Source organism: Tachyglossus aculeatus, chromosome 9, assembly GCF_015852505.1.
Source record: "Tachyglossus aculeatus isolate mTacAcu1 chromosome 9, mTacAcu1.pri, whole genome shotgun sequence".
Lineage (NCBI taxonomy): Eukaryota > Metazoa > Chordata > Mammalia > Monotremata > Tachyglossidae > Tachyglossus > Tachyglossus aculeatus.
This window is the reverse complement of record NC_052074.1, coordinates 56,467,460-56,755,604: the sequence shown is the minus strand read 5'-3', so window position 1 is coordinate 56,755,604 and position 288,145 is coordinate 56,467,460. Positions and strand designations below refer to the sequence as shown.

General features: G+C 42.3%; 4 protein-coding genes across 5 annotated transcripts in view; 2 read left to right on the top strand and 2 right to left on the bottom strand.

Moving 5' to 3' along the window:
- SCRN3 (secernin 3) overlaps positions 1-17,016 on the bottom strand; it is a 24,433-nt gene extending 7,417 nt beyond the window's left edge. The window contains exons 1-6 of one of the 2 annotated variants that reach the window (XM_038751907.1): positions 16,947-16,998; positions 13,734-13,826; positions 10,811-10,982; positions 9,287-9,468; positions 7,882-8,081; positions 5,784-5,996 (exon numbers count right to left, since the gene is read on the bottom strand). In XM_038751907.1, the coding sequence (XP_038607835.1) occupies positions 5,784-5,996; positions 7,882-8,081; positions 9,287-9,468; positions 10,811-10,981 (766 nt within the window). In that variant the 5' untranslated portion in view covers position 10,982; positions 13,734-13,826; positions 16,947-16,998. Of the gene's footprint in view, positions 1-5,783; positions 5,997-7,881; positions 8,082-9,286; positions 9,469-10,810; positions 10,983-13,733; positions 13,827-16,946 lie in introns of both variants that reach the window. The other variant, XM_038751906.1, reaches the window with a different exon arrangement.
- A 94-nt stretch (positions 17,017-17,110) lies between these two features.
- On the top strand, positions 17,111-48,993 carry CIR1 (corepressor interacting with RBPJ, CIR1). The gene is made up of 10 exons (XM_038751567.1): positions 17,111-17,226; positions 23,133-23,227; positions 24,000-24,073; positions 24,514-24,524; positions 24,615-24,679; positions 25,076-25,124; positions 26,106-26,223; positions 44,285-44,391; positions 46,509-46,594; positions 47,961-48,993. The coding sequence occupies exons 1-10, from the start codon at positions 17,155-17,157 to the stop codon at positions 48,670-48,672; spliced, it is 1,389 nt and encodes a 462-aa protein (XP_038607495.1). The 5' UTR covers positions 17,111-17,154; the 3' UTR covers positions 48,673-48,993.
- A 13,179-nt stretch (positions 48,994-62,172) lies between these two features.
- SP9 (Sp9 transcription factor) lies at positions 62,173-67,191 on the bottom strand. The gene is made up of 2 exons (XM_038751664.1): positions 67,096-67,191; positions 62,173-64,447 (listed from the first exon to the last, which is right to left on the bottom strand). Exons 1-2 carry the CDS (start codon positions 67,114-67,116, stop codon positions 63,029-63,031), a joined length of 1,440 nt encoding a protein of 479 aa, XP_038607592.1. The 5' UTR covers positions 67,117-67,191; the 3' UTR covers positions 62,173-63,028.
- Positions 67,192-107,171: 39,980 nt separating this feature from the next.
- On the top strand, positions 107,172-230,717 carry OLA1 (Obg like ATPase 1). The gene is made up of 11 exons (XM_038751887.1): positions 107,172-107,236; positions 113,903-114,003; positions 120,524-120,667; positions 122,450-122,577; positions 177,464-177,639; positions 189,496-189,576; positions 189,848-189,945; positions 223,585-223,725; positions 224,461-224,557; positions 226,656-226,778; positions 230,141-230,717. Exons 2-11 carry the CDS (start codon positions 113,903-113,905, stop codon positions 230,240-230,242), a joined length of 1,191 nt encoding a protein of 396 aa, XP_038607815.1. The 5' UTR covers positions 107,172-107,236; the 3' UTR covers positions 230,243-230,717.
- Positions 230,718-288,145: the final 57,428 nt, after the last annotated feature.

Genomic DNA, 288,145 nt, shown 5'->3' with positions numbered 1-288,145 from the left:
TGCTGCTGGCGGGGCTCCCAATTGGGGGGACATCTTGTGGGAGCCCCACAAGAAGTGGAGCAGCAACAGTAGCCCCCAAATAAGTGAGAAGGCAAACTGCTTCTGTGCTGCCACTCCCCCAGAGTCAGCGCCTCTGCACAGGACTGGCAGTCAGAGATCTTGGGTTCTACTCCCAGCTTCACAACTTTTGCCTATTGTGACCTCGGGGAAATCACCTAACTTATCTGTGCCTCAGCTTCCCCATCTATAAATTGGGAATTGTTCTGTTCTCTCTCTCAGACTGAGAGCCTCATGTGGGACAGGGACTGTCTTATCTGATTATATCTACCCCAGGGCTTGGCACAGTGTTTGACATACAGTAAGCGCTTACTATTATGATTACTACTATTATCACACAAGAAGATATCCTGCAGTCCAGGAGAGACAAGCTCACTTATCTGTTCTGGCTCCTGTGTAGGAACTGGGGAGGAAGGGAGCATGGTACTTCAGGTCATACAGAGAGACCACAGGGATCTGGTTTGAAAAGTCCTGACTTAGGAAATACATTAAATGCTGCCTAAATTTACTTTTGCATCTACTGAGTCTGTGGAAACTGTAAGGAGCCAGCTGCACCCAACAATGGTGCAAAATACTCATTTTCTGAAGTATCCTCTCAAAATACCTACTAGAAATAATTTTAATTCTCACCACTTGCTTACTCCACATAATTTTTAGGGGGACAGTCACAGGCTAATGGAGGAAGAGGCAACTAAAGAGCAGAGTGATCACTTATCCAACATACTGCCTTTGCTGGAAATTATTGACCTTTTTGGAAAGTTTCTGCTAAGATCAGAATACTTCTAACCTGCCTGCAGACAGTTCACTTCAAAGAAGTCACTGACATTTCAGAAGTTCAGCGGATGAGTATAAAGATAAGAAGGTTACATTTAGATGATGAAGGATAAATAAAACAAACAAGTGGACAAGTCAGGGGAAACATCTTCTCTGCTTTGCCCCAGATGATTTGGAGAAATACCTGCCACCCAAGCACCAACTCCATATGGGCAAAGAAGCAATATCTTCCAACAGATGTCTCCCCCATTCAACTGTAAACTCCTTGAAGGTAGGGATTGTGTCTATCTACTCTACTGATCTCTCCCAATCAGTGCAATGCTCAACATACAGAACGTAATCAACAAATACCACTGACTGATTGCTGTCCTTCCCTATTTCTCCCCCATCTTTTCCTCCCTAGAAATCCACAACCCCACCTCCTCGATCTCCTACCCAAGTCTGCCCTTGTATTCGGCCTCCTTGAGCTGGCACAGATTTGAAATGATGTTTTTTTATGACACTTCACTGTAGAATATTTTCTGTTAGTTTCTTGCCATGTGGAAATAAATTTAGACAATCATTACCACATGATGATGAACAGCATATTTATAAAAGAATATCGCTAGACAAGAAATTGTTCATTGTTTTCTTATGATGAATACAAGGCACTTAATGAAGTAAAAATACTAGGCAAAGCCACACTGCTTATTTTCAAAACAAGAGGAAATGTGAAAATATTGTGAAATTTTCCATCACAAAGCTTTCCTTTCATCCCAAATTACTGATTAGCATATAATAATTTTGTCTAATGACTCTGTCTAATAAACACTGGTGAAGAGAGTAACAGACCCCTACTGCCCTATTTCTGAACAGCTGCATTCTGATCGACAGTGCTCTTCTGTCTCAGCCAATGAGGCAGCAGATTGATTACAGAAAGTGAAGACTGTGTTCAACAAATAGACTCATACTTGGTAAAAGCAAATTCATTTCCTTCTAACAACTGTCATTTTCTCAAAATCTGCTGAATCAGGATAGTTTTATTGGTGCAATTGTATTGTACTCTGTATTATACTCTCCCAAGCATTTAGTAGAATGCTCTGCACACCATGAGCACTAAATGAATACCACTGATTGATTGTAATATGGAAACAGGAAAGGTCAGTATTGAAATAAAACACTAGCCTAGAGTGTGACTTAATATATGAAAAAAATCAGGACCTAAAGGACTTTCAACCCAACACCTAATTCTTTCTACTTCAAATCTGCTCCCTGCCCTTCTTCCTAATTTCCAGCTGTTTTACAAAGTCTCCTATCTGTTCTCTAAATCTAACCCCTCTTTCTCCTCTTTCTCCCACCTCATCTACTCCCACCTCTTCCTTCCACGCTTCTCGCCTCCCTTTCTGCTCTCTTCAACCTCTCCCGCTCAGATGGCTCTTTCTCCTCTGCCTTCAAATATACTTAAGTCTCTCATACTGAAGTCTTCTCTGGATCCCACAGCCTCCTCCAACTCTCATCTGTGTGAGAGAATGTGTCTGTTGTTATACTGTACTCTCCCAACTGCCCACCTCTCTGCTCCCTCTTCTCACTCAATTCCTTGAATGGGTTGCACACCCATGCTACCTTCACTTCCTCTCCAGCAGCTCAGAAGCACCCACTTTTCATTTTGGAGGTGGCGTTTTGAGGAGGCAGGTCACTGAAGACAGAAGGAGCTTGAAGAAACACAGACAGAGGACGTGGAGGGAAAGGGAGGAAAAGGCCGCAAGCTGAAGGTACCGAAGGTGCAAAAGCACCTTTTTCCTCTGCTTCCTCTCTGTTCCTCACTAGGCATGAACAGCTCCTAGACCCCCATCCTGGAGCCATCTGCCACACCCCCTATCACAATCCTGGGGACCCTTCTAGCCACACAGCCTTGGCAGCCACAATGCTGCCGTGACTCCAGAATACCAAACCCCAGTCCTTCTCCAATGGACCCCTGCCTACCCTCACCGTGAGGACCCCATCTCCACCCTGTTCATGCTGTGGAGGCAATTTGTGCTTTATATTCAATCTTTCATTTATTTTCTCATACCCAGCAACTACCTGCAGCACTTCTGAATTTATACCCATCCTCAGGACTTTTTGTAAGTATGCTGCTTTAATTTTTCATTCAGTTACTTGGATTATTCTGTGTGCAACGTTTCTGATGTTTCCCCTTGAGAGCATAACCTTCTTGTGGGCAGGGAATGTGTCACCATATTGAGAGTCCCTCTGGACTGTGAGCTCACTGTGGGCAGGAATGTGTCTGTTGTTATATTGTACTCTCCCAAATACAATGCTTTGCAAGCAGTAAGTGCTCAATAAATATGACTGAATGAATGAATAAGTCTGCCCATTCCTCTCCATCCAAATTGCCACCATGCTGGTCCAAGCACTTTCCACATCCTGCTAATTACAACCTCAGCCTCCTCACTGACCTCCCACCCCTCCAATCCATACTTCACTCTGTGGTCTGTGTCATTTTTCTGGGATAGTTCTGCACACAACTCCTCACTCCCCGTAAACTTCCAGTGGTTGACCATCTCTCTCTTGAATAAGCAGAAACTCCTGACCATCAGCTTTAAGATGTTCAGTCAGTTCTCTCCTCTCTACTTATCCTGGCTCCTCTCCCACTATATCCCAGCCAGCACACTTTGCTGCTCTGATGCCACTAATAACAGCCCCGTCTTTCTCACCATCAGTTTCTTGCTTACACCCTCACTCCTGCATGGAACTCCCTTCATATCTGGCAGATCACCACTCTCCCCATCTTCAGAAACCTTACGGAAATCTCATCTTCCCCAGCAAGCCTCCCCTGACTAGTCTCAACTCCCTACCCTATTTCTCCCTCTACTGCATCATCTCTGCACTAAGGTCCTCCCTAAGTAAGCACTTTGGTACTTTCCACCTCAACCTATGCTAACAGCACTTATGTACCTGTCTTTAAACTCTTTCGCTTCAACCTATCTGATTTTACTTTAGCATCTGAGTCCCCCTCTAGACTTAAGGTCCTTGAGGGCAGAGTTGTGACAGTTAATTCTATTTTCTCCATGGAACTTTAGTAAGTGCTCTGCACAGAGTGAGCACACAATAAATACTAGTGACTGCTTTGTACTTCAAGTTCCTAGTACAATGGATTGTACTCAGTAGACACTCAGTAAATGTTATTACCGCTACCTCTTGTATCTGCTCATATGGTTTTAGCTATAACCTATATGTGGATAAAATCCTGCATTTCCTCTTGTAGGCAGGTCTTACCTCTTGGATGGCCCACCAGCACCTCTAACTCAACACGTCTACATCTGTACTTCTCATTTTCCTCTCAAAATCTACTGCTCCCTTCCTAACTTTTCCATTTCTGACGATAACACCACCAACCTCCACCCCACAAAACTTTAACCTTAGCATCATCCTCAACTCTTCACTGTCTTTCAGCTCTCATCTGTTCAATCTTGCAGGTTTTTCCATCCATAACATTTCTTTCCTCTCCATTCCAACAGCTATTACCCTGGTCAATCAATCAATCATATTTACTGGGCACTTACTGTGTGCAGAGAATGGTACAATATAACAGAGGTATTAGACTTCAGTGCCAACCAGGAGCTTACTCTTCGGGCCCTTCAGACATTTAGACGACTACACCAGCTTCCTCACTGTCCTCCCTGATTCTAGCCTCTACTTTCTTCAGTCCACACTCAAAACTACTCCATGGCTGCTCCATCTCTTTGAAATGTTCTTTGGCACACATCAAACCACTCCTCAAAAATATCCCAAGCAAAAAACACCTTACTCAGTTTCAAAGTTCTCCACCAGTTTTTTTCCATCACCTGCTACTCCCCAGCTCAAACTCTTACTGCTTCCCAAGTCACCTAACTACGCTTTGCTCTAAATTCTCCGAGCTGATCTCTCACTCATGCAGTTCCCCTGGCCTGACACTCCCCATCTGTCCACCTTCAAAACCTTCCAGAATTCCCACCTTCCCCAATTAATTCACAACACTCTAAATTGTTTCAAGTCAAGAACCTCGCTTTACCCTTAGGCATATATGTATACTACAATTGTTTATTCAGCTATGTTTCGACTTCTACCCATTATATCCTTACTTTTCTTCCTACTCTATTTTTTTAGTGGCATTTCTTAAATGCTTGCTGTGTGGCAAGCAACGTTTTAAGCCCTGGGGTAGATGCAAGTTAATCAGGTTGGACACAGTCCCTGTCCCACATGGGCTCACAGTCTAAGCAGGAAGGAAAACAGGTATTGACTCCCCATTTTACAGTTGAGGAAACAGACACAGAGCGGTTAAGTAGAGCAGTTTGCCCAAGGTCACACAGCAGGCAAGTGGCAGAGTTGGGACTAGAACCCAGGCTTGGGGGACTGACCCCCAGGCTTGTGCTTCTTCCACCGGGCCACACTGCTGATAAATAAATTTTGTCAATCTGTCTCCTCCATTAGACTGTGAACTCTTTAAGGGCAGGGAAGGAGTTGTTCTTTTCCAAACACTTACTACAGTGCTTTGCACTTGGTAGTCATGCAGCAAAGATAATAATAACAATAATAATAATAATAATGGCATTTATTAAGTGCTTACTATGTGCAAAGCACTATTCTAAGTGCAGGGGGGTGGTTACAAGGTGATCAGGTTGTTCCACGGGGGGGCTGACAGTCTTCATCCCCATTTTACAGATGAGGTAGCTGAGGCACAGAGAAATTAAGTGACTTGCCCAAAGTCACACAGCTGACAATTGGCACAGCCAGGATTTGAACCCATGACCTCTGACCCCAAACCCGTGCTCTTTCCACTGAGCCACGCTGCTTCATCGACGGGCTGACTGATAAATCTTTTCATATGATAGGTACTCACAAAGCCCATTACTACTTTCACTGTCACACGTAGATATGCACTTTAAAAACGCAATTGTGATTCAAAGTATTAATTTTTAAGATAATCAGATTACCTTTGTGTTTATTCAGCATTTTGTGGCCCTCCCAGTATCTGTCGCGTGAAGTAGTCATCCTGGCAGTGTTGACATAGGAGTACATGGCAGCAAAATTAAATTCCGTTTTACCATCCCACCAACCTTGGTTCTTTGCATATTCTCTCATTCCTGGGTGTTCTCTATCAATTTTGTTTGCTATAGAGAGCTGATTGGAAATGTTGCGACAGCCCTCTATTTCCAAAGATAAAAAGGGAAAAAAAATACAGGTACATTTAAAAGATGACTTTGTGCATAAGGTAATTAATTATTATTATTAGCTAAACTTATTTGAAGAAATTTAGATCTATGAAAAATGGCTACGTACAGATGTTGAGAACAAAATCTCATTTAAACCCACACCGGGGGAGTAAAATTTTACATCACCTTATACAGAATTACTAATCACGAGACAAATAATTTTTAATTATGGGAAGTTTCAATGAGATTTGAAATACAGATTCACAAAGCAAAACAATCAGGTAGTTACTCAAAGTTCCACCAGACAGATCCAAAATCAAAGTAAGGGCAGAGGAAAGAGTCCCTATTTCATTTGTGACCCCTGACAGACCAATTTGGTCCTTTGTAGGAGTACTAATGGGAATGAAAATGGAAAAAGGCAGTAGGAATGGAAAAGAGGGGCAGGATCATTAATCACTGGACAATCAAGAGTTGACTGTATTTACTCCTCTTGGGGAAGTGTGTTTAACATTTCTAGGCCATTAAGGCACAGTTAGTGAATTACCTCCTACCCTGCACTAAAGGAAGCCCTAGTGAGCTCTAAATGGTCCTATCAGACCAATTATCACAACAGAACAACACTGCATATTACACATTCAGTTTTAATCCTGAATAGAAAACAGGACATGAAAAGCTTTTTGGTTTTTTTAATAAGGTATTTGTTTAGTGCTATGTGCCAGGCACTGTACCAGATAACTGAGTTGGACATAGTCCCTTGTTCCACATAGGACTCACTGTCTTAATCCCCATTTTACAGATGAGGCAACAGGCACAGAGAAGTTAAGTGACATCCCAAGGTCACATAGCAGACAAGTAGCAGTGCCAGGATTAGAAGAACTCAGGTCCTCTAACCCCTAAACCTGTGCTCTTTCCACTAGGCCTTGCTGCTTCTCTTAAATTCAAAACTTCAAAGACTACATTTTTCTAAAAGACTACCAAATGAATTCCTGATACTATATTGTGTGTATCCAAAAATATCAGGATATAAAATGAATGAAACAAATGCCAAATATTATAAGAAGCAGCACTGCCTAGTGAACAGCACATGGCCCTGGGAGTCCGAAGGACTTGGGTTCTAATCTCAGCTCCACCACTTGCCTGTTGTGTGACCTCGGGCAAGTCACTTTAACGTCTCTGGGCCTCAGTTACTTCACCTGTAAAATGGGGATTAAAACTGTGACCCCCATGTGGGACAGGGACTGTGTCCAACCACAGAAACTTGTCCAACCAGCACTTAGTAGAGTGCCTGGAATAAAATAAGCGCTTAAAAAACCATGAAAAAAAGAAACCACGGTCCTGTGCTTTAGTGGTGGAATTGATTCAGATCACAAACATGTGACAAGTACTTAGAACAGTGCTCTGCAAAAAGTAAGCACTCAATGACTGACAAATCTAGGGGCATTCCTTCCTCATTCATCCTAACTTCTAGGCTCAGCCTTCTAGATGAGCAAGAAATAATGGTAGCAGGATGTGCGGAGGAGAGAGAGAGAAACTAGGTGAGCAGTGTTATATTTAATAGAAGTGCTAATCTCAGGCCAGCCCAGCAAATAACTACTAGTGATCCCAATCAATGGTATTTACTGAGCGTTTACTATGAGCAGAGCACTGTATTAAGTGCTTGGGAGAGTACAACAAAGCATTCCCTGCCCATAAAGAGCTTACAGTCTCAGTCTAGAGGAAGAACAAAATATAGTCACAATTAGAATCCTTAATCTTGGGTTGATACACTGGTCAGCTGTTTTCTCCACCATCCCCCTTCCCTCTGTATACAGAATATACAGTGAGGGAAATTATGGATATATTTAAATTCACACATCAATGGCAGGTGGTCCATACATACCTTTTATTCTCTCTGCTGCCCAGTATTTCCCTGCAGTTTCCAGAATCCAGGCTTCCGTCCTATCAGCTATTAAAAAACTGTTGTGATAGCTGAACAGCAGGCCACTCTCCAAACAGTTTCCACCCTGCCCATATTTTTCTAGCAAATCAACAATGGTGTCAAGTGCTTTTTCAGCTGTGTCACCTCTTTCAAGTCCAAGCCTAAAATAAAATTGAAAAATTTTCTGATTGTATGGCATTTAGTGTCTCTTCAAACAATTCCATCTAGGTACACTTTAGCAGTATTATTTGAAAGGAAATAAATGTCTTTAAAAGCAAATGAGCTGTACTGACAAAATTTCTAGATGTTTCCTCTTTGGTATTTGGGTAAGTCCTATTATTTAGCATTTAAAACATGAGTCAGTCAGTTGTATTTACTGAGTGCTTACTGTGTGCAGAGCACTATACTAAGCACTTGAGAGACTTCAATACAACAATATAACATACACATCCCCTGTCCATAATAATAATAAGCACTTACTATGTGCAAAGCACTGTTCTAAGTGCTGGATAGCTATCTTACAGTCTAGAGGGAGAGGAAGACATAGATAAATAAAATTACAGATATGTACAGTGGGGTTGGGAGAGGGGATAAACAAAGGGAGCAAGTCGGGGAGATGCAGAAGGGAGTGGAAGAAAAGGAAAGAGAGCTTTAGTCAGGGAAGGCCTCTTGGAGGAGATGTGCCACCAATAAGGCTTTGAAGGGGGAAAGAGTAATTGTATCGGATAGGAAGAGGGAGAGTGAGTGTACCTGGCCAGAGGCAAGATGTGGGGAGGTCAGCAGTGAGACAGACGAGATGAAGGTACAGTGAGAAGGTTAGCATTAGAGGAGCAAAGCATGCGGGCTCGGTTGTAATGGAGGAGTTGCAAAGTGAGGTAGGAGGGGGCAAGGTGATTGAGTGCTTTGAAACCGATGGTAAGGTGTTTAAGGTAAGGAGACATTTAGTTCAGTGTCTCTCAATTATGACCACCCTGGAGTCTGTTAATGCTGCCACCACTAAATTAGGAGATTAGGCTGCTTTACAGCCAAGAGCTGAAACTCAAGCCTTGGATGCAAAGCAAACAGCCAGGCTATTTTAAGCCTCAGAAGCAGCAACTCTGGCTACTAAACGGTAACAACAACTGTGGCGGCTGCTGCTTTTGTTATAGAGTATGAACAGGAGAAGACGGAAGGAAAAGTGGGGAAGGAAGAGAGCAGGAGAAGAGGGGAGAGGAGAAAACTGACGATGGGAAAAGGAGGGCAGACCAAGCATCAAAATCCAAGGAAGGCAACCAGCATGCAAGATGTTTGTGAAATCTTGCACTACCGTTCAAAATGTTATGCAGTGCTGCTTATAGAACCTAAACCATAAAAAAGAACTGATAACCTGACAAGATCCATGCCCAATAGAGCTTCTTCATCACATACTTCTTCTTTTCCCCAGACAGCTTCATTCCCAATGCAAACTCCATGTTCATTGGCCCCCATTTCTGCACCCCATAACCAAGATGGGCGACTTAGAACAACAGCAGATGTGTGTGCCATTTGCTCAATTTCTATGTAAGTGCACTGTAAACAGAATACAGTAATCAGAATCCAGACATTCTGCTAGTGGTTTGGTGTCAAATTCAAGGCCCAACACTAGAGACATTTTTAGAGAACTGAATAATCATGGGATTGAAGGGAACAGTCTGACATTCTGACGTATAGAAAAAAGGAAACAAACGTAGGGAAAGATAGCCTCTTTGAAGGGGGCATGGAATACAAATACAGGTATACCCTAGGTTACATCCACCCCACAGTACATAAAATATGGAGGTACGCCATGCATACCACAGGATCTGTAAGCCCCCTCCCATAAAGTTATGTCCAATCCCAGCTGGTAAATGAATTCCTCCACGCTTTCTCCTTCCCTGTACCGTTCTGTTCCCATCCTCCCCTCTTCTGAGCACCTCCTCCCTCTCTTGCCTCTCCCCAGCCCCTCTTCAATCAATCAAATTGATTGCAGAGTACTGTATTAAGCACTTGGGAGGATACAATACATTAGCAGACACGTTCCCTGCCCGTAACGAGCTTACAGCCTAAGAGACAGACATTAATATGAATAATTTATAATATATAATTTAAAAATATGTACATAGCTGCTATGGGGTTGGGCAAATAACAATATAAATATCTTCCCCAGTATTATTAATTTTTTAATCAGTAGCCCCTGGTTCCCTGTTCAAGCTCCATCCTGTTACTGCCAATAGGAGAGAGGTAGAAAAATGTTACTGGGATCCTAGCTGGGACCATCTGGATGACCTGATGCCTGAGTCTTCCCTGCCTCATTTTACCCAACTGTCTCCCAGTCCACACTTCACTCTGCAGCCCAAATCATTTTTCTAAAACACCAGTCAGTCCATGTCTCTCACTCCTCAAAAACCTCCAAAAGTGCCCATTTACCCACACGTCAAACAGCAACTCCTTACCATCAGCTTTAAGGCACTCAATCAATCAAATTTATTGAGCGCTTATTGTGTGCAGAGCACTGCACTAAGAGTTTGGGAGCAATCCACACTGTGATCCCAGTGTGGAACAGGGACCATGTCTGATATGTTTATACTGTATCTACCCCAACACTTCATTCGGCCTTTGGAACACAGTAAGCACTTAAATACCACAATTACTACTATCATTCAACAGCTACATAAACATGTATAATTATTTTTACGTTCATTTATTCAGCTACTTCACCCTGACATATTGTACTACTTCCTGTTATATGCATGGCTTTTCTCCTGCTCCCACTAATAATCTCAAACGTTTAATTCAAAACTTTAAGCCAGAATCTTTTACTTGTAAAACAAAGGAGATAAAATGTGTTCTGTTAAATTTGCTAAAAATTACATTTAACATATATAATGCTTACCTCAAGCTTTTCGTCAGGATTGTGAGTTGCTGCAGGGAAATAAACGATCTCTTGTACTTCATCATTAGGTCTATCTGAATTTTTTCCAAAAATAACTCTATTGTCAACGGTGTCTGGAGGCAGTGCCACAAATGTGTCACAGGAACAGGGTTCCATATTTCTTGAAGCCATCCTTTAAAGACAGAAATTATGGAATTAAGAAAATGTTATATTAACGATAAAACGGAAGAGAACTGAGGAGTCATTTGAAGCAGCGTGGCCTAATGGTTAAAGCACAAGCCTGGGAGTCAGAGGACCTGGTCTCTAATACCGGCTCCACCACTTGTCTGCTATGTAACTCTGGGCAAGTCACTTAACGTCTCTGGGCCTCAATTACCGCATTTGTAAAATGGGGTTTAAGACTGGGAGCCCCAAGGGGGACAAGGTCTGTGTCCAACCTGATTAGCTATCTACCTTAGCACTTAGTACAGTACCTGGCACAAAGTAAGCACTTAAATTATCAGGGGGGAAAAAAAGCAAATGATTAAAGGAGAACAGAACCGAGGGACAAAGTGAAAGCACGAGGGACAAGGACAGCAAGCAAAAAGAGTAAGTTTGAAGAACGGACAAAAAGAAATGATGATTGGTCAGGAGCAAAGACAGTGAAGAAAGAAAACTCTCTGAATGTGTCTTTGGTCTCTACTAGCATTATTTATACAACATTATTTATAAGTCACAGTTGTACCTACTAGACTAAGGAAAAGTAATAGGAATCTACATGGCAGCCTGGACCTAAATTTTGGCCTAGATCTAATAACTTTGCACAGAAAATGGAAAAGTTTCAAAAACTTTGCGAAGCCAAAGAAAATACACATATAATCTGCAATACTTGTGAGCTCATTGTGGGCAGGAATGTGTCATATCATATCACCCAAGCACTTAATACAGTGCTTTGCACACCATAAGTGCTCAATAAATATGATTAAATGAGTAAATAAATGAGACTTTCCTTAAAATTTTCATAGTTTTAAACATATGTGAATGCAATCAGCTCAGCTATAATATGGTAGTTGTGTTCTTGAGGAACTTCATGTTATGGGAAAATCATTCTAGAGTAACCATTGAGTCAAAAAAGAATTAGGGGGTAACAGAGTAGATATGGCTTGAAGGTACCATTATGATCTATACCATGTTCATGACCAGTAGAATGTTTTAATCCTTTCCGCTTGTTTTTTTTAACCATACTAAATGCTGCATTCACTCCTTCATTCAGTCATATTTATTGAATATTTACTGTGTGCAGAGCACTACTACACGCTTGGGAGAGTATAATATAACAAAAAACGGACATTCCCTAATTCACAGGGAGCTTGCAATCTAGAAGGGGGAGACAAACATTAATGTAAAATTACAGATATGTACATTTGTGCTGTGGGACTAGGAAGGACGATAGAGTGAGCAAGTCAGGGTGATGCAGAAGGCAGTGAGAGAAAAGGAAAGGAGGGCTTAGTCAGGGAAGGCCTATTGAAGGAGATAGAATTGTAAAAATAAAAAGAAACAGTTCAATTCAACACAGTGTTGTAATGCAGAGACAGAGCCTGGGAAGCATAGCAGCATATATGAGCCAGTCTTCTTTTATTAGTAGTAATTTCAATTAAATAAATTAATATTCAATTTAAATAATAACTGGCATTTGTTAAGCACTTACTGTGTGTCAAGTACTGTACTAAGCACTAGGGTAGATGCAAGGTAATCCGATTGGATGCGGTCCCTGTCCCTCCTGGGGCTCAGAGTCTAAGTTGGGTGGAGAACAGGTACTGAATTTCCATTTTAGAGAGAAACCTGAGACACACAGCAGTTAGAGGACTTACCCAAGGTCACACATCAATCGACAGGGCTCAGGTTCTCTGACTCTTATGCCCTTGCTCTTTCCTATAGCAAATCTATTTGCACCAACGTTTAGATCATGTTATATCCAAAATTAGAATTCATGTATTACAGCAGAACTGACTACATTGTTTAATTTGAATACATACTCATAATTAAAGTATTTTTCATTTTAAGTTGATCTAAAAGCTTGTAAAAACATATGAGGTAACATCACATGGATCTCCAGTCTCCAGTAAGGGCAAGTAAGTTCAGTTCCACAAAGGTGCTGAAAACAAACTATTAGCTTAAAATGCTATTAATCCTATCCCTGAGTACCTGCTTTTGCATGCTTTTTAAATAATAAACTTTGCTAAATTTACAGAACAAGACTAGGGCTTCTCTTTGTAACCTCTTGATTCAGTAATTGGAACAGTACATGGTTAAGGAGCAGTCGACCAAGATTTGTGTTAAAAAGTGAGGGCTCACTGCATTTAAAACAACAAGGGTAATTTCTCCATTTCCATGAAATCTCCCACCAGTAGTAAGTAGAGAAATAACTATTTCCTTTTTCTCTTTAAGATCTCACATCCTCCTTTGAGCTTTCCTTGTTCCTTTAGAGGGAAGAAAAATTTCCTCCCAGCAGTTCATCCCTGAACCCTTCTAAGGAAGCCTTCTCTGTCACTGTGCTCACGTGCCTCCTTTGTTAACTTGATTAGTAACAGCATTTACTAAGCACTTATTTGAGCCAGTACAACACTAAGACACTGGGGAGGATCCTAAATCATTCCATTCATTCATTCAATCCTATCTATTGAGTGCTTACTATGTGCAAAGCACTGTACTATATGCTTGGGAGACTACAATATAATAAACACACACATTCCTGCCTACGAGCTCAGTCTAGAGGGGGAGACAGATGTTAATATAAAAAATAGATTACATAAATAACAGATATATACAGAGCCCATCAGCCCCAGTCCCTGTTAACACCTGGGACGCCCAGCCCTGGGTGCCAATGCCACGGGGCAATCATCAATCGTATTTATTGAGCGCTTACTATGAGAACGGCTTTCACCTGTGAGGGCTCAACGCCTGTTCCCACTCCACAGCTGTTAGGGATGCTTTCTCAGCCGCATTTTGGACAAGCCCAGAGCAGGGCTGGAAAAACCTGGAAGTTTTAATGGGATGAAAAGACCGAAAGTTGAATCCTTCTGACCCATGAGCGGCTGCTGCTCCCAAGCCCCATCCTGTTGGCCCCCTTTTGGATCTGCGACTTTTGGGCATTTGATATCTGCCCCACCCGAAGCCCTACTGCACTTAGGTACATATTTTAAAATTACCTAAATCATTTATTTATGATTTTAGACTTTAATCTTTTAGACTGTGAGACTGTGTTGGGTAGGGACTGTCTCTATATGTTGCCAATTTGTACTTCCCAAGCGCTTAGTACAGTGCTCTGCACACAGTAAGTGTTCAATAAATACAATTGATGATGATTTATTTATATCACTGTCTGTCTCCAACCTAGACGGCAAGTTCTTTGTGAGCCGGAAACGTGTCTACCAACTCTTTTGTACTGTACTTTCCCAAGCACTTAGTATAGTGCTCTGCACATAGTAAGCACTCAAAATTAATACCGCAAAGAAATGTCAGGTTGGAACCTCTCTACGTCAACAGTGCTTACAGACCAGCCACTGGGTACAGAAACTTGGACAGGATACTCCGAGGACTTACGAGTAAAAGTGTTGGCCCTCAATCAATCAATCAATCATATTTATTGAGCGCTTACTGTGTGCACAGCACTGTACTAAGCGCTTGGGAAGTACAAGCTGGCAACATATAGAGACAGTCCCTACCCAACAGTGGGCTCACAGTCTAAAAGGGGGAGACAGAGAACAAAACCAAACATACTAACAAAATAAAATAAAATAGAATAGATATGTACAAGTAAAATAAATAGAGTAATAAATATGTACAAACACATATACATATATACAGGTGCTGTGGGGAAGGGAAGTGACTTGCCCAAAGTCACAGGGCCGGGATTTGAACCCATGACCCCTGACACCCTCACAGTCTTCACCCCCATTTTACAGACGAGGGAACTGAGGCCCAGAGAGGTGAGGTGACTTGCCCAAAGTCACCCAGCCGACAAGTGGTGCGGCCGCAATTTGAACCCATGACCTCTAACACCCTCACAGTCTTCACCCCCATTTTACAGACGAGGGAACTGAGGCCCAGAGAAGTGAGGTGACTTGCCCAAAGTCACCCAGCCGACAAATGGCGGGGCCGGGATTTGAACCCATGACCTCTGACACCCTCACAGTCTTCACCCCCATTTTACAGACGAGGGAACTGAGGCCCAGAGAGGTGAGGTGACTTGCCCAAAGTCACCCAGCTGACAAGTGGCGGGGCCGGGATTTGAACCCATGACCTCTGACACCCTCACAGTCTTCACCCCCATTTTACAGACGAGGGAACTGAGGCCCAGAGAGGTGAGGTGACTTGCCCAAAGTCGCCCAGCCGACAAGTGGCGGGGCCGGGACCTGAACCCATGACCCCTGACACCCTCACAGTCTTCACCCCCATTTTACAGACGAGGGAACTGAGGCCCCCAGAAGTGAAGTGACTTGCCCAAAGTCACCCAGCCGACAAGCGGCGGGGCCGGGATTTGAACCCACGACCTCTGACACCCTCAGTCTTCATCCCCATTTTACAGACGAGGGAACTGAGACCCAGAGAAGTGAGGTGACTTGCTCAAAGTCACCCAGCCGACAAGTGGAGGGGCCGGGATTTTGAACCCATGACCTCTGACACCCTCACAGCCTTCACCCCCATTTTACAGACGAGGGAACTGAGGCGCAGTGAAGTGAGGTGACTTGCTCAAAGTCACCCAGCCGACAAGTGGCGGGGCCGGGATTTGAACCCACAACCTCTGACACCCTCACAGTCTTCACCCCCGTTTTACACACGAGGGAACTGAGGCCCAGAAAAGTGAAGTGACTTGCCCAAAGTCACGGGGCCGGCATTTGACCCCATGACCTCTGACGCCCTCACAGTCTTCACCCCCATTTTACAGACGAGGGAACTGAGGCCCAGAGAAGTGAAGTGACTTGCCCAAAGTCACCCAGCCGACAAGTCACGGGGCCAGGATTTGAACCCATGACCTCTGACGCCCTCACAGTCTTCACCCCCATTTTACAGACGAGGGAACTGAGGCCCAGAGAAGTGAAGTGACTTGCCCAAAGTCACGGGGCCGGGATTTGAACCCATGACCTCTGACACCCTCACAGTCTTCACCCCCATTTTACAGACGAGGAAACTGAGGCCCAGAGAGGTGAAGTGACTTGCCCAAAGTCACGGGGCCGGGATTTGAACCCATGACCTCTGACACCCTCACAGTCTTCACCCCCATTTTACAGACGAGGAAACTGAGGCCCAGGAAAGTGAAGTGACTTGCCCAAAGTCACGGGGCCGGGATTTGAACCCATGACCTCTGACACCCTCACAGTCTTCACCCCCATTTTACAGACGAGGAAACTGAGGCCCAGGAAAGTGAAGTGACTTGCCCAAAGTCACGGGGCCGGGATTTGAACCCATGACCTCTGACACCCTCACAGTCTTCACCCCCATTTTACAGACGAGGGAACTGAGGCCCAGAGAGGTGAAGTGACTTGCCCAAAGTCACGGGGCCGGGATTTGAACCCATGACCTCTGACACCCTCACAGTCTTCACCCCCATTTTACAGACGAGGGAACTGAGGCCCAGTGAAGTGAGGTGACTTGCCCAAAGTCACAGGGCCGGGATTTGAACCCATGACCTCTGACACCCTCACAGTCTTCACCCCCATTTTACAGACGAGGGAACTGAGGCCCAGAGAGGTGAGGTGACTTGCCCAAAATCACCCAGCCGAGAAGCAGCATGGCTCTGTGGAAAGAGCCCGGGCTTTGGAGTCCGAGGTCATGGGTTCAAATCCCGGCCCCGCCACATGTCTGCTGTGTGACCTTGGGCAAGCCACTTCACTTCTCTGAGCCTCATCTGTAAAATGGGGATGAAGACTGTGAGAGTGTCAGAGGTCATGGGTTCAAATCCTGGCCCCTTGCATCCACCCCGGCGCTTGGAACGGTGCTTGGCACAAAGTAAGCGCTTAATTATAAGTGACGGGGCCGGGATTTGAACCCATGACCTCCGGGCCTCCCAAGCCCGCGATCTTTTCCATTGAGCCACCATCGCTATGCGTTATTATTATGAACAAATACCTCAAAATAAAACGAAACAACGACTAACCGTCGACTTTTTCCTGTCAGCAACCGCCAAGGCCGAGGCAGGCCGGGCCCCGTGCCTCGGGTTGCCAAGGCGACGGCCGTGGAGGCGGGAGGCCGGAAGTGGTGACCTCTGACCCCGGAAGTTGTCGCCGGCCGCCGGCGGGCCACTTCCGGTTGGGCCTGGTGGCCGACGATCCACCACTACCACCACCACCACTACCACCGTCACCATGGGGAAGTCGTTCGCCAACTTCATGTGCAAGAAGGACTTCCATCCCGCGTCCAAATCCAACATCAAGAAGGTGACAGGGGAGGGCGGGGGCTTTAGGGACCGGGAAAAGGACAACCTTCAATCAATCAATCAATAATAATAATAATAATAATGACGGCATTTATTAAGCGCTTACTATGTGCAAAGCACTGTTCTGAACGCTAGGGGGGGATACAAGGTGATCAAGGTTGTCCCACGGGGGGCTCACAGTCTTCATCCCCATTTTACAGAGGAGGGAACTGAGGCCCAGAGAAGTGAAGTGACTTGCCCAGAGTCACACGGCTGACAATCAGTCGTATTTATTGAGCGCTTACCGTGTGCAGAGCACTGTGCTAAGCGCTTGGGAAGTACAAGTTGGCAACATATAGAGACTAGTCCCTACCCAACAGTGGGCTCACAGTCTAAAAGGGGGAGACAGAGAACAAAACCAAACATACTGACAAAATAAAATAAATAGGATAGATAGGTACAAGTAAAATAAATAAATAAACAGAGTAATAAATACGTACAAACATATGTACATATATACAGGTGCTGGCAACATATAGAGACTAGTCCCTACCCAACAGTGGGCTCACAGTCTAAAAGGGGGAGACAGAGAACAAAACCAAACATACTAACAAAATAAAATAAATAGGATAGATAGGTACAAGTAAAATAAATAAATAAACAGAGTAATAAATACGTACAAACATATGTACATATATACAGGTGCTGGCAACATATAGAGACTAGTCCCTACCCAACAGTGGGCTCACAGTCTAAAAGGGGGAGACAGAGAACAAAACCAAACATACTAACAAAATAAAATAAATAGAATAGATAGGTACAAGTAAAATAAATAAATAAATACAGAGTAATAAATACGTACAAACATATATACATATATACAGGTGCTGTGGGGAAGGGAAGGAAGTAATCAGTTGGGTAGGGACCGTCTCTATATGTTGCCAACTTGTACTTCCCAAGCGCTTAGTACAGTGCTCTGCACACAGTAAGCGCTCAATAAATACGATTGAATGGATGAATGAATAGAAGATGTCTAATGATGGCATTTGTTAAGCGCTTACTCTGTACAAAGCACTGTTCTAAGCGCTGGGGAGGTTACAAGGTGATCAGGTTCCTCAGGGGGCTCACAGTCTTCATCCCCATTTTACAGATGAGGGACCTGAGGCCCAGAGAATAATAATAATAATAATAATGGCATTTATTAAGCACTTACTATGTGCAAAGCACTGTTCTAAGCACTGGGGAGGTGATCAGATTGTCCCACGGGGGCTCACAGTCTTCATCCCCATTTTACAGATGAGGTAATTGAGGCACAGAGAATGATAATAATAATAATGATGGCATTTGTTAAGCGCTTACTATGTGCAAAGCACTGTTCTAAACGCTGGGGAGGTTACAAGGTGATCAGGTTGTCCCTCAGGGGGCTCACAGTCTTCATCCCCATTTTACAGATGAGGGACCTGAGGCCCAGAGAAGAAGAAGAATAATAATGACGGCTTTTGTTAAGCGCTTACTATGTACAAAGCACTGTTCTAAGCGCTGGGGAGATTACAAGGTGATCAGGTTGTCCCTCAGGGGGCTCACAGTCTTCATCCCCATTTTACAGATGAGGGACCTGAGGCCCAGAGAAGAAGAAGAAGAAGAATGACGGCTTTTGTTAAGCGCTTACTATGTACAAAGCACTGTTCTAAGCTCTGGGGAGATTACAAGGTGATCAGATTGTCCCATGTGGGGCTCACAGTCTTCATCCCCGTTTTACAGGAGGTTACAAGGTGATCAGGTTGTCCCTCGGGGGGCTCACAGTCTTCATCCCCATTTTACAGATGAGGGAACTGAGGCCCAGAGAATAATAAGAAGAATGATGATGATGGCATTTGTTAAGCGCTTACTATGTGCACAGCACTGTCCTAAGCGCTGGGGAGGATACAAGGTGATCAGATTGTCCCATGTGGGGCTCACAGTCTTAATCCCCATTTTACAGATGAGGTCACTGAGGCCCAGAGAAGCTAAGTGACTTGCCCAAGGTCACACAGCTGACAATTGGCAGAGCTGGGATTTGAACCCATGACCTCTGACTCCAAAGCCCGTGCTCTTTCCACTGAGCCACGCTGCTTCTCAAGAAGTTAAGTGACTTGCCCAAAGTCACTCAGCTGACAAGTGGCAGAGCCGGGATTTGAACCCATGACCTCTGGCTCCAAAACCCGGGCTCTTTCCCCCGCTGGTCCCCCAGTCATCCATTTAGTCATATTTACTGAGTGCCGACTGTGTGCAGAGCACTGTAATAATAATAATAACGATGGCATTTATTAAGCGCTTACTCTGTCCAAAGCGCTGTTCTAAACGCTGGGGAGGTTACAAGGTGATCAGGTTGTCCCTCGGGGGGCTCACAGTCTTCATCCCCATTTTACAGATGAGGGAACTGAGGCCCAGAGAAGTTAAGTGACTTGCCCAAAGTCACACAGCTGACAAGTGGCGGAGCCGGGATTTGAACCCATGACCTCTGGCTCCAAAACCCGGGCTCTTTCCCCCGCTGGTCCCCCAGTCATCCATTCAGTCATATTTACTGAGCACTGACTGTGTGCAGAGCCCTTTAATAATAATAATGATGGCATTTATTAAGCGCTTACTCTGTACAAAGCACCGTTCTAAGCGCTGGGGAGATTACAAGGTGATCAGGTTGTTCCTCGAGGGGCCACAGTCTTAATCCCCATTTTACAGATGAGGTAACTGAGGCACAGAGAAGTTAAGGGACTTGCCCAAAGTCACACAGCTAAGCGCTCGGGAGAGTACAGTTTAAGAATAAACAGACCCATTCCCTTTGGGCAAGTCACTTCTCTGTGCCTCAGATACCTTGTATCTTCCCCAGCGCCTAGAACAGTGCTTTGCACATAGTAAATGCTTAACAAACACCATTATTATTATTATTATTATTATTATTATTATTATTATGAGAAGCAGCGTGGCTCAGTGGAAAGAGCCCGGGCTTGGAAGTCAGAGGTCATGGGTTCCAATCCCGGCTCCGCCACTTGTCAGCTGTGTGACTTTGGGCAAGTTACTTCACTTCCCTGTGCCTCAGTTACCTCATCTGTAAAATGGGGATTAAGACTGTGAGCCCCCCCCGAGGGACAACCTGATCACCTTGTATCCTCCCCAGCGCTTAGAACAGTGCTTTGCACATAGTAAGCGCTTAACAAACACCATTATTATTATTACTGTGAGAAGCAGCATGGCTCAGTGGAAAAAGCACAGGTTTGAGAGTCAGAGGTCATGGGTTCTAATCCCGGCCCTGCCACTTGTCAGCTATGTGACTTCGGGCAAGTCGCTTCATTTCTCTGTGCCTCAGTTCCCTCATCTGGAAAATTGGGGATTAAGATTGTGAGCCCCATGTGGAACACATGTTGCACCTGTATATATGTTTGTACATATTTACTACTCTATTTATTTTACTTGTACATATCTATTCTATTTATTTTGTTAATATGCTTGGTTTTGTTCTCTGTCTCCCCCTTCTAGACTGTGAGCCCACTGTTGGGTAGGGACTGTCTCTATATGTTGCCAACTTGTACTTCCCAAGCGCTTAGTACAGTGCTCTGCACACAGTAAGCGCTTAATAAATGCGATTGATTGACAACCTGATTACCTTGGATTCCCCCCCCCCCCCCCCCCCCCCCCCACAGCGCGTCGAACAGTACTGAAGCAGCGTGGCTCAGTGGAAAAGAGCCCGGGCTTTGGAGTCAGAGGTCATGAGTTCAAATCCCGGCTCCGCCACTTGTCAGCTGTGTGACTTTGGGCAAGTCACTTAACTTCTCTGGGCCTCAGTTTCCTCATCTGCAAAATGGGGATGAAGACTGTGAGCCCCACATGGGACAAACTGATCACCTTGTATTCCCCCCAGCGCTTAGAACAGTGCTTTGCACATAGTAAGCACTTAATAAATGCCATTTAAAAAAAAAGTACTTGGCACGTAGTAAGCGCTTAACAAATATCATTATTATTGTTATTATTATTATATCAAGGGTACAGTCTAGAAAACCTAAATCCTGCGATGGCTTCCTCCCTAAAATGCATGAAATTAGGAATGGACAAGCCAACGGCTCCCCACAGGAGACTTTGATGCCAGGCATCCAAGCTGGTCCCTCCATTAAGAACCGGCTAGGCAAGGTGGCTTTTCCTCCCGTCCCTCTTGTCTGCTGTGTGACCTTAGGCAAATCACTTAACTTCTCTGTGCCTCAGTTACCTCATCAGTAAAAAATGGGGATTACGAGTGCGAGCCCAATGTGGTACAGGGACAGCGTTCAACCTGATTAACTTGTATCTACCCCGGTACTTAAAACAGTGCTTGATTCATAATATGCGCTTAACAAGTACCATAATTAGTATTATTATTGGCCCGAGCCCCATCTCTCTTCTGAACTAAATCCAGAACCTTAAGATTGGTAGTTTGGGATGGGATTAAGTGTCCCCCTTGCCTTTTGCCACCGCTAATTTCATCCTGCCCTATGAGATAGTGTGGCATTCAAAACACCAGCCTCCCTTTGGAGAGAGAGGAAGGAGGACATGATGCCACAAATATCAAATTTAAATGGGTGGTGACATCCCTGTTCTACTCACATCCCTCCTTGCCACAACTATAAATATGGTTTATCGGGGTGGAACACTGTGCTAAATACTGGGGTAGATATAGGATAATCAGATGACACAAACCCTGGGGCTCACAGTCTGAAAGGTAGTGAGAGGCTGATATTATTATCCTCATTTTAACAGAGAACACACAACAAGTAACTGCAGCGCAGAAGTTAGAACCCAATCGTATGCTCTCTTCTCATTAATGTCATGCCACCTTGGCATTTCTTATTAGGTCCAGGAAATTAAATTGCACAAGTAATCCTGTTAGCTGTTAAAGTGTAAAAGGCATTAACTGGCATGTTCAGAAGCTGTACAAAATATTTTGTCACTGGTATCTTTTAGAAGTCACACGTGTGCATGAGCCCCAGTTCCAACATCACAGAGTTATTCCAGTCAGTCAGTTAAAGGTATTTATTGAGCACTAAATCAATCAGTGGTATTTATTGAGCTCTTACTGTGTGCAGAGCACTGTACTAAAAGGATGGGGAGATTACAGTACAACAGAATTAGCAAATTCCCTGCCCATAATGTGTATAGAGCACTGTAGTATGTGCTTGAGAGAATACAGAACAATAGAGTTGGTAGACACCATCTCAGCTCACATGGAGCTTACCCTAGGCCTGCAAAATGCTCTCCTGAAGACAGTGAAATGGTGTCTATTGATCCCCCCACCATCCTGCTGTGCCAATTCCCAGCAAGGTTTAGGCCAGGCTTCTCCTAGGGGGAAACATTAAAGGTAGTTCAAATAGTCCTTAATCTCTTCCACCGATTCACATTGCTTTAACCGTAATCAGTGGGTTTAGCTAGATAAAACACGATTTATAAGTCAGTGCAAGCAGTTTAAGAAGAAACTTCTGCACATGGCATTGACCCAGGTGTGAGTACTAATAATGCTATTTTTCCTTATCATAAGATCCATCAAGATCAGAGCTTCTGCATTATAGAAAAACTGAGGTGACCTTCTTCATGAAAGGGAAACATAAAATATCATATTTGTGGTATTTGTTAACCGCTTACTACGTGTCAAGTACTGTTCTAAGCGCTGGGGTAGTTATGAGGTAATCAGATTAGACACAGTCCCTCTCCCACATGGGGCTCATAAATCTCAGTTGGAGGGAGAAGGACTTAATCCCCATTTTACAGATGAGGTATCTGAGACAAAGAGAAGTTAAGTGACTTGCCCAAGGTCACGCAGCAGACAAGTGGCAGAGCCGGGATTAGATCTCAGGTCCTCCGCCTCCCGGGCTTGTGCTCTTTCCACTTGGCCAAGCTGCTTCTCCAACATCTTAATACTTTTACCAGGTATGGATGGCCGAACAGAAAATATCATATGATAAGAAGAAACAAGAAGAATTAATGCAACAGTATCTTAAAGAACAAGAATCTTATGATAACAGGTGAGGAATTAGGTAACTCCAGCAGCCTGTGGCCTCAACTTTTAAAACATTTGCTGTGTTTCTCGTGGTTGTAATCCCTGGACTCTGACCTGGAAGAACCCGAAACTTTGCTGTTATCCACAAGTCTACTGCTCTTGTCTTATACATCATCATCCTTGTTTCTTGTCTTATTTTGGGGAGCGTGTCTTTTGTTTGTTTCCTGTTTTTTTGTTTGTGCCTTTTGCCAACTCACTGCCCTTATTCCTAGATCTTCTTGGGGATCTAGGACTGTGTCTAATTTTCAGCCATGTATTTTTTTCCCCTAGTGCTTAGAATAGTTCTTTGTCCACAAGAGGGGCTTAATAAATGCTGTTATTACTACTGTGATTTTCAGTCCAAACTTGATTTCCTCATCTTTTTGACTCGGTGACCATGAAACTTGATCCTATCAAGAGGAGTGGTAGTATTTTTGAGCCTCAATACAATACACTGTCCTAAGCAAGTGCAAAACAAAGAGACATATTCCCGGGCTACTAGCAACTCTCTTGTGAAGACAAACATAAAAGTATTTACAGAGTAATCAAAATAAGTAATTGAATGTACAGTTGAATAAACACATATGCAAAAATCCATCCCCTTGCTCTGAGCTCTCCACCACCACTTTGCAAATATAGACTTGCTTCTAATTACCACACGGCCCGAGTGGCTACCCATCCTCCCTAACAATTTTTGAGAAATCATCACTACAGTCAGAACTATGAAAAACAGTAAAGCCATTTTCCCCGCTATTTAGGTTGCTTATGGGAGATGAACGTGTGAAGAACGGTCTTAATTTCATGTATGAAGCCCCACCAGGAGCCAAAAAGGGTAAGCTTCTGTGTGTACTAATGATTGAGAAATACTTTGTAAATACAGAGGAAAATCGTTAGCTAACATTAAAAGTGGTACTAACTATAAGAAATAGCATGTGAATGTATAATTGAACAGGAAAGCTTATGACTTGCTTCATATTTTATTACTTGGGTTTCCTAAAACGATGGATTTATCATTTTCTCAGTTCATACACGGTTCCTTAAATTCTTGTTAGAGAATGCTGTAAATTGTTTGCTAGAGAAAATTTGGAACCATTGAATAGCAATACAATTTTAATTAAATGGCATTTAATTCAGTATTTTAAAATTTGCTTTACAAGGGAATAAATAAAAATTAACCTAGTGTTTCATGACAGTTTTCGGCTTTAAGCAGTGTTGCCTATATCATGGTTTTAATACATCTTTCTGTTTTTATATTTTTGACCTTCAATCAAGAGAATAAAGAGGTAAATTAAATCAAATTTAAGATATTTTAATTTGATACTATTTTGAGGTTTTTCAACATTTTTAAAGGTTCTTTTTTTCCTTATTATTAGCAAGAAGAAGCAGAAGGAGAGACTGAATATAAATTTGAATGGCAGAAAGGCGCCCCACGAGAAAAGTACAAAATCATTTCTTTCCTGGGTGAAATCCTCTCTATTTTTTCCCCTTCAATATTTTTTTCCCCTCTGTAGCCTTTTCAGTTATATGATTGGTGCTTTTTCTAGTGCTGTCATTTGGCTTCAGAGTTGATAGGCTAAGCCTCAAAAAATGTGGTTTAGCCTACCATTTCTTATTAATATTATGGATCATTTCTTATTCTTCCTTCTCTACTTATTGTTAGACTGGACACCAGTTACAGGTGCTGAGTTTCTTTTGGAAGTACTTCCAAGTTGGGAGTAGTATTTTAAAAAGTGGTTGGTTTGGATTGTACACTTTTTTTTTATATTAAGGTCAAATATTTGTGGCTGAATTATTTTCAAATTTTTGTGATGTTTACATTTTCTGATCTCAATAGATATGCCAAAGATGATATGAACATCAGAGACCAGCCATTTGGTATCCAGGCAAGTAGCATTCATTGCACTTTGGTAGAACTATATGTTTCAAATGTTTGTCCATTGCTTTATTCAGCCAAAAGAGTGAAGTTCAGTGTAATGCATGGAAGTAAGGTAAAGCTGTTCTGAATTCTGGGATAAATACAAGTTAATCAGTTTGGACACGGTCCCTGTCCCACATGGGGCTCGTAGTGTGTCTAGGAGGGGAAACTGGTATTGAATCACCGTTTTACAGGATGAGGAAACTGAGGCACGAAGAAGTTAAGGGACTTGCCCAGAGTTACACGGCAGACAAATGGCAAAGCCTGGATCAGAAATCGGGTCCTCTGAATCCCAGGCCCATCCTCTTTCCACCAGCCCAGACTGCTCCTCATTTAACCTAAAGAAAGCAAGGCTAAGGAATAACTTGTGTTCAGGGTATAGGGGTAGTTACATGGAGACCAGTGACTTTTCTCCACAGAGGCCCGGTCACAAAGCAAGCCTCCAGAGGGAACAGGAACCGTGTCTAATTCCCAACTATATACTCTTTCCCAGTGCTTAGTAAAGTGCTTAATAAAAACTGTTCCTACTACTTAAATTTTACCTGGAGGAATTTGAGCTAGGCATAAGAGTGAATTTCTAACACCAGGTGAGAGAATTATTAGGGGAAATTAAGGAATATGCTCTAAAGGGCTTATAAATTTGGTTGAAAAGGTCAGTTAGTCAATCATGATATGTACTGAGTGCTTACTATGTGCAGAGCACTCTATAAAACACCTAGAAAAGTGTAATACAATCGAGTTGGTAGACAAGATCCTTGCTTGTTGGTAGACAAGATCCTTATTGTCTACAGTGGGAGACAGACATTGGGAATAAAATACAAGTTCTTGACCTGCATTTAGAATACAAAAAAATCATTCCTGCTATATTCCACATTAAGCCTTACAAATGTAAGACTAGTGAGGAAGCGACAAAGTTTGCATAACCTTGGCAATGCTGATTATTCCTCAGGTGCGAAATGTAAGATGCATTAAGTGCCACAAATGGGGTCACGTCAACACTGACCGAGAGTGTCCTCTGTTTGGTCTTTCTGGAATCAACGCCAGTTCAGTTAACAGTGATGGTTCAGGTAGGCTTTGGACATTTGTTTTATGTTATATTTTCAATTTTCCAGGGAATCGTCTCATACTGAAGTGTATCTGTTCCCTGCCTCCACATCAAGCAGAAAGCACTTCTTCCATCAGCTTCTCCCTGTTACTTATTCACTCTTCTGAGCACACTTTCTTTCCCTTTCATTCATCGTCATATTATTGAGCGCTTACCGTGTGCAGGGCACCGTACTAAGCGCTTGGGAGAGTACAGTATAATAGACACATTCCCCTGCCCACAATGAGATTACAGTCTAGAAAGGAAGACATTAATACACATAAATAAATTACAGATGTGTACATAAGTGCTGTGGGGCTGGGAGGAGGGATGAATAAGGGGAGCAAGTCAGGGCAACGCAGAGGGGAGTGGGGAGAAGAGGAAAGGGGGGCTTAGTCGGGGAAAGCGTCTTGGAGGAGATGTGCCTTCAATAAGACTTTGAAGGAGGAGGGGAGAGTAAGTGCCTGTCGGATTTGAGGAGGGAGGGTGTTCCAGGCCAAAGGGAAGACGTGCGAGGGGTCGGCGGCGACGTAGACTGTAAATTCGTTGTGGGCAGGAAATGTGCCTGCCAACTTTGTTATGTTGTACTCACCCAAGCCCTTAATACAGTGCTTGAGTAGACTCAAGAGTAGTAGACTAGAGTACTCCAGTCTAGCTAGAGTAGTATTTATTGAGTAGACTCAATAAATACGATTGATTCAGTAGTACATGGCTTGGACAATGCCACAGTCTTGCTATCCCCAGCAGTCGAATGATGACCTGATTTTTCTCATCAGTTACATTTTGTACTATATCCTGTTCGCTTAGTCTGAGCCTCTAAAGTAGGTCGTTGCATTTCCTCTCCTCATTTTGCTTGTCTGGGTCTGTCTGGCACTATCACGCGCACACCTGGCTTAGTGATAAGCAGATGTTCAGATTCACCAGTCCATCTTCTATCTAGACGCCATTCCCTCATTCCCTTAATTATGTTGATTCTGTTGAAAAGTATTTGTGTGCACCCTCTTCCTATCATGCAGGTTTCAAAGGATTTATTGTATTCGAAACGCTATGTTCAGAAATAGTGGGGTTTTTTGTACCAGCAATCTTGCTGAAGAGTTTTGCTAGTGGAGAGAGTATGGGTCTGGGAATCAGAAGGACCTGGGTTCTAATTCTGACTCCGCCACTTGTCTGCTGGGTGACTTTGAGCAAATCACTTCATTTTTCTGTGCCTCCGTTACCTCATCTGTAAAATGGGGATTAATATTGCGAGCCCTCTCGTATTTATTAAGTACTCGCTATGTGCCAGGCACTATCCTAAGTGTGAGGACGATACAAAGTAATTGGGTTGGACACAGTCTCTGTCCCACTTTGGGCTCACAGTCGTAATCCTCATTTCACAGATGAGGATCTGCTTCCAGAGAAGCAGCGTGGCTCAGTGGAAAGAGCACGGGCTTTGGAGTCAGAGGTCATGGGTTCAAACCCCGGCTCTGCCAATTGTCAGCTGTGTGACTTTGGGCAAGTCACTTAACTTCTCTGTGCCTCAGTTACCCTATCTGTAAAATGGGGATTAAGACTGTGAGCCTCACGTGGGACAACCTGATCAACTTGTATCTACCCCAGCGCTTAGAACAGTGCTTTGCACATACTAAGCGCTTAACAAATACCAACATTATTATTATTATGAGGTAACTGAGGCACAGAGAAGTGAAGTGACCTGCCTACGGTCACACAGCAGACAAGTGGTGGAGCAGGGATTAGAACCCAGGTCCTTCTGACTTAATAATAATAATAATGATGATGGTGTTTATTAAGCGCTTACTATGTGCAAAGCACTGTTTTAAGCGCTGGGGAGTTTACAAGGTGATCAGGTTGTCCCACGTGGGGCTCACAGGCTTAATCCCCATTTTACAGATGAGGGAACAGAGAAGTGACTTGCCTAAAGTCACACAGCTGACAATTGGCGGAGCCGGCATTTGAACCCCTGACCTCTGACTCTTAAGCGCTTAGTACAGTGCTCTGCACATAGTAAGCGCTCAATAAATACGATTGATGACGATTGATGACTCCAAAGCCCGTGCTCTTTCCACTGAGCCACGCTGCTTCCGTATAGATTCATGTGTCTGAGGGCATCGATGCCCATCTGTAGTTGCCCCTGCCCTTCCCAGAGCAGCTTCGGGTGCCTCCCAGATCAGTCTGACTCACTTTGTGCCTGAAACAGGGTATGCAAGGAGGCAAAACCCAGCTAGCTTTGGCCCTGAGCCCCAGATCCTGGTGTTAATAGGCTCCTTGGGCTGTTCCCCACCGTGCAAACCTTAGAAGGAAGCTGAGAGAAAACACGGCATGACCACAGATGCAAAATGCCCACAGACAGTGAACATCAGGCACCTTTGTGACCCTAAGGAAGAAACAGGAAGAAAAGGAAGCTGCTTTGTTTATTTTCTCTTCGTAAGTGGTAAATAAGTGAAAGAGAATTGTACTGTCCCAGGATTACATTCCCTACTTAATACCAGAAACAGACGCATTCATTGTTGAAATTCCCAGGGACAAGGGAGGTGGTTTAGAGTTAAGCCCGGGATAGTTGAAACCCAGAATTGAAACTGTATCTGTCCTCCAACCCTGGATATGGTGAATTTTTTATTAAAAGAAAATTCAAGAAACAAAGCACAGAACTGCAGAAAAGCCTATTTAAATTGTTGGGAACCTATTCTAAATATTTGTGTGTACTCAATTAAACACTAAACATCAATCCAAAACGTTACCGTGTGCAATTTAAATCCAAGGGACAACATTATTATAAGGAGAAACAAAAATCGAGGGTGTTAATCATCAGTCGTATTTATTGTTAATAGTAATGTTAACTTTCATTGCACACTTAGAACACATTAATAAAAGCTGCATTCATAGAGAAGCAGTGTGGCTCAGTGGAAAGAGCACGGGCGTTGGAGTCAGAGGTCATGAGTTCTAAACCCGACTCCGCCACTTGTCAGCTTTGTGACTTTGGGCAGGTCACTTAACTTCTCTGGGCCTCAGTTACCTCATCTGTAAAATGGGGTTTAAGACTGCGAGTCCCCCATGGGACAACCTGATCACCTTGTAACCTCCCCAGCACTTAGAACAGTGCTTTGCACATAGAAAGCACTTAATAAATGCCATTATCATTATTATTATTATTACTAATCAGGTTGGCTGGATATGACACATTTACACAATGAAAGTAATTTAAACCTTCAGCGGGGGCATTTGGTAGCTTTCCTGTTTTAAAATTTGCAGTGATAATGCCGCATTGCATTACATTTGCGTGTGCTCTGCTAGTTCTTATATATTTTCCCTCTTGAAAGAGTGTGAGTCGAGAGAGGTAGAGAAATTCGGTAGACAGGAAGAAATCCCCAAAACCCCTGGGGGCAACTGAAGTGTGTCCATTCCACACACCCCAACACACCCCCACCACTCACATACTTAAGTGCCTAAGTATTACCTGTACTCTTTCAAGGAGTTGGAGAAAGGTCAAAGATTGACTTCCATCAAATCTCTTAAATATTAAATAAAATATTTAAAAGATTAAATAAATAAATAAATAATCTCTTAAATAAATCTCCTGGAAGCACATGCAAGCACAAGCACATGCATTGCAATATGGTAATTAGATATACAACTTCCAAATTAGTGAACCTTTGCCTGTTGGACATGTTTTAAAGAATTGAGAATTGCAAGCCAATGATTTTCACTGTAAAATATTCCTCAGCAGTTCTTGAAGATTGATTAGGTGGTATGCATGAAGCTTTAGTGGGAAAGATTCATGCATGTGTAAGACAGTTGTGTAGAAACACATCATTTTAATTTCTAAGTTCTCATGCCTCAAAAACATCTTTTTCTTGTCTAGTTGCCATACATTGTCCCAAACTATTCCCTTACTTTCCATCTAGATTACGAAACCAAATGTGGAGAGAAATTTTCAAGCCAGAACAGATCTGAAACACTCGTTGTCTTATTGGAGACCATGACCCTGAATATCTCTCTAATGAATTCAGAAACTTAGTTCTCAGGCAAATTATGTATTTAGGTGTGGTTTTTTTTAAGACCGTTAGGTGCTTAGTTAAGTTTGTATTACTAAGTAGAAGCTGTAGTAAAATTGCTTGCAGTCAACAGCAAACTTAACCTCAACAAAATGGCAGTATACTGGGTAGATACTCATCCAGTGATAATCAGAACTAAGCATTTCTCAGAAACAAAATCAGTGCCTCCTGCGTTAAGCAGAAGAGCAAGGAGTAACAATCCTGTATTCTAAATTTCAATGCAGAGAAAAACTAAACTGGCCCATTTCCTAATCCACTTGCAGATTCAAGGTAAAAAATGCAATCTTTTCATTTTTTAAAAAAATCACCTATTGAATAATGTCTCACCAGTGAGTAGAGATTATTTTTGCAATAAGGCAATTTCAGTGGATGTGGTTATCATGGGATAATCACACCCCTGGGGTCCAGCCTTGTGTCTGTAATCTCCCAGAAATGTAATTATTTCATGATAACTGCACCCCCTGGTGTTGCATTATTTCCATTATGAAATTCTTACTCTCCTACATAAAGTAACTTACTTTGATCACTGGAAACTGCAAGGTAGTGTTAGAATGTTCCAGCTGTGAGGTTTACAGAGACCAACTATAAGATTTACTACTCCTTTACAAAGTTAAATTAGGCAATCAAAATGCTTCTTCGGACTAAGCTGGTTTAGAATAAGTTTTCCACTGATAAGCTCTTCTTAACTTCACGTTTCACATTCAAGATGTAGGAAAAGTAATATGTGGAACTTAATTTTCAGCCGTAAATATGAATCCATACAGAATATACTTGTATCTATCCTAGGTATTCCCATGACCTGTAGAGGTTTGCCTGATGTCTCTGCGTATGCCTTGTTCTTCTAATTAACTTTCAGCATCTGTCATTTATTTGTCCTTTTAACATTTGTTACAGTTCAGACATCAGCTTTTAATTTTTGAAAGTACTATGGTTTGTTCTTAATATTGAAAATGCTTTTGATAAAGTTTTCTTTACCTTTAATCTTCAGACAACATTCAAATAAAATGTTCCAGATTGAGTTTTCAGTAAAAACGTACTTTGTAATATCATAATACTTTTATCCTAAAAAAGAAAAAAGGAGGTGTTAATCTCACAGTTGACGCCATCATGGTCCTGTCCCAAAACTACTAGATATATTAGAAATCACGGGATGAAAAATTTCCATAAGAATTTCAGCTGAATGGAATTTGTAGAAATAGGAATAAGAATTATTTCTAGACAGCCTCAAAATATTCATCAACGATTTATATTTAGGGTATAATTTGGGTGATTTTTAAAAATTCAGTTTAACACTAATGATATGGTTTAGTGAGGGTTTTTTCAATTCAAGTAAAACGGATACCCGTTTTAACATTTTCTCAAGCATTTAGCATTTTATTTTACCTTTCATTTCTACGTTCATCGTATACATGGTAGAGAGTAATGTTATTCCTTTTCAACATTTGCCAATGCTGCAAATGGCTAAATGAACCATAAACCTCACAGCTACCTAGCTGCAGCACCCAGAACCATGTTAATGCATCTTTGCTAAAGTTAGCATTTTATTTAACAGTGTGCAAATCTCAGCTGTAAAATCAGGGATCTAGATGTTGAACCAAGAAAAGTGATGTCACTCGTACAAAGGGATGAGCAAAAACCGACCACTGATTCCTGCCCACAGGAGCCAATTACCCTAAGAAACTCCAGATTCTTCTCAAAAAGCTAGAATTAGGGTGGATTCAAGAATCAATTTGAAGTGATTTTTGACGGCGAGGGTTAAAAAAAAAGCCAAATTAACCCTAATTAAATTGGGACGGGGGAACTTGAGCGTGACCTACCTCTACATACCAGACAATTAGTCGGGGTCTCCTTGCACCATCTGTATCTGAGCTCCAGCCATACTATGGCTAATCTGGTGTTGGATAATTAATGATTTAAATCACTTTTTTCCGCATTTTGTAACTCACGTTTGGCCCTGTTCACTGCTGTAGTTTTTTTAATTATCTGGAAGTGAATCAGATGCTCCTTGAAAGGGGACGTGTTCTGTTTGTGGAAGCATGTTTCAAATGTGTTGTCCAGAGCAAAAGATTTTAAATTAGTAAGCCAAATGTAGGGATTTTTTGTCACGGTGGGACAGATGTGTTTGTGGTTCGATCAGTCAATCTATAGTATTTATCAAGTACTTACTCTCTGTAGTGTTCGGTACATCAGAGTTGGTAGACAACATTCCCTAACCACCAGGAGGTTATAGTTAAGAGAGGGAGACAAACATTAAAATAAATTATGGATATGTACAAAAGTGCTGTGGAACTGAGGGTGGGATGCATATCAAGTGTTTAATGGGTACAGATCAAAGTGCACAGCTGACATAGAAGAAGGGAGAGGGAGTAAGGGAAATGCCATCTTTTAGAAGTGCAGATTCCAGTTGTCTTTCCTTCACCCTTTTTCCCCTATCGTCCGATTCAGTTTATACCAGAGGGAGCACTTACTCGTATTTATTGAGCACTTACTGTGTGCAGAGCACTTTACTAAGTGCTTGGGAGAGTACAATATAACAGACATATTCCCTGCCCACAATGAGCCTACAGTCTAGAGGGGGAGACAGACATTAATATAAATAAAATTACTTATATGTGTGTGCATAAGTGCTGTGGGGCTGGGACTGGGGATGAATAAAGGGAGCAAGTCAGGTTGACACAGAAAGAAGGGGGAGAAGAGGAAAAGAGGACTTAGGGAAGCCCTCTTGGAGGAAATGTACCTTCAATAAGGCTTTGAAGGTGGCGAGAAAAATTGTTTGTCAGATATGAAGAGGGAGGGCATTCCAGACCAGAGGCAGGATGTGGGCGAGAGCTCACGCTAATGAGAGAGAACTATTGGCAAACCAGCGTGGCTCAATGGAAAGAGCACGGGCATTGGAGTCGGTGGTCATGGGTTCAAATCCTGGCTCCGCCACTTGTCAGCTGTGTGACTTTGGGCAAGTCACTTAACTTCTCTGTGCCTCAGTTACCACATCTGTAAAATGGGGATTGACTGTGAGCCCCCCATGGGAGAACCTGATCACCTTGTAGCCTCCCCAGCGCTTAGAACAGTGCTTTGCACATAGTAAACACTTAATAAATGCCATTATTATTATTATTCCCCACAATTACAGGACTCCCCCACCTACTTCTGCCTGAAAGCTGCTTCTGACCCTGGAGGAGATGGTTGAACAAAAAACTCATTTGACACTGTCCAAATCAGCCACTTGGCCAGAAAGTTGTGTATGGTAATTCAGGAAAAGCTTGAGTAGCCCTTGGCCATCGCAGAAACTTGGCAAGCACACAGACACTTCTGGTATCCCCAAATCAACCCCGAGAACTCCCCAGGGAATCTAGAATCACACTAGGGTGACCATTAAGTACTTTAAATCTGAAGGCGAATATTTCATACGTAGAAATATTCAATCACATAAGCAGGTTCTCCTTGAAAGTATGATAAAAAGGTATGTCTCATATGTTTTTAAAAAGATTAATTAGTATCTGAGGTTTTGTTCAAAATATCAGTCAGCTAGAACATCTTTAGCTTTTATTATAGATCGTGGACATGTCTGGGAACCAGATGTACTCCTTAAATGAAAAGAGGCTAAGTTTTTTTTTTTTTAAAAAAAAAAAGCTTTAAACCCATATAGAAGAAGACCAGACGAAGCTTGTCAAACCAAAGCAAATGTTAGGTCAAGCACTTGATACTTTCAGACCTCCAGAAAATAAAATTCCTAACCTCCTTAATAGCCCATTTCAATCAACCAACCATATTTATTGAGCACCTACTTTGGGTGGAGTACTGTATATAGCTCTAGTGAGAGTACAGTAGAACTAGTGGACATAGTACCTGCCCTGAAAGAGCTCAAAATCTAATGGGGGAGATTGACCCTGAAGTAAATTACAGGAAGTATAAAAAAAGGAAATATATATAAAGTATGTGTATATAAGTGCTATCACTCCTTGTGGATACTTAAGTGCCAAGGCGGTGTGAAAGTACTGATGTGGCAGGCGGGAAGATTAGAATTTAATTTCCTAGAGATGTGATGTCAGAAGAGTTTTGAAGATGGAGAGAACTGGTCTGCCAGATATGAATGGGGAGGGACTTCCAAGCAGTGGCGAGGGTGATGAGGGAGAGGTTGGCAGCAGGTAATACGCAAAGGAGGCCCAGTGAGTAGGTCAGCATGGATGGAACGGAGAGTGTGAGCTGGGATTAAAAGTGAATAAGTATTCATTCATTCAATTGTATTTATTGAGCACTTGATATGTGCCAAGCACTGTACTAAGTGCTTGGGAGAGCACACTATAACAACAGACACATTCCTGCCCACAACAAGCTCACACCTAGAGGGAGAGACAGACAATATAAATAAATAAATTACAGATATGTACATACGTGCTGTGGGAATGGGAGGGAGGATGAGTGAAGGAGCAAGTAAGAGTGGCACAGAAAGGAGTGGGAGAAGAGGAGAGGAGGGCTTAGGGAATAATTCTTGGAGGAGATGTGCCTAAATAGGAGGAAGAGAGCTAATTCAGCAGCTTCTGCATGAAACAGAGAGGAATTGGCAGCCACTGCAAGCGTTTGAGGAGTGGGGAAACATTTAAAGAACAATGGTTTAGATAAATGATCTGGACTGGAGAGGGGAGAAACTGGAGGCTGACTGGCTTGCAGTAGTCAAGCCAGGATATGATACCTGGACCAGCGAAGTGACCTGGATGGAGAAGAAGGGATGGATCCTGGAAATATGGAGGAAGAAACAATGGGGTTTAATGGCTAATAATAATGTTGGTATTTGTTAAGTGCTTACTATGTGCCGAGCACTGTTCTAAGCACTGGGCTACTGAATGTGAGGGCTGAAGGAAAGGATGAAGTCAAGGATAATGCCAAGGCTGTGAGCTTGAGAAGCAGGGAGGCTGGTGATATTGTCAACCCATGGGAAAGTTAGGTGAGTAGAATCCCATTTACAGTCCGGCTAGACTGTAAATTCCTTGAGGGCAGGGATTGGATCAGCTAACTCTGTTTTATTGCACCCATTAAGGACTTAGAAAATGCCATCATTGATTGATTGATTGATTGTTAGAAGGAGGAAAGGATTTGGGAAGGACAGATGTCATGCGTTTTTTTGTATCATTTCAGTCTTCCTTAGGCCCAACTGAAATCTCTCATGCTTTAACATACCCATTTTCTCCTCTTGTTTCAGGCTTTATTGGTCTTAGAGAACAAATGGTTATTTTATTAAAGTTCTTCACATACTTTAAAGGCAATTTTGAGATGCCCCTTAGCCTTCTCTTCCCTAAGCTGAACAGCTCTCAATTCCTTTCAGTAAATTCCTTTCATTTCATTCATCATCTCTCATGAAAGGACTTGTTTTCCCGGGATCAATTTTGAAACCCTTCTCTGGATCACCATTTCAAAATGGACAAAATACTCTTAATAAGGTGTCAACCAGTTCCTAGTGCAGTACAAAGATTATTTTCCAATTCCTGCATGCCGTTCGCATGTTGGTATTTCCCAGTTTTTTGTTAGCGTTCTTAAAAAATAACATTTCATTGCTGTTATAATCCACTCTGGCCAAATGTGGGTCCTGGGTCACTTCTGCTGTATTTATGTCTATCCAGTCTTTCCTCGTCACACACTGGGGTTTTTTTGTCCCTCTGTTTACTGAATTTCATCTTGTTTTGCAGGACCACTTTTCCAATATGTCTAAATTTCTTCAAATTTTTCCCCTGTCTTCCAAAATGTGGCCAACCTCCTGAATGTAGTATCATCTGCAAACTTGTGAACATTCCTTCAGTTCCCTCACCCAGGGTGATAATAATAATAATGCTGGCATTTATTAAGCGCTTACTATGTGCAAAGCACTGTTCTAAGCACTGGGGAGGTTACAAGGTGATCAGGTTGTCCCACGTGGGGCTCACAGTCTTAATCCCCATTTTCCAGATGAGGGAACTGAGGCCCAGAGAAGTGAAGTGAACTGAAGGGTAGGTACAGATTCACTCAGTTCTCCGATGGTGCAGGGTTTTCTTTCCTGACAAACCTGTGCCATGGAATGCTCATGGTGTAGTAGTGTACGCATCTTGATGGGGGCCGGTGCCCACATGCATCCGTTTCTTCCTACATCATATCACGTTCCATCCAAACACAGGTATTTTGTCAGAAGAGTGTTCCCTAATTCCCTCACGGCCATCTATTCAAAGCTCAGAATAAAAACACACATTAAGGGAAGAAACGAGTGTTTGTAATAGAACTGCTCCCATCCCTGTGGGATGCCACTCCCTAGTTGATACTGAGCCACTGATGTCAGCCCTTTGGATACAATCCTTGAGCAACAGTACACCTACTAAACAGAATTACACAGCAAGTTCAGCTGCTCAATTTTTTATGGTATTTGTTACGCTCTTACTACATGCCACGCCCTGTACTAAGTGCTGGGGTAGATAGAAGCTAATCTGGTTGGCCAAAGTCCTTATCCCACAATGGGGCTCACGGTCTTTATCCCCATTTTATGGATAAGGTAACTGAGGGCAGAGAGAAGTTTAGATGACTTGCCCAAGATAACACAGCAGACAAGCGGCAGAGCCGGGATTAATCTCCACATCCTTCAAATTCCCAGACCCTAGCTCTAGCAACGAGGCTGTGCTGTTTCTTTATTCTGTGTTTTGTGGAATAGGATCAACCACTACTGAAATTTTGGAGAGCTTCATGCCTTGCCGCCCCCTGGTCTATGTAGCCTATTCCTCTATTATAGAAGGAGCTTGAATCTGATACGATATGCATCTCAAAACTCTGCCTAGTTGCTTCCTAGTAGTTAATTTACTTTTAGTTTCCCACTCACTGGAGTGGCAGCATGGTCTGTATAAATGTGCTTGTGAACGAATGGAGAGTGTGAGTATTAAGTAAGAAGAAGGATTAGGTATGACTGAAGTTCACTTTGGGTACCTACTAAACTATAATAATGAGTAAAGAATATTGCTTGGTTTCTCTCAAGTAGGGCCAGACAATGAGTAGTAAAGCAAATTTCATCATTAAAAGAGTACTGAGATATTTAACATGCAGCATATATAGGCAAAACATAAGAAAAAGCTGCAAAAACATTACGGAAAGTAGAGAAAGGCATGATTTGATTTGGTGTCACATTGGCTTTCAACTATTTCAAGAGGCTCTAATCTCTATTCAGGTACAATCATTTATGAGTTATGAGCTTAAACAAAATACAAAAGCCCTTCCAGAAATAAAACAAAATCTGAGATTAATCTGGAGCCCAGAGGTTATATTTACATAGTTTCTCTTTTTTTTAAGAAATCTTCCCAGCAGCTACCCCAACAGGAAGTATAAAAGGAAGTTTTGGAGAAATATTAATAAGATTGGACTCAGAAAATGGATTTATGAATAGGGAGAATTATCAACTACATCAAATAAACCACTCCTAATATCACAGCTTTTGTTTCCAAGAAAGGCGGTGGAAAGTCACCTTAAAAAAAAAAACCTCAGTTTTAAAGAACAAGTGGTATGTAAACCTTAAGGAAAAAAGTGAACCAAGCTATTAATAAAGTGTGTGGGTGATTTTTATTTATAAAGATTAAAATGTTTTACATATGATTTTTCTAAAGGTTACACAAGAACCAATTGTACAGGGTTGTAATAAAAATCGCTGCATACTGGGAATTTTCCTGATACACTGCCAGTTCATCTTAGTGGCTATGGAGAACAATAAGGCTTCTCACTGCTCTTATTCAAGTTCATGTCTAAGAAGGCCAATTTGATCTCTATTAAATACGTAATGTAAAGTAAAACTGTACATTTCATTTACTTTAATTGTCTAACACATCCACAAAAGGCAATGAAACTTGAAACCCTGCTTTTATAGTGTGCCGGCATAAAACCGGAACCTTATTATCACCTTCCAACAACATTGTTTGCAAGAAAAACTAGCTTTTATTGCTGCCTGTCATTCAGAACCATACACTGTAGGTGAAGGCATTATATTCCATTCTGCTTTCTGCATCATCAGTTAAATTTTCAACTAAATGGGAATTTGTGAGTATAATGTATATTTGTGAGTATATATAACTTCCTTAATACAGTTAACTTATATTCCCCACCACAACAGAGGCTGAGCGAGAAGTCATTGTATTTCTAGATCAAGCTAGAAGTATGGAAAGTTTACATTTTGTCATATTTTGGCACACTCATAAAGAAGTATCTAGAAAGTTTGGCCCCAGAACATGCCATATTATCAAATGCCAGTTCTTTCCTTAAGTAGGCACATATGAGTGCATGCTTGTAATTGGGCTTTGAATTTAACGATGACAGTGACGACAGTTGTCACACTGCAGCAGTTGGAGCAGCATTAGTTTCATGGTAAATTTGTTAAATTTGTTAAATATAAAGCAACCTTTATATTTCCATTTGTGGTGGGCTGTGGCATCGTAATAGAGGTGCTTAGAAACCAGTGCTGCTGCAAACAGTGCTTCTGCTTCTGAGCAGCCAATGTCCTGGGCTGCCTGATTGGCTTGGATTTTTGGAGATATTCTCAGTAAGGCAAGATTTTTTTTACCCCATAATCAGCAGAGCAAGGCACTGGGAACTAGGCTTCTGAGAGTACTCAATAAATACCACTGATTGACTATTGTTAGAAACAACCTCTGTTGTTCAGATATTCTTGAAAATGGTTAGATCCATTACTGTACACTAAAACACTCTGCAGATATGCAGAGAAGCAGCGTGGCTGAGTGGAAAGAGCCCGGGCTTTGGAGTCAGAGGTCAAAGAAAGAGCCCGGGCTTTGGAGTCAGAATCCCTGGCATGACACAGTGCTGTTTATACAGAACTCCTTGTATTTAATGTATATTAGCAGAGTAATTCCTAAAAGTGTCACTTACCATTCAGAATGTGATCACAAATCAGAAAAGTATAACCTAGGAACAGCCAAGGATTCATTTCTGATCTTCTCTATTCTCCCTATAACCACTAATCATCATCATCATCATCAATCGTATTTATTGAGCGCTTACTATGTGCAGAGCACTGTACTAAGCGCTTGGGAAGTACAAATTGGCAACATATAGAGACAGTCCCTACCCAACAGTGGGCTCACAGTCTAAAGGGGGGAGACAAAAAACAAAACCAAACATACTAACAAAATAAAATAAATAGGATAGATATGTACAAGTAAAATAAATAAATAAATAAATAGAGTAATAAATATGTACAACCATATATACATATATACAGGTGCTGTGGGGAAGGGAAGGAGGTAAGACGGGGGGATGGAGAGGGGGACGAGGGGGAGAGGAAGGAAGGGGCTCAGTCTGGGAAGGCCTCCTGGAGGAGGTGAGCTCTCAGCAGGGTCTTGAAGGGAGGAAGAGAGCTAGCTTGGCGGAGGGGCAGAGGGAGGGCATTCCAGGCCCGGGGGAGGACGTGGGCCGGGGGTCGATGGCGGGACAGACGAGAACTAATGGAAAAGATATCATGTTCTGCAAGTTCCCCTCTAGCATATAAGCTCCATGTGGGCAGGGAACGTGCCTATCAACTCTGCTCTCCCAAGTGCTGAGTACACAGTGCTCTGCACACAGTTAGTGCTCAATAAATGACTGATTGATGTGAACTACCAGAACAAAAAAAAATCATTCAGTGTCAAGAGTTCTGGTGAAACCCAGCTGGCTATCTCCTCCAGAAGTGGGATGCAGCAGCTAGGGAAGGGTGGAAGTAAGTCCCAGGGACTCCATTGCATTGGGTGGAGTGAGTGAAAGTCATCCAGTCAATTTCTCTCTACCCGCTGGCTTTCCAAATGAGAGCAGCCAGTGGTAGTCATCAGCACTGAGACCGCGGGAACAAAGGAGCCTACCCTTTGGGCTCCTTGTCATTGTTCCTCTTTCTTGATTCCCAGCTCCTCCTCCTCCTCCTCTTGTCCTACTGCTTGTCCTTGGGCACCCCTCTGCCAAAATCAAGGACTCCCTCCTCCCTGAGGTCTCTTTAATTACTTCCCCCTACCTCTTCTTTCATATTTCCACTCCTCTGCCTCTAACCAGAAGGAAAACAGAAATACCCCCCAAATAGCAAGCCTATAACTCACATGAGCATTTATAAACTCGTCCCTTCCACTACTCCCTTATACTTTGGAAAACAAATATTGTACATCTGTCTTTAAAATGTAAATGCCCCAAGGGCAGGAACCATGTCTTTAATTAAGAACTGTCAATACAACATGATGTGCATATAACTGCTTAATAAATAATACAATATGAAGCAATATCATCTCAACCAAACTAAACCCCATTAATCATCTTTTCCAACTGCAAGATTTAGTGGTAATGACAAAACATTTATCTTTTGGTAACCCAAATTCATTCATATACTTCCCTGCCTACACTCTTTATAACACTTTTCACGAACTAGGAAATAGTATATCCTGGTATTATTCACCAGTTCACTGCTACTTTACAATTACTGCCAATTGATAATTATGAAATCAGATTTTTGAGGTAGATTACTGTATAGATATGCACGGTGCATAGTTGACTCGGTTACATTTTTTAAAAATTAATGTTAGAAAAATTTGTGTGGTAGCTGGCCAGTGATGGCTGCCTAATCTAAAATGGGGGAATGAACTTTGTTGAAGTGGTTTTTTTAAGTAAAGGAATAAAAAATGAAAGCATGTTTTCTAAAACATGTTTCAAAAATTACACATCTTTTGATGAACACTGATGAAATTAGAAACCTCATCGGAATGGAAAAGCCCTTGGCCTTCTATTCGAGTGGAATACTGAGTGGTTTTTCATCTTGATTCTTAGCATGCCAGTTTGCCAGATTTATTTGACATCTAATGAAGTAACCAGGGAGCAACTGTGGTTCTGAAATTTCAGTGCAGAAATTTCCATCTTTTGTAAATTGTAAACCATGAAGCTGTGCTAAGTTATTTGAGGTTAGCTGACTTTTTTTTAACTAGCTGCTGTTGTATAGGAGAAAGGCTCAACCTCCTATATCCAGCTCTATCAGGTACCATCTCGATATGCAAAAATCAGGAGAGTCCAGGTTTGGTGCCAAGAGAATGGCAGGGAAGATAGTCGACAGTCAGGAGAAGCAGTGTGGCATAGTGGATAGAGCCTGGAGCCTGGGAGGCAGAAGGCTTCTAATCCCAGCTCCGCCACTTGTCTGCTGTGTGACTTTGGGTGAGTCACTTCTCTGTGCCTCAGTTATCTCAGGTGTAAAATGGGGATTGAGACTGTGAGCCCCAGGTGGGACAGGGACTGTGTCCAACCCGATTTGCTTGTATCCACCTCAGTGCTTAGGGCCTGGAATGCCCTCCCTCTGCCCATCCACCAAGCTAGCTCTCTTCCTCCCTTCAAGGCCCTACTGAGAGCCCACCTCCTCCAGGAGGCCTTCCCAGACTGAACCCCTTCCTTCCTCTCCCCCTCACCCCCCTCTCCATCCCCCCATCCTACCTCCTTCCCTTCCCCACAGCAGCTGTATATATGTATATATTTTTGTACATATTTATTACTCTATTTATTTTACTTGTACATATCTATTCTATTTATTTTATTTTGTTAGTTTGTTTGGATTTGTTCTCTGTCTCCCCCGTTTAGACTGTGAGCCCACTGTTGGGTAGGGACTGTCTCTATATGTTGCCAACTTGTACTTGCCAAGCGCTTAGTACGGTGCTCTGCACATAGTAAGCGCTCAATAAATACGATTGATGATGATGATGATGATGATGATGAACAATGCTTGGCACATGCTAAGTGCTTAACAAATACCATAATTATTATTACTAGTCAGTCCGTCAATCATATTTGTTGAGCACTTATTGTGTGCTGTAATAAATGCTTGGGAGAGAACAATATAACAGACAGATTCCCTGCTCACAAGGAGCCAGGTGGCAGGCCCAGGGTGGTACAGAAGCAGATAAGCTTTTGACTCTAGACTGTGAGCCCACTGTTGGGTAGGGACTGTCTCTATATGTTGCCAATTTGTACTTCCCAAGCGCTTAGTACAGTGCTCTGCACATAGCAAGCGCTCAATAAATACGATTGATGATGATAAGCAATCAGCCAGCTGAAAGCATCAGAGGCAGGTCCGAGGCGCTCTCGGCCAGTGAGAAGGACAGTGGTTTGTGGAAGCAGGTGGGAGACAGACCCAAGGCAACGAAGTCCGCTGGAGCCCCTCAGTTGACAGACAGGGAAGGCAGCTAGGCTTGGAACTGAAGGTTTCCCAGGCTGCATGGTTCAGTTTCCCACTGGGCCACCTGTCACCAGGATAAATGAGATTGTACTGTATTGATAAGTTCTTCCTCTAAACTACAAATGATTACTATGATGGCCCCTGAACAAATTTTATCAAAGGTGCAGTAGTTGCATTTTACATGAACAGGAGAAGGATGGAGAATCTCTTTAGCAACCCATCAAGGAGCAAAATTAACGAGTCCCAGCTCCGCAATTTACCTGCCATGGGACCTTGACTTCTCTTTACCTCAGTTTCCTCATCAGTAAAATGGGGATTAAATGCATGCTGTCGTCTCTCCCCTTACGTGGGCAGGATCTGATGATCTCTTGTCAGCCCCAGCACAGAGCACAGTGCTTAGCACGTAATACCTAACAAATTTTTATTTTCATTTCAGTTCCATCTTTCTCTTCCCAAGCACCTTCTAGTGGAGATGCTAATGAGCAGTGAAGTGGTTCAAAGCATAAGACCATCATCAGCTCTGCTATTACTGGATCAAACAGATGGTCCAAGCCAACCTAGTATCATCTCCAACAGTCCCAGTAGTATATTTGGAAAAACCGTGTGATAGGTGCCCTTGTGACATCTATGAGAGAACCAAAAGTATGGATTGTAGTCTAGTTAGTTAATCACTTCTTGAAAAATTGAACTGGCTACAAGATTTTGTTGGTATTGAATCACGAGTTTCCCTAAATGACTTTGAGAAGTGGCAAGTCTTCAAGGCGGAAGATGACAGTTTGCTGTGGCCCCATCCTCCCTTGGCCTGCACCAGTGCCACTGCTTGCTGCCAACATCTTTCTCTTGTGACACACAATCAGCAATATGGTTTTGTTTTCCTAGCCATTTGTTCGGGTAAAAATGAAGGCTTGAAGGCAATGGGCCCAAGCCGGTCCCACAAGAACAATGGTCAGCTCTAGTTCTCAGAGGCCAGCCCGAATTTTGTGTCACCGAAGGAAACTGGCAACTGAATCTTCGAACTCTTGGTATAGACATAGAATTAAGATGGTACTTTAGAGCTTTTTAGTTTGTTCTGGCTTCTATTTTCATGAATAGTTTGGCCTAGTGGATAGAGCGTAGGCCTGAGAGTCAGAAGGACCTGGGTTCTAATCCTGACTCCACCAGTTGCCCACTGTGCGACCTTGGGCAAGCTACTTAGCTTCTCTGTGCCTCAGTTACCTCATCTGTAAAATGGGGATTAAGACTGTGAGTCCATGTGGGACATGGATTGTGTCCAACCTGATTACCTGTATCTACCCCTAGTATAGTACTTGGTAAGTGCTTAACAAATACCATAAAAAAAATTAACAAAAGACCTGACAGAAATAAATTCAAAAGCCACTTGGTTTTTGTGTAAAATGTGGCATTTTGGATTGAAAGTTATTCTTTAAAAAATGACACTTGTGGCCATGTTTAATTGCATTTTATTGGGCAGTGTGACTTTAAAGTTTCACAGAAATGTGGTGAAGTCTCCTGTCTTTTTTTTCTCTCACCCAAAACCTACGACCAGACAATGCCTAAGTGTATTTTTTCAATATGACAAAGTTACATAAGAAGAGAATCCCCTTGCACGTAAAGAAAAATGCAATTATTTTCTATTCTGAATCTCCACACTGCTGTTTTAGAAAATCATATCTGATTATTTGCTCAGCAGAAGATTATTGAGTTGATTTAGTTGTGATTTTCCTTAACAAAGCTTCAACTGCATTCCTACTGTGGAGTCCGAAAAAGGTAGAGAGATCTAAATGATACATTCAAACTGTGATTTTTGTGAACAGGCCCATCAATGCACCCCTCCGAGCTAATAGCGGAGATGAGAAACAGTGGGTTTGCGCTGAAACGAAATGTACTGGGGAGAAACTTGACCGCAAATGATCCATCACAGGTAATGATCTTTTTATCAGTAAGCTGAAAATGTCTACAAATCTAAATGTGATTGCTTGTGAATTGCTACTTAGTGTTTTTCAATATGCATATCCATAGGAAGGCATGATAGAGTAATGGAAAATGTCCTGAAACTTATTGTAGTTTTTGCTTCTTTATTGTTTTAACTAAGATGACAAATAGGAAATGACTTTTCAACACGTATTTGAATAAATTAAATGTCTCAGCTAGGTTAGTAGAGATGAAATGTCTCCCACAACTGACATAAGGGCTTTTATTTGCTTTCTTACCCCTTAGGGGGGCTTTGGATATAAACCAAAGAGAAGGATGGAATGTTTAAAACCTAAAAAAAAAAAACCAAAAAAAATCACCCAACACAAAAATTTAAGATATTTATTTTCACTATTTGAATACACTATGTGATTGTCTCAGCATTATTAAGGAAGGATTAAGTACTTCAAGAATTCGGTTTATGGCAAAATTTCTCTCAGGGTTGGTTTTTTAAGGTGATACATGTGGAAGTCCCTTTTTTGGGCTCCCTGACTCTTTTTGTTATGAATTTTTCAAATTTAAGTAAAACCGTAAGCAAAGGTTGGGAGTTGACCCAGTATGGAAGGGGATATTGTGGGCTGGGAATGTGTCTCTGTTATATTGTACACAGCCAAGTGCTTAGTACAGTGTTCTGTACAGAGTACGTGCTCAATAAATAGGAATTAGTCTCCCTAGCCCACCTGCTGTCAGTATCCTTCATGAAAGGGTTCAGCTGAAAATGGCTCCTGCATGTAAATAATAATAATAATAATAATGGCATTTATTAAGCGCTTACTATGTGCAGAGCACTGTTCTAAGCACTGGGGAGGTTACAAGGTGATCAGGTTTTCCCACTGGGGTCTCACAGTCTTCATCCCCATTTTACAGGTGAGGGAACTGAGGCCCAGAGAAGTGAAGTGATTTGCCCAAAGTCACACAGCTGACAATTGGCGGAGCTGGGATTTGAACCCATGACCCCTGACCCCAAAGCCCGGGCTCTTCCCACTGAGCCACGCTGCTTCTCTGATGTTTGCTTCCCTGTTGATGCAGTATATTCCTTTTCAGTAGTGTGCTAAATGTTTTCTCCCCAACACTTAATTCTTTGGCCTAGTGGGAAGAACATAGACCTGGGAGTAGGAAGGACTGGGGTTCTAATCCTGGCTCTGCCCCTTGTCTGCTGTGTGACCTTGGGCAAATCACTTCCCTTCTCTGTGCCTCGGTTACCTCATCTGAAAATGGGGATTAAAACTGTGAGCTTACTTTGTATCTGCCCCAATGCTGAGAACAATGCCTGGCACATAGTAAGTGCTTAATAAATATCATTTTAAAACAAGGAGGAAGCTGGATTAGGTTCCTGTAGTGCAGTTTATTTCAAAGTCATAGCCACCCGTAGCCCATTTGGACATACCTCATTACTTTTTTTTTTTTTTTTTGAGTGGCATTTGTTAAGAGCTAATATGTGTCAGGCGTTGTTCCAAGCACTGGGACAGATACAAGATAATCGGGTTGGACACAGTCCCTGTCTCACACTGGGTTCACAGTCTTAATGCCCATTTTACAGATGAGGTAACTAAGGCACAGAGAAGTTAATGACCTGCCCAAGGTCATACATACATCGGATAAATGGCAGAGCCAGGATTAGAACGCACATCCTCTGACTCTTAGACCCCTGTTCTTTCCACTAAACCGTGGAGTTACCTAAGCACTCTTTTAGACTGTGAGCCCACTGTTGGGTAGGGACTGTCTCTATATGTTGCCAACTTGTACTTCCCAAGCGCTTAGTACAGTGCTCTGCACACAGTAAGCGCTCAATAAATATGATTGATGATGATGATGCTAAGTGCCACTTTCCTTCTTCCTCCCGTTTCTAAATTAGTTTTGTGTCTGGGTCCTCTGTTAGATTGTTAGCTCCTCGAGGGAAAAAAATTTGCCTACTAACTCTCTTGTCCACGTGCAAGCACTTGGTAACAGTGCTGTGCAGACAGTAAGCATTCAATAAATATAACTGATTGGTTATAAAATGTTTCACTTATTGAGGCTTACTTTAATCAAAAATCTAAAATTGTACTCTCTCCCTTATTGATGCAGGAATATGTGGCAAGTGAAGATGAAGAAGACCCAGAAGTTGAGTTTTTAAAATCGCTGTCAACTAAACAAAAACAGAAACTTCTCAGGTAAATACCTAGGATTGTATGGTTAGTGGTTTTATTTCCGCCAAATTTACATAATTTCAGAATTTACAGAATTTCAGAATTTACAAATTCACATAATTTTAATGTGAGATTGACATCCATTAATTGACTGAAACTTTTTAATAGATTTGTAAACATTGTTCAGTCTGTGAAAGCACAGCTCTTTCTTGTTCCAGTGTAACTTTTTTCAGCCTATTAAAATGTTAGAATTTTTCAAATATTCTAAAAGGGTTTTTTTTAGATGAATGCACATTTTCTGCACATCAGCTCAGAAAATACCAGTAGAGGGAGCTCACAATGTTCTACAGAAATACCAGAAATGATAAGTGGAATAAGTTTACGTTTCCCTTCAAAAACTACACCAGGAAAAGAAATGGGAGATCAGTTAAGTATTCTAGAGACTCTGAGATGCTTCTAAAAATTCTGAATGACTGCTACCAGACTCCATAAATACCTCCCTTATTATTTTGATAAGTATACAAATTCAAAGGGTGTTGTATTTAATGAAGTACTAGATCAAAATTGAAAAGAAAGGTTAAAATCCTTTAAGTGTCTGTAGGTTTCCTCTTTGATATTTTTATTCCTTAGAACAGTGCTCAGTGCCTTGCACCTAGTAAGCGCTTAATAAATGCCAACATTATTATTATTATTATTATTATTCCTATGGTTACTGACCTGGTCAACTTAACCGTCGCTTTCGCTATACTGTAAAAATTTCTAAACGCATGGGTGTTCTCAGGAGCCCCAAATAGTATTGCCTTATAGGATGTCTTTAGCTCAGAATCACCATTTTTAGCTCTAACTCGTGTCAACTGCTGACTCATTTCTAAGCGTGATAAAAGAAAAAAGAGGAGTTAAAATTGTGGCATGAGACAAAAAAAACTCTTCCAAGAATTGGTCTTTGGGATTACTTTGCACGGTGTTAATATAAAACAAATGATTACTTGGAGTTTTTAGGTTGTATGTGTTGGGGAAATTAGTAGTGTTATTGGATTTTTAAAAGAAAAACTACAAAGTGAGGTTGATCAAGCCATCAGTTCTGCACTAGCAGTCTAAGACCTCCTTACATTGCAAGTTTCTCTTTTGACAGTAGTCCTCACAATAGTGTTGTAATGGAATAAAACAATATTATTGTAGCGTTACTTATGATGCTTTAGGTTATTTAAAAAATGAAAATATATTCAGCACCTTTTGAAATTATGCCATTTTTAGCAGTAAACTAGTACAGTGCTCTGCACACGGTAAGTGCTTAATAAATATGATTGACCGATTGAATGAATGAACTTTAACGGAAGGGCTGTTCCTTAGGACACACTTTTCCTGATGAGATTTTATTTCCAAAATAAAGAAAATTAGATCGGCTTGAAAAGAAAAAGAAAAAAAAGAGAAAGGATAGAAAGAAGAAGCTGCAAAAGAAGAAAAGCAGAAGTAAGCAGAAAAAGCATAAGAGCAGCTCCTCCTCCTCCTCGTCTTCCTCTTCCTCCTCCAGTGAGACTTCAGCAAGCAGCAGTGAGAGTGAGAGTGACAGCAAAGAGAGAGGAGCACAAAAGAAGATGTATTCTAAGAAGAGAAAAAAAGACAAGTTTTCAGAGGTTAGCAGCAGTGATTCTGAAGGGAAGGAAAAGTCTCTGAAGAAAAAACTTGACAATGAGCCCTCCAGTAGTCACGGCAACAAGGAAAAAACCAAGGAGAAGACTCATCTTTTAAAGCAGGATAGTTCTAGGGGGAATGATAAATGGCAGTACCGTGGTTCCGACCGAAAGTCCAAAAGGAGAAACCAGAGCCCAGACAAGAGGGAATCTGAAAGGAATGAAGGTAGCAGGAGCCACGGCAAGGATGAGAGGAGTGGGAGAAGTCACGGCAGTTGCAGGCAAACAAGAAAAAGGCCAAGTCGAAGCTCCAGTGAAGAGCGGCACAGGAAAAATGAAGCCCGGAGCCGTCACACAGATGTGCAGAGAGAGGGAAAGAAATACGGAGAGAACTCTGGAAATCAGTATAGTAAGGTGGAACGTAGAGAAAGAAGCAGAAGTAGAAATAGAATGGAGAGAGAGCGTGTGTGACGGTTGCCAGGGAATAAAAATCTCTCTACTCTTTTTTAATACCTTCAAGCAAGGGCTAAATTGTGCACTGTTGTCTTTCTAATAAAAAAGGACTGTTTTCATTTTCCACTTCTATAAACTGTCATTGCATGCACAAAACTGCAGCAGTACCGTAAGAATGAATCTTGTGAATATTTGTAAGTAACCTATTTTGACTGTAGACGTTTCTTCTCCCGGTAAATGTTTCTTCCTCTCTTGCACCGCTTAGGCCGCGTATAACTTTGTAAATGCCATTTTCTTTTATTTGAAATATCATTAAAAGAGGAATGACAGCACCCTGAATAGGAGAGATTTAATTTGCGATTTGTCGGTTTGCGTGCCTATTTCTTTTAAGATTTAAATTTGTTTTGGCCAAAGTAATCTTTTGCAAAATCCCCCGGAAGGTTTAAACTGCTGTGATAGCATTTTTCGAATGTTCTGATGTGCCGCTTCAGGCAGCCTTTAAGGGAATTTTCGATACTAATTTTTTTCTTTTTGATTTCTACCGAAGAAGGAAATTTCTTGAATTGAAGTAGCCAACAATAATTTCGTGAATCGGGTATAGCCAGAGGTTCTGGATATTTTTGAAAGTTTATCTAAACATCTTGAACCCTGTGGTCTCTGTCAGTTCAGAGTCAGTTCTTGTTGGGTAATTTTTCAAGACATGAAAAGAATATTTAACTGTTTCCAGGTATTTAATTGTCTGCAGAAGGATGTTAATTCGGATGGTCTTTCTTATGTTGTCATGCAGCTGTTATGCTTTTATTTTTCTTAAGGTCTGTGTTTTTACCACATGTCATAAAGATGAACTATTTTAATAAACTCCATTATTTTTAGAAGCAATAAGAAAAACATTATTCTCTAGTGTTCAGTGTTGTTTCAAAGGAACAGGTACACAAATTAAATGCATGTGTTCTCTTTGCAAAAGTAACGTTTCCTTGTGTAAGGCAAATAGATGTGAAAAAATAACGGATGGAGAAAAGCAGTACTTTTAGTACAATCCGCAAGAATTTGCTAAGGCCACCCATCCGTGAGTCACATTAAAAATGTATTGTCTGCATCCTTTTTTCACATTTCAGTTTTATTTCTTTCCAATTGACCCTTATACTACCTTTGAAACTCTCAGGCTTTGAGAGCCAATAGATTTTATTTGCGTAAATAAACTTCATTGAATCATTGTGTCTCTTCGTAAGCTAGTAGTAATTGTTTGGACTCTTTCCAGAAGAGAAAAATCTAAAGTTTGGTAAGAAATAAAATGTTTACAAATAAAAATAAAAACAATTGATGTGGTCGGGAATGTATAGGCTCTAATAAACCATGGGATACTGTTTAATACATTGTTCCCTCCCCTCTGTTCCTGCCCCCCCCAAAAAAAAAAGCCACTGACTTAAGAAGCTACAGTTAATGACACTAATTATTCAAGTGATCTCAATTTAATCAGTAGTTATTAATAAGTTAAATGGTTTTTTTTTAAAGTGACCATTAGCCCAACCACTGGTGCATTTATTAGTTCCTGTTTCCTGATGTCGCACAAAAGTCCTAGATTTCAACATTCGACACGCAAAGCAGCATAACTGAAATCCTGATGAACTCACTAGATTTAAGACTTGGGTTTTAATTAGTGATTGAATGTGTTATTGTCTTTTTGTACCTGATTGAAACTAAACCACTAATTTTGAACCACTGCAATTCTAACCCCGAAAAGGCAAGGATCAGCCGGCGTGTCTGAACCAATTCAAATTTAATGGGGACAGTCCATGGAAAAGACAGAACCTGCTCTGGAGCAAGTCTGCTATTGTGTTCCCTCCTCTCATTCCCGTGCACTAACTCGTGGTGCATTTTTGTTCAGCATTAAGCAGTGCAGCGAAGGACTCTGTTTAGTGTGTATTTGTAGCTGTTCCTAATTCCCAATCATTCCATTGTTTGAACATGATCTATATATATCATGATGCGATGTATGATGCAAAACGCTAACAGGAGTAATGTTCAATGACTGCGATAGCTGAATTTCTGTCTCGCTTTTGGGAAAACTCCCACCAGACAAACACATGCGGTGCAAACCTGTGAACACACGTTCAGAAACGGTATTTATATAGTGTTGAATTTACATTTCGGCTTTCCATCTTGGGCGATTTTGGCTCAAGATCAGAGTACGGCCTTGTGGCTTTCATCTTTCCTTAATATCTTCTATCCAAACTTAAAAATCTAAATGAAGTTTTTTTGAACACCCAGATGTGCTAAATTTAAATCCCGATCCTGGGTAGACTCACCTTGTTGGAATGCGCTGTTTGGTAACCCTTAGTGTACATAAAGGAAATTGTTAAAATGACTTTCAAACATTACACCAGATGCTGAAAATTAGAAGTCCCAGTACCGGGTTGTGTTTTTCTGGTTCATGTTGTAGTACAATTAAGGAAGAAAAAGGGGGAAAAAAATGAATTAATGGAAGCCATAATTATACCATTTTTTTCTTCTTTATCTTAATAATCATGGTCTAAAGTGCTTACTCTGTGTCAAGACCAGATAATCAGGTAATCATGTTGGAGCCCCTGCCCCTCATTGGACTCACAGTGTATCTAGGAGGGAGAATGAGTATTTAATCCCCATTCAGCAGAAAAGGAAACTGAAGCACTTAGAAGTTAAGCGACTTGCCCAAGGTCACACAGCAGGCAGATGGCAAGGTCGGAATTAGAACCCAGTTCTTCTGACTCCCAGTCCTGTGCTCTTTCCACACGGCCACACTGCTTCCCTTTAAATAGAGAGTGATTACTGTAAGCTCACTAATTGTGGTTACTTGTACATATCTATTCTATTTATTTTATTTTGTTAGTATGTTTGGTTTTGTTCTCTGTCTCCCCCTTTTAGACTGTGAGCCCACTGTTGGGTAGGGACTGTCTCTATATGTTGCCAACTTGTACTTCCCAAGCGCTTAGTACAGTGCTCTGCACACAGTAAGCGCTCAATAAATACGATTGATTGATTGAATTGTTCCATCCCAAGCGCTTAGGACAGTGCTCAGCACACCTTACTCGATAAACACTATTGATTGATTGATTATGATTGGGACCCCATACCAATCATAAAAGTTGAAATGTTTTGAGCATATGGTTTACTTCTGTCACCAAGTGAAAGCAGATTGAATTGGAACACAAAAACCCAACCCACCAAGTCCACAGTAACCCATCAATGACATCCCTATGCAATGTGATTAGGTAAGCCCCAGTTTCGTTTGGTATGTAGGGTAAGTAAATTATTTACTCGTATGTCTGCCTGCCTCCCCTCTCTGGACTGTAAATTCACTATGGGAAAGGGACGCTGCGGCTAATTCTGCTGTACTATAGTCCCAAGTGCCTAGTACAGGGCTCTGCAAATGGGAGGCACTCAATAAATACGATTGATTGATTAATTCTGTTCAACTACCATTGATCCTGGAAGGGAAATCGATGTGACCATGCTGGAACTTTGCAGGTTAGCCCCAAGGCTGTGTCCCTGGGCCTGCCCAATATTTAAAATGCAGGTGTCCTGAGGTTGCTGGGGAGTTTGGCTGGGCCGTCGGCTGAGGAACTCCGGAGGGAGGTGCTGTTGGCTCACGGATGACCGGGAAAATGTCTTTTTTTGGCTTTCACGTCGGTTCTTGATGATCCCACTGATGATGGGGGTGTGTGTGTGTGTGTGTGTTTTGACGGCGTGCCTTAAGTCGGAAATTCCGTTTGGTAAATCTGTCCAGCGATAAGAAGGTGCATCGAAGAGCAGCCAGGGGATTTTTTTACCCTGGTGCGGTTGGATCAAACCCGCGGGTGACTCCCATCCCTGCCCTCCCCGATGCCCTCACCCTCTTCGGTGCCCGTGCCCTCGGTGCCGGGCACTCGAGGCCCGGAGCAGCCGTCGTTGGGCGCCCAGGCCGCCCCATTGCGGGGCCCTCCCTCTCCGGGAAAGTTGGTGCATTTTTGTTCAGCATTAAGCAGTGCAGCGAAGGACTCTGTTTAGTGTGTATTCTGCCACTAATCTCCTCACCGTACCTCGTTCTCGCCTGTCCCGCCATCGACCCCCGGGCCTGGAATGCCCTCCCTCTGCCCATCCGCCAAGCTAGCTCTCTTCCTCCCTTCAAGGCCCTACTGAGAGCTCACCTCCTCCAGGAGGCCTTCTCAGACTGAGCCCCTTCCTTCCTCTCCCCCTCGTCCCCCGCTCCATCCCCCATCTTACCTCCTTCCCTTCCCCACAGCACCTGTACATATTTGTTACTCTATTTTACTTGTACATATCTATTCTATTTATTTTATTTTGTTAGTATGTTTGGTTTTGTTCTCTGTCTCCCCCTTCTAGACTGTGAGCCCACTGTTGGGTAGGGACTGTCTCTCTATGTTGCCAACTTGGACTTCCCAAGCGCTTAGTACAGTGCTCTGCACACGGTAAGCGCTCAATAAATACGATTGATGATGATATTTGTAGCTGTTCCTACAAACACACGAAAAACGATGGAGAGGACCCCATTACGGCCGTCCTGGCATCGACCCCAAGGAAGAAACGCGAGGCGGGAAAGAAGGGGCGGCACGGACGGCAGGGTTTGTTTGCAGGGCATCTGAGCAGCCCCGGGTGTGCTGGGGTATTAGCTATCTAGATGATTTAGAACTTCCTTGTTAACTTCAATGTCCTATCAAACTGAAATTAGAACTACAAATCACCAAATCCATTATTTATATTAATTCTTCATCTACATTCATGCTAATGAAATATGTACTTATTCCATTGTTGCTTTGAATCTTCACTATCAAGACTATCCTTTCTTGTTTCAAGGTTGTTTTGGTAAGGATATTTTCTCACCATTTACAGTCCAAAATGCACAGGCCAGGGCACCCCAGTTTCCCCCGGGGATCCAAAACTGCCTTTCGTGGGGGTCCAGGGCCCACCCCAAAGCTCCCACCAGACGGGGAGAAAACGGGTTGGGGGTGGAACCCCTCGGCCTCCTCTCCCTGCTCCCCAAGACCTCCGCACCGAGGGGATGGACAGGATGGATGGTGGGGAAGGGGCTACTCCGCCGCCGCCACCTGCTCCGTGAATTCTCCCTCTGTTAGAAAGGTTAAAGGGGTCAACCCTGAGCCTGCCACGGGTGGAGGCCGCTGATGCTCAGAGATGGTGCCCAGGAAAAGACCGCTAATTTCCCCGGCCGCCGGGAGCACATCCATCCATCCATCTAACCATCCATCATCAATCGTATTTATTCAGCGCTTACTATGTGCAGAGCACTGTACTAAGCGCTTGGGAAGTACAAATTGGCAACATGTAGAGACAGTCCCTACCCAACAGTGGGCTCATCCATCCATCCATCCTCCTATCCATCTATCCATCCATCCACCCTCCTATCCATCTATCCATCTACATACATATTTATTCTATTTATTTTACTTGTACATATCTATTCTATTTATTTTATTTGGTTAGTATGTTTGGTTTGGTTCTCTGTCTCCCCCTTCTAGACTGTGAGCCCGCCGTTGGGTAGGGACTGTCTCTATGTGTTGCCGACTTGTACTTCCCAAGCGCCTAGTACAGTACAGCACACAGTAAGCGCTCAGTAAATACGATTGATTGATCTATCCATGATGATGATGATGGCATTTATTAAGCGCTTACTCTGTGCAAAGCACTGTTCTAAGCGCTAGGGAGGTTACGGGGTGATCAGGTTGTCCCACGGAGGGCTCACAGTCTTAATCCCCTGAGGGAACAGGCCCAGAGAAGTGAAGTGACTTGCCCAAAGTCACACAGCTGTCAGTTGGCGGAGCCGGGATTTGAACCCGTGACCTCTGACTCCAAAGCCCGGGCTCTTTCCAGTGAGCCACGCTGCTTCCCCTTCCATCCATCCTTCCATCCATCCATCCATCCATCCATCCATCCATCTATCCATCCATACAGACAGACTGACAGACAGCCCGCCCTCCTGATACTCCCTCCCGGCTCTAAGGGGAAAGTAATTCTCCGGAGGCCGAAGCACCTGGAAAAATCACCGAATTACCTTGCTGCCTTCGGGGAGATTTACGTGGGGGCACAAGTGTCGGCTCGGATGTTTTCCCCTTTCACTGGTGCCCGGGCCTTGGGCCCTCCTTCCATTCTTTCGGCTGAGCGGGGGAGGAAAGGAGCTAGGGCAAAGAGCGGGTGACTTGCCATCCCTCCTGGAAAGTCTGCAAGACCCGCAGGGTTGACTCCACAGGTGAAGCTTTTCTCTCCCCTTTCCCAGTTTTCCTTTCTGGAACCGTCATGGAAAGTCTGAACTGTCCCAGACTCTTCACGAAACAGAGCCGAAATGCCAGCCACCAGCGAGAATAGAAAAAAAAAAGGAGGGGAGGGGAGAGGGGGAAGGCACACCAAACCACTTTGCATTTCTTATCTAATGATGGCATTTATTAAGCACTTACTATGTGCAAAGCACTGTTCTAAGCGCTGGGGAAGTTACGAGGTGATCAGGTTGTCCCACGGGGGGCTCACAGTCTTAATCCCCATTTTACAGATGAGGTAGCTGAGGCCCAGAGAATTTAAGTGACTTGCCCAAAGTCACACAGCTGACAACTGGCGGAGCCGGGATTTGAACCCATGACCTCTGACTCCAAAGCCCGTGCTCTTTTCCATTGAGCCATGCTGCTTCTCTTAATTATTATTAAATTATAAATATATAAATTATACAATATATAAATAAATAAATTATAAATATTATTATATTATTAAGTAATCCCATTATTACTGCCCAGAAACGTCAGCCCCGTGGAGAAAAAGAAAAAAAAAAAGCCGTGAACGAGGGAATGGAAACGAAAAGAGGAAGGAGGGTAGTTCTGAGGAAAATCGGACACCTTCGGAGAGACGCTGAGATTCCCAAGTCGGGGGTCAAATCACCCATTTCCCCCCCTTTGGGACGGTCCTTCCCATCCAAATCCTGGCCCGGTTCCCGAGGCCCCAGAGATGGATACACACGAAGCGAGAAATGCTCCCGTGCAATATCCGCCACGTCCATATTTTCTATAAACTCCGGCGCCTGCGAAGGGTGGGGGGTAAATAACGCTGAACGGCTGAAATTACGGAGAAGGGATAATAACTGATTACTAATCCGAAAGTAAATAAACAGGTGACTTTTTTCGGATCAAATTCCTCCTTGGATCGTTACAATAAATAACCTCTGAAGGAAGCTCTCTATTTATGTTGTCATTGATTAATTCTTCACTACCTCATTTGATTTCGATTTAGAACGATTTGATTCTAATTTAATTAGCATGTAATTTGGATGTACATAATTACTGTAATTATGACATTCAGGTAAGGCAGCTTTAGGCTGAAAGGCAATTTCAAATTTTCTAGCAACCTACTTTGTACCGGGAAATGGACAAGGACTTTGCGCCCTGCTATCCAAGTAGTAATTAGCCCATCTTGGAAACAGGCAGTGCGGCGGGGTTTGGATTCAAACAGCAAATACAAATGCCGCCGAATTACCCACGGCGGAGGTGGTCGCGTGTGGGCCTGGAAATGTGCGGGTCTCTCCCGTCTGCGGTGAGTCCGGGATGGAGCCAGGAGTCCGGGCCTCCCTCCCTCGCTTGGTCCCCTCCCGGTGGAGGTGCGGGGAGAGGGCTGGAGTTGGTCCTCCCTTCAAGGCCCTACTGAGACCTCACCTCCTCCAGGAGGCCTTCCCAGACTGAGCCCCTTCCTTCCTCTCCCCCTCTCCCCCCTCTCCATCCCCCCATCTTACCTCCTTCCCTCCCCCACAGCACCTGCATATATGTATATATGTTTGTACATATTTATTACTCTATTTTACTTGTACATATCTATTCTATTTATTTTATTTTGTTAGTATGTTTGGTTTTGTTCTCTGTCTCCCCCTTCATCATCATCATCATCATCATCAGTCGTATTTATTGAGCGCTTACTATGTGCAGGGCACTGTACTAAGCGCTTGGGAAGTACAAATTGGCAACGTATAGAGACAGTCCCTACCCAACAGTGGGCTCACAGGCTAAAAGGGGAAGACGGAGAACAAAACCAAACATACTAACAAAATAAAATAAATAGAATAGATATGTACAAGCAAAATAGAGTAATAAATATGTACAAACATATATACATCTAGACTGTAGACATCTAGACATCTAGACATCTAGACTACATATATACACCGCCCCTCTAGACTGTGAGCCCACTGTTGGATAGGGACTGTCTCTATATGTTGCCAACTTGGACTTCCCAAGCGTATAGTACAGTGCTGTGCACACAGTAAGCGCTCAATAAATACGATTGATTGATTGATTGATTGATTGATGGGGGGGCATTTGCCCCCCACGACGACAACAGTTAGGAAACAGTGGCAGCAGCTCAGTTGGAGGAGGGGCCGGCAAATCCAGTCGGTGCAAAGCGAGTTATCATTTGCTTGCTCCCTGATTTGCTTTTTGCAGCAAAACTGCCGAGGTGTTAGGCGTGGAGTCTGTCTGGCTTGGGAAGGACTAGAACCGGTCCTCGCGTCCCTCGCCCTCCCCTCCCTGCAGCCGTCCTGCGGCTCTGAAGGGCCGAGAATTCATTCATCCAATCGTATTTATTGAGCGCTTACTGTGCGCTGAGCACTGTACTAAGCGCTTGGGAAGTACAAGTCGGCACCATGACCGCAGGCCTAAGGCAGCGAGGACCATCTCAGGGAAGATCGCGCTGGCTGTGTGGTGACTGTCGTCGCCGCCCTCGCTCGCTTGGTCCCCTCCAGGTGGAGGTGGGGGGAGAGGGCTGGAGTTGGTCCTCCCTTCAAGGCCCTACTGAGAGCTCACCTCCTCCAGGAGGCCTTCCCAGACTGAACCCCTTCCTTCCTCTCCCCCTCGCCCCCCTCTCCATCCCCCCATCTTACCTCCTTCCCTTCCCCACAGCACCTGTTTATATGTATATATATTTGTACATATTTATTACGCTATTTATTTTACTTGTCCACATCTATTCTATTTATTTTATTTTGTTAATACGTTTGGTTTTGTTCTCTGTCTCCCCCTTCTAGACTGTGAGCCCCTAGACAGGTGACTGTCCTGTCGTCGTGGGCCCAAGTGAGCCCCTCAAAGCCCCGGTTCTTGCAGGGGGCCGAGGGGAGGGGGCCGCAGGGTCCCTGGAGCTGGAGGGGGAAAAGCGGGAGAGGAGGGTGGCAGCTCGAATCGTGATTTTCCAAGATTCCTGCTTCCCTTGGCTCTGCCAAGGCTGTTTCCAATTTTATTCTGGATTGGGAATTGCACGGTTCAGAAAGGCTGAAGCTCCCCACGCTGCTTTCCCCAGCTTGCATCCCTCCCTTTTCCCGGTTTTTCCCGGGCATCCCGGGCCTCGTCCCTCTTCCTCCTCCGCGACACCCTCTGCGAAACGCTGCGATTAACTGGGGCGGGCGGGCTTCGGGCCCTCCCGGGTCTCCCGGGCCCGAGCGGCCCCGCCCTCCTCGGGGCGCTAGATGGCGCCAGAGAGCCGCCGTTTTCCCCACCTCTCAAAGGAATCAAGAGCGACTGTCAAACATAAAGGCAAATCAGAGTTTTCAGTTTTTTTTAATGTGTTAAGAATGTTATTCCTTAAGAAAATTTGTAGCTAAATTATTCTCACTTAAAATAAACACTTAGTATACCAATTACACAAATGGGCGGGATTTATGGGAGATTTACTTCATCTGCATTTTTGTAGTAGAAGAGAGCCTTGGTGAATACAGATAATAGATGCAAATAAGATTAGAGTTTGAAATAAATAAAGTTTTCATCCGAATAAAAGAAAGGCATTTTTACCCGAGTTATAACGACTTAACGAAATGTCCAGACGCGCGCGCTCAGGTGCACGAATGTAAATCTCCTCCACGGCCTATTTTCTTTGGAAAAGGAGCTAGCGCTCTCTCCCTCTCTCTCTCCCCCTCTCCCTCTCGCCACTGTTCCGGTAGGAGCCTAATTCACTCAGAGGGGGGAACCTAAGCAGCAACAGGAAGAGGGGGAGGAAGAAAGAGAGCTCCCGGTGATTCAGGGACCGAGATAGTTGGGTCGCCGGATCGATCGTTTGACCCTGACCTTTGACCCCAAGCCTGTGCAGAGAGCTCGTAAGGGCTGGGGATTAGGGGGTGGACAGTTTGGCTGATCCCCTAAGGACGACACTCTCTAAACCGGGTTCGGGGGGCTTGGAGAGTGCCCCCCACAAGGGGAAACGGCATTTCAGAGGGGCGAGGCCGTCCCGCTTCCCAGGTCGTTGGGCCCATCAGCATCCCCCTCTTCCCCTCATTGGGGACCCTCGGTGGGCTGGGTCTCCAGAAGCCTCCCTGGGGTGAAACGATCCCATAATCGTTCCTCGAGCCAAATTGGGTCCGTCTGAACGATTCCCCGCCCCCCGAAACACACACACACACACACACATACACACCCCTTGTCCCCAGGGTGGCTCTCCCTGGCAGCCCCCCTCGAGCCCCGGGGGGGAGTTGGGTCTCCCCCTTCGTCTCCCTCTTCTTTTCAAGGTTATCCGGCCGCTGCGTGATTTTGCCAGTTAGAGGGCCGGGCTGTGCGGGCCGGGCCTCCCCGCGCAGTTTCCGGGGAGTCGTGCCGGTGATGGACGCGCTCTGACCTGCGGGGGCAAAGGCACAGCAGAGAGGTCCTTGATCGCTGAGCTGAGAAGCGTCTCCCGGGCCGGGCGGAGGCAGGACCTGGATGGCCAGGTCCTTTGATCTGCTTTGATTAGACACGGGAGACAAAGCTGGCTTCTGCTCGACGCCCGGGGAGCCCCACATTCCTCAGAAACGCCAACCGGTGGAGGAGGCCGCAGCCACCACCCCCGGCTTGTTTACCCTGCCCCGGGTCATCTCATTGTCGTCGTCCCCCCATCCCTCCATCCCACTCCCCCAATAAAACGCATCTCCCTCTCCATCCCCCCCATCTTACCTCCTTCCCTTCCCCACATCACCTGTATGTATGTTTGTACATATTTATTACTCCGTTTATTTTACTTGTACATATCTATTCTATTTATTTTATTTTGTTAGTATCATCATCATCATCAATCGTATTTATTGAGCGCTTACTATGTGCAGAGCACTGTGCTAAGCGCTTGGGAAGTACAAATTGGCAACATATAGAGACAGTCCCTACCCAACAGTGGGCTCACAGTCTGTAAAGTATGTTTGGTTTGGTTCTCTGTCTCCCCCTTTTAGACTGCGAGCCCACTGTTGGGTAGGGACTGTCTCTATATGTTGCCAACTTGGACTTCCCAAGCGCTTAGTACGGTGCTCTGCACACAGTAAGCGCTCAGTAAGTACGATTGATTGATTGATTGATTGATCAATCAGTCACCGGGCTCCTCCGAACATCCACCGCTGAAATCCCCGGGGGAAACCGTCCGAGGGAAGCCCCGGGGGGGAACGGGGGAGCGCCTTTAGGGGGTCACATCCCCCGGTGCCAAAGAAAATCCGAGAGCCAAAGATGCCGGGAAGGGAGGGGAGAGGGAAAAGAGGACAGGGGGGAAGGGATAAGGGTCCAACCGGTCTTGCGCTGCAGGAAAATACGGCGAGGGGGGAGGGAGAAATCACGGAATTGGTCAGATCAGAGAACGGCACTGAAAGCTGCGTGGTAAGCCCCCCCTGCGAACCCACTTCGGGCAGGACCCCTTCAAGGCCCCCGCGTGTCTGATGACCTTCACGAGTATGTATTTTTTTTAACTAGTTTTTCAACTTTTCTTTCATTTTCGGAGCGGGGGGAGGAGGTGGGGAGCGGGGCGAGGCCTGGAAAATGACTCTGTTCCTCTACACGACAAAGGGTGGTATTTTAATTTGGGGTCTTGAAAAAAAAATGTTGATTCAATCTTTTGCGGCAATCAGTTAAAAATTACATTCGGTTCCGTCTTGGCTCGTCTTTGCTATTGTGTAGGGGGGCTTTTAGAAAAATTCTCATTCTTTGAACAAGCACTTTATTTTCTAAATTACCATTTTTTTTAGAATTGCGAAATTATCTCATTTACCAATTTTCTTTGCCTCCCTCTCTTCCCCCTTTTAAACTGTGGCTGTTAAGTTGGTGGTCAGAAGACAAAGGGAGTGAAAATAATTTTCATTTCAATAATTGCCTTCTGGTCAATTTAACTGTGCCTTATTTTGAAAGAGACTGTCTAAATGAGATTCCTGTCCCAAATGTGTTCCCAGGCCTTATCCCAGCCTTTAATTATTCCTGAGTTTTTTTTCTTCAGAATAAGACGCTGCACTGAGTAATCACAAAGAAGTCAGAGAGCATCCTTGAACCTTTTCAATAGCAGAGCCACTGATATTCAAATAACCTGCGAGGGCCATTTGACTGCGTGGGGACATAAGCATTTCCAATTCACTATTTGCATAGATCAACTGTCTTTGAAAAGGAAAGAGCAGTTGTCTTCCATAGCATTAAAAAGCCTAGTTATCAAATCAAGTGCTTAGTTTGGGGGCTTTTAAAACGTTTACATTTTATCTCAGGTTGCCCTTTACCGTTTGACATGCAAATTTGGTGCAGTTAATTTAGACAATTAAAAGGATCTTCAAGGGAGCTTTGTCACGGAGAATATTCGGAGTTTTCCCCGCGGACCAGCTGAGATAAAGTTGGCCAGAACAAATGATGTCTAGGAGATTAATTAGATATTTGATAAGACATGAATCCCTAATAAGGGAATACAAGGCACAGGGGGCTGCTGTGTGCTCTAAGTCAAAATTAATAACATTTAACAAGATTTTCATTTAGGCATGAAATGTCTTTTCCGGAGTATTGACTCTAGCGATTTATTCCCCTGAGATCACCTCCTAGCCTAGGAAGCCTTGGGAGGCTAAAGACTTTAAAAAAAAAAAAAAGAGGAGGGTGGAGTGGAAGAGTGGAAGGAGGTTCATTTCACCGTTTGTTTTTAAAAAAAAAGGTAAAAAAAAAACCCACCCCACCCCAAAACCCGACAACAGCAACCACGACAAAAAACGTTTCGTGCGACTTGGATTCGCTTCGCCCAACAAGACGCGTTTGCACGTTTTGAAGTTGCCAGATCGCCACCTCTTTTACTAACCTTCCCGAGTTGGAAAAATACCACTTGGGAGTCGTTGCTTATTGGGTAATAGGGCAAGATATTCATGGGACCCAATTTAATTTGCACTGTGGAGTTATCGCCTAATTACTTTGGCTTCTCGGACATCTTCATGCACGATGGCTTTTCTGAACTCTACACGCCTTATTATCGCCTACAACTACCAGTGACGGCTTTTTTTTTTCCCCCAGTTTTTTTTTTTTTAAAGTCGACCCATGTCAGGGTTTCTGGAGGAGGGTGGAGGGGAACAGGAAAAATCCGTAAATGTATTGTTGAGAGTCCTTTAATAATACCAAAATGAAAATATTATGTCAAGATTTTCTTCATACAGATAAACGCATTTAATTTCTTTAAATGACCTTAACTTACGTGTGAGTGAAATGATAACTCAACATTTTAAATAGCTCTTACATATATACTGACTTCCACAAAGTGCATCAGAAATTAAAAAAGAAAACCTCCCTGAATTTCAGGAATTCACCAAAAAAACCTATCAGAATCAACATTTACAAGAAAAAAAAAGAGAACACAATCCTTTTTGAACCCTATTTATACAGCTCTTGTGAAATACAGACAAACTGTCTCTAGACTTCCAGTTTAAATCCTCACCTTAAGCCTCTTGTTTTGACGCTTCCTTTCGGGGGAAAAAAAAGTCTCGTGGCAAATAGATAATCATCAAGCGGGGCTTGGAGTATTTTATATATAATCCACACAGAGGGTCAGATTTTTTTTTTAAAAAAAGGTCCCATCGGGTCCCAAACGTTCTGACGGACAGCGTCTGCTGGGTGGTGGCGGGTGTTTTTTTTTGTTGTTGTTGTTGTTGCGTGTTTCTCTGTTTCGGGAGGGGAAGGGGATGCGTGGAAGCGGGGGCCGGGATGGAGGGAAATACTGTGTGTTGGTGATGGAGGGAAATGCTGTGTGTTGGTCTGCGGGAAATACTACTGTACGTTGGTGATGGAGGGAAATGCTGTGTGTGGGTCTGCACCGCAGAAGTTTGTGGAGCGGTGAAAATGTGGCGTCGCCGTCGGGGCTCGTGATTGTGTGTGTGTGTGTGTGCCTTCTGTCCCTGGACCGGGCGCTTTATTCAAGTGTGGGCGGTGGGATGTGCGTGTCTTCTGTCTTTATGCAAGTGTGGGCGGCCGCCTCCTCCAGGAAGGCTCCCCGGCGTGCGGGGAGGGACCAGGGCGGAGGGACGCCGGGTTTTTTTGCTCCTCCTCGCTCTCCCTGTGTGTCTCTGGGTCTCCGGGTCGCTCAGTCTCGGTCTCTGTGGCTCTGTGAGTCTGTGGCGCGCTCGCACCCTCTACGAGACGTTGGGGCCCGAGGTGGAGTCCTTGCCACCGCCTCCTCCTCCTCCTCCTCCTCCCGCCGCCCGGGCCGCGCTTACCCCGGCGTCGTGCAGGACGAGGTCGGGCGACTCGGAGCGGGGCGTCTCCAGGTTGCTGGCGTCCGTGTCGCTGTCGCTGCCCTTTTTGCCCCCGCCACCGCCACCGTTGTGCGTTTTGATGTGCTTGCTGAGGTGGTCGCTGCGCATGAAGCGCTTGTTGCAGACGGGGCAGGCGAAGCGTTTCTCACCTGTGTGAGTCCGCAGGTGCCGCTGAAGCTCGTCGGAGCGGGTGAAGCGCTTGCCACAGAAGAGCCAGTTGCAGACGAAAGGGCGCTCGCCCGTGTGCCAGCGCAGGTGGGCCTTGAGGTGTGAAGTCTTGCCGTAGACCTTGCCGCAGCCGGGGATGTGGCAGCTGTGTAGGCCTTTGCGGCGCAGGCTGGCTCCGGCGGGGCCTAGCCTCTCGGCCTCCTGGCAGTTGGGGCAGTCGCACGTGGCCCGGCCCGAGTAGCGCCGGGCCGAGCGGGGCCCGGACGACGACGACGACGACGACGACGACGAGGAGGCGGCCGTGATCATGGCCACGGCGGCGCTGGAGTCCGAGTAGGCGGTGGGCAGCACGGGCTTGAAGCCCTCCTGGCCCAGCAGGTGCTGCCCGGTGGACAGCAGGTGCGAGGCCGCGGCCGCCGCGGCCGGCGAGCCCAGGCCGGTGGAGGTGAAGGCCGAGTGCGTCAGGGAGCCGAAGTCGGGGCTGTAGGAGCCCAGCTGAGAGTGTGGACCACCGGTGGGGGTGTTGGGCACGTCCAGCCAGGAGCCCGGACTGCCGTGGACGTCCCACCACGACGAGGCCGGGCCGGCGTTGGAGACGTCGCCCGCCGCCAACGTCGAGTGGAAGCCGGACTTGTACCAGGACTCGTAGGGATGTGCCACGCCGACCCGAGGGTACAGTCCGTCAGCCGTCGGTGGGTGCACCTTGGGCAGGAAGGCGGACTGTCCACCACCGGGCTCCTGTGGGGACACCCCAGCTGCGGCTGCTGCGGCTGCGGCTGCGGCGGCTGCGGCTGCTGCTGCTGCGGCGTTGGAGAACAGGCCTCCATAGTCGCTGCTGAAGGCCGAGGAGGTGGGCGACGAGGAGGCCAGGCAGAAGGCGCTGTTGGCGGTGGCGGAGCTGCCCGCCAGCCCTCCTGCTGCTGCCGCCACGGCGAAGCCCGACAGGCCTGACCCCAGGTTGCAGCTCGTCGTCGTCGAGGCTGCTGCCGCCGACCTCTTCCACGGGTGGAAGCCCCCCTTGGCGAAGGCGCTGGACTCCGGCAGCGTGGTCAGGGGGCTGGTGTTGCCGATCTTGTTGCACGTCGCCGCCAGCATGGCCAGGGGGGTCGTTCCGAAGCGTGGCTCTTCCTGGACGGGGCGGGGAGGGGGGGACACACAAAGGGCACCCGTCAGCGGCGGCCTCCCGCAATCAGTCGTCTACTGAGCGCTTGGGAACCGATCAGTCCATCAATCAATCGTATTTATGGAGCGCTTACTGGGCGCAGAGCACCCTACTAAGCGCTTGGGAATCAATCAATCAATCAATCAATCGTATTTATTGAGCGCTTACTGGGTGCAGAGCACCGTACTAAGCGCTTGGGAATCAATCAATCAGATTTATTGAGCGCTTACTGTGCGCAGAGCACCCTACTAAGCGCTTGGGAATCAATCAATCGTATTTATTGAGAGCTTATAGTGTGCGCAGAGCACCCTACTAAACGCTTGGGAATCAATCAATCAATCATATTTATTGAGAGCTTACTGTGCGCAGAGCACCCTACTAAGCGCTTGGGAATCAATCAATCGTATTTATTGAGCGCTTATACTGTGCGCAGAGCACCCTACTAAACGCTTGGGAATCAATCAATCAATCAAACATATTTATTGAGAGCTTACTGTGCGCACAGCACCGTACTAAGTGCTTGGGAATCAATCAATCGTATTTATTGAGCGCTTATACTGTGCGCAGAGCACCCTACTAAGCGCTTGGGAATCAATCAATCGTATTTATTGAGCGCTTATACTGTGCGCAGAGCACCCTACTAAGCGCTTGGGAATCAATCAATCAATCAATCGTATTTATTGAGCGCTTATACTGTGCGCAGAGCACCGTACTAAGCGCTTGGGAATCAATCAATCGTATTTATTGAGCGCTTACTGTGTGCAGAGCACCGTACTAAGCGCTTGGGAATCAATCAATCAATCAATCGTATTTATTGAGCGCTTATACTGTGCGCAGAGCAGCGTACTAAGCGCTTGGGAATCAATCAATCAATCAATCGTATTTATGGAGCGCTTACTGTGTGCAGAGCACCGTACTAAGCGCTTGGGAAGTCCAAGTTGGCAATACATAGAGACAGTCCCTACCCAACTGCGGGCTCACGGTCTAAAAGGGGGAGACAGAGAACCAAACCATACATATTAACAAAATAAAATAAATGGAATAGATATGTACAAGTAAAATAAATAGAGAAATAAATATGTACAAACATATATACATCAATCAGTCGTATTTATTGAGCGCTTACTGTGCGCAGAGCACCGTACTAAGCGCTTCGGAAGTACAAGTTGGCAACATATAGAGACAGTCCCTACCGAATAGTGGGCTCACGGTCTAAAAGGGGGAGACAGAGAACAAAACCAGACATGCTAACAAAATAAAATAAATGGAATAGATATGTACAAGTAAAATAAATAGAGTAATAAATATATACATATATACAGGTGCTGTGGGGAAGGGAAGGAGGTAAGATGGGGGGGATGGAGAGGGGAACGAGGGGGAGAGGAAGGAGGGGGTTCAGTGTGGGAAGGCCTCCTGGAGGAGGTGAGCTCTCAGTAGGGACTTGAAGGGAGGAAGAGAGCTAGCTGGGCGGATGGGCAGAGGGAGGGCATCGGGGGGGGGGTCGCGTAACTATCAATCAATCAATCGTATTTATTGAGCGCTTACTGTGTGCAGAGCACCGTAAGAAGCGCTTGGGAAGTACAAGTTGGCAATATATAGAGACAGTCCCTACCCAACGGTGGGCTCACAGTGTAGAAGGGGACTGCAGACTTTAAAAGAGTCCCGCAGACTCCCCCGCTCTCCTCCCGGATACACCGGGGGCCGCCGGCGCTCCGTGCCATGCAAGGGGCAGGCGGAGGACCAAACGGGATGCGCTGCGGAGGGCCTGGAAGTTGCCCCCCATTTGGAGTAAAAGAAGGAGGAAGAAAAACGCACCCCCCGCATCTCACCACACTCACACTCGCTCCTCCCGCAGCTCCTCCACCTTCAGCTGGCTGAGTGCGGGGACCCAGCTCCTCTTTACTGTCTAACCTCCCCAACACACCCACACACGCACACAAACCAACACAACCCCCCCGCACCCCAAAAGGCCACCTGGGGTCGAAAGAGGAAGGCAGCAAATCGAGGTAATAAACGGTGAGGGGAGGCAATAGCGCACCGCAAAAGGACTAGCAAGATTACGCCTGCCTCGGAAGAAGGCTTTTCCTCAAGTGTACGGCTTCGACCTCTTTCCCTTTTTAAAATGCTTCCGTTTTCCCCCTTAGAAACAAAATAAAGGGGGAAATCCCTTTCACCCACACACTCACAGGCGCACACGCCATCTCCCCCAAAAGAAAAAGATTTCTAAAAGCAACAACAATTCGAGGTGAAACGACAACGGCGAACGGTTCCGAAGCAGCAGCGATGTAGACGTTTGGTTACACGACTAAAAGGGCTTCGATGCCCGTGAGGCTGCTTTCTGGTAACCCCAATGCGGCTAATTGCAACATTTCCCAAAGCCAAAGAGGGAGGGGGGGGAAAAGAAAGAACGAAACCTTCCGGCTCTCCTTTAAAAACCAAATAAAAAAGGGATTTGCATACGAATTGTCTTAATGCATCCCGCGCGGAATCTGCCCCCCATCCCGCCGTGGCTGAGGAGCGTTTAAAGAAGGAGCAACTGCAATACGGCAGCAACAGGAGCCGGAGCCACGAAAAATTGAGGCGCTCAGTACGGGCGCGGTTCGTAAAGACTTACCCCAAGTATAGACGTAGCCATAGCACGTCCCTTGGCGGAGGGAGGGGACGGAATGAGGGGCTGTGGCTGGCGAGGCTGAGGGGGAGGGGGAGAGGCTCCTTAGCTCCCCGCTTACTCCGCTCGCACTAAGTCGACACTCCCGGCTCCCGCGGGCTAAACTCAGCCTAAGTGTGGGGAGCGCCTGCTTTGAAGTACCGCTGGCTGGGACTCTCGACCAATGAGGGCGCAGAGCGAGCAGAAAGTAGCGGCCCCGCAGCCAATCAGAGCCCGGGAAACGCCAGAACCCGGGCTCGGGGCGCGTGCCAGTCAAAGAAGGGAGGGAGGCCTTCCCAGACTGAGCCCCTTCCTTCCTCTCCCCCTCTCCATCCCCCCATCTTACCTCCTTCCCTTCCCCACAGCACCTGGATCTATGTTTGTACATATTTATTACTCTATTTATTTTACTTGTACATATCTATTCTATTTATTTTATTTTGTTAGTGTGTTTGGTTTTGCTCTCTGTCTCCCCCTTTTAGACTGTGAGCCCCCTGTTGGGTAGGGACTGTCTCTATAGGTTGCCAATTTGTACTTCCCAAGCGCTTAGTACAGTGCTCTGCACATAGTAAGCGCTCAATAAATACGATTGATGATGATGGTGAGGAGGAGGGAGGCCGGGCCGGGGAGCGGGGGGAAGAATCGACTCGGCGCTTGGGACCCAAGAAATTCTCCCGCAATTACATTTGACCAAAAAAAAACAAAAAGCGGATTGTGACCCGGACATATTTATTCTATTTATTTTATTCCGTCAATATGTGTTGTTGTCTGTCTCCCCCTTCTAGACTGTGAGCCCGCTGTTTGGTTGGTTTTTTTTAATGGCATTTATTAAGCGCTTACTATGTGCAAAGCACTGTTCTAAGCGCTGGGGAGTTTACAAGGTGATTAGGTTGTCCCGCGGGGGGGCTCACAGTCTTAATCCCCATTTTACAGATGAGGTAACTGAGGCACAGAGAAGTGAAGTGACTTGCCCAAAGTCACGCAGCTGACCAGTGGCGGAGCCGGGATTTGAACCCGTGACCGCCGACTCCAAAGCCCGGACTGAGCCACGCTGCTTCGCTGTTGGGTAGGGACCGTTTCTATGTGTTGCCTTCTTGTACTTCCCAAGCGCTTAGCACAGTGCTGTGCACACAGTAAGCGCTCAATAAATCCCAAGCGCTTAGTACAGTGCTCTGCACACAGTAAGCGGTCAATAAACACGATTGATTGATTGATTGACCAACGAAAAGCCGAGAAGTGCGGAGTTGGGCCCGACGGTCCCTCTCCACTCGCTACTTGTAGCTTAGCACAGTGCTCTGCACACAGTAAGCGCTCAATAAATACGATTGATAAAGATACTTGCGGGTCAAGTTGGAGCGAGAGCGGGTGGAAGGGAAGGAGGGAAAACGACCCCTGCCAGCCCCGAAGGGAAGGACGAGACGTCTTAGTACAGTGCTCTGCACACAGTAAGCGCTCGATAAATACGATTGATTGATTGATTCGACCTTTTTCAAGTCGTTAAAAAAAATCCACCGGGTTTACAGGATGCACTTGCGTGACAGAGCTCCGCTCGCGCCCGGATCTGTTTACTCCCGCCATCCTCACACCTGTACCAAGTACACGAATAGAAATAAATGCGTCTCGAGGTGCCTATTAACTCCCTGGGTTGGGAGACTCTTAAAGGTCAGAGCCACAGGGGGTCCCCAAAAGACTCCTCCATTTCGAGGAAGGATCTTCGAACCGCAAGCGGGTTCCTCCACGGAGAGGGATGGCTAGGGGCCAGCCCACCCCCGCCTCCCTTCCTTCTTTCCCTCGCAGTGGGAGGCGTCTTCCTCACCGTGGCTCAGGCCGTCGAGGCGGGGACAAGAACCGGGGGGACTCGAGGTTCAGGTGCCTAGTAACGGCTCAGACTCCAAGGATGCCGATGCCAGCCCAGCGTGCACTTTGCAAAGTTTCCCTCATCTCCATAATACAAATGATCCCAATTGTCAGAAACGATGACAGGGTTCTCCCGTCTGCCTACTTTCATAGAGGGTGGGGAGGGGAAGAGTGGTATCTATCATACGACATACCACACCAAGCCACAGCTATTTGCCTCCTGACAACTTCGAAAACATTCCCATAGGGTCTTTTCTGTCTCTTCTTATTGGCCCAGAAGGTACATTTTTCCTTACTTAGGGGGGTGGGGGGTTGCACTGAACAGGGATTATTAGGATTTACATGTCGGGTTGCCGTACTGAGTCGGTTTTTCTTGCCACAGTTAAACCCCCACGATCCCGAGGCTGCTAATGGCGGAGAGATTGCTCCCTCTTGGCTTCGCGGCAGAAGGAGGGCGCCTCAGGAATACGCTCCCTCAGTCCCTGCCTCAGGCCTCCTCGGCGCTGAATGTACTCCACGAACCCCAGAGGACGACAGAGACCTCACCTGCTCTCTGCGTGGGCCAAAAAGTAAGTCCAGACAATCCACTGCGGGCTTGTCCCTGCCTTGTGTCAAGAGTGGCAGCTCCCTGAGAAAAATTACATTGAACTCACCCTACAGCGTCCGGGGAAACGGAGATTAGTTAGGCGTGCAATTTTGGAACATGGGGATGGAAGCCGTTTCGCGGATACGTTTGTGAACAGTGGGATATTTTTGCTACCTTTTTCTTTTGGGGTCTCTCTCTCTCTCCCCCCTCTTCCTCCCTCCCCGCCTCTTTCTGTCCCTCCCTCTCTCTCCAGTCACGGTATAGAACAAGAAATAAGGGCGCATTCAGGCCGATCTGGGTACTAACTAGCATTTCTCTCTTCGTCCCCCACTCCTCCTCCCCATCCCCATCTACCTCCCCTCCTCCAGAACGTTTCCAGTCTCCAGACACCAAACCAAACTCTTAAAGGCAAAAGGCAGGGTATTCAACCAAAAGAGGGAGAGCAGTGTTCTTCGCCTCCCTTGGTAGAATCCATTCTTTCCAAAGGCGACCTAATAGCGTTCCCCCGGTGCGAGGGTCTGAGCCAGCGTGCAGCCAGGGTATCCAGTCAGCGAGGCTGTCCCTGCTGATCCCTTTGCTTTCAATTCACCGTTCGTCTGTTTTTGTTGTTGTTTTTTTTTTAATTTTTTTAAGATGCTTTTTTTTCTGGGTGGGGGGAAGATGGCAATTGGGGAACGGCAGATAGTCTTCCCCTGTCCCATCTCTTGTCAGCCCCAAAACACTATCAATTTATTTCTGCTTTTTTCTGTGTGTGTGTGTGTGTGTGTGTGTGTGTGTGTGAGAGAGAGAGAGAGAGAGAGAGAGAGAGAGAGAGTGCTCGGCTACCAGCAGCTTCACCCAGAAGGGCGGTAAGTGATAATCGGATAAAGACGTTTGAAAGCTCCAAGAGTGGAGAAACCAAGCAGTCCAGGCAAGCCAGTGGGCCTCGCTGGGCCACCCAAGAGCCATTTCCCCAACAGGTGACTTTTTCCCATAGCAGGAGAGCGGCCTCCTGTTTATGTAGAGGCTCGGAGTTGATTTACTAATGGAGGTGATTGCTAAGTGGCACTGAGGCGTTCCGACCCACCCCGTGGGTGGCTGTCCAGGGAGGGGAGATGGCTAGCTTCCAGGCTCCCCCCCATCCAACCCCCTACCCTCTCCTTAAGGAAACCTGACAAACTAAGCCTTAAGACGTTCCGAAAAACCACTTATTGGTGGTGACATTTTAAAGTCAAATCATTTAAAAACAGCCCCTCATCTTCCCGACTCCCTCATTCCTTCTCCCCTCCCTCTTTCCCTCCCTCCTTCCCTCCTCCTTTTCCACCTCCTGTTTCATGCTTTCAAACCTATTCCCAGCTGTCACGCTGTATGTAGCTCTCCGGGCACAAGGATATTCTCTACAGACACGCGTCCTGATCCCAATAAAAGTTGGTGGGAGCTCGAGCTGAATGCGGTCGTCACGTTTGAATGTTGCAGCCACCAGTGCCAGTTAAACAGGGGATGACTACCAATAGATAGCTTTCTTTTTTCCCTTTATTTATTTTTCTTTTTTGGAGGGGGTAGGAGACTAGAAGGAAGGTCCGACTTTTTTTTTTCCTCTTTCCCGTGACAGATTTTTTCATACTCTAAAAATCTAGTTTTTAAACAAAGATCAATGTGTTATGCTAAAGTGTTGAGCTGACTGTTAAAACATTTGGGGAAATAATGACAATGTAACAAAAGCCTGGTTTGGAGTGAATCATCACCCTTTTAAAAGTTAAAGCAATTTTCAGGAGAATAGCTTTCAGCAAACGCTTTACATTATTCAAAACGGCCAAATAATGCTCTATTATAGCGCCTGAATGCTGCCAGTCAGCCTATAAGTGCAATTTGTGCAAAGGCTCGGTGCCTTATCTCCACTTCTTTATAAAGAGGTGAATATAAAACAATTTCTTCCAAACCCAGACAGAGAGCACGAAAATTGCTTCCCTTTCTGCAATCAGGGCAATTTAACTGGAGTGCAATTAGCACTATTAAATGTCGATTCTGCATAAACAAATCTGACTAAGAAGCGAAAGTGGGGTGAGAACCTCATATACACTGAAACTGATTTTTTAAAATTATGTATCCGGGTCCTTTACAAATGGATCCGTGACGTTTTCCTCTCGGAATATATTTACATCATAAATACCCCATGGTTAAATCAACATTTTTTTGGGGGGGTGGGGGGGGGAGGAATTAAAAAAAACCCGGTAGGGATCCTAATAAAGGAGAATAGGGTAATTAAAGGCAACAGTTCGCTTCCTTTGAACAAATATTGTTTCCCTCATCTTGCCTGTCCATGGGGCTTTGATCTGAGCAACTGTTAAAGTTGTTGTGTTTAGAAGAAGAAGCTGGAAAACAATTCCTTCATTAGAGGTTCCTGGGAGGATCCGGGGTTTCTTTGCCACAGAAGAAGCGACTCTTCCTCCTGTCCACAGAGCAGGCTTCTGGAAGAGACGGGCCAAATATTTTCTGAATAAATCGATATAATAGCGGGTTAAATGTAAAGTGGCCGCACAATTTCCTGGGAATCCTAAAAGGGCGCAGAGTTTATTATTGGGTAGTATAGAGCGGGAAGGACGGGGGAGGGGAGGAAGACAGAATAGGGAGAAGATGGGGGAGGGGATGGGAAAGGAGGAAGGTGGAAAGCTTTCCCCGTCAAGCTGCAGACGGATCCTTACTACACAGAGAATGGGTGTGCGGACAATCCCGCAAAAATGTATTTCTCTGATAATCGCGCCCTCTACTACTCCCCACCTTTTTTTTTTTTAAGCAACAGGAGCTCCCTTTCTGAATCCCCCTCACAATTAAGCTTTTCATTTACATTTCCTACAATCGACCGGTGATTATCAGGTCAGCTCAGTGTGGGAGTTGGGGAGATAAATTAATAACTTTACCTAAGAAAAGGCTTGCCTTCTAGACTATCAAAGCCTGGGTTTGCAAAGGCGAGAGAAGGGACAGAGAGCCAGAGATGGTGTGAAAATAGAGACCTTGGTGCCTGTTGAGTCCGGTGAATTCTTTCCGCTGCAGAGTGTTTCATTTGTGAGCAAGGATGAAGCGCAGCTTTTGATTAGAAGAGAATCTTTTATAGTTAATAAAGAAAAGGAGCCAGCGCTGCGATCAATGGATCGCGGAAATTAAATGAAAATTATGGAACTCTCCCACAATTTCCACTTGAGCTTTCATTTCATATGTGTTACATAACGCCCTCTTTCCAACCCCCCCAGCCCCTGCAAATAAAAGACCCAGGCAGGATCAATTGATGGGCTAAGCTTTAATCTATTCCCTGTTTGGAAGGTGCCCCGACTATTTAGAAGGAAATGCAGATTTCACTGCATCTCGGAGCGGCGGCTGAAGAAATGGAAGCCCCCTCGTCTGTTAAACGCTCCTCAAACGTTTATCTTCAGAACCAGTTTGGGGGGAGCTGAATGTTTTTGGACCATTATATTTGAAGTCTGCCTTGTTCTCTTTATCTGAGTCCAAGACGTATTAACAATTAAGGGAAAGACTGTGGTGTGTCAAAGGAAGGAAGGTGACTGTAGACTGTATGATGATTTTAATTACTGCAATTATTGGGAGATTATTCAACAAGCATCATAGATTTGTTTACTGCATGAGGAGGAAACTATGGGGAGCGCTCTGCTGAAGGTTTTCTTCTCTCGGATCACAATTCTCGCCATCGTGCTCAGGTACACAAGTTAGTTGATGACAGCCTCGGGCGGCAGCCGGGTTAAAATTCAGCCAATGAGAGTGTTCAGGAAAACACTACTCCAATTAATACATTTTAAGGAGCGGGAGGGTCTAATCAAACTCTTCTGGAACTCCTCTTTAAAGAGGAGAAGCTCTCTCTCTCTCCCCCTTCCTCTAACTCGAGAGAGAGGGCGTCGAGGGGAGCGGTCCGGTGAATCGGTTAGGATGGGAGCGTTTCCTGGAGGGAGGTCGGGAGAGACTTAGTGCTTGTGCCTTTTTCAGCAGCCCGCACCCTGCACCCCGCAAACTGCACCCCGCAACTTGCCCCCTGCAGCCAGCAGTTCGCGTCCGGCAACCCGCGCCCTGCAGCTCACACCCTGCTTCTCTCACCCTGCAGTCCTCACCCTGTATACCTCACCCTGCTGTTGGCACCCTGCAACCCGCACCCTATGGCCTTCACTCTCCCGCTGGTACCCTGCAGCCCACACGTACCCTGCCATCTTCACCCTGCAGTTGGCACCAATGCAGCCTGCACCCTGTAGCCCGCACCTAGGGCCTTTACTCTGCCGCTGGTACCCTGCAGCCCACACGTACCCTGCCATCTTCACCCTGCAGCTGGCACCAATGCAGCCAGCACCCTGCAGCCCGCACCCTATGGCCTTCACTCTGCCGCTGGTACCCTGCAGCCCACACGTACCCTGCCATCTCCACCCTGCAGCTGGCACCAGTGCAGCCCGCACCCTGCAATCCTCACCCTGCTGCTGACACCCTGCAGCCCTCACCCTGCAATTTGTGAATCACCCTGATGCTGGCACCCTGCAATCCTCACCCTGATGCTGGCACCCTACAACCCTCACCCTGCAATCCTCACCCTGATGCTGGCACCCTTCAGCCCACATCCTGCAATCCTCACCCTGATGCTGGCACCCTGCAGCCACCCTCGGGCGCAGCTTCGGAAACTCTCTTTGACCCCTGTACCCCCCTTTCCCGTCCGGACCCCGCGGGAGGCCTGGCCTCTGCACAACCCGGGCTGCCCGACACCTAAGAGCGCGATCCTCTTCCTAGTTTCCACGGTGCCGGTCCTGAGCATTCCCGGGCGTGCATTTCCCTCTCCAGAAACACCCGGCCAGGGGATGGACACGTGTGTGTGTGTGTGTGTGTGTGTGTGTGTGTGTGTGTGTGTGTGTGTGTGTGTGTGTGTGTGTAGGGGGGAGGTCATGTCTAAGGAACCTCAACTCTCCGCTGAAAGGCACACGAAGGACTGTGAGCAGGAGAGATGATTGACACAGCAGAGTGTTCTTCAGTCCACAATGACCCATAAATCCCAGAACAGGGTTTGCTCATTAATGAATTATCAACCTGAAAAAGTTAGGAAATCCATCGACTTTCTTCCCAGTCGCCCCCCGCCCCCCACTCTTGTCTCTCCTTTCCCCTTTCCCTGACGCCTTCGACCCAGGCCTGGGCCGGGAAGGGGAGACAGGACGTTGCTCATTGGGCTACTTGGATGTGCTCGGGAATGACTTCACCTCCAGCCTCGAATGAATTTTAGCTCAGATCATGAACCATTTCACGTTCAAAGGCAAGCTTGTAGGACTTTCCTGGTGGCAATTAGGAGCCTATTACAAGACATTAGATTGATCAATGTACCTTAAACAATGTGAGTGATTTATGTGGAAGAGGAGGAGGAGAAGGAGGAGGAGTAAGAAGGCGAGGAGGAGGAATAGAAGGAGGAAGAAGACGAGGAGGAGAAGAGGAGGAATAGCAGGAGGAGCAATAGCGGGAGGGGAAGGAGGAAGAGGAGGAGGAGGAGGAAACAGAAACCCTTTCCATCTATTCTACTGCTTCGGAGACGAACCTGGCCCCTCGACTCTATCCATCCATTAGCGCTTTGAACACAAAAGCGATTTATTTAGAAAAAAATCACTCGCACAGGCATGTAGACTCTTTGCAACCCCCTTCCCCGCCCCCCATTAGCCTCTTTCCTTCCCTGGGAACAGCCCCAAGGAAGCGATTAGTGTCCCACGAAGTCAAAGGGCGCTGCTGGGTCCCCAACAGAGCTCGCCCTCGCTCACCTTGTACCTGGTGGGGGGGAGGAAAAAAAAACCTATTGGGGGGTACGGGGAGGGGATGGCGAGGGCAGCCCTCCACGCCCCAATCCCCGGGCATGTGTAAGGGCACGTGGGGAGGGGGAAACTGGGACTTACATATTTGTTTAACGAAGTGTTGGGGAAGCTTTGCTGCCTTTTAATTACCTTGGGAACACAAAACCATTAGCCCTTGAAGTTTCAGGCGGGGCTGGAACAGCGGTGACCCCGCCAGAGACGGACCAGATGAGCCAAGAGAAGGGGTTGGGAGGAGGGAGGGGGGAGGAGACCAGAGAAAAGGGTGGGAGAGGGCGGAAGGACCAGCTCCAGAGCTAAATATTTCAGTTCATTTCTAGTGAAGAAGCAGTTGCAACAGATCCGTAGCAATCAAAGCCAGCTCGGCGTCCCCCCAAGCGTTTCCTTCCCCCCCACCCTCCTTCGTGGTTCTGTTTGCAGTTGTCTCCTTTTTCTAGACACACACACACACACACCGATTTTGTCACGACAAGGACATTCCTTCCAGTTTACTGAGAGCCTGTAAAGGAGAGCACAGACACACTTCACACTTGCCAGAGAAGTGGAGATTTCCCATGGGGCTGGGCTGGTTTGAGGTTTTTTCTGGCCATCAGAAAGGACGGAAATAGGCGGGGGAACTGGGGGTGGATGGGGAGGGGCCGAGGGAGGCCCCAGATCCTGCCTAGGCCACGTTCCTTCTCCCTCCTTCTTCCCTCCCCTCTCCCTCCCCCTGCTCCTCCTCTACCTCCTCCTTTTTTCCCACCTCTTACCAGGTCCTGGAGCTTCCCAGACTCATGTCTTGGCTGAAGCCTTCTGCCTGTTCATTTTCCTCTTCGCCTTATTCATTCATACACATTCTCTCTCTCTCTCCCTCTTCCTTACTCTCCCCTTTCCTCCCCCTTCTTACCACCCTCCCCACCCCCTCGCAGACTTCTAAGATGAATGCGCTTTTGTGCTTATGTTTGGGGAAAAACATTCTGGATTTTAAACCCTGTAGAGGTCCGGGGAAAGCAAGTCACGGACGAATGAACCGTCCTCAGCAACATTTCAAGTGGGAAACTCTTGCCCAGCGGGCGGCAAAGTGTGCGAGTCCCCGGTCTGAGAAGTTCCAGCAGTCCCAGCAGCCCAGGCCCTATAATAGTGGTATTTGTCAAGCGCTTGTTCATTCATTCAATCGTATTTATTGAGCGCTTACTGTGTGCAGAGCACTGTACTAAGCGCTTGGGAAGTACAAGTTGACTATGTGCCAAGCACTGTTCTAAAGCACTGGGGTGGATTCGAAGTAATCAGGTTGTCCCAGGTCTTAATCCCCATTTTATAGATGAGGGAACTGAGGCACAGAGAATCAATCAATCAATCAATCAATCGTATTTATTGAGCGCTTACTGTGTGCAGAGCACTGTACTAAGCGCTTGGGAAGTACAAGTTGGCAACGTATAGAGACAGTCCCTACCCAACAGTGGGCTCACAGTCTAAAAGGGGGAGACAGAGAACAAAACCAACAGAGGAGTTAAGTGGCTTGCCCAAGGTCACAGAGCAGACAAGGGGCGGAGGCGGGATTAGAACCCACGTCCTCTGACCCCCAAGCCCGTGCTCTTTCCACCAAGCCCTGCGTTTGCCCGGCTTTCTGTCGTTTCCCCAGAACTCTCGGGGATCCGCGCCCAAACTCTCCCACGTTTCTGTCCATCCCGGGGTGGATTGAACCCTTGTCCTCCGAGCCTGGTTGGGGTGCCCCTTAGGGGTGCCTCGTCCCTCCCTTCCCTCTCGGGCCCACTTCCCCGACAGGACTGAACCCCCGAGCTGTTTGGGGCAGGGGGCTCCTGGACCCAGAATGGGCCCTGCCGACCCCGCCCCTTTCTAATAATAATTTTGGTATCTGTCAAGCGCTTACTATGTGCAAAGCACTGTTCTAAGCGCTGGGGAGGCTACAAGGTGATCAGATTGTCCCACATGGGGCTCACAATCCCCACTTTACAGATGGGGTAACTGAGGCCTAGAGAACTTAGGTGACTTGCCCAAAGTCATACAGCTGACAAGCGGCGGAGGCGGGATTTGAACCCACGTCCTGCATGTCCCCAGCTCGCGTATCCCACGAAGAAGTCAACCCCCCCCCCCCAACAGCCCTTAGTACAGTGCTTTGCACACAGTAATTGCTCAATAATACCCCGGGTCCCCGCCGGCCCGCCATCCCCGTCTACTGACAGTTTAGGAGTAGGAACCCGCACCTTCACTTCCCCGCTGCAGACACCAAATACACGCGAATGGGTTTACAGCCCTGCCCTCCGCTTAGCTCGTTTCTCACCCGCTCATACCGTGCCCCACTCTGCATCCCGCGGACAAACACTCTCTCTCTCTCTCTCTCTCTCTCTCTCTCTCTCTCTCTCTCTCTCTCTCTCCCTCTCCCTTGCACCAGTGCTTGCTTACTTACCTGCTTTGCAAAGGGATGAAATACACGCCCGCCGACCAGGGGATGCTGGGCCCGAGACCTTCTTTAGAGACAGGAGATCTCCTAGGAGCTGTCCCTTCCGAAGCCTGGAGGCTGACCGTCGCACTCAGTCCTACCCGGGCAGCTCCGGGCCTTCCAGGCCTGGAAATTCCATTCGCAACCGGCTCCCACCTCCTTTCCCTCCGTCCTTTCCTTCCTCCCTCTCTCCCTCCCTCCGTCTCTTCCCTCCTCTCTCCTTCCTTCCCTTCCCTCCCTTCCCCCCAGCTCTCTCCTTCCTTCCTCTTTTCTTTCTTCTTTCCCTTTCCCCTTCCCTTCCCACCCTGACTCTTCTCCCTCCTTGCCTCCTTTTCTCTTTATCTTTCCATTTTGCCTCCCTCCCTCCCCTCTAAGCTCCCCAGCTCAGTTGTCAGGGCAGCAGCTCCTAGCTCTCCCTTCTCCGTGACGCCTGCCACAGGCTCCATTCCATCTGGGATGCATTGCCCTTTAATTGTCAATCCTATTATTGTGATCAAGTGAACTTTTACTAATCTCCACATTTATTGTTTAGGTAAATAGATGCTGCGTTTAATCAATACACAGGGCCACACCAATCGCAGCGCCAAGTAACTTAAGTCAACTGTAAAGAGTTCAATGTGTGTATAATTACAGAGGACGTCGAATATTCACTTCAGCCTAATTCAATGTCTCTTTTCAGACCCGAAGGAGGAGGGGGGAAATCAGCAGCTCCAGAGAGAATCAAGGACCAGTATTCCAGGGAAGAAATGAACTTTGGGTTCAGCTCAGATTGTTCTGTTGGCGTTTCCTAAACAAGGTGCAAGGAACCCAGGATCCCTCCCTCCCCTTCCTTCGGAATTTGGGGCCTCGGGTTAAGTAATAGGCACTGCAGGGTGGAGGGGTGGAAAACTGGCCGTGGAGGGAAAGGACTCCCCAAAACACTGCCCTCCAGAAACCTTTCCGGACTAAATCCCAGATGAACAGATGTGGATGGGCAGGAACAAAGATTTTTTTTTATTGTTACTGGGTCCGGGGGAGGGGGTGATTCTAGGCCATATTGCAGAGGGGCAGACCATTAGGAGGATGTGAAAAACGAAGTGTTTTAGCAAGTGCATGAATTGGTGTGGGCTAGGTTAGGAGAAGAGGTGGAGTGGAGAGGGAAGAGCGAGTGAATGAGGTGAGGAAGGAAAGGTGACGAAGGTGAGGGCAAAATAGGTGGGAAGGGGTAGGTAAGGGAGAGGGGTGGGTGCAGGATAAGTGGAGATATGAATGAGGGAAGTTGGTCCTTGTTTCTCTTCTCTGGACTCAACCGGGACAGCTGACCTTTGTTTTGGGGGTCGGAGAGGGGGCTTGGTGATGCCTTTCTCCTTCGATGAGACCTGATGATGATGATAATGATGGTATTTGTTAAGCGTTTATTATGTGCCAAGCACTAAGCATTTATTATGTGCCAAGCACTGATCTCTCTCCCGCCCCCCCCCCCCCCCCCCCCCCCCCGCAACTGGGCCCGACTGCTAGAAACTTGGACGGGTCCAGCTATTTCTCCAGGCGCCGTTGGGTGATCTTCAAGCCACCCACAACCTCTGGTTTGCAGCTCCTCTATAGGGGCCTCGCCGGGCCTTTCGCCCGCCTCCCTGGGCCTTTCTCCTGCTGCCCTAAGATCCTCGTCTGCACATCCCTCTGCTCCCACCAACCAGGGTGAACATAAACAACCACTTCGACTCTCTGTAATCTGATGCCAATGGGTCCCTCTTTCAATAACCAGGAAGCTAAAGTCAGCTCCCCGTTTGCAAGTTTAGGGTGTCAGTGCAGCCTCGGTACTAAATTACAACTTGATTTTGAATCAGGGCCATGGTGTTGGGTAGCGACTAGCTGGTTTTCATTTCTGCAAGTGAACGGAAACAGTTCTTACATAATTTCTCTCTCTTCATCTTCTCTCCCTCTCCCTTTCGCCTTCCCATACCATAACAGGGATAGAGCCTTTGGAATCAGGGAGGGAAATTAAACACAAATGTCTGTGAAATCTCCCCAGCCTTCTTTCTCTGCCCTCCCCCCAACCTCCCTCAGCCTTGGATTCGCCTAACTCAGCCCTCCAGCCCCCAGGGGCTCTGCCTTGGGATGGGCTGGCATGGCCTGGCATGGCCTGGCCTGGCGTGGGCTGGCCTGGCCTGGCCTTGGCCCTTGGGGCCACTGATTGGATGCACTATGCAAGGGATACTGGGATGCGTTTCTGGAAATGGTCTTCCAAAAGTAAACCAGGAGCCACTCACTTCTCTCTATTGCTCCTGTGCTTTTCTGAGAATTTCTCCTTTCTAGGAACAAGCAGAGTTACCCTTCATTTCAAAGTTGATGCTGCCTGCGGACACACTGCAAACACAAGTGTGCCTTGAAGAGAGATCCCTTACACCCTTGCAAGAAACAGCAGTGCCCCTTTTCTGGCCTCTTTCCAAAGGCTTTGCCCAACCCGGAGAATAGGTGGCACCTCCCTAAGTCCTATTTCCACCAGGGCAGAGCCAAGACCCGTGTGCAACAGAGATGCAGAAGCAGGAGGGGCCTTGGGAGTCTGGCGTAGTATGGGGAGGCAGGGGAGGGAAAAGGAAGAAAGGGAGAGGATGTGAAAAGAGGAGAGAGATGGGAAAGAGAGAGGAGGGAAAAGGAGGAAAAGTAGGGGGGAAGAGCGTGGGGCAAGGGTTGAGTGGAGGGAAAAGGGGTGGGAGGGGGAAGGAAATTAAGGACTGATGGGAGGTCAAGGGGGAAAGGGAAATAAATAAGGGGCAATGGTGAAAGAAAGGAAAGGCCGGAGGGGAGGGAAAGGAAGGGCTGGAAGAGAGGGAAAGTTGGGGGAAGAGGAGGGAAAGAAAGGGCTAGAGGGGAGGGGAAGGGGGAACGGGGTGTTAAGGGAGGGTAAGTAGGGAGGAAGAGAAAGGAAAAGAAGGGCAGGAAGGAAGAGGAGTGAAAACGTGGCAAGCTAATGCTAGAGCCAGAGAAAGTTTTCCCCAAAACATCGACAACTTAGTTTACAGTTCTACCACTGGTTCCCTCATATCACTCAGCAGAGATACAAAACTAGAAAATATAGTGCCCCATCTCACTCCATTGCAGGCCCTCTGGAAAAATACATTCCCCGGGGAACACCCCCCTGGGGGGGAACCTGGTGATAGGGAGGAAGACTGGCAGGACACTTCTGGATTCCCTCTACATTTCGATTCTCACTCACCAAACTGAAACTATTCGCAGATTTGTTTCTACTCATATCCCATCAGGGTTCTTATTCCAAGGAGCCTGAACAAGGATCCAGAAAAAGGATGATTCTAACTCCTTCCCTCCAGTTTCATCTTTCTCTCCTCCCCTGTCTTTTTCCTGTTCTCGCCTCTCCCTCCTCTGCAAGTATAGCTAGATAAGGGGAAAACATCTCTTTAAAGTAGTTACTTTTAAAATACCAGTCAAATTAACAACTTGGTAGTTTGATATGTGATATCTGGCCTTTGTTACAGTAGTTTTGAAACCACAGTTACCCTAGCAACCGAATACATTTTTCTTTAAATTTTTTTTAGCTGTCTGGAAGAAAAAAAAACTTCTTGCCAGAATTCTCCCATAATAGCTTCCATTAACTACAGTGACTTGTATTGGCGAGGCCAGCTCTGATGTCTCCTGCTGCCACCAGTCACTCACAGACCTAGCAGATGTTTTGTTTGATAAGGCCAATTTGAGCTTTATAAAACATTTATTTTTTTTTTCACCTCCACGGAGCAAATACCAGTTAAGGATGGGATTCAGCACTGATCACTGGATACCAGACAGGGGGCTGATTCTCTGGTTAGAAGAAAAGCCAAAACAAACCTAGAAAATTCCGTTTATTTTAAGCAGAAAAACCCCCATACCCACTAAAGAAAACCCAAAGCGGTCCGGGGGAACCTCTGATCTAGTCTCAGGAGATTCTCAGGAGAAAGGGGAAAGTGTGGGCGCAAAGCATTTCAACCAGGTTAAAGACCCCTTCCTCTTGAACCTTTCTCAAAACGTGCAGTTGCAGAAGAGGTACAGTAGTGCATCGGGGGAGTGTGTGTGTGAGTGTGTGTGTGTGTGTGTGTGATACAGACCCCGTTGGAGTGCTAGAAAACATGTGCATTCACTTAAAAGAGGGGGAGGGAGCGGTGGAGTAGAGAAGAAACATCAACAAAAGAGGGATGTAAATTAAAGCTGCCCTGCACCACGTGCGCACAGACCTTCCCGCACATAATAAATAAGGACCAGCGTCGCGGTCGCAGCTTCACGAATTCTCCACATCGGCCTTTTTGTAGATTACCTTCATCCTTTGGAACGGGAGGCAGGAATGGTGAAGACCTGAGGCACCGGTGGAGGGGGAATGAGCAGCGAAGGACACATCCACATCACTCAGTCGCTCAGGTTAGAGAGGTGCTTTCATCCTGGAGAGTATTTATTTGAAAAACCTGCAAGAATGATATCGGGCTTGGTTAGGGAAGTTCTCCCTCGCCACGTTAAATATGGTAAAGTACACTTATAATAAGAATTATTATGGTACTTGTTAAGTGCTTACTATGTGCCAAGCACCGTTCTAGGCACTGGGATAGATAAAGGGTAATCAAGTTGTCCCACTTGGGGCTCACACTTTTAATCCCCATTTTACAGACGAGATAACTGAGGCACAGAGAAGTGAAGTGACTTGCTCAAGGTCACACAGCAGACAAGTGGCGGAGGTGGGATTAGAACCCACATCCCCTGACTCCTAAACCCTTGCTCTTTCCACTAAGCAATATTGCTTCTCTTATTGTTAGAGCTGCTTTGAGGCCTTTTTTAGGGAGTAAAATGTTTGCTTTGAAGATCCTTGTTTTTATCCCATTAATAGAACTCAGAAAAACAGGGTTAGTATTTTTTTTCTACATGCTCCCCATCTCTCAAAAATCCACCTGCTGAGTAGAAGACTTTTCTCTAACCCTAATAAATGTTGGGAAAAACTGTGTAATCATCATCAATCGTATTTACTGAGCGCTTACTATGTGCAGAGCACTGTAATGTCCTCAGTATGATCTTAAAAAGCAGCAGGGATTTATTAGCAAAATATCCATTGTCCTTTTGAGCTTCTGTTAATTGCTGTTCGTGAAAGAATACATCCTTGACTTTTCCATTGGATTGTAAGCATCTGGAGGGCACACAAAGGGCAATACTGATGGTTAAGAACTACCAAAAGGGCTGCTAAGGTAGTAGTAGCAGTTCTCTCTTTGGGGCCTAGAGCAAGAGAAAGGGTCATGGAAAAGGAAATCAGAGGGGAGTCAGATGCTGGGATTCCTTACTTCCCTAAAGTTTTGCTTCTTGGTTTTTATGGTATTTGTTAAGCGCTTACCATGTGTCAGGCACTGTTCTAAGCACTGGGGGAGGTACAAGATAATCAGGTTGGACACAGTCCATATCCCATATGGGGCTCACAGTCTTACTCGGGCCTTGGAGTCAGAGGTCATGGGTTCAAATCCCAGCTCCGCCAATTGTCAGCTGTGTGACTTTGGGTAAGTCATTTAACTTCTCTGTGCCGCAGTTACCTCATCTGTAAAATGGGGATTAAGACTGTGAGCCCCCCGTGGGACAACCTGATCACCTTGTAACCTCCCCAGCGCTTAGAACAGTGCTTTGCACATAGTAAGTGCTTAATAAATGCCATTATTATTATTAATAATAATAATAATCCCCATTTTACAGATAAGTCAAATGACTTGCCCAAGGTCACACAGCAGACAAGTGGCAGAGCTGGGACTAGAACCCAGGTTCTTCTGATTCCCAGGCCCGTGCTCCATCCATTAGGCCATGCTGCATCTAACTGCTTTCCAAAGTGTCCTACCGGCTCTTTCCTGGAGTCCTGCTCTTGGCCCCAGGGAAGTTGAGAAATTAGGCCTCAACTGCTGGAGGACTATAATAATAACTGTGTTTTTTTTGTTAAGTGCTTACTATGTGCCAAACACTGTACTGGGCTCTGGGAAAGATACAAAATAATCAGCTTGATTAACGTCTGTGTCCCACATGAGGTTCATACTTATACCTTTTTAAGATATTCTTTTAAGATGCACGAATGTAATGTTTGCTTCGAGGAGCTATATTTTACTCAGAAAATAGAGCTCAGAAAAATAAGCTATCAAAACTTTTTCTCTTTTGTTGGCCTATAGACATGGCATGTATTATGCAATTCCTCTTTTATAATATGTGAGGAGCATTATAGCTTTTGCCTGCACACATTTTAGTGGGGCATGTTAAAAATAAATTTGGCTGGGCACATACAAGGAAACTTTCCTTGATCTCGTGGGAAGAACACTGAACTGGGAGTCAGAGTTCTAGTCCCCACTTTCTATTGATTAGCTCCTTTTCTGAAAAAAATTTGCTTAGCCTTTTGCTGCCTCAGTCGCGCATCCACAAAACAGGGGTGATAATGCCAATAATTTTCTCAATTCAAGTGCTGTACTGTAGTGAGGATAAAGCAGACTCAGTGCATGAATTGCTGGGAAAGAAAGAGTATATTAATCCAAAGTATTATTATCAAATGTAGGTGTATGGATGCAGGTTATCAAAGTAGCTTTCTACAGCAAGCAGCTAGTAATGTTAAATTTCTCTGCCATAAAGACATCATCATCATCATCAATCATATTTATGGAGTGCTAACTATGTGCAGAGCACTGTACTAAGCGCTTGGGAAGTACAAAGTACAAGACATTACTTTGTAATCTATGTGATAATCCATGGAAATTAAGGGCTTTACTGAGATACTGGTGCATAAAGAAGGATTTTTCATTCTCCCCATTGCCCCTTTTTTCTAACATGCATTTTCTTCTATTTGGTAGACAGGGTGAAACTTTGTTTAGAATGATATGTTGATACCACACAATTTTGTTAATGCATTGCCGCTCTTTAAACTTCTCATCATCAGATGAACAACAGCCAGTTGAGAATTACAGGATCTTCAGGAGTTTCTCTTTTGGCTCAGAACACTCCTGGGAGGGGGTTGATCTAATACCTTTTGATCACTCACATCTCTTTAAAATAAAAAGTGAAAGTGCTTTAGACTGCTTCAATTGAGAATGATTGGTAATAGTAAAAAGAATGTTCAATCGCCCAATTGTCCCCTCCTTTTTACTTCCTTCTACTGGATTACTTAATCCAAGAGCTTGGAATATTGGCAATCAGCCTAAAGCTCTGAAAAAACTGTAATACTTTTCATTGTCACACAGCAGGGTTTTTATACATATATATATTATATATATATATAATATATATTTTTTATATATATGTATATGCACATGAAGAAAGACTAAGGAAATGTACTAATGTTTGACTAGCAAATTAAAAACCCATGTTCAAATGCTTTAATACCCTGGTCCTATTTCACTGTGTCATCAGGGGTTGATTTACCAGCTGTAAAATTACATAAGAAACCTTTTAAATGTAGAGCTGTTGACAATATTTGAACTTCTGTACGTACACTGTGATCTCTTGATAATGATTACATCAAATGTGACAGTTAGCTTACTATTGCACTCCAAAACTATTTCTGAAATCAATAATGCATTCTTTGGAGATCTGAGACAAGTCACATGGTTGAACTTGATTTGAAAATACAGGGACCGGTACTTTCAGCGTTTCAGACCTTATTGCATTTTTCTCCATTCTTCTTGCCTTCTCCCCAGAAATCTCTTTTTGCAAACAATAGGACAGAAACACTACATTCCTGGGCAAGACAACTGACAATATTTTTATGGCATCTCTATTAGCATCCTGGAAAGTAGGTTTCTTATTGAGTGAGGGATAGGGTTGAGAGTAGGAAGTTTTGAAAGATGGACAGCAGGGCATTCTTAAGAAAAACTAATTAAATGTTGATTAAGAACATACAATGCCATGGCATTTTCACATTTTCCCAGGATCACATTATTTAGACTCAGGTCTCATGTAACATGGAGTAAGAGGTTCTATAGTTCAGATTTAGTGGAAGGAGTAATGGCATTTTGGTCACGAGGAAGCATGGCTCCACCTCTCAGTGAAAAATGTACTCATACAGAATTGTTTATTCCTTCTCAGTTCCCTTTGGACAAAGCTAATTGTGATTATAATTGCAATGATAATTCCAGTTACACTTTCTAAATTCCAGGAGATCTGCATGACAAAAATAATCTGTGCATTGGTAATGTCAAGAGGAATTTGAGTTCAGATTTGCCAAGTCTGCAAGTTCAAGTGAAAGCATTTCACCACAAAGCCTGCAGAACTGCCGCTCCACCCAATGATGTAAAAGGACTCTAGCAGTGACCTACCAAAAAGCAATTGGAGAGGCCTCCCCGTCACCAACCCCACTTTCAGCTATTGGCCCTGTCTGTGTGGGCTAGTACAGTTCTCTGCTAATCTCAAACAAAGGACTGCAATTGATTAGGCTTGGTGGGAGTCACTATTGGGAGTCACTACTGGCCCTAATTTAGTAAAGACAAAAGGCCAAAAAAGAGTCTACAGCTTGTCATTTGTGATTAAGTATTTTCTAGAAATGCAGTGTAGTTTAGTGGAAATGGCATGGGTTTGAAAATCAGGGAACTTGGGTTCTAATCCCACCTGTACCTCTGATCTGCTGGTTGCTTAGATTCTTTGTGCTTCAGTTTTCTCAGTTGCAAAATGAGGATAAGATACCTGTTATCCACTTCTTAGACTGTGATTCTCTTTGAGGGACTAGACTGTGTCTGATCTAGACCCGATAATACCCCCGCTGCAGTGGCAGAGTGAGTCAATCGTATTTATTGAGTGCTTACTGTGTACAGAGCACTGTACTAAGCGCTTAGGAGAGTACCATACAACAATAAACAGACACATTCCCTGCCCATAATTAGTTTACAATCTAGTGAGGACAAGCAGCAGTGTGAGGCTCGGTCAAAATTTTGATTTCTGGGTTCAAGTTTGTCTGTGGAACTGAACAGATGTAGGGGAAGTTCCATTTTTTTGGTAGGGGAGGGACATGCTGAACAGCTATGTCTGGCAGGAGCATTCCAATTTCCACTTTTCCTCACTAAAAAGTTTTGGCTCTGATTATAATGTTGACATTTACTGAACATTTCGGGATTGTTTTTCACTTCCCCCAGGAAAGACATCAGAACATAGGGAAGCAGTGTGGCCTAGTGGATAGAGCACAGGCCCGGGAATCAGAGGACCTGGGTTCTCATCCCAGCTCCCCGACTTGTCTGCTATGTGACCCTGGACAAATCACTTAACTTCTCTGTGCTTCAGTTACCTCATCTGTAAAATGGGTATTAGGACTGTGAGCCCCAAGTGGAACATGGACTGTGTCCAACCTGATTAATTTGTATCTACCCCAGCACTTAGTACAGCGCCTGGAACATAGTAAGTGTTTAACAAATACAATTTCTTCATTCCTACAGAAAAAGTGTTTATCAGGAAAATGCTGATAATGGGACTAAACAATCTATCAAATTGACTTAAATTTCTGTGGCTTAAGGAGGTTGGTTAGCAAAGGCACAAAAAGAATGTATGGTGCAGTGCACAAACAGAGTGACGAATGTGAAATACTTTATTTTAAATATGTACAAGCATTACTATTTAACTCCTGTTGCTGGTCCAATTTCATATATACTAAATAAGACTAGATCTTTTAAAACAAGGCTTATCCCCTACTGAAAACTCACCTCCTCCAGGAAGCCTTCCCAGACTAAGTCCCCCTTTTCCTCTGCTCCTCCTCCCCTCCCCGTTGCCCCGACTCGCTCCCTCTGCTCTATCCCCCTCCCTTCCCCACAGCACTTGTGTGTAGATGTACATATTTATTATTCTGTTCATTTTATTAATAATATGTATATATCTATAATTCTATTTATTTATATTGATGCTATTGACGCCTGTTTACTTGTTTTGAGGTCTGTCTCCCCTTCTAGACTGTGAGCCCGTTGTTGGGCAGGGATTGTCTCTGTTGCTGAATTGTACTTTTCAAGCCTTAGTACAGTGCTCTGCACACAGTAAGTGCTCAATAAATATGATTGAATGAATGAATGAATAATGCATTTTCATCTTGGTTAAAAATTTAAAATGCAATAATGACTATTGAAACTATGTTCAGATCCCATCTTGTAATACATAAAACCAACCAGTGAAAGGACCCTTGTGAGGGAAAGGTGGAGCTTAATATTTTTCGAAAGGGGTGGAAAATTCTGGAATAAGAGGCTTAGGGACTGAATACTTGTAAGAAAGAAATACAAGGGCAGTTAAAATAGAATCCCCAAACTACCCAGAAACTAGAATTTCAAACCTGTGAAATAACATTAATGGAGTCAAATATCACCTGAAGATGCACTGAAGCATCTATACCACCGGCTGAGCCCTGGGGGATCTCCATGCTCTGAGTGGGAGTTCTGCCTAAAGGACCGGTCTGGACTCCTACTTCAAGAACTTCCAGGAGATGTCATCCTCTCTATTATGTTGAAGTGTTAATTCTTTTTTTTTTTTTCTTAACGGTATTTGTTCAGCACTTTGATGATCAGCTCCTTCAGGATGAGAGGTGAGGGTGGTTATTGGTGCCAGCTTTGGAGGCACCATCAACCAATGACAATCCCCTTCTAGGTCATACCACTCCCACTCCCACCAACTTCCATTCTGATTTTAAACTGAATCTCTTTCTCCCCAAGTTTGTGTAAGCTAGTTATGGGCAGGGAGCATCTTCCTACTGTGTTGTATTGTCCTCTCCCAAGAGCTCAGAACAGTGATCTGCACACAGTAAGCACTCAATATATACCATGGATTGATTGATTGTTCATTGTGGGCAGAGAACGTTGTCTACCAACTCTGTTATGTTGTGCTCTATACAAAATAAGCACTCAATAAATAAGACTGATTGATCTATTTTAGGAAGTGCATCTTAGACTAAGAACAGCAAGTTGTCTATTGGTCAGATCCTCTCTCTGTTGTACAAAATTTCCTCCATAGGAGGGAAGAAGGCCGAAAGTTTGACATATTCCAGTCACTATGTTTAACCTCTGGTCCTCTAGTGAATAGAACACCTCCAATAAAGGCAATTATGCACAGCTCTCCATTTGGCAACTCTCCAGATAAGGCAAAGTTTGGACAAAAATGCTCCAAGTTCTTGGGAAGTTTTCTGGGGTTGTTCATAAGGAGGGCTGCTTAGGTATAGCATGAATTAATTAAATGCCTGACTGAGAAGCTGTGATTCTGCCCTCTTTTCCATATGGGTTTAATTTCAGCTCTGCACGTTTTCCAAAGATTAGATGTTGGAATTTCAAAAGAAAGCCTGGTTTCAGTAAAGAACAATATCTTTAACACATTCTGTACCTGCAAACCACTGAACTCTTCCACATAGTTTCAGATGATGAGCATATGACTTATAATAGAACTGTAATGGAAGAGAATCAGATTTTCAACATAAAATTCAAGGGATTTGGAGGGAATAAATTATGGTCTGGGGTCTTCTAGACATAAAATCAAAAGAAAGTGGCAGGACTGTGAGAGATTTTCATGCTATTTGATCAAGAGATGTACATTTTGGCCATCCTAGGAGGCATTCAGAACTCAATGTGAGGCTCACATACCTCCAAAACAGAGGGTTTGATTCATAATTAAATTACATTAAATTCTATGGGGCTACTTATCATGACCCCTCTCAGGGTCACACCTGGAGAGTTTCCAGTACTCTACAAATCTCGGCTACGGGAGGGAGAGTCAAGCAGAGGCCTACCCATTCCATTCCAGTGCTTAGAACAGTGCTTTGCACATAGTAAGGGCTTAATAAACGCCATCATTATTATTTTTATTCCTAGCTTGGCCAGTGGCTACCGAGTGGAAGGCAATCTACTACAAGTCAAAACTCACCCATGCTGGGCAGCAGAGGCACGGGAGAGAGTCAAGGGCGGAGACTTAAGTTTATTGCTTGAAAGGAGGCCAAGCAATAAACCACTTCCATATTTTTACCAAGAAAACTCTATGGATACACTACCAGAATGACTGCAGAGGGAGAGCGGGGCGTTCTGGAAGAAATGTGTCCGAAGTGTCGCTATGGGTCAGAAACGACTTGACGGCATAAGACTAGACTCATCATGATCTATGACTTATGGAGGGAATTCCTTTAACTTTTTGGCATATGCTTTTTGTTTTAACTGACAATGTGCTGATAACATTATTTTATTGACTACAACAAAAATGGGATATTTTTTGACAAATTGTGAGGTGGGGGGATGAGGTGGAAAATTATATGGTCTCTGTTATTAACTCTTCAAGGAAGTGAAAGGCATGCTTCAGTCTGTTTCAGATAGTGAAAGTTTAAAATAGAAAATAGGGGCCAACCATGAACCTTATTTCTTTGTAAGACGGGTTTTTACATTTCTGCATTTCAGCAGTTTAGCTCAGAGTTACCAAATAGGATGAACCACCAAGGCTGTCTTTAGACCAAAGGGCCAAGTGGGGCAATTTCTTCAGGCTTCATTCCTGGGAAAGGTCTGCACTTAGAGAAATTTTGCAAAACTGCTGCCCTGTGGCAAGGCAGGAGAAGGGCATGTTATTATTATTATTATTACTATTGCTAATAATAGTAATTATTAGTAATAATAATAATAGTATTTATTTAGCATTGACTGTGTGCAAGGCACTGTATTAAGCGCTGGGGTGGATACAAGTAAATCAGGATGGACAGAGTCCCTGTCTCACATGGGGCTCACAGTCTTAATCCCCATTTTACCGATGAGGTAACTGAGGTACAGAGAAGTGACTTGCCCAGGGTCACACAGCAAACAAGTGGCAGAGCTGGGATTAGAACCCAGGTCCTTCTGACTCTAGGCCTGTGCTCGATGCACCATCAGTATTGCCATTTGTATGCCCTCCAGATGATTACAATCCAATGGAGAAGTCAAGGATGCATACCTTGCATGCAGTAAACACTCTATAAATATGAATGATTGATTTAATTGACCATTTCAAAAATCAGTGTTCACTCATCAGTCCTCTAAATAATAATAATAATAATGGTATTTGTTAAGCGCTTACTATGTGTTGAGCACTGTTCTAAGCACTGGGGTAGATACAGGGTAATCAGGTTGTCCCACATAGGGCTCGCAGTCTCAATCTCCATTTTACAGATGAGGTAACTGAGGCACCAAGAAGTTAAGTGACTTGCCCAAAGTCACACAGCTGACAAGTGGCGGAGGCGGGATTAGAACCCATAACCTCTGACTCCTAAACCCAGGCTCTTTCCACTAAGCCACGCTGCTGCTCCTTGTGGGCAGGGTATGTGTCTACCCTGTTGTATTGTACTCTCCCAAGTGGCTAGTACAGTTCTCTGTACTAACACAGACACTCTCCCCAACTTCAAAGCCGTACTGAAGGCACATCTCCTCCAAGAAGCCATCCCTGACTAAACCGTCATTTCCTCCCGCTCCCTTCTGCATCGCTCTGATTTTTTCCTTTTATTCAGCCATCCCTCAGCCCCACAGCACTTATGTACATATCCATAATTCATTTTTTATATTATTTGTCTACCCTTGTAGACTGTAAGCTCATTGTGGGCAGGGAATGTGTCTATCAACACACGGTTGTATTGTAATCTCCCAAGCATTTAGTACGGTGCTCTGCACACAGTAAGCACTCAATAAATACCATAGATTGATTGATCAACAGAGTTGATTGTCAACACTATCTTAGGGCTGTACATTTGTTAAGGGCAGGGAACATTTCTGCTAATTCTGTTGTGTTGTACTGTCCCAAGTACTTAGTACAGTACTCTGCACATAGTAAGCACTTGATAAATGCCATTAATTGATTGATTAGGCTGTTTCCTCGGTCCAAATTGTCTGGGGCCCTCCACTGAGGGCTCTGATGAAAATTACACTGTCCACCTGAAAATTTAGCACTGGTCAAAGACTGACTCCTGACCAGGACCTACCCAAGCAAGTTGAGGGTGTCAACTGGGTTCATTATATGAAAGCGGTAGGCTAAATCTCAGGCTGCGTAGATCCCAGCATCACTCATCCCATCCTCCTGAAGGCTCTTTTAACTCCTCCAGCACACAGATGAAATTAGTGACCCAAGTGATCCTGGGGCCCAGGAAGCCAGATATTTTAGAAGGAAGGCCCATATTTGAGCCTATGTACTCCTCCAATGAGGGAAGCACTGATCCAATGCTTGAGGGGATTTCAGGAGTTGGACTCCATCAGACACTGAAAAATGTTCCCCCTATCTGTGATTTCTTTTGATGTTTTTCCCCCTGACTAAATTGAAAGCTCCTTTAGGGTTGGGATCATGTCTACCAACCCTGTTGCATTGTACTCTCCCAAACACTTAGTATGTATGTATACTGTATGTATGTATGTATCCTGTATGTACTGTATGTATGTATGTATCCTGTATATATGTATATATCCTGTAAATATGTATATATGTTTGTACATATTTATTACTCTATTTATTTTACTTGTACATATCTATTCTATTTATTTTATTTTGTTAGTACGTTTGGTTTTGTTCTCTGTCTCCCCCTTTTAGACTGTGAGCCCACAGTTGGGTAGGGACTGTCTCTATATGTTGCCAACTTGTACTTCCCAAGCGCTTAGTACAGTGCTCTGCACACAGTAAGCGCTCAATAAATATGATTGATGATGACTTAGTACAGTGTTCTGCACACAGTAAGTGCTGCATAAATACCAACTGATTGATTGATCGGTCTCCCGCAGACTGTTTCTATTTACATGGATGTCAGAGACATCGCTAATCAGAAATAAGTCTTTTTTCGGACAGAACATATTTAGATTTGGAGATGAAGTTTTTGATTAGATGGATATCTTCTCTGCTCAAGTAGGATCCAGGTATGAACAGAGGGGATAGGGTAAATATATAGCTGCATCCTCGGATACTGGAGAGGATAGGGAGATCTTACCTGTCTTGATGATGCTTTATGCAATGTTTGGCATATTTTTGACCACATTTGTTGATTGGCTGTGGTGGTGCTTAATCATTAGTTGAGGGATTGCCACTAATCTTGGTTCTCTGAATGATTAAATTTACTTCCTGATTGTAAACTAGGCTCTTGAGGAAGAGTATTAACTCTTTCAGACTTCTACAGTACTGTTTATTGCATTACCATGGCGTGTGTACAATATTTGCAGCAATGAACTAAATGGTTTCCAATAACCTGAAAGCATTATTGATTCTTCTAGAATACCAACACTGGGAGATCTGGCTCAGTGGTCTTTTTTATATAATATCTTGGTTCTTGGACTCTCAATGCCTATTGGTATTCTGCACCTGAAATGGAGGCAGTTTTTGACCAATAGTGACCCACATATTTTATAGATTTTTTTCTGGCATTAACTTTTCCCCTATTTTTATATGATTGGGTCCAATATTTCCAGCTTTACCTCCTCATTTTTTGGCATTTATTGACTTGGCATTAGTCAATTTTAAGTGTTATATTTGAATGCAGTTTTTCTATCACCTGCAATGCCACTTTGTTTCTAGTTAGAAATGAATAGTTATTTTATTCAAAACGATCAATGCAATTACTCATTCCTAGAGATAAAACCTCTAAAATGAGAATAGCCCTGCTTTGAACGCAGTGCTTTTAAAATGATTTTATAAATTAATGAATGCTGCCTGCTTGCAAAGCACCAATTTGGCATTTGTTAGCAAAGAAAGGTTAACTATCTTTGTAAATGCTACAAAGCAAATAAACATTTTCACCTTCTTCTTTAAAGCCTTTTGGACCTAATTCTTATTTGCCAATCTGACTGCCATGAAACTAACATCCTAACAAATAGACACTGAAAGCAAGAATGTGAATTATTAATGCATGATAGCACTGTCGCCTACAGACTACAAAATATATTAAAAAAATTATTTTACAAACATGGCACAGACTCTGCTGTGGTACTGTGAACTCTAAAAGCTGCAGATACATTTTAGAAAACACTGATGAAGCCATTACTGCTCCATCCATTTGTTCATAGTATATATCATTATTCAAGAAATTTAAGAACCATAATGATGGAAAATCACACAGAAAGAAAAGGAAAGGAACATGGACTCTGTCAGAAACAAGGGCTACATTTTTATTCAAGAGGTCCATAATGATGGAAAATCACAGTGAAAGGCAGAGACGAAACAGGGATTCCATAAAGGACCTGACACACACTGGTAGTACAAGTAGGAGGAACAGTCATTGCAGATGCATAAAAATAAAGAAAAACAAAATTAACAAGACAAAAACTGTACTAGGGCTGACAGACAAAATAACAACAAATCACCACAAATTCTGGAGATTAATGTTAAAGAATCCACCGAAATAACTAAGAAGATAGAACACATCAATATTAATGAAGCTGAAATGGAACTCCAAAAGACCTCAGCCACAGAATGGCGCACAAAACATTTTGTTTCAAATGGACTGTAGTTGGGATCAAAGGACCATTAAGAAAATGAGGAAAATTTGCTAGAACATCCTAAGAGGTCAACCTGTGAGATAAACAATTACAACATCAGTCCTGAAAGCTAAAAAAATACATCACTATTAAAACAAAACTAAATATCATCTGTCTGAAATGAGGTAGGAAGAAGGCTTTGCATCTTGGTTTTATTGAGATCAAGTACCCTACCCTGTATTATGATCCAGTGCTTAAGGCAGATGAATATATCCCAGTGTGAAATATTGCACCGGACTTTGATTTCACCACAAAACTTCCGTTAGTACACTCTATATTTCCAGTTAAATTTAACCTAGAAACCAGGCCACCGCTATCACTTGTGATCTTAAGCAGTCCATATTGAGCCAAATTCTGCCCTTCGAAATGCCTGAACTCTTCCAAGCCACTGAAGTATTACTGAGCAAGAATTATGTAGGATTGGCCAATATGTGATAGAGCAGCCATCAACAGACTCCAAAATATATTAATATTTCCTCAGGGCTCCCATCTATTTGGAAATATCAACATCACAATGACTTTCAAAGCTGTCGTGGGAAATGATTAATGAAAGTAAAGCACTCTGAAAATGTACACAAAAATCCTTTCAGGATGGACCAGCCAACACTTTTTAAAAAATAAGATGTTCATCAAGACTGAAGAAAAGAAAGGGGTTTAGGTAGAAAGAGGAAGGATTTGGTTGGCTGAAAGGTAGAACTTCTTGACTTTCATGGTGATTTAACACTTAAATGACTCCCGAGGAAGGTTGTAAGCTGTCTATTTTTGCAAACTTTAAAGAGAACAATCACCTTGTGGAGGTGGTATAGTTGTCCACCTGCCTTGAGGCAGGGCACTGAATCAAATGATCTTCAGGGTTTTTTCCAGTTCTACAAATCTATGACTCATAGGTTTAGAATTTTTATTTACAGGAAACATTTCATTTGAATAAAATTAGAATAACAAATTGCCAAAATGTGCCTGACTTGATAGTGCTTTCTGTATTTGGGGTATTTCATATTTCCTTTTGTATTTGGGAAAGAACCCTTCCCCAACCTTATTTTTAGATTGTGAGCCCGCTAAAGAGACAGAGACCATGTGCAAGTTTTTTCCTAGGGCCTAGTATAGAGCTCTGCCCAGAGTAAGCACTTACTAAACACTGTTACTTACTAATTTGTTGATCCCCCACCATACTTCAAGCTTCAGAGGCAATATAATCAGTTTTAAGTAGAGAGACATTTCCTAAGTCATGAGGACTTTGGGAAAACATCATAATAAAGACATCATAGGATGGAATAAAGGCATGTTCAGATAAAACTCTAAACCACGAACCAGATTGAAGGGGGTATTATGGTGGGGGAAGGGCAGGTGGTTCTATATAAAAGACCTATGCTAATCATAAAAAAATCCTTTGAAATATAACATAATGAGCAGGGTACAATCGAGCAAGGAAATCACCTCAGCAGCAATGGCCCATTCTCCCTTTTTGCGGAGAAGGCCCAGGGAGACCTTCTGACTGCAAAAAGGTATTTTAAAGGGCCTCATCAAGCAAATGCCTCCTTGTAAAAGGGACCAATCCAGTCTAAGCAATGAATCACGTGTCTTCGAGCAGGAGATGGTTCATTAAGAAAGCAAGGTCAGTCTTGGGTGACAAATTCCAATTTTTCATAATACAGTGGAATTCATGCCACTTATGGTTCCCTAAATCTGAAAGTCAAAAGGACAAACATACGTTCCATGTAGTTTGGCAGCTGCAACCCTGAATAATCACTGAAGAATCAAACCATTTGGATGAAGTCTTTCTGCCGAGACTACTTATGCTACCCCTTTCTGAAAAGATAGACAGAATGAGATGCTAGGTAGCTTCAGAGATTCCTCCATTAAAAATTTCTGCCCTAGCAACTGACAACTATATTCCATTCTAGTCAAATAGCCTATAGTTAGAGATGAGCGGTCACACTTTGAGGATCTGATTTCTAGAAAACTACACAAATGTGTAATTTTTCAGATGACGTTGTCAAGTGTCCTCTAAATTGAAACTGGCATGTCAGCTGGGTTAGGCTCTCCTGTGGATAGGGAGGAGGCCAAATGATAAAGATCGCTCTCCCCTTCAGCAAATTCCCTGTGACAGGCTGAGTTCAGGTGCTGCAATCAAATGATCTCCCTTCACCATAGAAAGGATTTTTATTATGCTTTGGATGTAGGGATCAGGACCAACGATCACAAAAATGATTTAAATTTTCTGCCATGAAACTAACACCTCAAGTCCAAAAGAGGGTTGAACATTTCCAGAGGACATTCAGGCATGGCAAAGGAGTTGCTGCTTCGTTCCAGGCCCTCCCTGCTCCTAATGTTAGGAAAAAGTATTGCACCAGGCTGTCTCTTCAGTGGCTTGAAATTATAATTGAATTTGTTAAGCACTTACTATGTGCAAGACACTGTAATAAGTGCTGGGATAGATACAGGCTATTTAGATTGGACACGGTCCATGTCCTACATGGGGCTCACAGTTTTAATCCTTTTACAGATGAGTCAACAGGCCCAGAGAAGTTAACTGCCTTGCCCAAGGTCACACAGCAGGCAAGTGGCAGAGGTGGGATTAGAACACAGGTCCACTGACTCTCAGGCCCGTGCTTTATCCACTATGCCAAGCCGCTTCTTAATTATGGGAATATATATGGCCTGCAGGGATGAGATAGTCTAACCTTGGTCCAACTGATGCTTTGTGAAGAGCTGTCAATATCGGAGTTGGCCACATCACTTTTCCTCCCTCCTTTCCTAGATTTCTTCGCTTTCATCATCATCATTATGTATTAGGTCTCCAAGGCATCTCCAGGGCCCTGTAATCAATGATGGTGGAATTATACAGAATGTAGAAGTTATGGTTCCTGCCCTTGAATTGCTTACAAGCTAAGGAGAAAAGAGGAAACCTTACAGTTAACCATGAAAAAAATTTCCAAAAGGAAGACAATAATGCTCACTATAGGTTCTAGAGCCTTCCGGCCTTTTGAAAAATTTTGAAAATTCCTTGTGTGTATCTTATAATAGGAAGGCTGGCTTTTGTCTAATGTTTTATTCTTGTGGGATAGGTTCTCCTAGGAGCATGTAGTAACCAGCTGGAGTAACCTTGGGCAAATCACTTAGCTTCTTGGTGCCTCAGCTTTTTCATCTGTAAAACGGGGTTTCAATACTTTTTCTCCCCTTCATTTAGACGGTGGGCTCCATATGGGACAGGAACTATGTCTGACTTGATTATCTTTCATTCATTCAATTCATTCAATCATTTATTAAGGACTTATTGGGGGTTCACAGCGTTGTGCTAAGTGACTGGGAAAGTACAATACAACAATAAACAGTGAACAACAATAAACAGCGATTGATTCTCTGGTATATTGATTCTCAGAAAAAAAAAGCACGACTATCAGAGACAGGGAAAGCACATGATAGAACACGCCATAAAGTGTGAGGTGAAAGGAACTGATATATGTGTAGAGTGTACTGATTCCCTCAAAGACTCACCAGCCCCCAGCTTAGTCCTGCTATATAAGTTACCCTACTATGCTTAGCTAAAGAAGAAATCCTTTAGAAGAAACTTTATTGTTTTAGCTGGTCAGAAGGAGTTTTGTGGAGGCTCCTGTGCAGTGTGATTTCCGTAGTGCTTCTAATTCAGATGAGGCCAAGAAGTCTCATTAAGAAAGTCAGAGTAGTTTGAATCTCCCTTTCTGGCAATTGAGGGGACCCTCGAATACTGCTATTGCAGGGAGAGGCTGAAGTTGTTAAAAAGAGATTAGGGCCTGCCTGACAAAGCCTCCAGGGAGAGTGTGCAACACTTAATGGAATCCCCTTGGATCCCGTGGTTCACTTTGTTGAGACCCCTTAGTGCTTCATCAAAATGAGTCTTTTTCATCCAAATTCAAATCCAGATCTAGTTTATGAGTTAGAGCATTTTTCTTAGAGGTTCTAAAGTTGGTGTTGAATTACTTTTCTTTCGAAATGAATGATTTTAAGTGCTTAGTGTCTTGTTCTTTGCTCTTTTAATCATTTTAAAAAGCATTTGTCCTCACTCTCTAAATGGGCCTAGGAAAGAGATGTCCCAGAATGTTTTCAGAAAGAATGTAGGCATATTTGAAAGAAACCAAATCAGCAAAATGCAAAATGGTTTTGCAGTTAAATAGAAACTATAGCCCAGTGTTAATGTGAAACTGGAATACTTTCCTGCCTCGACATTAGTAGCTTCCCAGCTTCCCTTCCAACTGAACATGTGCCATTTGTTCCTCTCCTCTATGTCTGCTTCTTCATCTATGAACAAAAGTTGGGTATTTAGAACAGGAAAATTTAATGCTCAGGGGCACTTATCCTTCTTCCCATCACCAGGGATACACACCATGAGGAGCTAGCCCCCTTATTTTCTCCTGGGTCTTTGCTGTCATTAAGTTCACCCCAGGGCTGGTTGGGACTACTGAAACCATGGTGATAACATCACATTGGAGTTCTGGGCCTACTTTGTATTCATTTGGTGGTCTTTTTGTTGTTGGTTTTTTTTTTTAATTCAGAAAAGCAGCATGACCTACATGATAGAGTGTGGGCCCGGGAGTCAGAAAGACCTAGGTTCTAATTCTGGCTCTGTGACTTGTCAGCTGTGTGACCTTGGACAAGTCACTTAACTTCTCTGTGCCTCAGTTACCTCATTTGTTACATGGGGACTAAGATTGTGAGCCCCATGTGAGACATGGACTGTGTCCAACCTGATTATCTTGTACCTAATCCAGCGTTTAGTACGGTTCTGGGCACACAGTAAGTGCTTAACAAATATGACCAAAAAAAAAAAAGATCCTCTCATAATCCTTTCTATGCCATTCGGTGCATCAGAGAAGCAGCGTGGTTTAGTGGAAAGAGCCCGGGCTTGGGAGTCAGGGGTCATGGGTTCTAATCCTGGCTCTACTGCTTGTCAGATGTGTGACTTTGGGCAAGTCACTTAACTTCTCTGTGCCTCAGTTCCCTCATCTGTAAAATGGAGATTAAGACTGTGAGCCCCACGTGGGACAACCTGATTACCTTGTATTTACCCCAGTGCTTAGAACAATGCTCGGCATAAAGCAAGCGCTTAACAAATACCATTATTATTATTATTATCCTATCAGTTTTGGCTTTCCAAATGGGTGGGGGCACAGTGGTTTCTGCTGCTGCTGCCACCGCCATTTTAATAGTAGTCTGTTCTGTCACCACAGACTGCACTCATCTCAAAGTGTATGTCCCTGGGCACAGGGGGACTAGGTGAGAAGAGTGTGCAAACCGTTACCACCTTTGCAAAAACAACTCTAGTTCATCATTTTCTGTTGTGCATAAAACATTTCTTTCCCCTCTTACGCACGGGTGTCTGAACAATGATCATCTGAATAGCTAGAAGCCAGGAGAGGTACACTACTGCATTTTCATGGATAAATTATGCAAAAGATTGTCTCAATGACACACTCCCAAATGCAGTCTCACCTTCAGCAGGCCCATCCTCAAACTGAGGAACAACTCTACTCAAGTTTGGAAGACTTTCTTGCCCTGTCCACTACATCTAGCTTTCCTCCAAAAGTGTTATCATACAGATTGAAGGTGAGAAGGTGCTGCTGATTCACTGGACTAAAAGCAGGGACGTTCCCAGGCAAGGGCAGGACTAGTGACTAAATTGGGGGATATCTTTGTGAGCTCCCCATAAAGAACAGCCTAGGACTGTTATCTCCCCCTTCTAGACTTTGAGCCTGTTGTTGGGTAGGGACTACCTCTATTTGTTGCCAAATTGTACTTTCCAAGTGCTTAGGACAGTGCTCTGCATACAGTAAGCGCTCAATAAATACAATTGAATGAATGAATGAATGAATGTTGTCCTGACTTCCCCCAGATGCAGTTGGTCCTATTTCCTTAAGTAAAGTGAAGCATCAACTTCTTCCCATCTTATCCTGATGGGCTAAGTAACTTACATTACAAGACACAAAATCCAGGCAAATAATGTAACTCAGCCTTGTAAATAAATATAAAAATTTACTAGCCCACAAAAATTTACCATTAGCTCACCCTTTTCTCCCTGAGGCATAATGACAGTGAAATAAATGAAATTAGCATTCTTTGCCCCTGGATCAGCATACATTTTTACTTAGCTTGGGCACATGGCTAATTACATTGTAAATATTTATTTGGCTTATGCTCTTGATGGGCTGTAAAGTTGTGTATGTGTCTTTTATGTTATGTTGTCATCACTGCTGTCTGCTTTGGAGTGTAAGCTCCTAGAGGACAGAGTGAGCTATATAGTGTTTCCTCCCCCTTGATAATAATAATGATGACATTTATTAAGTGCTTACTATGTGCAAAGCACTGTTCTAAGCACTGGAGCACCGTTCCTTGATATAACCAGGAGCAACTGTAGCTAAATGTTGTTCCAGGCAAGAGGAAATCTGGGTGATCCTTAGGTGTGAAAATGGGGATGGCTTGTGTGGAGTAGCCAGGACTTGTGTTGCTTTTGACTCAGAATCCAGTAGAGTTTTCAAGCTTAAATTCCAGGGGCATATATGTTTGAGCTCCAGGATATTCCTAGGGGAAGCTGCTAGTACCCTATGGTTTTTGTAAATCCCCTGTCTATATGGCTGGCTCGAGTACTGCATCTGGCAGAGAACAGTGTGAATTTCGGTATTTATATATTATTTGGTGATAACGATGAGATTTGCAGTAGCCTACCTGAGTGCGGTAATTAAAAAGAGCAGGGATGAAGAAATTTATATGATGTGGTGGATAAATGCCGTTGGATAATTTTAAGGGTCTGCGAATGGTGGTGGTTAAAACCGCAGGTGAGAAAGACATTGTTCTAATTTGGATTGACTGCAAGAGAGGGGGTGATGAAGAGGTTACTGTAGTTTAATAAAACTATGAGTTATAGTAGTACTTGAGTGTGGTCTGCTAATCCGTTGTTTCTGCACAGAGGGGATACTAGTGTCTAGTGTATATTGGGAATAGTTAAACATTTTCTCTCCTCAGAACTTTTTAAGGCGATGTAATGAAGAGTCAACCCATTCATTTGCGATTTCTAGTAACCCCATTTCACGAGCGTGTTCAGTACAGTGCTAGGCTTATGGCTCTATTAGAACAGAAATAATAGGGCTAAGAAACCCTTTTGAAGACCCAAGCGCAGTCGGGATGGCATCCGAAAATCTCCACCTCCAGGGAAGAAGAACCAGGTTTGGGGGAGGAAGAAGGGAAAGGGAGAAGAGGGGGAGGAGGGGAAACATCAAAGGAGGCAAGACGAACAGGCACATCAAAGGGAGCTTCCGTCATTAGTAATTGTCCCCTTCTGAGGGAATTCGCTACCAACTATTAAATTCAGGGCAAAGAGATTTATGTTCAGGCCTACCTTCGGAGGTAGGGAAGACGTGTTCAGTAGCACCCACTCCTGTACAGTACTAAAGGGGAAGAGAGAAATTGATCTCACACTCATGAATCAACCACTGGTCGCTCAAAACTAAGGACAGTGAACTCCGGAGTGTTTATTCAACTCCCAGACTGAGCCCCTTCCTTCCTCTCCCCCTCGTCCCCCTCTCCATCCCTCCCAGGAAGAGAGAAATTGATCTCACACTCATGAATCAACCACTGGTCGCTCAAAACTAAGGACAGTGAACTCCGGAGTGTTTATTCAACTCCCAGACTGAGCCCCTTCCTTCCTCTCCCCCTCGTCCCCCTCTCCATCCCCCCCATTTTACCTCCTTCCCTTCCCCACAGCACCTGTATATATGTATATATGTTTGTACATATTTATTACTCTATTTATTTATTTATTTATTTATTTTACTTGTACATATCTATTCTATTTCTATTTATTTTATTTTGTTAGTATGTTTGGTTTGGTTCTCTGTCTCCCCCTTTTAGACTGTGAGCCCACTGTTGGGGAGGGACTGTCTCTATATGTTGCCAATTTGTACTTCCCAAGCGCTTAGTACAGTGCTCTGCACATAGTAAGCGCTTAATAAATACGATTGATTGATTGATAGATAGATTGATTGATTGATTTCCAGGGACCGGGGAAGGAGTCAAGCCAGGTCCCAAGTCCCCATTTGGCTGAATCCCTTCCTGAAGCTCAGGGGTTGGCTCTGACTCGCTCCATCCCCATTTTTTAAATGGTATTTATTAAGCACTTATAATGCGCCAGGGGAAGAGAGAAATGGATCTCACACTCATGAACTCAGAGAGTTCACACACACACACTCAGAGAGCTCACCTCCTCCAGGAGGCCTTCCCAGACTGAGCCCCTTCCTTCCTCTCCCCCTCGTCCCCCTCTCCATCCCCCCATCTTACCTCCCTCCCTTCCCCACAGCACCTGTATATATGTATATATGTTTGTACATATTTTTTTACTCTATTTATTTATTTATTTAATTTATTTGTACATATCTATTCTATTTATTTTATTTTGTTAGTATGTTTGGTTTTGTTCTCTGTCTCCCCCTTTTAGACTGTGAGCCCACTGTTGGGTAGGGACTGTCTCTATATGTTGCCAATTTGTACTTCCCAAGCGCTTAATACAGTGCTCTGCACATAGTAAGCGCTCAATAAATACGATTGATGATGATGATGATGATGAATCAACCACTGGTTGCTCAAAACTAGTGTAGTTTTGACAGTGGACAGTGACAGTGACAGTTTTGTAGTTGAACAGTGAACTCTGGAGTGTTTTTTCCAAGGACCAGGAAAAGAGTCAAGCCAGGTCCCAAGTCCCCATTTGGCTGAATCCCTTCCTGAAGCCCAGGGTTGGCTCTGACTCGCTCCATCCCCATTTTTAAAATGGTATTTATTAAGCACTTATAATGCGCCAGGCACTGTGCTAAACGCTGGGGTAGATACAAGCTAATCAGATTGGACACAGTCCCTGCCCCTGTGGGGCTCACAGTCTCAACCCCCCATTTTACAGATGAGGTAAACGAGGCACAGAGAAATCAAGTGACTTGCCCGAGGTCACACAGCAGAGAAGTGGCAGAGTCGGGATTAGAACCCGGCCCTTCTGACTCCCAGATCCAAGTTCTGTCCCGTGTGGAGCTCAGAGTCTTAATCCCCATTGAGGATTTCTGGTTTAGTGGAAAGAGCCCGGGTTTGGGAGTCGGAGGTCGTGGGTTCTAATCCCGACTCCGCCACTTGTCAGCTGTGTGACTTTGGGCAAGTCACTTCACTTCTCTTCACAGTCTTCTAGACTGTGAGCCCACTGTTGGGTAGGGACCGTCTCTCTATGTTGCCAACTTGTACTTCCCAAGCGCTTAGTCCAGTGCTCTGCACACAGTAAGCGCTCAATAAATACGATTGAATGAATGAATGAATCAAGAAATACGATTGAATGAATGAGTGAATGAATAGATACGATTGACTGATACAACTGAGCCCCTTCCTTCCTTTCCCCCTCGTCCCCCTCTCCATCCCCCCATCTTACCTCCTTCCCTTCCCCACAGCACCTGTATATATGTATATATGTCTGTACATATTTATTACTCTATTTATTTATTTATTTTACTTGTACATATCTATTCTATTTATTTTATTTTGCTAGTATGTTTGGTTTTGTTCTCTGTCTCCCCCTTTTAGACTGTGAGCCCACTGTTGGGTAGGGACTGTCTCTATATGTTGCCAACTTGTACTTCCCAAGCGCTTAGTACAGTGTTGTGCACACAGTAAGCGCTCAATAAATACGATTGATTGATTGATTGATTTTACTTGTACCTATCTATTCTATTTATTTTATTTTGTTAGTATGTTTGGTTTTGTTCTCTGTCTCCCCCTTTTAGACTGTGAGCCCACTGTTGGGTAGGGACTGTCTCTATATGTTGCCAACTTGTACTTCCCAAGCGCTTAGTACAGCGCTCTGCACACAGTAAGCGCTCAATAAATGCGATTGATTGATTGATTGATGTTGCCTACTTGTACTTCCCAAGCGCTTAGTACAGTGCTCTGCTCACAGTAGGCGCTTAATAAAAACGATTGAATGAATGAATGAATGAATGTATATTATTCATTATTATTAATTCATATTTATTGAGCGCTTACTGTGTGCACAGCACTGTATATATGTTTGTACCTATTTATTACTCTATTTTACTTGTACATATTCATTCTATTTTATTTTGTTAATATGTTTTGTTGTCTGTCTCCCCCTAGTAAGCGCTCAATAAATACGACTGAGTGAATGAATGAAAAGTGGCGGAGGCGGGATTTGAACCCACGCCCTCTGACTCTAAAGCTCGGGTCTCTTTCCATCAAGAAATACGATTGAATGAATGAGTGAATGAATAGATACGATTGATTGATACGACTGAGCCCCTTCCTTCCTCTCCCCCTCGTCCTCCTCTCCATCCCCCATCTTACCTCCTTCCCTTCCCCACAGCACCTGTATATATGTATATATGTTTGTACATATTTATTACTCTATTTATTTATTTATTTTACTTGTATATATGTCTGTACATATTTATTACTCTATTTATTTATTTATTTTACTTGTACCTATCTATTCTATTTATTTTATTTTGCTAGTATGTTTGGTTTTGTTCTCTGTCTCCCCCTTTTAAACTGTGAGCCCACTGTTGGGTAGGGACTGTCTCTATATGTTGCCAACTTGTACTTCCCAAGCGCTTAGTACAGTGCTGTGCACACAGTAAGCACTCAATAAATACGATTGATTGATTGATTGATTTTACTTGTACCTATCTATTCTATTTATTTTACTTTGTTAGTATGTTTGGTTTTGTTCTCTGTCTCCCCCTTCTAGACTGTGAGCCCACTGTTGGGTAGGGACTGTCTCTATATGTTGCCAACTTGTACTTCCCAAGCGCTTGGTACAGTGCTCTGCACACAGTAAGCGCTCAATATATACGATTGATTGATTGATTGATTTTGCCAACTTGTACTTCCCAAGCGCTTAGTACAGCACCTGTATATATGTATATGCGTTTGTACATATTTGTAACTATGTCTGTACATATCTATTACTCTATTTATTTATTTATTTTACTTGTATATACATTTGTACATATTTATTACTCTATTTATTTATTTATTTTGCTTGTACCTATCTATTCTATTCATTTTATTTTGTTAGTATGTTTGGTTTTGTTCTCTGTCTCCCCCTTCTAGACTGTGAGCCCACTGTTGGGTAGGGACTGTCTCTGTATGTTGCCAACTTGTACTTCCCAAGCGCTTAGTACAACGCTCTGCACACAGTAAGCGCTCAATAAATATGACTGATTAATTGATTGATTAGTATATTTGGTTTTGTTCTCTGTCTCCGCCTTTTAGACTGTGAGCCCACTGTTGGGTAGGGACCGTCTCTATATGTTGCCAACTTGTACTTCCCAAGCGCTTAGTACAGTGCTCTGCACATAGTAAGTGCTCAATAAATACGATTGATGATGATGATGATGATGAGACTGTGAGCCCACTGTTGGGTAGGGACTGTCTCCATGTGTTGCCAACTTATACTTCCAAAGTGCTTAGTACGGCGCTCTGCAAACAGTAAGCGCTCAATAAATACGATTGATTGATTGATGTTGCCAACTTGTACTTCCCAAGCGCTTAGTACAGCATCTGTATATATGTATATACGTTTGTACATATTTGTAACTGTGTCTGCACAGAGTTATTACTCTATTTATTTATTTATGTATTTGGCGCTCTGCAAACAGTAAGCGCTCAATAAATACGATTGATTGATTGATGTTGCCAACTTGTACTTCCCAAGCGCTTAGTCCAGCACCTGTATATATGTATATACGTTTGTACATATTTGTAACTATGTCTGCACATATTTATTACTCTATTTATTTATTTATGTATTTCACTTGTACCTATTCTATTCATTTTATTTTGTATGTTTGGTTTTGTTCTCTGTCTCCCCCTTTTAGACTGGGAGCCCACTGTTGGGTAGGGACTGTCTCTATATGTTGCCATCTTGTAGTTCCCAAGCGCTTAGTACAGCGCTCTGCACACAGTAAGCGCTCAATAAATACGATTGATTGATTGATGTTGCCAACTTGTACTTCCCAAGCGCTTAGTACAGCACCTGTATATATGTATATATGTTTGTACATATTTGTAACTATGTCTGCACATAGTTATTGCTCTATTTATTTATTTATGTATTTTATTTATGTATTTTACTTGTACCTATTCTATTCATTTTATTTTGTATGTTTGGTTTTGTTCTCTGTCTCCCCCTTTTAGACTGTGAGCCCACTGTTGGGTAGGGACTGTCTCTATGTGTTGCCAATTTGTACTTCCCAAGCGCTTAGTACAGTGCTGTGCACATAGTAAGCGCTCAATAAATACGATTGATTGATTGATTAGTACAGCGCTCTGCACACAGTAAGCGCTCAATAAATACGATTGAATGATTGATTGATGGATTGAATGAATGAAAAGTGGCCCAGTAAGCGCTCACTAAACACGACTGAGTGAATGAATGAAAAGTGGCGGGGGCGGGATTTGAACCCACGCCCTCCGACTCCAAAGCTCGGGGCTCTTTCCATCAATACGATCGAATGGATGAGTGAATGAATAGATACGATTGATGAATGAATGAATGACTAGGACACGCCGCTTCTGGAGGGCGGTGCGGGGCCTCGCCGCGCATGCGCATCTCGTCCGGGCGGCGGGGCCTCGCCTCCGGCCCGGACGAGATGCGCATGCGCGGCCTGGGTGGAGGGGAGGGGGTCCGGAGCGCTGATTTGGCTGCGCAGTCGCGGGGCGGGCCGCCTGGAAGCCCCCCCCCCCCCCGTGCTCCAATGCTTCGGGGAATCCCGCCTCCTGGAGGCTCCGCCCCCTCCCCGCGCCCTTTGACCCCGGGCCGGTTCGACCAATGGGAGAGGCCGGCGCGGCGCGCAGGTGCTCCCTTCGCCGCCGCCGCCGCCAACGCCGCCGCCGCTACTGCGCCTGCGCCTGCCCTGCTGGGTGCTGCGGATCCGGGCTGCGCTCTCACCCTCCCGCTCCCTCCAACAAGGTGAGTCCGCGGGGGAGCCTCTTCCTCCTCCCTTCAAGGCCCTACTGAGAGCTCACCTCCTCCAGGAGGCCTTCCCAGGCTGAGCCCCCTCCTTCCTCTCCCCTTCGTCCCCCTCTCCATCCCCCCCGTCTTACCTCCTTCCCTACAACACCTGTATATATATATATATATATATATGTTTGTACATATTTATTACTCTATTTTACTTGTACATATCTATTCTATTTATTTTATTTTGTTAGTATGTTTGGTTTTGTTCTCTGTCTCCCCCCTTTTAGACTGTGAGCCCACTGTTGGGTAGGGGCCGTCTCTATATGTTGCCAACTTGGACTTCCCAAGCGCTTAGTACGGTGCTCTGCACACAGTAAGTGCTCAGTAAGTACGATTGATTGATTCCAGGCCCTACTGAGAGCTCACCTCCTCCAGGAGGCCTTCCCAGGCTGAGCCCCCTCCTTCCTCTCCCCCTCGTCCCCCTCTCCATCCCCCCGTCTTACCTCCTTCCCTACAACACCTGTATATATGTATATATGTTTGTACATATTTATTACTCTATTTTACTTGTACATATCTATTCTATTTATTTTATTTCGTTAGTATGTTTGGTTTCGTTCTCTGTCTCCCCCTTCTAGACTGTGAGCCCACTGTTGGGTAGGGGCTGTCTCTATATGTTGCCAACTTGGACTTCCCAAGCGCTTAGTACAGTGCTCTGCACACAGTAAGTGCTCAATGAATACGATTGATTGACTCAAGGCCCTACTAAGAGCTCACCTCCTCCAGGAGGCCTTCCCAGTCTGAGCCCCATCCTTCCTCTCCCCCTCGTCCCCTTCTCCATCCCCCCATCTTACCCCCCTCCCTTCCCACAGTACCTGTATATATGTTTGTACATATTTATTACTCTATTTATTTTACTTCTACATATCTACTCTATTTTTTTTTATTTTGTTAGTATGTTTGGTTTCGTTCTCTGTCTCCCCCTTCTAGACTGTGAGCCCACTGTTGGGTAGGGGCTGTCTCTATATGTTGCCAACTTGTACTTCCCAAGCGCTTAGTACGGTGCTCTGCAGACAGTAAGCGCTCAATAAATACGATTGATTGATTGATTGACTCAAGGCCCTACTGAGAGCTCACCTCCTCCAGGAGGCCTTCCCAGTCTGAGCCCCCTCCTTCCTCTCCCCCTCGTCCCCCTCTCCATCCCCGCCGTCGTACCTCCTTCCCTTCCCCACAGCACCTGTATATATGTATATATGTTTGTACGTATTTATTACTCTATTTATTTTACTTGTACATATCTATTCTATTTATTTTATTTTGTTAATATGTTTGGTTTCATTCTCTGTCTCCCCCTTCTAGACTGTGAGCCCACTGTTAAGTAGGGACTGTCTCTATATGTTGCCAACTTGTACTTCCCAAGCGCTTAGTACAGTGCTCCGCACACAGTAAGCGCTCAATAAATAGGATTGATTGTACTTCCCAAGCGCTTAGTACAGTGCTCTGCACACAGTAAGCGCTCAATAAATACGATTCATTGATTGATTCAAGAGAAGCAGCGTGGCTCAGTGGAAATAGCACCGGCTTTGGAGTCAGAGGTCATGAGTTGAAGGCCCGGCTCCGCCACATGTCTGCTGTGGGACCCTGGGCAAGTAGTCACTTCACTTCTCTGATCCTCAGTGACCCCATCTGTAAAATGGGGATTAAGACTGTGAACCCCACGTGGGACAACTTGATCACCTTGTATCCCCCCTCAGCGCTTAGAACAGTGCCCTGCACATAGTAAGCGCTTAGCAAATGCCGTTATTATTATTATTACTGAGAACTCACCTCCTCCAGGAGGCCTTCCCAGACGGAGCCCCCTCCTTTTCATTCATTGAATCGTATTTATTGAGCTCTTACCGTGTGCAGAGCACTGTACTAGAACAGCGCTTAGAACAGTGCTTTGCACATAGTAAGCGCTTAATAAATGCTATTGTTATTATTACTAAGCGTTTGGGAAGTACAAGTTGGCAACATATAGAGACAATCCCTACCCAACAGTGGGCTCACAGGGAAGCAGCGTGGCTCAGTGGAAGGAGCCCGGGCTTTGGAGTCAGAGGTCATGGGTTCGCATCCCGACTCCCCCACAAGTCTGCTGTGTGACCTTGGGCAAGTCACTTCACTTCTCTGAGCCTCAGTTCCCTTATCTGTAAAAATGGGGATTAAGACTGTGAGCCCCACGTGGGGCAACTTGATCACCTTGTATCCCCCCCAGCGCTTAGAACAGTGCTTTGCACATAGTAAGCGCTTAACAAATGCCATTATTATTATTATAGAAGGGGCTCACACCTTCCTCTCCCCATCCCCCCCGCCTTACCTCCTTCCCCTCCCCGCAGCACCTGTACGTATGTTTGTACGTATTTATTACTCTATTTTACTTTTACATATTTATTCTATTTATTTTATTTTGTTAATATGTTTTGTTCTCTTGTCTGCCCCCCCCCCCCAGACCGTGAGCCCTCTGTTGGGTACGGACCGTCTCTGTATGTTGCCAATCTCTATGTGTTGCCAACTTGTACTTCCCAAGCGCGTAGTACGCAGTAAGCGCTCAATAAACACGATTGAATGAATGAATGAATGAATGAATGAATGAATGAATGAGCCTGGCCTGCCCTGCCCAGGCTGCCGCCCCGGGCCTCCTCGTGGCTCGGGCCCGGGATGGCGGAGGTTGGGTTTTCGGGGCCCAAACCCGGGACCAGCTTTGGCCCCCGAGCGGCCTAGAGTCATCATCATCATCAATCGTATTTATTGAGCGCTTACTGTGTGCAGAGCACTGTACTAAGCGCTTGGGAAGTACAAGTTGGCAACATATAGAGACAGTCCCTACCCAACAGTGGGAGAATCGCCACCGGGGGCTCGGTCATCCCTGTCCCCCCAGGAGCCGGGCCACCAATGTCCCCACCGGGGCCCAGCCTTTCAGTGCCCCCCGGGCCTCAGTATCCCCCTCAAGCCCGGGCATCCAGTGTCCCCCTCCCGCCCCGGGGCCCGGCCACCAATCAATCAATCAATCGTATTGAGCGCTTACTGTGTGCAGAGCACTGTACTAAGCGCTTGGGAAGTACAAGTTGGCAACATAGAGATACAGTCCCTACCCAACAGTGGGCTCACAGTCTAAAAGGGGGAGACGGAGAACCAAACCAAACATACTAACAAAATAAAATAAATAGATATGTACAAGTAAAATAAGTAAATAAATAAATAGAGTAATAAATATGTACAACCATATATACATATATGCAGGTGCTGTGGGGAAGGGAAGGAGGTAAGATGGGGGGGATGGAGAAGGGGAGGAGGGGGAGACAGTTTCCCATCCCCCCCACCTCCCCCGGGCCAGGGCCTCGAATGTCGTCCACCCCCCCCACCCCGCCCAGGGCCCAGGCATCAGTGTCCTTCCCCCGGGCCTGGCCACCAGTGTCCCTCCCGGGCCCGGGCCTCCAATGTCCCCCGTCCCCCCCCTCCGGGCCTGGCCACCAATGTCCCCCCCAGGACCCAGGCCTCAGTGTCCCCCCCTGGCCTGGGCCTCCAATGCCCCCTCCCCCCCGGCCTGGCCACCAGTGTTCCCCCCCCCCCCAGGGCCCTGGCATCAGTGTCCCCTCCCCGGGCCAGGGCCTCTGATGTCGTCCCCCTCAGGACCCAGGCATCAATGTGCCCTATTCCCCCCCCCCGCCAGCCCGGGCCTGGCCACCAGTGTCCCCCGCAGGGCCCAGGCATCAGTGTCCCCTCCCGCCCGGGCCTCTAATGTCGTCCCCCACAGGACCCAGGCATCAGTGCCCCCCCCCCCCCCCCCCCCCCCCCCCGGGCCTTGCCACCAGTGTCCCCCCCAGGGCCCAGGGATCAGTGTCCCCTCCCCGGCCAGGGCCTCCAATGTCCGTGTCGTTCCCCCCCACCCCCCACCCCGTTCCTGGCCCGGGCCTCCAATGTGTCGTCGTCGTCCCCCTTCCCGGGGCCCAGGCATCACTGTCCCTCCAGGGCCGGACCTCCAGTGTCCCCCCCAGGATCCTATCAGGATCCTCTCATCCTATCCCGTCTGGACTACTGCATCAGCCTTCTCTCTGATCTCCCACTCTCATGTCTCTCCCCATTTCAATCCATACTTCATGCTGCTGCCCGGATTGTCTTTGTCCAGAAACGCTCTGGGCATGTTACTCCCCTCCTCAAAAATCTCCAGTGGCTACCAATCAATCTGTGCATCAGGCAGAAACTCCTCACCCTGGGCTTCAAGGCTGTCCGTCACCTCGCCCCCTCCTACCTCACCTCCCTTCTCTCCTTCTACAGCCCAGCCCGCACCCTCCGCTCCTCCACCGCTGATCTCCTCACCGTACCTCGCTCTCGCCTGTCCCGCCATCGACCCCCGGGCCTGGAATGCCCTCCCTCTGCCCATCCGCCAAGCTAGCTCTCTTCCTCCCTTCAAGGCCCTGCTGAGAGCTCACCTCCTCCAGGAGGCCTTCCCAGACTGAGCCCCTTCCTTTCTCTCCCCCTCGTCCCCCTCTCCATCCCCCCCCATCTTACCTCCTTCCCTTCCCCACAGCACCTGTATATATGCTTGTACATATTTTTTACTCTATTTATTTATTTATTTTATTTGTACATATCTATTCTATTTATTTTATTTTGTTAGTATGTTTGGTTTTGTTCTCTGTCTCCCCCTTTTAGACTGTGAGCCCACTGTTGGGTAGGGACTGTCTCTATATGTTGCCAATTTGTACTTCCCAAGCGCTTAGTACAGTGCTCTGCACATAGCGTTCAATAAATACGATTGATGATGATGATGATGATCCACACATCACTGTCGTCTCCCCCCGGGGCCCGGCCACCTGTGTCCTGTCCCCTCAGGGCCCAGGCATCAGTGTCCCCCCCGGGCCGGGCCTCCAATGTCCCCTCCCTTGCTTCCGGGGCCCGGCCACCATGGAGTGCTTCTGGAAAAGGCCGATTGACCCGTTTCGAGGGCCCCATCCCGGCTCCAATCAGTCAATCGTATTTATTGAGCGCTTACTGTGTGCAGAGCACTGTACTGTGCGCTTGGGAAGTACAAGTTGGCAACATATAGAAAGAGTCCCTACCCAACAGTGGGCTTACAGTCTAAAAGGCTCCAGATGGCGAGGAACGGAGGAACTGTCACTGTTTCGCCCCTTAAAAGCTGAATGGCTGCCAGGCGGTGGGGACTTGTCCCAGGAGCGTCACCCGGTCGCTCATCCCAGGGGGGAAGCAAAGGTGGAAGGGGGTGGTCGGTGGAATTCAGAGTCCGGTGGCCCGGCCTGGGGGACAGGGGGGTCACCGTGCTTAATGAGGACTCCTGGCTTGGGTGACGGAGCAGTTATAGGGGTAGGGTACCTGCTAGTGTTCCCTGTTGCAGAAATATATTCCATTTGGTTCAGTAAGTTTGCCTTGGCTCCTTATTGCTTTCACGTTTAAGAAATAAAGAAATCAGGCAGAAACTCCTCACCCTGGGCTTCAAGGCTGTCCATCCCCTCGCCCCCTTCTACCTCACCTCCCTTCTCTCCTTCTACAGCCCAGTCCGCACCCTCCGCTCCTCCACCACTGATCTCCTCCCCGTACCTCGTTCTCACCTGTCCCGCCATCGACCCCCGGCCCACGTCATCCCCCGGGCCTGGAATGCCCTCCCTCTGCCCATCCGCCAAGCTAGCTCTCTTCCTCCCTTCAAGGCCCTGCTGAGAGCTCACCTCCTCCAGGAGGCCTTCCCAGACTGAGCCCCTTCCTTCCTCTCCCCCTCGTCCCCCTCTCCATCCCCCATCTTACCTCCCTCCCTTCCCCACAGCACCTGTATATATGTATATATGTTTGTACATATTTTTTTACTCTATTTATTTATTTATTTAATTTATTTGTACATATCTATTCTATTTATTTTATTTTGTTAGTATGTTTGGTTTTGTTCTCTGTCTCCCCCTTTTGGACTGTGAGCCCACTGTTGGGTAGGGACTGTCTCTATATGTTGCCAATTTGTACTTCCCAAGCGCTTAGTACAGTGCTCTGCACATAGTAAGCGCTCAATAAATACGATTGATGATGATGATGATGATAAAGTCTGTCGTAGAAACGGAGCAGTCGCCAGGCAGGTTGGTAGTGGAGGGGCACAGGCTAATTTCAGTCCCCTCTTCAGATCTTGGTTCTAGTTATTTTTAACTCAGCCTTCTCAGTACTTCCCGGGAGCTGCAGTAATTAAGGCTGTACCCTTCCAAGTGCTCTGCACACAGTAAATGCTCAATAAACTACCCTTGATTGATTGCATGACTCTCTCTTTTCCGGGTTCAGGTGACCCATGGCTGGATGCTGCCTATAATTTTTGTAGTTTATGGTATAAGATTTATAGTGGCTCCTAAAAAGTCATTGTTTAGAGGTGTGTGTGTTTGTGTATGTATGTATGGGTGTGTGTGTGTGTATGTATGTACATGTGGGTATATATGCATGCATGCATATACATGCATATATGTGCATGTATGTATGCCCATGCACATGCACGCATATATGTATGCATGCATATATGTATGCATACACATATATGTACGTATATTTATGAATATTTAAATGTATGTATATTTATATGTATGTACACACACATATACATGCATACACACCATGGGTGAAAACAGTCCTAATCAAATGTTTTATTTTCAGATGCCTCCCAAAAAAGGAGGAGATGGAATTAAACCACATCCTATCATTGGACGATTTGGGACCTCATTGAAAATTGGTATTGTTGGATTGCCAAACGTTGGGTATGTGAAGAGCAAGATTGGTTTACTAATGCAGCACCTTGAAGTATTACCATATTCAACATTCAGATTGTGTTGAAAACAGACAACACAAGGCTGAATTTTTGAATGACCTAATTTGCTGAGATTATGGTTGTACTTCTTGTTGGATTTCAGTGTCAGATGGGGGTTGTCAAGACATGTTTTCTCTTGAGTCATTTCTATATGTTTTGCTGAGTGTGGAAGGAACCAGAGTCTTAAATTTGCACAACGCATCACATTCAGTGGTACAATTACTACCACTATTACCACTCCCATAATTACAGTTCTGGGGTTCTGCTTGGGCTAGACTTATGTTTGATTGGCCTGGGCTATATAAACATGACTGTTTTTAGAGGCCCAATTTTTATGCAGTACCTCTACAGATTAATGAGATTACAGATTACAGAAATCCATTTTGCCCACTTAAAGATCAAGGTTTACTTTAGAAAATCTCGTTACCATCCATGTTGTTTAATTACATTTTGAGCCTATAGATTTTTTTTGTTTTTCAGAGAAGTTATTCGTATCAGGAAATTGAGAAAAACCTCTATCGCCTGTGCAAAATCTTGTACCCAGAATCAAACTATTCCCTGTTCCCCAAAGTGATTAATTTAGGGGGATAAATATGTAAACAAAGAGTTTCTAGAGTTGGAAGAAAGGTGGGTAGGAGGAGGTCGATAATTTTCATCAATGTAGTTAACGATCACAAAGTCATAAACTTGATTTAAAGCCACTTTGATGTCTGCTGTTTTTAGTGATAATTGATGTCCTTTCTGATCAGCAAAATGTCCCCAAATGTTCATTATTAGATGAAAGATCCCGTCATCAGAAAGGGGTTTGGAAATGTTGTCGGGGTTTGCCTGTATTGGGTGGGTCTGGGAGGAGGATAGCCAGTAGGAGCCTGGATTGGGGCAGCATGCAGAACTTTTTTTTGGAGAAACCATGGAGGACACAGGGAGAGATTGTCTCCACCCTTTCTTACTTCTTTCCTCTCTCTGTTAGAGCTCCTTTCTAAAGTTCGGGAAGAGCTCCTTCCCGAAAACAGTCTGAGCAGTGGATGGTTGGTTGAAAATACGACCAGCCACTGTCCATTTTATGTTAACAAAGTCTAACTTTTAAGGTAATAAAAGTGTGGACTGTAAACTTGTGGGTAGGGAATGAATGTGTTTACCAACTCAGTTTCTATTGTACTCTCCCAAACACTTAGTAGAGTGCTCTGCATAGAGTAAGCGCTCAGTAAGTATGATTGCTTAGCATTTAATCCACTTGTATTTATTGAATGCTTATTGGGTACAGAGCACTGTACTGAGCTCTTGGGAAAGTACAGTATATGTAATGGAAATATATAATAATGGAATGAACTAGAAATAGCTCATTTCCCAGTGAATCTATCACTTGATTTCAGGAAACAAAACAGTCTAGTTATAATTCAGTGTATCTAGCTGCAAAGTAACTCTGGAAAGTATCTGTTGTATGAATTCTGCAAGAGCGACCTAGGTAAGAAACTTTATTTTCCCTACTATTTTATTTGTTTAAATTCATATTAAGGTTTGTTAACTAAGATGTGAGACATAAATTGACATTGCCTTCATTATTACTCCCTAATCTGGTGGGCTTCAGATTAATTTTAACCCAGTTTTGACCAATAAATGGGCTTCATGGGACCTAGTGTCACAGTCTAAAATCTGGAAAATTATAAAATCTTGGCAATATCCTTGTCCCACGCATGATGGATTTTGAAGTTACTCTGAATCATCCTCTTTTAAAATGCTATTATGATATTCAGTCATTAATTTACTTTTGAAGTATGCTCTCATCTACCGTATTATAGAGTTATCTGTTCAGAAATGAGTTTCAAGATCAGTGTTTTTCAGTATTTTGCTGTGGCTGCATATGTGGTCCCTAACATGTTTTTGGTGGCAACACTTTGAAATTAGTGTGACAGAAAAATAAGCAGAAACTGCTGAAACGTGTTATTTTGCACTGGTTTTTCTGTTTCTATCTCTGACTCTATCGGTATTCTTTGATTGTGTGGCAGTCCTGTGATGGCCACATAGTACCTGTAAACAGTAAGCACTCAATAAATACGATTGATCAAGGAACCCTGGAATGTTTCTCCTCTTTATTTTAGGCTCTAGAGGTGAAGATGTTTTCCCCACACTGGATTTGTAAAGTCCTTGAAGGCAGGAATTGTCTCCGCTTGTTCTAATGCCCAAGCACTTAGTTCAGTACAGTGCTCTATACACAATAAGCACTCAGTGTATACTACTGATTGATTGTTTCTAATATAACAAAACAGGCAGGTGTTCTATTTCCAACAGTATGTGTCCTTGAAGGAAGCGCAATTTACTGTTTGATTCACACGGTATTGTTGGGTCATATAAGCAGCAGCAGGGCCTAGTAGATAGATCACAGGTTTGGAAGTCAGAAGGACCTGTATTCATTCATTCATTCATTCATTCAGTCGTATTTATTGAGCACTTACTGTGTGCAGAGCACTGTACTAAGGGCTTGGGAAGTACAAGTTGGCAACATAATTGATTACTGTTAAATAAGGAATGCTGAATTTCACAAACTACCCCACAAGTTAAACTTCCTAAGTAACCTTGAAACTATATAAAGCACTGAATTAGCTGAAATGAGACTGTTTGGAAATAAAAGAGTAATAAGTAGAGCCAATACATGGATTCTAATCCTGCCTCTGCCACTTGTCTGCTGTGTGACCTTGGGCAAGTCGCTTGACTTCTTTACCTCAGTTACCTCATCTGTAAAATGGGGATTAAGATTGTGAGCCCCATGTGGGACAGGGATTGCGTCCAACCTGATTATCTTGCATCTACCCCAGTGCTTAGAACAGCGCCTGGCACATAGTAAGTGCTTAACAAATACCACAAAAAGAAGCAAAACGTCTTAATACACGTTGGGGCATTTATATGACATGCTTCTGTTTCTGGGTAGAAAATGCTCTTTCAATTATAAATTGTATGTTCTATCATTCTATTTTTGATGGCTAGTTTGGGGAAAAAATCATATTATTTTATTGAGAAAGGGTCCACATGTACTTAAAGTATTTAAATGCTTACTATGTGCCACGTACTGTACTAAGCCCCAGAGTAGGTACAGGCTAATCAGGTCACACAAGACCCTGGCCCACAAAGAGCTCTGTGTTCAGAGGAGGAAGAATAGGTATTTAATCCCCAGTTCTTACATATGAGTAAATTGAGGCACAAAGAAGTTAAAGGACTTGCCCAAAGTCACCCAGAAGGCAAATGGCAGGGCCAGAATTAGAACCCAGGCCCGTACTCTTTCCCCTAGGTCGTGCTTCTTCTCTGTGTGTCTTTGTGTATTTAAAGATTAATAGAGAAAGACAGCTGTAGGAAAGGGTGAAAAATCCTTTGCTTGATTACTTTTTTAAAATAATTTTTCAGAAGCATTTGGTATTGATAACCTGATTATGTTAGTGTGGAAGAAATATTTCTTTATGGATAAATTTGTATGTAGAAGGTGGAGGGATAAAGGATAGGTAAATAAAGCGCTAGCCATCCTGTATTCTTACTTTGAGCCCATGTATTGCATTTCTGGGAAGTGGTGGTGCATAATTATAAGTGACTTATTTTAGGGCTCCTTGGAACTTTAGCATAAAATAAAAGAAGGAAAAACAAACTTTTTAAATGACTCTGAATAAATTTTAGTAATTGTGAGGTCAATTCTCCAAGGGTAAAATATTCTCCAGTAACAGATTGGGCACTGTAGGAAGAGCAGTTGTTTACGCATAGAATTATTTCTTAGTCGTCTTTTATCATCAGCACCACTGTTCTAGGTACTTGGGAACGTACAACAGAAGTAAAAGATATGATTCCTGAATTAAGGAAAAGTGTAATGGGTAGCCTGAACGAGCAGTGCTAGTTCCAAAGGGCCTAATTTGCTACCATTTGTTACGTTAGAGCCTTGGAAAATTAGCCTCTTTAAAATTTTGGGTTAACTAGAGTTCTTTAAGTCAGGGAATGTGAACAGGAGAAGGAATCAGTATATGTTATGTGTACATGAAAGGGTTTAGATTAAATATAACCGATCAGTCAATCATTTATTGAGTGCTTACTATGTGCAAAGCTCTGTATTAAGTGCTTGGGGGAGAGTACAATGCAACAGACTTAGCAGACATGTTCCCTGCACATAATGAGTTTACAGTCTAGAGGCCAGAATACTTACCCTTTTCCATTCTTTCTGAAATAGCCAGAATTTTATTTTTATCTGTTAGAATCTGGATTTGGACTACTATTCAATTTTGGATGCTCGATTTTTTTCCTTTATATTGTCAAAATTACTGTATTGCTCTTTCTATCACCTAAATTTGTAGTGTTTTCTCATTACACCGAGATTTTGGTGCTCTCATTCTCTTATTCTTCTCTCCCCTTAAATTTTACTTCCTACTCCTTGAATAATGTTTCAGATTTCCTTTCCTTTTGTAATATTCTCTTTAATTTTAAATTTTCCTATTCAGGCTTGTCAGTTTTCATCACTTTAGCTTAGATTTAAGTTTTCCTAATGACTGAGTACAGCTAAGTAATATGGAGTTTGGGAATAAGCATATTGTCATTGTTTCATGTTTTGTATTGTTTGTATAATTTACAACTAATTTAAAAATAAGGAGTAATTCAAGGCACAGCTTGAATTAACTGAATTTGGGTGGATAAATGTTTCTGGGAGATTTTGCTTTACCTCTACTGACTGAAATGTACTGTCATTTTACATGTACTTTTGGAGGAAATCATTTGTAAAAAGATTTGCGAGTAGAGTAAAATTACACTTTTCTAAAGTTCATGTAGACTAAATCAGTTCCATAACTATATGCTTAAGGTGGTGGATACTACTTTACTAGACATCTTGTTTTCACTGCCATCAGATATATGGAATGGCACCCACTTGAAATAGTCCTGTTTAGCTTCTTCTCGAGGTTTTGCTAATGGGATTATGCTTTCAGGGGTCGAAATATATAAAAATGTTCTAATTTCACATGAAGCCCTGTAGACTTGTCCCCTACAGGTGGAGGAGACAAAACTTTCAGATTCTCTTTTGTTTTTGCAAAGCTTTTCTCCTTTAATAGATTTAAAAAGATCAAAATGTCTTATTGTGCCGCAGAAGCCTTTAATAAAACTGTGACTCCTTAGGCCTTTTCTTTTTCCTTCTGCCCTCTTCTTTTTCATGACTACAGAGCTGCTGGCACACATAAGTAATATGGACTTTGAGATCTTAAATGACCCATGATAAGGAAATTGTGGAAATGGAGTTTTCAGTATCACTGCACATGATAATTTTTATAGAATCAAGTAAAATGGAGATTTTCTTAATTTTTTTTTTTCACAAAAAGTTTTTCTTCACTGTAAAATTGTACTACTTTGTGTACTTCTTACTCAGTGTCCTGTAGTTGTAGGATGACCATTCTGCTTGGCTTAGTGGCAAGAGCCCGGATTTGGGAGGCAGAGGTCGTGGGTTCTAATCCTGGGTCCGCCACTCATCAGCAGGGTGACTTTGGGCAAGTCATTTCTCTGTGCCTCAGTTCCCTCATCTGTAAAATGGGGATTAAGTCTGTGAGCCCCACATGGGACAACCTGATTACCTTGTATCTACCTCAGCACTTAGAATAGTGCTTGGCATATAGTAAGCGCTTAACAAATACCATCATTATTGTTAATAGATTAAATTTAGAATGTATTGCAGCTGAAATAGTTTGAATATTTAGAAAATTTTGGTGTGAAAGTTCGTTCGTTCAGTGTATTTGAGTGCTTACGGTATGCAAAGCACTGTACTAAGTGCCCATATAGCAATAAACAGATACATTCCCAGCCCACAGCAGACAAGATGTTAAATTTTTGAAGTCCAGAATGAAGGCACTCCATGCGCACCTTGGTTTTTGGTTGAAGATGAGGTCCCTTTAGTCTCCAGTTACTTTTTGGACGGGAAAGGGGGAAAGCTCATTTTTTTTCCATTCTCTTTCTGTTGGTTTGGCTTTTTGGAGGACTTTTTGCAGAACTGGAGATGGGGCAAGACAGTCTTCTTTTAAGTCTGCATTTCAGCAAATGCTGGGTTTTCATGTTTATCAGAATAAAATGGGGAATATGTGTTCCATTTCTCTGTAGCTGGTAGCTGTAATCAGAGCAGCAAGGAAAGTGTCAAGGTTATTGTAAGATCAGTGCTGGAAGTTTGTTGATTAACCCTTTATGCAAGGCCAAGTAATTTAGAGGAGCTTTTCATATCCCAGGACAGCTCAGATAATGTTTCTGAAGTAAAATGAGGCATCCATTAATCTCTTTCAATATCGATAAATTTTGCTTAAATTATGCTTCAGATATAATAAACTGATGAATAAAAATTACCATTATTGAGAACAACAACCACAGCAACAAAAAACCCTTCTAAAACCTTTAAGACCTTGAATTTTTTTTTTCTAATCCCTTGGTGCCTTTTAACAAATGGCTGAAGTGTCTTTTCTTTCTGTTCCTAGGAAATCCACCTTCTTCAATGTCCTAACAAAGAGTCAGGCAGCCGCAGAAAACTTTCCTTTTTGCACAATTGATCCCAATGAGAGTCGAGTACCTGTACCAGATGATAGATTTGATTTCCTGTGTCAGTACCACAAGCCTCCAAGGTATTTATGTTATTTAGTGATCAAGTTTAAACACTGTGTGATAGACCAGATATTTATGAACACCTAACCTTTTCTCATTAATTTGTTTTGGTAAACCCCTGTGGTGAGTGATCTTGATTTTTTATTTCTTCTCTTTAATAATAGGAACTGGAGAATGGATAATAATGAAATGATGAGGCTTTCTCAGAGGAAGGCAAAATTTGTCACCAGTGTCAGATAATATAGGATATTTTTCTGAAAGACTGAAAGTTTGAAAGAAAAAATCAAGTATTTTTTAACTTAAATTTGAGAGGTCAGGAAGCTTCTGCAGTCTTAAATATGATTTTAAACCTTATCTTCAGGTAACATCTAAACAGTTGATGTAAAGTACAGTTTTAGAAAATTTAGATATGTTTCTTCTTATTTTCTTGAATGATATCTTCCATATAATAATAATAATAATGACAATTATTAAGCATTTACTATGTGCAAAGCACTGGTCTAAGCACTGGGGAGGTTACAAGGTAATCAGGTTATCCCACGTGAGGCTCACAGTCTTCTTCCCATTTTACAGATGAGGTAACTGAGGCACAGAGAAGTGAAGTGACTTGCCCAAAGTCACACAGCTGACAAGTGTCGGAGCCGGTATTTGAATCCATAGCCTCTGACTCCAAAGCTTGGGCTCTTTCCACTGCGCCACACTGCTTCCATGTGCAAGACATCATATCTATTTCTCCTGTAGTATCACCCCCAAATACATTTTAAAATAGCTCTAAAGGATTTCAAGAACTGCTGTGAATGCTAAACCATTAAAAAAATTAAATCATTGGAAAATAGGAAATAAGAAACAACTTTGTCATCCAGCATAGGATTTTTGTCTGTGACATAACAGGATGTTTGAAGAAACATTACGAAGGTTTCTGTGACATCTATCCTAATGGTTAAGGATGCACTAGCTAACATTACTACTCTGCTTTGAACAGACTGTTAGGAACTCTTCATTTATCCAAACACTTCTTGAGCATACTGACCTGATTGACCTGTTTATTTTATGGTAATGCTGCTTAGTAACTGCTGTTACCAAAGTGTATTTTTTGTTTTGCAGCTCACACCTCCTTGGTTCTCCCCTGCGTGGTATTAACTGTTAATCATCAATTGCAAATTTCCCCTGTCCACACCCTTCATGGTTTTGTGAACTTAAATCGTGTTCCTTCTCCACCCTCATCTCTTCAAATTGAAGAACCGTAAGGTTTTCAATTTATTTTTAAAAAGAAGCTGTGTTATAATTTTGGTTGCCCTGTCCTTCACTTGGACTTATGAGTTGTTTGACGTCTCACATCACAATCCCAAGGCACAGATCTGCAGTATTTCCAGACATTGCTCAACGTGAGATCTTAGACAGTTTAAACAAAAACAAGTGGGGAAAGAAAAAGAGGAAAACTGAGTACCATACTTTCAATATTCAGTTGATTTCTCTAAGTGTGTAAGTACTTCCTTGTACAAAGTTGGCCTGTGTACTCAGAAATTACCACGTGGAACAAGGACATCCAGCAAGGTTATTAGAGTGAGTCAAGTGGGGATATGGCTAGTCCCTGGACAAGTGGGTGGCCTTTTGGGTGTCCATTAGATTTACTGGGTAAATAGCATCTACTGGGGGCTGAGCCTTGTATCAGGGATGCGGAAAGTACACTGGAGGAAAGGGATGCGGTTCCTTCCTCCCAGGACCTCACACTTGATCTTGCTATGTGAATGGAACAGTTTTTATATTTTTTTATTATTGAAACCGAACTTTCTGTTTTTCAGCAAAATTCCAGCCTTTCTGAATGTAGTGGATATTGCCGGTCTCGTGAAAGGAGCTCATGCTGGCCAAGGGCTAGGAAATGCTTTTTTGTCTCATATTAGTGCCTGCGATGGAATCTTTCACCTGATGAGTACGTACACTTGCTTGTTTATATAATTTTTATTAAGGACAGTATTTTGTTGCTGTCAAAATCCGTGGATAAAGTAAAACGCCAGATAGGAGATGACATTTAAAAATATTTAAAATTAATAAAAATATTAAGAGTGGAGTATGATAGCTGATTGGATGAAGTGAATTAATTTGTTCCTTTATGTACATCATGTTCTTAGTATTCAGGAATATGTGCCAGTTTTATTAATGTCCAAGCTTATACTGAGAAGCATCTTTTGGTCTTGTTGGTCTTACATGAGCCATGAGACACTTCCTGGGGTTTCTGGCCCTATTTTGGGAAGTATCATGTTCTATTATGTAGAAGATTCTTTAGTGTTTGTAAACCTTTGGGATTATACCCAAGATCAGCACAATAAAGAACTTAAGCTTTAACTCAGAAAATAGGGAAAACAACAGAAATGACAAGCAAACAACCAACTAAAAAGGAGCAGCCTCTGCTGGTCCCTGGCAGTTTGAGAAGGTGTAGATTTCACGCTTCTTGGCCAAGGCTGACCCTTGGTGGTTTCTGTTAGGAAGTAGAGAAGAAAAGCAAACAGAAAGTGCTAACGAAGAACAAGGTGACTGAAAAAATACACAACCACCCCTTACTGGGGAAGAGACCAGAATTAGAGATTTTAGAATAGGTGGTCAATGAGTTGAGAGAGAGGGAAGGAGCGGGAGGGGTAGGGGAGAGGGAGAGAGAGTTAGAAGATAGGTATGGGAAAAGGTGGGACAGTGACTTCATCCATTTTTAGAAATGGGTATTTATCATGTCAACAATTTTTTTTTAAGTAGACATAGTTTAAGATAATCTAAAATTATTGAAAATAGTATTTGGGAAATATTTGCCACTGCGAAATTAAACCTGTACTTTATATGTTCAAAAGAAATCCAATTTCCGGGTTTAAAGAAATATTGCTAATATTATTTATATATTCTGCAGATGAAACTGGTAGATAGTAGAGAACAACAGTTGCCACTCATATAGAGGTCAGTGAAAGAAGAGGTGAGGAAAAAAAGAGGAAAAATGAAAAAAAAGTCCAACATGTTGGGAGTGGAGAGTCCTATCAGGAATTGCAACAGTTAGCATTTGATTGTCGGTCATAGGGGTGCCCAAGTATACTGTGTAGAAAATGGGAAAATAATTACTTTGATAATTCTTGTAGCTCCCAAATGTTAGGTCAGCTATGTACAAATTGTTTTGTCTGTGATTCATACATTCATTCATTCATTCAATCGTTTTTATTGAGCGTTTACTGTGTGCAGAGCACTGTACTAAGCGCTTGGGAAGTACAAGTTGGCAACATATAGAGATGGTCCTTACCCAACAGCGGGCTCCCAGTCTCGGCCTGGGAGTCAGAGGACCTGGGTTCTAATCACCAGCTCCGCCATTCGCTTGCTGTATGAGCTTGAGCAAGTCATTTCACTTTTCAGAGCTTCAGTTCCCTCATCTGTTAAATGGGGGTTCAATACCTGTTGTGTCTGCCATTTAGACTGTGAGCCCACTGTTGGGTAGGGACTGTCTCTATATGTTGCCAACTTGTACTTCCCAAGCGCTTAGTACAGTGCTCTGCACACAGTAAGCGCTCAATAAATACGATTGATTGATTGATTGATTTAGACGGTAAGCCTCTTGTGGAACGAGGGCTATGCCTTACCTGATTATCTTGTATTTAACCCACTGCTTAGTACAGTACTCGACACTAAGCGCTTAGCAAATGCAGTAATAACAGCGGACAAGCCTCAGGTCAACATTTGAAAATAAATCTTTTAGCGAAGCCCAGTGAAATGTATAAAATGAGACAATACAATTTCTTTAAACAGCGAGTCTGCTCAGGCTGGATTCATACTTAAAATGATTTTTTAGAAATCTATTTTTACACTTATCTATAATGGGCTTTAGTTTGGCAAGAGATTCTAAGGTGTAGCAGCAGTTATGAAATGATGGTAGCTTTATATCTTATTTTCTCCCTGGGAGTCAATGAGGCAATGTTGGTGCCTCGTAGATAATATCATTCTCACTCCTAAGCCCGCAACGCAGAATGAATGAGACTGGGCTGTGTTGTCCTTTATTTAACCAGAATTCAAGTCAGGAAAGAAAGACTTGTAAAATTTGTAAAAATAAGGGTTGCTTTGAAACCTGAAAAATTCCTAACTTGAAAGATTACGATTTATATTAGCCTACCATATGAAAAATAAAAGCCTAGGTTGGCAAGCTTGCTTTTCTTTGTTGCTTCTTGATGCAAATAAGCCGATTCCTTTTTTAATCATGATAAGTAAGGGCAGCCATTTCTGTTTTAACATAGTAATTGTGTTCTTTTAGTAGCTTGTGTTGTGCGAAAATCATGTTATAGTTATCAGTCAGTAAGAGTTTTGAGTCAGGATAGACGATTTGAAGATGCCACTATAGCTGATATGTCACGATACAAATTTACAGTAATTTGCCTGCCTCTAACAGAATCTTTTACATCCTTGCTACTTATTATTTACTTGTATCAAATAATATAAAGTGCAGAACCACAAAATATCATTTAAAAGAATCATACAGGCTGAGTCTGAGGCTGTGAATCATAGTAGCACCATATCTTGACCAATGCCACGTGTGTGCCCCAAACAGTTTATTCCCAAACTGAATCTACTTTTACCAACTTGTGAATCGTGTTCTATCCAGAACATAAATGAAAACATGTAGCAGAAATTATTGTATTGGAGATTCAGTTGGAATGTTTTCATTTGTGCCAGCATTTTGTATTTACTATGCTTGTAGTTAATTGATGTATTGTTTTACATGCCTCTTTGTAATTTGCAATTTCTTTTGGTTTTTCCTTCTTTAGTGATTTCCTAAATGTTTTTATTTGCATTTCAAAACTATCAGTTAAGCTTCTTCCTCCTCACAAATGCTTTATGGACATTTAATTACATATTAGCATCTCTGGGATTAGGCTGTGGCTACAGGGTGGGTGGGACCTAGTTTTGCTGATTGTTATTATTGTTTTGAGAACTGAGGATGAGGAATAAGGTTGAAATCAGTAAAAAGGAAGGATTTGGATTGTACAGTGCAATAATTCCCAAGAGCTTGTTTTAGCAGAATAGGCATCTGTTGAACTGTTGTTTTAATGGAAAATAAGATGATGTGTTCTAATAGTCCCCACCAAACTCCCTAATCTTCTCATATATTCATAGACAGTACAGAATTAATGACATTTTCTTTAAATTAAAGACTAGGATTTAGGGCCTGAAGCTGTTTTTTATTACAGCATCTTTCCTTGGACCTCCAGGACCTCCAGTCCTCAAGAACCTCCAGTGGTTGTCCATCCACCTCTGCCTCAAACAGCAACTCCTTACCATCGGCTTCAAAGTACTCAATCCCTTGCCCCTTCCTACCTTACCTCGCTGTTCTCCTGTGACAACACACCCCTCACACTTCGATCCTTTAATGCTAATCTACTCACTGTACCTCGATCTCGCCTATCTTGCCACCGACCTCTCACCCGTGTCCTGTCTCTGTCCTGAAACACCCTCCCTTTTCACATCCAATAGACAATTTACTCTCTCCACCTTCAAAGACACATCTTTGAAGGCACATCTTGCCCAAGAGGCCTTCACCGACTAAGCCCTCATTTCCCTCTCCCTTCTGCATTACTCTGATTTGCTCTCTTTTTTAACCCGTCCGTCAGCCCCCCGGCATTTACATATACATCATAATGTATTTATATTAATCTGTTACGAGCTCATTGTGGGCAGGGGATGTGTTTACCAACTCTGTTACATTGTATTCTCCTAAGTGCTTGGTACAGTGCTCTGTACACAGTATGTGCTCAATATACGATTGGTTGACCTCCATACTCCTGGTAAGCCAGCATCTCCATGGGTTGCTTAAAGGGTCCATGTAGAATTGTTTCATCTGAGCTTTGTTATTCCACCATCAAATCCCACTTTATTTCACTGGTCTTCTTTCTTCTGACTTGTCTAGTTTTCCCTCCTCCACCACTCATCCATTCTCCCATCTTTGAGCTGAGAGAGGAGACAGAGTAAACATCAATTCACTTCTCTGTGCCTCAGTTACCTCATCTGGAAAATGGGGATTAAGACTGTGAGCCCACCGTGGGACAACCTGATCACCTTGTTACCTCCCCAATGCTTAGAACAGTGCTTTGCACATAGTAAGCGCTTAATAAATGCCATCATCATCATCAATTAGTTACCCGAAAATAATGGGAAAGTATTCCCCTTCCAATTCACTAGCAGGGTTTTGGGTACCTTTGGAACTGAACAAGACTATAATGCAGTGGAGATGTAATCATCATCATCATCATCATCATCAATCATATTTATTGAGCGCTTACTGTGTGCAGAGCACTGTACTAAGCGCTTGGGAAGTACAAGTTGGTAACATATAGAGACAGTCCCTACCCAGCAGTGGGCTCACAGTCTAAAAGGGGGAGACAGAGAACAAAACCAAACATACTAACAAAATAAAATAAATAGAATAGATATGTAACCTCTTCTCAGGTTCTGACTGCAGGATGGTGGTTTCTGTGGAGATTTACTCTGAGAGGCAGGGAGGTGGGCACAAGCCAAAGTAATTTGCTCTAACCTTACTTGAGGATGTCTTGGAAAAGTACTTGAACAGGATTAGTATTTTCATTTACAGTATTTCTCTGTCCCCTTCCCAAACCACTCAACTGAGAATCTATCTCAGAATTTGAGAACCTCTGATATTAAAAAGTAGATTATCCAGGTGTGAAATCATCTGTGTACAGATGAGCTTTTGGAAGGGACTACTCCTTGTGTTCCTTCAGCAATGATCTGCCTCCATTTAGTAAGTATAATCAAGGTTGGCTGGATTGAAACATTTCCTCCTCTTTCCTTGGTAACATACAGGCGGCTGAAAGGTTTAAAAATGACAAATATGTGCATGCATTGCCTCAAAACAATGGGCCTGAAAAATGTAAATAAATGCTTCGTACAGTAGTAATATATATATAAACCACCTAGGCAGAATGAATTGCCAGGGTGCATATTTAGTTACGCTCTGAATTTAGGTCTTAATATTATATTTTAATGTATATTCGATGAAATTTATGCAGTTAATCCATCTGAACTATTACACTAGGTAGATGCCAATTATATCAAATTTTTATTGTAAAATTCATCTTTAATTATCTCAGGCTATCATGTAGAACAAAAGCATGCCATCCATCTGACTTTGCAGTAGGGAAAAAAATGAAAACTTGTGCAGAAATAAACTGTTTTGGTAATATACTTTGCATAAATACATTTGAGCTGCACTTTTAATATGTGGCAACAAATGAAAGCATGGTTATGACACCAGGAATTAAAATCTGTTGGGTTATTAACAGGATATATCCCCAAATTGATGATGATGATGGCATTTGTTAAGTGCTTACTATGTGCAAGCACTGTTCTAAGTGCTGAATTGGTGATGATGCCCTAGGTGAACTCTACTCTTATTATAAAAACCTATAATAAATATGGTTCTGGAAGCAAAATTTGGACTATTTCTTTCCATATACAAAGAAATAGTGTTTGCCTCTTTGGTAATTGGTTTTATGGCCAAATACTACATATATTATTAGCTCTTGCTTTAAGCTCTAATCATCTGTGGTTCTCTTCTAAACAATGAAGTGTTTATGTTCCCTATATTGAGGAATATAAAACTGGGCATAGTATCTGAATAAGTATTTGTCAAATGTTAAATGTAGTGGAAATCACTGGTATTTATTGAACGTTTATTGTGGTTCGAACATTGTACTAAGCACTTGGGAGTGAGAGTTGGTAGACATGTTCCCTGCCCACAAAAGGAGAGAGAGTATTAAAGTAAATTGCAGGTGCCTATATAAGTGCTTAAAATTAAAATTAATTACATAAGTGGTTAAAAGTGTAATTTTGTTTTGACTTTGCAGAATTTCATTTATTCACTAATGTTTACTGAACATCTATTGTATGTAGAGCACCGTGCTAAGCAGTGGTATAAGGATGATAAACCAGGTCCCTAGCCCACCTGGGGCTCATAATAAAAAACAAAATTAGGTGGGGAGGGAATTGGCAGTGGCCACCAAACGAAATTTAAAAAATGGCTAGCATCAGGAAACAGAAACAGTGAAAACAAGGAGCTTAACGTAAAGAACTTTAACAGGGAGACAGACATAAATAAAATTAGAGAATAGGTGTAGGGAACGGCATAACTGAGGGTACAGAGCACGGGCCTCGGAGTCAGGACCTGGGTTCTATTCCTGGCTCTGCTACTTGTCTGCTGTGTTACCTTGGGCAAGTTATTTTCATTCATTCATTCATTCAATCATATTTATTGAGCGCTTACTATGTGCAGAGCACTGCACTAAGCACTTGGGAAGTAAAAGTTGGCAACATATAGAGACAGTCCCTACCCAACAATGGGCTCACAGTCTAGAACGGGGGAGACAGACAACAAATCAAAACATGTAGACAGGTGTCAAGATCGTCAGAACAAATGTTCAAACAACAGTTACTTAACTTCTCTGTGACTGTTACCTCATTTGTTAAATGGGAATTAGATTGGGAGCCCCATGTGGGACATGGACTCTGCCCAACCTGATTATCTTGTAGAGAAGCAGCGTGGCTCAGTGGAAAAGAGCCCGGGCTTTGGAGTCAGAGGTCATGGGTTCAAATCCCGGCTCCGCCAGTTGTCAGCTGTGTGACTTTGGGCAAGTCACTTAACTTCTCTGGGCCTCAGTTACCTCATCTGTAAAATGGGGATTAAGACCGTGAGCCCGACGTGGGACAACCTGATCACCTTGTAACCTCCTCAGCGCTTAGAACAGTGCTTTGCACATAGTAAGCGCTTAATAAATGCCTTCATTATTGTTATTACCCACCCCACACTTAGTACAGTGCCTGGCACATAGTAAGCACTTACATGCCATTTAAAAGTAGTATGAAGTGCAGATGGGTTTTACATACCATTTAAAAGTAGTATGAAGTGCAGATGGGGATTAATCAGGAAAGAGTTTTTGGAGGAGACATCTGTAACCGATTCCTAGTGGTCTAAGACATGATGCTCTTCTCAAAGAATGTCATTATGGGGAATAAATTATCCTGATCACTGGGATAATTGAGTTTAGTATTAGCATGGTTGTGTGTGTTATGAAAAATAAATTTCTAATGACAAAACGTAGTACGGGACTATGTGGGAGTCATATAGAGGTTTTTTTCCTCTGGCTGTTTGCCTTTAGGTCATTTTACTATGTACCAATGCCTTTTCTTGAGGATAATTGGGAGGAGGGAAAAGAGGGTGGGATTCAAATTAGTCATATTTGGCATTTGTTAGCAGCCCTGGGTTAAATAAAATTATTGGGATTGTGTGAGATAAAATCTAAGGATACACTGAGGTATTTACAATCCAATAACTCTTTTTTTGATCCAGGTCTTTGTGTATTTGTGCACTGTATTTTGGTATCCCTGAGTAGAAATCGTATTTACTGATTGCTACTGCTGGAAGCTGATTGCTGCAGAGATCAGGACTAGGATGATATCACTTAGTCATCCTCCAGTGCAGGGGCATTATAGAGAACAAAGCTCATTTCCCCAGCAGGCACAGTTTCTCTTTTGCCATTGTTCCTCCATTGTTTGCACTGCTGCTGTAGGAGACCTGTTGCTTTCCTCCGTGGTCTAACTTCATTTTCAGATTTGGTAACAGTCTGGAGATTTCATGCAGTGACTTGATTTAGATAGAACTGTTTATTTTAAAAACAAATTTTTATTCACCATTCTGGAATGTTGCCAAAAGCTTTATTATGTGTGTAGGGTGTAGTTTAAGCAATGTGAATTTTATTTGTGTTTAAGAACATTGTAACTGACACTTACTGTAAGTTTGCTCAAAATTAGTTTGCCCTGGCTAGGCTGTATTGTACTGTGTTCTCGTTAATAGTAAAATCAGCAAATTATTGGAGTTACTCTTGAAAAGATGGAGAATATGCAATTTACTGAACCACAAGGCTCTGTTCTGGGTCCCTTTCTCTTTTCAGTTTACTCTCACTTCTTGAAGAAGCCTGTCACCCTCATGGCTTGAACTAGCACTTCAATGTGAATGAGCCCCATATCTATCTGGCAAATCAATCAGTCAGTGGCATTTATTGAACTCTTGGTAACACAGTACTCTACTAAGTGCCTGGGAGAGAACAATACAGTTGATAGACATGATCCCTGCCCTCATTTGAGCATTGGGGAGACATATCAAAATAAATTACTAGTAAGGGAAGCAAATGAGTAAAAGGATATGTACAAAAATTCTGTGGCAGTGCCTAGTGGAAAGAGCACAGGGCTGGGAGTCAGAGGATCTGGGTTTTAATTACAGTTCTTACACTTGTCTCTGCTGTGTGATCTTGGGCAAGTCACTTAACTTCTCTGTCTCAGTTACCTCATTTGTGAAATGGGGATTAAATCCTCCTCCCTCTGACTGAGAATGTGAGCCCCATGTGGGGTGTCGAGGACTGTGTTCAATATCTTGTATCTACCCTAATGCTTGTGCAGTACCAGGTGTGTAGTAAGTGCTTAAGTACAATTAAAAATATAATAATAATTATAATAGACTTTTGGGAGCTCACCATTTAGGAATGATGGAGGAAAGAAAGGATTGACAGCAGACAAGCAAAGATGAAACAATAAAATACAAAAACAATATGAAACAAGGTTGTTGATGAATACAAGAGCAACAAGGCCTAATGTCCAGAGAAGCAATCAGGGTAGAGAGAAAGGAAGCTTATAAGAGAACTTCTGGCCCTTTAAAACTACCTGGAAAGTAGGTGTGTTGAGGTGTATGAAAATGAGCATAGCAAAACAAAGAAAATGGAAGGCTGAAGTAGAATTGGGACTAGATTAGGGATAACCAAAGTATCCTATGGAGAGTCATAATCACGATAATACCTTTCCTCATGACTGCGTTTCAATATACAAGCATGGGAAGAAACGATATGAAAGGAATGATATTGCAGTAAAAACTGTTCTACTGGTAGTATAGCGTGCTATTGAAGAAACATTTGAAAGCCCAAAATTTCAGGAGAGAGAAGCCTGCAAGGAGATTTAATTCTCTTCATTTGTTATGGTTTAAAGTTGTAGCAAATTTAAAGAAACAAAATAGCTTGTTCACTGATACAAGGGTGAAGCTTTGTCACATGGACAGAAATGAAGAAAGCCTGGGCAGTCACCAGACCCCAGAGGGCAAGGACCTGTGATTCTCCCCAAACGAACATGAGGACACGTCCCTCTTGACTGAAAGCTCATTGTGGGCGGGGAATTTGTCTGTTTATTTTCACATCGTACTCTCCCAAACAGTGTTCTGCACACAGTAAGTGCTCAGTAATTATGATTGACTAAGTGTGGGATCCCTGAAACCTGGTGGGTGGATAGACAAAAGTACTGTGCTGAAGGGCAGGGGGATAAGCCTGGGCTCATGCAGAACCCCGAAAGCCAGAGGGTGGTGAAAAGAAAAATCAACTTAAGACGGAATGGAGATATTGGAAAGAGCTGCATCTGTTTCTGGGCCAAGCCAGAAATCATGTCGATGATGGGGTTTATTGAGCACCTTGCTGTGTGCAGAACACCGTCCTAAGAGCTTGGGAGTGTTCAATACTATTGAGTTCATGGACATGATCCTTTCCCTCAAGGAGCTTAACAGTCTCATCCTGCTGGTTGACAGAACAAAAGCAGAAGGAGTAAGGGTTGACTTTCTCCCCCCACCACTTAGAGGGACCTCCATGTCCTGCCCAAAGCCATGTTGGCCCACTGCGAGAGAGCTGGTGGCCAACAGGCTGCTGACTCACATGCAGTTTGGGCTAGTACTGCAGCCTCAGGCAGGAATCTGGCACTCTTGGGGGTCAAGCCGGCTCTTTCACAAGCACAACAACTGTGTTAGTGAGAGGGAGCCCAGCCCACATGGTGCTGTGGAGGTCCAGGTGGTGCCGATAGAGAAAAAAAAAAAGGCATTCATTTTAATGTAATTCCAACTGGTCCTTATCCTTTATTGGAGACCATTGTGGACCTTACTTTTATCCCTGAGGCCAGAGGTGACCATATTGTCTGGGGATGCAATGGAGACAGTAGCAGGCCAAAGGCCCAGGAGAAAGCTAGAATCTGACCTGACAAAAATTGGAAATTTTATCTGGTTTTTCATTAAATTGTATCGTAACCTTTTTTGTGTGTGCCTCAGTTATTGAGATGGTATGGATATCTTTCTGACACTGATGGTTAGTCTGACAGTTAACCGATGCCAAGATAGACCTTATTTCATCTTATAGGTTCTCCCTGCTCCACGATACACGTGTATCTAAGTGTTAGGGTCACTGAGTAGCATCAGAAATGTAGTAGCATCTTAATGTGTGGTGTAAACTTATAGAGCAAAATGTGGCGTAGGTGATAATTTTTCAACAGTGACTTTAATGTGAGTAATAAAGAGGCCATTAGTGTATCTGTATTGTGGAAAATTAGTTTGTGACATGTTTTTCATCATGATTAAATTTGGCTACGTTTTAGTCCACTGTTGCATATAAAGAATTGTCTCAAGTTTTCTAATCAGTTCATTCCAATCATGTCTCAAGTTTTCTAATCAGTTCATTCCAACTTGGCCCTCTTAAGCGAGGATGAAAGAAATGTCACAATGTAAGCCTCTCAAACATGCAGTGCTTGAATTCAAGGGCTAAGCTTCAAAATGGAAAAACAAGAAAAAAGCATACAACTCACACACTACAGCAATCCACGTTTTACCACTTTTCTTTTAGTCCTCTTTCAATAGGTCTGTTGAATTTTAATGTGGGGTATTTCTTACAGTGCTCAGCTCACTTCCAGATAAAGCTGCCAGGTTTTCTTTGGTTTAAACTTCCCTCTGAAGTCGACTTGAACAGAGTGATTAGAGTTCATTTAATTTATCATGGATAGGGGCAGTTCTGTTTAGCATAGATTGTCCCTGAGTGTGAGGATTCCTCCCTCTAAAATTTAGGTAGCTTTGTTTTATGTTGGTATTTTGGATAGTTGATTTTATAGTTTTTTCAGTTACTGTTCTTTTTGTTGTTAGATTATCTGTTGAGTGGGGCAGGTCTTTTTACTTTCTAATTACCCCAGTGCTGCTCACAGTAAGTGCTTAATAAGTACCACTACTTTTTTATACACAATAACTGTATTAGCATGTTAACCCAAGGTCTCTTTTTGGTAAATGAGAGGTGAAAACATAACCTTAGAATATGTAAGTATTTGTATAATATATGCATTAGAAATCCAGTTAGAAATATTTTCTTTTTGGTGCATATTTGGACTGCTGTTCATCATATAGCTTTATCATTTATAAAAAAATCAGTTATCTGTATTTTGGTTAGTTTTCAGTTAATATAATATGACACCCAAATTTACATCTCTGCCCCTGCTCTCTCTCCCTCCCTTCGGGCTTGCGTCTCCTCCTTCCTTCAGGACATCTCCATCTGGATGTCTGCCCCCCATCTAAAACTCAATATGTCCAAGACTGAACTCCTTATCTTCCCTCCCAAACCCTGCCCTCTCCCTGACTTTCCCATCACTGTAGACGACACTACCATCCTTCCCATCTCACAAGCCTGCAACCTTGGTGTCATCCTCGACTCCACTCTCTTGTTCACCCCTCACATCCAATCCGTCACCAAAACCTGCCAGTCTCACCTCCTCAACATCACCAAGATCCGCCCTTTCCTCTCCATCCAAACCGCTACCTTGCTGGTTCAATCTCTCATCCTGTCCCGACTGGATTACTGCATCAGCCTCCTCTCTGATCTCCCATCCTCCTGTTGCTCCCCACTTCAATCTATACTTCACGCTGTTGCCTGGATCATCTTTGTGCAGAAACACTCTGGGCATGTTACTCCCCTCCTCAAAAATCCCCAGTGGCTACCAGTCAACCTACGCATCAAGCAAAAACTCCTCACTCTCGGCTTCAAGGCTGTCCATCACCTCGCCCCCTCTTACCTCACCTCACTTCTCTCCTTCACAGCCCAGCCCACACCCTCCGCTTCTCCACCGCTAACCTCCTCACTGTGCCTCATTCTCGCCTGTCCCGCTGTCAACCCCTGGCCCACGTCCTCCCCCTGGCCTGGAATACCCTCCCTCTGCACATCTGCCAGGCTAGCTCTCTTTCTCCCTTCAAAGCCCTACTGAGAGCTCACCTCCTCCAGGATGCCTTCCCAGACTGAGCCCCCTCCTTCCTCTCCCCTTCCCCCTCCCCCCTGCCCTACCTCCTTCCCCTCCCCACAGCACCTGTATATATGTTTGTACAGATGTATTACTCTATTTTACTTGTATATATTTACTCTTCTATTTATTTTATTTTGTTAATGATGTACATCTAGCTTTACTTCTATTTATTCTGATGACTTGACACCTGTTCACATGTTTTGTTTTTTTGTCTGTCTCCCCCTTCTACACTGTGAGCCTGTTGTTGGCTAAGGACCGTCTCCATATGTTGCCAACTTGTACTTCCCAAGCGCTTAATGCAGTGCTTTGCACACAGTAAGCGTTCAATAAATACGATTGAATGAATGAATACAAAGGCTGAAAGAGATCAAATTTAATTTTAATAGTTTCAGAACCCCCCCCCCCATATTAACAAAGCCTTCCTTCTGTCCATCTTATTGCACCCTCCAGGTATTGCCCCATTTCCCTGCTTCCATTTATTTCTGTTTAGTAAACTCCCGCGATGGGCTGTGCACATCTGCTTTGTCCACTTCCTCGCTAACTCCCTTCTTGACCCACTACAGTCCTGTTATAGCGCTTACTCTGCCCAAAGCATTGCTAGTCCCTCAAGGAACAGGGGTCATAGCTAAATCAACAGTGGTATTTATTGAACACTTACAATGTGCAGAGCACTGTGCAAGTGCTCGGGTGAGTACAGTACAATGGAGTTAGTAGACATGTTCCATGCCCACTACAAGCTTATAGTCTAGAGGGGGAGACAGGCATTAATATAAATAAATTATGGATGGTTCCCACCTGCATAGTCTTTCCTAGTCCTTAGTGCGGTGATCTGCATACAGTAAGTGCTTGGTAAGCACTTGATATTATTATCAAGTGTATGAAGCAGCATACAATAGAGTAGATGTCTCTTCTCCCAAGGAACTTACAGTCTAGCAAGGGAGATGAGCACTAAAATAAATTACAGGCAGAGGAAGCAGTAGAGTCTGTACTTTGGGGATGGAGGATGAATAAGTGTTTTGGTGATACAGGAATCCTGAAGCGGCAGTTAGGTGGGGAGATGAAAATTAGGGAAAGCCTTTTTGAAAATATCCAATTTCAGAAGGGTCTTAAAGATGGGGATGGAAGTGATCTGCTGAATATGAAAGGAGAGGGTGTCCATGCAAATGGAAGGGCCATCAGCAGGAGGTTAGCATGGAGGGTGGGAGAGGGAAAAAGAGGTTGGGGAAAGGAGGAGGGAAGAGAGAATGTGAGGTACAGTAGATAGGCTGACTTAACTATTAATGCTAACATGTGATGGCTTGTAGAAAAAACTGAGCAAGAATGGATAGGGAATGGGTCTACCAATTCTGTTATATTGTATTCTCCCAAGCACTTAATACAGTCCTCTGCACACATTAAGTGTTCAATTCAGTTGGTCAATTGATTCTTTAATTTCAAATTGTATCAGTAACTACCATCCTCTTCCAATTTCTACAGATTTGAATAGGCTACTTAATAGTGCCCACTTGAACCGTAGAAAAGCTGTATAAGGCATCGCTAGTTTTCACGTTAATTCAGCAGGCAGGTAAGAAATTTGTTTCATCTGAAGGACCGCACCTTTAACAATAGCGTGGTGTATAGTGCCATGCTAGAGACAGATAGAACTTGTTAAGTTTCCTCAGCAGGGACTAGAAGATACGATCTTACAGAACAGAAACAAGAGGACTATCTACTGAAGGACGATACTGTTGACAATTCTGAAAAACAGAAAACATACTGTCCTATGGATCATCGTTTTTGAGTTGTCATGGTTGAATCTGCTGCTTAGGATTGATTTGCTGATATCAAACACTATTTTGAACCCCAGCTTTGCTTGTGCAGTGTGTATTTGTACTGGGCGATAGTAGTGGTCTGCTGTTTTCACTGGGGGAAATTAGATGGGGTGGAAGTGTGAAGATGTGGTTATTTTATGGGAACGCCCTGAGCAGTTTCCTTGCCCAGTCTTCACCAAATACAGTAATACTCTGCTACCCACTGCCTTGGATAAGGATGTTTCACCATAATATTGTCCCATGGAAGACTTTTCACTTCACTTATATCTTGTCTCTTTCCTGGAACACCCTCCCTCCTCATCTTCTACTGACTATCACTCTCCCCACCTTCAAAGCCTCACAGAAGGCCAAGAGGCCTTCTCTGATTAAGTTCTCATTTCCTCTTCTCTCGTTGCCTTCTGCATCCCCCTTATGTTAGTATTTGCACCCTTTATTCACCCCTCCCTCAGCCCCACAGCACTTAATATACCTATCCATATTCATTTATTTATAGTAATGTCCGTCTCCCCTTCTAGACTCTAAGCTTCTTGTGGGCAGGGAGTGTGTTTACCAACTCTGTTATACTTTACTTTCCCAAGCGCTTCGTAAGTGCTCAGTAAATATAATTGATTATTTGCATTACCTAGCCCAAGTTTCAGACTGTACTGCATCCTGTTCTGTAGGCTTATAGTGCTAATTTAAAGGGGTTTTAAACATTCTTTCTGATTTCATCAATTGGTGATTCTGATCTTGTGATTCCAAAAGAAACATGGCATTATGTGAATGTGGCGATTTTTATTTCTGTTGGTATTTTTCAAGTGTACTGTCTTTATCTCAGCACATTGTAGCAAATGATGAGTGCAGCCATTGTTAAATTTAAAATTTAAAGACTTTAAGGTCTGGCGTCAGGGCGTCTCAAGCACTTAATTCTCTAGGGACCAAAGGCCACATATATTACAGGTGGTATTATCTTAATCGTTGTTAGCTTTCTGGGAGAGATGACTTCCTAGGGAAATATTGTGTAATTTTTCTATGCTTGGGTAATTCTGATTTGTTTTATTATGAGACGATTAACTAAAATTCCACTGCAGTGACTTAAGTTGGGCAAGGAAGCAAGGGGAAGCAGACCATGGCATCCTTATGTAGTTATCTTCTAATGAATGGAGAAAGCAGTTAAGCTTGTTAGAATGCACGCTTGGTGTCCCAGTGAGGGATCATTTCAGGAAAATATTTTATTGACTTGGAAAACAAGAAGGGAAAATAAAATTAAGATCCAGGTAATAGCCTTTCTCATTTGGATTTTCAGCTGTTATATCCAAGTTGGATTTTTATCATTTTTGTTCATTCGTAGTGTTTCATAAGCACATAAAATTTATGAACGTTGGCTACAAGGTTGAAATTGAGTTTCACATTTTTTGTTAGGCCCAGATTGCTGCATAAAGTGGATTTTAATTGTATCCTCAGATAATGCACGTTGGGTTGAATGGAGTTTTTCCCTGGGTCCTGTAATTTTCCATTTCCCCAGCATTTATTAGATTAATCTAGTAGTAGATTGCAGTAAACAATTTGACCAAGAACCATATGTTTTCTTTGTTTCTTTAGCACAAATACAATGGGTCAAGTAATTATGCTGTGGTTCTCATCTAAATATTCAGTGCATCTCTAATAACCAACTTCTGTTTCCTGTGGAAAATATTGTAGCAGGAACGAGTAGTTTCTCCTGACTTGCATTGTAATCTTTTATAAAGCTATTTAATACACTGAAACCATTTACATTGCAATTGCATAGATGTTTCCTGGCACTCATGGAGGTCTTTATATATATATATTTGAGTGCCTTTGGACTTCTCATCAGCACCTCTTCGCCCCCCCCGCTTTATACATTTCCTGCATTCTTGAAGATCTCAATTTATTGCCTCCCCTTTGCAAAAGGCAGCCTACTAGATGCATTCTTTTCCAACCTTTTCTGTTGACGGTGAGTCAGTGCAGGATTGCTCAGAGGAGCAAGCACTGCTTGTACAGTGAATAGCTTCAGGAAAATAAAGCCCATCAATGTTTGAACCAGCATGTCTAGAGTCAGTAATATCATCATTAAGATATTTAAGCAATCCTTTTTATGTGTGAGAGAGCAGCCTGATCTAGTGGAAAGAACCCATGATAGAGTGCTGGGTCTCGTCTCAGTGTGTTTCTTTTAGAGCAGATATTGAACAAGTTCCGCTGGACATATACAGGACATATTCCTCATTTGGGCACCCATGTTACTGGTGTTGGTCTTCTTTTAGCATCTTCCTGTCCTTTCTCTTGAGGCTCGGTGGGTAGGCCCTGATCCTAGAGTGTATCGTTGAAGTGAAAGGTGATGGAACAGGCTGCCGGAGCAGTGGTGGTGCAAAGCTAGGGGCTGTTACAATTTGGTGTTTCATGGGTATAAATTGAAATAAGCTTGTTGTGGGCAGGAGTGTGGCCGTTTGTTGTTATCTTGAAGTCTCTCAAGCACTTAGTACAGTGCTTTGCACACAGCAAGCGCTCAATAAATACGATTGAATTAGTAAATGAATGAAAAAGACCCCATAGAGTAAAATGAGTCTGTAAAAGGCACCTGAAATGATGTTTCTTGAAAATGAACGTGAACCTTAACTTACATATCAATCAGTCATATTTATTGAGCACTTAGTGTGTGCAGAGTACTGTACTAAGCTCCTGAGAGAGTACAATGTAACCACAATTTATGGGCCTGCTGGTTGAGACTCACCAATTTTCCAGTGTAAAATATTAATAATAATAATAATAATGGTATTGTTAAGCACTTACTATGTGCCAGGCACTGTTCTAAGTGCTGGGGTGGATACAAGCAAGTCAGATTAGACCCAATCTCTGTCCCACTTGGGGCTCACAGTCTCAATCCCCATTTTACAGATGAGGTAACAGGCCCAGAGAAGTGAAGTGACTCACCCAAGTTCGCATAGCAGACAAGTAGCAAAGCCGGAATTAGAACCCATGACCCGTGTTCTAACCACTACGCATGCTGTGTTTAAAATTACATTCAAATTCCTTTTAAATGACATTACTTCTCGAAAATTTGCATCAAAAAGCCAGTGTTTCTAGATGTTGTGGCTGTGAGACTGATGGGTTGATTGAAAGACTTGGGGGTCAGCAAAATCTTTGTTTCCAAAGACCATTTTACCTTGCTTTTAGTAGTAAGTACTTTTAGAAAGATTGGAAAGAGCATATTCTCTCCTTCTCTTGTATTGCTACTACAGTACTAGCACAGACTATGGAAGTTTAATATTAATTTAAAATGGAAGTTTAATATTAAATAATATTAATTTTGGCACTTGTTAAACACTTACTGGGTGCCAAACACTGTACCAGATACAAAATAAATCCCTATATATAATCCCTAAATAAGTCCCTATCCCCCCTGGGGCTCCCAGTCTAAGCAGGAGGGAGAAGGATTTAATCCCTATTTTGCAGATGAGGAAACAGGCCCAGAGAAATTAAGGAACTTGTCCAAAGTCATACAGCAGACAAGTGACGGAGCTGAGATTAGAACTCCAGGTCCTCTGGCTCCCATGCCCATGTTCCCACTAGGCCATACTGCCTCTCTATTAATGGTAAGGCAATTGTAGTACAGACTGTTTTATATCCAACAAATTTAAAGTCAGCTGTTGAAAATTTCCCCAGGTTTCCAATTTACTACTGATTAAACCTACAAAACTTCTACCAAGTGAACAGAAATACCCCAATGACACAGATAAGTCCATTTTTACTTGAAGATTATTGGCGCTAAATTATTAACTGATAGAAATAATTTGACGTAATCTGTTACTGAAGTAATAATTTAAATTTTTAGGCCAGTAGAAACTTTTCATAACCAGTATAAGGCTGGCTTTTAAAACACGGTCAGTTGTATTTTTCGACACATTTTTAGCTATGGAAAAATGATGGCAATCCTTTTACCAAAACATATTATAAAAATGTTGATCATGAAGAGTTAAAAAGCTTCTTTTCAGTGTTTTCTTTTTACAAGCCACCTGTTGCCTTATGTGCATAAGTGTATAAATGCAAACAAAGTGCTCATCACTTGTCAGCCATCAATGGCAGCATAAAAATTACTTGTGGTGCTTGCTTTGCAAGAAGTTCTTTTGTGTTTGTGACACCAGCTTTGTTTTATACAATTAAAGTATTACACGCTAGAATAATCTAAATTGCAGCTACTAAATGGTGATGGTGTTCCTTTTTCATAGAGCTGAATTTGTTTACTGATTGTATGCAGCTATTGACTACTGTTTAACATGACAAGTCCTTTTTGCCAGTAACAGTCCTGGAAAGACGCATGGCACCCCCACCCTACAATCTCCACATCAGCCCCCCCATGTGAAAAATCTGATCTTGTGATTAAATTTGAAGAGCTGTTTAATTCTATGTGGCTAATAAGACCCACATACAGTCACTCAGAATTTTTTTTATTTCCAGTTGACTCATAGTGAACTTTAAGATTCACAGGATTTATAGTGAACTTGTGTCATTCATTTTTCAACCCCCCCATGTGAAAAATCTGATCTTGTGATTAAATTTGAAGAGCTGTTTAATTCTATGTGGCTAATAAGACCCACATACAGTCACTCAGCATTTTTTTTATTTCCAGTTGACTCATAGTGAACTTTAAGATTCACAGGATTTATAGTGAACTTGTGTCATTCATTTTTTTGTTAAAATGGAGAAGGTAAAAAAGGTCATTAGAAAGGGACTATTATATTAATCAGGTGAAGCATAATCTTCATAGTCATGCTTAAGGAAATACACTAGTGGAGTCAAACCTGATTTTTTCCCCTCCCTGATGATTTAAGTAATTTTCATCACAGTTTATTGAAATGAGTTAACAGGATTAATATATTGGTATGATTTAAAATGACAAGTTTTCTTTCAGGGTTCTTTCCCCCCTGGAAACAGTTTCAGCACTAATGGAACGGAATTGCTCTTTTTTAAAGCAAATCTTGTGTTTTATAAAGAGCTTTTAAAATATCATTGTTACATTAGTATTTTTAACAATAGCTAAAAGCTGAAGCACATTTATGTACTTTTAGCAAAGTAGCGGTAGCTATATCTTTGCAAGCTGCATTGACTAGCTAGCTCCCAGTGGATTGCTGAATGTAACTCTACAGGGCTTCAGCTCGAAAGCAGGAAATAATATGCAAATAAGACTTTTTTGCTTTTTAAACAGTAAACTGTAACTAAATGCAAGTTGGATATGCATATGAACAGAATGATTTCCTTAAATCCTACTCCCTCCCCTTAAGACTATGAGCCCCATGTGGGACAGGGATTATGTCCAACCTGATTAAATTGTATCTACCCTAATGTTTAGAATAGTGCTTGGCACTTAATAAGCACTTAACAAGTACTGTAATTAATATTACTGTTCTCTATACTATATTTGATGTGATGTTGTGATATCATTTATTATGATCTCAGTATATGAGCAAGTGATTAGGTGAATTGTTAGATGGAGCGTTTGCTTTTAGTGGCCTTTCAAAGCATGAGGTGCAGTGCTAATCTCTCAGTCAGTCATATTTATTGATTACCGTGTGCAGAGCACTGTACTAAGTGCTTGGGAGAGTATAATAAAACAGAGTTGGTAGACACATTCCCTGCCCACAACAGGCTTACAGACTAGAGGGGAAAATAGGCATTAATATAAATCAGTAAATTTTTGACATGTTCAACAGTGTGAGGCCGAGGGAGGGTTGAATAAAGGGAGAAGAGGAAATGAAGGCTTAATCAGGGAAGGACTCTTGGAGGAGGAGATGTGCCTTCAATAAGGCTTTGAAGGTGGGGAGAGTAATTGTCTGTTGGCTATGAAGAGGGAGGGCGTTCCAAGCCAGAGGCAGGATGTGGGTGAGAGTCAGCAGCAAGATAGATGAGATTGAGGTACAGTGAGTAGGTTACATTAGAAGAGTGAAGTGTGCTGCCTGGGTTGTAGTAGAGCAGTGAGGTGAGAGGGGTCAAGGTGATTACTTTAAAGCTGATGGTAAGAAGTTTCTGTTTGATATGGAAGTAGATGGGCAACCACTTAAGGTTCCAAAGTATTTTTTTTTTTGTGGTATTCGTTAAGTGCTCACTATGTTTCAGGCACTGTTCCAAGTCCTGGGGTAGATACAAAGTAATCAGGTTGGACACAGTCCATGTCCCACATTGACCTCACAGTTTTAATCCCCATTTTACAGATGAAGTGTGGCACAGAGAAGTGCAATGACTGCCCAAGGTCACACAGCCAGATAAGTGGTGGAGCTGAGACTGGAACCCAGGTCCTTCTGTATCTAAGGTCCATGTTCTATCCACTATCACCTCCTCCAGGAGGCCTTCCCAGACTGAGCCCCTTCCTTCCTCTCCCCCTCGCCCCCCTCTCCATCCCCCCATCTTACCTCCTTCCCTTCCACACAGCACCTGTATATATGTATATATGTTTGTACATATTTATTACTCTATTTTACTTGTACATATCTATTCTATTTATTTTATTTTGTTAGTATGTTTGGTTTTGTTCTCTGTCTCCCCCTTTTAGACTGTGAGCCCACTGTTGGGTAGGGGCTGTCTCTATATGTTGCCAACTTTCCCAAGCGCTTAGTACAATGCTCTGCACACAGTAAGCGCTCAATAAATACGATTGATCCACTAGACCATGCTGCTTCTCAGTATGCCACTATTATCAGTTCAGCTGGCCTTAAGACTTAAGTGAGAGTAGTTTCCTATTTAGTCACGGTGTGAAGATTTCCTCATGGAAGATTCCTTTCATATGGGGGAACAACATAATCTTTGCCAAAAATACCTGGAAGAATTGCAGTAGTTTTGGAGATGCTTTGTCATGGTTTTTTGGGAGGGGATGAGGAAAACCCTTTTATGGGTCACTACTTTCCAAGCATCTAATACAGTGCACTGCAACCAAATGGGCACTTAAAATGCCATTTCTCACTAATGATTTAAGATTTTGAGTACCTAAAAAACAGCATCATAGAAAGGGCTTAAAAAACAGAAAATAAAAAGCTTGCAGTAGAGAGTTGCTCTTGAAAATCCAGTAGGACTCCAAATGGAGGCTGCAACCCAGTAGGGTTGACAGGATGCTGTACCAGAATACACAGGAACTCTGAATTTCCTTTCTGAGCGGGAATATTCCAGTATTTCAACAAGTAAGTAGGTTCGTGTGGCTCATTCACATATCCATTTTCTTCTAAAAGGTGAAAACTGGGAATTAAAAGTATATTATTAAAGAATGGATAGGTAAGAACTCAGAGAAAGTTGTGGTATGTAAATCAACAAATCACAGAGGAAAACGTACTGTTTGAATTCAAACAAAAATTTGTTTGAATTTAGGAGCAATGCAGCTAAAGATCTCAGACGTCCAGCTATGCTTAAAGACATGTAAAAAAACTAAGTTAATTTACACCATAGTTTTATTGTTTGAAATCAAACTTTCGTATTTTGTATTTGAAATTTAGGAACAAATCAATGTGCTAGGGTAATTATGTGTGTACATTGTCACTGTTCACTTTTTTTTATATCCTTTTCATAAATGACACTGCCAGAAGAGTTATCCTTACAAGATGAGAAGTTTTCTCAGTGAAGCATTTAAGGCTGATCTGTTAAAAAACATCTATTGTTATTGCCTAGTTAGGATTAACTATGTCTCTTCCTTCAGATTGTAGCTGCAAATCATAAAATCAAATGTTTTGACAGTATTTTTTTTGAGTTATCAGTTATACCTACTGTGCCACATTTTATCCTTAATGCATTTCTGGGTATTTTCATTTAAGTTAGTAGGAACAGTGTGCACGTGCTACTAATGGTACTCATTCAGTCGTATTTATTGAGGGCTTACCATGTGCAAAGCCCTGTACAAAGTGCTTGGGAGAGTACAATATTACAACAGACATTCCCTTTCTATAATGAGCTAATAGTCTAGAGGTAGAATTCATACACACTGAAGTATGTTTGGGAAGCATGTGGCCTAGTGGAAAAAGCCTGGGGTTGGGAGTTAGAGGACCTGGAGTCTAATTCTGGCTGTGCCACTTGTCTGCTGGGTGAAACTAGAATTACCACTGAGGGCATGCCTAATTTCTTGTCTTGTTGAGTCCTCATTAATCATATACTAAGCACTTTAGAGATTAACACAGAAGCAATTGGCCGAGTCCTTGCCCTCTAGGGTCTTCCAGTCTAATGAATATAACTTATGCTATCAGGTGGCCCGACCAGATCTAGCCTCAAGAGTCTGTTTGTATGGGACCCACTAACTGCAAGACTGTAGATTGCAGTATGCAATGCAAAACTGCTTCCCTGAGTATAGTGAAGTGAAATCAATCAATCAGTCAATCGTATTTATTGAGCGCTTACTGTGTGCAGAGCACTGTACTAAGCGCTTGGGAAGTACAAGCTGGCAACATATAGAGACAGCCCCTACCCAACAGTGGGCTCACAGTCTAGAAGGGGGAGACAGAGAACAAAACCAAACATACTAACAAAATAAAATAAATGGAATAGATAGGTACAAGTAAAATAAATATATAAATAAATAGAGTAATAAATATGTACAGACATATATACATATTTACAGGTGCTGTGGGGAATGGAACATAGGTAAACAGAGATGACAGAACACACATTTTAAACACATAATTAGCTTCAGGAAATGCAGTCTAGCAGTGTACTGATGAGAAGCAGCGTGGCTTAGTAGAAAGAGCCCGGGTTTGAGAGTCAGAGGACGTGGGTTCTAATCCTGGCTCCGCCACTTGCCTGCTGTGTGACTTTGGGCAAGCCACTTAACTTCTCTGTGCCTCAGCTACCTCATCTTTAAAATGGGGATTAAGACTGCAAGCCCCATGTGGGTCAACCTGATCACCTTGTATTTACCCCAGTGCTTAGAACTGTGCTTAGCACATAGTAAGCACTTAACGAATACCATCATTATTATTATTACTGATGGGAATTAGCAGACAGACCAACCGGGTATGTTGGCAAGTAGAAGGGTGGGTTTTGGACCCCTTTTAAAGAGGGTGACCTAACAAAACTGGACCAGTGCAGAATATAGCTGATGAGTTTCCAACTCTTGTCTGTGGTTCTACTTGCAGATACATCCCTATGACATACTGACTTGTAGCAATTACATTTAGCTGGCCATTAAATGAATAGGAGTGAGCCGGTATGCCCACTTTAATAATAATTAAATAATTGGGACAGTTGTTAAATGCTTACTCTGTGCCAGGCTCTGTACCCAGCGCTTAGAACAGTGCTTTGCACATAGTAAGCGCTTAATAAATGCCATCATTATTTATTACTCAGCGTTGGTGTCGATTTAAGATAATCAGGTCAGACACAATCTCTTTCCCATAGTGGGGCTCCCAGTCTAAGTGGGAGGGAGAACGGGTGTTGAATCCCCATTTTACAGTTGAGGTAACTGAGGCAGAGAAATGTGAAGTAACTGGCTGAAGATCACACAGCGGGGAAGTGGCGGAGTCTGGGATTTGAACCCAGGTTTTCTGATACCCAAGCCCATGCTCTTTCCACTAGGTCACTGGCCTCTCCTAGGTCTTTTTGTAGAATATGGTGGCTTAATCAGATTTCCCCAACTTGTGGATGGTGTTTGTTTTTTCACTCCTGTTTACTCATCACTTTTGAATTTCATCTTGCATTGTAGGCTCATCCTCAAATCTTACAGGCTCCTTAAAAATGTATTCTTGTCTTCTTAAAGGATTGACAACCCCACCCAGTTTAGAATCTTCGGCAAATCAGAATAGCAAGTGTTTGTTTCTCCCTCCAGGTCATCAGTAATGATATTGAATAGAACAGTCTTTGGATTGGCTTTGTGGCCTTCCTCCTATCTGTAATTTATTGCAGTGTCTGACTCTGTAAGTCGGAGAACGTCGGTTCTAATCTTACCTCCGCCACTTGTCAGCTGTGTGACTTTGGGCAGTCACTTAACTTCTCTGTGCCTCAGTTACCTCATCTGTAAACTGGAGAAGACTGTGAGCCCCACATGGGATAACCTTGTAGCTATCCCAGTGCTTAGAACAGTGCTTGGCACGTAGTAAGCGCTTAACAAATACCATCATTATTATTATTAGATTGTAAGCTTGAGTTCATGCATACTAATTTTTATTAAATCCTCCCAGGTGCTTTGTGTGCCCTCTGTACTCAATAGGGCACAGTAACTTCTACTGATTAATTGGTTGGTTGGTTGTCAGTGATTAGTTATTTTCAGCCATATTGATTGCTATCTATTGTATCTTAAATTTTCATTATAGGTTGCCAAATGATTACTTTGTTCTAATATTTTGTATTATTACAAATATTATTAATGATTTGTAATTACTAATGACATCTCCCCCCTTTTCTCTCTCCCCTATTTTAAAAGATGAGAGCAATGTCTATTGAATCTCCCCTTGTTGTGATGCCATGTACTAGGCATTTGGGAAGTACAGAATGATGAAGTGACATGTCCCCTGCCCACAAGGAGTTTACACGCTAATGGGAGAGGCAAACATTAAAATATTTCCAACTAGGATAGTCAAAATAAATTTGAGTGGATATATGTATATATATATATATATTATGATGTATATATTTCATATATGTGTGTATCATCTGCAGGCTTGCTAAGGAGGGTGTAAATTGGTAAATGCTGAGTGGGGTGATAGAGCTCAGGTTGCTGGGAAATTAATCTGGTAATCCTTATAGGTGAAGATGGAATTTTTAGGAAGAATTTGAAGTGCGTTGAGCTATAGTCTTGTATGGGACAGAAGGAAGTTCCAAGCCGGGGTGAACAGCATGAGCAAGGGGATGGAGATGGGAGAGTTGAGAGTGAGATGGGAACAACATTTGGCCTTTTCCAATTCTTGTAGCATACTCCTCCCCTCTGTGTATTAAGAAATAATCATTATTTATTGTACAGTAATATCAGTTAAGTACATTTGGATATATGTCATATCTTGTGGATTTTAAATGCATCAGTTTTTAGAAATGCACTTTAACTGTATCTTATCCACCTGCATTTAGCTTTCTAACCTACCATCACAAGTGGTACTTGACTTAGTCAACTGCTCACATTTCATCTTTGAGATAGCATTAAAAGCCTCCAGCTCTTCATAGTCTTCAATTATCAGCCTCTCTCTCACTCACTGGGAGGACGACATTTTTCCTGGCCCTTTTCTGTAATAATAATAACAACAATAATAATAATTGGTTATGCATTTACTATGTGCCAAGCATTGTACTAAGAGTTGGAGTAGATACAAGACAGTCAGGACCCGCTTGGGGCTCAAAATCTAAGTAGGAGGGAGAGCAGGTACTGAACCTCCATTTTACAGGTGAGGAAACTGAGGCACAGGGAAATTGACATGCCCAAGATAAGTGTCTCAGACATTTTGTAGCTTGTTGCTGCTTATATTTTGTTGAGTTGGAATTGTTTTCCAGTGGATCAGAAGCCCAGTCTCACACCATCTCCTAGGTCTTTTGTTGCACTGTAAGGAATAGATTGAGTGTGAATGTACCTAGTAATATAGCAAGCCAAGGCGGTGGGGGTTGTGGAGGGTGTCAGAGAAGATATCTTCCTTATCTAGAATAATCTTTTATTAGGATAGCCATATTTCTGCAAATGGTGCTGGAGCCCAGGTCTGCCAAAACTATCACATGCTTAATATAGTAGAGAAATTTTGCTATTGCTTCCTATATTCTCTTGAATCTGTTGTGTGCAGTATCACATCTCCTGTGTTCATTTTTGCCTGAAGCCTCTTTGGGACTCTGAGAATGCTCGGTTACTGATAAGTAGGATCTTGCTGACATTGGGTTGCAGTAAGGTATGCCATGGTAGATTCTGCAATCAGCTGTACTTCCCTCAGCTGTCTTTATGATGGTGATTTTGGTGGCTAATTGGAGCTCTGGGTCTGGGTACATTCCCTTTTTTTGGGGTCGCCCAGGATAAAGATGCCCATTTCACCCCAAGATAGTGAAGTCAATATAGGAGAGGAAGATTGCTTTGAAATCTCAGTATTTGAGAATTTTATGTATACTATTTCCTGCCTTTTTCTTTAGGGTTGGCTGAATATATAAATATAGTAATATTGCACAGTGCTCATTTATAAAAAAGAATAGGTGAAATAGGAAAATAAATTTACAGTCACCAGCATCAGATGTTAAGGCTCTCCATATTTATTTGTGGTAGTAAATAAGCAGGTTGAATGAACCCAGTCCCTGACCTCTAGAAATTTACTTAAGGTGATTAAAATTCAAGTGAGCATTCACATAGGAATGGATACTTGAATATTTATAGAATACATACACAGACATGAAATCTGTCAAGACTGCAGGCTAACCCGTTCCCAGTGTAAATATTTTTGGTGTGTGTCAGTTGTGAAGTTGATCTGTGTCCTTGCCTATCTGTGTCATTGCCAAGTGGGTAGGAATCAGCATCTTTGCTTCCAAATGAGCAGAATAAGGCTTCACAAAAGCAGTGGATTTTCAAGATGTATTTTCAGGGAAATGATGGAGAGTAATGAATTCTGAAAATAGGAGAGGTTAGGAACAAATGAATATGTTGTGGTCCAGTCTATATGTAAATGTGGGATTAGATTTCAAGAGGGAGTTTTTTCTACTTAGAAAAAGTATTAGGCAGGGTATTAAAGACCTTTTATCAAGAAATTCTTCTAAGCATCTCCAGGTTGGCTTTAGGGTAGACTTACCCCAGGAGATAAACTGAAAGGTAGTGTACAAGGCTAATTATGTGAGCTTGCAGAGAACTTAGTAAGACAATTTTCCTTTTCTTTCTTTTCTAATCAGGAAAACTTTCCTCTGTCGTACTTATTTTTAACTCCATGTTTAGAGTAGAGAGGACCTAAATGGAAAAATGGAAAACAAAAGTCATTCATTCAATCATGATAGTTAAACTGACTTTGAACCACTTCCTTACCTTCTGTGTTTGTTTGGGGCAAGAGTTTTTAGTTCTCTAAGTTTATATTACTTATTAAATGACTCGATGGTAATTATTCAGTACAGTCCTCTAAACTATAAGCCTGCTGTGGGCAGGGAATATGTCTACCAGCTCTGTTATTGTACTGTCCTAAGTAGTACAGAGCTCTGCACACACTAAGTGCTCAATAAATACGATTGATACTCAAATTTGTTAAGGCGCTATGGGTTTCATACATGCCCATTTTCCTTTTGAAATTGGAAAGTTAAAGTCACTACACCTCATTTCTTTTTTTTTGGTCATAATCATATGAAATTGAGGTAATTTCTAATTTTTTCTTGGCAGTCGGGAGAGATTGGCAAGCGTTGTGGTTCCAGTGAAAGCGTAGTGTGTCATCGAATTAGAGTAATGTCTTTGAGGGAAAAGGTGCTGACTGTCCTACTGCTCCCTGGTTGGAAAAGCATGGTTGGCAGCAGTTCTCTCCAAATGCTTGTTTTACCAGTCAAAGGTCAAGTGCTGTGATAACAGCACAGTAACCACACTTGTCGAAATGGATACACCACCGCAGTTAAATATGAATTGTCATAATTTTGTCCGGACCCTCAGTGTTGGGCTCGAATACAAAGATTCCAGGTTATTTACATGTTCTCTTCATTAAGCGGGCTTACCAAGTAGGTATCTTAATACATGTTGACAGATCCCCATGTTGTATGTAACATTTGAGGAAACTGCAGAATCAGTATTTATATATAAGTGCATCAAATTTAAATGAAACTATTTTATGATGAAATCTTTGTCTTTTTGCTTCGTGGAGGGAAGTGTTTCTGCTAATGTTAATTAGCTAGTAACCGCTGTTTTCAATGTGCTTCAATTACTGTATGTTGCTTGATTATATGTTATGAAATAAACTTAAGGTTACCCTAGACTGTTAAATGCAGTAGTTATGTATTAGCTTACTGTTAGGAAATGGGCTCCGAAAATGTGGGGGAGGGTTTACCAGGAAGGAAAACTGATAGGACATTTTTGTCAGGATTATCTGTTCAATTTTATTAGGACCGCTGGTAATACATTTTGTTTGCTTTCCTGTGCTTATCCAAATGCACGTGACATGTTTATTCAAAATACTGCAACTAGTTAATTTTTGAATTACAGCCATTTGAAGATAGTCCACTAACTTAAGTAATAAGATAGTACACTAACATTTATCAGTTTTGATTAAATATGTAAGTTTCTTAAGTAGCTTGTGAAACTTCCTAAATTACATTATTTACAGATTTGTTTAACTCATTTCCTGTTGAAATGTTGATGAATAGATTAAGGTAGCCATCCTACTGTTTAAGCAACAAACTATATGCCAGATTGTTTATGGATGGTCTTTAATCATTAAACAGAAAAGTAAATTTAACGTAGGGCTGAAATTTAAAGATTACTGACAGCTTGGGTTTGGATAGCCAGATGAGATGAAAAATATGAAGTCCCTAAAATGATGAACTGAACATAAGTAATGCAGAATTCTACCCATTTTTCTTCAATGGCTTTATGAAGTTTCTCTAAGACATTTATGCTCCCGGCCTAGGTAACTGATCTAACCTAAGAGACAGCCAGGAGTTTTGGTACTGTTTTCAGATAATTGCTTTAAAACTCCAGTCTTTGCAGGAGAGGGTGTGTAAATTACCCATGAGATTTTCTTTCCTTGGTGTCTTTTCCTGAGAGTCTGGTGTTTTTATTTTAGCAGTCAAATCTGGGATTTGATTCAGTCAGATGGTGCATAACTTTTTCATTTGCTACTCTGTATCGTAAATCCAAGTTTGATCCCTAGTTAAGTTTTGTGGTTGTATCTGCATGCTTTTCTTCTCAGATCTCAGGCATGGTTAGTATAAATTGTACAGCTCTGATCACAAATGACTGATTTCTGAGTGTACTGAAACAGGGTTATATATCTGAAGACTTCCCTCAAGCACCAGTTTTTTCTTGTTTCAAAAATGAAAGTTTTGAAAATGAATTGGTTGAATCTTATGGGAAAATTTAATTAGAATGTTTTAACATTTTCATAATTGAACAAATTTCATTGAGCAATTCTACATTATGCTTCTTATAACCTGTCATCTTTTTCCTAGGAGTAGTCTAGATTGTCATTAAAAATTGTTGCTTCTAATTGATTGTTAATGCAGCAGACAAATATGAAGATTTTAAACAGGCTTTACAAAGGAAAAGTATCTTTAGACATCAGTCTTTTTGTTAACTTTCCAAGAAAAATAAGTATTTACATTTATTGCATAAGCCTACACTAGAGCTTGTGCATTTGACTTGATCTAGTATAGATAGTAACATGAACATGTGGTGCTTTTTTTAAAAAAATAAATAATGGTTAATCCATTTCTAAAATATCTCTGGTGCACATGTAATTAATTAACATTTTGTTGATGGTTTCTCCACTCTATGCATGTGTGCTGAGACTGGGTTTATTTTGAAACATTGAAAACTCATCAAACGCTTAGTACAAGTGCATTGCATTCTTTGGATGCTCAATAAATACTGTCATTATTACACCACAGTTAGTGATTGAAAAGGTCCCAGGTGCCCTTTTAAAGACCAAACATCAGTTTTTCTTTTTTACCATTTCATTTTTGAAGATACAAATATTATTATAGTTAACATTTGGAGTGTTTTAAAATCAGGGGTAAATACTTGTACGATCATCTGCCGTAATTAAAGTTCAGGTTGTAGTTGGCTTCTACAGGATATCTTGATTTGCTTTATCCTAAAGACAGTGAAAATTATAGGTAGATTCATTTTAAGAACTCTGCTGTAATTAGAATCCTAAAGTAAGGCACTTCTTGCATTTGCTTCATAAACTCTAGTCATATTTTGTTTTATACCTATAAGTCTGGAAATGATTATGAAATGAGTCTGATGCAATTGAAGCTTGTTCACAGTTTAAAATATAGTTTATATGATATTGGAAAACTTGAGTTGTCAGCCTAAAAGACTTAAAGTTAAAGCTTTTCATGCATGAACTTTACCGTCATACGTATTTCAGTAATGAAAATGGACAGTTTAAATGGGGAAAGAAATCACACTAGACTGTAGATTTGGGAACTCTGAGTTAGGGGAAATAATCATTGAATCTTTGGATTTCCTAAAGCTCCCTTACAGAGTTTTAGTTTTGCAATATAATTGGTATTTATTTTCTTATTTACCAGTTGAACTAATATTGAAAATATGATAGTTCCAATTTCTCTTAATGGTATTAAACTGACTTTTTCAAATAGTTCTTTGAAATTTGTAGTTTTGGTCTTTGCAGGGAATGATAACACAGTAAAATTGGATTTGATCTGATTTTTAAGAAGCAGATATTTGTACAAAAGCAGTCTGAAAGTGCAAAGATCCATGTCAATATTCAGAATTCATATTTTCCTTGAACAGAAGGTTGTGATAAAATGGTACATGGTGTGTTTTCATTGCCTGTTGAAAGACTTTCATGCAGTTAAAATAAGCATTTTGATGGTGGTTGAATTAAGAGTTTTTGTCAGTCTCTTCTCATCATGGATGATTAGACTAAAACGTCGGCTTGTCTTGACTTGAGATCACCACAGCTTCAGATAACATGCTTTGTGATTGAAGGTCGAAATATTTTGAATTCTAATAGGCTGCCAGATGAATTGCTTGAAATAGACTGTAAAATTTCAAGGCTTCCTTTTCCATCTGCTGTGAAAAGAACCATTGGGAATGGTTGAGCTTGATGATCATAGAATTACTGGATGGTGATTCTAAAACCCTCAAAGGGAAGTTGCTATGGAGATCCAGTTCCAAACTGTGAAATGATTCACCTTTGAAAGGCTTCTGGGTCTGAGAAGCTGAACACATCATTGTTCAGGTGGTCATTGGTTAGGAAATTGCTGGTGCCTGTGTAATCAGCACTCCTGTGGTAGTTAACGATCTAAAAAGGTTTGTTCTGAATGATGTGGGACAACAGCAATGTGCATAAGATGGCCGTCTCTCAATCATAGTTTGCTCAGTCTGGTGCTTGTAAAAAAAAAAATATACAGTGAACTAAATAGCGGAGAAATGAATGGCTTCATTGGGAGAGTTTTTTGAAAACAAGATTTTTGCTCTGATGGTTTTGACAGCTAAATGGAAGAAAATATTGCCATTGTAAAAAGTTGTGGTTTGATATTGCAAGAGCACTTTTTTAGGTTAGGGTTTTTTTTCCCTCTCTCTCAGAGACTTTTATGGTAAGCAGAGGGAAGTAGAAGGGAAGGGGGAATGTTTTCTTGTAAAGTCAAAGGATTCTGCTTCAAATCAAGCAATGGCATTTATTGAGCACTTGGTGCATAGCATTGTACTAAGTGCTTGGGAGGGTACATAGTATTTTAGCCATTCACAACTGAAGAATTATGCAAGGAGCCTCAGTCAATTGACAGCTTATATGAGGATGATCTCTTCATATGAGGATGCCTCTTCAAAGGTCCCAAGTCTTTAAGGGTGAGATTTGAACAGTTTCTTGATAGCTTGTAGGGTAAAAGAAATCTACAAGTTTTTGTTCTTTTTCAGTATGGCAACTTATCTGTTTATTATTGTTTAACTGAAGTGAATCTTCAAATATCTTAAATATCTTCTTCAACTGTTTGTAAGATTAATACTTTTGAACTTTTTTCTATGTCCTTGCACGAATTACTGAAATTTAGAAAAAGTGCACTCTGCAGATATTCATTTGAGCTTAGTTATAGCTACCTGTAGCCAAAAGCTTTCCTGGCATTATAAAATTTTCTAAGAACTGCATAATAAAATTTTACACTTCACTGATTTAATAGAAATCTTTCACTCTGAAATAGAATGAATAAATAGACAGTAACTTTTACTTTGTAATTGTGGGCTAATGCCATTTACGGATTCAGGTGCTTTATTAAGAAATGATTAACAGATTGGATTCCCTTGGTTATATAGTTTATGGTTAAATTAGGTCACGTAGCACTTCGGTGGCAGCCAAGAGATGAATTAAATTCTGAACTTTTTAGAAAATGGTATGTCAGTGCTTACTGTGTGCCATATACTGTTCTAAATGCTGAGGTAGATGGTCCCTGTCCTGCATGAGGCTCATAGTCTGAATGGGAGGGATAACAGGTATTTAATCCTGATTCAGCAGTTGAGAAAATTGAGGCACAGAGAAGTTAAGTGACTTGCCCAGGGTCACATAGCAGACAAGTGGCAGAGTCAGGATTAGAACCCAGGTCCTCTGACTCCCAGCTCGTGCTCTTTCCATTAGGCCATGCTGCTTGAAGTGTCTTAAACCAAGCCCCTCATCATGCTCAAAACTTCTGAAAAGCCACTAGTTCCAGAAAGCATTCCCCAGAGTGGTGCTTTTTGCCTACCATCACCCCCAGATCACTCATAGTTGTAATCTGCCTGTTTAGCCATTATTTACTTATTCATTTTTTTGTTTGTTTTTAATCGCTGTTGCATGTTTTTTACTCTTGCTCAAATAATGTATCTTTGCAAAATTATGTCGCCCCCTCCTACCCCACCTCCCTTCTTTCCTTCTCCAGCCCAGCCCGCACCCTCCGCTCCTCTGCCGCTAACCTCCTCACTGTACGTCGTTCTCGCCTGTCCGCCGTCGACCCCCGGCCCACGTCCTCCCCCTGGCCTGGAATGCCCTCCCTCCGCACATCCACCAGATTTATTAATCTGTTTATTTTACTTGTACATGCTTACTATTCTGTTTATTTTATTTTGTTAATATGTGTTGTTTCGTTGTCCGTCTCCCCCTTCTAGACAGTGAGCCCGGTGTTGGATAGGGACCGTCTCTATATGTTGCCAATTTGTACTTCCCAAGCGTTTAGTACAGTGCTCTGCACACAGTAAGCGCTCAATAAATATGATTGAATGAATGAATGTGCCTGCCTGTTTCCCCCATTATATTATAGGGAAAGGATAGTATGTTGGGTGCTGGTTCTAATGACAGCAGTGAGACGGTATTACATTCATTCAGTGTAGTGCTCCAGACACCAAAGGTGATCAAGAAATACTGGTAAAGATGATCAACCACTTGTTCCTAGATTTATTCATTTGTTCAGTTGTATTTATTAAGCGCTTACTATGTGCAGAGCACTGTACTAAGCACTTGGGAAAGTACAGTACAACAGTAAACAGTGACATTCTCTGCCCATAAAGAGCTCATAGTCTAGACAGGGGAAATAGACATCAATACAAATAAATAAAATTACAGATATATATATATATATATATATATGTGTATGTATATATATATACATACACATATATGTGTGTATATATATGTGTATATATATATGTATATATATTATGGCGGGGGGGGAGAAAAGGGAGCAAGTCTGGTTAATGCAGAAGGGAGTGGGAGATGAGGAGAAGTGGGGCTTAGTCTGGGAAGGCCTCTTGGAGGAGATGTGCCTTCAATAAGGCTTTAAAGGGGGAGAGTAATGGATGGGAGGGCTTTCAAATTTACACCACACTGTTAGAACATCTGTCCTAAAATGCTGTGGTTACTATAGCAGTAGGTGCTAAAACACAAGACATTTGAAAAAGGGAGAATGCCAATAAAACGAAACTATTCCAATTTTTATTTGTAGGAGGTGCTTTAAAACTTTAATCACAATTAAAAATGTAATCGGAAATTATAAATCTTTGCGTTTCCATTTACTTCATTCTAAATATGTATCTTCCAACTAGCATTTTTGGGGTGAATTGGGGAAGAAAAAGAGTTAAAAGATCCAGACGGGCATGTTAGTAACTAAATTGCATCTGGTTCATGTTTATTTAAAGAGTTGCTGATGCTTAATGGAAAAGAAACGGAAAAAAATCTCTAGCGTTGATTGTATCCCATTTTCAGTTTTTTTCCCCTTTCCTCATGTATTACTAAGGATTTTTCAAAAACCGGTTTTTTGATTCTCTAAATGTCATCAATACCCTTTTTGCTTCCCATGAAATCTTATTCCTGACCAAAAATTTCAAGAAAATGATTATTCTAAAATACGGCAAGGCATGTTAAGCGGATTTAAGTAACAAGTGTTTCTATTTTTCATGCAACATCCGTAATAGGGCATAAATGGACCTACAAATATTTTCCCCACAAAATGAGTGCGTGAGTTTTCAGATCTCTTTTAACAGGGTAGGCCTGTGCAGCTAATTCAAATATGAGGTATATTCTTATCATGGAGCATGATGGATATCATCCAACAGACAGAATTGTGTAGAAATCTGCATTGCAAATATTTTTACCCATCATGAAAATTATAGGTTGCCCAGCCCCCATTGGGTGGAGGAAATACAGGGAAATGGGTGGTCGTGGTGGTGGAGGAAGATATAAAAAATGCTGGGTGGATAATATTTTTTATAGCAACTAATTACTTTGAAATTGCTTTGTCCTCCCACTATAACCATGTCTGTTGTAGAGGCTGTTTAGACAGGGTCCCTAGATGGGCGTGGCCTAGTGGAAGGAGTGTGGTTTTGGGAATGAGAGGATCTGAGTTCTAATCCCAGCTCCAGCACGACCCATTGTATGACCTTGAGCAAGGTACTTATCTTCTCTGTACTTCAGTTTCTCATCGGCAAAAAGGAGGTTCATTACCTGGTCTCCTTTCTGCTTAGACTCTGAGCCCTTCCGTGGAACCTGATTATCTTGTATCTACCCCCAGCATTTAGTACAGCACTTAGCACATAGTAAGTGCTTAACAATGACCACAGTTACTATTGTTCCACTCCTCTTTGTCTCCTATGGCTAGCCAGGGCACAATTCTAAGCATCATCTGAGGGATTCAGGAAACCCTCATTGAGCTGACTCTGCCATATCCAGCTCCATACTTCTCCATGGAATTTAACTCTTGCTCCCACTATTTGTAAATAATGTTTGTCTGTTTCCCCAATTATACTGAAACCCTTCAAAGGCAAGGAATGGGGTGTTGGTTCTTTTTGTACTCTCTTCATTCAGTTCATTCAGTTGTATTTGTACGTATTTACTGTTCTATTTATTTTATTTTGTTAATATGTTTTGTTTTGTTGTCTTTCTCCCTCTTCTAGACAGTGAGCCCGCTGTTGGGTAGGGACCGTCTCTATGTGTTGCCGAATTGTACTTTCCAAGTGCTTAGAACAGTGCTCTGCACACAGTAAGCGCTCAATAAATATGATTGAATGAATGAATGAGTATGTACTTCAATCAGTCAACCAATCAATGGTAGTTATTGAGTTTTTACTATATGCAGAGCACTGTGCTAAGGACTTAGGGGAGAGTACAATGCAACAGTTAGCAGAGCCTCTTGGCTTTCATTGTGGGTTTTCTGGGTTATGGGGATAATGGAGCATCAGCAAACCAAATGGGATAGATAGGGTGAGCGAGATCTGTGACTTGTGAATGTTACAGGTGGATGAAAGTAACGATGGCATAAGAAAATATTTTAAGATAGATTTAGATCAGACAGTCCGAGGAAGGTATGATAACACTCTGTTGAAAGGGCATTTTTAAAGATTTAACAATTGGAGATACCATAATCAAAACGGAACGTGTGTGCAAGAGAAATAGAGGCTTTAGTGACTCGATTACTTTGAACTACCTACAGATGCATTTTTGGAGATGGTTTAGGCTAAAGTAATGCTAAGCACCTGTATATATGTACATATGTTTGTACATATTTGTTACTCTATTTATTTATTTCTTTTACTTGTACATATCTATTCTATTTATTTTATTTTGTTAGTATGTTTGGTTTTGTTCTCTGTCTCCCCCTTTTAGACTGTGAGCCCACTGTTGGGTAGGGACTGTCTCTATATGTTGCCAACTTGTACTTCCCAAGCGCTTAGTACAGTGCTCTGCACTCAGTAAGTGCTCAATAAATACGATTGATGATGATGATAAAGCAAGTCTGAGTTTATGTTGAGTTATGTATTTAAATCTGTGTTCCTTACATGCTGTGCCTTTGGACTTTGCTTTTGATTTGCAGTATAGGCATGCCCTAGGTTTCCATCCAGCACCATACACAAAATCCGGAGTTACATTGTACATGACACTGCCAGGATCTGCAGACCCCACCTGACATTCTGTCCACTCAGCACAGGGTAATCAATTCCCTCTCAACCCCTTCCTCTCCTTGAACCACTCCCATTCTCCCTGGTCTGAGCATTATTTCGGCCACCGGCACCCTGAACTTGGGCCATCCCTACGTCTTTCTCCTCCCATGCACCAGAACCATACAGAATTTTCAAGCTGAACTTAGGCTATGTGGGCTGCCAATGTGGTTTAAAGCTGTTTAAAGTGTCCAGATCCCCCTCACTGCCACTGTGGCAGCTACGGAGGGTCCTCCTCCCTGTGACTGTTTAAAGCGGCCAGAGTCTCCCATCGCAGCCACTTCTTGCTGCAGGAGCCCTCACTCTGCGAGTAAAGCCACGAAGGCCCTACCACGATTGCCACTGCAGGCAATCTCAGAAGTTTCCACTGTGGCTGCTTCAAGCCACAAAAGCCTTCACCTCCGTCAGAGCCACTGGAGCCCTCACTGCGGCTGGACCAGACAAGCACTTTTCCAGCCCTGTGATGGATCCATAGCATATCCCCTTCTTGCCATAAGATGGGTCGCAAAAGACTGCCTCCCAAACCCACTTTCAGCCCCACCTTTCCTTCCCAGCCTTGGAAATAGAGGCTGGGATAGCCTGGGCCGGAACAGACATGGTAGATGTTGCTATGGAGCAGCCACCTTTTAATAATGATGGCATTTATTAAGCGCTTACTATGTGCAAAGCACTGTTCTAAGCATTGGGTAGGTTACAAGGTGGTCAGGTTGTCCCACGGGGGACTCACAGTCTTAATCCCCATTTTACAGATCAGGTAACTGAGGCACAGAGAAGTTAAGTGACTTGCCCAAAGTCACACAGCTGACAATTGACAGAGCTGGGATTTGAACCCCCGACCTATGACTCCAAAGCCCATGCTCTTTCCACTGAACCACGCTGCTTTTCCCTTGCTTTTAGTGGCTGGAGCTGGGAGGTGAGTAGGGGCAGTGTGATGGACACATCAGAGTGTCCTCCTTGGACATGTGGAGTACATTTGTTCTATTTAGGATCAAAGTTGGGTGATTCTGGACAGTCTGGGTGATTGAGTTTTGTGTATTTGAGTATACCTAAGTACACTTAAGTTTTAACCCAACTGCTCGTGGGATATGGCTATGACATTGACCTTGAGGCAGTCAGAATGTAGTAATTTATCTCACGGATTTGGAGGATTGTCATCATCAGTGGTATTTATTGAGCACTTACTATGTGTGGAGCACTGTACTAAGTGCCTGGGAGAGCGCAGTATTTTCATTTTAGTTTCTGTCTCCCATGCCAGACTGCAAAGCTCCCTGTTGGCAGAGACCCTATCAGCCAGAGAACCGATCGGCCAGTGTTGTACTCTCCAAAGCAGTCCATTCAGTGCTCTATAAGTGAAACCTCATTTTGCCAGGAATCCATTTTTGACAGATGGCTCTATTCTTCAGACAGGAGTATACCATTTATTCCTTTCACAAATGATCAAACTTCATAACTATCATGCTTGCCTCCCAGAGATTCATGCTTGGCCTGTAGTAAGCGCTTAAAAAATACCATCATTATTATTATTATTATATCTCAGTGGGCTACTGGTGTTGTATCTCTGGGCCTTTCAGCAACAAGAATATAAAACTAGATGATTTGACCTGTTTCCCATTTTTGAAATCATTCAAAAGGTCAGGGAGAGACTCTTAAAGGCCCTGCCACAGCAATATTGCTTCATTTAGGCAAGCCTAGTCTTTTCTGTCAATCAGTGGTAATTATCAGGCACTTATATGTTGCCAACTTGTACTTCCCAAGCACTTAGTACAGTGCTCTGCACACAGTAAGCACTCAATAAATACGATTGATTGATTACTATATGCAGAGCACTGTACTAAGCACTTGAAAACCGTTAGCCAGACTATCTTGGGATTCCGTTTTCTCCCAGCTTTATGTATTGTAGATAATGTGGCTTTTATTAGAGTAAATATAGTACTGTTATCTACTTCTCCTTTAGCTGAGGATATCTCACCACCCTTTCAGTTCACTTGAAATGAGGAAAATGCTGGGAATGTTAGCCTCACCACTGGGGATGTGGGATGATCACATGGATTAATGCAAATTCACAGTTCCACTGTAGCCTAACCTAACCCAAGGTCACACAGTAGAGACGGGGTGGAGCCTGGACTAGATTCCGGGTCCTTCTGATTCCCAGGCCCAAGCTCTATTCACTAGGCCTTGCTGCTTCTAGGTATTCAAAAAACTTCCACAAATACAGAGAAAGTTACTTAAATGCTCAAAGTAACAAAATAATGTTTCAAAATTAATCACACTGCATATTTTCAAAGCTTATTTTAGGAACATAAGGGATTTATCAGGGCAATCAAAAGTACCATCTAGTCTACCTTTGCACAGATAATTTAATATCTTCTCTCACCTCTCCCCCATGATTTGTAACTTGAATGTTAAATTTACAGTTATCTTGTTGAGCTATGAAAGAGTTGAGTTGGGGAGACAGGTGCTTTGTCCTCATTGTCAAAGAAGACATGGTATCTTTAAGATAGAATTGGGGAGACCTGCAGTTGAGAAATGTTTATTGTTTTTTACAACAAAAGGTAATAGTTTGGATCGGAAGAGCTGTTATTTAAAGATATGCTAAAGCATTGGAAATTAAATTACTTGTGGTCATACGGAGCAAGTCACTTGCAGAGCTGGAGTTCAGTCAGTTCAGTCTTAATGGAGTTTACTGGAAAAAAAAATCCTGTCTGATTTAAAATCTTAGACTATTTTACTCTGATTCCTGACTGTTAAACACTGTCATTTTCTTTTATAACAATACCTTCTAATAGCGCTTCAAAGCATCATGTTATAATGAGGGTTTAAGCTCTATAATTCTGATGACACTTCATTACTAGATTTGTAATAAAAAATGTTTCCCCTTCATTAAATATGTGGCGAAGTTTATTGCTCATGAAAATGAGACTGATGGCACCTTTGTAGAACCAAACATAAAGACCTAGTGTCACTGTCTGAGCTACCTTACCATTCTGCTTAGTGAAGTTAAGATGAGCAACAACTCATCAACTTGTCTGTGAATATGTGAAAAACATTTTGTTTATCCCGATATATATATATACATATATATACACATATATTGATATGTTAAATGCCATGTTATTTGTGAAAACTTAGTGTTTCTCTTTATTGGATTATCATAATTCAAAGATAGAATGTCTGTGCGTTAGGTGATCTACAAGGAGGTGGATATGTCAGGGGTAAGGTGTGTTCACTGAATATTTTATAGTATGTTTTAAGGTAAAAAGATTGGGACGTAAAACGTAGTGTTTCTTTCCAAAATACCTTCTCATTCATTTACCCAGAGGGAATAATAAGGGCGGAAAGTAGGCAAGTAGGGAAGTGTGCTGATTGTTCCCTGTGGTTCTCTTGCCAGAAAAAAATGGGGAACCAGAACATTATTGGCCCATGTATGCAAAGCTATCAAAGAAAATGTAGGTCCTGGTGTAAATGAAAATACTTTTTTGAAAGTTTTCTGCAAATTTCCTGAAGCTGTTTGGAAAGATCAGTTTATGTTTACGTAAGTACATGTATAATGGTATTTGTTAAGCACTTACTCTGTGCTTGGCACTGTACTAAATGCTGGGACAGATTCAACAAATCAGGTTGGACACACTCTATGTCCCTTATGGGGCTCACAGTCTTAATCCTCATTTTATAGATGAGGTGATTGAGGCACAAAGATACTTGTCCAAAGTCGTATAGCAGAGAAGTGGCGGAGCTGGGATTAGAACCCAGGTCCTCTGATTCCCAGGCCTGGGCTCTTTCCTCTAGGTCATTCTGCATTATATGTATTAGTTCCTTAGTTTTTTCTTTCCATTTCTGTGATCGTCCATATGCAGTACAGAATGTTTTCACATTATAAGTTGATGTTATTTCAAAGGCATTCAAATGGACCAGGAAACTAACTAGATGCTAAACTCTTCATGAATTTGTTGACATCTCTAATAGAGAGAAGCAACGTGGCTCGGTGGAAAGAGCCTGGGCTTGGGAGTCAGAGGTCGTGGGTTCTAATCCTGACTCCGCCACTTGTCAGCTGTGTGACTTTGGGCAAGTCACTTCACTTCTCTGAGCCTCAGTTACCTCATCTGTCAAATGGGGATGAAGACTTTGAGCCCTATGGGGACAACCTGATCACCTTGTATCCCCCCCCCGCCCCAGTGCTTAGAACAGTGCTTGGCACATGGGAAGCGCTTAACAAATGCCATTATTATTATTATGTCAGTAATTATTTCTTTGATTTGCATGTGCACAGCTTCTTAGTACAATGTCCTGGTTGCATTAAAAAATAATAAACCATCCACAGAAGTGGCTATTGCATGGAAATGTTTCATTTTAGAGTCATTAGCTCCACAGAATTAAAGCTGGTACTGCCCCAACCTAAATCCTAGTGTAGGGACTCCATGATAACTAATTCACTACTCCAGAATTAGCATCACCTACTTCACATTTGTCTGTATCCAGCATAGTAACTTGAATATTGTGCTTTTATTTTATGTTTAAAATTGTTGAAATGTATTCTGATTTTAAGGTAAAGAAGAACATATTTAAAAGATGGGTTGGAGAATTGAAATAAAAATCCTAAAACCTTTATCGCAGCCACATAAGCAGAACAACATAATCTTTGCCCTCTTACTAGGAAATGCACAGAGTTAAAAATACATTTATACACATTATTTAAAAAAATCTAGTTAACTTTAAAATATGTAAGTTTTCTTGTCGTTTAGGGTTCTGTGAAGCTGATCATCAAGAGGGTTGCAAATCATTGGTGGTTTCTATTTTCAGATTTCCACATCCCAGAGTAATTTGCTTTAATTTCACCCAATTTAACCTATACTTCACACCATCACCATTCAGCTTTAATAGCTATGTTCTATGCATAAGAAAAGCAGATAAATGTCCACAATTAGGCTGCAAATGATTACAACTAGTTAGGGCTTTATGAAGACAAAACTTAAAGGACTGTGGCGCCAAACAAAGCCACAAAAGACAAGCTGAAAAATGCTGTCTCCAGAAGTCAAGTCTACCATGGCATTTGATTTATCACTTTTATACTTGATTTTGCTTATGTTGAAGACGTTGGCAGGTGTGCCTGCTCTAATTGAAACATATTCATCCTTAAGGAATATTAGGTCTTTGGCAGTTAATATATTTTGATTTTAATGTAGTCGCCTCCCTCAAGCTCAGCATACATTAGCCATGTTTATAGATTTTTAGTAACTGCTTTATTTCTTGAAAGTTTACTACTTTTGGATGCAATTATAAGTTGCCATCTCCTCCCCCTCATGAGATGTGTATGTTGAAGAGTATTGTCTCAAACTTGATTATTCACACAGGCTAAATATTTTAGGAATTTAAAGCAAATTTTTAACGATGGTAAAGGTTTATACAGTTTCACTTCAGCAAGAAACTTGTCAATCGATTTATTAGACTATATAATATTTTGTGATAAAAATGTGTTTACTAGGATATACCTATTAATATATAGCTTCACAGGATTATATTTTGACTTAAAAGATGCATTTTTTAATATGGAGTCATGGCTATGTTTTGGAAAATTAGAAATATGCACCAGATCCCATCTGTGGCTTTGTTTCATGTACAGTTTTTGCCTGTCAGTATATTAAAGTAATACACTGCCTGGATCAGTACATATTTTCATTTCAGTTTTCATTTCTCACTGAAAATTGGGTTTGAGACCTATGTACTGAGTTCTCTCTAAATATTTGAGAGATTGTAAGAAAGGGGAGTCTTGAAGTTGCTTCTCATGTATATTGAGCACTGTCGGCAAAGCACTGTACCTGGAAGAGTACAAAACAACAGAGTTGGTAGTAGACATATTCCTTGCCCACAAGGAGGTAGTACTTTTCAAAAGAAAGGAAAAAATCAGATCCATGCTTTTATTTTCTGGCATGACTTATGTATTTTGCTTTGTATGCACTATGCCAAAATATTAGCTAAAGCTAATGGAATAGTTTATTCATTAGGTTCCAAGGAATTACCTTTATGCGGCTGCACTATTGAATGGAATATCAGTCACACATAGGTGACTAGGACCTCGACTGTGGACAGCATCGTTTTTCCCTGCCTCAACTTCTCCCGCTCCGATCCATACTTCACTCTGCCATCTGTATCATTTTTCTAAAAAAACAAAAAACATCCTGCCTTTTATCATTTCCTCCAGACTGTAAGCTTGTTGTGGGCAGGGAACATGTCTACCGACTCTGTATATTGTATTCTCCCAAGTGCTTAGTACAGTGCCGTGCACAGTAAGTACTCAATAAATGTGATTGATCTACTCTTGCTCTTCTCCGTCTTCAACACAGCCCTCACATTTTGCTCCTCTAACACAAACCTATTCATTGTGTCTCCAGCTTGTCTGTTGGCGTGAGTAATGACTTGTTCACCCCCTCCCTCCTGTCCGTAACTTCCTCCCACTTCAAATCTGACAGGCAGCCTCTCTCCCTATTTTTAAAGCCCCACTAAAATTATACCTCCTCCATGAAGTGTTCCCCGACGAATCTCTCATCTCTACACTCTAATCTCCCTCCCTTCTGTCTCACCTGTGCCCTTGTTCCCCTAAACACTCTGATATTCTCCCAACCCCCTCACCATTTATGTACACATCCTTGTACTCTGGTGCTTCCCCTCCCTTTAATTTATTTTCCTCTACGCGTAATTTATTATCTATCTACTCCACTGGATTATAAGGTACTTGAAAGAGGGGATCAAACTTATTTACACTATTGTACTCTCCCAAGCGCTTAGTACAGTGTTATGCTCACAGTATGCAGTCAAATACTGTTGATTGACAATGAAGGGCAGTATTATAAATAGATCTATGAAATGATGCACCCTATTAAGTGTTTACTGTATTATATGAAGTATTAATGCTTAAAGCATCAGTTTGTTTTCAAAGAAACACTTTAAAAATTATATCACTATTTTGTTTAATTTTCATTAGGAAGCTAAATACATTTTTTTACATTTGCAAAGCTCAGACTACCATATTTTGTGCCCGAGTCTCCAGGGATTAAATTTACTTCTTTGGATTAAGTTGATAAACATCATCTCTTTGTCTTCTAAAGGACTGTCTGAAGTAAAATTAATAATTATGGAATTTATTAAGCACTTATGTGCTAAACCCTGGGGTGAGCACAATATTATTTGGTGGGACACAATCCCTCTGCCACACAGGACCCAAAATCTATTTTACTCCCATTTTATAGATGAAGAAACCGAGGCCCAAATAAGTTAAGTGATTCACCTAAGAGAACACAGCAGATTAGACCACAAGACTCCTGACTCAAGTCCTTTGCTCTTTCCACTAAACCGCAGATTCTGCACTTTACATTAAAGAATTAATGCTCCTCTCTTAGTACCTAACTGCCTTGGGTTATGTTCGGTCCTGGCATGGGATAATTGTGCTCAATAAAATAACTTAAAAATAATACTTCAGAGGGTAAATAGCACATTTACCTTTGTTTTCCTGGTAGAATGGTTTAAAAATGCCAACTAAATCTATAGCTTAGCACCCTATTTTGGATGCTTTCATTTATGTATTAAAAGTGGTCAGTTGTCTGCGCTGTGAAGTAGTAGTTGAGGCAAGACAATACAGCCTAGACAGCCTCACATTTGTATTAAACTAGTTTCATATGCTATATCATAAAACTTTCAGTCCAATCAGCAACTAAATTTAAATACTGCAAATTGTAGCAGCAAAACAATAATTCTGCTGATTAGCCCCTTTCCATTTCTTGTAAGTGAACTGTTTATGCTGTTGAGTACCTTTTGAAAAAAGAAAAAGCCAAAACAGCCTTGATTAGTCAAGGAGTAATTGGATGACTTGATTTTAGCAAGAGAATGAATTGGTTGATGATAGCCTGTAACTAAGTGTAGTGGTTCTGTTCAGATGAATACATAACATACAGTCATCAGATCTTGACAGGTATAACATATAAGCCTTGCTAAAATCTTCAGAGGCTTGTAGTGAAGTGTTTTACAGGAAATTCTGGAATATAATTCTTGGAAGAACTGAAGTAGCCATGTTACTATGTGGTTTTTAGTTTTGTTAACATTCCTCACATATTCTGTTGCTTATTTTTGTTTTCTAGTTACCTGTGCCCATAAGGATAGCAAGTGAGGATAATCTCCTTGATGTTGCTTAGGAGAGACAGATGAATGCATAGGAGATTCAGATGACAAATACTCCTGGTGAAGATTAAGACCCATTTATAGACCCACATGATAAAGCTTGGAGAAACACTGATTGGGTAGATATCAAACTGAAATTGGCTTCATTAGATTTGAGCAATTTTCACATTTCACTGCGTCACTAGACAGGCAGAGATGCCGGCTGTATCAGCAACCATTTTGTGGAGTTGTGTGAGATAATCAGTAGAAGTTGGGTAGCGGCAAGATTGGGCCAAGTGCACCACATGGTATCACAAATCTGCCTACAGAATGAGATGTCGGCCTGGTAAAAGTCCATATGGTTTACACAACACATGCATTTTTATACTACCCATTTTTCACAGGGTTTAGGGTTTAAATCCTGCTGGATGGGATAATATTAGATTTGTTAGGATTGTAGGATGCAATTGCATATAAAATGAGGATGTTGAACACCAATCTAGAAATTGTGATGGACTTCTATTCGTGAAACTCTTTTTCCATTGATTTAACATGCAAAACCCAGGGTGTTAAAATGCCACCTTAAAGAGGAGTATATGGTCAGTCAACCTTGATCTTTAAACAGGCTTTGAATGTCAAATGTTACCATGCGGTCCAGTATTCAGTTTAATTAGAAAGAAAGCAAGGGCCTATAGGTGGAAGACGTCAAGTAAAAAAAGGTTGCAAAGCATTCACATTCTCAAGACCCTTTCAGTAAGTATGAGTTGGGCTTTTTATTGAATAAGTTTCTAATACTTTTTAAACTCGTTACAGGAAAAATAGCTCCAATTATTATTAGTGGGTAGGCAATTCAGATAGAATTTCCAAGTAATAAAGATTCAGTTGGGCTTTTCTATGGTAACAAATAGAAGATTGAGATAGGAAATTTTTATTGTCGAAGCTGGTATTTAATAGGACTGAAGTTATATCTGTTGGCTGGATAACCACAGAATGGTTTGTTGAGCCCAGTGACCCTTTTCTGGCCAATAGTAATTCATTTATAGAAGGTGAAGAATATCTACCTGATTGGAGATGGAGGCAAATCAGTGTTAAACTTTGCCTTACATAGTTTGTAGTGGCATTCATGACATGTGATTACAATTTATTTAAAACATTTATTAGTTAAATACACAGTAAGAAATGAATGCCCATTAAAAGATGTAAGCAACAACTCAATGTGAAGTCTATGAGTAATTGAATATAATTAACTGTAGACATTGACTTTTGAATGACTTTAAAAGGCTGCTCAGTTATGGCTATGTCTACAATATTGGTACAGTTTGCATCACTGCTATGCAGATCTCTGAACACTACAGTCACTAGAGTGAATATATTGTGTAATAGCACATTTCTAGAACTACAGATTGTCTCCTATCCACGTATCGCTGGCATCCTCAGCACAAAATCTATTCAGTAGTTGTGAGTCAGGTGCTATTTACCTAATCTAGACTGTAAACTCTTTATGGGCAGGGAATGTGTCTACCTGTTACATTGTGTTCTCCCAAATGCTTAGTACAGTGCTCTGCACACAGTAAGTGCTCAGTAAATATGATTGATTGATTAATCTATTTGCAGGCAAATTTGCACATTGATCAGATATAAATTTTGGTGATAGTTGTGTAGTTGGACAGTATTCCATTTGAGACTCTTATCTGTCTCTCCCCTCTTGATCCATATTTTGGTTTTAATCCATTATTTGTATTTTTCTATTTTTGATCTCATTTTAAGCGACCCCTGAAAAGACCATAGAGGACAAGTATACATTTTTTTTTTCTGAAAAGGCTAGTCCCTTTTAAGGCTTCCAAATCCTCACTGGCCCACTTCATTGCTCTTTTCAACTGTAAAGACCTATTTGTCTCAAGATTGGGAATGCTGTTAGTTTTTGGCATTGCTTGATTGCTTCCATATATTCACTACTTTGTGTAATAGTCCTGCGTGAATCACTTATAATTTTTTTAATTTTAGATTGGGACCCTTGAAGTCAGTCACGTGTGCATTTCATTTTGTTCAGCTTTAAAAACCTTGATGAATTTTTGAATATTTCAAGGGACCACAAGTTATTTTTCACCTTAAATCAAGCTCTTGTTTTTGAGCCCTTAACCAATTTAAAGATCAAGTCATTCCGAATTCCATACGGGTGTAGTTTTTAGAACCTTAGTTTCCCATGATTGAACCCGGTCAGGTTACCCAGTTGAATCAGGGGCTTAAGTCTACCTTAAAATCGCAGGTTGTTTTTCCCTGTCTTAATAAAGCAGGGTAAGGCCATGGGGTAAATTTTCCTAAATCACTATTTTCCAAATCCTGACACTACCACTAGCACTGTTCCCAGAGACATCTGCCGCCTTTGCTCTTCAGGCCTTCTGCGAATATGCTTTATTTTAGGGCATTCCCAGGGATCAGATCTAATTATTCCCAAAATGGTTGGATGGATCTTAGTGACCATTGCCATGCCCTCCAAATCCCTTGAGGGACTTCCTTCCTAAGCAGTACTCATTCTTAAAAATTTGAGGACAGTCAGCCTTACTGATTTATGTAAGTAGAGGGGTTCAGTGGATTATAAAAGCAGGTTTACCTTGAAGGTAATTTACATTTTAAAATACTTGCAAAGCAGCCTTCCTGCCCCCCCCCAACTCCCAAAGAACCATACATTTTCCTATGGTCGTGAAAATTGAGTCTCATCCATCTTTAATTGACCCTGGAAAGTGGAAAGGTGTGGAAATTTGGCCAGGTACTTTAGACTGTGAACCCACTGTTGGGTAGGGACTGTCTCTATATGTTGCCAACTTGTACTTCCCAAGCGCTTAGTACAGTGCTCTGCACACAGTAAGTGCTCAATAAATACGATTGATTGATTGATTTAGCCTTCTAGAGTAAAGGAAATGATTAAATCAAGTGATTTGTTTCTTCCTATTTCCATACCAGAATCTACCTCACTTTGTTGTCTCTTGATTTTGGGGGAAAAGCATAAACTGACCGTCTTTGACACATATAAGTGATGAAAACTGTTTTCCTCCCCACCTCCTATGCAAAGAAGATAAGTTGGAGGCAGAGGGATCCGAGTATTTAGTTTAATACAATATGACGATTGATCTTGAAAGCCATTTACAAATCTTGGAAGGAGTGGGCTTTCTAGACATAGAACTATGGAGGTGCACTGCATAACGGGAAATATAAGTGGAGCCTGGAGGGCCATGTGTGAATGCAAACCGATTATGTTAAGCACTTACAAAAATTACCTTTTATTGTATCAATGAATGAGAAATAGTTGCATGTGAAGCACGTAGATTTGAAGTGGGGGAAAAAAAATTAAAATCATAGATGCCATGGAAGTCATCTGGATTTAGACCTAATTCTCTTCATCCACAAGATGAAAACCTTTGTGATGTGTTGTGGCTTGATACTAAGGCTAAAGCAAATGCAGTGCCCATCATTGCAAATAGCAAAAATGTCATCACCATAAGGGGCAGTTATTATGTTTTAAGTGATGTGATTAGACGAGGTGTGTGTGTGTGTGTGTGTGTGTTTGTTTGTTTTGCCTGGTTTGTAGAGTCAAATCTGTGGATATGCCAGAACTGCCTTAAGTGTGCTTTCATTAATGAGACACATTCAACATCATGATCTACCTTTGTCTGTTGCCTTACTTGCTTGCAAGGGCTTTAGGGGATTTTCTGTTTCTAATGTAACAGCCCCAAGTTTTCTTGGTCTTTAATTTGACACTCTGCTTTTACTCTTAGGTTGTATTTTTGTACCCAGGTTGCATTTTTTGGGGGGAAAGATGGGAATGGGGAAGTAAAGGTGAATAAAGGGTGAGGTCCATTTGAACCTGCAAGAATTGGAGAAGCAGTGGAGCTTAGTGGAAAGAGCAGGGGCCTGGGCGTCAGAGGACCTATGTTCTAATCCCGTCTCTAGGACTTGTCTGCTGTGTGACCATGGGAAAGTTACTTTAACTTCTCTGTGCCTGTACCTCATCTGTAGAATGGGGATTAAAGCTGTGCACCCCATGTGGGACATAGATTGTGTCCAACCTGATTAACTAGTATCTACCCCAGAACTTAGTACAGTCCTGGCACATAACAAATGCCATAAAAAAACATTTCTGATACTTTTCTTGCCCCGATATTGTGGAGGAATATCATGCGGAGAGGGGACAGGGTTTGAGTTCATGAAAAGGAAGATGCAGCTAGAGGGCCTAGAACCCATGTCTATTATAATTTCGCTAGGGCACCCACTCTGTTTCTCTAACACTAGCCTACCTTCTGTGCCTTGATTTAGTCTCTCTCCTAAAATCCTGTTTCTTCCAGGAAGCCTTCCTTGACTAAATCTCTCATCCCATCCTTGTTTCCTTCATTACTGTGTCACCTATGAAGTTGTCTCGTTCCCTCAAGCCATTAGATACTTGCTTTCCTTCTCCAGTACTTACGTTGATATCCATATACTCTGTTGTATCCCCTATCTATAATGTATTTTAATGTCTGTCTTCCCTGCTAGATTGTAAATTCCAGGAAGGCAGGAATCAGGTCTTTGTATTCAATTTAATCCCTAGCCACATTGCCAGTTCATTTGACAGTCGCAGTCATTTGCATATGCATGAATCTGTTTTTCTCAAACTACCATGAAAGTAAGACAAAAATACTTCATTTTAAAGAAGGGTTTTGTATATTTCCTAGGAGATGAGAACAAGGAAGTTTTTTCTTCATATTAGAGAAATTATTTTGAGAAAGCAATACATCATAGCATGTGCTTATGCATCCCAGTGCATTGACAATTTCATACAAAATTATTCTTTTATGTAAACAAGCTTTACTCTTAATGAATAGGGTGTCCTCTGAAATGTACTATTATTTTCCCTTTTCACTCTTTCTCAAGCTAACAGAAGTTATTATAAAAAGTAATTAACTGAACGCTATTTGCTGTGTCCACTTAAATGCCTTTGTGACAGAGACCTTCACAAAAGGAGATTTTTCCATTTGTTTTAGTAAACTACTGTGTAATTATTTTCAGAAGAAACGGTAAGAGAATCTTCATTTAACAGAGTGCAACCTCTTCCCACTTCTTTCTTGCCCCTTACCAACTTCCCTCAGCCAAATTGATCCTTTCCATTTTTTGAAGCTAAATTGACTAAAGTGACAGTTGAGAGGAAAGAACGGAGAGTTCTTTTAGGATTAATAGAAAAATGATATTCAAGTTGAACCTCCTATTTTAAAATACACCTTATTCCCTTCAAATATAGTATATAAAATACAGATATAACTGGAAACTTGAATATATGAAGCTAAAGAATATAGTTTTCAGTAAAGTTCATAATAAACATAAGGAAAGAAATGATTTGATTAGAGCAATCATAATAATTATGGTATCGTTAGGCTCTTACTATCTGTTAAGCACTGTTCTAATTGCTGGGGTAGATGAAAGGCAATCAGGTTAGATATAATCCCTGTCTCACATTGTTCCCACAGTCGAAGTAGGGGAGAAAATAGGTATTGAACCCCCATTTTATAATTGAGGAAACTGTGGCACAGAGAAGCTAAGTGATTTGCCCAAGGTCACACAGTAGACAAGGAGCAGAGTAGGGGTTAGAATCCAGGTCTTTTGACATCTGGGCCTGGGACCTTTCCACTAGGCTGTGCTACTTCCTAACAATAGCAATCAATCAATCAATCAATCGTATTTATTGAGTGCTTACTGTGTGCAGAGCACTGTACTAAGCGCTTGGGAAGTACAAGTTGGCAACATATAGAGACAGTCCCTACCCAACAGTGGGCTCACAGTCTAAAAGGGGGAGACAGAGAACAAAACCAAACATACTAACACATCATATGTGCTATACTAATAGCACATCATACTTGGGCAGGGATCGTTTGTATCAATCCTAATATATTGTACTTTCCCAAATGCTTAGTACAGTGCTTTCCACACAGTAAGTACTCAAAAAATACCATCGATCACTTGAATGATTGATTGAGAATTGCGCAAATTGTATTAGAATGACCACAAATTCTGAATTAGTTGGGTTCAAATTATTGAAAATTTTATTGAATGTGTTTAGTGTCAGTTGCTTCTTAATCAGATTTATTATCTCAAAAGAATGGGAGCATTTTGTCTATTAAAATCACATCTCCAAGAGGCCTTCCTTGACTAAGCCCATATTTCGTCTCCTCCCACTCCCTTCTGTGTTGCTCTGAGAAACAGAGAAGTGATGTGACTTGCCCAAGGTCACACAGCAAACAAGTGGTGGGGCAGGGATTAGAACTCAGGTCCTTCTGAATCCCAGGCCTGTGCTCTATCCACTAGACCATGCTGCTTCTCAGATATGCATCTTAAACTGGCAATTTTATAAAAAGTTTCCTTTTTGCACGTGTTCTATGCCCAAAACTGCAACGTGTTCTATCCAGGTAAATGCACATTGTCAGAAAGTCATTCCCTAATTCTGGTAGAATTTTCTGTGTTTTCTTTCACTGAATTGTAAACTTACATCTTAATCAGTAAGTGGAATTTGACACAGATCAGAGTGAAGGCTATGAAGTCCAAATGCCATTTCGTTCAATTCATTTGATCATGTTTATTGAGTGCTACCCGTGTGCCGAACTCTCCACTAAGTGCTTGGGACAGTACACTACAACAATAAACAGACACGTTCCATGCCCACAATGAGCTTACAGTCACCCCTCACTCAGTCCCAAAGCACTTATGAGCATATCTGTAATTTATCTATATGAATGGGTCGTCCCCTTTAGTCTGTAAGCTCATTTAGGGCAGGGAAGCACTGGAATAGGTACAGTGAGTCCCAGTCCTGCAAGGGACTCATAGTTCTAAGTAGGAAGGAGGTGTTTAACCTCCATTTTGCAGTTAAGGAAGTTAAGTGACTTGCCCAGGGTCACACAGCAAGCAGTTGTCAAAGCTGGGATTGGAACTAAGATCCCCTGACTCCCAGAACCATGGGCTTTATGCTTGGCCACGCTACTTGTCTCTACGTCTCCACAAGCGGAAATGCAGGCTATGTGAAAATCTTGGGGTGTCCTTGCCGAGGCAATGGGAGGCAAAGAGGAGTTGCCATCTGATGCCTTTGGAGATGCAGCATGGAGAGGAAGACCTTCAAGGGCAAGGTGGCAAGGTGTGAATGTTGAGTGTGTATGCGTAACAAGGGCAGGTTTCTGCAATTGATAAGCTAAGGGGGCTCTGGTCTGTTCTTATTCCTTTGGGTCTTGCATCTTGTTTTCCCCTCCAAGGGGACATTCACCATGGTAAGCCTGCTTTTTTCCTAAACACGAGGCTCACGAGCTGTCGTCACCCTTTCTGCAACCCATCTGTGACAATTGCCCCTCATATCTGAGAGTTGAGGCTCAAGGCTGGTGGGGAATCCTTAAGTCACGTGCATTTGAAGAGACAATGAATCAGTGGTATTTATTGAGCCCTCACTTTACGCAGAGCACTGCACTAAGCGCTTGGGAGAGTACAATACAGCAGAGTTGGGAGATGCATGTTCCCTTCCCAGAGCACGTCAGCAGTTTGTTCTAGACTGTGAGCCCACTGTTGGGTAGGGACTGTCTCTATATGTTGCCAACTTGTACTTCCCAAGCGCTTAGTACAGTGCTCTGCACACCGTAAGCGCTCAATAAATACGATTGATGATGATGATGATAATATGTAAGAAATTCTGGATATGTAAGTGGACATTTCTCTTTAATAATTTCCGCGATGCCTTTTTCTTACAGGGCGAAATAATTTATCTCCTTCCACCAAGATATTTGTGTTACTCATCCATTAGGTAACCAAAGCATTTGGTTGAAAATGGCTTTTTCTTAGGTATGGTCATTAATGATCTCATTATAGTTCATTAATCACTCTCAAGTCCTTATCGAGGAACCCAATTATCCATCCTTGTTTCTTCACTGGGGCTTTCAGTTATATCTCAGTGGTTGAAGTCCAGTGGCACTGGGGTCCTTGTGGGTTCTTACAGATTGCTCTGACTCTTTTTTTCTCATCAGCATTTTTCTATCTCTCTGCTCCTACCCCTCCACCTGGGTCAAGAACCCATCGTAATGTTATTTAATATTGTATCGACCTAACTTTTGGTTTTCCTGCTTCCACCCTCTGCCCTTTTAGTCCATACTCCATGCTGCTGCCTGGTTCATCTTCCTTTAATGTTACCCAGCAGTGTGTTTCCCTTCTCTCAGTAACCTCCACCTCCCTCTACATTGCCAAAACTTGCCTACCTGTGGCATCAAGACTCCCCACCAGCCACTTATCGACTTCCCCCACCTGCTATTCCCTTATTTGCCCTTTTTATTCCTTTCCAAGCTCACCTCCTAGTTGTACCCTGCTCTCATCTACCTGTGTCCAACCTCTTGCACAGAGCCACTGAGGCCTGGAACTCCAAATCTGTTACATGCCGGCCGTTTCCCATATTTAAAACCCTCCAAAAATTCCACCACTTTGAACAAGACCTCAGTGTCTTAAATCTTAGCAACTTTTTATGCCAACCATCAGCACTTTTGTCTATTATAATAATAATAATGGTAATTAGGGGACTGTCTGCCAAACAGTGTATTAGGCACTGGGGTAGGTACAACTTGAACACGTTGAACACAGTACTTGTCTCACTTGGAGCTAACAATCTAAGTAGGAGGGAGTATATGTGCATATTCAATTTATTCTGATTCCATTTCATTTATTTTGATTCCACTGCTTTTGAATATTCAGTCCGAGTAGACGCTTCTTGATGGCAGGAAATGTGTTTTTGGTTGTTCTTACAGTTCATTGCACTCAATTCAGTAAATACCGTTACTGTCATTACCTTAGAGAAATCCCTGAATTTGGCCTTTTGTTTTGTTAGCCTTTTGTGTTTCTGTTTTCTCACCATATTTTTGTGAAGGTGTTCAGAGCTCACATAAAGCAGTTTACTGCTCTGTGAACTCAAAAGCTTAATGGATCTTTACAGTGATAATAAAGATTCTTTGAGCAACTTCTCTCCACGTAGGGTTTTTTTCCAAATTTGTTTCCCATTATTTATTGCATTTTTTTATGATTAGTATTTGTTAATCTAGTTATAGTTATGAAGATAATTAAAGTAGAGTTTCCACTGCAAACTCTCTCAGAAATGCCACCGGTGATGCTAGTAGTAGGATTATTTTCTTTAATAACTTAAGAGTGTTAAAATTAGTGCAACAAAATGTTTTTTTTTACATTTTTTTCTTGCTTAGGCTTAATTTAACTTGATAAATTCCAAGTTAAATTAAGTATCAGTATCATTCCAGACTGCAAATTAATGGTATTTAAATTTTATTAATGTTTTCTAAGGTCTTTCTACCCACATTAAAAGGAATATGAGAATGTGTAACATCACGTCACGTATCAGCCTGTCATAACTCGATTGCACCTGAGTATTGTAGATATGTGTGTGTTGATTGAAAATGTTTTGAAGTCATGTTTTGAAAATTGTGTTAAATCACGAGTGGCTTGAATAATTCCACTCTAAGGTGGAAACTTCTCAGGTGTTTTTACTTGTGGGTAATAATGTCAAGTGCTCTTTATAACTTACAGCACTAGTTCATCTTTCTCCAAGTGTTTCAAAATGAATGAGTAAGGCTCACTGATTTATTTTGCTTTGGAATGCACCCCTCACCTCACGAGGCTCACTTATTTGTAACATTTAAACTCATCTTCCGTATTTATTGAGCTGTTTTGTTTCACATTTGTTTTTTAAATATCACACCTGATTTTGGGGGACTTGGTGCAGTAGGCCATCCAAATGCAATTTATTTGTAAATAAATTGGTTCTTTTATGACTCTGTTATCACTTTCTGTTTAAAATATTTCTTGGTACGTTCATTTTATGATGCTGTTCCTTATCTGGTAATTTGAGTAAATCCCAGTTAAATTATGTTGCCACATTATGTCTTCAAAAGGGCATGAAGTCAGTACACATGCTTCAGTAATATCTGGTTGTTTTACCCTTATGTTTCCAGTTGGCAATTTGAAATTATGGCTTCAACGGCACTTTAAATATGTGATAATAGCATGTGTTTCTAATAAGGGCCAGCACCATTTTGTTCAGATAGTGTGAATGGTTGTCACTCATATTTGACAAATGCACCTTCATCTGTTTCTTTGATGGCCCCCTAAAAACCATACCCTCAAATCAGGCCGATGAAATTAGCTGCTGTGTAAATTGTGTGTCTGAGTGGTTCATTATCTAATCACCGTCAGAACCACAGCGATAAAGTAGATTGAAGCCGGGAAGAGGCCTGCCAGATGATTTCAGCCCTTTTTTTTTTTTCTAAATCCTGTTTCCCTTGGAAACCCTAATAGTATGGGTTCAGAACTTCAAAATTTTTGGCCTGAAACTTTGAACCTTTTGATATACGAGAGTTATGGCTGACAACTGTCCCACAACTTAATACACTCTAAAAATTGTATTTATTTGAATCACTTTTTGGGTATGTTCACATTACTTGTGTTAATCATGTATTGCTAATATTTTGTGCTTAGTAGAAAGCTAGTGTAATGAAAAATACTGTTAGCATTATCGTGGTTAACTTTACAGGGCATTTAAAGCTTCATTCAATCAAAACCCCATACTCTCTTGTGATCCCATGCTTTTATCTTGAGTTGAAAATTTTTCTCTCTAATATTTTTAGGGTCATTTGAAGATGATGACATCACTCACGTTGAAGGAAGCGTAGATCCTGTTCGAGACATAGAAATAATTCACGAAGAACTTCGTCTTAAAGATGAGGAAATGATTATGCCAATTATAGACAAATTAGAGAAGGTGGCCGTGAGAGGAGGAGACAAAAAATTAAAACCTGAATACGTAAGTAAAAATGGGTAGATAATCTGAACTTGGCATGCTCACCTCTTCCCTCTACGAAAGGGCACTGTGGAAAATCTCCATTATTCCAGGTGTATATTAAAGTGATCAGTTGTCAGGGGCCAGTTCTGTTCAAATCAGTAGGAGTACATTTTCTGTTGGTAAATTTGGGTCATGGGGACAAGCCAGTGAAAGTGATTTTACCAGGCCATTTTCAGTTGTACTTTATCTCATTGAGTGCTTACGGTGTGCAGAGCACTGGGAGAGTACAACATAACAGAGTTGGCAGGACATGTTCCCTGCCCATAATGAGTTTACAGTCTTGAAGACTGTAAAGTTATAACTTTGTGAATTAAGTGAATGCTTACATGATCAACTGTATATAGGTAGATTTAAAGAAGTGTGACTGAACATCTCTGCCTTTTTGACCGTGACATTAAGGAAAGATTACACCTGGAAATGAAGGCAGAACGGTCTCCTAAATGTAAATGGCCAAACTCACTATAGAAGTGCTTTTATTGGCTATCATATTAGGTGACAAACTAAACTTGTGGAATTATGGTGAGGCCATGTAAAATAAGTCCATGGGAGGTAGTAAAAGGCTGGGTGTTTTATTTAGAAGCTGTAGAGGCTGAGTAGGCCTAACACACTGCCCCTGTTTCATCATCCTGGCTTGGCTGGCATAGGGGCCGGGCAGTTTCGTGTCCAAGCTGGACTGAAAAGTTATTAGATGGGTTTACTTTTGATGTAAGATAACAAAACAAAAAGTAGATGTAAGTCCTTTCCAATATTTTAAAAATGGACCAGGTTAATTATTTTAGTTTATTTTTTAAATGCACCCTTTGCAGAAACAATCATGCTATCGTGCCACTTTCCCCTCTTCCCCATTTTTTCATTTTTAGGAGGTATAGGCAAAGTTAATAAAGATATTTTGGGCCATTTCTAGAAACATCTATTCCTTCCAGAAATAATGCATACCCAGTCAAACCTTCTCATCCTTCAGTAAGCTCACCTGGACCATTTTCTTATCCTTTCTTTGAATTCATGTTCTTTTCCCCAAAGGGCTTGTAGTTTTGAGTGGCAGTCTTATTATTGAAAATGGTTTCTGTTTGTTGAAACTTCTGGACTTCCCTTTTCTGTCATTGTTTCCCCAGGAGTGCATGGAGGGTAAGGGAGTCTTTTCTGGGAAGAACTGTTTCCTCCTCCAGCCTACCACTTTAAATGTACTTTACCAAATGCTTACCACAATGTTTGGAAATATGAACTGGATATGAGTTGATAGAGGAATCAAACAGTATAAAAGCTCCATTCTTTTTCCTCCTTATTAACTGGTTCCTGATGGATGGAAAACATAGTAACCCAATTTTCAGTAACCTGAACAGTCAATCTTTCCCTCCTCCCTGTAGATTTCCTTGCTTTGGAATTTACAGAATTTACTGTGGCAGTTATGTAGCATTAGTTACCTCGCAAAGGAAGACAGGTCAGTTCCAAATATGGTGTTAATGGCTTTTGATGGCACTAAGGGAATTGATTTCTCAGTTCCCTGTCAACAAAAACAAAAAGCAACTGCTGTTAAGATCCACATCTGATACTGCTGACAGGAATGTGGAATACCTTTCTGTGCATATTACTTGAATGCTCCCTGTAAGTGTGCTTGTTGAATCCCTTCAGATGTACAGTCACCTCCGGGCATTTGGGAGGCATGTCTTTCTCCATTAAAATTTGCCTTTATTTTTCTGTGTGCTGCTACCCTTGTAAAGCTGTTCAAAAATAATTATCAATTTTCATTTTTAAAAGACTTCATTAGAACTTAACAGTGAGACCTGAATAACCAGTGAGTGTGTGAGGGAAGCAGCGTGGCTCAGTGGAAAGAGCCCCGGCTTTGGAGTCAGAGGTCAGGGGTTCAAATCCCGCTTCGCCAGTTGTCAGCTGTGTGACTTTGGGCGAGTCACTTAACATCTCTGTGCCTCAGTTACCTCATCTGTAAAATGGGGATTAAGACTGTGAGCCCCCTGTGGGACAACCTGATCACCTTGTAACCTCCCCAGTGCTTAGTACAGTGCTTTGCACATAATAAGCGCTTAATAAATGCCATCACTAATTAATTAAAACTTTGTCCTAAGTACTAGAGATTGACAGACAGGAAATAGAGGACACAATCTCTAAGAAGCCCAAAATAGTGCAGTTAGAACAAAGGCAAAATATTTTTTACTGCAGCATTTCTTGTAGCATTTATTGGTGCATTGCCAGTTTTGTTATTCAGTCGTAATGAGCACTTATTGTGTGCAAAGCACTGTTCTGAGCTCTTGGGAGAGTACAGTATAACAACAAACAGACACATTCCCTGCCCCCAACGAGCTCACAATCTATTTATTAAGCGCTATTTGTCAAACACTGTTCTAAGTGCTGGGATAGGTACAAGTTAATTAGGTTGGACACAATCCCCGTTCCTCAGAGTGCTCACAGTCTAAGTAGGAGGGAGAACAGGTATTTAATCCCCATTTTACAGTTGAGGAAACTGAGACACAGAAAAATTAAATCACTTGCACAAGGTCGCACGGCAAGGAACTGGCGTAGCCGAGATTAGAACCCAGGTGCTCTGACTCCCGGGCCCTTGCTCTTTCCACTAGGCCATGCTGCTTCCCAGGCCCATCCTGGCAGTGCCCAGAGGGCCACTCAGCAGGGCCAACTGGTCCAGACCAGAGAGACCCAGGCCAGGCTGGGGGAGGAAGAGGGAGAACCCTTCTCCATCCCCTCAGCCATGAAACTCCTCACCCTGGGCTTCAGGGCTGTCCGTCACCTCGCCCCCTCCTACCTCACCTCCCTTCTCTCTTTCTACAGCCCACCCCGCATCCTCCGCTCCTCTGCCGCTAATCTCCTCACCATACCTCGTTGTTGCCTGTCCCGCCATTGACCCCCGGCCCACGTCATCCCCCGGGCCTGGAATGCCCTCCCTCTGCCCATCCGCCAAGCTAGCTCTCTTCCTCCCTTCAAGGCCCTACTGAGAGCTCACCTACTCCAGGAGGCCTTCCCAGACTGAGCCCCTTCCTTCCTCTCCCCCTCGTCCCCCTCTCCACCCCCCATCTTACCTCCTTCCCTTCCCCACAGCACCTGTATATATGTATATATGTTTGTACATATTTGTTACTCTATTCATTTATTTTACTTGTACATATCTATTCTATTTATTTTATTTTGTTAGTATGCTTGGTTTTGTTCTCTGTCTCCCCCTTTTAGACTGTGAGTCCACTGTTGGGTAGGGACTTCTCTATATGTTGCCAACTTGTACTTCCCAAGCGCTTAGTACAGTGCTCTGCACACAGTAAGCGCTCAATAAATACGATTGATGATGATGATGATGATGACGTGGCAAGACCTGGCTGCTGGAGGAGCTGCTGGGGCGAGGGTGTAGCCAGTCACTCTCGCTGTTCAGAGATTATGGATGTAGTATAGGTTAAAAACAAAAAACAAAACCTAAACGCATTTTGGACAAATATAGAAATAGTGTCATTTTAAAGCAAAACAAAACCAGCATCCTTGCCCCAGGGGTGCATTATAAGACAAATTTCTTATTTGCCAACTAAATGAAATGCAGTCATCATTGTAATGTAAGATTCTTGAGGACAGGTATCATCTCACCTCTTTTATAAATCCCCAAGTGCTTAGTAATGTGCTGAACACACAATAGATGTTCAATAAATATTGTTGATTGCTTTATTATTTGTTAGCAGTGAAATGTTCTCTCCTTCCCACTCATGTATTTCTGCCCTGAATGGAAGGAGTCTGCACCTGAATGACTAGTTATTAGGTGGTATGGGAGAAGAGGTTAATTCTCCCTCCCTGTTCTCCCTTTTACTTTGGCTGAGAGCCCCAAGGACAGGGATTGAGTTTAACATGATTAACTTGTTTTTACCCCATCACTCAGAACAGGGCTTGACACATAGTAAGCGCTTAACTAAATATAATCAGTAATAATAATAATAAAAAATTTAAAAAACCGCGGTAAGTTAAAAAGAACTGTGGGAATAATCATTGCAATCAGTCCTCTGGCCTTCTGGCCATGCATAGGTACATTGTTAATAAAGAAAAGAAAGTAAAGAGGCATGGTCGGGAAGGGGAGGAAGGGGTGGACAGGAATGGGATGCTTGTGGACACTATCGTCTTCCCAAGAAGTGCCTTTTTAAAATTATTATTAACCCAGTTTATAAGGCTGGTGGGGCCCTTTAACAGCTGAAGCCATCCCCGGGCCTGGTCGAAAGCAACCCTGGTGTTAATAAAAAGGGAAAGGGGGTGTTGGGGGGAAGTTGGGCTGGGGAAGAGAGGGGGGTGGCAGTAGTTGTGTGTGGGGGTGCATAGAGTTGGTAAATAGAAAAAAAGTTTGTTGGGGAAGAGCTGCAGAAAAGTTCAAAGAGGGATGGGGGGATAGTGGCTGGGAATAGGGGGGAGTTGGGGGGGAGGAGGAGAAGTTATATACTTGATTACCTGATCACCAGGGAGAGTGGATATCGCCATATTATATACATGTATTTATGTGTGTAGCTATAACTTATTGATTTATATTAATGTCTGTGTCCCCCTTTAGACTGTAAGCTCCGTTGTTGGCAGGGAACTTGTCCACTCACTGTTATATTGCTATACTGTACTCTCCCAAACGCATAGTACAGTGGTCTGCACACAGGAAGTGCTCAATAAATATGATGGATTGATCGCTGGATTGCTGTTACCTCTGGTGAAGCACTAATCTCCTGAAGGCAGTAAAAGGAACTAGTGCCAGAGAGGAGGACCCAGTGTTGTAAAGCCCAAACAAAGGGTTAATTACAGAAAGAAAGGAAATACCTTTCATCAGAAAGTAAAAAGTCAAGGGCTGTCTGTATTTGGAAATTCTATGTGCTCATATTTTTGTTGATATTTTTTCTTAAGCCTATTAGGTTTTGAGATTTGTGCAAATCAGTGGTAGTTGACTGCTTACTTTGTGCAGAGCACTGTTCTAAAGACTTGAGAGAATGGGCAATTAAATCGAGTTAGGATTCATTGTTAATTTTGTGCAACTAGTTTTTAGTAAAATGAGACAAGCTGTGTAGACCTCACTTAAGGATCGTAATGCACACCAAAAGAAGTGAAGCATTAAATTTTCCTATTAACACTAATGTAAATAGGTTTGGTCTGTATCGGAGTCATCCCTTAGTAGGTGATGAAAGTTGCGAATGGTATATTTGGTTAAGTTGAACACTTAGAGAATCAGCTACAGAGTCCAAATGAATAATTTGTCTTTTATTTTTTCATATGGTCCTTACCTTTGATTCAGCTGTATTAAAGCCCTTGCAGACATCATTTTGGGCCTTGTTTCAGTTCCTTGTAATGTTTACTTTCAGAGTCTAGTTTTTATCAGGGCTGTTTCTCTGCAGCAGTAACAGTCATTTGTGACTTATGGCAAATTACTGAAACAGTCCTTTGAATGAAAAACAGTACAAGTTAAAACTGTCAGCTTGGTGTAACTTGTAAAAATGTGTCTGCAGGGCTTTGGTACTTTGCTCTGTTCATGATTGTCTAAGTAATCAATCAACAACAACATTTACTGTGTGCAGAATACTGTACTACATCCATGAGAAAGTACAGTACAGTGGAGTTGGCAGACATGATCTCTGCTTTCAAGGAGCTTACAGTCTAGTAGACCAGTCTAGGATATACTAAAATGAGTTAAGCAAACAAAAAATAAGTAGGGGCTCAATATTTAAAGAGCACTAAATTAGCTTGACTACAGGAGTTGTACTTTTTTCACTTAGAAATTTTAAATTCAGTGGCAATACCACTTTTTTGGTAAACTAAATGTGGAGTCTCATTTTAAAGCAAAACAACACCAACAAATTTGCACCTAGGAATGCATTACAGTATACATTTCTTACTTGCCAACTAAATGGAATTGCAGTCATCATTGGGTTATATGGTTCTTGAGGGCAGATATCTTGTCTCATCTCTTTTTTACATTCCTAAGTGCTTAGTAAGGTGCTCTGCACACAGTAGATGGTCAGTAAAAGCTGTTGATTTCTTTATTATTTGTTAGCTTGAGGAATATTCTTTCCTTCCCACCCATGGTATTTGTCTTGAATGGGAGAAAACTGTGACCAAATGACTAGTTATTAGGTGCTGTAGGAGGAGAGGTGAATTCCCTAACAGCAAGAGGTTGGATCAAGAGCATTAAGTAGATCTAGGTCAGGTAGAACTAGAATAGGGAAGTTATGATCAGCCACAACACAAATCCAGGTACTGTTCTAAAAGAGACTTTAAGTTCCTTGAGAGCAGAACTTTGATTTCTGGATATTTCTTATAGACCAAGTTCAGTGCAATATAAATAATATCTAGAATTGTCCTTTGGTTTGCAATAATTTAATCTACTGCCCGATCTTCAGTTTTTCATACCTAACATCTCCTGGGTCCATCCTTTCCTCTCCCCTCAAACAGCTATCACCTTGCTACAAGATCTGGTCCAATCGTACTTTTATTGTATTGGCCTCCTTACTGGCTTCCCTGCCTTCAGCCTCTCTTCCCTTTATTTTGTACTACATGCTGCCACAAAGATCATTTTCTGAGAAGCAGCAGGGCCTAGGGATTGAGCAGGAGCCTGGGCATCAGTAGGACCTGAGTTCTAATCCTAACTCCACCACTTTACTGCTGTGTGACATTGGAAAAGTCACTTAACTTCTCAGTTACCTCATCTGTAAAATGGGGATTAAGTCCGTGAGCCCCATGTGGGACAAGGACTGTGCCCAAGCTGACTTGCTTGTATCTGCCCCAGCACTCAGTGTAGGGCCTGGCACATAATAAGCACTTAACAAATGCCATGAAAATGTTCATTCAGTACATATCCATGTTTTGTTAGAAGATGCATATACAAATTTGAAGAAGGGTGTTACGGAGGACAATCTCCACACTGCTTCTCCAAGGATGCTTTTGTCCTTATCAGAGATAGATTACTGGACTTGATGACCACTGGCCCAACTCAGTCCAATATTATCAATAAATTAATAGTATTTATTGGTCTCTTTGTTCAGAGTCCTGTACAATCGAGCTTCTGTTTTTATGAGTCCAAAACCTGGAGGGCCCTGGATTAAAGGCTGTTCACATCTCAGAGCCAGTCACGCAGGTTCATTGGGATCTGAACTGGTTGGGTTGGGTTGAACCAGATTGCAGGCCCACTCCATTGCTGTTTGCTTACTAGCAGGCTAAACTGTAAATTGAATAACAAGTGTGCTTTTAAATGTTGTTCCATTTAAACAGGAGATGAGACTTAAAAAAAATACAGCTGGTGTGTTAATTCAAGAACATGGTGCTACTTACACAATCAGAAACCAGGCATTTGAAAAGGTTATGATCCAGGTTTTGTTTTTTTCAATGGTATTTAAGTGCTTAGCATATGTCAGGCGCTGGGGTAGATATAACTTGATCAGGTTGGACACAGTCACTGTCCCACGTAGTGCTCATAGTCTTAGTCCCCATTTTACAGATGAGGTAACTGAGGAATAGAGAAGTGATGTGACTTGCCCAAGGTCACACAGCAAAAAAGTGGTGGAGCAGGGATTAGAACTCAGGTCCTTCTGAATCCCAGGCCTGTGCTCTATCCACTAGACCATGCTGCTTCTCAGATATGCATCTTAAACTGGCAATTTTATAAAAAGTTTCCTTTTTGCATGTTTTCTATGCCCAAAACTGCCATGTGTTGTATCCAGGTAAATGCACATTGTCAGAAAATCATTCCCTAATTCTGGTAGAATTTTGTGTGTTTTCTTTCACAGAATTGTAAACGTACATCTTAGTAAGTGGAATTTGACAAAGATCAGAGTGAAGTCTATCAGATAGATTGTTTTTGTGGGGGCTGTTTGTTCATTACTTAAGCAAGTCAGGAAAAGTGAGAAGGTTTTAGTGACGTGCTTAACTACGTAATACTTGGTGTTTTGATGTAAGCTTAAATAACAGTTCCAGCAATTTCAATTAATCGGTTGTATTTGAGTGCTTACTGTGTTCAGAGCACTGTACTAAACACTTGGAAGGGTATAATGTAACAGTTGGTAGAAATCAATCAATCAATCGTATTTATTTAGCGCTTACTGTGTGCAGAGCACTGTACTAAGCGCTTGGGAAGACATGTTCCCTGCTCTCAAGGAGCTTACAGTCTAGAGGGGGAGACAGACATTAAAATAAATTACGAATATAATTCTTAAGAAGGGTGTTCAGGGTCAAATTTAATTTATTTAACCATGACATTGACATTATAAACATCACCAAAAATTATTCAGTGAGCATCTGTTTTGTACAGAGCCCTGAATGTAAGTGCTACAGGGCTGAGGGTGGGGTGAATAAAGACAAGTGCAAGGGTAGCGCAGTAGGGAGAAGGAGTAGGGGAAATAGGGCTTGTTCCCAGAAGGTCGCTTGGAGGAGATGTGATTTTAGTAAGCCTATTTGCCAAGAAGACTCTGCTTTCAAATTTAAACCCTAAAAAGCTATTTATTGGTCTCTTACTTTGTGCAGAGGACTGTACAATCGAGCTTCTGTTTTTGTGAGTCCAAAACCTGTTGTTAGAAGAATTGGTGAACAGAGCTGTTTAAGAGAAATATTGAGAACAAGAAGGGCAAATCAAACCAGTCCAGCAGAGGAAATGTTATGCTTTCTTGTAAATAGTTGTAGTTTTTCCAAGATGCCAGACACTTGTGAATGCGTGAGATTTCTAAATATTGATAAATCTTTATGAAGTGTTAAAGTTATGTAGCAGTAGAATAAAGTCGAACAATTCAGTATTTGCAAACTTAAGAGATTCTTCTCTTTCACTGGAGAAGTGATGAAAAGAAGGGTGTTCAGGGCCAAATTTAATTGTTTAACCATGACATTGACATTATAAATATCACCAAAAATTATTCATAGAGGATCTGTTTTGTATAGAGCCCTAAACAAGGTGCTTTGAATAATCAGAAAAATTGATCAGATTTGATTCCTCAATTCAAGGAGTTTATAATGCAAATGAGGGAAGGGAAGAAAAATCAAAATTCATCTCACCCATAGGAAAACAAATTACTAAAACTAATAAACTATTTCAAAAACAAAATAAAAACTCCATCTTTGTAAACTTGGATATAAAAAGAGGAATATTTTGGGTAAGTTCAACTTAATATGCATATTCTCTGAGGAACTGAATTCCCAAGTTACTAGCTCTTTATTTTAAAATCAATAAATTAACTGTGGCAGGACCGAAAAATGGATGGAGTTGGCACGCCCTGTAACTTTTTATGTTGAGGATGTTTCTTCTGCCTATTTAATTGAATATGAAGTATGAAACAGAGCTCATTTTTACTTTATAAATATCTCCCTTAGGAAAGGATGGTGTTATAGTTATGTAAGGGAAATAGCTCTGATGAACATTTGTGTTTCCAAAGAACTAGCCAATCCAATGTAGATTTTAACCACTTTCTCTCGAAGAGGGGATTGATCTTTAGGATGTGCTCTTAGAATTAAAATTGTTTAGCTAAAAGCCTTTAGCAAATTCATTATGATACTCCTTGACCATTAAGTCTTTTGTAAGGCTAATTAGATAGGCATCAGGTCAAAGATAAGTATTATAAGGCTTTTTTATACATCCTCAACTCTGAGAGGCAAGTTCAGAAACTTAACCAATTTGGTAATTGGCCCCAAAAGACTTAAGTGTTACTCACTAGAAAATACTACTTTTAGAGAACTCTAATTACAAGTTCATTCTCTTCGATGTCTTTATCTGCAATTTGAGTGTCCCTAATTTGTGATATAATATGTTGCTCCAGGAGAAAATTATGTCATAAAGCTTTTGTGATGGAGTTCTCAAGGATTGCCAAAATTATTAAGTCAAAAGAGATGTAATCAGAAATTCCTTCACTAGTTATCAGAATTTCTTGAGGACCTAATGGTTTTAAAAAGTGGAATGTGGTCATTTGACATCTATTCTTGGAATATTTTTTCAAGTTATAAAGGGGAACAAATCCCTTGTCATTTTTTTTTTTTTAAACCTAACATCTCACAGATCCAGACATAGGATGGTACTACTGTTTTCTCCTTTTTGTATAATTTTGTTGCATGTCTCTACATAAGCTGTTCTGGCCACTCATCATAGTAACCAGCTGGGCCATTTCACCTGCTGGAGCCATTAAAGAGGACTCTCTCCCCCTAGATTAATCCCCTCCGACATTAGTTTTTTGCACTGACAACTGGAGCAGGCATTCAGAATTTGCAGGTGGCCAGTGTGACGCACATAATTGCCTACAATTTTAAGCAATGAATAAAAATGGTCTACATTACTTGTCAAAGGTTGTATATGCAGTGCCAAGTGAGATCTATGGGAAGCCTTTTAGGGTTTAAAGAACAGTTAATAGCAAGGCTGCACAGTGCTTTTTTAATCATAATGCATTTGTAATATAGCACTTTGATCTTCTCCTTGTAGGAAATGGTGTTACATTAGCCACTTTTAAACATTTATGAGTGAAATTCAGTTATAGAAGAGTAAAAGTGATTATTCTTAGGCGGAACATGTTACATTTCATTAAAAGTTTTTAGCTTGCCCCTTCCTTGTTAAAATCTGTGGGGAGTCCTTTTCCTGGAGGGCTTCAAATCGGAATCTGAGCATATGGGGCCTTTTCCTTATTTTTTTTTTCCCCTCAGTAACGATAAGGTTTAGAAGGAAGGTGCTCTAAATATTGAGGTAATTACAAAAGTGCATGTTTTATAAAAATAACTGGCCCTTTGCTCAGTAAAATCCACTGATGAAAAATCAAGGGAATTGATTATTCTTCTCATTAAATATTTAATTGCATATTATGCCTAGTTTTGAGAATGCAGTAAAGAGACCCATAAATTATCAAACAAAAAACAGATGACTCTCAAATGCACTACTTCTGGAAGAGGCAAGGTTGACCTTTCAGACCCAAGAGCCTTTTATTAACACCTGCCTGTAAGGAGAACCTTGCCACACGCAGCTTTCAGATTCAGAACCACAAAACTGATGAGGAAAGGCTTGAAGGGTTCAGTTTGTGTCACTTGCTGTTTGCCGTTTCCATTTCACAGATGATTAATCTTTCTGTGAAGAAAGGCCAGAGAAACAAAGCGCATTGGGCTCTTCCTGCAGTTACTCCTTCTGAATGCACACTAGCTTGCTAACTAAAAGGCCTTTAGATTTCCAGCAGAGAGAGATGTTCTGAAAGTGAATGCAGCTGGTTGGAGGTCACCAGTGCAAGGCTCTTGCCATTGTGTAATGGAGGCTTTGGCAGGTTTCACTTTTTGGGGGGCAGGGAGAAGGTGTTGGCAAAAAATTAATTCAGAATAAAAAGGGTTTTACCCAATTGAATTCATTGAAGGGTCGATCATCGCTAATAGGCTCACTTTTTTCCTGGTACAGTTTAACATTATAGAATTAATATATATCTATGTATATCGGTATATATGCATTTAATTTTTTTCTAATTATATTTCCTCCTTACTAGCATGTTTATTACGTAGAAGGTCTCACCCGCCAATGGCGAAATGTTATACCCTATTGAGTTTCATCTAAAATGTTCTTACATTATAGCCTTTTCTGATTTTTAAGTTTGTTTTTTTCTAAAGAATTCCACCTAAAATACCGGGTCCTGGCTTCCAAATTATCGATAAGATCTTTTTATTAAAAATGATCATTTAGAAGGGCAGTGGTTTGAATTTCCCTAAAATAAAAGTGGGAATATTTTATATTTTCTAAGATTGATTTTTGAACTGTATGTACCTTGGCCCCTGAATGCTTTTTTAAAAAGTCTTGTATCCACCTGGATGTGCTCATCTACTTTAATGGATTCGTTTCTTTTTAATCCGGTCTAGGACATAATGTGCAAAATCAAAACCTGGGTTATAGATGAAAAGAAACCTGTCCGCTTCTATCATGATTGGAATGACAAAGAGGTAGGCTATAAATATTATTCCATACTTGTCTTTGGTTAAAAATAAAGTGCAGATACAAATGAAACTCCCTGAGATTTTGTGATGGATGCTTAAAAGCAGGAGTTAGATTTTTTTTCCTAGCAAAGAGTATAATATTCAAACTTAATATTTTCACTTAGGATATGTAGTAAATAAGTACTAAAAGGAAATAAACTTGAAAACAAAGTCAATTTAAGTGATTAACACACAAGAAAACGTTTATAAAATAATTCTACTCTACTCTTCTATTTAGATTGAAGTGTTGAATAAACACTTGTTTCTGACTTCAAAACCAATGATCTACTTGGTTAACCTTTCAGAAAAGGATTACATAAGAAAGAAAAACAAATGGTGAGTTGTTCAGATTAACTGTTGTAAATCTTCCGTATTTCTCAACATCTATCCTACGTGCTTATTTATGTTTTTATATATTTTAACAATCCAATCCCTACCGTAAGTTTAGTCTTGACGCTTTTTTTGTAGTTGGGGATCCCTAATGAACACACAATGTCAGAAACTCAAATAGCATGTATAAAACTATGCTAATTTTTCAAAGTCATGGTTATTTTCAGGTTTTAAAGATTTTGGTCTAGGTTCTTTTTTTTTTCCCCTCCACATGTCAAGGGCCAAAATAAAAATGCACTTAGGTAAAAGGATTTGGCTTTCAAAATGTTATCAGTTGAACTGGCATTTATGTCTTCATAAAACAAGGACTGCCTTCATAACTGTGGATCAGAAATACACTTAACAAGCGAAACATTATAGTTTAAAAACTCAAGAAATGGATACATTTTTTTCCAAGTCCTTTAATGTCAGGCACAGTCTCTAAACTGAACTGTTCTTCCCCCTCCCTCCCCTCTCTGTCATTTTTAGCATATTACTAGAATGGCTAATCACACTTTATCCAAGTCAGGAAAGTTATATGTGTGCACATACGTGCAGGCACAAATACATATATGCAGACTATCAAGATTGATTGCTTCATTGGGTGTACAGTATTTTCTGTTATTAAATTATCCAAACAAATCCAAATATCTGAAGTAAAATATCAGAATTCTCCTAAAATACCCCCTCTCTTTCTCCCTGTACTTCATTAAGTACTTAGATGCACATGGTTTCAATTTTCCATTAAAAATTCTCATTTCCATATGATATCAAAGAGTGAGAAGGCTTTAAACTGAAAAATAAACATTCATAGACTGGAAGCCAAAACAATAATTAATGTCAGATGGTTAACTCCAATAAATCATTAGAATAAATTCTGTGAAATTACTGCAACTAAAACTGCCCTGTTGATAGTACTATAAGACATTTTGTGTTCATGGTAGGAAGCTGGATTTAACCTCTTCGTTGGTACTGTTCTAGAAAGTTTACGTTTCATCGGAAGCACCATTTCTCCAACAAAGAATCAGTTTTGTCTTGTTTCAGAGTCTTGTAAATATGATGATTAATGCGTGAAGAGTGATTCCCATTGGGAAATATTTTTTTTTAATTTATTGCTCGACCTCTGTGCAATAAATCTTAGCACCCTAATTTTAAGTGTAAATACTGAGGTTTCGTGAGGCTCAGGGTAGCAATATAGACATCAAAGTTTAGGTGAGAAGGGATGAGTCAATTTCCATGCAGAAAGGACTTCTCACACCTGTATTTGGAAGATTACAGGTAGAGCTCCCTGGCTTTAATTGTGCAATAAATACTATGTCCCAGACCCTAATGGCAGACAGGCTGCTTGAGCGACGCCAGTCTGTGATTTAGCCGTCGCCAGACACCCCATGTTTTTTGTGAGTCTCGTTGGGATGACGATATGGTTACTGCCAATTGAAGGCAAACCTTTGTATAGATTTACAATTTTTAATTTATAAAAGTATTGGAGTAATGAAATCGGAAGCCTCCTTAGAGAGAGATTGAATGGAGTTTATGAACAGCTAATGCCTGACTTTTTTGGGGAAAGATTCTAAATCTTGTGGATGTTACTGTAATTGTAGCTCAAAGATCAAAGACTGGGTAACTGAGTGATGTTCCTGAAGAGAATTTACCACATAGCCATTTTCTGTACAGTTTCTGCCGCCTGCTGTTCCTATTTTCCCTCAAGCTAGCCATTGACTACCCCCTGTGCATCCCTGCTCGTAAAAAATGATTGAGGAAGTATTTCTCATGTATTTATGAGTGGGAAACATTATGTGATAGGGAATGGCATCTACTGGAGCCAGAAAGATTGCGATTTTCCTTTTATTCAGCCACTCTTCTGCGCTTTAAATCTTCTATTTATGCAACACAGTTTTTGCATTAAAGTGCAAAATAAATTTTTACTTTAAAGGCTACTAACAGTGGTTTTTCGTCATTTGTAGTCATGCAAACAGATGTAAATGATTAGACTGCATTTTACTACTAGATGCCTTTTAATTTGGGTTGGAATTTTTCTCTTGCTTTATATTCCAAATCTTAAGGTCTATTTGGATTAGTTGTTAAACTAGGAAAAGTTTTGTTTTCAATGTTTAATTTGTGATGTTACTGTAACAGATTAAGGTTAGTGCAGGAAACAGTCAGCAATAAATATTTCCATAGTTTTTTTATAACTGGAAAAGTATTTTAAGAGTCAGAAAACAGGGGTAGAGTTTTGTGATAGTGGACATGAGGAAAACTAAAATTGCCGTTCTTCTTAGTGGGTCACCCTTTCAAGATTAAGGAACATTTTAATTACTAGTTAAAACACACTCAAGTTCAAGTGGTAGCATGTTATTTTTCAATCCTAGAGAAGAAAACACTTTGAAAGATAGAACTATTGTGATTTGGAGTAGGTATATTGACCTTTTGAAAGATGTAAAAACTGGAAGGGCTCCAAGCATCTACTCACTGGTTTTAACAATGTTGAATTAGTCATTCAGTTGATTTATGATTAAATCCTAGCCCCTGAAGAGAAGCTGACATGGCAGCTGTTTTAGTTGCACTTGTGTTTTGATCAGATGACAGTAATCATGATGCTGTATAGAAATCATGTTTATTACAAAGTATTATTCTTTTTAAAAGCTGGTTAAAATAGTCTGTGGTTTTATGGACCAGAGGGTCAGTCATTTGGTAGCATTTGTAAAATTTCACTTCTAAACAGGATCGGAGTTTACGCATATCTAAGAATAATGTGGTGGTCAGTTCTCTCTTTTGAAACTGCCTCCTGAGCCAAGGTGTCATGCAAGCACAGGACATTGGAACTGTCAAACCATAGCTTAATTAGGGGTTTAAATTTCAATCTTTGTACCTTTTGATCCTTTGTTACGAGGATGCAGTCCATGACGTTTAATTAAGAAGTCAGGTGAACTAATTTCAGATGGGTATCCATTTAACTGCTATTTTTCATTACCAGGTGTCTAAATTTTTGCAGCGAAAAGACAAAAGTTGAATTTTATTATTTTAGAAATATCACCTTATTTAGAAAAATCCACTTGGTAAATACAGGCATTGATGTGTGTTGGGTGGGCGGTGGGGAGAGAAGGAGAGGAGTTCCTATATTTGTTATCTCTAAAGGAGTAATTCCCAAGCTGATCTTTGTTGATTTATATGGGAGGGCATAACTTTGATTAGTATTCTCCAGGTTAGCAGGTATGGTGAACTTGGAAATAGATGTGTAAATATCGAAGCTATACTGTAAAATATATTGTGGACCCAAGCAGATTCCCAAGTTTCATTAAAATTTAAAAAAGTTGTCTTATTTGTTAAGGTTGCTAGGATTTCAATCATCTGAATTTGAACTTGAACCTAAGAAATCCATAGAGGGTCTGAAAATATTGCAATACATGTTGAGGAGGAGGAAGAGACCGTTTGATGAAATGCATGTTAGTATTCTCCCCTCCCGTATAAGGATCATGGCTGCTTCAATTCTAACAGCTTATTTTTGATTTTGATTTGCCAACTTAACTTTTCTTCTAGCTTATATAAGGAAGAGTTTCTTCATTTAGGCTGCAGCAAAGTCTTTGAAGCTTGTTTATATTGATCTTTACTAGAGATTTAAGGAACTCAGTGTTTTCAGTGAAAAGAAAAAGACATTCTTATTTTTATGTTGTTGGAAACTTTTACCTTTGAGAATCCATCCTATTGATGTTGGTTGTCCCTAAGTTTGTTACATCAGTCCCAGCCATAAATGCGCTAAAGAAAAATTTAGGCTTTAAATGGGCAAATCTCCTGTTGTGAAAGTGTGGCCAGAATGTTTTAAAATTATTAATGAAATTTTCAGAAAACATTTTCAAGTAAACTTGTTCTTGCGAGGGTCAATATTGCCAAATTCTCAAAGAAAAAGGTAGAATGAAGATTTTCTTAAAGAAAACCATACCAGTTTTCCTCTCTGGTTGAAGGCCCAACTTCTTCTGTGTTTTTAAAAATGGTTTTGCGGGGTCACTTTATGCAGCAGCCAAGAGTGTGTTTTATCTGTTCAGAAATTACCATTTCACATTAGTTTTGTTTGTAAGTTATTTTTATTTTCCTCAACCTGCATTATTTTTTCATGAGCTGCTGAAATTTACCATAAGGCATTAAGGATTTGCTGTTTTAGAAGATCCTGTCTATAGCTGTCAATACTTGGTTTGGCCTGAGGAGTGAACGAGAATACTCAGTTTACCAGAAGACAGGTACAGCAGATTGAAGGAGTTATAATGCTTAGAAGTTATTTTAGCCTCTGCCTTAAATTTATTGTTCTGTAGAATGTAGAAAATGCTTGACTCTCCGGCTTAAACCTCTGGCACTTACAAACCAGAAAACTGATAAAAACCCACCAGTAATCAAAAGATATACTTTGTGGCAAAGTTGGTTTTTCAGCTTAGACGCCACATTGCAGCTTCTGAGCAGGCGGTGTGTCTAAACTCAGTGTGGACAGGAAATATCTGAAGTATTGCTGTATTGTGCTCTCCAAAGTGCTTAGTGTAGGTCTCTGCACACAGTAAGCGCTCAATAAATGCGACTGACTGACTGACATACCCCCCAAGAGTTGTCTGGCCAGATGCACCCTTGCACCCACCACTTGAGTGGCATGCCTGAGTTGGAGGGTGAAGGAGGAGGAGAAGAAAGGGAAATTTAGGGATCCTCCCCCCAACCGGCTGCATGTGGCTCCATCACTCAGGACACTCTCAATCAACAAAGCAGGTGTGCATCCATTTATGAGGGGGTCTTTACTGCAAGATTCACTGCATAAAGCAGGTCTGGACATCCCAAGTTCTGCTCACAATTCAAGCCCATGCCGTGATTTATTTTGTTGGTATGTTTGGTTTTGTTCTCTGTCTCCCCCTTTTAGACTGTGAGCCCACTGTTGGGTAGGGACTGTCTCTATGTGTTGCCAATTTGTACTTCCCAAGCGCTTAGTACAGTGCTGTGCACATAGTAAGCGCTCAATAAATACGATTGATGATGATGATGATGATTTACAGTGAGGGCAGGGAACTTCTTTGCTGAGCCCTGATGACACCCCGCCACACACACCATAAGAAGGGTGTGGATTAACAGCATCACATGTAAACTGAAGCAGGGTAATCAAGAGTTTACTGCCTCTTTAGGAGCAGTATTCTATGAAATATACAAAGCTAGACTTCTGTTTAACTTTCTTGAAAGAGGGTGAAGTGCTTTCTTGTGGTATGTGGCGATGAAATCTATCCTAGGACACCAAACCAAATCCCAGCCTTATTTTGATGGTATACATTTCAAAATGGCTCTGAAAATTAGCGTGCGTCCACAGGTCCAGAGATGAAAGAAATTAAGCTGGCTGTAGTATAAATGGAAGCAAATCAGAGCAATCTTGAGTCTCATCCTGAACAAATTTCTTTGCCCCTACTTACTGTGAAAGTTGTGATTAAACTGGATAACGCGAGTTTTAAATATTTGAATTTACCTTCAAGACTACTTTCAAGTGAGAAGACGTTCCCTTTGTACGTGGAATATTGGTAACTATGAGGGGTCTGTTTTCTTCAAAATGAAGTTAACAAATTTCACTAGGACAAAACTCCAGATGTATATATCCTTGCACCTAAAATTGCCTTGTTCTAGGGTGGACATGGGGTTAGGATCCCTTCTAGGGTAGGCGCAAGTGGCCCCTGTGTCTGCCCTTAGAACCCCCTGGTTTTACTGTGTTATTTCTTAGGTCAGCCTCCACAATGTAAGCTCATTGTGGGCAGGAGACATGCCTACCAACTCTTTTAGACTGTGAGCCCACTATTGGGTAGGGACTGTCTCTATATGTTGCCAACTTGTACTTCCCAAGCGCTTAGTACAGTGCTGTGCACACAGTAAGCGCTCAATAAATACGATTGATGATGATGATGATGTTATTCTCCCAAGCACTTAGCAGGCCTTCCCAGACTGAGCCCCCTCCTTGCTCTCCCCCTCCTACCCCTCCCCACCCACCCCCACCTTACCTCCTTCCCCTCCCCACAGCACCTGTATATACGTATATATGTTTGTACATATTTATTACTCTTTTTATTTTACTTGTACATATTTATTCTATTTATTTTATTTTGTTAATATGTTTTGTTTTGTTGTCTGTCTCCCCCTTCTAGACTGTGAGCCCACTGTTGGGTAGGGACCATCTCTGTATGTTGCCAACTTGTACTTCCCAAGCACTTAGTACAGTGCTCTGAACACAGTAAGCGCTCAATAAATACGATTGAATGAATGAATGAATGCAGCACTCTACCCACAGTAAGTGCTCAGTAAATGCAATTGACTGATTGATCCTACCTGGATTCACACTGCGAGAGTAAGGCAGAATCAGAATCACCTCTCTGGGTTGTAGAGATGGATTTGTAAACATCTTTCAGATGGCACAATTGATTTTTATCCTGTGGTAAATGTGTGAATGATTTATGACATTGAAACAGAATTTGGTCAAATTCAGTGTGTGGCTTTTGAATATGTTCAAATGTTTTAGAGCAATGTTCATTGGGTTCTGTGTTTAAACAACCACCTAGAGACAGTTTTTTGTAATATTACTTTTGTTACAAAAGTTTGTCCACCCCAGGCAAACTCCAAATTAATCACCTATTTTAAGACAATTTTTAATTTTTCTTGTCATCAGCTTCATCAATAGTTGTTATTGAGCACTTACTGTGTGCAGAGCACTATTCTAAACAGCGTTGGTAGACTCATTCCCTCCCCACAACGAGCTTACAGTCTATACAGATGCCAGTGATCTTTGCTTCAGAAATTAGGGATATAGTTAATGTGAGTCTTAACATTTCAGTTGTACGAAGAAGAGTTGAGAAAGAATCATGTACATAAGCTGAACTTAAAAACAAAAATGTAGCAGAAACTTGTTGGTTCATGTCTAGTTCCAGCCTCTTTTTTTCTGAGTTTTAAAACTCAATGTCAGCATTTGGAGAAATTCCTCAGCAGTGTTTATGTGTTTTGTTTTTAAGTTTCTGTGTCTTCCTAAGGGATATAAGGGCATCCAAGTTCCCAGGTCCAGGATTTTTCAGATTTTAAGATGTGGGAAGCCATAAGATATAGCAGCGTGATACGATGGGAAGGGCTTGTTTCATTCATTGTCGTATTTATTGAGTGCTTACTTTGTGCAAAGCACTGTACTAAGCGCTTGGAAAGTACAGTTTGGCAACAGAGACGATCCCTACCCAACAACGGGCTCACAGCCCAGGTGGGGAGATGTGACTTAGCTCGCTTAAGGAACCCCAGTATATTTTTGTGTAATCAATTAATATTTCTAGCATACTATTAACTTTACTTGCAGTTGTAATGCTATTTTAATGAGAGAAATAAATAGTCGATCACGATCTGTCATCATTCCCTCTTTTCTTTTTTAATAGAAAAAGTCTCCAGCAATTACCATAGTGGTTGATGTACATAGGCAGATTTAGGATTGGATAGACCCATATTGCAAAGACTGTAGTTGCTCTTGACTATATCCTCATCACATAATCAGTTTATGTTTAGATCAGCCTCCAAAATGGGTGCCTCAAATCTTTTGTTAAAACAGTTGTGAGGTACCATGTTTTGTTAAGTGTAAGGCAAGGATTTATTGAGCAAGAAGCTGTTAAATGGTCCACCTCATCTCACTTCTTAAATTTTAACCAACAAACATTTAATTTTAATAAGCCAGTTTTACTGGAATATGATACCTGATTTTTAAAAGTCCTTATTTTAGGGAATAAATTTTTCAGTTTCTCTTAGAGTGCACGTAACTCTACCTGGTTTTCATAGCAGTAGTAAATATCACCATGGTGTATTGGGGAGAATGGGAGCAAAGAAAAATCTGATAAAGAATTGGATCCTGAAGTAGATAAAATGTAGCCTCAGTGGAGCATTTCAGGATTTTAAATATTTCCTAAGTGCACACCTGGGTTTCCTACAATATAAGGCTTGTGTACTTGCAAAAACTCATGTTAAAGAAAACTCATATTGTTGTGCTCACTGTATGTAATGTTGCATGCAGCTGACATCTGTATACAAACAGATTTTCTTCCAACATCACAGTGCATTGAATCCAAAAAGATTTGTACCACTGGATCGACGTTTCCCAATAGCCTGACAATATTCTAGTCAAGGCACATATCTAAAACATGAGTTTCTGGCAGAGAGTAATTGTGTGAATAGCAAGGGAACACGTTTTTTTCTGATTTCTTGACAGCAGTAAATTCCATCAAATTCTCTCCAAATATTTTTTGGAGTTTGGAATTTAAAGAATTATACAGCAAAGAAGTATGAGATCAATTTTTGGCATAAGCTGTCCAATGATAGGCTAGCCTGTTTGTGTTGGCACCAACAATTGTAATTTTAAAAGAACAAATCCAAGTCTATATAGCTAGTGGTAATCCACTTTTAGTGTCCCTTTGAGATACCTTAATGTCTCCATGAGAATTTTCCAAGGACCACATTTAGATATATGAATAATTGAAATAAAGGGCCAGAGTTGGCTTTTCAAATGATTTTTGTTTACCTGTATGAGCTGAGTTGTATATTCTTAAAAAATTTCCAAATTCTATTATGCTACACTTGCAGGATTCTCCAATTAATTTGTATCCCCCGCTCTTGTTTATATTATATTGTACTTTCCCAAGTGGTTAGTGCTGTGTTCTGCACATATTAAGTGCCTTGTAAATGCAGTTGATTGATTGACCCACATTCTTCTTACCTACACTTAACTAAAATAAACCTGAATCCTCTATTCGAGGAGTATCCAGCAGTGAAAGCAGGGGTGTAGGGAGACAAAGGAAAACAGATAGGAGATAATGTAGATGTTTTTTATTTAATGGTATTTGTTACCTGTTTACTATGTGCCAAGCACCAAACTAAGCACTAGCATAGATACAAGCTAATCACTTTGGACACAGTCCATGTCCCACATGGGACTCATAGTCCTAATCTCCATTTTTCAGATGCAGTAACTGAGGCTCAGAGAAGGTAAATGACGTACCCAAGGGCACTCAGTAGACAAGTGGTGGAGCTGCATTTAGAACCCAGGTCCCTCTGACTCCCAGGTTGACACCCAAGAGAACATTCATTCTCTTAGTGATAGACAACTTGATGGCCATTCTGTAGCTCAGAAAATGTAAGACATATGGAAACATCCAGGCTTCTTTTCACACTGAAAAAAGTACCTTCTCTCGATCTAAGTTTCCTTATCTGAAAATAGGGTTGATAGAGTACGAGTCCCATTTGAGCTAGGGACTCTGTTACCTTGTAGAGATCCCATTGCTTATCATATAGGAAGCACTTAATAAATATCATTATAGTTATTGTTGATAAGCCTAGTGATGTGCAGTTCCACCACTGTGTTCAATTTGCCGAATCAGCCAATCAATATAGTAGGTGCTTGCAAAAGCATAATAGAGTAAAAATACACAATCCTTGCTCATAGAATGTTTATAGTCAAACAGGGAAGATAGGCCTAAAGTAATTTACATGCAAGAAGATATGCTCAAAAAGCAGAGAGTATGGCAGTCAACCAGCTTGCTAGTATGCTTTTTCTAAAAAGATGTTACATCTGAGCAATTCACTACTCCCTAGCCATATTGTGAAATGGTCAGGTGCACACAAGGATTTTGAGTAAGGAAAAAACCAAATTCATTTCTAATTGTAAAAGAGTGACAGTCACAAGGAAGCAAAGAGACTAGTTTTAAATTTATTTCATTTTTTTCATGTAGAATCTCCGGGAAGTAATCAATTTTTTGATCTTGCAGGCCACGAATAGAGAATAGATTTAGGACGTGATCTAAGACATTAGAGTGACTCTAAATGACTATCAGCTGAAATCTCTGGTCCTTGTATATAAATCTTTCCGCTCATAGGGAAAAGGAAAGGTGGTAAATAGTCTTACAGAGCTTGTTTTCCAATTCCGTAATTACCACAGGTGATGCTTATGTATGTCTATATAATTGTCCTAATTTGTACCTGAAGAAGATGCCACTGACACCGAAATTAACGTGGCTCTGACCACACTGGGCAGAGACTTTGCTTTATGTGCTACTGTGTTTGTTGATTGCAGGGCCTGAGGCAGTTTCTTTTGCCTCCTTGATCTTGAGAAGCTTTGGTTTGAAAAGAACTGTTGCTTTCTTAATTGTAGTTCTCCCTTCTTGACTTATCTTTTGCTGCCTAGTTTTCAGTTGGAGGAAGCATTGCCTGAAAATTTGTTTTCCTTTATCCTTAAAATGTTTCCATTGCCTTCTTGCTTTTGGTATTGTCATTTCAGCTCACTTTCCAATAGCTGTTTGTTTATCTATGGGAGTACTTTCTCCTCATGTGTTTCACTCAGCACAACTCAATTGATGTGAACCTAACTTGAATGGTAGGGGACTGACTTTGTTCCAGGAATAGTCTCAGAATCTTCATAAATTTTGTGGCCTAGGTAGTCCAGAGCACTGGGACTTTGTATGGTCTCCAAAGCCTTTCATATGGTCCTTAGTGATGTGTAGAAGTTTTTGGCTTTGTGGCACATGCCTAGCCCTCGGATGACTTCAATTTTGGTATCCCACCATATTGCTCATGTTCCTTAACTTGGTTTACAGGTTGCGACGCGACTTCTGTAAGCCTCATTCCAGCTTGAGTTCTGGAAATGTCATAAGGTGTTGTCAGTTCAGTGGGTCTTTAACGGAAAGTAGACTTTTTGTCTTTGATACATTTCTGTCAAGCCAATCTAGGTACCTTGGCTTGGATTTTCATCAGAAGAAGCAGTCCTGTAAACATTCGTGAACATTTAAATAGTGAATTCCAGAGAGTGAAATCAGCCCAAGTGGAATACTAACCAGCCTAACCAGATTAATGTGTTCTCTTACCTAAAAAGAGCAGGGGAAAATGTAATACAAGTACATTTTATGTCCTTAAAAAGTATAGTGGGCTTATTTCCTTTTTTTTTTTAAACTAAGCTGTCATTTCATATTTCCCAAGCCTTTAGGTTTTCATTGCACATACATTAGATTGATAGCAATGTATTAAATCCAGCTACTTTTGAACAGTTCTCCTTGAGGGGCCCAAGAATTTATAGGTGAATAAATTAATAATATTTTTTTCAGGCTACTTTATCCATGATTATTCAAGCCCCTCTTTTTTTACATACAATTATATTTTGAACTTTGAGATATATATAAAAATGTTACAAATTTCATAATTTCTCTGTAATTTGATGTGCTAAGACAATCTTGAAGCTTTATTTAAAAAAGAATACTACCTGAAACTCTTGCCTGCTTTTCTTTTCTGTAGTCAAAATTGCTCTCTCCCCCTTTAGCCTCCTCATGTTGTTCTGAAATCCTGTCGAGATAGACTTTTTACAGGATTAGGTGCTTATTTTCAGAACTGCAGCACTAGTCATGCATTGTAGAAAGCAGAGAATTTCTTTTCTCAGCAGCGGGACTCAGTGGATAGAGTGCAGGCCTGTAAGGCAGAAGGTCATGGGTTCTATTTCTGGTTCCGCCACTTGTCTGCTGTGTGACCTCGGGCAAGTCATTTCACTTCTTTGTACCTCAGTTACCTAATCTGTAAATGGGGATTGAGACTTTGAGCCCCATGTGGGGCAAGGACTGTGTCCAAACTGATTTGCTTGTATTCACCCCAGTGCGTAGTACAGTGCCTGGCCATAGTAAGTGCTTAACAAATCATGGAATTATTATTATTATTATCATCATCATCATCATCATTGTGTGTGTTGACTGATGCACCAAGAAAAAAAGCCATGCTGTTGTGGGCAGTTATAGATTGGAGTGGGGAGAGGCTGGAAGCAGAGAGTTCTCAGGCTTTTTCATTCACTCATTCAATCGTATTTACTAAACTCTTACTGTGTGCAGAGCACTGTACTAAGCGTTTGGGGAAAAAACAATACAGCAATAAACGATGACAGTCCCTGCCCACAATAATAATAATAATAATAATGGCGGCATTTATTAAGTGCTTACTATGTGCAAAGCACTGTTCTAAGCGCTGTGGAGGTTACAAGGTGATCAGGTTGTCCCATGGAGGGCTCACAGTCTTAATCCCCATTTTACAGATGAGGTAACTGAGGCACAGAGAAGTTAAGTGACTTGCCCACAGTCACACAGCTGACAATTGGTGGAGCCGGGATTTGAGCCCATGACCTCTGACTCCAAAGCCCGGGCTCTTTTCCACTGCCCACAATGAGCTCACAGTCTAGAGTGGGGGAAGACAGACATCAGTTGCTTAGTTGGCCCCAAGAAATTGACATTATTATCATTATTATTATGGTATTTGTTAAGTGCTCACTACGTGCCAGACACTGTACTAAATGCTGGAGTGGTTACAAGCAAATCGGGTTGGAAACAGTCCATGTCCCAAGTGGGGCTCACAATTTCAATCCCCATTTTGCAGAGGGGATAACCGAAGCATAGAGAAGTTAAGTGACTTGCCCAAGGTCACACAGCGACATTAATAATTACAGTTTTTACAGAGGCGAGGTTGCTTTCAAATGAAAAACAACACTAATTTAAGTGGGGAAACAAGAGGGTACCTTCTTTCCTTATTTCTAATAGCATAAGTACATTTTTTGGTTTGCTTTATAGCTGCTGGAGAATGGTAGTCTAAACTCTTAAATATCTCTCAAATAGGATTGTAAAGCATTTGAAATGGTAACAGAATCATGACTACTCAAGGTGCCTGAGAAGCTGTAGGTTTCCAACTAAATGGACAAACTCTAATATATTATTTTCCATAATTCACTAGTGCTTACCATGTCATTTAGGGAGTGGCAAAAGAATCCCTCAGGGATTTCTTCAATTGTGAATGAAAATTTCTGGCTGGCAAGAAAAAAACCGTTTGCGTCTTTCTACTATCTCTCCTTAAATGATCAAATTTTATATAGCCTTTCATCCTCTAAATAAATCACAAGTTGTGGGCAGTCCTTGATTCTGGGGAAGGGAAACAAAGGAAGAAAAATCAAAATGGCTATAATTATTGTTGGCAGTGGAAGTATATGTGTTAACTACTGGAAGAGCTAAAGAACAATTGAGTACTTTTAAAAAGATTTCCTGATGCTATTTTTCTTTTTTTTCCCCTGTAAAACATTTAGTAATCGTGCGTTAGCCGTTTTATATGTAGTTATTTCAATGCCCTATTGACATTGAGGGTTATTGGATTGTTGTATTAGTGGATCCTGACAAATAATAAATTGTTTGATAGGCTAAATGATTTCTGACAGAAGATAAAAAGTTTTGACAAACATGCATGGCACAGCAAGTGTCCAATTCTAAAGAGCAAAATAAATGCAAACCACCATTATGGGGAACACAAACAGCTTGAAAGCAAGTTATCAGTAAGCAAATAATTGTTGAACTGTTATGAATGGAATAGGATGTTGAAATAGGGCATGATTGGCTGATGTTACATATGTCCTTGATTACCTTCCTTGTGCTTTTGTCCTAATAAGTGACATTCTTTGTATTCCCTTGGATGGCTAGACAGTCTGACACTGAAGAAGAATAAATATTGCATGTGGTACACATTAAGCTGTCATCTAAGACAGCATTTATAAAAAGTAACTGGAGAAATTCATAAGAAATTCTGGAGTGCTACAGTTTCCTGGCTCCAGTCATAATTGTCAAAGTTCTTGACACATTCAGGTCTTCAGAAATGATTTAGCTTACAGTTGCTTGGTGTGTGAATAATTACCCTGGATTTGTGTTCTCATATTGCCTTAGGATGTTAGTGCTAGAAACCTAAATGTTATATTTTATTAAAATCTGGGTTTTAACAAACAGTTGTAAAGTTATAATAGTAATATACCTGCTTAGGGTGCACTTGTAGATGGAATTAGTAGGCTCGTCTATGGTTAACCCCCCCCCCCCCCCCCCCCCGCCAACACACACAAATTCGTATTGCATTTTGACATGTTCATGGAATGAATTACATAAATAGATTTGTGGTTACCAGAATACTTGACGTGTAAACTATGTCCATGATGCTCTTTTCCTTAGCATTATCTAAAGACTGAAAAATAAATAAGGTTAATGGGACTTGAAAGTCCATCAGCGGACATACTGCCTTGCCTTATTTTGCTTCTCTTGCGGTCCTCTTTATGTATTTGCTTCAAGGAGCAAGAGGAATGGGGTTAGTTATGTTTGCCATTTTGTTGTTATGAATAGCCATTCAGTCAGTTTTTCCTTTAAAATAGGAAAGGAGATTGGGATGAAAAAAAGATGGATTTTATTCTTGAACCTAAAGAAATAGGTAGAGCATACATTCAACTGAGTTGAGTATTAGCAATCTTCTTCCCTGCTGTTTTATTTTGAAGTACAGGATGCCAAGTGAGCAAATATGCCAAGGGAGATTCCCCCCACATTCTGTTTCCATTTACAGTTTTATAATCCACACAATGCTTCTAGGCATCCTTAGATTAAATAGTTTTAATTATTCCATAATCCAATCAAGAAATATAGCATTACTCTACCAGCTGATTAGAAAAAAATGTGATTAAGGGATACAGTGATTTAGTGTCCGCTTTAGATGAGCAAAACAAATGGTTACATAGAGTTTTGAATTACAAACTACTTTTGGACAAAATTACACTGACTTTTTGATCAACTTTGTAATCCCAGTTAATGAGGAAACCATGAAATAATCTTAGAAATGTTTTCTGGGCAGGCATCTTTACTTTGAAATCTAAAATACCTCCTTCAGTTGAAGAAACTTTTTTCAAAGTATAACATTGCTCAAATGTAACCTCTAGCTTTTAACTCTCCAGACCACTACAGAGCACAAAATATTTGCCCAACTGGTAAATTGAACTGTAAGTCACTCTGTGGGAAATTGCTTTGCTGTGCTCCAAACACCAGTTACCTCAGTAATTGTACCTGAATTCTTTTGTGGCTAATAGAGCATTGACACCCATTTTGCCAAGATAAATGCATTCCATTTAAATATTTTTAATTGTGAAATTTGGGAAATAAAATTGCATTTAGTGGAGTAATCTAAATCCGATTAGCATCATTTTTAATTGATGGTTTGGGGAAAACCATCCCTTTCTCCTCAGTACGAAGTGAATCTGCGCGGCATTTCACATTCTAAACTGGAGCTCACAACAAGGAGCTTATCAGACCAAATTGTCTAGTCCATCCCCTTCCTCACTCAAAACCTAATGACCCTTTATCATCATGGTTTAGATTGCTGGACACAGATGTGAGAAAATACAAGTAATCTACAGGTAACTACAGTAGCTACACTGATGTTCTCAGAGAACGGACTGCTGGGAAGATAAAAAGCTTCCCACAGAGTCTGTGACTTTCCAGCAGCAAAGCCCATCATGAGCTCATACATGAAGTTTTATTTGCTGAAGATTCACAATAAGATGCATTAGGACATTCAGCAGGAACTCTTTTTAGATGAGCACAAAAATTCTGAGGTTATTAGTTGATGCACCAGTGCATGGCTGCACAGTAAAATGAGGAACATCATCTCTTTTCCCTTTCTAATGACATCAAAGAGGGCTACAGTGCAGCATTAATAATAAACTTGTTTTCTTGATCAACTTCAGTAGGTTTTACGGACTCCGGTCTACAAAAGATATTCCTGCTGAAGTGCTCACTCAAAAATAGTTGGTTATGAATTGGAATCTGAACACTTAAAAGTAATTCCCCAGATCTTAGCACTAAATTACATTTCGAAAGGATTTGTTTATGGCCAGGTGCTGTGCTTTTGTTAGCTCCTTAGATTATGATCAAGGAGGTAATAAACCAGACATCTATTTGTTGGCAATTGTGTAGTCTATAAGAAAAAGATATCTGTTTTTGTAACGTAATTGCACCTGTAACTTAAATCCTAATGGTTAGTTTTTGACTATTGTTTAGTTTCATAATCTTAAGAAAACTGCAATCCAGAGAAAATGATATTTACCTTTTTTTCAATTAAGCAGCATTTTATTTCAGGTTGTTTAGCATGGAGGGAGTTTATTAGATTGAAGAGAATCGATGCGAATTAGATTGCCTGAACTTCAGGTGGGTGTTCATTTACAAAAAAATCATTTGCTGACTATACTTTTTATGGAACTAATTTATTTTGCTTTTATGAGGACTAAAGTCGTAATTCTCTGCACAACAAGATGGGTTTGAACCACAAGTCATTTCCGCAATTAGTACTTTAATAATGTGGAAGATAAACAAACATGATTTTCATCCAACAAAAAGAAGTGATACTTGACAAGTCACTAGATGAGATGGTGATATTTTCATCTGGTTTGCTGTGAAATTTGAACGTAATTGCTTACAGTTTTTAAAATTGACAAAATTGATACTTTCAAGAATTGGCAAAAACCCAAAATTTTCTATGCAAGCTCCTACTAGGTTTTGATTTATTGAGACTCAGATATAGGAACTGACGGCTATACCATAAGAAGTAGATCACTAACCTGTAGTAGTTGAATTTGCCAGGGGCTACTGGCAACCCAACAGATATCCTGATTTAAGCTGAATACTTTAATGTATTATCAATCAATTGCATCTCTCATGGTTTTGGTAGAAATTAGGTCTGTTTCTAGGATTGTCATTCCTCTGAGAGGACAATAATTCTTGTTGTATGAAGCATTTTTCCTTTCTGTTTTCTTTCCCTCAGTAGTTCAGTGTCTCTTGGCATCATTGGAATGTAACTGCCCACTCATAAACTCCTGATGCAGAAATCCTTATCTACATTCATGTAAAAAACATTGTTTAAGGCAGTGTTGCACACGGAACCGATGTTTCTGAGCTGAGTCAATATGTGGTTCCACTTGGTAATAGGTAAAAAGACAATAGACTTGATATTACAAATGCACCTTCTGTGCTATTTAGAGAAAAGAAAGCAGAGGGTCTTGTGCAGTCCAAGATTGTTTGGCATCTTTGCTTGTACATCACTAGATTAAGTATAATGAAATCCATCTGCGGTATGTAGGAAATACCCAATGGTTTTTTGTCGTGGAATGTAGAGCTATTTTTGATTTTCCTTTTCTGGTGGCTTTCTTTTTAAATGTTCAACGAGATATACAGAAAATGAAAAAACCTTGTCTGTTACAAAGTTTTGTTTGAGCTTTTAAACTGAGTGATTAGCAGAAATAATGACCCTGTCAGCCTTAATCACATTAAAATGTGGTTAACATCATTTAATTTTTTCTACTTAATATGCAAAAATTTCCAGTAGATTTGCAGTGAAGGCCATTGAAATTCCATTAGAACAAGAATAAAAATTTCAGGCATCATTTATTCAGAGAAGGAATAAAGGTCTCGATTGAAAACTGCTGAATCTTTCTATTAGAGAAACTATGAATCATTACATTGAACTGTACCTTAGATATCCATAGAACTAGTTTTCTGCCTTATTTTCAAAGGATGGATATTGTCAGTAGTGTATTCTTTATGAAAAGGAAAAGAAGTTGTGCTCCTATTTTACAAACATTGCACAAAATTTGGATGACATTGTAAACTGTGGCAACCTGTTTTACCCTTCTCGTCTTTTCAGTCTTTTGGTTCCTTTTATGATCAAGAAGTTGGGAACTGATTTTTGACTTAAATTCTTACAGACAAATCTATCAGGTATAGTGTCAAGTCTGATTAGACTATAAAAATAGCCTAGATTGGTTTCAGTATACTCTGTATTGTCATGAGTTAACAGGTATAAGGAAATGAAAGTTACCAACTTTTTTTCAAGTTCATCTTTAACCCTGTGTATTGTTTTGTGTGTCCTACCCCATTCAAATCAATTACCATGAAAGAACAGTATGTGCTGAGCTCAGTGCTTAATTCAGTGCCTGGCACATAGTAAGCGCTTAACAAATACTATAATTATTATATATAATCACAACATTTTATGTTTTTTTCTTGATCACATTTATACCCTTGGTCACAGTGTTTTATGTTGCCAGTTCTTCACAGAGATGGTAAAGAGGTTAAATAAAAAAATTAATACAATTAAAGAAATATGCATATTTGCATTTTATTTTGGTATGTCTGGGTTTTCCAGTTGCCCTATAAAAACTTCCATTGTGTGGAATTATTAAAAAAAAAAAGCAAACCCCCCAAAAACCTATTACGGTACACACCTAGTAAGGTGGAATAGCTCTCTAGAACTAGGGTTAGGTGGGTTGAGTGTGTGTCTGTATGTTTTTGTGTGTATTCATTTGTATTTTGTTCCCAAACCATTTTGGCCTATTATATAATTATACTGTGTGCTTTTCCAAGTAAAAATCCCAATGAAAATCGTCAGGGTGGTGTTCCATGCATGTGTAGTTGACCGTTTGCAAATACCCGATTTTATCTGATTTCACCTCTGTGGAAAACAGGTGTTTTATTTTATTTCCCCATTTGCCGTTGCTCTTCTCCGTATACGTTTTCATAAGGATGATGGGTGGGGTGCTGGATTTGGAATATTATCCCTTCTCTGTTTGGGTTTCCATCTGGAGCCATAAGGCGTCCACTCCATTGGAATTGTAGGGGTGGTAAGCTCCACCAATATTTGACTGGGCTCCCTGCCTTGTTGTATTCCATATCTCTGACAAGTACTAAGAGTAGACTGTAAAGCCCCCTGTGGACAGGGCTTGTGTCTACCAATTTTTAGTATTGTACTCTGCCAAGCACTTAATACAGTGCTCTGCACTCAGTATCATTGATTGATTGATTGAGTTTCCAGTCAGGACCCAGAACACCCAAAATGTTGGCTTTCTAGGCTGCTAGCTCTCTGAAGTCTGTGCCCTCCCAGCCCCCAACCCTTTAACACACCCGCTCTCTTTTGCCCTCACATTAAAAGCGAAAAAGTTGGCAGTGTTACCTGGAGTCCTGATTTTTGCAGTGGAAGGAGAAGCAGAGTGGTTGCAGTGGGTTCAGATGCTCAGCTGCAATGTGATAAATTGGCCACGGGCGCATTATGTGTTTGCACAAAAGGACTTCTCCACAGGACCCCAAGCTTACCTCGGGGATCTGGTCTTAGAAATGTCGTCCCAATTTCAGACAGCATTGCTGTAGCTACATGTTCTGGGAACACTTGGGTTGTTGAATTCCCTTTCTCGCCTCTTATTCTTCCCTCCCCATACACCTGCACTCTTCTCAGAGACCATGAAATAAAGCCTGACCACTAAAACTTTGCCCAGGTTCCCTGATTCTGATACTGTAGATAGTTTGCATTCCCCTTTGGAGTACAGGGATTTTTCTCTAAAGCATTTGTTGGAAAGGAGGGTTGTTATCGAGGTGTTTTTAACCAGGTAATTATAACTCTCATCTCTCCCTCTTCCTCTCTGTGCCCACCTCCCTAATCACTGTCCTCATTTGTAAGTGGCTAGGATATTGTCACCATTGGATTAATCAGTTTAAAACCACTTATTATTTAAACAGTACGAGGGAGGCATTAGAAGTGCTATTTTTTTATGGTGTCTATTAAGTGCTTATTGTGTGCCAGGCACTGTACTAAGCTCTGGGGTAGATACAAGCTAATTAGGTTGGATCCAGTCCACGTCCCACATGGGGCTCACGGTCTTAATCCCCAATTTACAGATGAGATAACTGAGGTGCAGAGAAGTTAAGTGATTTGCCCAAGGTCACACAGCAGACAAGTGGCAGAGCCAGGATTAGAACCTAGGGCCTTTGGATTCCCAGGCCCATGCTCTGTCCACTAGATCACGCTGCATCCTGTGTGCAATAATAGTTCATTGCACATTTACAAAAGGAAATCAGAACTTGTCTTTCTAATAATTCCTTTTGCTCAATCGTATCTTTTTATATCTTGAATTTGTGCATTTTCTGTCTGGTTCTAATATCATATTCTGGGTAGGTCTGGACCTGAAGTATGAAATGCGATGTATTTACACACTCGTGCGTACACATTAGTGGAATTAATCTAATGAAGAATAAATCCATGTTTGGGAATTTGATATTAGTCCCATCCATTCTGCTCCCCCCTGCCCCGTCTTTTGGGGCCAGTGTTACTTAGAACACTGGCTTGCCCATCAGGTGAATTCCAATATTTACTGTCGAGTTTATTCTTATATACGTATAGTAAACTAGTGGCTCCTAACCTTTTAGATTTTTGGACCACAAAAATATCTTGCAGACTGGAGAAACCTTGGAATTATTGGTTGAGAATTTTGGCTGAGGGTCCCATAACCATATCAACAAGTCATTGCCCATGTTACTGAAGCTTCCTATTACATGGAAGGAATTGCAGAGTGGAATTCCTCCTCCCCCTTCTCCTGGGAATTCTCTGAAGTTTCTCTGACTGCTGTAGAAACCTTCAGCCTAAGGTTAGTCAATGACTTACTCCTTTCTTGGTGAGATAAATATCTGTGTAAGAAACGAAAAGCTGTACAATCAAATGGTCCATATATGTTTTGGTTGATGTCTTTTGTCCCCTTTCTACTATCTAATTTTCAACCAGACTGTACATTTTCTTATAGGAAGTTTTTTAAAAATTGTATTTATTAAGCACTTATCATGTTCCAGACACAGTACCAAGTGCTGGGGTAGATATAAACTAATCAGGTTGGACCCAGTCCACGTCCCACATGAGACTCAGTCGTAATCTCCATTTTACAGATGCACTGAGGCACTGAGAAGTTAACTGACTTGTCCAAGGTCACACCACAGACAAGTGGCAGAGCTGAATTAGAACCCAGGTCCTTCTGACCACCAGATACGAGGCCCGTGCTCTATCCACTAGTCCACACTGCTTCTCTTTTGCGAATTAAAGAATACGGGTAAAGGCCTAAATTAAGCAATTTGCTTCTGCTTGTCTGTTCTTTGGTAATTCCATGGTAATTTCTTTCGTTTTAGCAGAGTCCAAAAATATAATTATTTACAAGCTCTTGGAGTCCAAAATTTTGGTGTTGCTTTTTTAGGCAAAAATCTAGTACCCCAAAGGAGTAAGCAGCTGTTTCAATTTCTAAGAAAGCCTTCTTTCCCTTTGAAGACCATGCCAACTTGCATTTTACTCTTGGATAACAGATATGTCCTTATATGACCCTATTGATGACAAGCTCAAATCCAATCATGAGCTTTATTCAAGGGAAATAAAGAAAAAATGGGGAAAAATATTCCACACCGCAGTCATGTAATGATAGTAGGGAGAAATTTGTAATACCAAGGAGGTTAACAAAATGTTCATTAAATAGGACTGAACCGGTATTAAAGGTGCTGCTAAAAGATACTGCTGCTTGTTTTGCAACTGCCTGCTCTCATCAAGTTGAGAAGAGTTTTTGTCTTATAGAATGGGCATGGTTGAGTATCACATATTAACTTGTAATTCTTAATTTTATCAGTAAGCATTTGAAGACATATGTTTTACACAACAAAGGGTTACATTTGTAGCTAGCATATGCTAGTGTACATGAGATGAATAACAGTAGTCAACCTATGCTAAAATAATTGTAAAATAATAATTGATAATCGTGAGTTCATGCATTCCCTTTCTTGACCTAAGATGTTTTATAAAATTTCACTGAGTAAATGCCTTAGGGGTAAGAAGAGCAAGGTGGAGAAGAAACAGAGGGGAATGGTGAAGGAATTAAAAATAAAAAAAAGAAATGAAGCTTCTGAAGGGAGACAGTCTTTTGAGATTATGTATCTTAGAAAAATTATTGATTTATTTTGAGGAAGGAGTATTGACAGAGGGAGATGAATGTGAAAAAACTTTATTGGATACCAGCACTTGTTCCCAAAGAAGAGCAGTGCTGCTCTGTGCAGATGACTGTGTTCTAGAGGCCCACTTTCAGGGAAGTAGCACAAATGATTATGAATCGCTGTTGCAGATTCAGCCCAGTGCTATGGTCTGATAAATGGAAGTCTCAGAAACACGGAAAACACACTACATACAAAGCGAGGCTTTTTTTGTGTGTGTTATTTGTTAAGTACTAACTATGGGTCAGGAACTATGCTGAGCTCTGGGGAAGATACTAAATAATCAAATAATCAGTCCTTGACCCACATAGGGCTTACAGTCTAAGTGGAAGGGAAGAGGATGTAGTACTCATTTTAACAGATGAGGTAACCGAGGCTCAGAGAAGTTGTGACTTGCCCAGAGTCACACAGCTGACAAGTGGCATAGTCGGGATAGATACAAACTACCTATCTTTGTATCTATAGATACAAAGGACAGAGGTCCTGCGACTCCCAAAACCCGTGCTCTTTCCACTAGGCTTGTGGTGGGATAAACTCATTAATGTGGCTTGGACTCACTCTTAATGGTAAACAGTGAGAGAGTCCATTTCAATCCTGCATGGATCTCTTCATCCACACTTACAGGCAGAGATAGGTAACTATCACTTACATCATCTTAAAAAATGAAGGGCAGCTGTGTGTGTGTGTGTGTGTGTGTGTGTGTGTGTGTGTGTGTGTGTGTGTTTCTGTGTAATTTCTAGACTATAAGCTCATTTTGGACAGGGAACATATCTACTAACTCTGTTATATTGTACTCTCCCAAGCGCTTAGTTCAGTGCCCTGTTCAACGCTTAATAAATCCGATTATTTGATTGTGTGTGTGTACCCCCCCCCATCTTTTCAATACATGTAAATATATGGATTTTAAAAATATAAATCCTGTTTAAGAACCATGATTTAAACTTTGTCAGCTTTATAAGAGGGTTGTGCACATAGACTATTATATTTTTAAGAGTGTGTGTTGTGGTTGTATTTTGGATTTACTCTAGCTCTCCTCCCATCTCTTTGTGAGCTTTGAAATTAAACTGCTTTCATGTGCATCAGTTCCAAGTATTTGAAAATATTCAACAGGGTACTAGTAATTTTTCTCAGGCCCCTCTCCCAGTGTTCCTGACTTCCCACTTATACTGCGGATTGTAAACTCCTTGAGGGCAAGATTGGGTCTGCCAACTTTATTGCATTGTGCTCTCCCAAGTGCTTAGTACAGTGCTCTGCATACAATGCTCTGCCTACGCTCTAGATGGGGAACTAGTCTCTAGACTGAGCTCTTTCTAGACTCATTGTGGGTAGGGAACATTTCTACCAACTCTTAGTGCAGTGCTTAGTACAGTGCTCCGTCCAGAATAAGCACACACTAAATATGATTGATTGCTAATAAATATCATTGATGGCAGGTCATCCAGCTACCCACTCTCTACCCCTGACTAGTAATCACACTCCAATCACAGATGTCTTGGAGTGTGATTACTAGCCAGGGGTAGAGAGTGATCTTTGAGGAGTCCAGCAGTATCTTTTTCAATTCTCAAGAGCTTCTCCATTTCCACTCAACTTTTTTTCTGAATTTGTTTTAGCTCTTTTTAACCATTTACCAAATGTCCCTGCAAAAGCATCGTAGACGAAACAATATTCTCTTGTTTTTGTGACTCTCATTCTCACTGTCATTTCAGTTTCTCGCCTCTGAACCTTTCATTCATCATTATTGGAGCTGATGACACTGCTTTAGACTTTGCCTTATTGCTGAGGGCAGTGTTTGTGTAAAGAATGCACAAGATCATCCTTGTTTACCTGGCAAAGCTATAATTGAGGCTCGGCGCTTTTAATTCTTCAAACTCTTTATTAATTTAGTGTTTCTGAGCATTTTTAGTTTAGACTTCTTGGGTGACAATTTTAAATTTGTATGCTGTTTACATCTATTTTTACTTATAACTGGGGTGTATATCCATTAGTTTTTCTCCCTCATTGAATTTCAGTTTCCTTGAGGCAAGGGATTGTGCTTTATACAACTTCCATATGATCCTCTATTGTCTACTATATAGTGCTTTGTGCACATTCTAACTGATCTTATAACCAGTCCCAATGTACATGATCTGCCCATATGCAATTAATATTTTCATTATTGTCAAAACTTTGGAGAGTTTCCATTGTGTGTGGCAAATGTTGTCTAGTTCTGAGTGACTCTATCAAAGCTTTCCCAGGTCCACTGAAGTCATTATTCATTTTGGTTTGAATTTGTGCATACGCATAATTGGCCTAAGACCCATTGGGGTCCTCACTCATTTTTCTGTCCTTTTCTATTTGTTAAGCGCTTACTGTGTCAAGCACTGTGCTTAAGTGCTGGAGTAGATTTCAGGTAATCAAGTTGGACACAGTCCATGTCCCACAAGGGGCTCCGAGTCTTAATCCCATTTTACAACGAGGTAATTGAGGCACAGAGAAGTTAAGTGACCTGCTCAAGGTGACACAGCAGTCAAATGACAAGTATGAGAAGCAGCATGGTCTAGTGAAAAGAGCACAGGCCTGGGGGTCAGAGGACCTGGGTACTAATCCTGGCTCTGCCACTTGTCTGCTGGGTGACCTTGGGGGAGTCACTTCATTTCTCTGTGCCTTAGTTAAGTGGGGATTAAGGCTGTGAGCCCCATGTGGAACATGGACTGTGTCCAATCTGATTACCATGTATCTGCCCCAGCATTTAGTACAGTCTCCGGCAAATAGTAAGCACTTAGCAAGTACCTTTTTTGAAGTGGCAGAATCAGGATTAGAACCCAGGTCGACTTCCAGACATGTGTTCTTTCCCCTTGGCCACCCTTCTTCTCACTCGTTTTCCCTGTATTCATTCTCCCTTCTCTAAGTCATCTGTCCAACTGGAGTGTCTTCTCCCATCTCTTTGAAAAGCCACGTCCTTCCATCCTCACTGATTCATTGAAGACCTGCCTCAGGTTTAAAATCTTCCAGTTTAACCTGCCCCCTGCTATGGTTAATTTCTCTCAGATCCTTCAGCGTTTGTGTAAAGTTAAGTAAACTTATGTCTATATGTTTCTGAAAATTTTTCTCATGTATCTTATCTAATTGAACCTCCTTTTGTGGGTCTGTATTCCCCATTAGGTTGTAAATTATTTAAGGACAACAAACATGTCTAATTTTTTTGTTTTTGTGATTTTTCCCATCACTATTCCCAAGCACCTACTGCACTCTTTTGCTCAGAGTACTTGATACTGTCTGTGAACTATGGTTTTAATGAAACAAAAAGGTGGATAATATCTCTCATCCCAATATTACCTGCTAACCAAAATCTCTCCACTGTAATCTTGATAATTTAGCTTCTTTTAGAAACAAGATTGTGTGCAAGGGTTAGGGAAAATAAAAGCAGCCATTAGGTTTCACTGCAGGGGTTGAGTGCTCTCTTCGAGGTTTTACCCTTTCCCTTCAGTAGTAGGATCTACCAAAATATGTGCAATAGAAAAGTGGGGAGAGGGATGGGGTATACTGTAGTTCAGGTCCTCCGCACTTGACACAACGTGAGGGATAGTGAGGAGTTTCTCATAGGTAAAGTTCTCCCCCTTTTTTTGTCTATTCATACTGTGGTAGATAGAATCCCTGAAGAGATTACTGGCACCATTTTCATGTGTAACGCATTGTTGGAATAAAAAATCATAGTTTTTGTTAATTCATTCAATCACATTTATTGAGCACTAACTGTGTGCAGAGCACTGCACTAAGTGTCTGAAAGTACAGTTCAGCAAGAGACAATCTTAACCATATAACCATTACTCGTGCATTTTATAATGGTATATCATAGATTGAAGCTTGGATGAACATATATGTAACTGTGCCTTATACTCACTTAAACCTCAGGGCATCGTCATTGGAAAGTCAGAAAATTAGATATACTGGAACTCACTCAACTTCCGAACCCAGAAGCACTTTGATACTCACCTCAGCCTCACAATACTTATGTAAATATTTTTATACTCTGTTTCCCCTGTCCCTAATGTATTTTAATGACTGCCTTCCCCTGTGAAATGTAAGCGCCCATAGGCAGGCATTATGCCTACCAACTTGGTTATAGTTTCCTAAGCACTTAGTAACAATGCTCAGCACATAGTGCAAGCTCAATAAATACCATTGATTGCTTGGTTGATATTTTAAAATGTTCTTAGAAATGAAGTGTGTACTGAGGTTAGTATAACAAGAACGGATCTTGTGCAGCAGTGTTGCAGAGTATTGTAGTAGGTGTTATTTCCCTCTCTAAGACATTCACTCTTCAGAGCCATCCTCTATCCGATTATTTTTATGATCTCTTACGTTCAGATTCCTTTGAGCAGGTATACTCCTTACCAGTGGCTCTTGGTTGGGTCATTTATGTTGGTTGAGTCACACAAGGAAAACACACCAGGAGAACTGTGTCATTTGGAGTCAGCCCCAGAAAACCTGATGACAGGAGGATTGGAGCAGTTCAGACTGTCCCCCTTACTTTTTCACTCTTTTACCTTTGTCCCAGCAGCCAGCCCGAGTGGCCACAGACATTCTTCAGTTCTCCAGGGAAAAGAAAAAGGAGGGAGTCTGGAAGCCTGGCAGTGGGTCCACTCACCCTCTCTTCAATAGCATCCCTTAGGTTTTTCTTGAGTCTCCCACCTCAGACCAAAGGGTCAAGCCAAGCCCTCAGCCTGGAACTGTAGATTTGGTAATCAGTCATCTGCATAGAGCTGATAGTTGAAGCCATGGGAGTGAATGAGTTCTCCAGGGGCGTGAGTATAGAAGGAAGAGCCTCGAAGGACTCCCACAGTTAGAGGAAGGGAGGCAGAGCCTGAAAGTGAGCAGGAAGAGAGATAGGAGGAGAACAAGGATAGGACCGTGTCAGAGAAACCAAGGTTTGATAATATTTCTAGGAGAAGAGGGTGGTCGACAGTGTCAAAGGCAGCTAAGAGGTTGAGGAGGATTAGGATGAGTAGAGGCCATTGGATTTGGCAAGAAGGAGATCACTTGTGACACCATCCCTAATATACCTTCTCAAGTTCTAAGTGCTTTGCACAGAATAAGTGCTCAATAAGTTGACTGATTCTAGCCCTCTGCCTTTCCCAGGGCTCTTTTCAGAATTTGTAACATTAATGATGCTTATTGAGCCACAACTAGACTCTCTCTAGAGGGGACGCTGTTCTCCACCGTATTCTCAGCAGTTCCTACTATTTTTGCTTCCTTTGCTCTGGTTTCAGGCTCCACTTACGTAGTAAATCTTCTTTCCCTCTTTTCTTCCTCTCTCCCTCCTCCCACCTAATTCCTGTCCATGCACAATGCTTGTGAGAACATAAGTGATATTAAGGGTCATTATATTTGAGCTATTCTGCTGAAGGAACTTCTGGTCTGATTTTAGTTGACTGTTGTTATCCTTGTTATCCTTGTCTTTTTCATCCCCTGCTATTTCTACAGCTTACAAACAGGTAGGCTAGAGCAAAGAAATGCTACATGTGATTTTCTTCTCAAAATTATCTACTTTTCCTCCTTCTCCCCTGAGAATAAGTAGCAAATTTTCCAGAGTTGCATAAGGGAGAACTTGACTACAAAGACCATTTGAAAAGGCTAATTTTTTTTTTACCCCCAAATTAGCTGTAGTTCCAGAGTCACTGCAGTAACTTTCAGCTGTGAGACCTCAGTGAGAGTATCTTGAGTGCTCCAAATTACACACTGGGAATAATGCTACCCATGCTGAGGTATGAATCGAAAGTGTGCAGTTCGTGTATTAGTTTGAATCACAGAGCTGAAAGTGACCTTGAAAAGTCACCTGTCACCCTGCCTCCAGTTAGGGCCACACTAACGTCACTCTCCTATTTTTAGAAATCTACAGGAAAAAAGGTTCCTCAATCTTTTTTGCTGGCTTGTTTCAGAAGCCCTCCTTCAAGATTCCAAAGTTGTCCTTAATTTCCTTATTTCTGTAAGATACAGATAAACAATCTGAACCTTGGAAAATTTTGTGCCATCTGTCTCTTGTTTCACTTTTTCTATTTGCCTTACCCAAAGTGGGTTGGATTGCCTTACCCTAGCCCTTTACTTACTTCTAAGCAAAGAAAGATGTCATACTTGAAAAGAGTAAGATTCCTGTGTCCTCTGTTCTTCGTGGCCCCCACTTCTGTCACTGAGTATTTTGCAGACAGTACTATGAAACTCTGCCTAATAAAGCTTCCACATTGGTGCATTCTGGATGTATTGGCTGCAGGGTTTATCTCTTAAATACAATTAATTAATCTCTCACATGTGCATGTTGCTGTGGTCGATACCCTGAATGTGGTCCTTTCCTTCTAGTTGTTTTCATCGTAGTGGAGGAGAACATTTCTAATGACAGTCAATGGTTAATGTTATGCAAGTCCATTGGAAGAAATCCTGGGACTTGGCCTTGCCTTTAGAAGTATCGGTTTGGAGCATCTTTGTGATCTAGAACAAAGTGAGCAGGTAATCTTTAGTGTAGACTTGGACTTAAATAAACTGCCTGAACCCTACTTCTAATTAAGTGCCATGATTTTGCCTTTCTCTATAAAAACACATATTTCTTCCAAGAGAATGCATGGAAAAATCCATCTGTCCCTCATCTTTTGTTAGTATATCCTGGTCCTATAGTCACCCTCAAAGTTCAGGGACGTTTGGATACATCCCAGATTCTGAGACCAAGGGAGTTTTTTTGGGATTTCTATTCACAAGAACATAAACTTGTATTGCAAGTTGAATTTGACCACTGAGTAAGCTGATTTAGTGGTGTGTTTGAGGCAAGCAAGATGGCATTAAGCAGAAACCCCACCCATTTCTATATGTCTTATTTACATGTGTGTGTTTCCTTCTTGGCAAGATTGAGATTACCTGATTTCAAAGACCACTTACCTAAATAACAAAATTCTAAGCACTGATTTCATTAACCAGTAAGAACAGTATCTTTTAAAATTTTATTCACCTATCATTTGCTTAAGGTGATTTTGTACACAAAATGAATTAGGTTTGAAAGGAACTTCTCTAAGGATGGTATTTCACAAAATGAATTAATTTAAACAGCTTTAGGACACTTCCATATTATAATGTTCTTACAGTTTTCCCTAAACTGAATTCTCTAAGCATCAGTCAGCATTTTGATTTTGCATTTTAGGGGTTGTTTTTACTCTTAGAGGGCCTCCTGGTTCATGCTCTTGCTGTGTGACCTCTTGGGTATCCAGAGAGACTATCTAACCCCATAGATTTTTGCTCTTTGGAGCCTCCTGAGAGACTGAGATGGTCTCTAGAAAATTAATATTTGTTGGAAGAACACCTGTCAAAAAGGCATATTTGCCCATGCTGCGATGTTGATCCACACCTTTCCAGTCCATGGGCTACAGGTGACCCTAGACTGTTGTGTCGGTGGTGGGGTGCAGGGGGGCACAATGTGGAAGGAAGGAACATTTGTAGTTTGGGAAGGAGTGGGAAGAAAAAGCTAAATCTGTATCTTGCACTTCCCCAGATAGGAATAATAACAGTAATAATTGTGGTATTTAAGTGCTTTCTATGTACTAGGCACTGTACTAAGGATACAAGCAAATCAGGTTGGATACAAGTCTGTGTCCTACATGGGGCTCACAGTTTCAATCCCCACTTTACAGATAACTGAGGTCCAATGAAGTGACTTGCCCAAGATCACACAGCAGACAAGTAACGGAGCCAGAATTAGAACCCATGACCTTATGACTCCCAGCTCCATGCTCCATCCACTCTATCCTGGCCATGTTGCTTCTCCTGTAGCCAGGAATAGGGGAACTGTGATGCTCCATGACATCCTGGGTTGGCTTAGTAATTCAGATCTGAGGTGGTTGAAAATTGTACAGCTGTAAGTGCAGAGGAGAGGACGGATTAAAATAGAATTGTCTTGTGGAGGAAGAAGTGGTAAGACTCAAAACAGACTAAATATGAGGAATGAAGGTAGGTAAGGAAGCAAAGATGATTCCTAGATTATGAGCCTAAGAAATGGATGGTTGAGGTGCTGCTGATGGTAGTGGGGAAGTTGGAACGCTAGGATGTTTAAATGGAGATGCCTGGCAGACCGCAGAGGTGTAGCCATAGAAAGGGCAAGAGGTCAGAACTAGGGATGAAGTTTGGGGGAATGACTGTAGAAGGAAAGGGGCAGAAGGCCCAAGGATTAGCCATGGGAGAATCCCACAACCCGGGGGGCGGGGGGTGGGGGAGAGAAGCCAGCAGAGAAACGAGTTTGTTAGTCTACGAGAATCCGATCTTCCTAAAACTGGTGACCAAAGAAGGGAGAGTATGGTCAAAAGTGTGAAAATCCAATGGAAGAAATTAGGGAGAAAGAAAGCATTTTAAAGGTAGTGGATTTGGAGGAGTTAAATAATACTAAGGTTTGGCTAAATGTTAGAAGAGGAGGATTCCTTGCTTAAGTTTGAAGGAAGATAAACCTTAGGAAGGAATACATAATCAGAAAAGGAAGCATCTCCACCAAAAAAAGTTTCCCTAGAAAAGTAATACAATGAAAATAAATTTTGGAATTTGAAGTATGCATAGAGAGCCAGGAGTGACCAGATTGTTTGGAAACATTTACCTCCAATCGTTGTCGTGGGTCACCTGCACTTTAAGGGATACTGTGCTTAATTTGTGAATGACCTCCAATAGATCCCACAGTTATTACATTTCAGGTGTTTCTTAAACAACTATACAGTATTTGTTTTGGTATTCTTTTAAAGCATTCCACTGTGGTTTCTCTCTTTTTACTCCTTTATTGTTCCTCATTTATTCTGGGCATATTAAGCCACCTCTCAGTGTGTGGTCTTGAATTCAGCCCAGTGAGCAAATCTTAATTTTCCTTGGGTTTGTACCCGTATACACATTTAGTAAATTCATCATTATTGGAAACAATTCTCATTGCATCTTTTCTGTGTTTTTATGGTCCTGAGAATCAGAGCAACAAAGCCCATAGCCAGAGAACCCAACTCACTTTTTCATCTACGCTGTATTCTGTATGACAGTGAAAGTCACAGAAGTGAGGCATGCCGGCAGAGAACCTAACTCACTTTTCAAGAATGCCGCAGTACCTTAATCTTTTAGTGAGGCTGTAGCAGGTCTGATGTCACTCACTTCAGAGACCTTTAGACCTCGGTGCTCATTTATTGCTAAAATGTACCAGCTCTGCTTCTGCATTATGAAGATCATCTGTCAACACTTTGAGATATTCTCCTTTGTTATTAAGCTTGTGATGCTCTACACTGTCAGGTTTTTTGCCAATTATAGTTAAGGTACAATGGTGTATTCACTGGATCAAAGTCTCACACTGGCGGTAGAGGAATGATTTGTAAGTCTTTATTCATTGAAATTGTACAATAGAATACCTGAGGAATGCAAATAATCCCTCTACGGACTCAGTAGAAAAGCTGTTAAAATGACAATGTGGGACTATTATTATTCTGAATTGATGTTTTAGCCAGAGTAATTATTTCTTATCTTGTTGTTCTGCAACAGTTCCTAGGTTATTAGTTATGTTGACCACATTTACCAAACAAAATTAGATTAATATTTTCTAGATGATCCATTTTTACAGATTTTAGTTTTATAGCCTTCCTTGAGATTTTGGGGGAAGCATATGTCTTAATCACTTATTTTATGTATTTGTTCATGTAGTCTATGTTAAGATTTTGGTGTGGCAGTTAGAATTTAATAGGTCCAATAGACTGACATAAGACTAGGATCTTCATGATCAGGGATCATATTTTCCTTAACGTTTGATTTTCCCTCCCAGGGTCTAGTTCAATGTGCAGTACACAGTAAATGTCAATAAATGACCATGGACAGTAATGATGATATGAAATGGTTAGCAGTTATTTTATAACCTGGAATACCAGCTTCAGGGTCTCTTTGATTTGCTTTTAACTGTCCCATGTAATTTTGGAAAGAGAAACAAATCATGATTTGGGTTTAGCCTCTCTAAATAGGACTCTCCATTCCAAAGTGAATATTTGAGGTGAACAGTTTTACATATAACTGGAGGGGAAGGGAAAATATTTTATAATGAAGATTGAAATTCCCCAACAGTATATACATAAGAAAATAGGTTATTCTTATATAACAAACACGTGAAAAAATGTTGTGAACTTTTATATTCTTTGTCCCATCTCTACCTCAGTAAAAACCCTCAGTGGGCCTTGCACTTAATCTCATAATAACTCTGATCCCCTGCTATTTTCTTTGACAAATGAGTGTTGATGAACTTGTGGTTTAGTTCTTTTTTTTTTTTTTTCAGAAGTGACATTTGCATTGATCATTTAAAGGAGGATTGCAGGCCACAGTATTAAAGCAGTTTACCGTAATAGCTGTTCAAACCTTGTTCTAAATTTGAGGGATTAGTGGGACTAAAAGTAAGACTATTACAAGCGTATATTTTGTGGGTGCCTTAGGTCTAAAATATTCATAGCACACATAATGTTATGTAGCATTCTACACCTGAGCCTCAAGTAGGCTGATGATCACTGTCAGAACTCAAAGATTCCAGACACGCTTTTGAGAAAATCTCTGTGCCACCCCCTCCCGCCCAATATACTTTCACTTAATAAAAATAACTATTCAGATTTCAAAAATTCAAACCAAAAGCGTTTTATTGTGGGAATGACTAGTGTTTGTACTTCTACAGATTACTGGCGACAAGTGTTTTTTTTTTCTTTTAAAACTGATGACAACCTCTCACTGCAATCACAGAACAAGCAACAGACAATTTATGTTGCATAAGTAAGGACACTTGCACCCAAAGGTTCATGGAAATTTGCAATTCCTATATAATTGATGTATGTTAAAATAAGAATTCTGGAGTTAAAGGTGCACAGTGCCTTATCACACCTAGCCAGGGGACAGACCAGCTGGAAACAGGGATGTCCGGGATAAAGCCGGAGGAATTGTCCCTTAGGGCCGTAATCAAGGCTGTTATGTTTTCTGAACTCCTTTAGACTGTAAACTCATTGTGGACAAGGATCATGTCTACCAACTCTATTATTGTACTTTCCCAAGCGCTTAGTACAATGCACTGCACACAGTAAGTGCTCAATAAATGATTGATTTGATTGATCGAACACAGGTTGTCAGTACTCTACTTCTTCATGGAGCCTTCAAATATTGTTTTACCAAAAAATCCACTCTAAAATATCCTATCTTTTCCTGATAAATGATCCTCATTAATTTCTTACCGTGTTGCCAAATTTGAGCTGTCCAATTGTTTTGTTGGTTAAAATAAGCTCATTTTAGTGACTTTGGTCTCTCTGTTGGTTGTAAATGGGACTACAGAGTTTACAAAAATCAGGGTTCAAAAGAGCAATGTGCACATAATCAGTTTAACAAATTTGGTCATACTAAATTGATCCAGAAAAAAAAAAATCCGGTGACTTTAAAATTGTGCCTTTCTTTTGGAGGGTGTGGGTGAGATGTTGGGTAGAACTAAGTAATAGAAGTTGCCTATTTGCCAAGGTGCTTCTGAGCATCTTCAGCTCATCTTCCTATCCAAGTAGAATTGTGTGTTTTTACCATCCCGTAATAGAGACTATATCCTAAAAATAATTTATTTTAACAGGTAAGAAAAACCTAAGTTATTGGAGAACCCCTCAGGGAAACAGCTTATTGTCCAAATTTGGTGTTGGCCAAAGAAAAGTTTAAAAAATATTTTTAAAATTTCATATGGATTATAGATGAACATAAAAATAGATAACAGTAAAATATTAATGGAGTACACCTGAAGCAATTGCTGCCTGTTAATGCCTTGACCTTGGAAAGCTATACACAAAAAGATGGCATCATAAAACCGTGCAATTCTTATGAATATGTATGTGCTACTTGATAATAATGAATGTGGTACAGTCATGCATGCACTACAAGATAATGTTGTGCCCTTTTTTGTCTACAGGTTGATAAAAATTAAAGAGTGGGTGGACAAGTATGACCCAGGTGCCTTGGTCATTCCTTTTAGTGGGGCCTTGGAACTCAAGTTGCAAGAAATGAGTGCTGAGGAGAAACAGAAGTATCTGGAAGAGAACATGACACAAAGGTTAATTAGCATTCATTTTCCCTACACTTTATTATCAACTATTTCCTTGCAGTAATTTAATTGCTTGCGCTGATAGAATAATAAATGACAGAGTAATTACCATTATAAAGAGGGAATCTTCTCCTTTCTTTACCATGAGACAGAGTGAAAAGATTTATTTTAAATTAAGTTTTTAACTGTCATCTGTCATCTCTGTACAGTGTTTTAATTATAACATAGGTATTAGTTATGTATATTTTTAAGAAGGAATGAGCACCAAAACTCTTTCGTCATATTTAAGGAGAACGGGGGGCTGAAGTGGGTAATGGGGAGAGAGTGAATCATTTGCCATACTTTTTAAAAAAAAAAAATAACAGTAATACATCGTTTAAATGTTGCATTTTAATCAAACTCTTCATTTCTATGACCTAACATCCTAGAAATAATTTATGCTAGACTAAAGTAACTAGATGATAGATAGTCTAAATTTATCTTTGCTGTATAGAATAAACAATTCCAAATAATATCTCTGACACCATACAATTAAAAGTAATTTGAAGTGTGGTTTTTTCTTTTAAAATTAAGTGCATTTTTAAAGTATTAAGAAAGAAAATGTGGTCATTTATCAATGCCAGAAAGATTCTCTCCTAGAAATTTCATTAGTTTAAGATGGTCTGCATCTATGTTCACACATATGTAACACACGTGTATATATAGTCATTCAATATGAGTGAATTTGGTTTCATTTTATTTCAGTGCTTTGCCAAAGATCATTAAGGCTGGCTATGCAGCACTCCAACTAGAATACTTTTTCACTGCAGGCCCAGATGAAGTGCGTGCATGGACCATCAGGGTAAGATTCATACTTATTCATCAGCTCTATCCAGTTCCACACTATTGAATTCAGATTGATATCACCGACTTTGAAGTTTGTCATGGTGGCGGTTAGCTAGTCATTACAGATGAGGTTTTTGTCCAGGATAACTTTAATTATTTGTGAGCTGCTGAACAGTGAAAGTGGAGCTGCATTGATTGAGGCAGGTAACAATTGATTCTGCCTATTACATAGTCTGAATTTCTTCATCCTGTAGAATCTGTCTACCCTCCTCCTGTGGTCAGAGATAAGACGGACCAGTATTGTGCTTGCTTAATCTGTGTGACTGGGTTTGTCTGCAGTGAAATTGATGTTGCTTTTCATTTTGTATTCCCCAAGTTTGTTTGGGTTGCGGGTGGTTCTTTCCTCCTTTGCTTTGCTCGGATTACATTTTCAGCAATAAAAGCAGTATAGCATCATTATACTCAAAGATGCACAGTTGTTCTCAGAAAGCTAAAGTCAGTGTGTAATAATTCATGTTTCTCTTGATTTGAATTCATAAGCATAGAGTGTATTTTTTTATAATTGAATACGGTCTCTCCAGTTTAAAAAAGTGGATATGTTTTAAATATTGATGTATACTGATTACAGCAGAGAGAATGACTAATTTATTCCCAAAGGACAATAAGAACTGACCTGTAATGGTTTGCTTTTAAATGTAAATATATTGTAATATGGTGGTTAGAAGTGCAATATATTTTGAAATGAATGTAGTTGAGAGTGGTGTATGATAGAGTATAAAAATATGAACTTTGAAGGTAGTGAATGTGGTGTTCAGTTCTTTTTTGCTTTTTCTTTTTTATGTTAAGCAGGAATTTTGGTACTTTGATTTCATTCAAATCGTTTTTGTTTTCAGCAACGACTGCAATGTATTCAGTTACTTTTTATTTTGGTTTAACAGAGATAGAAACATGTAGACAATTCACCATAATGTTCAATTTTCTATGAACGTGAGGGTCACTTTTATTATCTCTCCCCTTTTAAAAAATACAACTGTGTGGCAGACGTCTACCCAAGGTCCTTTTGTGTAGATTTCCAAAATGTCAAAGAAAATATGTGTTGGTAAGCAAATTGCCGAAGTGTGTGTTGTTGCTTGTATGTATTCTATTGATTTTAAGCCGTACAACTTCCAAACTTCAGTATGTTCTATAGGAAGTATAGCCTTGCTTGAAACTATGAAAGCTGTTTTATCTTAAGACTGATTGTAAGTATCTTTGATTTAATGTGCTAAGATATTTAGTCAGGTAAGCATCAGTGAGTAGCCATATTAACCCAATACATCTTTTATTGTAAAAACTATGCTTTACAGTGTCAGACTCCTTAGCACTTTAACATGCTTTATTAAGCAGCTTTTAGGTCACCATTATTTCTCAAATTTCTTTTCATGGCTGTGTGTGCACAGAATGTATGTCCCTGTAATTTAACACATAAGAGCAGTTATAGTGTATTCCTCTTTCCGTACCCACTCCCAGATTCCCTCTTGATGGTTGCATGAATTTTCATTGTTATACGCTAGCCTTATAAAATTTATTTTGGAAACTCCAATTAGTCTTGCGCTAAAACTTCTCAAAGGAATGTGTTAGAAATAGTGTGAAATGCCATTCAAGTTGGAAATGGCTGAAAATGTTTTAATGTATTGATTTTAGTAGGTAATACCCCCACTGATTACGGCCAGCTATATTTCAGAGGACGTTGATTTTGAACTTTTTTTAAAACCTTGGATAATTCAGCTTGAAAGTTACTTAAAAATCTTTATTTCCCTTTTTCTTTAACTGTGAAAAATGGGAAATCGAAACAAAGCTGACAACAAACAGGGCCAGTGTATATCTAAAATCAATAATGCCGTTGATGGCCATTAGGAAAAAAACAAAGGTGCGCTTCTTTAATATTAACGGATTTATCTGGCTATAGAGTGCTAGCCACACATCCCGATACTGAGAGTCACCAATTGTGTGCCTGACATTTTAACGGATATGAAGTTTCAGCAAAGCCCACACGCATATCAGAGGGAGAAATCCTTCTCCTTCAATCAGTGTTCTGAAATGCAATTAATGGGCTCTGTTCTATCTTCTGACAGAAAGGGACGAAAGCTCCCCAGGCCGCAGGAAAGATCCACACAGATTTTGAAAAGGGATTTATCATGGCTGAAGTGATGAAATATGAAGATTTTAAAGAAGAAGGTTCTGAAACTGCAGTTAAGGTAAGGAGTGTGTTTTCGTTTTCACACTTTACAGTATTTTTTATCTGCTTTTTGTAAAGGAAAGAGAAGGCACTCGAATGAATGATAGCTACCTTTCAGAGGTAAAGGGTGACATTTTTCTCTACCTTTGGAAAAGGAAATAGGAAGGCATCCAGGGTTTATTAAGCTTTATATGAGTATCTGAAATTTTATAACACGTTTTTAATCTAATGAAAAGCATAATAATTGTTCTTTTGTTTTTAAGGATGCCATTTTCCTAAGATGAGAGGAAAAAAAATTGGATAAAAATGCATTAAATGAAATTGTAAGAAACGGAGAGTTCCATACATGATTTATTTGAAATAGTATGTCGATAAACTAAACGTATATGGTATCCATGAATTAATAAAACTAAGGAAATGACTAGAAATTGGATTAAATGGAACTTTGTTCTTGCTGAAACTTTATAGTTTTTAAGATCATCAAGAATTTGATCTGCTTTCTCAACACTAGAGGGCAGGGATTGATTAGGTGCTTTAAGTTGTACTTTTATTTTACCTAATTTAATTTTGTTGGCAATTATTGAAAGTGGTGCAGTTATTCATAGGAATATTAGAACAAGTGGTTTACTCAGTGTGCTGTTTCCACAAACCTACTAGCTCCAAAGCAAGACCTAGTGGGTCTCCTGTGCTTAAATTTCAGGTAAATGATCTGATTTTCCAAGGTTGGAGAAAAGCTTCCTTTAATTTAGTTTGCTATCTGAAGACCTCACCTGTTAAAATACTGGAAGGGCCATGCCTTGTATGTGTCATTTAGTAATATGAAAAGAATGCAAAAAGTTGATTTCAAGAGGAGTTGCTTCTCAGTGGGTGTTAGCAGAAAATCATCCCAGACAAAGGACTTTTAATGTCTACCTCTACCCCCAGAAAGTGGAGTGAGAAGGGGTAGACTGCATAATTAATTCATTGTGGAATGTGACTTTTTATTAGCTATTAGTTATTTAAACTGAGCTCAATCTTACATAAGAAATAGCATTGGCAGCAAATGGAGAGATGTGTATATGGCATCTATATGTGAAAACTTAACTTTGCCAGTTATTGTAATCGGTCCTGAAATCTGGGGGGCAGTTAAAGGCTGAGGCATATTAAACCCATCGTGGGATCGTCTTCAGAGAGATGAAGCCAAAAAAAAAAAAAAACCCAAGAAAAAAACCCTTTACTAGATTTGATTGAAATATTGTCTAAAAGAATTCAGAAATCAGAACCATCTTTTATGGACTCTCGTATATAAGCTTAATTCTCCACAAGACAATCCCTGATGCCTGTGTTGTGATAAACTGTAAGTCTGTAGACCATGGCAAGACACTTCCTTGAAGAATGCTGAGAAACTGCAGAATGGAAAGAAAAATAATATTCCCTGCTTTAAATAAAATGCATCTTGCGCCATGGGCTGTTTCGAATAAAACTTGAAAAAAGGTGACTGGCTTCCAGGCTCTGAACATCATTGAATTCATTCATTCAGTCGTGTTTATTGAACACTTACTGTGTGCAGAGCACTGTACTAAGCGCTTGGGAAGTACAAATCGGCAACATATAGAGATGGTCCGTACCCAACAACAGGCTCACAGTCTAGAAGGGGGAGACACATTGTCACATGTGACATTAAATGTCACATTGCTCTTTAAACGTCAGAACTAAATTTGCTGATTTGAGAATTGAACTGATATGTAGCGTATATGGGAGTTGTATACTATTGAGGGTTCAATTTTTAAGTGAGAGAGCGAGAGAGAGGAGTGTGTGTGTGTGTGTGTGTGTAACACCAGTACAGCATAACTAATTTAATGCCAGTGCTATGAACTATACACTGAATAGCTCTGTGTGGGCTTTGTAGTCTACAGGGATATCACATTATTAGCAATCATATCTGCTTAGGCAAAGCTGGCTTCTACAGATGGCTGCTTTCAAGTGCAAATGAACTGGTTAGACGTGTCTTGTTTAATACATACTCAAGATTCACAAATGGGTATTGATTTTTTTCAACCAGTGTTTCTGATAGCAGTGGAAATGGATTAAATGGTCTCTGGAGAATTTAAAGGAACACTGTCACTTTTAATTAATTGAAAACGGAGTCGTGACAAAGTATATAAACTTATATTAGTATGTCATGTCAAAATATAGTTGATTAAAAGTGGCTATTCTGTTTTATGACAGACGGCTGCGGGTTCTAGAAATAATTAGCTCAGTTGCCTGAAATGAATCACAGATATTATTTTTTAAAATAACTTATGATTCCTGTCTTTTTGAAAAGTGTAAATGCAAATTCACCCATTTAAGGTCATAGTGAAGTGCTGGTCCAATCCGTGTGCAGCCGTGAGCACCTTGGGATGTTTTTTCTGAGGCTCAGTAATGCATTTTTTTTTAGCACATGTTTTTTGTTAGTGTTTATGTAACCAATTAGTCTAATCACTCTTGACTTTGAACATCGTTATCGATATCTTCAAAGGGAAGCACTTATAGTCTTATGGGGCAAAGGTTTCATGTTCTTAGTACATTCCAACAGAGGGGAATATATTGTAAGAATTTCTGCCTGAAAATGTACATGTTCTTATATTTGAAATTGTTTTCATGTGGGACCAGCCTTGTTCATTGTAGGTAGGAGATGTAGTATAACTCTTAGCTACCAGAAGGGAGCACATCTGGATCGCTTAAAGGCCAGCAGGTGAAATCAGTTGCTTTTCAAGATAGGTTTCTGGTTTTTTACACTTTTTTATTTGGTCAGGTTTCTGAAACTAGTCATTAATATACCACTAATCCAGGAGTGGCACTGAAATAATAAAACAATGAGGTCTTCAATATGGGAGTATTAGTCCTTAAAAACAAATGCTTTGAGAAGAAAAGCTGTCCAGAGAAGGCATTCAGCCCAATTCTTATTGATGATCTACCTCACAGCTATTGCCCGTATTGTTGAAAATATTTAGTAGTAAAGTGTCGTTGCCTTAAAAGTAGGTTTAAATATATATTTCTGCCTGTTTGATCTATTTTGTAATAGTGACTTGCTGGATCTTTGTGGGCACACCAGAAGTGTACCATAAACAGCCTGATGAAGCTTAATGATATTGGTATAATATCATTTATGTCTCACAGATTTAATGAAGGCTACATTATGTAAAGATTTAATTCTGTCCAAATGAGGAAGTCATTGCTTCTATCAAAGTCTAGTTTTGAGCTTATATGTTTTACTTTGTCATTAAAAATAAATTAATAATAAAGTGGTAATTCTTTGAATCCCTTCTCCCGCCTGCTTTGTGTAATATTTCTAGTAATCACTCTCTTGCCCTGTTTCCCGTTCCCCCCCACCCCCCGTCCTTTTTTTCCTGTTTGCAGGCTGCTGGGAAATACAGACAACAAGGCAGAAATTACATAGTTGAAGATGGAGATATTATCTTCTTTAAATTTAATACACCTCAACAACCCAAGAAGAAATGAATTTTAGGTAATTCTCATTGCTCAGAATAAAAAAAGAATTACTGTAAGAAGACATGTGGATTTTTAAAAAATGAAAACAAAAAAAACCCCCCACAAAAAACCATCAAGGGTGTATATATATATATATGTATATATAATATATATATACATATATATATATATAAAATCTTCCCTCAAATGAAAATAAATTGCTCTTATTTGTTTTGAATTAAAATATAGCACCGCCACCGAACGTGCAAGTTCTGAAAATGTGAACAGCTTTGCTTTTTAAACGATTAAGACCCTACTCCAAATTGTGGAAGCTTTTCAGGAACCATATTACTCTCATGATACTTCATTAATCTCCATCATGTATGCCAAGCCTGACACATTTGACAGTGAGGACAATGTGGCTTGCTCCTTTTTGAATCTACAGATAATGCATGTTTTACAGTACTCCAGATGTCTACACTCAATAAAACATTTGACAAAACCAGCCTTGGTGTGTTTGGGGATGTCTGTATTGACTGACTGTGGTGTGCTGAATGCGATACGGCACCTGGTGGATGCTGATTACAGAATTTTAAGACATGTGTATGATACAGTAACTGGCAGTGCAGGGCACCTGCAATTGTATCTTCAAAGTGAGTCTTTCATGGGAATCAGAAGATTAGGATGCCAATGATTTGTCTCAAAAAAGTTAATGGATTTATAGGTGGACATTCATCGAAAGCTGATAGTGAGACCATTAGAAAGAGCCATAGCATGGGTGACTGTAAACAAAAAGAACAAAGTATGCAGGAAAAATTCTATCCCTGCTTTTGAGAGGGAAGCTTTTTTTGTTTCAACCATTTTGAAAAAGTCATCTATTTTTCGTTCACACGTTGGAATGATTACATTGTGGAACCATGGATCCATTGGTGTCTCTTTACATTTGTTACTCTTTACAAAGAGTTTGCAAGCACAGAGAACGCATGTTGGTCTTGGGAAGGCAGTGGTCATAATAGCCTAGTAGTTAACTAGGTCTACTGACCTAGTTTGCTTCTGGAGCCACCTCGAGCTAAACTGATTTTCTCCAGTTAACAAAGAAAATCCAGTGAAAACAAATTATCACCAGTGAGTGCTGCTACAGGGTAGCAAAAGCAGTTGTTTACATTTTCTAGATAAGCATGTTTCCAAATTTTAGCGGAAATTCCGAGTCAAGATGTAATGAAATATTGATAATGTGAAGCTAATTTGCATTTCACTCGTGCAAAACTTACCCTTGTGCTCTTTCTTGGAAGTCTTTCATTCCTTTGGTTCCATTTTTTTTCCCAGGCTAATTCTGATATGTAGAGTTAACTGAATCTTAGTTTATATGAATCTTCTATCTGTTTTCCTGGAGTAGGCCAAATGGAGTGCAGATTGGTCGGGCCCAACATGCTCCACCATCAGTGAAATATTGTCGGAGCCTTTTTACTTCAGAGAGAAGGTGAGGGAGAGGCGTGAGAGTGGTGAAGGACACTTCAGAGGTCATCATGCTGTAATGTGTCAATGTGAGAAATGAAGAGGTAACTAAAGGTGATTAGACTGAATGTTAGTGGGGGTTTGGTAGAAAGGATGTGAATTAAGGATCTCAAAGATTTTGGCAAATTTCCAAGCCCAGAAATGGTTATTTTGTTAATATGTTTGGTTTTGTTCTCTGTCTCCCCCTTCTAGACTGTGAGCCCACTGTTGGGTAGGGACTGTCTCTATATGTTGCCCACTTGTACTTCCCAAGCGCTTAGTACAGTGCTGTGCACACAGTAAGCGCTCAATAAATACGATTGGTTGATTGATTGATTCTCATTTACAATTTACCCACTTGATCCTCAGTTCTAGGTTCAGAAATTTGCTCCCAAAGGAAGCTGTTTACAGCTGAAACTATCAGCAGGTTCAGAAAGTTAGGGTAAATTCCTGAAGGAAAAGTTGTTATTAAAGGCAAAGTTAAAATGAGGAAGTCAAGAATCAATCTCTGGTATTTTTTTGAATCCATACTATTTCCAGAGCACTATACCTCAGCAGTTGGGAAAGTACAGTAGAGTTGGTAGACACAATCCTGGCCTTCTAGGCATTTACAATCCTAATGTTAGATGGTACAGCACGAGACAGGAGAACGTAGGCTAATAATCACCTAATGCTTTCACATACCCCAGGGCCACTGTCAAAGGCAGGACACTGGACAGTATGGATCATTGGTCTGACATATTAATGGTTCTTAAGTTGTTTTGAAATGTTTTAATATGCTGCATTTGCCACTCAAGCTAATATGAGATAGTTGAAATTTTTTCCCATAGGTCACAATACTGGGTTTCTTTTTTCTGTTTGGTGTAAAGTGTGAGCCAATTATTCTGATAGAATATCCAAGAAATATCCAATATTTAATAATTATCTTCCACTAAATGTAGCCATAAGCCTAGACAACTTCTTTTGTGATTATATTTAAGTACTTATTATGTGCTAGGCACTGTACTAAGTGCTAGAGTAGATACAAGGTTGGGGAAAGTCCATGCAAGGGGCTCACAGCCTTTAGCTCCATTTTACAGATAAAATAATTGAACCCCAGAGAAGTTAAGTAACGTGCCCAAAGGCCATTAACAGAAATGTTACCCCATTCCAGTGGGTGCCCAGGAGTAAAATGAGCTCACTTTAAAGGGGTGGACAGCAAATAACTATGGAACGTATCTCCCATCCCTTGGCCCAGCCTTGTGAATGGACAGGTACCTAAACATCAGTCAATCAATCAGTAGTACTTAGCACCTGCTGTGTTCAGAACATTATACTAAGCTCTTGGGAAAATACAAAGGAGTTAAAAGGCACAATTCCTGCCCTCGAGGAGCTTACGGTCTAAGAAGAGGTGGGGGAGGAGAGATTTAAGAAAGTATCATGTTAAAAATCAACCCTATCCTGATTAAACGGGCATTATTTAATGAGGACTGAAAGACAAATTGTGCGGAATACGTTTGTATCGGTAGTGGCAATGATAACCCTTCATAAGATCAACAAATTACTAGGTGATAATTGTTTCCACTGAGGTGTATACAGAAGGATAAACAGTTTGTAAATTAACAGTGGTGCCCAAGGGTGAGTCATGCCTGGATGTTTTCATAGTTTGGGGCAAAAATAATTTCTTCTTCCATAATTATGCATGTTAGTTTTTTGAACTGGTTCAGCAGCGCTGGTTAAAGGTATTCTAAATTTCAGGGGGGAAGCAAAGTGCCCTAACCACCAACTTCTGTCACTGTATACTATTGTGAGAGAGCAAGATTGGGCTACTTTTCAGTCCAAACAGTTAAACCAATGAAATGTTTAGAGTTGACGCCATCCTTGTAGACCATACCTCCTAAGAGGTATTGCGTTATATAAATTTAAGTTCAACCTGAACTCTGGAAAGCTTTCCCCTCAAGCACTTAGTTCAGTGCAGTGGATTCAGTAGGCACTCAGTAAATTCTACTACTTCTACTGCTATTTCTTTTTTCACTCCTCACCAAAAGAGGTATGAAGTGAATATGGATATTCCCATTTCAGAGTCTTGAGTTGGGGGCAGGTGGAATCAGGAATGGAAGCCCACTGAGGGAACAGTCTGTTGTTCTTGAAAGGCACTAGGATTGAAGCCGTTTCCCACCATTGCTTCTTCAGGCACTTAGTATAGTGCTTTGCACACGGTAAGCACTCAATAAATATGATTGCACCTCCTTTTGCAAAATTAGAGCCGTCTTTGACATTGGAAATGTACAGCTTCTTTCAGGTGATCTGTGGCGTCCCACAGATACATAAATTCAATTTCATTCCATCCCCCTTGTTTAACCTCCTTCCCTTCCCCACAGCACCTGCGTATATGTATATATGTTTGTACATATTTATTACTCTATTTTACTTGTACATATCTATTCTATTTATTTTATTTTGTTAGTATGTTTGGTTTTGTTCTCTGTCTTCCCCTTTTAGACTGGGAGCCCACTGTTGGGTAGGGACTGTCTCTATATGTTGCCAACTTGGACTTCCCAAGCACTTAGTACAGTGCTCTGCACACAGTAAGCGCTCAATAAATACGATTGATTGATTGATCTGTGTCCATCCTCTTCACTTTTCAAGTCCAGTGTGAACACAGTGGCAACTGTGTCCTCTACTCCCTGTTGGCCAGCAGGCTAAGGACTGGGGAGCCCCACGCCCTCCAGAAACCCCCCAACCAAGAACCCACCCCAAAGTCCTTGGGAAGCAGTATTATTTTTTCGTGGACCATGTAAAATGTGGAGACAATTCCTGAAAGAGACCATGACCAACCAACTGGAGGCTCAAGTGATGTCTTACTGGATGTCCATTCCAGCCCAAAATGGCTGGTGGGTTGAGGGCCTCCCTTAAGGAAAATGGCCAGTCCCGACTTCACCAGCAGATCATCAATCATCAATCGTATTTATTGAGCGCTTACTGTGTGCAGAGCACTGTACTAAGCGCTTGGGAAGCACAAGTTGGCAACATATAGAGACAGTCCCTACCCAACAGTGGGCTCACAGTCTAAAAGACTGTGTCTTTTAGACCAGCAGATGTCAGTACGGGTACAGAAGAAACAGCACGTTTTGGGTTCATGGGAAAATAAGAAATAAAGTCACAAGAACTCTTTTATTCTGAAGTAAAAAATGCTTTAATGCCTAGAGCATTTAGCACATCGGGGCTTTTCATTGTTTTCAATTATGTGCAATTGTAAAAGGATAGCACGCATTCTTAAACTGAATGGCGAATTGTGCCGCGATTTGTGCTTTTTTAAACATTCGCTGTACTACTTTAAGAGGAGAACTATAAAATGGAAATAATGATATATTATTACAAGGAAATTACATTGTGGAGTAGCATTAATATTGTAGTTGAAACCTAGAATTTGAGATGGACAAATATTCATTTGTACACAGTTTTTGTTCTTATTCATTCAGTCATACTGATTGAGCGCTTACTGTGTGCAGAGCACTGTACTAAGCGCTTGGAAAGTCCAATCAAAAATGATTGGGAATTGGGGGACAGATTTACTAGTGCCTGCACACACCCAGCAAGTGTCCAGTCACCTGGAGTCCAGGCAACCGGCCAAATTCCTGTGTCCTGCCACAAAGACCTGCAGCCAATAACCACCAGCCCACAAGGATGGCCCATTGCACCTAACAAGCCATATTTACCTACCCTTGGGGTGTTCTGCCATTTCGTGCTGTTTCTCCCTTCTGCATATGTAGTCAGAAAAATTAAATCACGGGGTGACCAATATCCAGAACATAATCATGCCAAGGTATTAGTGCTTTGTGTCACAAGGTGGCTGGCCCAAAGCTTGCCACATGACACTTAGGGATGAGAGGTCTTATACATGAGGAAATACAATAGACAAAACTAGAATTGTCTAGGAGGAGAAGTTATTTCTCATTTTGGATTCAAGCCCTTGGTCGAGGTGGGTTTAAGTGGCACACTAGGCTGGGTTGCATTAATCATAATTATGGTATTTGTTAAGCACTTACTATGTGCCAGGCACAGTTCTAAGCACTGTGGTAGTTACAAGCAAATCGGGTCGGACACAGTCCCACATGGGGCTCACAGTCTCAATCCCCATTTTACAGATGAAGTGACTGAGGCCCAGAGAAGGGAAGTGACTTGCCCAAGGCCACGCAGCAGACAAGTGGCAGAGCTGGCGTTAGAACCCAGGACCTTCCGACTCAGACCCGTGCTCTATCCACTACGCCACGCTGCTTCTCTGAATCTGTACCTCGAAAGAAGACTATCACACCCATCTGGGTTTGCTTAGCCCATTGGGAGACTACATCTTTGTTTGAGGGTAGGTGCCTAGCTATTCATATAGGTGGTAATTATGTTGGACTACTTGAGGTTCTGTAGTGTCTCTATACCGAGAGCTCATACAGTTGTCTAATCAGAATCAGTACAGTCAACTTTAATTTACCTACATCTATTTTTACAGTTATGCGTTTTTCCATGCTCTTCCTCCTGTCAATCAGTGGTATTTATTGAGTGTTTACCATGTGCAGAGGCCTGTACTAAGCCCTTGGGAGAGTGCAATACTACAGAGTTAACAGACATGTTCCCTGCTCACACGGAGCCTGCTTTTCCTATTTGTAAACAATTCATAATAATAATAATAATAATAATGGCATTTATTAAGCACTTACTATGTGCAAAGCACCGTTCTAAGCGCTGGGGAGGATACAAGGTGATCAGCTTGTCCCACGGGGGGCTCACAGTCTTCATCCCCATTTTACAGATGAGGGAACTGAGGCACAGAGCAGTGAAGTGACTTGCCCAAAGTCACACAGCTGACAGTTGGCGGAGCCGGGATTTGAACCCATGACCTCTGACTCCAAAGCCCGTACTCTTTCCACTGAGCCACGCTGCTTCTCAATTCATGTCTTCTGGTCTCTCCTAGATTGTAAACACTTTGAGTACGGGGACCATGTTTCTTGCTTCTATTACACAGTGCTTTCACAAGCTGTTAGTAGAACACCGAGTACTTAGTAGATACTCAAAAAAAAATGATTGGCAAATTTCTGCAGATCTGAGAATTTATTTTTCATGGCGTTCATAGTGGTAGTGGCTCCCTTAAAATTGGACCGGAGGCCAAAGCTTTGCATTTTGCCAGTTGTTCTGAAATGCTTTGTAAGATTTCATCCTCTATGGTGAAGGGCATATTCAGAAGATCACTGAACTGTTGTTACCATTACTGTAAGATTCTATCCTTGTCTCTGCCAAGAATACAATTATCTGGTCTCTTCAGGTGCGCTGTGATATGAGGCCATATAATCCTTCAGTGATGAGTAAAAGTCATTATTAAAATTGAGTGCCTCTATTATGCAGACCAGTATACTATGTACTTGGGGAATGCATACACAAAAATGAGACATTGCTCCTGTCCTCAGAGGACTCCTAAACTAGAAGGAAAGATAAGCACAGAAAAATTTATGTCAACACTGTGAATTCAAATGACGTAAGCAAGCGTTGCCTGACAAGAAGTTTTTCTCTCTAAAGCTTGCACCCACAACCAGAGATGGTTCTTAGGTAATAGAGCTGAAATCTGTTAACATATTCTTCTATAATATCACAAAACAGAGTCAGTAGGAACAGTGTAGTGATGAGGCATCAGGCTGCATAGCAAACGGATGAAAGGTCTTCAGAACTAGGGGTGAATAGACATTTTAAATTTCTGGGAGATCTACACCTAGTGCAGAAGAAATATTTAATTTCTTAAGCAGTTTCATGACCAGCTAGAAGGCATGGTCCACACCAGATGGCGGAGACAGAAATGAGAAATGGGGTCCTGGAAAGCTAGCTCAGCCTCGACAGTAAGGTACTAATAATAAAAACTGGTTATTTGTTAAGCGCTTACTATGTGTCAAGCACTCTACTAAGGCCTGGGGTAGATTCAAGGTAATCAGGTTCCACATGGGGCTCCCAGTCCAAGTAGGAAGGAGAACGGGTACTGAATACCCATTTTGCAACTGTGGAAACTGAAGCACAGAGAAGTTAACTGACTCGCCTTAGGTTGCACAGCAGGTTTGTGGTGGAGCCCAATTAGAACCCAGATTCTCTGATTGCCAGGCCTGTTCTCTTTCCAGTAGGCCATTGCTTCTCCAACTCACCCATTTCTGACGTCTGCATTGAAATCCAGCAGAAGTTGGTGCCCCAAATTAGATCAAGCCTGGTATAGTCCCCTGCACTCAGGATTGGGAAGTGATTTTTCAGAGTTCTCTCCGATCGTGAGCCTCAGACCCTCCTGATTAGCCAACAGTAAGGATTCGTGGAGCTGGGTTTAAATTGTGGCCCTTTCTTTGTCATCCAGCCCTTCTTAAACAGGACTACCGAAGCACACGGGTTTGACAAGCCCCCCAGATCTTATTCTTGTTTCATGTCTTTTTCTAAGGCAGAAATATTCGACTGAGTTCTCTCACTGTCTCCCTGATTTCTGAAGCAGAAGATTTTCCTTCCCTAGGATAAGGTGCTGTAGACCAGATGTGGACTCTGTCAAGGGTTAAGTCATCTAGAACTGCAATAGAGTGACTTCTCAGTACAGCGCACTGTACAGAGTCTTGCCCCACTTCATTCATTCATTCAATCGTATTTATTGAGCGCTTACTGTGTGCAGAGCACTGTACTAAGCGCTTAAGCCTTCTTTAGCCTTCTGCAGGACTGGCGTTTGAATGAACTTGTGCCCCAGCTAGTGACCCCCCCCCCCCCCCCCCCCCATCTGGGGAGTAGCCCTATCATGAGGCTACTGCCTATAATTCAGACTTAACTTAGTCTTCAAAAAATCCTTCCACTCATTAACGGTCTCTCCCCCTGATCATCATCATCAATCGTATTTACTGAGCGCTTACTGTGTGCAGAGCACTGTACTAAGCACTTGGGAAGTACAAGTTGGCAACATATAGAGACAGTCCCTACCCAACAGTGGGCTCACAGTCTAAAAGAACCCCTCAGTGAACTGACCCTCTAAAGAGAAAGAATGTCGTCATGTGACTGAGTCACCAACCTGGGACTATAAACAGGTGAAACAATCCCTGTGCATGAATGATTTTTAGGCAGAAAGCTGGCAGGAAGAGCAAAGGGGAGAGAAAAATAGAGCTCTCCTTAGAGAACTCTTGGTTTTTAACTCTTTTAATAATGAGGAGACCCATTTCTCGACTGGGAGAAAGCACCTTGCCCCAGTCTTGCTTCATAGCTTGTCTCTGTCCCTCTGCCCCCACAAAGCTTAATCATGCTTACAGGAAACTCAGATCACGGAGCCCCAAAATAGTAAATTTAGCAAACCTCTTGAGACATCTGCAGCCTGTCACGTGGTGGGGTGGTAGGAGTGGGATCGAGCACAGGCAAGTTCCTGGGCTACTGTTGGATTTTTCTCTCTCAAACATCCTGGAGCTGCCAGGGAAGTTGCTGCTTGAACTTATCTCTCTTAATAAAATGCTTGTCCTCAACTATGGGTTTTAAGTGAACACAGGGTTCTTACTCAAGAGGAACTCACTGGTCAGTCCCTTTCGAGAAAGAGAGTATGTGTGCTTTTGTGTGAGAGAGAATGGGGAGGGGAGAGAGTGTGTCTCTCCCTTTCTCCCTCAGAAATGCTATTATTGGTTCAGGCCAGTGGTCTCTTTCTCCCAGGATTCTGTGTCTTTCCCCTCCTGCTCTTTCCAAGTCTCTCAACCTTGGTGGAAACAGTGGAAGGGTGGAAATAGGCTTGGCGGCTCCTTGCAGATGGCCTCCTTGTCATCTCCAGGAGTTCAAACTGAACGATGCAAATTGGAACGGTTACAAGAGAAGATGGGGTCTGATGCGCTCCACATGTTGCTGGTCCCTTGGGAATTACTAAACTGGTCTGCATCTGATCAGTTGTAAGTACAAAATATTCCAAAAATTCTTCCCAGCAAAAACCCCGTTGACCCCGAAAATGGGAGAATGCAGGCGCCTTTGGCGATCTGAGCCCAATCATATTTTTAATTAGGCTCTAGGGGAGCCTGGAGATGCTGGAGTCTCTTCCCCTGAACCAAATGGAGGACCAGGACAGGGTGTGCCAAAGACACTCCGGATCTGCCTCATCTTCAATTTGGTGTGTGCACTGATTTCAAAAGCAAGTTCAGCTGTGGGAACAATTGCTTCCATGTGCCATTTGGGGAAAAGAATGCAGAAAAGGAGCCAGAGCTGAGTGCCATTTGTGCTGGGGTTGCCAGGGGAATTGCTCCCGATATCAGGCTAGAAGGCTCGCAGCCCTGGGCTGAATTATGAACCGGCACAAATCCCCAAATGATCACCCCAGCCTGATCTCCCTCACCTACCCTGGGGAGAACCTTGGGAAAGTCATCTGATCTCACTCAGCTATTTGCTTCCAGAGATGCTCTGGCTTCTCAGCTCTATCCTTTTTTTAATGGTATTTATTCAGCACTTAATATGTGCCAGGCACTGTACTAAGTGCTGGGATAGATACAAGCTAATCAGATTGGACAGAGTCCCTGTCCCATGTAGCACACAGTAAACGCTCAATAAATACGATTGAATGAACATAGGACTCACAATCTTAATCCCCATTTTACAGAAAGAGGAGGTGGGGACTTTAGGAGAGGGAAAAGGCAGGATGATCTTGGAAGGGATAAGCCAGCAGTCAGGCTTCAAAGATCAATCAATCAATCAATCGGTCTTTAATGAGCACTTTTCACATGCAGAACAGAACCGGAAAAACCTGATTTGGGGTCCTTCCAGTTCTACTAGAAGCTCACAGGTCTCGTGGAAGATTTGGGATAAGCGAAGCTAGGAGTCCAGTCCCTGACCTGCCCCAGTTGAATATAATGTATTTATTTTCCCAGCTACCCAAAGGCTATTGAACGTGCTGGCATTAGAGCTTTCCATTACTAATTTGGCTCCACAGTTCATAGGATAAATCCTACTTAGAGGGGTTGAAGGAGAATTACGGTATTTACCGCTCTCTCAAGTTGACTTTCGAGGCCGGTCGGTGAACAGCTGGAGAGAGCTGCAAGTTCGATTTCATAAGCTGGAAGTTTGTCAAGGGACATGTCAGTGTTTCTAACAATCTATATCAGTGTCCCATTATCAAATTATCAGAAGACTTTTGGATACACATATGGTGCATGGGTGTGAATTGGTGTGCTTCATTGTTCTGAAATATGCTGAAAGTAGTAGTCAAGATTTTATATATATTTATATATATTATATATATGTATATGTATACATGTCACACACACACACACATACACCCCCCCCCCCCCCAACCCCAAGGAAAGAGCTTTGTCCAGGGATTCTGAAACATGGATTCTAATCCTGGATCCACACTTGCCTGTTGTGTGACTTTGGGCAAATCCCTTAACTTCTCTACCTCTCAATTTCCTCATCTGTAAAAATGGGGATTAAATATCTGTTCACCCTCCCTCTTTTATTGGGAGCCCCATATGGGACAGAGATTGTGTCCAACTTGATGATGATGTACCTATCCCAGCACATAGAACCATGATGGGCTCATAGAAAAAACTTAACAAATCAATCAATCAATCGTATTTATTGAGCACTTACTGTGTGCAGAGCACTGTACTAAGCGCTTGGGAAGTACAAGTTAGCACTTGGGAAGTACAAGTTCCCAAGTACAAATAACATTAGTATTCATCATTTTAAAATTAATAACAATTATTAACAATAAATAAATAAGAATTGAAACAGTTGGAAAGACAAAGGCCAGAGCAAAAAAAAAAAACTAATCTATACAGCTGAAAAGCCAAAAAATTCCAAAACCTGCCAACTCTGTGTTGCAAACACTGGAGCAGAAATCGGGACAACTGAATTCAAATTTATGACTGGACTCCACATTATTAACACAGTTGATACTTCTGGTTGGCAAATACTTGAACTGAGACACACTTTAATTCCACCCGGAAAGGATTTGAAGCCTGCGGTGGTCATTGGCTTAGAGGACACTTGAAATTGTTAGTCCCACCATTTAAAGTGATAACTTCTGCAGTGCTGTAGATTTTTTTTTTAATTGAACTGACTTTTAATCCAGCTCTAATGGGCAGGTGTCTCATCTTCCCTCCCATCCCTGCTTCTCCCCATTGCCCCCACCATCCGTATCTCCCGTTCTACCTGTCTCCCTTCCCCCTTCCCTCCCCATGCTCCCTCCGTCCTATTCCCCTTGGTCCCTTACTGATTGACCACATGAATGTCCCAATTGGATAGTGACAAGCTGAGAGACAAGGTTTGCTAGGCCTAGTGATTGAATTAACTCCTCCCCTTCAGCAGTCATTTCCTCAGATCTGTGCTGAGGCATGCTAACCTTAGGGGAGACACCTGGAAAGATTAATTGGCTGACTGGCACAATTATGAGGAGATCTAAGAAGATAAAGAGTGGGCTGGTGGAAGACACCCAGGAAGAATTTGTAAAGTGGGTAAGGAGCATGGGCGTGGAGGAGGTGAGGGGGATGGCTGGACTGACTGGCTCTCCTCCCCCAGTCATTGAAAATAGTCACAACCCGCCTCCGTCCCCCTTCCCCCTGAAACCTCAGCTTCCTCTTGAAGTTTTGAAGAGAAAACAGGGGCCCTTTGGTGTAATCATAAAGTATTTCTTCAATGCCTTTCTTCTGAGGAGCTTCAAAAAGCTCCGTCTGCATGCATCTCATTAACCTTCATAACATTCCTGGGAGGTAGATAGGAGCCAGGAATCTATGGGCCGTATTAAGACAGGGCATTTCTTCTGTTCTGGTTAGAGTCAGGGCGGGTAGGAATAAATTCTTGGGGGAGAGAGCCATAATGGGACAGTAGAATGAAAGCTAGGGCTATAAAAGGAGGAAGTTAGGGATGTTTAGAGTGTTATTTTTTATCACAAGCTATGTGATCTGGGGCACCGTACTTAACCTCTCTCTGCCTCAATATCCTACTCTGTAAAATGGGGATGAAATGTCAGTTTTCCCTCCCTTTTAAACTGTGAGCCCATTGGAGTACAGGGACTGTGTCTGATCTGATTATCTTGAATCTTCCTCAGAGCTTAGCACAGTGCTTGACATATAGTAGGTGCTTAACATCATCCTTATTATTATCCCGGCCCACGTCATCCCCCTGGCCTGGAATGCCCTCCCTCCCCTCATCCACCAAGCTAGCTCTCTTCCTCCCTTCAAGGCCCTGCTGAGAGCTCACCTCCTCCAGGAGGCCTTCCCAGACTGAGCCCCCTCCTTCCTCTCACCCCCAGTCCCCCCCGCCCTACCTCCTTCCCCTCCCCACAGCACCTGTATATTTGTTTGTACATATTTATTACTCTATTTTACTTGTACATATTTACAATTGTATTTATTTTATTTTGTTAATATGTTTTGTTCTCTGTCTCCCCCTTCTAGACTGTGAGCCCACTGTTGGGTAGGGACCGTCTCTATGTGTTGCCAACTTGTACTTCCCAAGCACTTAGTACAGTGCTCTGCACACAGTAAGCGCTCAATAAATACAATTGATTGATTGATTGATAGGGTAGCTATCATCCAGCATCCAGTTGCCACTGCAGCACAGAGACAACCAACCTGGATGGACCACTGATCTGACCCTGTAATAGTACCGCTTACAGTTTTAAATTGAGGTTCAGAGAGGTTGAGTGACATGTCCAAGGTCACTTAGTAAGAACCAGGCAGACTCAAAAATCCCATTCCCTACAGCTACAGTAACTACACAATGGACCATACCTTATGATAGGGTGATTATCTCATGTTAAAAGGTAACACCTCTAGAGACAAGTATATAGAAATGAAAAACTTATTGTGTACTAATTGCTGGAAAGTGTTCATAATAATTTAGTTGGAAAGACCTATACTAATAAGTTAAATTACTTATTAGTAATGAAAACAATCTGTATTTTTAGTAATTAAGATATCACAAGTATCAATTCACCTTTGGCTCTGACTTCAGTTCCTGCAACTCTTAGCTGACAAAGGAAGTTGTGTGGTCAGTTATATTTTGCCTAATCCTCTAGATCCATGAGTGAAAGGTGCACGTGCGCACACACACGCACGTACGCACGCAGCCAGGCACAAAATCCCCTCTCTCTGTCTCCATCTTCCTTCTTCCCTCCATCCCTCTCTCATTGAGTCAGAAATCATTAGGCAACCCATTCTTCTAATAATGCAATAATGGGGTTTTGCTCCTATAGGGCCCCAGCTCCCCATTATCCAAGTGTGGAAACCGAGGCACCCGGTGAATGACGTACCCAGTGCTCTGAGTCATAGAAAAAAGACAAAAGATCTCCTCATAGATTTGAATGAGGCTACAATTGATAAGAAGCATTGAGAAATGAAGGAAACAGTACAGGTTAGCCTTTCCCCGATTAATTCTTGATCTCCCCACCCCATTTCTATCCAGGAGCCCGGATAGAGCACCAGACTCTTAATCTGAGGATCCAGTGTTCAAGGCCCAGGAAAATGGCTACTCTTTTGATCTTTCTCGCTGCAAGGCTCTGACCAAAACAATGATTAAAAAGTGTTTCTCCTGCTGGTATGCTGAACTGGCAAATAATGACAGTTATTCTATTGTAGAAGCAGCGTGGCCTAGTGGGTAGAGAATGGACCTGGGAATCAGAAGGTCAAGGGTTCTAATCCTGGCTCCACCACCTGTCTGTTGTGTGACCTTGGGCAAGTCACTTAGCTTCTCTGTGCCTCAGTTGCCTCATCTGTAAAATGGGGATTGAGACTGTGCGCCCCATGTGGGACAGGAACTGTGTTCAATCTGATTTGCTTGTAACTACCCCAATGCTTAGTACAGTGCCTGGTACATAGCAAGTGCTCAACAAATACTACAATTATTATTATATCTCCTGAAAAGTCTCCTTAGCATGTCCCAGTCATCTAAGCCCTTGGGTAAACACAAATTCCTCTCTCCAGCTTCCGATGGCACTTCTAGACTGTGAGTCCACTGTAGGGTAGGGACTGTCTCTATATGTTGCCAACTTGTACTTCCCAAGCGCTTAGTACAGTGCTGTGCACACAGTAAGTGCTCAATAAATACGATTGATTGATTGTGGACAAGGTTTGATACTGCTTACATCCTCCTTTCTGTAAGGTATTTTTCAGGTCTGTTTCCCACCAGAGTGTAAGTTCTTAATTCTGTTGTATTCTCCAATGCTTAGAGCAAGGAAATCCACAACAAAAGTTCACTTACTAAGAACCAACCCCTCTGGGGAACGAGGCTACCAATACACTCCCATGCGCTCAGTAAGTGCTCAATAAACACCATTGATTGATTGATTGTGGACAAGGTTTGATACTGCTTACATCCTCCTTTCTGTAAGGTATTTTTCAGGTCTGTTTCCCTCCAGTGTGTAGGTTCTTAATTCTGTTGTATTCTCCAATGCTTAGAGCAAGGAAATCCACAACACAATTTCACTTACTAAGAACCAACCCCGCTGGGGAACGAGGCTACCAATGCACTCCCATGCGCTCAGTAAGTGCTCAATAAACACCATTGGTTGATTGATTCTAAATGATAGTGACACAAAGTTCTTTAATTCGAGGGGAGCTTTCTCACTCAGTGCATTAGAGGCCCTGAGGGGAACACTGGTTTGCGGGGGTCTTTGTTTTCACTGCTTCAGGTCCCCCCCGCGGGGTGTATTTCATAACCATGTCTGGTCTCAGGCAGCCGAGCCAGGAATGAGGAGCGGATTTGGGGGCAGTACATTCTCCGAGTGGGTGGTGGCTCCTTGCCTCGCCCAGCTGTGACTCACCCCAGAGCTTGGCTCGTCTGTGAACTTAAAACACACAGCTCTGCTTTCCTCGCTGCGTGTATATCTCCCCTGCACAGTTCTCCGCTGAAAGTAACTTCGGGAGGTAAGGTTTGCTGGGTGTCCGTGGACTAGGCTGGGATTTATTTTGGGAAGTCAAACAACAGAAACTAAGTAGCGAATTTTTTTTTACCATCAAAGTGGAGAACTGACTTTTATTCCTCTGCAACCATCTGGAGGCCTTATGGAATTTCCCAACGGAACACACATCCACCTTAGCCTGTCTGCTTCGGGTTTGCTTTGGTTTGATTATGTCCCCCGACTCCATTGCGTTTCCCCCCCGCCCCAGCCTCCCGCTTCTCCAGTCCCCACTTACCCTGTTGCAGTGGAGATCGATGGGCGGACGAGTTTTGATTTTTGCCCCCGCTGCAAAGTGAAAGAATGTCATTAAGATTTTGGAGGTGCAGGGACTGTGAGAATCTGAAGAGATTAGGAAAGAAGGGGAAAAATATGAAAGTGAGGAAATGCTTGCAAACTGGAATCAGAAGAAGCAGTGTGGCCTAATGGATAAAACACAGAACTGGGAGTCAGAAGGACTAGGGTTCTAATCCCATTTCTGCTACTTCTCTACTGTGGTGACCTTGGGCAAGTCACTTCATTTCTCGCTGCCTCAGTCACCTCATTTGTAGAGTGGGGATTAAGACTATGAAGCCCCATGTGAGACACGGACTGGGTCGAACCTGATTATCTTGTTTCTACCCCAAAGCTTTGTAGAGTGCCTACGAATACCAGTTTTTAAAAAAGGCAGAATAAGACAGCACAGCAGCAAAGTGACATGAGTTCTTCGGAAGCCTCACTCTGAGTGAAGTGGGCACAACTTCACATGCACGGAATATCGAGCTGTCTTCTGCGTTCACCACTGATGAGTAGACGGCGTCTGTGTCCTGAGTGTTGGTCAGATAACCTCTTGTACCCTGTGCCCAGGAAACTATAATCAAAACTCCTCACCCTCAGCTTCAAGACTCTCCATCACCTCGCCCCTTCCTACCTCACCTCCCTTCTTTGCTTCTACAGCCCAGCCCACACCCTCTGCTCCTCTGCCGCTAACCTCCTCCCTGTGCCTCATTCCCACCCGTCCCGCCGTTGACCCCCAGCCCACGTCCTCCCCCTGACCTGGAATGCCCTCCCTCTGCACATCCGTCAAGCTAGCTCTCTTCCTCCCTTCAGAGCCCTACTGAGAGCTCACCTCCTCCAGGAGGCCTTCCCAAACTGAGCCCCCTCCTTCCTCTCCTCCTCCTCCCACTCCCCATCCCCCCGCCTTACCTCCTTCCCCTCCCCACAGCACCTGTATATATGTTTGTACATATTTATTACTCTATTTCACTTGTACATATTTACTATTCTATTTATTTTATTTTGTTAATATGTTTTGTTTTGTTGTCTGTCTCCCCCTTCTAGACTGTGAGCCCGCTGTTGGGTACAGACCATCTCTATATGTTGCCAACTTGTACTTCCCCAAGCGCTTAGTACAGTGATCTTCTAGACTTCTAGTCTTCTAGACTGTGAGCCCACTGTTGGGTAGGGACCGTCTCTATGTGTTGCCAACTTGTGCTTCCCAAGCGCTTACTGCAGTGCTCTGCACACAGTAAATGCTCAATAAATACGATTGATTGATTGATTGATCTGCACACAGTAAGTGCTCAGTAAATACGATTGAGTGAATGAATGAATGAAGCACTTTTGTGATCCCTGGGCATTTGAGATGAGCATTGCAATCTTAACAGCTTGGATCCACAAGGTGCTGGACACATGGGGTCCTGGACTCATGGGGTTTCTAATTTCCAATTCCCTCCTTTACCTACCTGCACCAGAAGTTTCTCCAGGTCGTTAACTTTTCCAAATTCCTCACAGGGCCCCACAGAGCTTCAGAGAACCCCTCCATCTCCTGAAAAGGATGGAGGTACAGGTGGTAACAGCTCTGTCCCAGAAAAAGCAATTTGGATCATCCTGTTTCCCCACCAGGAAGGTCTGGCTCCAGCCTAGTCAGCTCACAGTCTTTAATAATAAATAATAATAAATAAATAAATAATAATGATAGTATTTGTTAAGCACCTACTATGTGCAAAGCACTGTTCCAAGTGCTGGGGGCGATACAAGGTGATCAGGTTGTCCCATGTGGGGCTCATAGTCTTAATCCTCATTTTCCAGATGAGGGAACTGAGGCCCAGAGAGGCGAAATGACTTGCCCCAAATCACACAGCTGACAAGTGGCCGAGCCGGGATTAGAACCCATGACCTCTGACTCCCAAGCCTGGGCTCTTTCCACTGAGTCACACTCCTCTTAATCCCATTTTACAGAGGTGGGAACTGAGGCACAGAGAAGTGAAGTGACTTGCCCCAGGTCATACAGCAGACGAGTGCCTCACAGTCAGCCCCTCAGCACATCAAGCAGATCTCTTGGACTGTCTTTTAGACTGTGAGCCCACTGTTGGGTAGGGACTGTCTCTATATGTTGCCAATTTGTACTTCCCAAGCGCTTAGTACAGTGCTCTGCACACAGTAAGCGCTCAATAAATACGATTGATTGATTGATTGACCACATGGAGCAGTTGATCCCTCCTGCCGGTTGTGGCTTCAGTTCTAGGTAGGTCTCTTCTGCTGGGCCTTGGCCTCAAGTAGACTCTTCATGAACCTTCTCCACAGACTCTCACAATGTGGAAGTGCCTTTAAGGTGAAATACGGTCCAAAGGGAAATCTATAAGAATTTAATCCGGTATTCTTGGATTCCAGGTGCTCCAAAGTGGGGATATTGATGCTAAGAAGCATTGTAGGGGGAAGCAGCGGGCAGAAGAGAAGGAGTGTTCAAAATATAAAAATCTAACGAAATCATTGGGCTGGCTCTGAGGTAATGCATTTTGTCCTGAACTGAGTCTTAATCTGGACCATCTGGACGATGCTGGAGAAAAGAAAATGGATGTATCAGATAAAAGGTTCCACGTTAACCTAACTCACTGCTTATCTGCCTAGACAGCCTTTCAATAACTCGAGTGTTTAATGGTCACAAGTATTTCAGGCTGAAGCAGGAAGTGTTTCTTGTCGGTTTAAATTACAATTCAACCACCACCGCTGCAGCCCCTTTCCAGGGGTGCTGTTAGAACATGTCGAGCCCCTTTGTTCCTCTTCTGTATAAAAGACCTGAACACACGGGGGAGCGTGCAAGATAAGTGTTCATTCGTCTGTGGCGATGTGGAGTGTAGTACGTCACGTTAGCGATTTCCGGTCATTCGCTCTGAAGCCAGGGCCCTGGTAACTTTTGCATCTTGAGATTATTCAGTCAAACTCAATTACTTGCTTTATTTCTTAGCACATGTAGAATTGCTAATAGAAGAAGAGGAAATGGAGCAATTTTCAGGAAATAACCCTAAAGCAGAAGTACATTTCCATTCTCTGGGTCATTCAAATGCAATCCCACGACCCCGGGTTGTAATAATAATAGTAGTAGTAATAATCATGTTAATAATGATAATAAATAATAAATGGTATTTATTGAGCACTTCGTGTGTCGAGCACTTTACTAAGTGCTTGGGAGAATACAACAGACATGGTAGACGCCTTCTCTGACCCCAAGGAGCTTACAATCTAGAGGTAGCAATAACAACAGCAATGACAATAATAACTGCTAAGTGCTTACTATGTGCCAAACACTGTATTCAGCACGGGGTAGAGATAATAATAATAATAATAATAATGATAATAATAATAATAATAATAATAATAATGTTGGTATTTGTTAAGCGCTTACTATGTGCAAAGTACTGTTCTAAGCGCTGGGGGGAATACAAGGAGATGAGGTTGTCCCATGTGGGGCTCACAGTCTTAATCCCCATTTTACAGATAAGGGAACTGAGGCACAGAGAAGTTAAGTGACTTGCCCAAGGTCACACAGCAGACATGTGGGGGAGGCGGCATTCAAACCCATGACCTGTGACTCCCAAACCCGTGTTCTTTCCACTGAGCCACGCTGCTTCTCTTAAGAGATCAGATAATCAGGTCAGACACAGTACCTATTTTGCACGAGACTCACAGTCTAAGCAGAAGGGAGAATTTCTCCGGCATGAGGGATTCAACTGAGGATGCATTGGGGCTGAGCAGAGCTAAATATTCGGCCTTTGAGAAAGGAGATGGGAAGATGGAGGGAAAAAGGAAATGAACAGGATAGGAGAAAGAATTCAGAGCAGACTTGTTGAGGGCATGGTTCTTGTGATGGAGGCCTCAGAGGTCATGGTAGCCACTAATAAGGTCGAATTGGGATCCAGATAACTGCAACAAAGACTGGGCATTATCATTTTGCAACCGTTATGAGCTCATTAGGCTGCCTTTATTTTCCACTAGAGTGCACGGACCCTGAAAATGATCATCGGGAACTTTGCGGAGACCGATCTTATCCGAGATGAAACCTGGAAAATCATTTTCTAAGATCCTGGAGAAAATGAAAATTACCGAGGGAATAATTGCTACAATAGTTTAGAGATAGGTAAGAGAGGTTGTCATTTCAATAGTAAACGTGCACATATCAACTTCCTCAAATTCTTAACTTGCCGATCACTTTTGCATCAGAAAAACCATAAATACACGAACAAGGGAGACTAAACCATGATGTGGTAGCAGTGAGATAGTGTATTATTTCCCTAGCAAAGGGAATTTTCATAACTCGCTCCTAGTCCGTTGAATAAATTGCTAAGCCTTACTGTAGGCTGTTAATTATCCTCTGCAAAATTCTGGTTATTGCACTCAATCTTGGTAGAAGAGCCGTTGTTATTGTGGTGTACACAGAAAGAATGATACCTGAAAGAGAGGAGAGGAGAGAGGCGGGCATGTCCAGAATTTTAACAAGGAGAGCTTTGTTACACTGAGGGGATTCTTAGGATGGCATTTCAACACCTTGTGCTTCTGAAAATTAAGCTGGTATTTTTTTTTTTACCTTGTCTGGCTAGCCACATGCTAATGGAGAACAAGTTTCTAATTTTCTGAAGGAAATCCCTCTGCTAGGTTTATCGCGATGCCTTATTGTTACCGGGACCGTGGGTTTGCTGTTGAAAGGAGATTTGAAATTTCCGGTTCATATAAACGGCAGCAAATTTTCTCCTCCATTTAACGCCACAGTTGAATCCCATTTCATTGATGGAAAGCGATAGAAACCCCAAAGGCCCAACCTTCCTGTGTCCCGGGCCTCGAGTCCCAGGACCGAGAGGTCCCAACCCTCGGTAGCGTCTCCTTCGAAGACCAAGACGCAGCATGGCCTGGTGGATAGAACGTGGGCTTGGAAGTCAAAAGGACCTGAGTTCTAATCCCGGCTCCATCACTTGTCTGCTGTGTGGCCTTGGGAAAGTCACTTCTCTTCTCTGTGCCTCTGTTACCTCATCTGTAAAATGGTGATTAAGACTGTGAGTCCCACATGGGACAGGGAGTATGTCCAACCTGATTAGTTTGTATCTATCCCAGCGCTTAGAACAGTGCTCCACACGTAGCAAGCATTACAAATACCATTATTATTATTATTATTATTATTATTGTTGGAAAAGGCTCTAGCACCACAGTGCTCATCTGTGCCAACCGCCAAAAGGAAGGGGGAACTGGGCACAACTCCAAGACTTCCTCTCTAGTGGAATGGAATTGTCCCAAGTGAATCTCACCGATTCCGGGCCAGGCGAGGAAGGGTGGGAAGGGGAGGAAGTCAGGGCCTTGTTCTCCATCCCTGACTGGGCCAGTAGATTTCTTGGAGCCAGAGCAGCTCCCAGGCCCCTATTTCTCCCTATTAGTAGGGAGTATTGGTATTAATCCCCTGTCAATATGTTCAAAGATGGCTACTCTTCAATATGCACCCTAACTAGAGTCCTGCACAAATGAGGGATAAGGAAACTCTAGATGATCATTCTGTTTTATTTCATTTCATACTTCCATACAAAAATCTGGGTGGAGGAAAAAGAGGGTTTATAAGCGATGTGTATTTCCTAGGAACAGGATTGGCATTATAACTAGCAGGCCATTTGGGATATGTGGATCAGTGGGATGGGGGAAGGAAGTGAGGGAGGCGTCCATCTCTGAAAACAACACAGCTTGAAATAATAATAATAATAATAATGGCATTTATTAAGCACTTACTATGTGTAAAGCACTGTTCTAAGCGCTGGGGAGGTTACAAGGTGATCAGGTTGTCCCGGGGGGGCTCACAGTCTTCATCCCCATTTTACAGATGAGGGAACTGAGGCCCAGAGAAGTTAAGTGACTTGCCCAAAGTCACACAGCTGACAATTGGCAGAGCCAGGATTTGAACCCATGACCTCTGACTCCAAAGCCCAGGCTCTTTCCACTGAGCCACGCTGCTTCTCAATGAAATGAAATGCGGCTCCTATCACTGAAATTGGAATTTGGGAGCAGCAATTCCTACCGGTGTTTTCCAACTAGATTTTAAAGCGGAAAAGAATCTGAGCAAGAGGAGAAGGATGAGGACTGATGGAGCCAATAGAAGTGGTGGGAAGGATCAGAGAAGAAGACACGGAGGCAGGAAAGGTGTCAGGAAGAGGAAGGGAAGAGCGAGAAAAACGAATAGGGAGTGTGAGCAGGGGGGCTGTGAGCAAAAGGCGCCATTCTTCAGAAAGACGTTTTTGACTTTGAGAATACATCTGCAATCATTTTCTCCATCCTGCAGGCCTCTCCAGACCCCTGGGGTTTCAGTGCCCCAGACTGCCGTGACATAAGCAGGCCATTTCTGGAAAGTTTCCCGCATGGCTTCTTGAATGTTACCAGAGCAGCCAGAAGCGTATCAGAGAAGTTGTGTGGGAAACTTCCCTGAAATGGCCCGCTTATCCTGCAGCAGCAGCAGCAGCAGCAGTGGAGGAGGGAGAACAGTAGAGGCAGGGAAGAAGGGAAAGTAGTCCTGGGAAATGGAGAAATAGAAGCCCGGAGGACAGTGGACATTCGGAGGCAGGAACCTACAGGGACAAAGCAAACAGCAGCTGGTGGAGACACATTCTCAGGTGAGTGTAGAGCTCGCCACATGCAAACAGCCGTCCTCTCTCCCAGATTGGAACTGCCAAGGCTCCAGGAAAAGGACTGACTGACTGACTGAGGCACAGAGAAGTGAAGTGACTTGCCCAAGATCACATAGTAAGCCAGTGGCAGACTCAGGATTAAGGTATCCAGATTCTCTGGCTTCCAGGCCTGTGCTCTACAGGGAAGCAGCACGGCTCAGTGGACAGAGCACGGGCTTTGGAGTCAGAGGTCATGGGTTCAAATCCCAGTTCCGCCACTTGTCAGCTGCGTGACTTTGGGCAAGTCACTTCTCTGTGCCGCAGTTACCTCATCTGAAAAACGGGGATTAAGACTGTGAGCCCCCCGTGGGACAACCTGATCACCTTGTAACCTCGGTCCAGTGGTTAGAACAGTGCTTTGCACATAGTAAGTGCTTAATAAATGCCATCATTAGTATTATTATTATTATTCACTAGGCCACACTAATTTCAGGAGAGGAGAGGGTGGTGGGGAGTAGCATAAACATTACGGAAAGGGATGGGCTCTGACTTGGCCCATGTTCCACCCTTTCCTTATTCCCTGGAAGCAGCCTGGCAAGGGACAAAGGTCGACTGGTTAAACCAGGAGAGTCTCTGGGAACGATGACTCCTGGGGAGAGGAGACGGAGGCGAAGGGGAGGGAAAATTCTTTCAGTTTCATGGCAGTCTAAGAGCTGCCTCCCTTCAGCAGGGGTTGCCAAAAGCCCTGGAGTAGTGACCCCCACCCCTCCACCCCCTCCAGCTCGGGTTGGGGAACAGCCTCTCCACTGCTCTTCTTCTTCTGGGACGGAATTAGGATCACACACCGACTGAATTGAAAACCTGTTACAGAATTCATGCATAGCCCGCCCTGGAAACAACTCCAAACAGCTCTCCTAATTAATTTATTTTATTTTACATCCTTGGAGATAGGGTCGGGTGCGCACCGACATGCAACTTTATGCCAAATGGGATGGAACCCACCCTTCTGCGCCAGGAGCCCTGGCACTTTTCTCGGAGCACAGGACGGCCCTGCCGGCGCTGCTCTCGGGCCCGGGAGACGTGCTGAAGTGGCTGGAGGTGGCCAAGTGTTCATGGGAAGGTGCGATCAGCGGGGGCTGGCAACCGCGTGCCTGGCGACAGAGAAGCGCGGCGCTGGCAAGAGGCCCTGGCCTATTTATCCGAACGCGTGCGATCGTTCACATGGGTTTTTGCTCTGTTGCAGTTCCTTTTAAAGCACATCCACCAGGTAATGGAACTCCATTCGAACGGAACCACCAGGGTTACCGGGATGGCCCGATTTTTAATGGCACCGGGAAATTTGAAGGTGTTCTTCCCCTCTCTGACTTTCTGGCCACTGGACTTGGCCATGATGCACTTCTGCATTAACTCTCTGTTGCTGCTGCTGCTGCTGCTACTGCTTCCACAGCTTAGGGTGTAAGGAAACTCCGCGGGCACTGGGGGAAATCCAGGCCCTTTTGGTTGCCCTAACTGAGGGCGATGAAATCATGCCCCTCCCTGCAGTCGTACTAACTCTCCAGATGCAGAACTTGGCCCAGTTTGGGGACCTGAGGGAAACAGGATCTTGAAACGCTCTCTAAACAAATTCCAAATGGAGGGGAGGAAGTGGGCTGGGGGGAAGGAGTGGGGAGGGACTGGGGGAAAGGAGCAAGGGGAAAGACATGTCAATATGTATGTGTGGTTGCTGAGGAAACCAAAAAGGGCCAGAGTCATGACTGTGTTCAAGGAAGGCCTTCAGCCAGAATCCCAGAGCGGGACATGGAGAAGGGAGCATTCTCTGACTGGAAAAGCGTCTGCTGGACCTCGCTCCGGTGCTCCCTGTCCTCTAGCTGACTGCTCCCCTCCTCGGGGGGCTCAAAATTGGATGGACCGGTGAGATGCACCCCCATGGCTCAGCAGTGCATCTGGGGAGTGCCATTGCATCCAGGCTCGCTCCGGCTGTCTCAGATTTTGCGTCCGAGGGCTGAATAAACACCATCTCCGTTGCCGGCTCCGTGCCCAGAGTTCAGCTGCAGGAAATGGGGGCTGGGGATGGAGAGCTCGGGGCAGCAGGCCCCAGCAGTACAAGTTTTGCAATGAGTCAGCCAGCCGGGGTTGGAGAACCCGCCCTCCCCCTGCCCCGCACCTCACCCTCATCATAGGGGAAGGGCGGAACAGGGGCTGCTGAGGGAGTTAGGGTGGGGACTTGGAAAGGGGCCTTCTGTTAGGGAGGGGGAAATCCACTGACAGAGAATTTAGGTCTCTCCTCCTCTGGCCTCCTGCCCCTGGTCTCTTGACGCCACCACCTCAGGCTCCTCTCACCATCATTCCCTGACTCTAGGGCCCACGGACTCTTCCAGATGGGGTTGGGAAGGGGGAGCGGATCTAAGCCGTTCGTTTAGCTACTCCTTAGGGGCCGCGGTCAAGATCGGGATGGGAGCAAGGGGAAGAAAAGCCGGGAAGACTTTGCTCTTCCTCCCTTCCTCCTACCAGCCTGGCCTTCTGGGCCGTGGGCCAGGTCTGGATGGAGACAGACAGTGAATTATGCCGAGAGTGATCCCGAGTGGAGGAAAGGCGGGCCTGGGGCTCTGGGGGGATGACGGGGAGGCGGCCACCGTGGAGGTAGAGGAAGGAAAGTTCCACAAAAACGAAGTCAAACTCAAGATTGCATTTGGCATGTGTTTTGCTTTCGTTTAAAATACAGTCCACAGCAGGGAAGGGGCAGAAGCAGAGGAAAGAAAAGGGAGTGAAAACAGCAAGAGAAATTGGAGACAGAGCCAGAGAAATAGGGAGATACCGGAAAAACAACCAAAGCAGCAAATATTGTTCTGGGAGCCTCTGGGGAAAGAGACCCTGGAATGTTTGTCTCAGATAAACAACTAAAAGTTCAGTTGCTCCCCAGATATTTACCGTAACTCCTTCTACACTTCTAGATACATTTAAGAAAAACAGCATGCCATAGTGGAAAGAGCAAAGGCTTGGGATTCGGAGGACCTGGGTTCTAATCCCGGCTCTGCCACTGGCCGGCTGTGTGACCTCAGACAAGTCACTTAACTACTCTGGGCCTCAGTTTGCTCATCTGCAAAATGGGGATTCAATGCCTGTCTTCCCTCCTACTTAGAATGTGAGCCCCATGTGAGACCTAATTATCTTGTATTTACCACAGTGCTCAGCACATAATAAAGCACTTAATAAATGCCACAAGTATTATTCCTGTTATCTAGTCTGCTGCTTCTTTCTAGCCTGGTACCTGCACTTTAATGTCCAGTAGGAAAGGTTGAAAAATGAGTGTTTTCTATGCAGCAATTTTAGATCTAGGCCTGGCCAAAGGCCAAAAGAGAAAGAGCCGGAAGAAGAGGGCTCTTCATACTCTTAACCAATTATGGTATTTGTTAAGCAGTTACTGTGTGTCAAACACTATTCTAAGCGCTGGGTTAGATACAAAATAATCAGACTGGTTACAGTCCGTCTCCTATATGGGGCTCACAATCTCAGTAGTGGGGAGAATTCTTCCACTCCTGGGACCATCACTGTCTCCCAGGGCAAGAAGAAGAGAAGGAGGAGCTTAACTCACCATAAAGCCTAAGAAAAAGAGAGTGAGATGGAAGGCAAGGGACAGATAATCTTCAAAAATATTTCATTCAAAAAGTATAAAAACAGTTTAGGTTTGAAGAGGGGAAGGGGAAGAGCCTTTCAGAAGCAAATTGAAAGTGAAACAGAGTGAGACAGAGACAGGGAGAGATAGAGACAAAGTGTCCATGAGTGACTGTGCATGCAATATGTTAATTAGATGATTCTGATCCAAGGTTTGCACATCCTATAACATGATTTCCATTAGAGAAAATGAGAGAAGCCATTCTGGTAGGAAACATAACTTGCAGGGCAATTTACAGAGTTGAACACTGCTGGTTCTAAAGCACTTTAACGATGCAAAGTAGAATAGGTGCTTATTAGTATATCATTATTAATAATAATAATTCCCTCTATGTTCTGTGGACTGGTAGAAGGAACATGGAGCTGGGAGTCAGAAGATCTGAGTTCGAGTCAGTTTTGCAACAGGCTTACTGTGCAACTTTGGACAAGTCACTTAGCTCCTTTGGGCCTCAGTCTTCTCATCTGTAAAATGAACAGGGACCATGTTCAACGTCATAACCTTTCCTTCATCCCAGTGCTTAGTACAGTGCCTGGCACATAGTAAGGGTTTAGTATATACATTAAAAAAGATTGACAGAGGCAGGATTAGAACCCAGGTCCTCTGTCTCCCGGGCATGTGATCTTTCCAGTAGGCCATGCTGCTTCTCTAATTTTCCCCCTTGACAGGGACCCAGATAAATTCTATCTAAACGGACCCCTTTTTAACCTCTGAAAACACTGTTCAAAAGCAGATGCACATAACTGCATTCAGTTTATTCTCTTTACATTTTGATTTAACTGGCTTTAATGTATAATGTCCTGAAGCTGTATATATGTATATATGTTTGTACATATTTATTACTCTATTTATTTATTTTACTTGTACATATCTATTCTATTTATTTTATTTTGTTAGTATGTTTGGTTTTGTTCTCTGTCTCCCCCTTTTAGACTGTGAGCCCACTGTTGGGTAGGGACTGTCTCTATGTGTTGCCAACTTGTACTTCCCAAGCGCTTAGTACAGTGCTTTGCACACAGTAAGCGCTCAATAAATGAGTGATTGATTGATTAATTGATTGAAGCTGGGTTTCAGGGCTCATCTTTTCACTGAAGTGCAAGATTGAATTAATCAGGAAGGCAGGGACTTTTAGGTTGAACTGACTGATGAATGAAAATTGTCCAAAGGGAAGGTGCTGAGACTGGGTGATGTTTTTGATTTGGTGAGAGTTCCCTAAAGTTTCTGTAATGGGGCATATGCACACACGCACAAATAACTTTTAAAAAAGCAAGGATAACAGTCTTCCAAAAGTTTCAGGCCACTCTCTGTCTCTGACAAATCTTTACTGGGTGTTCACTTCCCCTGGTATCACCTCATTAAACCCTCCACTGTCCTCTTAGGGGAAAACAAGCACGTGAACATGAGGTAGCTACCATTTTCCCATGCTTTCTCTCTGCCCAAATTGCTCATCTGTTCATGTGTTTCTCTCATCTGCTTCCATTTCCGTTTCCTTTTCTATCGCCTGCAAATGTGCCAGGGAAAAGAACGATCAGATGCACACTTTTTAAATTCAGTTAAAATTCAGGCAGGCCATTCAGCATTTCCCTTGGCTCCCATAGTCCTCTGGGGCTTCCTTGTCATTTTTCCCAGCTCTCTTTCCCAGGCTGTGGCAGCCTACTCTGGGCTCTGCTGCCCGGAGTGGAATTTATGTCCATCCTGAAGTGTGATTCGATTGTAGTTCATTCTTGACCCACATTTTGGAGTTGTAGTTCATTCTTGACCCACATTTTGGAGCCTAGTGTCACAAGCACTCCAGAGTCACAACCATCAGTGGTTTACCTGCTATCGAAGTCAGAATTGTTTTCTAGGCACTCCCCGAAGGCCTTCACTCTTTCGAGAAAGGCAAGGTCAATGAAGTCGGGAGCCCCTGACAGACCACAGCCGAAGATAACCAAATGTTTAGGAGCTCAAAGGAGAATGGGGGCAAGGGCTGGAGCTGAAATGACAAGAGTGGAAGACAATAAGGCAGAAAGTGAGAGATGGACAAGTAGAGAACGAGAGAGAGAGAGAAGATTTGAGAATGAGAAAGGAGTAAACAGAAAGGGGAAGCAGAGCAGAGAGGAGATAGGGGAGACAGGCAGACAGACAGTTACTCAGGTGCCGTTGATGTCTCCTCTGCAGCATCCGCTGCAGCTCATGCTGAAACCACCGGTCTTGACGTCGTTCTTCTTATGGCTGTGGGCGTTGATTTCACTGGCTGTCACAGTCTATGTCCTGGAGGCATCTGGGAGGAGTGGCAGAGACAGAAACCTGCAGGAAACGGTCTGAATAATAGCCAGCTTCAGTGCTGCAGTGGCTGAGAAAAAAGGCAGCCTCCCTTCCCCTCCTTCTCCGTTGCAATTATTGCATCCTCTCTTGCCTTGCCAGCTGAAAGCCTTACAGGTGATGGGCTGGGATGGGACTTCAAATTCCTTGACCATCCCGCCTAACCTGGAACCCCTGGGCCTTTTAATGATATCATTTGAAACCTGACCAGAGGGGCTCGCTGTTGGGTTTTCATTCGGAGAATGATAGCAATAATAGTCGCATTTGTTAAAAATAATCATTTAATGATATCACTGCAGCCCTCTCCGGCGGGGTCCTTCAGGTAGCAAAGGCAAAATGCCAGGTGGGGCTGAGAAAATGGAGGAGTGAGAATAGACCTAACAGCCTGGAGGACTCTATTTTCCAGGCACCTCACCAACGATCCGGCTGACAAGGACCACCAGAGACTCCTTTCCCACATCCCTACTAATGATAGGTGAGGTGGGGAGAAAGCCTCGTGTACCCGATCCCGCATTCAGACACATAGCCATTCTTTCCAGCACTTAGTACAGTGCCGGGCAAATAGCGAGCGCATAAGAAATGTGACTATTATTGTTATCATTCTCCAAATGAAAACCCACCAGCGAGCCCCTCTGGTCAGGTTTCAACCCGGTAAACCTGATTTGTAGTCTGTCCCTGGCACTCTCCCCTTCTGTTTTAGCATTTCCCAGGTGGAAACGGTCCCAGGCCCCACGGCCAGCTTGTGCTCTGGGGGGGGGGAGGAGGAGGCTTTTTAAAATAAGCATGTGGTGGGGGGGGGCCGGGATTGGGTCTGGGGGGGAACAACGGGAGCCAGCGGACTGCTCACGCTCCAGTCCGGCAGGGGTTCGGGAATATCTAGGCAAGTCTCTGCGTGGTTCTACCCAGCTCCACAATACGGTTCCCCTCTCAGCGCACGCCGCCATTGTCCTGCTTCAGGAAGATTTCTGCTTTCGGATGAAAAGCAATTTTAATTGAAAAGTAAAAGGAAAAAATTCTGTTCAGATCAGGTTTTTTAAAAGTGTGCTTTCTCCCCCACTTTCTTTTATACCAAACCTACCTAGTTTGGACTTAAAGTATTGGACTGCGGCCTTTGAAGTTATTTCCAGCAACACCCCCTCGCAGTTTCCAATTGGCTGTGCAGGGGATGGGATGGCTCTGGAAAGACGCCCTTCAGAGGTTGCCAACGACTCTGAGATGAGGACAAATTAGGAGGAGAGAAGAGATTTTGCAGCAGCGGCAGCCATAGCGGCAGTGGCAGTAAGCAGGTCTGGCTTCAGTTTTACAAACCGATTCAGTCCTGTTTTGCCTTCGAAAGGGTAACACACCTCACCAGCCCCTACTAAAAAGTGAAGCATCTCATACTGCTTCACTCTTCTCCCAAAAAACAAGGGAGAGAATTAGCACCCTAGAAGCGGGGAGTCAGGAGGAACCCAGGATGGGTTGTGTGATTAGCACTCCCCCCCAGACCTAATTGCTCTCAATCAATCAATCGTGTTTATTGAGCACTTACTCTGTGCAGAGCACTTAGTAATTGGGAGAGTACAAACTGAATTAGTAGACACATCCCAGGGTTGCCATTTTCATGCCCTCTGGGGGTGAGCCCATTTGGAAAGGGGGTCGCTGAGCATGGAAAGGCAGCGCCTGGTACAGGGAGGGATCAAGGTATTCTGCTCCAAATGCATTTCATCCCAGAACAACTTATGCCCAAGATTAGGAAGACTCCATCCTACTGCACAATATGCTCCATCTGTGATTATGGTATTTGTTAAGCTCTTACTCTGTTCCAGGCACTGTACTAAACACTGGGTTTGATGTAAATTAATCAGGTTGGACACAGTCCATATCCCACATGGGGCTCACAGTCTTAATCCTCGTTTTACTAATAAGACCACTGAGGCACAAAGAAGTTAAATGACTTGCCAGGGTTACACAACACAACAGATCAGAGGATGTGGGTTCACTCATTCACTCATTCAATCGTATTTACCGAGCACTTACTGTGAGCAAAGCACTTAGCATTTGGGAGAGTACAATACAACAACAAACAGACATATTCCCTGCCCACAACAAACTCACAGTCTAGAGGGAGAGACAGACATTAATATCAATACATTGCAGATATATACATATATGCTGTGGGGATGGGAGGGCAGGTGATTGAAGGGAACAAGTCAGGGCAACACAGAAGGGAGTGGGAGAAGAGGAGAGGAGGGCTTAGTCAGGGAAGGTCTCTTGGAGGAGATGTGCCGTCAATAAGGCTTCAGTACGGTGAGAAAGTTTGCATTAGAGGAACAAAGTGTGCGGGCTGGGTTGTGGTAAAAGAGTAGCAAGGTGAAGTAGGAGAGTAGTGAGGTGAGGTAGGAGGGGGCAAGGTGATTGAGTGCTTTGAAGCCAATGGTGAGGAGTTTTTGTTTGATGTGGAGGTGGATGGGGCAACCACTGGAGTTTCTGGAGGAGTAGGGAACCTTGTCCTTGTCAGACCTTGTCTGAATGTTTTTGAAGGAAAATGATCCAGGCAGCAGAATGGAGTGTGGACTGAACTGGGGAAAGACTAGAGGCAGGGAGAACAGCAAGGAGGCTGATACAGTAATCAGGGTGGGATAGGATAAGTGCTTTCACTAATGTGGTAGCGGTCTGTATGGAGAAGAAAGGGTGGACTTTAACGACGTTATGAAGGTAGAACTGACCGGATTTAGTGATGGCTTGAATATGTGGGTCGAATGCGAGAGAGGAGTCAAGGGTAATGCCAAGGTTAGGGGCTTGTGAGACGGGAAGGATGGTGTTTTAATCTCAGTTCGGCTACCTGTCTGCTGTGTGATTCTGGGCAAGTCATTTAACTTCTCTGTGCCTCAGTTATCTCATCTGTAAAATAGAGATTAAGACTGCAAATTCTATGTGGGACAGGGACTGTGTCCAACCTGATTAACTTGTATCTACGCCAGTACTTAGTACAGTGCCTAGCTCATAGTAAGCACTTAAAAAATACCATTAGAACCCAAGTCCTTCTGATTCCCAGGCCCGTGTCCTTTCCACTAAGCCACACTGCTTCTCCTCACTTAGTTTGGACTGTGCCCAGCCCAGTGACATAGTCAAGGAATTTAATCTTGCCAGCCTGGAGGCCGGAAGCTGGACCAGATGATCCCTTGAGGTCTCCTCCTCTCTTGAAGACAGTAAAGGACACCGTAACATCCAGAAAGGAGAGAATTTCACAAGTCCTTCACTGACACTGACACCATGTCCACTCAGGGCAAACATATGGAGTGAAGGAGTATTTCCGATAACTATTTTTCCTATACTCTGCCACAGCCTGGGGCAAATCTCAAGTCAAGAGCCACGGCAGGGAGGGTAGATGCATCTGAAGCCATGATAAATGACAAGCCCCGTCCCGGAGCTGGCCCTGGGGAGTATGACATCAGCACAACCGCCTGGTGACACATCGGGCTTATCGTATTTATGGCCGGATTTTTGCTCTGTCTTGTTCCTATTCCTGCTGGGTTGGCTCGGAGAGGGGGTCGAGACTGTGTTCTTGAACCTTTCTTCCCTGTTCTATTCCTGGGGCACAAGAGAGGAGAGAGGAGTTGGACCAAAGAAGAAAAGAGGAGGGAAAGATGAGATGGGAGTGTTAGCCCTTTCAGAATGGCAATCATCAATCATCATCAATTGTATTTATTGAGCGCTTACTATGTGCAGAGCACTGTACTAAGCGCTTGGGAAGTACAAATTGGCAACATATAGAGACAGTCCCTACCCAACATTGGGCTCACAGTCTAAAAGGGGGGAGACAGAGAACAAAACCAAACATACTAACAAAATAAAATAAATAGAATAGATATGTATAAGTAAAATAAAGTAATAAATATGTACAAACATATATACATATATACAGGTGCTGTGGGGAAGGGAAAGAGGTAAGATGGGGGGGATGGAGAGGGAGACGAGGCGCAGAGGAAGGAAGGGGCTCAGTCTGGGAAGGCCTCCTGGAGGAGGTGAGCTCTCAGCAGGGCCTTGAAGGGAGGAAGAGAGCTAGCTTGGCGGATGGGCAGAGGGAGGGCATTCCAGGCCCGGGGGATGATGTGGGCCGGGGGTCGATGGCGGGACAGGCGAGAACGAGGTATGTGTGACAGCACCTAGTAGCACCTCTTCACCAGGGCCACAGACCTTTTTCATAAGAGTTCTCACTTCCTGCTACTAAGGTTTGGGTTTGTGGACTAAATCTGCCTGGTCCCTGCCGCCAAAAAGCACAGCCCTTCAGATGGAGAAAAAGCTACATTTCAGTAGTTGGTCAATGTTCCCTCCGATTAATAACAATTGTGCTATTTGTTAAGGGCTTACTATATGTCAGTGAGGCAGCGGTGGTGAAGCAGCGTGGCTCAGTGGAAAGAGCACAGGCTTTGGAGTTGGAGGTCATGGGTTCAAATCCCAGCTCTGCCAATTGTCAGCTGTGTGACTTTGGCTAAGTCACTTCACTTATCTGGGCCTCAGTTCCCTCATCTGTAAAAAATGGGTATTAAGACTGTGAACCCCCTGTGGGACAACCTGATCACCTTGTAACCTCCCCAGCGCTTAGAACACTGCTTTGCACAGAGTAAGTGCTTAATAAATGTCATTATTATTATCCCAACTTGTACTTCCCAAGCGCTTAGTACAGTGCTCTGCACAAAGTAAGTGCTCAATAAATACGATTGATTGATTGATAGATTGAAGTCAGCCACTGTACTAAGCACTGGGGTGGATACTAGCAAATCAGGTTGGACATGTTCCCTGTCCCACGTGGGGCTCACAGTCTCAATTCCCATTTTAGAGATGAGGTAATTGAAGCACAGAGAATCAATCAATCGTATTTATTGAGCGCTTACTGTGTGCAGAGCACTGTACTAAGCGCTTGGGAAGTACAAGTTGGGAGAAGTAAAGTGATTTGCCCAAGGTCACACAGCAGACGAGTGGTGAAGCTGGGATTCGAACCCATCATCATCAATCGTATTTATTGAGCGCTTACCGTGTGCAGAGCTGAACCCATGACCTTCTGTCTCCCAGGCTTGGGCACTATCCACAACGCCCTGCTCCAATTCCATTTTTTCCCCGTGTGACCGGCTTCTCACTTCATGTAGATGGAGCTCGCTGAGGGCGGGAAGTTGAGGATCCAGCTCTCCCGGCACCCAACGGAAAAGCAAAGCTAGGAGATTTAGTCTCCCAGCGGAGCAGGCCAATCGGGCCAACGTTTCTGGTTAACCATGGCTCTAATATTTCTGATGCGCAGGTCTCGTTGCTTGGTTACAAGTTGTGCTTCACTTCTTTTCCCCGAGGGGAAACGCGGGACTGGAAGAGACAGATGTCACATTAATTAGGCAACCTCCCAGCCAATCAGGAGTTATTCCCAACAACCCAATGACGCAACCCGAAATCCCACTCTCCCCTGAGGTTGGCCTGTGTTGTTAACCTGATCCCAAATTGATTCCGAACAATTTTCGATCTCCTTTCGTCTGTATAAAAACGGACCTGCATACATTTGCACTGGAGGGACCCATTGCTGCTCTGGAATAGGCGGGGAGGAGAACTCTTGGTTGACCGGTGCTCAGGGACTGAGTGTGCGGAACTAGGCAGGGTGACCCTGAGAGAGAAAGAGGGAGAGTCATAGGGAACGTGAGGATCTGGATGGATGGAGAGATTGAACAAGGCCTGCTTAGTGCTCAGAGGGCTGGTCTCCCCCGAACAGAGAAGTAGCATAGCCTAGTAGAAGGAATACAGGCCTGGGACTCAGGAGGACCTGGGTTCTAATCCCGGCTCTTGCTGTGTGACCTTGGGCAAGTCACTTAACTTATCTATGCCCCAGTTACCTCATCTGTAAAATGGGGATGAAGACTGTGAGCCCCATGTGGGACAAGGACTGTGTCCAATCTGATTAGCTTAATACAATACCTGACACGAGTAAGTGCTTAACAAATACCATAAAAAAATTAGCCTAATAGCCTCTCAGGAGTCCTCCTCTTAGAGAAACTGAGTCAGCAAGAGGAGTCCCATTGTTTCCAAGGAAACCAGTGGTTTTCCCAAGGCCAGACTCAGGTTGACCTGGGGCCTACTCAGCTCTCAACCCCTCATAGGGAGGATTTGATCACACCAGACTAGGGATGGCTCCCGTCATCCACTCTTGGAATCCACAGATGGTTTGGGTTGGCAGGGAGTTAAGGAAGGATTTTCCCCAACTGAACGGACATTTTCATAGGAGACAAACTCATTCCTAATGAGGATTTCATGGCAGCTACTATGCCTTTATGGTACGATCAGCTCAGACACCACATTGACCTGAATGGCTTTCACATTCAGTTTGGCCGAGTCCTCAGAAGTCATGGAGTGAGGGGGAGGGAAGAGTCACATGCCATCTCTCCTAACAATAATACATAATAATAATAATTATGGTATTTGTTAAGCTCTCACTACGTGCCAGGCACTGTTCTAAGCACTGGGGTAGATACCAGGTAATCGGGTTGGGCAGAGTCCCTGCCCCATATAGGGCTCACAGTCTTAATCCCCATTTTATGGATGAGGGAACTGAGGCCCAGAGAAGTTAAGTGACTTGCTCAAGGCCACACAGCAGACAAGTGGCAGAGCCGGGATTAGAACCCATGACTTTCTGATTCCCAGGCCCATGCTCTATCCACTATGCCTCCCTTCTCCTGCCTCCTAACAAGGTGATGAACAACTACTGATATGGAAAGCCTGTTAATAATGTTTCCATACTCGTCTCCCCTAAATTCTGATCCTGGGCCTCAATAATCACTTTTTAATTGCCAGAAGAATCTGTTAGGTGATATATACCCTGCTATTTTTTGTGGTATTTGGCAAGCACTTCCTATGTATCAAGCACTGTTCTAAGCACTGGGGTTGTTACGAGTTAATCCGATCAGACATAGTCCCTGTCCCACATTGGGCTCATGGACTAAGTAGGAGGGAGAACAGGTGTTGAATCCCCATTTTACTGATGAAGAAACTGAGGCCCAGAGAAGTGACTTGCCCACGGTCACACAGCAGGCAACTGGCAAAGGAGGATTGGAACTCAGGTCCTCTGACGTGTAGGCCCATGCTTTCTTCACAAAGCCATGCTGCTTCTCCTGCTACTGATTATTGATAATCGATTAACAAAGCTGACATTTGCCAGACTATATAACTCAGCTCTGAGAAGCTGTTGATACAAAGTATTCACCACCACATTCTTCTAGACTGCAAGTTCCTTGAGGACGTTTACTTATTTTCTATGTAGCTTTTTTAATGGCATAAAGTGTTTACTATCTGTCAAGCATTATTGTAAATGCTGGGTTAGATAAAATTTATCAGACCAGAACAGTTCCTGTCCCACATGGGGCTGGCAGTCTAAGCAGGAGGGAGAACAGATACGGAATCGTCACTTTGCTGTTGAAGAAATTGAGACACAGAGAAGTTAAGTGACTTGCCCAAGGACACAGTGGGTGCTAATCAATGTTGCTGATGATGCTCATTAAAAGAGAGCATCTAAACCTTTATATAAATACATTATTGAAAGTGTCTAACAAGCGCTTAGAACAGTGCTTGGCACATAGTAAGTACTTAACAAATACCACCATCATCATCATCAAAAACTAGCCCCCCAAATCTAACAACTGCTCTCATGTTTTTCTCTTCACAACTTCCACCCACAATCCAGCCCTTGCTATTCAGCCGGCATATCCCTGAAAACAGGTAAGGTTTGCACATTTTCTAGAAGCCAGGAAACATGAGTTTGGCTGACAAGGTTAGTAAAATGGAACCGTGACTGAAAAAAACCCTTTCCAATGGACATTTATTTGTTTCCTTCATTACAATCTCAATGTAAAAGTGGTTTTTAAAATGAGTACTTTTCCACTCTGGAGACCACCGATGGACTCTGTGTTGCAGAAACCTGAATAGATGTGCCTTGTGGACAGTTTTGTGTTTCTACCAGGTTAAACTCTGAATGTATTTGAAGAATGTGTGTTATGATCCAAACCTCCCTAATGGCAGCTCTGTTAATATTTGCCTGGCTTAGCCACTTTACTCTTGATCAAATGTATAGGTCGTGTGTGGTGATGGTTTACTCGGAAATCAGACCACTGGATACCCAGAAACCAGCTGGAGAGCTTTGTGCATAATTGTCATGTCTGGATGGATCAGATGTATTTTTGAAAGTGCTTTTTTTCCCCCTGGAAATCTCACCTCAGCACCATTCAACTATTAGCAAAGAAATTTCCAGGAATTCAAGAGAAAGTTTTCAGAGCCATGTGCTATGAGCCCTATTGCAGAACCCAGGCCGGGAACTGTGATGCAGCCTGGCATTTCAGGCTTTTCTGGCCAAGGGAGAATGAGATTGGGGCTGAGAGTCAGGAGACTCGAATTCCACTCTCAGATCTGCCACTGGCCTGCAGTGTGTCCATGGGCGAGTCACTTAACCTCTCTGGACCTGCTTCCTCTTCTGTAAAATGAGCAGAACAGTAGCCCCTGCCCTGTGTCAAATGGATGTTGTGGGGGCAAAATGAGCTAAATGATGTGAAAACCCTTTGCTACTATTAAAAGAGACACAACAAATTCAAGGTGTGTTATCGTAAAGTCTTTGGCCCTAGCCTGTCACCCTGGAGTTCCAAGGAAATCTCAGAATCCCGGCAGACTGCCACAGGATGTGGGAAACAGGACGGAGCACCAGCCTTCCTGAGCAGCAGCAGCTGTCAATCAGATGAACTCCCGGCCCAATCAAGAAACATGCACAAGGGCACCGTCTTGAAGCCTAAACAACCCCCGCATGCTAAGACTATAATCAAGGCCCTTATTGGGTCAGATCCAGCCCAGTATTCTGTCTCTGGCAGAACCATCCCCAGAACCAGGCCTGGTTTTAAAGAACGGTTCAGGGAATGGGCCTCCTGACCCTCAGGCCATCTTTGGGTGGTGGGGAAAATCGAGGAGTAGAGATTCCTCACGTCCTGAACTCGGCGGCCGAGTGACTCTGATCCTGATAATCCCTAGCCGGACCACTGCCTGCTGGAGGTAGGAAGTGCAGACTTCCCTCAGTTTGGGGAAAGGCCACTGTGTCTCTCAGGTATCCTGGACACCAGGCTCTCTTGGCTATTCCCCTTGCCTCTTCGGCCTTTCCCTTTCCTGGGAGGTGAGCCAGCGGGACGAAACGAAACCTCCTCCAGGAGGCCTTCCCAGACTGAGCCCCTTCCTTCCTCTCCCCCTCGTCCCCCTCTCCATCCCCCCATCTTACCTCCCTCCCTTCCCCACAGCACCTGTATATATGTATATATGTTTGTACATATTTTTTTACTCTATTTATTTATTTAATTTATTTGTACATATCTATTCTATTTATTTTATTTTGTTAGTATGTTTGGTTTTGTTCTCTGTCTCCCCCTTTTAGACTGTGAGCCCACTGTTGCGTAGGGACTGTCTCTATATGTTGCCAAATTGTACTTCCCAAGTGCTTAGTACAGTGCTCTGCACATAGTAAGCGCTCAATAAATACGATTGATGATGATGATGATGATGATGAAACTTTGGGGACCCCAGCCAAAGGCCGGAGGACTGCCAGCTAGCCAACCTCATTTCCTGTAGAGCCTGCTGTTGTCTCTGGCCATGTGATTGCGGGGGTTGCGCAGAGCAGTGGAGAAGCACAGCCCATGGGGAGGTGAAATAAGAGGAGCGATTGTGTGTTTAAATGGGTAGGGTTTGCTCTCTGCAGTGAGACCAGAACATAGAATTTTTTTAAAAAAAATTCAAACAGAAGTTGAAAATACTAAGGTGCTTCTGGTTGCAGAAGTCCAGAAGTCTCCCCCAAGCTTCTAGTTTTCTGAAACAAAAATGTTTTGCCTTTGCATCTTCCAGTTCCTGCCAGAGCAGGGCCAAGAGCAAAGGTTTCCAGGACTACTCCTTTGGATCAACTTTTTCCCTTTTGGTGGCTCGGAGCAAGCCGCTTCTGGCCGGGCTGAAATAACGACTATTCCCTGCCCTCCCTGTGGACAAGGGGATTCAGGCAATCGATCAGTCAATAGGGAAACTGGGTCTATTATGTGCAGATCTCTGGAACAATGTTATTAATAATAATAATGATGATGATATTTTAAAAGTGCTTACTATGTGCCAAGCACTGTTCTAAGCACTGGGGTAAATACAAAGTCATCAGGTTGGACACAGTCCCTGTCCCACATGGGACTCATACTCTTAATCCCCTTTTACAGATGAGGTAACTGAGGCCCAGAGAACCTCAGCGACTTGCCCAAGGTCACTGGCAGTGGCGGGATGTTAGAGGCAGTGACACGTGTCTGCTAATTCTGTTGTATTGTACTCTCTCAAGCACTTAGTACAGTGCTCTGCACATAGTAAGTGCTCAATAAATACGATTGATTGATGGATTGAAAGAAAAGACAAGGTCCCCTCCCTTCAATCAAGAAAGCAGTGTGGTCTAGTGGAAAGAACATGGGCTTGGGAGTCAGAGGACCTGGGTTCTAAACCTGCCCCTGCCACTTGTCTGCTGTGGGACCTTGGGCAAGTCACTTTACTTCTCTGGGCCTCAGTTTCCTCTTCTTAAAAATGGGGATTAAGACTGTGAGCCCCACATGGAACAGGGACTGTGTTCAACCTGACTAGCTTGTTTATTTAACCCAGTACAGAGCCAGGCACATAGTAAGTCCTTAGCAAATACCATAAAAAAGTCTATCAATCAGTGGTCTTTATTAAGCACCGATGGTGCGCAGAGCCCTGTTGTGAGTACTTGGGAGAGTACAAAAAAGTAAGTAAATACGATCCTTGCTCACAAGGAGCTTGCAATCTAGTGGGGATGAAAGACATTAAAATAGATTACATGTAGGGGAAGCAACAGAGTGTTAGGATATGTACATAAGAGCTGTCGGGGCTGGGGTGAGCATCAAAATACTTAAGGAGTATGGATTTAAGTGCATAGGTGATGGAGAAGGGAGGGACAATAAGGTGGGTGATGAGAGGTTAGTCAGAGTGACTACAATCTGATAGCGGAGACCAGACGAACACCAGAAAAGATGGACAGGATCAAAGACAGCAGAAATATGGAGTGTATCATTTACAGAAGTTGACTGGGAGGCCACACCTTACCCTGTAGAGGCAGACCACGGCAACCAAAGTTGTGTCCCCTGAAGGACTGGGGGGTTAGGGGGACAAAGGGGGACGCAGAAAGTGCAGGAACCCAGCAGTCCTAACCTGAAGCTGCTTTGACATAATTTAAAAGCTGGGAGGTCCCGATGTTCCCTGGAGGAGGGAGGAGGCCTAGGATCCCAAGGACTGGTATTTACTCACTCTAGCTTTGTTATCTTGGTTTGCTCAATTTGTAACTTATTGTGGTTCTTGAACTTTACTCTCATTGAGCTCTGGATCTGTCTCCCCACTTTTATTGTGAGCCCTTGACATAGAGCCTGTGTCTGATCTAATAATCCAGAATTTACCCCAGAAGCCGAGAAGGTAGTAAGCGTTCGATAAATACCCTTGCTACTACTACTTAGGAAGTAAAAAATCGAGATATTAGGTGCTTATTGTATGTCAAGCGCTATTCTAAGCACTAGGGTAGATGCAAGTTAATCAGTTCGGACACAGCTCTTGTTCTGCAGGGGGCTCACAGTCTGAATAGAAGGGAGAACACAAATTAAATCTCCATTGTACAGATGAGGAAACTGAAGCACAGAGAAGTTAAGTGACTTGTCTAAGGTCCTCAGGAGGGAAGTGGCAGAGATGTGATTAGAATAAAGGTACTTGGCCTGCCAGGCCTGTGACCTTTCAATTAAGCCACACCACTCCTTCAAAAGGGTTGCTCAATTCCCCTCCTGATGCAGTGGAAAGAGCCGGAGCAGGCAGGAAACCTGGGTTCTAGTCCTGGCTCTGCAAGTAGGGAAATGTCTGCTGGGCCTATGCCACGGTGGTGCAGGTTTCTGACCGAAAAACTGCCTGAGACTTTTATTTTTTAATTGTATTTGTTAAGCACTTACTATGTGCCAGGTACGGTAATAATAATAATGATCGCATTTATTAAGCGCTTACTATGTGCAAAGCACCATTCTAAGCGCTGGGGAGTTTGCAAGGTTATCAGGTTGTCCCACGTGGGGCTCACAGTCTTAATCCCCATTTTACAGGTGAGGTAACTGAGGCACAGAGAAATGAAGTGATTTGCCCAAAGTCACACAGATGACAAGTGTTGGAGCCGGGATTTGAACCGATGACCTCTGACTCCAAAGCCCGGGCTCTTTCCACTGAGCCATGCTGCGTTGGGGTAGATATGGGGCTCACAGTCTTAATCCCCGTTTTACAGATGAGGTAACTGAGTCTCAGAGGAGTTAAGTGACTTGCCCAAGGTCAGCCAACAGAAAAGCGGAGGAGCTGGGGTTAGAACACAGGTCCTTATGACTCCCATGCTCTCTCCACTAGGCAACAGGGCATGTACATTCCTTAATGGATAGGCCCAGCAGAGATCCTGACGAATTTTTGGTTAATGTGGATGGTGAAGACCACAGTGGCTACCAAGGCAACTTCCTGCTGGGTTTTGATGGCATAACCCAGCACTGTCGCTATGCCACAGTCGCCGTGGCCCAAAACAGGTCCCTCACATGCCGGCACTTTGGCCTGTCCAAGAGAGTGGCAGAGGAGCCTCTGCCACTGTAAGCGCTTGACATATAGTTGGCCCCAGACCAACTCCGTGTGCATCTGGAGGCCTCGTAGATAATGACAATTTCAGTTCTCAGGAGGCCCAGCTGGGCGTTTAGTATACTGAGAGTCGAAGGGTTTGCTCTTCCTCTTTTTGAAGGGTGGATAAGTTCAGGTGTAAGGAGCCGTAAGGAGGTCATAAACTAGAATCAATCAATCAATCGATCATATTTACTGAGTGCCTAGCATTGAGGGTGATTTTGCAGGATTTGCAAAAGCTTAGAGCTGCCCTTTCGCAAGCTTCAAAGTATGGAGCATCAAGGACATTGCTGGGGACTGTGGACATCAGCTCAGGGTGGCGACTTTGTGAGTTTTATGGATTGAACCAGAGACGAGTGTTGAAAATAATAATTGTGGTATTTGTTAAGCGCTTACTATGTGCCAGGCACTGTACTAAGCACTGGGTGGATACAAGCAAATTGGGTTGGACAAAGTCCCTGTCCCACATGGGGCTCACAGTCTTAATCCCCATTCTACAGAGGAGGTAACTGAGGCACAGAGAAGTGAAGTGACTTGTCCAAGGTCAAATAGCAGACAAGTGGCAGAGCCAGGATTAGAATCTAGTTCCTGCTGACTCCTAGCCCATGCTCTAGATCCTATAAGCTTGTTTCCCAGCTTTCCTTTCCTTCGGTTTATTTCCCTTTTTTTAAATAGAATTTGTTAAGTGCTTACTATGTGCCAGGCACTGTACTGAGTGCTGGGGTAGATACAAGATAATTAGGTTAGAGACAGTCCATGTCCCACAAGGGACTGGCAGTCTTGGTTTTCCTAGTCTCCTTCCTTGTGATAGGGAAATTTCCAGTTGCCTCTCTGGCTTTGACCATTTGGATTATTCACAGAAATAATCATCTTTTTGTTGTGGGCAAGGGAATGTGTCTGCCCACTCTGCTGTGTTGTACTCTCCCAAGTGCTCAGCACAGTACTGTACACACAGAAAGCACTCAATAAATTTGATTGATTGATTTTTTTTTTCCCTGAGAGGGCTAGAGGAGGAAGCAGAGTGTGAGGTGCATGTTTAGCTCTGTCCGAGGAACCTAGCAGCCTGTTCCTTGGGAGCACTCCTTCCTCTTCGCCGCCAAACCACACACAGCGTAGGTCATTTTCTGAAATGAGTTGAACTCCGCGGTTCACTCAGGCAGTGTGTGGGGATTCTTCCTTCCACTGATGTTATCCTGATGAGTTGCTTTTGGAAACTGCATTCTCCTGAGTGAGGAAGATAGATTTTTCTCAGTAGTCATAGAATTTAATAATAATGGTATTTGTAAACTCCTATCATGTGCCAAGCACTGTACTAAGAGCTGGAGTTTCTAAAATATAATCAGATGGGATTATCCTTGTCCCCATGGGGTTCACAGTTTAAGAAGGAGAGAGAATAGGTATTTTATCCACACTTTACAGATGAGGAAACTGAGGAACACAGGCATTAGGTAAATTACCCGAGGTCATTCAGCTGGCAAGTAGTAGAGGTGGGATTAAGACCCGTATCTCCTGAGGCCCAGTCCCATATTCTTTTCACTAAACCAGATTACCTTATTTTTCAGTTTTTTAAAATCTCTAAAACAAGGAAAAATAGGATTCGGAGAATGTAGTATTCATCTGCAAGTCAGAGTAAAAGAAAGGCAAAATGATTTCACAGGTTCTCAGCTGAGGGTTGTTTCTATCCTTGGAATTTATTTCCTTGGAGGTCCCCGGCAGCCTGAATTTGGCAGCCTTCAGGACAGAACGGCTTCCATTTAGCTTTTGAATTTGCTTTGTTTCTTTTTTATCTCCTAAAAATTGAGGCTGTTTGAACCCTGGGGCATTTCTACACTGAGAGAAGAAATGGATTCAGAGGACGACAGAAACGCTTCACGAGTGAATGCGGCAGAGGCATGCACGTTGATTGCTTTGAACAGGAACACACGTGATTCGGAATTGGGCTCATCGCACTCTAGGCACCATCTGAGAACTGTTCCCAATTGCCAAACTGCAGGCATCTCTCCTGCTCCGGGTGGCACCGATGAGTGTCCGTGATGACTGTGTACACGCCAACTCAGAGATAACTTATGGAGTGCATTTAGTCATCTTCAAACTTTAAGTAACGACTGAGTGAGGGGAGCATCGATAACAATTTCATCGAGTGGTAGGAGCCCACGACTTAGAATCAGGGAATCTCGTTGGGGCTCGCTGGGGGGCCTTGCACAAGCCATTTATTCACCTTTAACTGTAAAAGCGAGATAATAACACTGCCCTCCTGGAGATGTTGGAGAAGGAATTAGTTTATGTGATGCTCATGATCTATTGGCGCTGTGGAGCCAGGTACGAGTCCGGGTGCTCAGGGCCCTTAGGAAATCAGTACTAGCCAGATGCGGGGAGCGGAAGTTGCAAATTGGGATGGCTAGCACAGGAGAAAGAGGCATTGTTAATATAGCTAGAGCGAGCGTAAGGTGTGAAAAAAACTAGATTCTATTTCTGACTAGTTTGTGGGACAAGACATAATCCCAGTGTTCCTCAATTTCTCCTCACGCAATGGGTGACACACACCAGTACCCTATTCGATATCTGTTCCCTTTCAGCGTGCGGGGCGAAGATACTGGAATTTCCCTGTGTTTGGGGCTGTGCCTCTGCACACCTCCCAGTCATCAAGTGAAGACGAACAAGCCTCCCGGCACAAACCCAACAGTTGGGTGATTGACTGAAATTAGGCAGTTTTTGAGTTTCCACTCCAAAGTGCTCCTGTAGTCCTTCATTACTCCAAAAGCGTTCCTGCAGGCCCATGCCACTCCCAAAGTGCTCCTATCATCCTTCACCACTCCTAAAGTGCTCCTGCAGGCCTTCATCATTAAATGAGCAGAATGTGCCGGGGATTGGTCACAAGGAGGATGAACAATTTAGGGTTTTGAGCTGGAAAGGATGTAGTCCTTCATCACTCCAAAAGCGCTCCTGCAGGCCCATGCCACTCCCAAAGTGCTCCTGTCATCCTTCACCACTCCTAAAGTGCTCCTGCAGGCCTTCATCATTAAATGAGCAGAATGTGCAGGGGATTGGTCACAAGGAGGATGAACAATTTAGGGTTTTGAGCCGGAAGCATCCAACCCCAGAGGCCCAGGGTAATAAGTTCCAATTGTCTTCAAAATTTTTTCCAATTTATTTTTTCATATGATTGAGCCTTTTACTTTATGGAAGAGGGGGATTTCCTGGGTTAGCATTTGGCTCCAGTGGAATTTCCCCATTTTCTGATTTGCCAGGGGCCCTCTTGCTAGTCTACTGATCATCTCTTCTATTCAGAATCTCTTACAGCTTTCTGTATTCCTTTTCTTCTGATCTTAGCTTGGACTTTTGAATTTTTGGCTCACAGCGTAAGCATAATTGTGGCCATTCTACACGATAGAAGTATGAGTAACCACGCTGGGTTTGTCAGCAACATGAAGAATTTTGACCCAACTCTGCACCGGGCAAACCACTGACTCACGAAATAGAAACAGGTCTTCAGTGGTGGCCACAAATGCTTCATACAGATACTCGCTCTACTCTGCTCCTGAAGCCATTGTGTCTGTATGTATCCTGGGAAAATGGGATCTCCTAGGGCTTTGACCAGTGTCCCGTCCCCCCCCCCCAGCATATTTAGGAGGGCTCCAAAACCCCCAGAAATGCTTTCTGGTGCGTGGAAGCGCTCTCCAACATATAAGGGCCAAGCCCTGATCCTACCGCTTGTAAAATATTATGTCTGTTCCCTCATTGGAGTGTAAGTTCCTTGTAAGCAGGGAATGTCTCTTGTGCTTCTATTGCACTTTCCCAAGTCCTCAGTCCTTGAAGCAGCATGGCTTAGTGGATAGAGCATGGGCTTGGGAGTCAGCAGAAGGATCCGGGTTCTAATCCTGGCTCTGCCACATGTCTGCTGTGTAACCTTGGGCACGGTACTTCTCTGTACCTCAGTTTCCTCAGTTGTAAAATGGAGATAAGTGTGAGCCCCATGTGGGACAGGGACTGTGTCCAACCTGATTACCTGTATCTATCCCAGCACTTAGAAGAGTGCTTGGCACATAGTAAGCGCTTAACAAGTACCATTATTATTACTATTATTATTAGTCTAGTGCCCTAAGTAGGAACTTGATAAATACCATTACTACTACTACAAGACGACTCCCGACCCCTGCTTGGTCATTTACTCAATCACACAGAACTCTAATGATTAATAAAATAGTAATAATGGTAGGCGTTAAGTGCTTATTATGTGCAAAGTACTGTGCTAAGCAGATCTGACACAGCCCCTGTCCTATATGGAGCTCACAGTCTACAGAGGGAGAATCGATATTAATTTCCATTTTACAAGTGAGGGAACGGAGGCATAGAGAAGTGACTTACCCAAGGTCACATAGCAGGAAATTGATGGAGCCGGGATTAGGAGCCAAGTCCTGTGTCTCCCAGGCTCGTGCTGTTTTCACTAGAGCACACTGCTTCTCAGGTATCCAAGGTTGTCCAACAGCTGAAAGAGATGCTGTCTGCTTAGCTCAGCCACCACTAAACTGTCTACAGGGTGGGTTGGGGAGGTTCCTTTTTCCCTCTTTGTCTGAATGTGTAGGGCTCCTAGGGAGTCTTTTGGGAATCCAGGACAATTTCCAGTCACAGAAGGACTATACGTAGGGTGTTGGATACAGCCACCAGATTCACTGTGGTCCCGGGAGCCTGGAGGAGTCCTACCAGCTAAACTGGCATGTAGGATTTTGGGAGATTTCTTGGGCATCTGGAACTCCCCCTTACCCCGAGGTGTAATATAAAATGGTTGAAGGGGAAGCTTTTTTTCCTTTCGTAGCATATACACCACAAATACCGCATACACATTGCATACCCCCAGACACACAGGCACACTCTGATTCTACCGCTGTCCAGGTGTGGACAGCCGGTCTGAGTGCGTGTCTGTGTGTATGTAGTTTGGCAAATTTGAGCTGAATTGAATCCGATATGTTTAGACTGTTAAAACATGGTTGAAAACTTTAGCCTCTGAAGGAAAAAAAAAGTCCTTTTGAATTTGGCATTTGAAGTCAAATGGAAGAACTCAGGATTTCTCATTCATATCACTGGATTTTTTTTTTATGCCTAATGAGCTCCATGCTTTCCTGTAAGTTCAGCGCCGGCGGGTAGCAAAGGGTTGCATCATAAACACTGAGGAGTGGCTACGCTGTTTCGGTTTTCAGTCCTTTGCCCCTCCCAACACGAATTGACATTCCTTTGGAATTAGGGGAGAATCAGGCTCGATTCTCCCCACTGGGGCCCAGGTGGTGGAGCGCATCAGGCTTTTCTGAGCTGTAGGAAGAGGTGCCTCCTCCCACTCCCCTCCCCATTCCCTGCTCTAGCCAGCACATTACTCAGACATTGCCTGAAGCTGTACTCCCTGCCATGCAGTGCCAGGAAGGGGCCAACACCGCCAGTCCGTGGGTGCCCAGAAAATATGTGAAATATTGAAGCTTACAGGCACACCTCCGTGTGGGGCCGTGCGGATGAGTTTTGCGTGGGTCCTGGACTTCTGGATAGTGGCCCTGCTCTGACAGTAAGGGAATCCACCCCACGCATCCACTTAACTCTCTATTCCCTAGGTTGATGAGTTGATCTCAGTAGATCTAATTTGGGCCCATTAATGTCCATAGGGAAGCTGGAATTTAGGAATTTTCTGAGTCCTGCATATTTGAATTTCTTATTGAAGTATTGCTTTAGCAAAGTTTTTTTTCTACATGTAATGTTTGTGGATTTAAGTCTTGTCTGGTCGCACATTCTCCTACTCCTAATTACTTACTTATCTCCATCAGTTCCCAGTACCTATCACCACTCAGGGATGCTCTATAACTCACATAACTCCTTCTTATCTGTGATTACTTTTTAGTCCTTCTTGTTCATCCAAATTGGTCTTTTTGTCAGGCATACACTTGTAGCATACATTAGTTTACCTTTAAAAGTTCACATTCATTTTATATAATTTGCCTTACCCATGAATTTTGCCCTCCTCCAAAAATATACTTTGATGGCCCTTGTTCGAATGCTTAAATCTCCTCATCCAAATTATGACCATCATGAAACAATATTTATTAAGCACTCAACTGTGCCTAATGCTATACTTGTCTCTTTTCTGAATGTTCACTTATATTCCACAAGCAATATCTCTTTCATTGCACTGCTAACTAGGTTTTGGCTACAGTTATTAGAATATTTCCTTCTTTCTCTATCCTTAATGGAAGCTTCAGGATTCTGGTTAAAAATAATTGTAGGAGATTCTAAATGCCTTTGCTTGTTGGTCTAATTCTACATTGTCAAGGAGAAAGTGAGAAGTTGCATGATTACCTAGATCTGCTTCAGACTTTTCTCCCATTTTCATCAACTCTTTCACCAAAACCTTTTTTTTCTTCAATAGCAGGTTTGGGGGCCTGTTTGGGTTTTTTTGACAATTGCTCAATTTTGCTTGTGTAGACTCAGATCTAATGATGGAGCATTTTGTCCAGGGGGCTCAGATTTGTGACACAATATTCCTCATCTCTAGCCAGTTCTGGATTTTAAGTGCCAAACTGAATTTTTTTATTTTTAAGTGATAGTACCTTCTTAGATGTGTGAATCAATGTATTGTATGTACACTGTTGTATCCGTTTTTACTGGTAATGGCCATCAAGACTTTGTTTAGGGGGTAAGTGTGCCTCTTTATCAAACCCTCTTTATCTTTATCAAATTCTTTTTATCAAGCTAGGTTTTAGGCTATCAAAACCAGATTTTAGGATTGGTGATGAAGATTCCTCCGATGACAGTGGGAGATTTCACTGTCTCCCACTGTCTGAGAGATGGAGGAAGGGAAAGTTATTTGCTTGCAGAAACTGTGCCAAGAGCCATTTTCATGGTATCCAAGAAAGTCCGGTCTAACATTTCTTATTGCAGAATAAGCTCGCCAGTGGGTATTCATAGGTGTTTGAAAATATGTACATCAACCCTATTGTGGAGGTGAGTTCCATTACACAATGGACAAAACATTTCAAGAGTGAAACTGATATTGACAATACTTCTCACAGAGCCTGTCCTACAATGGTGGTGATATTGACGAACAAGAATTGTATTTATGTGCCCAACAAACAGGATTGCCTGGCTGAAATGTGTGTTGCGTGAGACAGCTTGGGAAAACGAACACATAAGCATTAAACAGGAACTCAGATTTTCCATGATGTTGTGCACAGTGGGTCCCCAAAATGATGATGGATGAACACAAAGCAAATTTGTACTGTGCCTATAAAGGAACCATTACTTGTCAAAAAAGGTAACAACTTACTACTATCTAAAGCTCATCCCAACAGATATAAAAGGAGAAACGTTTGGGAGCTTAGGGAGAGATAGGCCAGGAAATAAGTGATTCCCTGCCCTGTGGAGAAAGGAACAACTACTTCCAGCTGGAGCTCATTCCAGTGGATTTCAAGGGAGAACTCCAAGGGCAGGGAGAACCTGAAGAGAAGGAGGCAGGGAAAGTTTGGGAAGGGGTGAATGGTATCCTGGTAAACTAATATAAGGGATTAGAATGACCCATGAGATCTGAGAATAAAGAGACTTTTGACAAGATTCCTTGTGTTTAAGTCTATCAGTGCTCCTTCTGCCATGATACAATTTTGTCACGTACCACATGGAGTTGTTCCTATCATCAACGAAATTTATCGAGCAGAGCTGGACAGAGCACTCTACTAAGGGTGGAGGGGACTAATAATAATAATTATAGTATTTGTTAAGCACATATTAGGTGCCAAGCACTGTACCAAGCTCTGGGATAACCTGGATAACCATGATAACCTGATTGGACACAGTCCCTGTCTCACATGGGGCTCTCAGTTTAAGTAGGAGGGAGAACAAGTATTAAAGCCCCATTTTACAGATGAGCAAACTGAGGCACAGAGAAGTGACCTTCCCAAGGTCACACAGCAGACAGGAAGTAGAGTCAGAATTAGAACCCAGGTCCTCTGACTCCCAGCCCATGCGCTTTTCATTAGGCCATGTTGCTGCTAATCATAATAAGACATAAACTGTGCTCTTGAGGAGTTTATAATCTAAAGAGAGAGATGTGCACACATTTTAAAAAATGCATATTTGATTTGATAAAGTGCAGTGGGGTGGCAGAAATATACTCATTAGCTTTCAGAGATGTTAATTAAGTGCAGAAGTAGCTTGAGTGGGTGGTGTGACCAGAGCAGTGGAAGGTCTCACACATGCCCAAAAAGGAGAGTTTTCAGAAATGCTTCGACAGGGGAAATGCGGCCTGGTGAGAGAAAGGGCATTCAGGCAAGATCAGCTTGGTATGTGTGGTGATTTGAAGTGTGGGAAAGTTGAGTGAAGGGGACAGTGGGGAAGTTTGTTTATACGTGTGCACATGCATGATAAGCATGCACACATTTAAAATATGAACTAGCAGAAATACCCACTCTTCACATGGGTCACACCTTTTCCAACAATTCCCCATCACCTCCTCCTATTTAACCCTCATCACCTCCTCCCTATCTGGTTCCCATCAACTTCCCTTCTTCCCGGTCTCTATTTCACTCTCCATCTCCTGATTCCATTTACTTTTTTCACAGTTGTGTCCCAAGGATAAAGTGGGACCTCTACGGGGCTTGAGGCACCCTGTGGGCTGGTTAATCCATCCCCTGCTCCTGGACTGATGGTGCATCTACGTGTTTCTCCTTCCCTTGGAAGTGGGAAGGGGTGAAGAGGCCTGAGTCCTGGGGGACAAGGGGAAGAGCAGCCACTCTGTCCTTAAGTCTCTCCATCTTTTCCTCCTGCCCCATCCAGAGGGAATCCTTGTGGCCTGGTGAGTAACTCCACAGACCTGCTGCTGCTGAGGTAGGGAGAGGGACTGTCTCTATATGTTGCCAACTTGTACTTCCCAAGTGCTTAGTACAGTGCTCTGCACACCGTAAGCGCTCAATAAATACGATTGATTGATTGATTGGGGTTGGGGGAGGGCTAGGCTGAAATAAGAAGGTGCTGATGGGGGGGGGGTGGCAATGACCCCAGTTGACCCAAGCTACGGACAGCCCTGTATGAATAAATGAATTTATAAATTTCCCCCAAATACTTTTTATAAGATACCATAACCATACCCAAAGTTGATCACGTGGCCGTGCATTACAATAGTGCTTTTGTTTCCTCTCAGTATAAGGCCCTGGCCACAGCCCATACTTGCTATACCAAGGTTACTGCTACATAAATACACATTTGCAGAGCAGTTAAGTTTTAATGAAAGCCACCTTATCATTTTGGCTATTTGGGCTAGGGAAGAGACTCAACTTCAATAAGCTTGATTTCTCCAAGAAGATACAGGTGGTGTTTGTCAGGTATTGATCCTGAAATTCACCTAAAATGAAATTTTAGTTAAGAAAAGTTAACATTCACAGTCAACAGAGCACACTGAACAAGAAATAACTTTCAGACTAATAACAAAAGGGAGCTGAAAGAAGACATGGGAAAGTTACTTGGACTTTGGGATAAAGTACCCTAGTGAGAAAGCCTACAAATAACTAATTTACAAGTCTATAAGAATGGGATAGGAATGAACTACTTGAGTGGATTACAAACTGATTTAGGCATAAAGGAGGGGAACATCTGGGGATGGAAGATTTAGAGATGTTCAGAGATCAGTGTATTTGTTTTACCTATTGATGATCTGGAAGAAAGAAAAAGCAGAGGGCAGAATACAATACCAATGAGATGACTAGGAGTATGAGCAGGTGATTCAAATCATTCAATATAAAGAAATATAAAATAATAAGGTTACTACCACATAATGCATGGGAATATCCTCAACAGTGTCTGAAAAACAAACTCCTGAGATGTATAATGTTTATATTATTTGAAAAATAAAGTTGACAGAGAAAGAATTGAACAGTAGCTTTCGCATCATTTTTGTACATGACCTTAAACTATGGAGGGAGCCGGCCCACCAGGCATCCAGGAGGAATATCTTTGTGCCCGTAATAAAATTAAAAATGAAAAAGAACAAAAATTTTATTTCCTAATCCTAATATGAACATTAAAAAGTGGAATTCCTAATTAGAGGCTCAGAGTTTGACTCAAAATGAGGGTGACTAATAGCAGAGAATGGTTTTGAAAGAGCTTACATTCTAAAGGGGCAGGACACACATGCATGTGTTTTCACTTTTTATGTAATTAATTGTGATTTGGGGTTGTATTTTTTCTTTGTCTCTTTTTTCTGTTTTCTTCACTAGGGTTGATATTGTCAGCACAGGGAAGTTTATTAAAGATGTCTGGCAGCACTGGGTACTCTAAGCCTAATAGTCTATGATAGACCATTTCTTGAAGGACAAAGACTTGGAGATTTCCGAATAAGAAAAATGAACTGGCAGGTCTGTGGTCAGTAAAGAATAAGCATTCTATCTGAGATAACTTATTTGAACTCTTCTTAGCACATATATATATATACATGTATGTCCACTTAGTTTATTTTTTTTGATCATCCTAGTTATTAAATGCTTTTGTGTGTCTCCTCCATTACAGTGAAAGCTGCTTGAGGAAAGCAAACTTGACTTTTTTTTGGTTACTACTTCTCAAATACCTAGTACAGTGCATTCATTCATTCAATCGTATTTATTGAGCGCTTACTGTGTGCAGAGCACTGTACTAAGCTCTTGGGAAGTCCAAGTTGGCAACATATAGAGACATGGCACCAAGTGGGCACTCAATAAATGCTGTTGTTACTACTATTACTCCTACTGCTACTATTACTTCTACTAAGAATTTGAAACAGCCAATCATGGGTTTGGCTGAATATAGTTAATGAAAGAGAGAAGACGTGTAATCTATCCAGAAGCACATTTTCAGCTCAATCAATATTTTATTGAGCTCTTAACTGCGAGCAGAGCACTGTACTAAATGCTTGGGAAAGTATAATACAATACAGTTGGTAGACACCATCCCTGCCCAGCTCCTCCAGATTCAAACTGAAATAATCCTGACCCAAACTCAGAGTGGACAGGGGCTCTCTTGGGGTTAAGAAGACATGAGAAGCAGCACGGCTCAGTGGAAAGAGCACGGGCTTTGGAGTCAGAGGTCATGGGTTTGAATCCCAGCTCCACCACATGGCTGCTGTGTGACCCTGGGCAAGTCACTTAACTTCTCTGAGCCTGTTACCTCATCTGTAAAATGGGGATTAAGACTGTGAGCCCCACTTAGGACAACCTCATCATCTTGTATCCCCTCTAGCGCTTAGAACAGTGCTTTGCACACAGTAAGCACTTAACAAATGCCATTATTATTATTATTATTATTATTATTATTATTATTATTATTATTATTATTATTATTATTATCTGCCTCTAAACGAAATGAGGACGAAGTGGTAACTCGCCCATCCTGGGTGAAACTTCCAGTTATCTTTTTAGATGTATTCAACTTCAGCCGTTTTGGGCCTGTTTTTGATTGAACCCCTCACTAATGTCTGTTTCTAAATGAAGCAGCAACAGGAATTGATAATTGCTTTAATGTGGGGAGAGAAACGAGAGGAGAGCTGGAAGACACAAATTGATGATTGACTGACTAGGTTGGACCTAATCCCCATCCCTGACAGGGATCTTACTCTAAAATGAAGGGAAAGAAAGTATCTTAGCCTCATTTTACAAAGGAAGAAACTGAGTCCCAGGTATGCCAAGTGACTTGCCCAAGGTCACACAGCTGGCCAGTGACATAGCTAGGCCTAGAATCCAGGTCTCCTGACTTCCAGCCCTGTGCTCTTTCCTCCTGGAAAACACTGCTTCTCCAGACTGTAGGAATGGCAGAGCTCGGGACCTAAACACTACCAAAACACCTTGAGACAAAATGTAAAATAGCAATTGCACATCGCAACAGTTCTGTTCACTGCAGTAATCACAATTTAAGAGTCCCAGGTGAAACCGCACTTCTTAAGAGATTGTCCACCTTTCTTGGTTAGTTAAGACAGGCAGTCTTTCCAGTTTTATTCTCTGGATTTCTAAGAATCTGGACACAAAGGCTAAATCAGGAGACCATATCATCATTCTTGGGTACATTATAGTGTGACTTTTCATTTTTTGAGGTACTTAAGGCCATTATTTGAAGTGGTTAAGGAAAAGAAAACTAGAACTGGGAGTTGGTTTGGGCCACAGCAATTTATTTTTTTAAAATTATTGTTCGGTGTACATGACCACAATCTTTAGACATCCTTCATCATCATCAATCGTATTTATTGAGCGCTTACTATGTGCAGAGCACTGTACTAAGCGCTTGGGAAGTACAAATTGGCAACATATAGAGACAGTCCCTACCCAACAGTGGGCTCACAGTCTAAAAGGGGGAGACAGAGAACAAAACCAAACATACTAACAAAATAAAATAAATAGGATAGATATGTACATGTAAAATAAATAAATAGAGTAATAAATATGCACAAACATATACACATATGTACATATATCCTTCATCTATTACTTCAACATGAATGCAAGAAAAAATAATCATTTGTTTAACACAGCTAAGGAATAACTAGGTCACAAATCTATCCATTTATTGGATAAGGAAAAATGCCAAATTCACTTTTTAGCATATTTATTCAGTTGTACTCTCCCTAAAGCGCAGAAGTGCAGTGCTCTGCAGAGTAAGCGCTCAATATGACTGATTGATTCTGTGGAATTGTTTTGTGCAATCAAGAGTCAAAGAGTGAAAGAACATTTGTTGCGTGTTTTCATGTGTAAAGGACCTCAGCAGTGAGATGCGATTGTTTCCAAGAGCTTGAAGCAAAGAGGTGTTGCTAGCTAAGGCAAACAAATCTAACCTGGGGACAGAACTGGTAATATCATTCATACTGTAAAATAATAATGGGCACAGCAGCTTGAAGGCCAAAGCACAACACCTAGGTTAGGAAGATCTTTTGCCCGGTCCTGTTCATTTCTGTCCCGTTTTAGCTTGCAAGAGATCTAAATGGTAGGAGCAATGACCCCTCTCTAAATTCTACAAAAAAAAAAGTTGCTTCCTTTTTTGGAGCCGCAAGACTGACCCGAAAAAGGGGGCTGCTTTAGACACCCACGCGAGCCCGAGCTTTTCAGTGGAATCCTGAGCCAGAAAACGCTTCACGAGAAAGTCCTTTATGCCCTATTTTTTATTTATTTTATTTATTTTATTTGTACATATCTATTCTATTTCTTAAAATCGTTTCAGACGGCTGCCCCATAAAGACAAAGTTGGCTGGGACCCGAGGGGAAGTTTAAGATTCTCGGAATGACACATTCTTGGGCAGCAAATTATTATTTCTTTTTTTTTTAAAAAACCCGTGCTGGTAGTTTATGGAGCTCTCCTCATTTGCGGCGGGGTTTCTGAAGCCTCCCGCCAGAACGTGCGAAGCTTCATTCATTCATTCAATCGTATTTATTGAGCGCCTACTGTGTGCAGAGCACTGTACTAAGCACTTGGGAAGTACAAGTTAGCAACATATAGAGACAGTCCCTTACCCAACAGCGGGCTCACAGTCTAGAAGGGGGAGACAGACAACAAAACATATTAACAAAATAGAATAGTAAATATGTACAAGTAAAATAGAGTATTAAATCTGCACAGAAAGCTTCGCCCCTCAGACCCCGCCGCGGTAATAATAATAGTAATGGTATTTGTTAAGCGCTTACTATGTGCAAAGCACTGTTCTAAGCACTGGGGAGGTTACAAGGTGATCAGGTTGTCCCCCTGGGGGCTCACAGTTTTAATCTCCATTTTACAGCTGAGGCAATTGAGGCCCAGAGAAGTGAAGTGACTTGCCCAAAGTCACTCAGCTGACAGTTGGCGGAGCGGGATTTGAACCCATGACCTGTGACTCCAAAGCCCGGGATCTTTCCACTGAACCACGCTGCTTCTCTGACCGGTAATAATAATAATAATAATAATGATGATGGCATTTATTAAGTGCTTACTATGTGCAAAGCACTGTTCTAAGCGCAGGGGAGGTTACAAGGTGATCAGGTTGTCCCACAGGGGGCTCACAGTTTTAATCCCCATTTTACAGCTGAGGTGACTGAGGCCCAGAGAAGTGAAGTGACTTGCCCAAAGTCACCCAGCTGCCAGTTGGCGGAGTCGGAATTTGAACCCATGACCTCTGCCTCCAAAGTCCAGGCTCTTTCCACTGAGCCACGCTGCTTCTCCGACCGGTAATAATAATAATAATAATGGTGGCATTTATTAAGCACTATGTGCAAAGCACTGTTCTAAGCGCAGCGGAGGTTACAGGTGATCAGGTTGTCCCACGGGGGCGGGGGGGGGGGGGCTCACAGTTTTAATCCCCATTTTACACCTGAGGTAACTGAGGCCCAGAGAAGTGAAGTGACTTGCCCAAAGTCACCCAGCTGATAGTTGGCGGAGTCGGGATTTGAACCCATGACCTCTGCGTCCAAATCCTGGGCTCTTTCCACTGAGCCACGCTGCTTCTCTGACCACTAATAATAATAATAATAATAATAATGATGATGGCATTTATTAAGCGCTTACTATGTGCAAAGCACTGTTCTAAACACTGGGGAGGTTACAAGGTGATCAGGTTGTCCCACGGGGGGCTCACCTGTATATATGTTTGTACATGTTTATTGCTCTATTTATTTTACTTGTACATACCTATTCTATTTATTTTATTTTGTTAATATGTTTTGTTTTGTTCTCTGTCCCCCCTTTCTAGACTGTGAGCCCACTGTTGGGTAGGGACTGTCTCTATATGTTGCCAACTTGTACTTCCCAAGTGCTTAGTACAGTGCTCTGCACACAGTAAGTGCTCAATAAATATGATTGATTGATTGATTAATCCCCATTTTACAGCTGAGGTAACTGAGGCTCAGAGAAGTGACTTGCCCAAAGTCACCCAGCTGACAGTTGGTGGAGCCGGGATTTGAACCCTTGACCTCTGCCTCCAAAGCCCGGGCTCTTTCTACTGAGCCACGCTGCTTCTCTGACGGGTAATAATAATAATAATGATGACATTTATTAAGCACTTACTATGTGCAAAACACTGTTCTAAGCGCAGGGGAGGTTACAAGGTGATCAGCTTGTCCCACGGGGGGCTCACAGTTTTAATTCCCATTTTACAGCTGAGGTAACTGAGGCCCAGAGAAGTGAAGTGACTTGCCCAAAGTCACCAAGCTGACTAGTGGCGGGGCTGGGATTTGAACCCATGACCTCTGCTTCCAAATAATAATAATAATGATGGCATTTATTAAGCACTTACTATGTGCAAAGCACTGTTCTAAGCGCAGGGGAGGTTACAAGGTGATCAGGTTGTCCCACGGGGGGGGGCTCATACTTTTAATCCCCATTGTACAGCTGAGGTAACTGAGGCCCAGAGAAGTGACTTGCCCAAAGTCACCTAGCTGACAGTTGGCGGGGCCGGGATTTGAACCCATGACCTCTGCCTCCAAAGCCCGGGCTCTTTCCACTGAACCACGCTGCTTCTCCGACCGGTAATAATAATAATAATAATAATGATGATGGCATTTATTAAGCGCTTACTATGTGCAAAGCACTGTTCTAAGTGCAGGGGAGGTTACAAGGTGACCAGGTTGTCCCACGGGGGGGCTCACAGTTTTAATCCCCATTTTACAGCTGAGGTAACTGAGGCCCAGAGAAGTGACTTGCCCAAAATCACCCAGATGACAGTTGGCGGGGCGGGGATTTGAACCCATGACCTCTGCCTCCAAAGCCCGGATCAGGTTGTCCCACAGTTTTAATCCCCATTTTACATCTGAGGCAACTGAGGCCCGGAGAAGTGAATCCTGGAGGAGCCGGGATTTGCACCCATGACCTCTGCTTCCAAAGCCCGGATCAGGTTGTCCCACAGTTTTAATCCCCATTTTACACCTGAGGTAACTGAGGCCCGGATCAGGTTGTCCCACAGTTTTAATCCCCATTTTACATCTGAGGTAACTGAGGCCCGGAGAAGTGAATCCCAGAGGAGTCAGGATTTGCACCCATGACCTCTGCCTCCAAAGCCCGGATCAGGTTGCCCCACAGTTTTAATCCCCATTTTACATCTGAGGTAACTGAAGCCCGGAGAAGTGAATCCCAGAGGCAGGATTTGCACCCATGACCTCTGCCTCCAAAGCCCGGATCAGGTGGTCCCACAGTTTTAATCCCCATTTTACATCTGAGGTAACTGAGGCCCGGAGAAGTGAATCCCAGAGGAGTCAGGATTTGCACCCATGACCTCTGCCTCCAAAGCCCGGATCAGGTCGTCCCACAGTTTTAATCCCCATTTTACAGCTGAGGTAACTGAGGCCCAGAGAAGTGAATCCCAGAGGAGGTGGGATTTGCACCCATGACCTCTGCCTCCAAAGCCCGAATCAGGTTGTCCCACAGTTTTAATCCCCATTTGACATCTGAGGTAACTGAGGCCCGGAGAAGTGAATCCCAGAGGAGGTGGAATTTGCACCCATGACCTCTGCCTCCAAAGCCCGGATCAGGTTGTCCCACAGCTTTAATTCCCATTTTACATCTGAGGTAACTGAGGCCCGGATCAGGTTGTCCCACAGTTTTAATCCCTATTTTACATCTGAGGTAACTGAGGCCCGGAGAAGTGAATCCCAGAGGAGTCGGGATTTGCACCCATGACCTCTGGCTCCAAAGCCCGGATCAGGTCGTCCCACAGTTTTAATCCCCATTTTACATCTGAGGTAACTGAAGCCCGGAGAAGTGAATCCCAGAGGAGGCAGGATTTGCACCCATGACCTCTGCCTCCAAAGCCCGGATCAGGTCGTCCCACAGTTTTAATCCCCATTTTACAGCTGAGGTAACTGAGGCCCAGAGAAGTGAATCCCAGAGGAGGTGGGATTTGCACCCATGACCTCTGCCTCCAAAGCCCGAATCAGGTTGTCCCACAGTTTTAATCCCCATTTGACATCTGAGGTAACTGAGGCCCGGAGAAGTGAATCCCAGAGGAGGTGGAATTTGCACCCATGACCTCTGCCTCCAAA

What these genes read in the sequence shown, in the direction of transcription:
- OLA1 (XM_038751887.1), top strand. Translation starts at nt 113,903, where the DNA reads ATGCCTCCCAAAAAAGGAGGAGATGGAATTAAACCACATCCTATCATT. An exon ending in ATGATTGGAATGACAAAGAG is followed by an intron (nt 189,577 to 189,847) that starts GTAGGCTATAAA and finishes TCTTCTATTTAG; the next exon opens with ATTGAAGTGTTGAATAAACA. An exon ending in GTTCTGAAACTGCAGTTAAG is followed by an intron (nt 226,779 to 230,140) that starts GTAAGGAGTGTG and finishes TCCTGTTTGCAG; the next exon opens with GCTGCTGGGAAATACAGACA.
- CIR1 (XM_038751567.1), top strand. Translation starts at nt 17,155, where the DNA reads ATGGGGAAGTCGTTCGCCAACTTCATGTGCAAGAAGGACTTCCATCCC. An exon ending in CCAAATCCAACATCAAGAAG is followed by an intron (nt 17,227 to 23,132) that starts GTGACAGGGGAG and finishes TACTTTTACCAG; the next exon opens with GTATGGATGGCCGAACAGAA. An exon ending in CAAGAATCTTATGATAACAG is followed by an intron (nt 23,228 to 23,999) that starts GTGAGGAATTAG and finishes CCCGCTATTTAG; the next exon opens with GTTGCTTATGGGAGATGAAC.
- SP9 (XM_038751664.1), bottom strand. Translation starts at nt 67,116, where the DNA reads ATGGCTACGTCTATACTTGGG. An exon ending in TGGCTACGTCTATACTTGGG is followed by an intron (nt 64,448 to 67,095) that starts GTAAGTCTTTAC and finishes CGCCCCGTCCAG; the next exon opens with GAAGAGCCACGCTTCGGAAC.